Source organism: Aulonocara stuartgranti, assembly GCF_965226115.1.
Source record: "Aulonocara stuartgranti genome assembly, chromosome: 17".
Taxonomy (NCBI): Eukaryota; Metazoa; Chordata; class Actinopteri; order Cichliformes; family Cichlidae; genus Aulonocara; species Aulonocara stuartgranti.
Genome location: NC_138953.1, coordinates 1115707 through 1367500, shown reverse-complemented (window position 1 = coordinate 1367500; position 251794 = coordinate 1115707). Strand labels below are relative to the sequence as shown.

At 43.2% G+C, this 251794-nt stretch overlaps 6 protein-coding genes and 1 pseudogene across 11 annotated transcripts in view; 2 read left to right on the top strand and 5 right to left on the bottom strand.

Annotated features, from left to right (window-relative positions):
- Positions 1-8266: 8266 nt before the first annotated feature.
- On the bottom strand, positions 8267-105460 carry chst11 (carbohydrate (chondroitin 4) sulfotransferase 11). 2 transcript variants are annotated; one of them, XM_082511637.1, is made up of 4 exons: positions 105285-105460; positions 36464-36549; positions 14498-14727; positions 8267-14418 (listed from the first exon to the last, which is right to left on the bottom strand). In XM_082511637.1, exons 1-4 carry the CDS (start codon positions 105400-105402, stop codon positions 13797-13799), a joined length of 1056 nt encoding a protein of 351 aa, XP_082367763.1. In that variant the 5' UTR covers positions 105403-105460; the 3' UTR covers positions 8267-13796. The 2 variants fall into 2 exon arrangements, with proteins under 2 accessions (XP_082367763.1, XP_082367764.1); XM_082511638.1 differs by having other exon boundaries at positions 105300-105460.
- A 3625-nt stretch (positions 105461-109085) lies between these two features.
- LOC309693062 (thioredoxin reductase 1, cytoplasmic-like) lies at positions 109086-131975 on the bottom strand (annotated as a pseudogene). The gene is made up of 8 exons: positions 131881-131975; positions 131425-131754; positions 130814-130934; positions 130629-130656; positions 110798-110945; positions 110595-110670; positions 109949-110252; positions 109086-109158 (listed from the first exon to the last, which is right to left on the bottom strand). The product of its transcript is annotated as a thioredoxin reductase 1, cytoplasmic-like (transcript).
- Positions 131976-135977: 4002 nt separating this feature from the next.
- Positions 135978-143769, top strand: nfyba (nuclear transcription factor Y, beta a). Of its 3 annotated transcripts, none has more exons than XM_082509804.1 (7): positions 135978-136070; positions 137891-137984; positions 138081-138211; positions 140423-140620; positions 142655-142733; positions 142805-142884; positions 143222-143769. In XM_082509804.1, the coding sequence occupies exons 2-7, from the start codon at positions 137891-137893 to the stop codon at positions 143252-143254; spliced, it is 615 nt and encodes a 204-aa protein (XP_082365930.1). In that variant the 5' UTR covers positions 135978-136070; the 3' UTR covers positions 143255-143769. The 3 variants fall into 3 exon arrangements, with proteins under 3 accessions (XP_082365930.1, XP_082365931.1, XP_082365929.1); XM_082509805.1 differs by lacking the exon at positions 135978-136070 and adding an exon at positions 136230-136363; XM_082509803.1 differs by lacking the exon at positions 135978-136070 and adding an exon at positions 137694-137797.
- Positions 143770-178337: 34568 nt separating this feature from the next.
- Positions 178338-180418, bottom strand: LOC309692820 (inward rectifier potassium channel 13-like). Its single transcript, XM_082511645.1, has 2 exons — positions 179825-180418; positions 178338-179341 (listed from the first exon to the last, which is right to left on the bottom strand). The coding sequence occupies exons 1-2, from the start codon at positions 180339-180341 to the stop codon at positions 178770-178772; spliced, it is 1089 nt and encodes a 362-aa protein (XP_082367771.1). The 5' UTR covers positions 180342-180418; the 3' UTR covers positions 178338-178769.
- A 27402-nt stretch (positions 180419-207820) lies between these two features.
- On the bottom strand, positions 207821-209562 carry LOC309693060 (uncharacterized protein; the record flags this gene model as incomplete). Its single annotated transcript, XM_082512038.1, has 3 exons — positions 209038-209562; positions 208521-208803; positions 207821-208339 (listed from the first exon to the last, which is right to left on the bottom strand). Exons 1-3 carry the CDS (start codon positions 209262-209264, stop codon positions 207821-207823), a joined length of 1029 nt encoding a protein of 342 aa, XP_082368164.1. The 5' UTR covers positions 209265-209562.
- Positions 209563-214278: 4716 nt separating this feature from the next.
- On the top strand, positions 214279-230952 carry podxl (podocalyxin-like). Its single transcript, XM_082511625.1, has 8 exons — positions 214279-214931; positions 225488-226042; positions 226706-227013; positions 227124-227147; positions 227791-227932; positions 228035-228078; positions 228162-228290; positions 229377-230952. Exons 1-8 carry the CDS (start codon positions 214889-214891, stop codon positions 229569-229571), a joined length of 1440 nt encoding a protein of 479 aa, XP_082367751.1. The 5' UTR covers positions 214279-214888; the 3' UTR covers positions 229572-230952.
- Positions 230953-230997: 45 nt separating this feature from the next.
- mkln1 (muskelin 1, intracellular mediator containing kelch motifs) overlaps positions 230998-251794 on the bottom strand; it is a 29249-nt gene continuing 8452 nt past the window's right edge. The window contains exons 8-20 of one of the 2 annotated variants that reach the window (XM_082511613.1): positions 250180-250372; positions 249968-250084; positions 249668-249733; positions 245112-245224; positions 244794-245006; positions 242460-242681; positions 242244-242373; positions 239733-239880; positions 238925-239039; positions 238166-238305; positions 237421-237523; positions 236105-236159; positions 230998-235202 (exon numbers count right to left, since the gene is read on the bottom strand). In XM_082511613.1, coding sequence (XP_082367739.1) covers positions 235081-235202; positions 236105-236159; positions 237421-237523; positions 238166-238305; positions 238925-239039; positions 239733-239880; positions 242244-242373; positions 242460-242681; positions 244794-245006; positions 245112-245224; positions 249668-249733; positions 249968-250084; positions 250180-250372 — 1737 coding nt within the window. In that variant the 3' untranslated portion in view covers positions 230998-235080. The remainder of the gene's footprint in view (positions 235203-236104; positions 236160-237420; positions 237524-238165; positions 238306-238924; positions 239040-239732; positions 239881-242243; positions 242374-242459; positions 242682-244793; positions 245007-245111; positions 245225-249667; positions 249734-249967; positions 250085-250179; positions 250373-251794) is intronic. The other variant, XM_082511612.1, reaches the window with a different exon arrangement.

Here is a 251794-nt window from a genome sequence, read left to right as displayed (position 1 = left end):
TTCTGTCACTGCCTCCAAACGTTGCTCACACAACTCTCACTGAGTGGACAGTCTACCCACATAATGAAGGCTCTCAATGGCTACTCGATTAGCACCTTTGGAATAAACTCTAGGTTGTCAGCCACATTTAATTCCAGGCCAGAAGTTGTCGGGGCATCCTGCTGCCATCCTGCATCATTATTTTCAGTATTGCTGGAAAGTGTAGAGAGACCAGCACTGGTTACTGGTGACTGGCTGATCAGGCTGAAGACTCTTGCCCAGGTTGGACAGCAGGTCAGAAAGTTTGACTGCACTCTACAGATACCTTGTTACATTATTGTAACCATCCACATAAGACTTTAAAATATGAATCTCTAAACAGTTAGAGTATGATAATGCACTCGTGTCTTCGAGTCCTGCACTCTGTCATTATGAGCTGTGGTTGAACTTTTGCAGACTGCCTCCCACTGTCTCTGAGGGGGTTGGTGGTCTCCTTTTGCCTCTGGAGTGAGCCTAATGTACGTGTGTCTGTCAGGTCTTTTCAGAGGTGTGGCTTCTCACTGCTTTCAGCTCGATTTCTGGCTGACATACTTGCACTTCATCATCTAATCACCCCTCTGCAGTACTGAAGGAGCAACTTATCCACCCACTCTGCCAGGTCATTACAGCAGCCACAGTGCTAGCTTGTTCAACTGCTTTCAAGTTGCTTTTGTATTTCCCTGCACTTACTTTTGATTCTCCTCTTGTTCGAGAACTTTGACAGCCAGCAGTCTCCATGTCTCTGGAGCCCTGGCTCTCACCAAACTTTACTGCCCACTCACTTTCTGTTGCCCCTTCAGTGACAGTCTGACTCACATCCAGGCTTTATAACGAATAATTTTTTCTCATTCCAGATAATGGAAACACATGTTTGTGTCTGGCTTCACTCACTTTAAAATTGACAGTCAAGCTAATCATCACATGATCAACTTGATAAGTAAACCCGGGATTTCATAATTAGCAATAACGGCGGCATGAGAGTTATCACAAACATGGGCAGCAGAGCATCATGTTTGACAAAAGAAGGGCTGCAGTGTGCACGTGTGTTCACAACATGCTGTGTATGTATTTATCATGTATGGCTGTAAGGCTGGGAGACTGCTATGTAAATCTGCTGAAAGCAAGAAAGAAAAACTGGTGAAGTTATTGGATTTATCAGCATCACAATCCCATCATTAAGACAGGACTTTTACATGGAATTACAAATTATTGTAATTCCATGTTGATGCTAGTATAGTGGTGTTTGAGAGAAAATAAAATAAAAACTGAATTTAAATGAGTAGATCGGCTGTTATGCAAAGTGTATGTAAGGTCAACAAGGAGCAACATTTAAATGCACAATTTTAGGATATTATTGTTATGCTTACACGACAGTAAAAGTATTTTAAGAGCAAGGGGAAAACTGAAGAACAGTAAAGAAAGTTGCTCGTCAGGCAAAGACCAACACTTTGTCTGTAGGAGTACACACTCCCAGTGTCTCTCACTGCATCCACTCAGAATGGGTTAATTGTTTTGAACAACTTTATTCTCTTTAACGAAGCCATGCAAACTTTTATCTTCATCCTATGAATATTTTTGAATTGTAGGACTTTGCTCTAATTTTTGAGCCTTTGCCTTATTTATTTATTCACTTATTTTTGAGAAAAGCAGACCTAAACTCTGCTAAATACCACAACCGAATAAATGTAACACCCACTCTTTGAGCATCAATATCATGGGATAAATCCTAGTTTCAATAAGGTGTGCTTACTGTGAGGCCCTGTGGAAAAGTCTGTATTACCTGACCAGTTGACGAGTGGTTGGTTGAGATTGCTACCACTGTTTGAAACTGGTTACACTTACAATCAGCTGGAGATTCCTTTGATCACTTGCAGGTTTCCAGCACTTCAGCTGCTCATTAAGAGCAGTGACACTGTGAATGGAGAGCGCTTTGGCTCAAAGTAAAAGTTGCACCTTTTGAAATGTGTTGGTTTTAGCATCAAGGCCCAACTTTTAACTTTATTTCTTGTTTGCATCACTTTCACTACTTCCACAGACTAATTGGAGAGTTTTTCATGCAAATTATCATCAATTACCCCAAACAATCACAAGGGAGATCTATATGACTAGTTTCACCCTGCAACAGTCAGCACACAGATTTTACTCCAGCAACAAGGGGTCACTGACTAGTCTCTGTGACTATGGTATATAAAGGCTGGTATCATTTGCATTGCAATGAAAATGTGTGAAGTTTTTCTAATAATGCTGGGGAAGCACTGGTCCCAGCAGAGAATCCTGCAGAACTCTGAGACTAACTTTTGTGTTACAGACGCATTTCCACGCACAAACTGGAGTCTAACAGATAGATGTGATTCACACCACTGCAGCAAAGTTCCTTTAATAGCCTCATTGTGTTCTGTTCTCTGTAACAGCATTGTATTGTGTTGTGAACTGAATGTTGCACTGAGGTCTAGCAGGACAAGCATCACGATGAGTGCACTGTCAAAGGCTATAAGAAGATCATTTGTAACCTTCACTGTCTTCGCTGTCTGACAAATACGCTTCCAAGATTCTTTAAAATATAAGGTAAGTTAGAAATGAGTCTACAATTAGCTAAGACAGTCAGATGTTTGCTTAGAAAGTAAAGGCTTAATCACCGCCACCTTAAAAGTCTGTGATACGTAGCGTGTTACTAAAGATTAAAACTGAATCGTGCTTTGTTCCTGTTTTCGTTTCATCAGTGACGAGCAGTAAGGCGTCCTCGCTTAGCAGAGGGCTTTTGTTCATCAAGCAAACGGAAATATATAAATGAGCGCAACGCCATTTCCTGTCCAGCTTATGTGTGGTCTGCTCTAAGGTGAGAGGAACACATACCAACCTTAGATCAGTTTGAGGTATCTCTTCCTTAAACATAATTACAACACTTTAAGAAAGATTATTATTGTAAATGTTATCCAAACATGGGGAGACAGAAGAGGTTTCTCAGGAAATACTCTTTTACTGGTTTTGATTTTACAGTAAAGGTGAACAAGGAGTCAGGCTTTCAGCTGAGCACCCCAATCTGTGGTTACAGTGACAGATTGCTGCCACTCCTCCTCAGGCTGTGCTTCAAGCATTCTGACAGTTTGCATGACTCGGGGTGTTGATGTAAGGATTCAGCCTGCTGTAACCATGTGTCTGTAAGGCACAATCAATACGTTGATCAATTATTGACACTGGTTGTTTGGAGTAGTAAATATTACGATGGTTCTAGGGGCTCCTGCCCAGACTGGGACCAGCCAGGTTTCCCAGTCTGGCCCCCACAGAGTCTGAGCTCTTTTGTGTGGATACACATCATTTTAGCTGGTCTGATGATGACTTCATTTTTCTGAGTGTGTAAAGAGACGGAGAGTGTAACTGTGGCCAGAGGCCTTGCAGAACGTACGTCTTGGTTTGAGGACATGTTTATGGGCAGACTGGAGAGCACTCCAGCACGTGTTTATTGAGGACGACAATGCGATCAAGAGAGACGGGCTCACAATGGTAGGTTGTTTGTGTCTGTGTGTGTCTCCACCCTCCACCTGCACCTGAGTTAGGTTTCACTTGTGGAACGAATCATCCAAGTCAGCTACAACACAGATGCCTGTTTGAAACCCAACGATGTGGGACCACTGTAATGAGATAATGAAAAGACTACAGGATCTACTCTTCAAATGTGCAAAGCATCAAATATCTCAGTGTAAAATCATATATAAGGCCATGCTTTGATCTTTATGGAACTATTACTTTATTTGAAAATGTTGTTACTTTGGGTGCAACTCAACAATGCCTCCGCTCAGCCCTGGCGCAGGGGGCCTCTGGCGCATCGACCTAACTAGGGGGCTCTTCAACTGACAGGGAGGTTGTTCCATCCTTGGAGGAGTCCACTCTGCAGGTGGGGGAGAGTCACAGGAGAGGTGGAGAATAAACTTAACCTGGGTGTCTACTGTCTTGTGCAGTCTGGGAGATGATTGAATGTTAGGGTGGGTACAGTTTCCTCTGCGGTGGGGTCGGGTGGGCTGCCCCGGGTCCTGTGGGGCAACAAAGGTCGATCAAATGGATCAATACGGCAAGGCCGTGGTGATCCATTTGGCAAGTAAATCCATTGGGTCTCATTGTTGGTCTTCAGACAACAGTTCTGACGGCTAAAGAACCAAATGGGACAGGCAAAAAACCAAAAACAAACAAACAATGCCTCCACTAACTCGTTTAGCTAATAGCCTGCATGCCATGTTTATAACTCTGCTAACTTCTGCAAGAAGGACACCAATCTCTTAATTTCTCAAGTGATGTTTGCTGTTGGTGAAGTTTGGCTTCAGTTGGTCTAATCCATCAACTATCACATGAGGAAGTAAGGAGGTGTCATATTCAGGAGTGGGTTGGCCAATTGTCTTGGCTCATGCATCATTCTGCTAGCTCTGCATCTGTAGCTTCTTGAGAATGCGATACATCATCACCGTCTTGTCTAAGACAGATTTGCACAGCGGCTAAGAGTTTTTCATCAAAGCGAAATGTGTCATCAAGTATCCAGAATAAAAGATGCCATGTGCTCCCTCTAATTCCTCTTCCTGGCAAAGTAGACGGTCCAGAAAACATTTAGACTATTCAGTCTTGCCCGCCAGCTTGTATATCTGCACTGTCTCTACCATAGGTGTGCAAAATCATTTTATATATGTATAAATTGCATTTAATTGCTTGTCGTTTGGACAGAGCCTGCTAGAGAACCTAGAGACTTGCAGGCTAAGGAGTCGTGTATGTCGGGTCACGAATGTCTTTTATTGTGATTTTATATCCATGTGGTGGCGGGAAGCTGGAGCCACATTACATGACAAACTGTTTTAATGGTTTCACAGTTCAGATTTGTCATCCAGATTGTTGTCTATAAATAATTACATCACATTAGCTCTGCAATAACAACTGATGCCAATTCACTGTCCAAAATTTAAACAGTAACACATTAGAAAAATTACACAATTAGAGACACTTGCTGACTTACTGACAGAATAATACCTTCATTTGAATTGACCTATGGAGTATTAATCCTTCGATGTCGACTTTTTCTGTTGTTTTGTAGCAGAATTGACGCATTAATAGGGAATGCGAGCTGGTTTTAGGCCATCATGGTTAGTTTTACTCTACTGATGATGTGTTGTTGCAATAGTCCGTAAGCACTTTGAGTAGAAAAACGCTATATAAGAGCCAGTCCATTTACCATTTACAAGACGAAACAAAGGTCAGACATTTGGGTTACCTGCTTGACTGTAAATCAGGACCCTGCCTAGACACAGTGATACTGTGGCTCTGAGAATTTCTGGATGGTCTTGGATAACTGGCCGTTGAAGGAGAGCTGTTTGTAAAAAGTTCCTCTAAAAGGATCGATATGTAGGTCCGCAGGTAGGCTGGCTATGATGGTCATGTGCACCATTACACCACCCATTCAACGGGGGACTGACAGAGTCAACCCTACCATTAAAATTAAGACTCATCAAACTTTTTCCTTCTAATTTTGGTGACTTTGTATGAATTGTAGTTTCCTGTTCTTGGAGGAGGAAATAATGACAACACTCGTAAAATAGTTAGAAAATGTCACCTGCCTAACACTTCTCAGTTCACTGACATCCAAATCACGTTTCATCTGAAACTGTGTAATGTGAGATGACCTAGTGGCAAGCAGAGGCGGAGCCAGACATTTGAAACACCCGGGGCTTAGCCCTAAAGGGTAGTATGCATGTGGGATTTTTTTGGGGGGGGGAGGGGGGGGGGGGTGTAGAAATGACTGAAAGATTAATAGGCTTTGTTTTGAGTTTTGTTCAAAAAAGAATGACTTCATATAGGGAAAAATATATATCACATGTGCAGAACACCTTAAACTAGTTTTTTAATTAAGCAGTGAGGCAGAACAAAGTCGGGGCTGTATCAAGACACGAGGACTAAACCCCAATTCAACCAGACCCAGAACTGATCCAGAATTAAAACAGGATACAACAGTTCAAAATCAGGAGGACTGAGGACTTAACCAAGACAGAACCAGAATCAGAACTAGATGATAGTAGCACTAAAAATCATCATAGACCTGCACTACACTTATTTTTTAATTCTACCAAAGTCCAATATTTAGATTGAGAAAAGTTTATATAATTATTTATCCTTGTTGTGCAAACAAGCTGCATAACTTAATAAATATAGAATTTGAAAAATAGCAAACCTAAAAAGAAACACTAGGTACGAGATACATGAGGACCTATGATACGGTGATACTTTTAGTAAGCAACCATTTGACTAACATGTGTGTCTCACCTGCTCTTGTTCATCTGTTCTGTCCTCATTCTCCATCTCCCTCTCTCTCCCTCTCTGTTCCTCTCTCTCCCTCTCTCTCCCTCTCTGTCCCTCTCTCTCCCTCTTTGTGCTGACAATCATCAAATATACAGTTGAAACCACATATTAATGTACTCTTCAGATCAAAACACAAACACTTTTTTAATTGTAACATCAAATCAGACTAAATGTTTATTTTTTAGATAAATATAAAAACATATTTGTTAACTTTAAAGTAAAGAGAGAAACTGTCTGTATTTCTTAATTGCAAATGGCACCAAATTGTATTCAAACTTGAGCCACACTTATGGAGCTCCACAGTTCTGTTCCTGGTGTTTTGGTTGACATCTCCTGATGTTCCCATGTCAAAGAAACAGGCTCTGTGTTTTGCCTTATATGCATCCACAGCTGTGCCACCAGTTTACTCACATGGACTCTACGAACCAATCAGAAGCTTCTTCAGCTCAGAATGGAATCGTCTGCAGTTTTCTTATTAATTAACAATAAACTTAGTGTATATGTACTCCTACATTTGATCAAAGTGATAAAAAATAGAAGCTCTGTCTCTCTTTATTCTGACATTTAACTAATTCAAAATATATTTCAATATTCATCTAAAACAAAAGTTTACTCTAAATTGATGTTGTACAGTAAAAATGTTTTATGTTTTCTCCCTAAAGTGTAAATATCTGGTTACAAATGTGAATATCCTGCTGTGTACTGAAATCCCTCTTGTTTTGCATAGAAATATACTGAACAACATACAAAGCATAATATATAAAATAACATTTACCTGAGTTTTTTCTTTGAAAGAAGCCTCTAATGTCCATTCTTATATTTCAGTACATAACTGAAACCGATTTAGTCGGGGAGTACGGAAGAGGATTAGGGCCACTGGAAAAAAAAAAAAAGAATTCTGACTTTTTTCTCAGAATTCTGAGATTAAAGTCAGAATTCTTTTTTTTTTTTTTTCCAGTGGCCCTAATCCTCTTCCGTAGGGGAGGGTAAGAACTGAAAATATGAAATAAACACACGTAAGCTAAGACTCTAAAAAAATAGCATTTGTTCGGCTTTTCATTTCGCCATTTGTTGATTCACTTGAAGAGCGAATAACGTAATATTGGTCAAGTGATCAGTTTGATATCAATCTTTCGTGATACACCGTCATATTTACATTATTTGTACAGTACGAATGATTTGCTTTGGTACCTGGTCAAACTTAAGCTCTCCTTAGTATGGCTGGCTCCGTTTCTCCAACAGCGCACTCACAGGCAGCAGCTGCCCCGCCCTCTTGCTCAGTCGCTTAGTGCCTGAGCTTGGATCATACCAATATCAGGGGGGATTCACGCACAGTCGTAAATTCCCACAGTGTGCACTATGTGCTTCGAATATTGCTTGCACTTTTTGTTTTATACAGTTGTCAGCCAGGCATCTAACTATGAAAAAATTACACTCCAAAAGACCCCGGGCTTCTGACAAAACAACCCGGGCTTAAGCCCAGTAAGCCACCCCCACGCTCCGCCCCTGGTGGCAAGACGTCTCTGTTTCCACTATTGTAACAGGTCTGTTACTGCAAACCCGTCCCATATGGACACTCAAAGTCAGATTTAATCACAATGAGCGTGTTACAGCTTGTCTGCATAGATTATTGTGATGGGACATACTTTCTCTAAAATTTCTGATCCTATCCAAGCACCACCTGACAGAGCAGCAGTATTCGATGCCCTGTGATTGGAATGGTCAGCTATTGCCCATAACAGTAAAACATATTGACAAGTGTGGTAAATTACTTTGTGCATCACGACAGAGACATCGCCTTTCTGAAGTAGCATGGCAATAAAAATGGCCAGACTAGTTAGGAGCTAGAGAATCCACCAACCCCATAGATAGAAGCGTACACGAGTTCCACACAAGACAGAAGGAGTCACAGACAAAGTGGATTTCAGTGTCATTTTATTGTGAAAACAGGATAAACCACGGGTCACGCTGCTGTAGGATCCACCCCACTCTCCCACACAGTGTACATTATTCATTATTCATGATTTTGGAAAGTACCCCTGAAAATGAACAGAGTAAAAGAGCACAGCGAGAGGCTGTCCCACGAGGAAAAGCAACATATAGAAAATTTGGGTGTGTTGCCATGGTAACGTGAGCAGGGAAGCAGTATCTAGAAATAAATAAATAAATTAATGGTACATGTTGGAACGAGGGTCTCGACTTCCTGGAGCAGTGGTGGCGCGCACACACGCGCACAAACTCCACTGACACATAGCTCTTTGATACAGCACACATGGTGAAAACGCTGATGATATGGAATAACGCAGCATCACACACTGGTCGTTTAAATTAAAAGGTCACCCACACATTACAGCGCAACATCCGTGCCTCCTGGCAGCACGGGAAGCAGCTGGAACCACGAGACGTGCGGGGCCTCTGCTGAAGGACGTACACAACGTCAGGGCGACACAGAGACACGTGAAACCTGCTTGGACAGGTCATGCCCATGCTAATGCTAACTGATTTGAAAACGTGCCTAGATGTCGCTGAGCATGCGAAGGGCAGGCCTACTCAGGCTAACTTGTTTATTATAAGATCACTTATAATAAACACCATCTCAGTTTATTATAACTTGGGTTGTTAGTTTTGGAGTCATTGCTATTAAATATTTATTGGCAAGAGTAACAGTGTTACAACCAAGCTAACTATTTGCATCTTAAACAGGATCAATAACTGGGAAAAGATGGTTACGTTTTTTGGAAATCTGACTTTACTATGTAGGTACCATTTTCGGCCTGTATACTTCATAAACACTTTAGAAAGATTTACATTTGATAGTTAATTTTGTGCAGTTATATTTAGCAAAGTTTTCAGCTGTCAGAATGTTAGCTTGTTCTGGTGCTAGTTGGATAACTAATCTGTGCTGTACATATTCATACTATTCTGCTCTGCTAGTTGTTGGGATTGTTACAGATATTTTGGCTGAGTCTGCTGCTGTTTGACCTAAAAATAAAGTGGTTTAAGTCTAGAGACCAGTCGCACCCATCTGGCAACATCTGTTTGCAAGGGGAAAATGTGTATTCCCCAACCAGTTGGCAAGTGGTTGCTGGAAGCTGCTGGCAGCCACTGGGTGAAGTCAAAAAAACTCCAACTGTTTTCCAACCAGTCAGGGAATACCCACGTTTCTCTTGCAACCAGCGGCTCACTTAGAGGCCTACAACACTGAGAGAGTCGATTTTATAGCGACTGCCAACAACATCCAAGTGCTTGCAATTGGTGGGGGATAAAATGTCCACAACTTTTTCATCCTTTGACTGCTCTGACTTGTGTGTCTTTAACACTAACCTGTTGTGGTGATACCGGTATTACCAGTTTGTTGGACAAAATACTCCAAATAATCCAAGCTGTAATAAACTGAGCAACTTCTGACGAACGCTCATTTGTTTGTAGTTTTCAGGATCATGTCCGTCCCACAGATTTCTAAAAATAAAGCTGAAGTCATACCTGATGGGGTCACTTCTTTATTGCAGGTATGAGTAAGGTTATAACTGAGGATGTACGCCTTCTGTCCTAATGTGACTGCAGGATGTTCACTGTGTCTCTGTGTCGCCTCTGAATGAAAGGCACAGAAAAATGAGAGTAGTAATGTGTGTGTGTCTGTGTGTGTGTATGAGGCAACCAAAGTAAGTCATAAATATCACAGCTCAAAAAATAACAGCAGAATGAATGACATCATGTTTGGACTGTACAAAAATATCCTGTGCTGGGACTCAGATATGTCTGACACGACACAGGCAGAGGATGCATGTAAGAAATCATCCTGGCTTTGTCCTTCTGTGCTGATGATATGATGCTTATTTTCAAATATGGTGTCTCTGCTGATGAAAAGTGTCCCCACAGAGAGAGAGACTGAAACGACCTTTGTGTCTCCACTGCTGTGAGTGAGCGAGTGAGCCGACTGAGAGCTTGCAGCGTTTGGGTGGAAACAGGTGACGAGGGTTAGGTCATTAGCCAAACTAGCAGCGTGCTCACCCACTTAAATTGTATCTTCTACCTTTATAATCAGCTCTTTTTTAGCATGTTAACAATCTGAACTCTGAAAGTAAAAAACAAATAAATGACCTGAACAAATAAGTGTATTTACACTAAAAGACTTAATCTGTTGACATCATCACTGACAAAGAGTCCAATCCAAGGCCAGGCGCTGCACCGTGTCTCCTGTTTTCACTCAGAATGACAGAAATGCTCAGCTCCAGCCTGCATAGCTGAATGTCACTAACAAATACGTCAGATTATATTAGATATGTCCATCTTTTACACTGTGTGTATCATGAGCCAGGCACACTGACACCCACTCCAAAGCACAGAACTGAGTCAGGATTCCATTTGAACTTTCTACCATCAAATTTACAGGAAATTTCACTTCAAACACAATTTTCCTGCTTCTGAAACGATTCTTTCTTGTATTTACAAAATCTGGGTGTCAATACAATAAAATAAAAATACAAGTAAAGCAGAAAAATAACATCATCTACTCATCCTCAAGAGGAAAACTGCTGTTAGAAGACAGCAAATGTGTAGTTCAGTCTAAAAGCAGACGTCGTTCAGAAACAACATAAATATACCCACTAGCTAGTCCTCAATATAGACACAGCTATGGAGGAAAAATAACTTTAAATGTTGCTGCTTGTTTGTAACTGAGAGACTGAGACAGCGTCTCAGGGCTGCAGGAGTCCCCGTGGGCTCTGTTTGCTTAAGCAGGCTGCGTTTTCCTGCATGGACAGTACTGATCACTGACACTGAGCCTTTTTGTTCTGGTTTTGTTTTTAAACCAGGGGGCCACTTCTGGAGCGATGTAGGAGGAGAGAAACCGGAGTGTGAAGAGAGGCCGCTGTAATGGCTTGTTTGCAGGTTAAGAGGTCCTTTGTGCATTGTTTGTCTTTCATTCTGAGCGCAAAATGAGCCGTTTAAACTGAGCTCTGACAGTGTGAGGTTCTGCCTGCTCGTGGCTTTCCCTATAACTGCTGAGTAAGACGCTGCGTGGCAATAACCTCAGCAGCAGTGCTGGTGTGTGTCTGTGTGAGTGTGTTTGTGTGCGCCTGACCCAGGAGGAGGCCCAGATGAGAATATAACCATTGTTTCTGCTGGAGGATGAGGACCGGGGCGACAAGCCAGCCCAGTAGACTCGTTCCTTTATTAGAGCCAGATGTCTGTGGGTGTTAGAAAGGAAAACTAAGGCTGTTTGACTCGAACCTCCAGACACGGGCATGTGCACAAACGGACACCAGCAATGAGTCCAAAGCAACAAGCAGGGATCTGCAGCTACAACATCCAGCCCGAGGGGGAAAAGGCGTATGTGTAATCTGATTTAGATGTGCTGACTAACCAGGGGTCATAATGAGACAGTTTTCAAGCAGAGTGGACCTGGATTTATTCTATCAGAAAGAAAACATCATACTGCAACTCCAAAGAGTTAGGGACTCAAAAACCATCAAAATCCTTAATGAAGTACAATCAGTAGTGTTATATATATATTTACGCTTGTCTTGCTAATCTCTCAGGATGAGATCAAACTCAGTGATCAAGCCTGAGCTGTGATAACCCTACTGTCGCCACGTCATCACCGCTGGAACGCTCTCGTCACATTTTGAGGGTCTTTACTTTGCAACCTAAAGCACCTCGAGGCGATTGTTGTTGTTGTTATTTGGTGCGATACGAAAACATGGAATTATCCTGAATTGAATTAAATTGACTATATTAACCACAATGCCCCCTCACACAGATCTGCTGACCTCCCTGAGCCTGCTTCTGCTGGAGGGTTCTTCCTGTTAAAAGGGAGTTTTTCCTTCCCACTGTCGCCACAGTGCTTCAAAGGCAGTTGTTGTTCTCTCTGTTATTCTCAGGTCTGTACCTCACAATATAAAGTACCTTAAGGGGATTGTTGTTGTGATTTGGTGCTATATAAATTAAATATTCTAACGCTGTGAAATTAATTTGAAGCTGGAGTGGATTAAAATGTACAAACTGGTGTAAAACACAAAACGACTCCCTCTGTCACTATAGTGTGTGATGGGCAGCCCATCCTCCCTCCTGTGTAGTTATTGACATTACACAACATTAATCACACCACAGGATCCTTTCTCTGTTATGTTGATTGTTGACGTGTCTTCTTTGGGATGTCCTAAATGGCAAAGATGTGCACTTAACAGTGACTGTGGGTCTCTGAGGCCCTCAGCCATTTTGGCACCAAACGTCTGACAATAGAAATGTAAAAAAACATAAATTTTGAATGATGTGAAGCACAGAAAGACAAAGCCAAGGGCCAAAAATGTACCACAAGAAATGAAAAAGTTTGAACTTCTCTAAAGTGTCCTAAATGTTTTTCAGCCCAAGAAAATAAAATATTAAATTCTTTCCATCTTAGTTTCAACAACAAAGCAAATTAAATAATCTTTTCATTGCTGCTCGCAGCAGTGATTCATAAGACAATAAAAACAAATAAAGCATGAAGACGAGAAAAGAGGATCATTTAGTGAAAAACAGGTTTGGTTGCTGGAGCAGGGGCACGTCCACGAAGCTCCTCTATGCAGGGCATGGCGGTAATGAGACTCAGCGCCTTTAACCCTTTAACAGCCACACAGGCCGTCTCTCGTCTTGTAGGTTAGAGGCAGGCCGGTGCGCCCACTGAGCGAATCCTGTACCTGTCCAGACACGTTCTGTAGCTCAAAGTATTAAGGATGCTTGGTGTTACAGGCAATGATACGTAAGCACTTCACTGCTGTGGCAGAAGGGCCGACAAACTAATGCTAGAAACCAGTGACAGCGAGCTGTCGGCTGCACCGCCACACTACTAATGTGGAGGTCTTGAGAGTGGAACCGCAGCCATCAGCTGCAGTAATCCTCGAGGTGGTGATGAGGCAGTTTCCCTCTCAGCTGTATGAATCTAATGAGAGCAAGCATGATGGGTACTGGCTCGCCACGCCGAGAGCTCGGTGGAAGATGTGAAGTGTGCCTTACAATTTGGCGGAGTTTCTATATTGATCAGAAGGAGGAGGAGACAAACTTAGCTCCCATAATGCTTTGGGGTCAGGGCACGTGCGAGGACGCTGTTTGCTTTGCAGAATCTGAAGCAGCCTAATTTGTCAGCAGTTTGCGTGTAGGGAACAACATCAGGAGAATCCCTCATCCAGTCCATCCTCTGAGGATAACAACCATGAAGACCTGCTTCACCCACACATTTCAGTCTTTGCATGCGTCTAGTCCATTTAGCCCACATCCCTGTCCAGTCGGTGCTGACTGAACATCCTCTGAATTATTCCCAGAAACTCACACACCTCCGGCACCTGTTTACACATCAATTTTACAGTTTTTTAAATCAAGTTTGTTCCCATAAAATTCTGCCCTCCGCTCATTTCCTTTTATCTGTTTGACCGAATCAGCCGCTCTCAGAGTCCCATCTCTGTCCACCATTACTCCAACCTCAGGTAGCTGGGTATGGAGTAGTTGAACATGAGGAAGTCTAACTTGTAAAGCTGGTAGAGCTGGATCTGCTGCTGAGTGCTGATATTGCTGAAGAACTGAGCCGTCATAGCATCCGTGGTACGAGTGGACTTGGCGTAGGTCGGGAAGCGCAGGGAGTCACCTACACCCACCAGCTGCAACAGGTAGTTTGCATCCTCCTCCAGTGTCTCATACTTGCCCACCATGTCATAGTGGATGTGACACGGGTGACAGAGCTGGTACACAGTCTGCCAGTGCTCGTTGAGTCCGTCCCGCTGTGTGGCCGGGTCCACCAGATACTCAATGAACTCTTTGAATTTGACATCAGCCCCGTTGAGCAGGGCATCCTGCGTGGCGTTCTTGCGGTAGCGGCGGATGATTCGGGTGCCAAAGCGCTTGTGGAAGGATGAGTTGTACTTGAGGGTGAACTTGTTGCGATATGCAGAAACCAGCCTCTCGAAGGGCTCACGAACAAAAAGGAACTTGAGGTAGTTCTTGAGGCGGTGATTGATCTCGGCAATGCTGTACTGATTCAGTGTCTTAAGGTTGGAGGGAACGTGGGCTTCATTGGAAGGAATTTCCATTGGGTCACTGCGTGAGAGAGGCACGAGACAGTGAAGAACAACAGAAGCACTTATTTTCCTTCCTCTCTGTACAGTACCAAACTCACCTGTACTTGCCCCGGCCTGTAAGCACCATCATGACACGTTTCCAGTTGGTACAGGCCACCTTGGGGACATAGCAGTAGATAAGCTCATGGTCTTCATCCACCACGAGGTGTTTGAGGTCTCCGGGTGTCAGGACTCTCCGCTTACGACTCGATGCACTGTAGACCCGACAGGCATCGACTACCTGATCCCTCCTGGCCTGGTGGAGGACAGCAGCTCCTGATAACTCCGTCTGAGAGAGAGAGAGAGAGAGAGACTACTGTGAAATTCAAATAAAAGGCTTCAGGAGGGTAAGTACAGCACAAGATGTGAACAGTCAGTTTTACTTTAATTATGTAGTTTACAGCACAGAGTTGAAAAGAATCCAGAGTAAACAATGTGTGATGTGCAATAAAGGTCCCTGAACAAACACTGGTTCCCAGCTCAAACTGGGTGGTTAGCCAACTTTCAGGATAATTACCAGATAAACCAATGAACCCTCTTTAGGCTGATGTAAAAAATAAATCTTTCTTTTTCAGCTGTGATTGATTGGGTTCAGCTAACCACAAGCTTAAAGAAGAAAAACTCATTGGCTAAATGAAAAGCTCCAATTCCCATGTTACTAGTTTGGACGAGTATGTCCCAGTGAAAGCCCGGCTGTAATCTGTGTGAAGGGATGAACAAAACAAACAAAATGAACTGCCTACTGGTTTTATTACCAGTTGATCTGATAAGGAATCCAATAATTAAACCCAACAACACTTCATCATTAGCTAAACTCTGCGCAAGTCGTTTGTAACAAATGTAACAAAATGTGACAATTGTGGGATTTTTGTTGACAATAATTGAACTAAACCTTTCCCAAGAAAGGGAACATACCGTATTAGTCACCAACATTCATATTTAACTCACTACACTAGTTATTGTAGCAGAATAATAAAATATTATTTCACACATTTGTTCTGAAACTTAAAGATGTTTTAGTGCTCTTGGTCACTAACACGGCAGTGAGAAAAAGCCGAGCACTCTACAACTGAAATGAATCAGAAAGAGGGCATGAGGACGGATATGGAAAAGACAGGCAGTTAGATTGCGAGTTATCAATCTTAGGCTTTATTATCATACTCATCTCTTTATTCACTCTATCTTTTTGCCTTATTTGAGTCATTCCACAGACTGTGATAGAGATTAGTCCATGGGTGTGGAGGAAAATAATGATATTGGAGAATATTACAGATCCTGCGAGTTCGGTATGAGTGGCTCCAGTCGGTAATCATTTATCGGAGGCATATTTCACCGTCCCAGTGATGCCTGTGGTGAAGCCGACCGTGGCAGGAGAGAAAGGATGAGGTTACAGAAAGAAATGAGAAGAGTAAGAGCAGTATGGAAGTTTTGCATTTTAGGGGCGGGAATGTTTGCTCGTGCCTCTTGATTATTTTTCCTCTGGGTCTACATTCCCCTGTAGGGCAGTGCTCTGGGTTCCTCACAGTATCTAAATTGATTTTACTGTGGCCTGCAGCCTTACCACTCTGTCCCACTCCACACAGCCATGGCCTTTCAGTGATACACTGTCAGGGGCTGAGAGGGTGGGAGAGATGCTGACATGAAGTAATGAAACAACACTGGGGCTAACAGGGAGTCTGTACACGAACACAGCTTTGACTAAAGAGGTTTGCATGTGATTCTCTTGGATGCCAGCTTTCAAAACAGGTCTCCAAGTTTGCAGTTCATCACACGCACAGCTTGCTACGGCATCATGGGAAAGCTTTTACAGTAGGGGATTGCACGATGTGCTCCTGTTATCCCGTAGCTAACAAGTCTACAACGATCCCAGCTGGGGCGAGAGGCGCGGTACACCCTGGGCAGGCGATCAGTCTATCGCAGGGCAAACACAACAGACAGTCACACCGACGGGCAATTATAATCATTTAACCCAACCCTACTAACTGCATGTCTTTGGACTGTGGGAGGAAGCTGGAGTACAGAAAGGCCCCGGCTACATGGGGGAGTCGGACCCAGGGACCTTCATGCCACCGTGCTGCCCCCCATAAGTCAGATAAGACATCTATAAAATACACTTCTTGAACTAAACCAAAAAATAAAGTACTTACAATCGTTTTTTCTCACTATCTTTCTGTTCACTTATCTAGTGCTCAGTTCATTTAAGTATATCTCACAAAAATACTCTACATTTAAATACAAATACAAACCTGTCCACAAAAATGATGTGGACAGGTTTGCAAAGCAGTTTCATACTGTGAGTCACCTGGTGGTCCAACCTGTCTCCTGACAATTGTTTGCACAGTAGTGTCTCAGTTATAAGAAGCACACTGACTCACACTGACTCACACTGACTGGGCCTCGGTGTAAAACATTGCCAATTGGTTGTATTTTGGTTATATCCCTATACAAAAACACGGTTGCCCAGCACTTACGATATTTTGCAGTCAAATGTAATTTTGTGTAGTAAAAATAAATAAATAAAACACATGCAATCCTTGCTCTCCCTGACCAAAAAATAACTTCCTGTCACATTAGACAGCTCTGCACAAAACTATGATTTATTTTAAACTAAGATTTGCTTTTTTGCACAAGACACAATATTTTATTCCCACCAGAGAAAAAGTAATATCTAGATCTTTCTTCATTGGGCAACGATAAAAGAGTATTTTCAAACGTTGCTGTCTTTATTAGAATTAAAGCAATAGTGGGCGTCCTTTATTCCCATAGTTACTCCTGCTTTTGGGAAAGGGAAGTGGAGCTTTTTCAGGATGGACAATGAAAGTCTCCAGTCAAGATGAAGTGCTCCTTTTGTGCGTCTCCACTTGTTTGCTCTTTTATGCATTTTGCAGTCATGGTCATCAACTCCAAAGCATCAAAGCCCACTAAGGCATAAGAGCTCTTTGCTGATGAAACTCTTAAAGAAAAGGAAGAAGTGGGAGCATCAGGCTATAATTCCCTCAAATGTTGCAGCAGACATGCAGCCCTCCATCTCAGCACAGTTTAAACTGTATTTAACTCGGGAAAAGAGACAAGGGGATCTTCTCAGGCTTGCCCTCAGTTTTCCTCTCATCTCTCTTCTTTCTCTGGGATCACTTTCTACCACTTATCTCATCTTTAGGCAGCCCTGTGAAGTCTCTTGTGGGGTTTTGATGAAGAGTGAGGACAGGGATGAAAAGCAGGAGGAGGAGATGAGATGTGGTGGAGGTCACTGACCTCTGGCCATGTCGAGCTTTTCCCATTGGACAGCAGACTATAGCACTAGCAAATATGCTTGCCCATTTCTGCCCTGATACTTTGTGGACACAAGCTAGTGAAACGGCACCAAATAAGAGCCAGTGTCATAAAATGTCATAAAACCACAGCTATAAAAGTAGTTAGCCGCGACACATTTTATGGCTAATTCAGTTTGATCTCTTCCAATAAGAGCCTCAAACATCCAGCTCAGCAGTTTCTGCGTGCAGGTATACTAGATGATGAATTACTTAGTGTTACAGACACCATGCACTGATATGGAAGTGAAGGTTTAGTCCCTATTTCTCTCTGGCAAACACCATCACAACTTTGAGAAAACCGGGGGGCTGGAAATCCTTAATCCCACCACGAAAGTCATTGTCAGCAGCGTATCTGCAAACAGGGAAGGCTTTACTTCCTTATCCTGAGGGTTCGAGATGATGGGAAATGCACATCCTCTCCTTGTTGCACATTTGTTGTTAAAATGTGTGAGAAAGTGATGAAAGGGCAACATGGAGACTGTGTTTCAATATTTCAAGTCTTCATTTCCTCACCACGACTGTGTTATTGTCTCTGAAAGTTGTTATGAGTTTGAAATATCATCTGTGTATCAGCGCTGAGCCGCTTGTCGCAGCGGTGGTAATGAATAGCTTCCTCCTAATCTGCTGATGATAGCAAAGAAAGAGATAAAGGAAGGAAGCCAGGAAGTGATCACTAAAGGACAGAAGAAACATATTCCAGTGAAAGTCTGTAAACTAGCTTACATACAAACGTAGACCCAAGGCTAAAGTATCAACAAAGCAAAGCAAGCCAGCGACGCAGGAAGTCTCAGGGTTACTCCACATCAGTTTGGTCACTTTGATTTGACCAAAGTCTCTGACAGAGCCTTCATCAGACTGTTAATTGGCTGCCTTGGCAGTAGTTTTATATACGTGTGCTATAACCTGTGTTTCTGTATTGTAACAAAGTTAAGACAAGTGTAAAATATTCTGAAAGCTAAAATAAAGATTGAACCAACCATATTTTTGACAGTAAATCATCTTCTGTTACTAATCAAACAGTTTTAGTACAGATTAGGACTTAAAGACTTTTACTATGTAGCTAAAGATGACTAAAAATACACTTGAATGTTCCAGTTAGAGTCATGAATTTTCATGGTGCAAAAGTAAGAAATTCACAATTTGTCTCACGTAATGACCTGAGGATGTTTCTTCAGAATAAGCTAAATGCTGAGGACCAAAAGGTTAAGGGAAAGAACAAAATGGACAAGGATGCAGCGAGTGAGAAGGAAAGACTATGACTTGACTGGCAAAGAGAGCTGGCTGATAAAAGGAGAGTAGATATACTGTGCGTGCAGTTGTCCAGGGTAAATAAGGGGGAGGCTAGGAGCTTAGGAGATGGACTCAAACTGGTCTACAACGGTGCCAACAGAAGGGGAAATGGACTTTATTGGCTAGACTGACAGACTAAGTTAGAAAGGAAATGTACTAATGATTGAAGGGAGTGTGTTGAGGGGTTTGTGATGAAAGAAAATAAGAGAGAGAGACAGATGGATGGCAGTTAGTGAATCAGGAAGTGCAGAGGATGAGTAAGGACAACGTGAGGATGAAGAGTGGAAAGGTGGTTGGTCCTGATGACATACAGCGGACTTTTTTTTAACACAATCTAGGAGGATGAAAAAATGCTTGAGGAATGGAGACAAAGTGCCAATTTTCAAGAACAATGATGATGTGCAGAGCTGTAGTAACTACAGAGAGATAAAGCTGATGAGCCATACCAAGAAAATATGTGAAAGAGTTCTTGGCGGGCTGATAATCAGTGAGCAGCGGTATAGCCATGCCAAGAAGGAGCACTACAGATGCAATGTTTGCTTTGAGAGTGTTGATGGAGAAGCACAGAAAAGGTCAGGACAGCAGCACAGAGAAAGCATATGATAGCATGCCTGGAGAGGAACTGTGGTGCTGAAGGAATCAGGAGTGGCTGGTGCAGCACATATATGAGTGTGTGAACAGATCTGTTTAAGGTAGGGATGGGATCACATCAGCAATCAGCTCTAATTCTTTGCAATGGCTGACAGATGAGATCAGATGGGAGTGTCTGCAGACTATGAACAGATAGAAGACAACCTGGTGTGTTGAGGTATGCTTTGGAGAGCAGAGGGATGAAGGTCATCAGAAGCAGGGCAGAATACATGTGTGTGAACGAGAAGACGACAGTGTGACAGCTGCATGGAGTACAGGTAGTGGAGGTGGATGAGTTTAAATACCTGAGGTCAACCGTGTGAAGCAATGGACGCATAAGAGAGGTGAAAAATATGTGACAGAAGCACAGCAGCAAAAGTGAAAGGGGAGATTCATGAGACAGTAGTGAGACATAACAAAAGGCTGGAAATGGACAGACTGTCATTGGGAGTGACGACAACGGACAGGATTAGAAACAAGTGCATGAGGACGGCTCAGGCTGAGTGCTTTGGAGACACAGTTAGAGCAGCAAGGTTGAGACGGTTTGGACACGTGCAGAAGAAGTAGACCACATGAATATAGAGGCTATGGGTGGGTGATGGTGGGGAGCCAGACGCTCCACTGTGGTGACCCCTAAGGTGCTGAAAGAGAGAAACTAATGCATTTGATTTATACCTCCCTTTGTTTAGAGAGGCACTGTTCATTCATGAAGCTAAGATTCTGCTCCTTATTGCAATTTAGACGCTGCAACAGTCATTACTCCTGTGTACATTTAACCGTCCGATTTATTCTGTGTATGCCTTGTGTTTCTGAAGACTTTACAGTGGGTGTGTGAAAAGAAGAAAGTCCAGTGTCGAGAGGGTGAAGTGCAGCAGCAGCACGTATCCTGTCTTTAGCTCGATGCTGCTTATTATCATAAGAATGCCGTTTCCGTTTTGTCTCCTAAAAATTCATCCGTCTGCGCTCCCCGTCTCGGGTCGCTGAGTTAGCTTCTCTCTCTGCTCGCCAGCTGTGAAGACAGCCAAACAAAGATCAACAGGATTCATCAAAGCACCTCTCTGTCACACACACTGAGCACTAAAGGCAGTCTGTGTCTGTGCGCACAGGCTGGCATTCATAAAGCAGGCAGGCATAAAGCTGCCAGTGTGCCACAACTGTACCAAATAGCACCTGATTTGCAACCATAGAGCTTAACGGGTCGCTGCATGAAAGGTAACAAGGCTCTGCTATGAAAGCTTTATGAGGCAGATTCATCCTTTCCAATAAGACCAGCAGTACATGGACTTTTCCACTATGTCATTTATGAGAAGTCCAGTAGCTGCTGAGGAGAAACTGGGCCAATCATCATGACACAATAACCGCCTGCAGCCACGGAGACACCGACTGGATCTGAGGAAGTTTTTCTGTACCTGTATTTTTCCAGTGGGATAACTGAGAACACACACTCTTTTTCTGAAGCACTCTGCTTCATATTCCTTCCTCATACATTCATACCTAGAAAAAGAGCACAGCTGTCTACTGAGCTGCTCTGAAGGAGGAGTAAGCAAATGCTGCAGAAAATAATAAGCTTAATGTTAAATAATTGATTGTAAAGCAAGAATGTTTGTAATGCCAAATTTGTTGAGTCTTGCTGGCTTTTATACACAGACAGCACTCGGGTGTAGCTGCTGACAGCAGCTTCATTCAAAGTAGCAAGTGTGACTGTTACAGTGTAACTGGATACATTTGAAATACATTTCAGCCCTCTCTGTCTCTGCTACACTGAAACTGGAAAATCAGATCAGTCTAAAATGAGTTTGTTTTTGATGCTCTTGTCCCGCTTTGATGTTTTATGGAAAGCTGTGGTCGTGGTTATTACCTTCTTCAGTAAAGTGTTGAGCTACAACAGCAACTTCAAGTCAACAGCTCTCAGGGAAATGTAAAACATTTATATGAGGCATGTTTCCCACCATCAGTGATATTCTGTGAGTCTAACTTTGAACTCTGTGACTCTGTTGTGCAGATTCAGAGGATTTCAGTGGCAAACTGAGAACAAGAACCTCTCGACCTTGTATCCTACTAGCTGGATACGATCAGTTAACTAACTCACATACACTGGGTCCTGATGATACTGACATATTTACTGATGTCATGCCAATCTGCCTGCCAGCCTCATATTCAGTTAACAAACTGCACGTACTTACCACAGATGCCTGAACTCGACTGCTCTGTGTTTTATCTCAAACATGGCTGGTGCAATGTTTAAATACTGAGCATCACAAAAGCAGCCTTTCTAAGCTACAGCTTTAAATCTGTGAATCTACTGATTCATGATTTTTGTGCTGACGCTGTTGCATAAGGGCAGTGTGGGAAGGCCATGAATGGAGACAGTGTTCATGCCAGGGGCTAGAAGCACTGAGCTTTCCTGCCAGGTGCCATCAAGGTCAAGTAAACATGCAAACACACACAGATACATGCTCACTATGATGCTACTTGCTGCAGGGTTCACTTCTTAACACATTCGCAGTAGCAGTTAAAAGTACTGCTAATAAAGTAAAAATAATCTGGGAATCCCCAAAACACCACCCTGAGCAGCAGCCAGTCACAGATGTTTCATTAGAGGCTACAGTTTGACACACAGCCCTGGATGTTTATCTGTAAAAGCAGCAGTGGAGCCTGGAGGCCTCGCCTTCACTGAGGGGGCTGTTAACAGACCATCATAAGAATTTAACTGGCAGAGGTTTTTATGGAGTCTTTAGTGTCTTGTGACGATCTGTAGCTTTTCAACCCTAACAGTGTTGTAACTCTGGGGGTAGGCACCGAATCCTTCTCATGCATGCATGTGACAGGAGGACAGGAGGTTAGTGAACTCTGCAGCATGGTCATTTCATGCTTTAAACTCCAGGATATCCGACACCTGGGTAAGGCCGGCCGTCCCTATCCCACGGTAACGTTAAACCGGCAACCTGAGCCCGGAGACAGACCTCCTTCACAGGTGAAAGCTAACCCACAAGGACAGAGAATAGTCTTTACACTGTATCTCTGATGTCAGCCCAACGTTTTAAAGTTCATGTGAAGAATGTTATACTGTAAACTCTTTGGATGTGCAAGGGTTTTATGCTGCTCTGCCAGCTGATTTGTTTTTACCTGACGAGGAAAAATGAAACACACAAGGGAGAGTGTCGATTTAGTTTGTCGGTCTGTGGAAGAACCACTGACTGCTTAACAGAGTGAAAGCGGAGAGTATATCCCTGTTTTTTTAAAACGTAGCTATTGGATTTATCAACATTTAATCTGAATGGATTCAGAAGTTAATGACTAATAATGCATTGCTGTGACTGTTAAAACGTGAGCCTTGAAAAAGTTTTACTCATATTTACTTTGTTATTTATCTTCCTCTCTGGATACGTGCTCGTGGCCTCGTAATACAGACGTCTGTTTTACTTTCCAGGGTTAAAATGCAACAAAGAGTTAAATTAAGCAGGCAGCGCAGTGACACGAGAGAATGAAATGAACCCGGAGGCCGTACATGTGTGCAGTGATATGTGTTTACTGTATATGTAGAACGTGTGCGCTGATGTACATCTCTGGATCAACAGTGTGTTGTACTTAAATATACACTTGTGCAGAGAACCAGCGTGTGTCTGTGACTAAACAGCAAAGAGAAAAGTGTGGGGTATAATCATAGCACCAAAGACAAGATAATGACAAAGTGCTCTGACTTTCCCTCAGTGCAATCAAAGTTTCTTCTTCCTCTCATGAGCACTTTACTTTGTCTCTCTGCATCGTGTGTTTCACCCCTCAGGGAGAAAAAAATCAGAAAGGAGACGTCGAAGGAAAAAATGAGAAATAGGATTTCAATAAAACCCAGTGACAACTACATTCTCTTTTCTGTTTGTTTTCTTTGTTCGAGTTTGTGATTTGATGGCCTCAAATGCAGCAAACAAGAATTTGTTTGGGTTTAGACGTCTACATTATCAAGAAAATTACGCACTGTTAACTCTGCTGCAGTCAGTGTAAAGTAGAGCTGCTGTGGTATCAGTCCAGTCCTGATTTTCAGATAGATAACACTGCTAAAGCTAAGCTCTGAGATTCCTTTGGTTTTAATGTAAGGACATGCACTCAATGATCACTCAAAATAAGCGGCAATAGTTATTATTTTGGTAGAAAAGTGAAAATAAAATGATATACAATGTACAATTTCCAAAATAACAACAATAATAAAAAAACAGTCCTATTGAGTTCATTATTATTTCAGTTTGTACTTTTTGGTCATTAGTCAGGATTGTTTGTTAATTCCGTTGCTTTTTTTTTTGCTTTGAATCGAATAGAATAGAATTCAACTTTATTGTCATTGCACATGTCACAAGTACAAGGCAACGAAATGCAGTTTGCATCCATCCAGAAGTGCTTTAGCCATGATATAGATATATTACAAAATATATATTAGCAATAATATAGGTATATAGATATATTACAGAAATGGGTCTATTATGTTATAATGTACACGGTATGAAGGTATGTTATGAATATGCTATAACTATAAGTATGTACAGGCTATGAACAGGATATAAATATGAAACTAAACAGAAATATGCAAGTTATAAACAGTTGTAGAATTATAATTATATTGTACAGAATGATTGTTTATACAGAATTATACAGTAGTGCAGTTAAGATCAGTGAAATATGTGGCTACTTTCTACAGAGGCTATATAAAGTGTAGGTGGTTATGGGTGCATGTTCAGTCCATGTGTTAACGTGGGTCAGATGTCAGGAGGCAGAGTTCAGGAGTCTGACAGCTGTGGGGAAGAAGCTGTTCCGGTACCTGGTGGTCTAAGTCCGGAGCTCCCAGAGGGCAGGAGGGTGAAGAGTCCATGTGATGGGTGACTGGGGTCTTTGATGATTTTCCCAGCCCTTTTCAGACACCGCTTCCTGTAGATGCCTTTTATGGCAGGAAGTGGTGCTCCGGCGATGCGCTGGGCAGTTTTCACGACCCTCTGCAACACCTTCCGGTCCGAGGCAGAGCAGTTCCCGTACCAGACTGTTATACAGTTGGTCAGGATGCTCTCGATGGTGCAGCGATAGAAGTTCACCAGGATGTCTGAGGACAGGTGGTTCTCAGGAAGAAGAGTCCTTGGTGAGCCTTCTTGACCAGCTTGGAGCAGGTGGTCGTCCACGTGAGATCCTCGGAGATGTGGACTCCCAGGAACTTGAAGCTGCTCACACGCTCCACAGCCGTCCCCTTAATGTGGATGGGTGGATGTGGGTCAGCATTCCTCCTGTAGTCCACGATGAGCTCCTTGGTCTTCTCGGTGTTAAGCAGCAGGTTGTTTGTGTCGCACCACAGCCAGACGATCCACCTCCTCCCTGTAGGCGGCCTCATCGTTGTCACTGATGAGGCCAATCACCGTGGTGTCATCTGCAAACTTAATGATGGTGTTGGAACCATCAGCCGGTCTGCAGTCGTGGGTGAAGAGGAAGTAGAGGAAAGGGCTCATCACACAGCCTTGTGTGATGAGCCCTTTCCTCTACTCCCTCTTCAGGGAGTTGGTCAGGATGCTCTCGATGGTGCAGCAATAGAAGTTCACCAGGATGTCTGAGGACAGGTGGTTCTCAGGAAGAAGAGTCCTTGGTGAGCCTTCTTGACCAGCTTGGAGCAATTGGTCATCCAGATGAGATCCATCGTTGTCACTGATGAGGCCAATCACCGTGGTGTCATCTGCAAACTTAATGATGGTGTTGGAACCATCAGCAGGTCTGCAGTCGTGGGTGAAGAGGGAGTAGAGGAAAGGGCTCATCACACAGCCTTGTGGTACACCGGTGTTCATTGTGATGGTAGATGAGCAGCGGTTATCCAGCTGGACATGTTGGGGGCGGTTGGTCAGGAAGTCCAGTAACCATTTGCAGATGAGGGAACTGATGCCCAGGTCTGTCAGTTTCCTGATGAGTTGTGAGGGGTGGATTGTATTGAATGCTGAACTGAAGTCTATAAACAGCATTCTGGCGTAGGTGTTGTTGTTGTCCAGGTGTGAGAGGACAGAGTGCAGTGCGATGGAGACTGCATCCTCTGTGCTCCTGTTCTGGCGGTATGCGAATTGGTGGGGGTCCAGGGTGGGGGGGGGAGACAGGATTTGAAGTGTGCTAGGACCAGCTGCTCTAAGCACTTAGTGATGATGGGGGTGAGTGCTACTGGGCGGTAGTCATTGAGGCAAGATGGGTTGGAGTTTTCGGGTATCGGGACGATGGAGGTGGAGTTGAAGCAGGCCGGTACCACAGCGTGGGCCAAGGACAGGTTGAATATGTCTGTGAGCACTCCTGCAAGCTCCCCAGAACACGCTCTGAGAACACGCCCGGAGATGCCATCAGGACCTGCAGCCTTGTGGACATTGATCCTGCTCAGCACCGCTCCTACATCGGTGGGGGAGAGAGTCAGAGGTTGGTGGTCTGGCGTCATGTCTGCTTTGGTTGTGGGGTTCCCTCGCTCAAAACGAGCATAAAAGTTGTTGAGCTCGTTGAGGAAGGAGACATCAGAGGATGCGGGGGAGGGTTTGGTGGTCCTGTAGTCTGTGATGGTCTGGAGTCCTTGCCACATGTGTCGGGGGTTGGAGTTGGAGAAGTGTTCTTCTACCTTCTTTTTGCAATGGTGTTTGGCTTTTTTGATTCAGTGGTTTGGTTTGGTGGTCTGAGTTGTTACCACTTTGGTGCTTCTCAGGAGAGAAGAATGAGTTTCTTAAACAAGAGTTCAGTTCAGTCTGGGCATAGGCTCGCCATCTCCATCCGGAGAGAATCCAGGAATCTGTTCCATTTGCTTTACACCAACGCCAACAAAAAAAACCTAGGACAGTGGCGCGGCTGCCCCTCTGTTGGTCTTCCTTGGTCTCTTGTGTTCTGGGGGCCTCTGGATGTCTGGAGTTTTGATCTCCTCCATACCTGCTTCATGCCCTGGAGGACGGGGCTGTGGCCCCCCCACACCCTCTAGCAGATCATTACGTGAAGGAACCTTTTAAAAACAAGCGCGTCCATGCTCACAGGTGTACACACGGGTGATCACACCCACAAACTACACCCTTTTTGGCTCCTACCTCAAAGCACACTGTGTTCTGTTGATCTTATGTGCTGCACAATAATGTTTAATATTTAGTATTTACTGTCATATTCCCATATATCATTGTGATGTTGTTTATTCTATTACTCTTGTTCTCTTCTGCTTGTTTTCTTTTTTCTTTCTCAGCAGGTGATCCAGGTGATTGATATATGCATTTTTTATTTCTTTTTTTTTTTCTGCTCATTCTGTTGGTTTTTGTCTTTTGCCCTTCTCCCCCGTCCCTCTTCTCAGCTGTTTCTCTTTCCCTCTTTCTTTCTCCCCTTCTTTCCTCCAGTCAAGTCTGTCCCGTATTCAGTAAGTGAAAATAAAATAAACAATAAAAGGTGAATCAAATGGACCATTACGGCAAGGCTGGGATGGTCAATTTGGTAAAGTAAATCCGTTGGGCATCTTTCTTTGCCTTTAGACAACAATTCTGATGCAAAAGAGCCAAACGGGACAGGCAAAAAAAAACAAAAAAAACCTAGCCAAGATGAGGTATCAGCGTGAACGTGGCAGGGGACACAACCACACGCCCCCCTCTAGCTCCTGCTCACATCAACAAGACGACCGATAGTTCAGCATGGACGTCTGCAGCCTGTCTCATTTACTTTTCAAAGTGCAAATACTCTCAATACTTAATACATGATGGCTGGACTAACATAGTTTCTACACAAATGACAGTATTATCGCCTATCGGATGACTGCAGAAAAGTAAATTTTTTACAGTCACTGGTCTGGCTCCAGTCCCCTCCGCTAACAGGGAGGCGGGGTTTATGACCTATACTGCAGCCAGACACCAGGGGGCGATAGAGACATTTTGGCTTCATTTTGGGGAGCTGGTAGGTCGTCCTTTTCTACAGTCGCTGCACTGATCGCTAACCGTGAAACAGAGAAGGTCACACTTCCTTTTTTCAAAATAAATATTTTTCAAAGAAAACGACTGCAAATGCAAAAATATACATAAAAGGAAGAGAGAAAGGAAATTAAAAAAAAAAACGTTTTCTCTACTCTGTTACACTTGGTAATGCAAATATGTTATCAGCCAATCACATGAAAGCAGCCTCGGTGCATTTAGGCTTGCAGAAAGGGTCGAGTTGACTTGATGAAGTTCAGACTGAGCACCAAGCAAATGGTTTAAGTGATTTTTAACGTTGTGTTGCTGTTGGTACCAGACATACTAATATGAGTAATTCAGAAACTGCTAAACTGCTGGGAATTTCCCACGCAGCCATCATTAGCATTTACAGAGAGTGCTTCGAAAAAGAGAAAATGTCCAGTGAGCAGCAACTCGATGGGTAAAATGTCTTGTTGATGCCAGAGAAGAGGGCCGAGCTGATTGAATGAACTGAATCTATCCCATGAAGAATAAGGGCAATTCTAACCCCACACTAACGAGGTGTAACTAATCAGAGTGGACCCTGAGTGTATTACTGACATGACACTGCTCAGGTCAAAGTGGATTTTTTGCTTCATTTGCTTGGTTGAGATTTTACTGCTGAGCTTGTAATATCTTTTTTTGATTTCACAGAACTCAGACATATTTATCTCCCAAACTGGACAACTCACACCAAAACACTCTTTAAGGATAAATAGCACCACAGACCAGGTAAAATATGGGAAAACTGTCCATTTACAACCGAGACTTAACACAGTAGCTACTGCTGCAGCCAGAAACTCCACTGTCAGCTACTTTTATGTAGACTAACTAATACAAACTCATCATCTTGCAGGACTTCAAGATTCAAGAACATAAGTGTTTGTCTCTGGAAAGCAACCAACAGCAACCAACACCGTCACACCCAATTTGGGATGAATCAGACTTTCCATTATGACCTGAGTTCAGGTGTCGCATCTCTCATTTTGCAGTATTTTAATTTTTGGCATAGATCGAAATATCTGTCAGCTGAATCACTTTTTGCTGTAAAATATTCTCCTCTGAGAATCCATCGCATACAGAGACCTGAGACAGCAGGAAAAACATTGCTGTGCTTTCTTCTGCCTGCAGTAGGTGCGTCTCACAGTTTCGGGGACTCCACTGCACTATGAAAGCTTAGTGTGGAGCAGGTAATGTTAATGAGCACTATAACCTACTTTAATACACAGTTACATACGAAAGAAGACCAAGGTGGAATCACAAAAAACAATTCAAGATTAGTTTTTCTAAAAATTCAAAGTAGTGAGCCAAAGGCCTTCTGGAAGGACGTCTGCTGGAATCGAGCTTGGTTTGAACTTCGTGTAACCACACAATATAATTATTTTATAGTTTTAAGTAAACAAGCTTGTAATTTCAAGATCATGAAACATTTGCTTTTTGATCTCGATGACACACAAAGTCTTATTTATGCATTTCTCTAATCCATTTCTCTACGGCCTTCTGTACTATAGCTCCTCTTTCATGCACACAGTTTATCTTCTCCGAGAGCAAAACAGAGCACTCATCCCCTTTAAATCCTTTTGTCTCTCTCTTTTCACCACCTTTCTTCAGCCTGTTTATATGCAGCCTGTAGAGATAGGCAGAGACAAAAAAGAGTAAAGCCTCCTCCTCTAAATCCCTTTGTCTTTAAACCCAGAGTGACTTATCCAGCTTCCTGCGCACACATCTTAGAACCCACACCCACAGCGTATGACTGTGCTCCGGTCTGATGGCTTTACAGCAGAGGAACACTCAAGACAGCTGCTTTGGCTTTTTGCTGTGGGTGAAAGGTGTGACGCTTCTTTCAAGTCTGTGCCAGTCTCAGCTGCTGTGTTCCTGCATAATCTGGCCCAGGGTGCCAATTCCAGAGAGTGCACACACACACACACACACACACACACACACACACACACACACACACACACACACACACACACACACGATTGCAGTGAGTGGATTGCAGGGTTAGAGGCGTATCTGCAGCTGGTGAAACAGCCACACAGGTATTAGTGTCACAGACACACAGAGACACTTTCCTCTTTTCACTGATTACATTTATTTATGAAGCAGTAAAACGACCTGTCTGCACAACATGGTTAAAGTCTAATGATGTCTGGTCTGAAACATGCAACCCTACATGATGTTCAATATGAACTAATGTGCAGTTTGGTCTACAACAGCCTTCTTTGCTTGTCAGAGGTGGACCCTGTTTATTGAATGTCCAGCTCGGCTGACACAACAAATATCATTTGTTGTGGGAGGTGGGCTTCTTTCGTTGAGCCTTGTTGATTGGTCAGCTGCTTTGGTGTGATGAGTCATAGAGCGCTATGTCGTCTGAAAGATTTTCGAATTAGAGTCGCTCTTTTTCACCTTTCTGATGATGACCTCATTATTTTTGTCAAACCTGTCAAACGCTCATCTAAACTTTGCTGAATGAGTAAAGCAGCTAGCTTCCAGCCTGGATTAAATACCATTACCAGTCAAATTATTAGTCAAGTGTACCATCCAGTCATTACCCTGGGACCTGACTATTTACTGAAAGAATGACATTTCACAGCCTGAAACTCTTTAATGTGATATTCCTCAGAAATGTATGTGGACACAAAATGCAACTTGAGTGTGATTATCAGGAGGTCATAGAGTCAAGAAGCAGGTTTGAGATGTATGGAACTGCTATTTTTTCACTTTCATGCAGCTTTTATACCTAAATTACGTTTTTGGTTCACGAGTTTCTGTCGTTCAGAATCTTGATGTGGGTATTATAAATCCTCCTATTTCAAACTTTTACATTTAACAAATAACCCACTGACTTTAGCCCCCTTTTAACTTTCAAATCAATTTATTTGTTCAGTCGTTCCAAATTACGTCAGTAACAGAAAGGAAACCGTTTCAAGTTACTACAAAAGGGCTGTTGTACCAGAATGCAGCACGTTACCTGATAAAGTCTGAACGGTAAGTGGCAAAAGTTTAGTCAGATTCAGGTTTTGTCATTGACCCATCTTTTAAAGCGTCTCTCTGCTATGTCAGTATAAAGCTGAAATGAAAGAGGATGAATGAACAGAGCTGTAAAAAACACTCCTCTGTATCCTTTGACAGAATGGTATCTTTAGCAGGTATGGAGTTTAATTCCAGTTCAAATGTTCAGCCAGTATGAAAACGAGATACCTGGAATAAAAGTCTCCCTACAAAACGCCTTGTTTTGTCACTCTGCAGTCATCTGGAAACACCTCTGAGCAGTTATTTTCTGCCATTATCTAAGTTAGACTCCACAGCCATAGACAGTACATGTTTAAACCGATAGTGAAACTTGTGCTCTAACCGCTCTCTATGCTGCTGTGGACCTGTCATGGGTTTCATCTCAGGCTTCTTTGTGCTGTACTCGACTTTCTCACAGAATTTAAGATGTTTTCTCAGGACATTTAAATTCTGCCGTCACTGCTAGCTGAGGAAATCTAGGAAAGAGCAAGAATTCATGGGTTTTTTGGTGCTCTTCTTTTAACACAGTGCTGTGCATAGTTCAATCCAACATATTCATCTCTTCAAATAAGTCATTCCATTCAAATAAAAAGGATTTCAATGCACCTATCAGCCAGCACTAACCAGTGAAGTGAGTATAAACATGGATCCTGACATTCAAGTGGGAGCTACTCTGACATGTCAGCTGACTCCACACCGAGCACAGGAAATGTGAGAAAAGAGTGAGACACCAACACTGAGGTAACCAGCGTTTTTAAAAATATATAACCCCAAAATGTGATGCACACACACACACACTGATGAATGGTTTAGGGGCAACCCAGGGGTCAGGGGTCAGGACTTGCCCAAGGATGCCTCACAATACAAACTGGAGGAGCTGGGGATTGAACCGCTGATCTTGTGGCCACCTTCATACTCCGTTTAAAAACTATTATTACAACCATGCATATCTGAACTGTTTGGCTTTCAACTTAACGTTGATGAGAAGAATTCACCAACAAGCCAAGAAACCTGCATAACTCTGAACGATTGTATTTTTCTTATCAGACTGTCCTGTTACTTTTGGACAAACTCATGCATGTTTTCTGGCAGCAGAAAAGTTTGTAGTAAGAACAAGAAAATAATTCTCTAACTTTTATTAAATGCACTTCAGAAGAAATCCTGGCATCTGGACTTTATGATGTCAGAGGTGGATATGGATGTGATTAGGAGACAACAGCAGTATGATTAAGGCAAACTATTGTTTTAAGCCCAAACAGATGGATCATCAAAACAACTTGAAGCATCTGTGTATCCTTGGATCCCTCAGCACAAACACAATGAACACACATAGACGATGTTAGCCTACATTAGCTGAGTCATTCCTTTTACTACGGCACAGATCTGAGCATCAAGTCTGATTTCTGATTCAGCATTAATGAGTGAGCTGGTATAATCTGTTATAACTGCCTCTGTGAGCCAGCCTGTCATTGCTGGTTGGAGGATAAAAAGGAAGAAGGATCATTAGCAGGTTTCTTTACTGTATTTAGATGTACTCTGACCACATGTGGCCACGTTAAATTACTTAATTACATTCAGCATCTGATTTAAATTGTGGTTAATAAAACTATCTCTGAGGAGTCAGAGCTTAGCTTTAATATAATGTATTCTAAAAACACACAGGTTCAAGTCACAAAGACGAGGGTGTCATTGGGCTTTTGGAAGTCTAAGCGAGACCTTGTAGCTCCCGCCTTCTGCGCCTCCAGGGCTCAATAAGAGGGAAGTTAAGCCCTGAATTAAACACTTGACTTCAGATTTATTTAAAGTGAGCTTTTTTGTAAGAAAACCAGCGAGCATGTATTAGCTGAAAGCAAAAACATCCAAAAGAAGAGAGCGGCACGGAGAGAGAGGAGTGCAGATTATTACAGAGTAGCATATTAAAGGGCTGCGAGGAGCTGAGTGGGTAAATGAGAATACTGCAAGGGAAGCTTTCATTTACTTTTGTTTAATAAACTCTGGAGCTGTGTATTAAAAGTGACGCTGGGAAATTATAGATATGAATATGAGTAAATCTCTACATGCAAATAATAACAGTAAAGCTGCAGGCCTGTCAGCAGTGATGCTGGTGTGTGCAGGCTGTGTTTGCCAGTCACATGAATCATACCTCAGACAGCACGGCCCTGCTGACAGAACGGCCTGAGGACATGGACCCTGTTGCTGTATGCATGATTAATACCGTATATAGAGACATGATGTTGTTCACTAGCAAGGATGCCACCTACAGTGGGGCAAAAAAGTATTTAGTGAGCCACCGATTGTGCAAGTTCCCCCACTTAAAATGATGACAGAGGTCAGTAATTTGCACCAGAGGTACACTTCAACTGTGAGAGACAGAATGTGAAAAAAAAATCCATGAATCCACATGGTAGGATTTGTAAAGAATTTATTGGTAAATCAGGGTGGAAAATAAGTATTTGGTCACCTCAAACAAGGAAAATCTCTGTCTCTCACAGCTGAAGTGTACCTCTGGTGCAAATTACTGACCTCTGTCATCATTTTAGGTGGGGGAACTTGTACAATCGGTGGCTGACTAAATACTTTTTTGCCCCACTGTATTTAAACTGGTTCCAATATTTTGAAGTTTCATTAGATTTTCTGCATTTCGTTTCAATCATTTCTATCATGCAGCAGTTAAAAATAAAAACAGGTGGATGGAAACACGCCTACAGTCTGCGTAAACCTGCTACTGTGAATGACTGCACGAGGTCGCTGTGTAGCCACCATGTAGGCTGCTGCTTGCAAAGTTTATGTTTTGTAAAAGTGGATTACAGATGCACTAAAAGCACAAAGTGATGTTTTCATATTTATATGAGTCTTACATTTATTTCTATTTATGATTCTGTTTTCCGCTCGACGCACACACACACACACACACACACACACACACACACACACACACACACACACACACACACACACACACACACACACACACACACGGACACATCTCTCTTTGACCACTGACCCCAAGCACCCTGCTAAAATTTACCCTAGCTGCACTAGAAGCCTCCTCTACATAGAAATATATCAATGGTGCTTCACATGAGTGGGAAAAATCATCCAGGGAAAATCAACTAACGCCAGGCCCATGTGCGCCTGGTCTAATCTTAGCTGTCCAGCAAACCGTTTAAATTCCTACGGTATGCTTTTAAAAGGTCCTGGGTGATAAATGGCCGACAGTGAAATGGAAACGGAGAGAGGGAGAGGATGAGGGACAGCCTGAGACAGCGCGCAGCAGAACACAGTGAATAAAGGACAACAGGAAGCGTGAGGTAAGACACTGTCGGGGTTAGCGGCAGAAGAAAGAGGCATGCAGACAGGAAGTGATAGATGGTAGGACATTGATCAGAGAACAGAAGAGGAGCAGAAACTATCCAATCTATCACCATCACCTCCAGCAGTGTCCTCCTGTCATGCTCCTCTCCTCAGTGACTGCACTGCTGGCAGGTTGCGCTCAGCCCCGAGAGCCACAGCTGCACAAAATGTGCATCTCCACAGTGCTCCAAAATGTGCCTGATTTAGTTGATACTGCATACTGCAAAACATGTACACTTTCCATCCTTTCCAACCATCTTTTGAACATTAAGTTGTTGAATTGATTTTCTACCTTCGAGGCACTCATTGGTTTCAGCTCACTTGCTTGAGATTGGTAATCCATCACAGTGAACATCGAGGCACAGTTTCATTATCACAGCAAGCAGGGTTTCTTTGAACGTTCCCCTCTCTGATGCAGGCTGTTTGAAGTCAAGAAGACTCATACCTGTGCAGCCACACTCGCTGGTTCACCTACAGCCTGCTTTACATGCTGTAGTTTCCAGTTTTCTCATGAAAACTAAACATATTGATGATACACTGTCCAGATAAAAAGTTACATTCCAAGAAGGTAAAATACTCGAATTCTAATTGGAGATAAAGTATCTGAATTTCAGGCGTGGGACCTCGCCTCCAAACACGCGCCTGCGCCTCCCCACACAAGCTGTTCATCTTGTTCGGCCCTACACTGTAGAGGCTCTGGTATTACACAAAGGGAACAATCAAAAGAGGGTCAGTTCCTCTTGCTGGCAGGACATGCAGGGTTCAGCTTGACAGAGTGTGACGTCCAGCACCAACCTGGCTGCACTCAGTTCTGTGTACATGCACGTCTGTGTAAGGATGTCTGCTGTACCTGAAACACTGCATAGACCAATCCTATAGTGGTACCTAATAATTTGGACCAACTGACGACTCGTCTCTCTGATATTTGATAGTAACCTTTTGACTGCAGCACGCTGTTATTTTAAACTAAGAGGTGACCACACCTTTCAGGACGCAGTGCCTGAACTCTGCAGCAGCCCTCCTCAGCTCATCAGGTTGGCTGAATGAGTTTGCTTAAAATGAAACACATTGTTGTATGTTAGCATTTCCTTTCATCTTGCATCCATTATTTCGGTCATACTTTATCTGTATGCTGCATTCGCTTTAATGCATGTTTATCCAAACTGGAGCATTTTGTAACCGTGTGTTTGAAGCAGCACACCGACACAAGTGAAGATTCATCTGAGAGGGACAAACTGAACTAGACCGAGTGCTGAACTTTATTTATTTTTTCTACTTTATGGGACAATTTTAGACTTTTCAGGTCAAAATAATAGCCATCACTGCCAAATCCTTCTTCTGTGAGCATTAACAGACTGGGCACAGATTGTTGCAGTTTTCACTAGACTCATTTTTCCATGAAATATAAAACCTATAAGAATATTCTATACATGGTATTAAAGTTAGCAATGACTTTGTTAGTGCCATCCTTTTAAAACATATGCTTTTCTCTGGTCCCCCTTCAGTTCAGTATAGCTTATGAACGCAGCACTGTTGGCAGCTACATTTAAAGTGCTGCCAAAGCTTCTTTTTACCCTTGAATTAAAAAGCTCTCTGGGTGATAGGAAATCATAGCAAACATAGCATATGCTCAGGAGTAATGTGCAAAACCACTGATATGGTTTGATTCATTTGATTTTATCCCAGCCATCGCTCTTAAAGTCATTCATATGGTAGGTGTTCTCTATTTTATGTCCTTTGCTTCTTTAATTGTAAGCATAAACCGACGAGGCTGAGGCCTGTGTCTGCATCTCCTTCTGATTTTTCCTGCGTCAGTCTCTTCACTGTAAACTGTCCAGTAAAACTCGAGCCATTAAAATGACATCACATTATACGCTTTAATTTCATGCTGGCAATCACACTGTTATAGCAGGCAGCGTGCGGTCAGATGGTCGTCGTCCTGTAAAGCGTTTTAAATCGTGAAAAATGAGATGAAGCAAGGTTTCACTGGCTGGGACAGACATGACAGCACTGTAATAGTCTCGCTGTTTATGCGATATGAAAAAATGCTGCAGAAAAGAGCTTCTAGTAGGAGTTTGTCATTTCCTCACTGTCCTTGAAAAGGGTAAATTGTGAGACCTGAGAAAAACCTCTGTCCTTTCTTGTGATTTATTGTCTGCTCTCATTTATGATACAATCGGGATGACTTATCACCTGAGGCCGGCAACATTTCCTGACCAAGAGACGGAGAATCAATCATTATGCTGAGCTTTCACAAACAGTCAGCTGTTTCCTCAGGTAAAGACTGAGCATCAGTCCTGTGGGCACCAACAGTTAGAAAAGAAAATATCTGCCTTCTAAACATGCAGGCAAAAACAAATATAGGCCTTCTTCCACCGCCTTCTTCAGGCGAAAACCTGGAGTAAAATACAAATGTGAAAACAGATGCAGGTGGTGATAAGGAGATGACAAGGGCGCTTATGGAAGTGGGACAGTGTCCTACCTGTGTGGGGTTGTAGAGCTCCTGCAGGGCATTGCGGGATCCTTTCCTACAGCAGCCTTCCACCATGAAGGGGTTCCTCCGCATGACTGGAAAACAGATGATGCTCCAGTAAGAACGGAGGACATTCAGACTTACTGCAGCTGTTCTGACACAGCAATCATTTTGACAGCATGCAGTGCAGAACACACGTCATCCTATATAAAAACATATCGTTTGGGTTGGATTATTTTTCATGCAGCTATCAGTGTGAGAACGCCTCCACGACACTTGAGGCTGGCTCCAAGCGTCCATCCATCCTTTCTATACAGTCTGTGATCTCAGCTCATAGCTGCTCAGCAGCGGTGACTGTGGCCACATGTGGTAATTACACAACAGTAACGCCTTTTATTCCTCACACTGAACACGAGTCTGTCTACATCCAAGGGGGCTGTTATCCTTTGACTGATGAAAGATTAAATCCCAGCTTCCCTTTATTTTTTACTCCCTTCCTTGAATATCCCACATGTGGAAGCATCACCTTGAACAACCAACTGCTGCAAGTGGCAAGCAGAAAGCTACAGGGATAAATAATGAGAGCAGTGACTATATGCCAAGGGCAAAGCCACAGTTCAGTGTTTATTTGGCTGGATCTCAGCTCTTTATACAACTCGATACAGAGCAGTAGCTGCTGGCACCGGCTCAGTGGGAGCAGCCAGCGCAACACTTTGCCTCGGCCAGCACACTCTCTCCAATTACTCTGGACGGAAAAGTGCGCAAGAACGGCGCAGGATCAACAGGAAAGGAAAGGAACCGCTAACGAGAAAGCCGAGGGTTTAATAGCACTTTGTTCTGCACGTCATCTGCCTCGTGTTCGTGGATGAACGCGTGTTCTTGCCATCAGGAAAGCTAACGATGAGAATAACAAGAGGTGTACATTCATTTCTACGGCGAGTTTCCATCTGTGAATCAGGTTTCACAGCATGTTTGCCAACCACAAAGCAACAAAGTAGGATTATACGTGGACAACAGAGTATGTTTACATTTAAAGCACACTGATACTGTTCAACTGATCAGGGGTTAAAATAATAGCCAGACCTGTTTCTAAACACCACAGACTTCTTATGGGTTAAGAACTATTATAATTATATGAAAACAAAGCAGTCAAACACACAGTTTTATATACGCTGTATGTTTGAAATGGATGGTCCACAGGCCTTCTGCATACAGGCCACAGGGCTCAGAGGCTGAGGAAGTCCCAGAAAGACAGAGGTGCTGCAATAAAGAGGAACAAAGGGATGAAAAAGACAAAATTACCAGAGAGACACAAAAGACATCAAATACTCCAAAAGAAAACTGAGAGACACAATGTGATTGCAGACAAAGTCACAAAAAACCTGCTGCAAAACACACAAAGAGAGACAACGCAACGATGAAATGATGATGAAATAATGAACAAAACAGCAGAGATGCAACGAGCAGTGGAAGTAAATATGAATGAACACAACCACAGACAAAGTTCTGCCACAAAGAGATGCAAGAAAGAGACTAAATGGCTACAAAGTGCAGCAACTGGACCACAGAGAGATGCTATTTCGAACAGTTTTGTGATGCTGTCAGTTTTGCGCATGACATGGAGGGCGTGGCTTCTAATTAATGATCAGTTATTGGTTAATGATTCAGGATCAGAAGCCAGATAAACACCGTTGTCCTGTTAGACCTACACTTTATGAGGGTGTGTGTCTGTGTGCTCGTTGGACATGCTGCAAATCTGCTGTGCAGAGCTGATAATGTCACAATGGATATTTGCTCATCTGCAGCATCTAACAAATGTGTTGACCGCAAACATGTAGCCTGTGTACACAATATCTGATGAAGATGTCGTTGCAGTGTCATCATCATTATTATTATGAATGTTATTTAGTGATTCATTTTTCCTGTTGCGGAGAACTTTCCGTCAGGACTGATTGAGGGGCGTGTCCTCGCCTCTCTCGTCCTCCGCGTCACAAGAGCATCAAAGCAAAAAACAGAAAAGGAGACTCTTGATTTTTTCAAATCCTGCTTAAAAATTGAAGAATGGGGTGTGATGGGGCTGGAACTGAGCACAGCCTGGATCCCTGTAAGAGACGTGTAATCCTCTGTTCACACGAATCCTTTGACAGAGCCCTAGGGAGTGAGCCGGTGCTTGTTAGTGTAACGAGCCCCAGCAGACAGCAATGACCTTCAAACACCAAAGGGAATGCTAGACAGAAAGGAGGGATGCCTTTACACACGCTATGTGCAATTAACCATGCACAGACACACACGAGAGCGTGATTGATAATAGTTTTGTGAAAGCTGGTCTTTAATAATGCAGTTCAGCACAGCACTGCTGTGGACGTTGTAAATAGGCAATTAATGCTGGCTTGGAGAACAAGAGCTCGCAGCACAGTAACGCAGTTGCATAGTATTTGCCTTTTAGGTGCTTCCACAGGCCAGCTCAAACCCAGCACATACACACACGTCTCCAGCACCAGTAAGTCAGTACAAGCTGAATCAGCAGACGGTGGGCCACTGCTGATTGCTGTGGACACAGCCCTGAGGTGGGTCTCAAGGTATTAAGGATTTAGTGTCTGAGTGTGTGTGATTGCACTGTGTTCACTGACAGGTTGCACAGCTGGGGGGATTCTTATTCACTAGCACCAGTGGACCCAGGGCTAACTGGAATGGAGGCCATAATAAATCAGGCATCGGTAACAGTCACTACAATTGAAGAAGAGGCTTGAATAGACATAAATGAGCTAGTTGTATTGTGGGGACCTTTCACTTGTTACTCCACATAAGAGCACTGTTACACATGTAACAAATCTTATTTACTACCTCGGAGAAAATGATTATATATCTTAGCACATGCTCTTAGACAACTGGATGCAACAAAATAAAAGAGGAGGCTGAAAGCAACCACACAGAGCACAGAGGAACACAACTGCAATGAAAAAACACGCAAAAGCCTGAGACAAACCAGAGAATCAATGAAAGGTATGATTTTACTTTTTAACAACGTGGATATTAGTTAATATGTACAAAGATATAACATCATTATCATGTTATGTCAATAGATACAGCGTGACCACAAAGAAGCTTCCCACAGGGATGATGAAAATCTACAGTGGGGCAAAAAAGTATTTAGTCAGCCACCGATTGTGCAAGTTCCCCCACCTAAAATGATGACAGAGGTCAGTAATTTGCACCAGAGGTACACTTCAACTGTGAGAGACAGAATGTGAAAAAAAAATCCATGAATCCACATGGTAGGATTTGTAAAGAATTTATTCGTAAATCAGAGTGGAAAATAAGTATTTGGTCAATAACAAAAATACAACTCAATACTTTGTAACATAACCTTTGTTGGCAATAACAGAGGTCAAACGTTTACTATAGGTCTTTACCAGGTTTGCACACACAGTAGCTGGTATTTTGGCCCATTCCTCCATGCAGATCTTCTCGAGAGCAGTGATGTTTTGGGGCTGTCGCCGAGCAACACGGACTTTCAACTCCCGCCACAGATTTTCTATGAGGTTGAGGTCTGGAGACTGGCTAGGCCACTCCAGGACTTTCAAATGCTTCTTACGGAGCCACTCCTTTGTTGCCCGGGCGGTGTGTTTTGGATCATTGTCATGCTGGAAGACCCAGCCTCGTTTCATCTTCAAAGTTCTCACTGATGGAAGGAGGTTTTGGCTCAAAATCTCACGATACATGGCCCCATTCATTCTGTCCTTAACACGGATCAGTCGTCCTGTCCCCTTGGCAGAAAAACAGCCCCATAGCATGATGTTTCCACCTCCATGCTTCACAGTAGGTATGGTGTTCTTGGGATGCAACTCAGTATTCTTCTTCCTCCAAACACGACGAGTTGAGTTTATACCAAAAAGTTCTACTTTGGTTTCATCTGACCACATGACATTCTCCCAATCCTCTGCTGTATCATCCATGTGCTCTCTGGCAAACTTCAGACGGGCCTGGACATGCACTGGCTTCAGCAGCGGAACACGTCTGGCACTGCGGGATTTGATTCCCTGCCGTTGTAGTGTGTTACTGATGGTGACCTTTGTTACTTTGGTCCCAGCTCTCTGCAGGTCATTCACCAGGTCCCCCCGTGTGGTTCTGGGATCTTTGCTCACCGTTCTCATGATCATTTTGACCCCACGGGATGAGATCTTGCATGGAGCCCCAGATCGTGGGAGATTATCAGTGGTCTTGTATGTCTTCCATTTTCTGATGATTGCTCCCACAGTTGATTTTTTCACACCAAGCTGCTTGCCTATTGTAGATTCACTCTTCCCAGTCTGGTGCAGGTCTACAATACTTTTCCTGGTGTCCTTCGAAAGCTCTTTGGTCTTGGCCATGGCGGAGTTTGGAGTCTGACTGTTTGAGGCTGTGGACAGGTGTCTTTTATACAGATGATGAGTTCAAACAGGTGCCATTCATACAGGTAACGAGTGGGGGACAGAAAAGCTTCTTACAGAAGACGTTACAGGTCTGTGAGAGCCAGAGATTTTCCATGTTTGAGGTGACCAAATACTTATTTTCCACCCTGATTTACGAATAAATTCTTTACAAATCCTACCATGTGGATTCATGGATCTTTTTTTTCCACATTCTGTCTCTCACAGTTGAAGTGTACCTCTGGTGCAAATTACTGACCTCTGTCATCATTTTAAGTGGGGGAACTTGCACAATCGGTGGCTCACTAAATACTTTTTTGCCCCACTGTATATATACACATATATATACACACACACAGCACAGAGGCACTAATCATGGCAGCACAAGAACAAGCTCTGAGCACAAGATCCATAGAGGCTGGGGTCTATCACACCAGCCAAGACCCCAGGTAAGATAAGATAAGATAAGATAAGATAGAACTTTATTAATCCCTCGGGTGGGTTCCTCTGGGAAATTCGATTTCCAAAAAAGCACAGCACCGACAGAAGTTACAGAGTTATACACACACATATATATAAATACAGAGACAAATATAAATAAAATATACAAAGGGGATAAATAGAATGAATAGGAATAAAAATAAAAATACAAGTGAATTGCACATTTCAAGTATTGAGTCTATTGCACCGTTGACTATTTACAAAAGTATTGCACAAAAGGTATTGCACAGTGAGGTGAAGAGGCACTACAGCTTAGTTGTTCCCCCCTCCTTTGTCCTCCTGTTTCCCCTCCCTCTCCCCTCCAAGGTGCAGGCTGTGTAAAGATGCCCCAGAGACAATCCAGCACATAACAGCAGGGTGCAAGATGCTAGCAGGCAAGGCATACATGGAACGCCATAACCAAGTGGCCGGCATAGTGTACAGGAACATCTGTGCCGAGTATAACCTGGAAGTCCCGAGGTCAAAATGGGAGAACTAAGTTCCTGTGGGACTTCCAGATACAGACGGACATAGTGGTGGTAGACAAACAGAAGAAGATGGCCGTAGCGATAGACGTGGCGATACCACACGACAGCAACATCATGAAGAAGGAACATATATACAGAAGCTGCTTCCATCAGCTGGAGTGAGCTGTTATATTCAGCCTATGTGTTTCCATTTTTATGGTAAAACGAATTTCTCTGTAGGTTTGTGCAAATGAGACCACCCTGGAGAAAGAAGTGAGAGAAAAGCTCATCTTTCTAAATCCCTCACATGGTGCAGAACTTGCCCCAAGCACACATACAGACACACAAACCAAAATGTACAAGTTATATTAAATCTGTCCACACAGGCCTTATCTCTCTGCTCTGATGCCTCCAGGCATCACATACACAGCCACCACGCACAGCTGTACTAATGAACTTTTTAGTCTGCCAGTATTCCTGCGTGTGTTTGTTACCTTGAAGTAATGGATTAGTCACAGCGCATGAAGGCCTGGGACTGGTGCGACAAGGCTGAAAACCAGCTTCCAGAACTCTGCATGTAATCCAGTCAACAGGAACACAAGGTCACCTCTACCAGTACCTGGCTCCTTAATTAGTGGGAACTGGGCTGAACCTCCACCATCACCTGCACCAGCTGGCTGGATGCCTGAGCTCTGGAATCAGGTAAGGTCATGGGAAAGCAGAACCTTATTCACTTCCTCAGTGCTGACAGTATTGATTGTGCACCATCATAACACACACACACACACACACACACAATGTGGATGCCAATAAGCTTTCAGACTCACAGATTCTCAGCGTACATGAACATGTACATTTCTAATGCCACATTTCGAATGCTACAGCGAGCAGAGCACGTTACAAATGCAGGCCCTGCATGTGTTTGTCAGAGATACTTGAAATTTAACGGCAATGGTTTGTTTGTATAAACAAACATGCATAAACTTTTCCAATAAGCAGATCTTCAGCTCTGCTTTTGACCCTTTATTTGCTAACATTTCTGAAACTTCAATACGCACAGTTTGCTTTTGACAGTTCTGTGTTATATTGTACAGCACGTGTGGATATTAGTGAATTACTAAGTAAAGTAAAGCTTTGGTTATTGATTAGCTGTATGGTGCATCAGCTGTCATGTTTATGCTGGCACTCTGCATGTCACACAGCTGCAAAGTTTTCCCTTTTCTCTTCAAGCTGTTGCAAAATCTTCTTCTTCAAAAAAGAGGGTTACCGGGGCTCACCCTGCACCCGGCCTGGGGAGGGAGGGGCCACTGTTGCAAGCAATTCAGTGCGTGTACCGCTGCAGTGAGATCTCAGTCCAGAACAATAAAGGTACAGAAATAGTGTTGGTTTGTTTTTTCTCTCTGACCAAAGATGAAAATACTGCAGCCAGTTCCTGTCCATTAGTCTCTGGTGGATTAGCTCAAGAGAACTGCAGTTACTGGTGATTTTAGTAATTGAGTACTGTATTGATCTTTCCACTGATTAATTGAGTAACCAGTTAAAATATACTTTCAAAAATAGCCTTTACTCTGTCTTCTTGAAGTAGTTCCAACAGTATCTCCTGGATGAGGTCACTTTTTAGCCGTACCTCTGTGGGCTACACTGTGTGTGTGCAGACAGACTTCAGTTCCACATTAAACTACAACAACTGTGTAAAGCTCAGGCTTAGGTAAAAGCATGTTTGTGTGACTTTGGAATATAAGTTATATAGTTATAGTGTCTATGATATGGCATATAAGCAGCAGGCTACAGCCATGAGATCGTCCGTTCTTCTGCTGTAGCTTGAGGACATTACCTCATTTGGCCTCTGCTCTCAGGGGATCTGGGCAGAACATGCTGAGCCATTAAGATGCTCTTTCACTTTCATTTCCCTTGAGATGCAGTTCTTCTAAGTTTGCTGTCTCATCAAGCATGAGTCAGCGAACTTAACACTGTTTTGGGTTCAAATGTGCTTTTAAATCAAACCCCAGCTAAGGTCTGATAGCCCCTGGAACTTCGAATTGGTTTATTTTACTTAGTCAACCCCGCCACACAGTTATTTAAATGTATACTTTTCTACTACAGCTCCTGATTTGATCTTTTTCTTGGACATATTAGACAATAAACTACTGCTAGATTTTTAAAGTTGGTGGTTGCCATATTTTGGTATTGCTGGTCACAACGATCCCTTCTCCAGTGCCTCCTGTTAGTAGATTTTAGATGATCCAGTCTGTGTTATTCTCAAACTAGCATTGCTGGCTGAGAACTGGTGTGTGATAAGGCACCAGCTCCAAACTGGCACTTTAATTACATGACGTGCTTTTAGAGCCAGGATTGAGTGTACAGGAGACACCAACACACATGAATGAAAACTTAGAAACAGCTGAAACCCATCAGAGGTGCTGAGGCAGACTGAGACATAGCTCTGCCTCCACCACTGACATGGTTCCTGCCTCCTCCTCATTCAGTAACACTCACTCCCCTGCCAGCCCAAATGGCAGCAGTCTCCAGCGTTACCTCGAAACTAAGAGGCGCTCTGCGCACTGAACAAACATCCATACGCACCACAGATAAAGAGTGCACACAGCATTCAGTCACTGTGATATGCCGCCTCCTCTCCTCCTCTTTGCTGTCACCATCATCCCACTGGTGAAAGTGCTCCAAAAATGTTCTGATTTCAAGTGTGCGCTCTTGTAAAAGCAAGTGGAGAAAAAGCCAAATCACTGAAAGTATTCTCCAGTAACAATGTTTCCATGCTGCTTCCTGAGGAACAGCTTTCTAAAATAGGCGACAAAAAACAAACTCATTTCACAATTTACTGAAAAGACAGAACAAAAGACTTGCTAAAAGATGTTTTTGTCTGAAAGCACCACGGAGCGATTTCTCAGCCAGGTGACAGGATTTAATAGGCTGTCAGCAGAGACAAGCATGAGAGTGCTCAGAATGGTGTGTGCTACTGTACACCAGTACAAAATGTGCCGTTTGAAAATCAGAACTATTCATGTATATATACTTTATTTGAAATGGGCTTTCATAAGCCTGTCTGTTCAAACGGAAACTGGATTCATCTCTGAAAGGCAAAGATTAAGAGTGAAAAGGGAGATGAGGTTGAAATAAATTTTTAAATGATATTTGCAGCTTAGTTTTTCTACATTTGGAAACTTTCACTTTACATATAGTTATGTTTTGGTTTTATAATGTGCTGAAAAATCAAGTTAAAGCACCTTATGTGTACTCGCATTGTAATTTAAGTCCTGTTGCTTTTTTAAAGTTTACAGCCCAAAACTATCCAGTCTAAGTCTTCAGGTCCCAAAGTCAAACGAACACTGCAGCATCACTGAGAGTTAAAAACGGTCTAAAGTCTTTCATCTGTAATAAAATGATCAGCGTTCTGCTCTACCAGGTGTAACAATTAAGTTTAACATCCAGGCAATGAAAACAGAATTTATTACATCTAACAGAGTTAGAAGTTAGCAGGATGTTAGCTCGCTAGCTTCCACCTAAGCATGATATAGCATGTTCTGACTGAGAGGTTTCTGAGAAATTAAAACGTACAGCTCTGCTATCACTTCCAACATAAATAAAGACAGGAAACTAAACAGCAGTGACGTTTGTAGGGTTACTGAAGTTGGGCTAGCTGCTATATAATGATGTGCTCTCAGGCCTCCCAACGTGTAACATACGGACGATTTGTCACAGTCGTGGGTGTGTTAGACGTTGGGATGAGAACATGTTGTAACTATGCTGCTGCATGGGCTGGGCTGTAGTTACATCGTAAGGTTTAAACTGAGCTTTAAAATGAACAGTGGTAATAAAATCCCAGCGAGGCCGACGGCAATCACGGCCTTTTCTAGGGGCTCGTTCAGATGAACTAGAACAAGATGGAAACCATTCAAACAAGTTAAAAACACACCAGCCTTAATCTCCAAAGGCTGATTCTGTTCATCTGGACGTTTTCAGTGGGAGAATCGCTTCACTCATCCAAGTGACTTCTTCAGTCTGCAGGTTTCCAATCTTATGAACAGGACATTTGCACAATGACTGAAACCAGCCCACTGATGGAACAATGGGCAGAATCATCAGAATCAACTTTTGGAGATTTACTTACCTGGATGATTGAGAATGCATCAAGACACGAGCCTTAATAAACACAGCAGTTTGGGTCCAGAAGCAGGGTTCATACATCATCACAGGACAGGACCAGAAGTCTATCGGTAAACCCGTAAAAATAATGCTAAAGGAAACAAGCTTACCTTTTTTCAGTTTAGGTCAAACATTATCATGTGCACTGTGCACACACATCAGCATGTGAAACATCTGTATCCTTCTGCAGGTTCTGAGAGTTAGATCTGGTTAAGATTTATTTACTTTTCTTTGAAAGTTAATCTGATATGGTTCAAAAATAAAAGCACAGTGTAGAAAATTATGTCTTTTTAAAAATGAGGCTGCAGTTTAATGCACAGTCTCAGCGGACAAGCTTTAAAGTGGCCTAATGCAAAACAAGCACTGCAGCTAGAAAGTATTACACTGCATTCAGTTTTCTCACCATCTGATTATGAATGAGTCACCTTATAAACAGCAGGGATGCTTCTGCACATGCTCGGTACAGGCCTGCAATCAAGCAAAACATCTGCCATCATCTATCAGCAGAGGATTATGGTCCACTGGAGGATTAACTCGTCACTAATCTTACCTTCACAGTAGGAAAGGAAGGAGAGACAATTCACACTGGGCCGCCCGCACATAATAATCAGCCAACACACACACACACACACACACACACACACACACACACACACACACACACACACACACACACACACACACACACACACACACATATGAATCTATGTGTGTGTGTGTGTTACCGTCCTACACAAAGTGAAGTGCCACAGTGTAATTGGGATTTAAATGAACAATGCAACTGGAGCAGGGAAGTAGAGATACAGGTGATTAGCAATGTTGGCACAACTTCATTAAACAAAGCTCAATAAGAAGTTGGGGAAGTGATTTTCCCAGCGTGAGTGGGTAGGCTATAAAACCAATCAAGTCTCCAGTGATGATTGACTGCATGTGTCTTTTCCTGGTTGGAGCGCTCAGTCTAATCCCCTTAATGATGATTACTAACACGACGATAATACACAAGCAATTATGTCTGTGACAGTCCTCACCTGAGGCTCACAGGCAGAGTCAGGAGGAAAGAAAGATCTAATATTTCTCCAAACTCCATGTCTGCTCAGTCTTATTATCAGTATGCATCATAATAAGCTTTGACTGGTCCTGAGAACAGCAGGAGGCAAGAAATGCCAATCACCACGTTTGAAGATATAATCAAGTTATCACGGAGACACATTCAGAGTTTCTCTCATTATAAAGAAAATATGAATCTCAGTTAGTTTAATTCTCCTTTTCTTTTTCAAACTAAACAGAGCAGCTGACTGGATAAGGTTGTGGAGCGAGAACCCTGAGCCTTCTATGAAATGTCTTCACATCTTAACACTAGTAAGAATTGTAAACAAAGTTGGATTCATCACTCCATAAGACCGGCTGCCACTGGTCTTTAGTCCTGTTCTTTTATAATTTGGCATCCTCAGCCTTGTTTCTCTCCTTAAGTGCAGCTTCCTGACAGCCGCCCTGCCACTGAGCCCATTTCTGATCAGGCTTTGATTAGATGGATCCAGGTCCAGACGCATCTGTCAGATCACGTGTTAGGTTTCTGGCACAGCACTGGTTCTTTAAGGTGCCACTTTATGCTTACATGATCTGCAGGTCAGTGTCATCAAGAGGCTTAAGAAACAAACAATATGAAAGTCTTCTGTAGAGACCGGACTGAAAATGAGTGGAAGAGCAGCCATGTCCAGACTTTCACAAAGCCAAAGTTAAAAATGACTCCACTCACATTTATTCAAGAGTTCAAATTACTTTAGCCATCATTTATGCTTTGTTCTATGGACAGCCACAAAGGAGGGTCACAAGAGCCATCTCATGGGGTCTCTGCAGAATGTCCAAAAATCAAGAACACTTCCAATAAAGTCACATTAAAAATCCAACACAAATCTAGCTTGACAATTATCATATTACGTAAGAAAAAAAGCTGATCATTTCTGGAGAGCTGCCCTCAGTACGATCGTTGTTCCGCCTACTCTGCTGTACCAAGTAGTCTTCTGTATCACTTCCAGCCCAGATGTCCCTGAGACAAACTGAGGAAAACTGTGGACTGAATCCACAAGGACAAAGAGAGCACCTGACAGCTTCTACACACATCTACATTGTACTACATGAACAGTGGACCGGACGTTTCAGGCCTCCTTTAACACAACAGAGCATGAAACACAAAGAAGTGGCAGCAGGTGAAAGAGCACCACCGCGCAGCACGCAGATAACCTCGGCATCATCCTACCGTCAGTGTTTTGTCATTCAACACGAGGAATCCCATTCCTGATGCATTACTCCAGGAACATGAGCTGCACTGCTGCAGTACGTAGATGATGCACTTGGAGCCACAATCAAATCCTGATGTGTTGCTTCTACATCCAGTACTGATGTTGATCGCTGTTGTTTCTGCACTGACTCTCACCTCAATGCACCAAAAAGGAAAGCATCTACCAGAGGAATTGATCCTGAACTACAGGATTAATAAATAAAGTCGTTATGTTAGAAGCTTTCAGATGAGAAATAATAAATATTACATTTATAGCTTCAAGGCCAGTTTTATTCATTAGCTGAATAATTAAAAATCGATGGGGGAATTAATACAATATTAATAATTTGCACTAAACAACTATAGATTCATATTTTGGTAATGCTGACATCTCTAAGGTGGCAGTGAGTGGAAAAAGTGAACAACATGTAACACTCTTTTGTTTTTATTGCCTTTCATCCATCTTATGCAGTGACACTGAGTTCATTCATATACAAGGCACCATTTCACACAAGGAATTTTAACAGCCCCACCCTGCAATCGGACGTATCCGTGAGAACTTTATCCACATATTATCCCAGTTTTGAAAGAAAAACACCCCCAATCAGTACAGGTGGCTGATATCCCCAAGGTGTCCAGGCAGGAAGCACACAAACACAATCGGAGTCAGTCAGTTTATTCCAGATGAATGAGCCCAGAACAGGAGTCACATAGGCACCCTAAACCATCTCACTGTCCTAACCTGTGACCTTCTGACTCTGTGGAGTCATTTTACTCACCTGCACCTGCAACGTGAGGTCATGACCACATGCTGGGTCATGCCCTCACCTGCACCTGCAACGTGAGGTCATGACCACATGCTGGGTCATGCTGGGTCCACATGCTGCCAGAGCCTGCAGGTGCATGTTTCAGTGTCAGTATTCCTCACTTCACTGCTGTTAGTCACCCACACCTTCTTCAGTCAGTGGAGCTTTCTCGCGTGTTTCCACGTGTTGAAGTGGCTCTAATGCTGGGCAGACATTGTGCGATTTTTGGCCCATTTTGAGCCGATTTTTGAGTCGTGCGACCGTTTTGGCGATCGGCCCGATTTTGGCCTTCAACGTGCGTCGTGTAGTATACGTGGGGTAACGAGAAGCGATTGACACCTCACGACCAGCTCCCGATCATCAATCGCTTGGGTTTGAAATCTTCGCGATCGTCGTGAGGGTGTCACCGCAGTTTGTCACACTGCGCACGCGCAAACACAAATGTCAGCGAAAAAGACGGAGCAGCACGGCTGTGCAGCGTGTGATCTGGACACAAGCGATGGAGGCACAACTTGTAGAACTTTAGAAAGCTCATCCGAGCCTTTTAGATGTGGCCTCACAAAATTATCACGACACAACAACCGTGAAAATAGTTTGATCGACACTGCTGCTCAATCACAGCTGCCTGATCATGTTTTTCATTAGCAATTTAGCAAAGCTGATGGTGGTGTGTCTGTGTGAGTGAAAGACAGAGAGGGAGCGACAGATTTTCTGTTATAACCTTCATTTTATGGACGCACAGTGTGAGCACTCAGGTTGCATCAGAGCATCGGGCCGTATAGTGTGAGACCTGCATCGTGACCTATGAACTTCTAACCCCTGCGAGTCAATCGTACAGTTTGAGCAGGAGCTGAATCGCGCGACTGAAAAAATCGCACAGTGTCTGCCCAGCATAAGGTTTAAGCTTTCAGCTGACATGTCAATAAAGACATTTGATAAGAAAAGCAGCATGGTGTGCATATTTAGTGTGTGTGACGGTCGTGTGCGTTATCAATGCAAATTTAAAAGCTCCATTCAATCAAAAATATGTTACAAATATTCCTCATTGTTTTTTAACTTTCACGTGCCTCTGGTGAGATTTCTTGTTATCGTATGAATCCGACGGTTATGAAACCTTCACACGTCAGTATTAAAAGTCCAGCCCACGTGCAGCTGCAGACTACTGTCCATGATGCCACCATGCTGCTTACACATTTGCTCCAGAAGCCCTGAGTCACAGCTCGCTGCATGACTCAACATTCCCTCGACAAAAAAGGGAAGGAATTCGTACTCAGTGGCCTTCAGATGGGAACGAAGACCTCAAACGTCCACTTAAGTCTTTGCCTGGCAACCGACCACATGTGTTTTGCTGGTATCATAGTCGAGCAATGTATGTGTTGAGGAAGTGTCAGCATGGAAACTGAGCATAAGTCAGTGAGACAGAGGAAACTTGATGGTTTGCATGCCAGACTTTTAGAGGCTCCAGACTTTAATTATTTACAAAGAAAAGATTTGGAACCTGAATTTAGACCAGTGCATGATGGGAAATCTCCCACAAATGAAATCATATACTTTTTTTCAAAATGATTATTGAATAAACAAGTTAGAAAATAAATATGCAAATAACAGAAAGTTTATGAGAGTATTCCATCATATCATTTTACAATGTAATAACGATTTCAGTAGGTGGAGGGAGATGGAGATTCATGTAGCTCAAGCTTTTGATGAATGGCAGGAAGTGATGACTGTTTATACTCCACCTCTCCCTCGAGACACACACACACACACACACACACACACACACACACACACACACACACACACACACAGCATAATTTGGTTGAAAGGTGGCCAAGTGTGCAGACAGACCGAGTCACATGGGGGCCAACCAGGGGCCTTGGAGCTCGCCGGGCTCAGACAGTCAGAGTCATGAGGAGACAAAGACGGAGAGAGACAGTGAGTCAGACAGTGGAGGAGACACCTCTGCCTGGATACAGGCTGGAAAGCTCAAATTGAACTCACTGAACCTCTTCACACATGCCCTGTGGGAGTCACACACCCACACATTTCACGACTTTCACCCTCCACCTCCCCACACTCCACCCTTCAATAAAAAAGCATGTATGTAAGCAAACGTCAACTAAGTGAAGAAGAAAGGCATGCTGGGCTCAGACAGAGGCATCTGAAGCAAGCTGACAATTTGAGCTGTCATCTGCAAACCATCACACACCAGCAGACACAGGCAGCACGCAAGGAGATGAATAATTCAGACAGGAAAAGGCGCCAGCAATGCCACTAAATTCCCAACATTGCTACGGGGTGGAATGATCTTCGTCTTCCCTGGTGCTCACTGCCTGGACTCCAGGGTCTTTTGCATTAAACATCTTAAGTTGGAGAAATGTTCTCAGGAGAGAGAAGCTGGTGAGAAATTCATGAGGGTTTGTAACTGTGAGAATCCTTCAAGAAGGGCAGATATTGAGCTGCATGTGCGAGCTGGCTTGGTTCAAATAACTGAAGTTGTGCTCTGTTATCAAGGGCACGATTTACAAGCACAACACAGCAGAACGTTAGGATGGAGAAAACTGACATTTGTTGTTTGCAAAACTTAAACTTAAAGTCATGAAAGCAGTTAGCAGATGTTGTATAGAGCCACGCTGCAAACACACCTAAAGCTGTGCTACAGCCAATCACAACAGTCTCGCCAAGCAAATCCAACTCATATAACACACACTAACACTGTGTTCTTGCCAATAGCACTAAATTCTGTGCTAATACTCCAGGATACGTTTGTTGTTATCACCAGCAGTTATTCAGAAAAACTCTTCTTCCTAAAGTTTTCTGCTAGGCTGGAGGCAGAAGACCTGAGGGAGTCTCACAAGTAGAGCTTCTATTGCATTTACATTACATTCCAGCTTTGTACAGCGTCAGGAGAATTTAACAGAAACTGCAAGCTTAAAGAAGCCGTGACTCTCCCCAAATGACCGACTCACAATATAGATGCCAAGGATGAAAAGCCACAGGGGTGTGATAACAGATGTACGAAGCAGAAGTGAATATTTGAGTGTCCTCAGTGAGACAAAGGATCGCCACATGAAGACAGATGAGTCAGAGCAGACGTGACGTGAGTGGTAACGAGAGGAGTTATTCAAACTGAACATAAGGAGCGACTGCAGCTTCGCCTGTGGCAAGAAGAGTAAGACGAACGAGGCCCAGGTGGAGCAATGCCCCAGCGACTGCTTCTGAGTGAGAGCTGCATTTGTGCTAACAGCTCAGAGTTAAATGCATCTGCTAATGGGAGATTGGAGCTCCCACAAAGGCCACATGCACTGGAGACACCCCCACTCCCCTCACACACAGGGGAGTCCTACACTTCCTAAACTCATTCTTCAGTTTGGAACTTTTGTGTAGTGGAGAGGTAATAAAGACGGACAACGAGTAACGAGTAACAGCCAATCTACTACTGTGTTTATGCCAGACGAGTTCGTATGAGGTAGAAGGTAAAGAGACAAATTTATGCCAGACTCTGTGACTCTGCTTTCATTCAAAGCTTTCTTGCTGGCCTCCAAAAGTCCACCAGCACAGGTTTTCCCGTAGCTGTGCTGTGGACCGTCATGATGCCGCTGACTGTCAGAAATGGAGGATGAACGTGAGGAAAGAGAGCAAAATTATATGACCTCCTGGTAAGTTGTGAATATTTTACTGTAAATTTATTCTCCTGTTGGCCGTAAGGGAAGAATATTTTTAGCTTCCCAAAACTCTCCAGTGATTCTATTTGCATGAATATTAAAAGGAAAAACTTTGCCTTGCATTTATTCTGAAAGCATCATAGTTGGAGACGTGAGCTGAATGATTTCTATCAAGAAGTCACATCCAATAACAGGGTCAGAGAGCAACTTGGGGTCAGTATTTTACCCGAGGATACGTGGGATTAAACCACCAGCTGTCTGATTGGTAGATGACCTGCTCTGCCTCCTGAGCGACCAAACTACTGTTGACAGTCTGAAGATATGAAATTAAGAGTTCTAATTTCTTGAACATCTTTTTTCACCTTTCAGCATGGTGGTGCAGTGTTCAACACTCATGTGAAAAAGATTTCGGGTTCAAATCTGATGGTCACACGGGGTCTTTCTGTTTAGTGCATATTTCCCCTGTGCCTGCATCGGCTTTCTCCGCTCATCCCAAACACATGCATGTTAGTCGGCAGGAAGTGTGAACGTCACTACTTGGGTACCCTGCATCTTGCATAGTGATAGATGGAAAGGCTCTAGTGTGGATGAGTGGTTAAGGAAACAGACGAATGGATTTGCTCCTGCCTTCCTAGGAATCTGGCCCTCGTAAGGATCCATGTGTATTACAGATGTTTATGCCTTTATCAGTGATTCAACCACAACTCTGCTTTTGTTTAAAAATGTTCCCTTAATCCACCCATGAGGTACCAATTATTCAAGCCCAAGCTGGACTGGCAGCTCTTCCAACCAGGGGACATAATCTGTCCAGCATATCCTGGGCGTCCTCCTGATATGACTAATTGATGGATATTAGCAGCTCTGCTCAGGGAAGCCAATCTTTTATAACATGCTTGTTCACTAAATGAAGTCAATGTATCAATATTAAACGGAACAAAGTTACTAGATTTAAATAAACATGTTAAAACTAAACATTCATATTTAGTTTTGTTATGTAGTAACAAATACAGTGTGTACAGAATGAACACAACAGTGTGTGTCTGAGAAAACTGAGACACAGAACCCAAGCTTGTATCCACCAGTGCAGCGTTTTGGAGTTATGAACACTGGTTTCTCTACATGTTCTTTGATTTATGCATGTTGGCCATTAAAGGACAGTAGACCATGGTGTTTGGTATTCATAGATCAGCTTTGTGCATCCAGTTTTTACGCCTGTCAATCAGTCTAAGCATCTTTTAAGACCCAGCCTTTCAGTATGCCATTTTTAAGAACTGCCTGCTTGGCATTTACATTTCCTGGTGGTTGGTTTATAATCATCAGTGCTTGGTTTTATGTTTTCAGCTCATCTTTCTTCATTTTTTGAAGTTCCTCTGCTTTTGTTATGTCCACTGGGGCCACTCATGCTAAAAATAAAAGGCTGCTCCATTACAGAATGGTATGGATGAAAGTGTGTGCATGATGTTTCCACAGTGCAGAACCAGTTAATACTGTGGTGGACGCCAATGCTAAACAGTCTTTACACTGAGCTCAGTTCACTGTGTCAGGTTAACCGTAGGACAGGTCAGCACTGCTGCAATGAAAATACAAACACAGGCTGACACAAGCAGTGCTAATTGGTAACTACTACTCTCCCAGAGCACTCGAAGCACTCTACACAACATGCTGCATTCACTTCTATGCTTTCAAGTTCTTTCTAACTAACATTCACGCACATTCATACTCCGATGGATGCATCAGCGAGCAACTCTGGGTTAGCATCGTGCCCAAGGGCAGCCAGGGATCAAACCACCAACCTTCCAATCAGCAGATGACCTCCTGAACTACAGCTAACTTAGATCTGACACACACAAAAATATCCAGCAGGTATTTAAAACAAAAAAGCTACAGGAACAGAGAACCATCCAAAGATACTGAGGTCTGTAGCGCACAAACAGACACACACATGTGCGTGCTCACACACACACACATCACACACACCAAGCAAAACCACTTTCATTACAGTCATCAGCCTCATCAGCGTAAGTACGACAGCACTTACTGGTTACAACCTTACACTGACCAGCAAACAGCTTAACACAAGAAAGCAGACACACACGTGCACGCACAGCATCTGTATCTCAGCATCCTTGGAGAGCTGAGACGACAGGCCTCGACTGGGTGATGTTGTGATGTCTATGTTCACTGTTCCTTTCTGCAGTGATAGATGTTTGTCAAAGATCTGATGTGTGATTAAACAAAGTTCATGGGTATGAGGCAGGTTTATAACCGTCCTCAGAGAAACCCAAGGTCTTCAAAAACACTTAAAACTACATGGAGTTTGTGCTGTAAAAGATAAAACACTAACACACCCAGTAAACAGTGAATCTCCATTGTGAGATCTGTCTTTGGCCTGAGGGAGCTACGGGAAGCAGCAGAGTCAGGAGATCATTTTCTGTGAGCTTATCTTCACATGCAACATAATCAATATAACGTTTTGATGTGACTGATTAACCTTTAACAGTAACTCAGAAATACTGAGTTGTATCGTGTTTGAGTTGTAGCGTGCTGCCTGATGGGTAAACTTTACTATTCATGACCTTGTTTCCCTCATCACAGTGAGACCCTGTGAAAAATTATATTTCTCAGCATTTTTAATTTAGTAAGATTTCAGCCTCTGGGGAGCAATACTGAGATTTTGACTTTTATTCTTATTGTTATCTGTACCCAGGTCTATAAGTGGCTGCATGAAATATTTAACAGACCCTGACAAAGGCCACAGGCCAAATTGTGTTGGTCAAGTAATAAAGTTGATTCATACCACAAGTGGAGCCTCAACCTCCTTTGAAATATTGGACAGCAGAGTATTGTAGCTGTCTGTCCAATCGAAACAAGCTTCCCTGCAGCAATATGCAGCTCGCTGTGATGTAGACACAAACATACACAGCTTCCATTACGCATGCTGTGATTTCAATCTAATTCATATCGCTCAGTGTTTCTGGATCTGTGTGTCCCTCTGAAGAGATCGCCTTAAGTCTGGAGTGCTGTAGCACAAAGCGGGGAACGCTTTTACATGTTTGCACTCAAGCATATTGTACAGAAATCTGCATTTCCAAACCACAATTTATGTCAGTACTCCATGTCTTTAACTTGGAGCATTGTCTCAGCATCACTTAAAAGAAAACTAGATTTAAGACACTGTTTTGCAAGACATTTCCTCACGTGGAGCTTTTAAATGATCTGTGATGCTAAAATCCTCAATAACAGATGAAATCTTTCAACTGCAACAGTGTTGAAAGGTAACTGAAGAAGTGCTGGAACCAAAGCAAACGGCAACATCTCCAAAAGTCCAGGAGCCAGTAATGTGTGAAACTACCAGGCTCTATGCTGCTGATTTAAATGTAAATGCATGAAACCGAGTTGCACACTATGCCACCCTGAACACATTTTATTACCACTGCTATGATGATGCAACCCAAATTTCTCCACAGGGAATTGGATGAAAGTATAATATATCCATAAAGATGGATGTGTTATACGAGCAGTGCTGCCGTACAGACATGCATACAGCTTTTTTAGCTCCATGTCTGTGAATCCCTTTATATTCAAGAGCGCTGAACCTGAACCACTAGTCACCATCCTATTTATCTTAATTCCACCTAACCTGTCGGGGCGGGGGGCACCAGCGTAATTATGATGCAGACACGAAAGGAGACGGAACTGAGTTACAACAAAAGGCGAGTCGTTTATTTGGGCCGAAAAACATGGATACAAAATAAGCCAAAACTGAACACCGGCGAAAACTAAAACTAAAACCTAAACTGGGAAAAACTGATTGATGACTGTGAAAAGGACATGAGCACAATTCAGAGCAGGAGCATGCGGGAAAAACACATGAACATGAGACATGAGCATGACCTGAACAGAGTCATGAAAGGAAAACAGACGACCTGACAACTGAATGAAAACACACAGACTAAGGCTGTGTCCCAATTAGGAGACCGCACGCTTGAAGTACGCGCACTACGTACGGTGCGTATTATAAGTGCGAGTAGTGCAGAAGTGGGAGGCTTGTGAACCATGATACTAACCGCGAGACACGTGTCATACAGCTTTGTGTGACAGAAATGAAGGAGAAAAAAATGTTTTGTTTTGTTGGTCATTTTTGTCATGACATCACTGTGATTAGTTGAGTATCTGAGGCTGAGACCACGGGACTGTAAACATGATTGTTGGGCTTCCTTTCTGTGCTGAACAGTCATTTAAGATTAGTTAGTAAATAACAATTAGCTGATGTTGTTCATGAGACTAAAGTCATCTCACTGTGGTAATGTAAATATAATATGGCCAATATTATAGTATTGTCAGATTATTATGAGATATAACAGCAGTGAGCTGTCAAAGACTCAAGTTGCATTTATTTATATTTCCTATCACCTTAAATCTTCAGTCAAAGACAAGTATCTGTGACAGTGTATCTACAGATGTATCATATATAAGAGACAAATATTGTTCCTTCAGTATGTTGACATTACTAAATTTGGCTCAATGCTTACATGTGTAAAAAGCAAATGTAGGAGCTGTGATAACTGTGTCTGATAGAATGAAGAGTCGACTGATATATGAAATATTCCTTTATTGGGTGAGAAATTCAGACCATGTCATAACTGCTGTAAGTCACACAGAATAGATATCAGAGCCTTAAACAGGCTGACGTCTGCTAAATGGGTCAAACTGGGCAGAAAGTCTACAAACACATAACATCCTTATAGAATATGATGTAACACTATAGATCAACTTAGCTCAGAATATATAAAGCATATAAACAATCACAGCAATATGATGCAACAAACACAGCAGCTACTGATCCAAAATACTCAAAGCTTCATAGAACTGAAACCAACATTTATTTTTAGTTCCATTCTGCTGCTGATACAGACTTTAGGTTTCTGAACATTAAACTTGTTGCTGCCTTTCATAGTGTGTAGCTTGAAGGCCCTGAGTACTCTGAGTACTTTCTCCCACACTGGAAACACTGGGATGATAACATTATTTGAACATTACCTAATAAGACTGATTCAGCACAGACAGTTATGTTAAACCTTCCTAGCAGTCCTTCACAAACAGGGAACAGTCTGTCTATTCTCTCCATCTGTCAGCTGCTGCTGGCTCTTCCTCCTCCTCTTCCTCACACACTGCTGAGTTTGTCCTGGTGGATCATCAGGGCTGCAAAGCCTCACAGATGATGTAATGCAGTGGGTCCCTCAGTCTGTCCTCACTCTGGACACTTGCAGGTCTTTTAGATCTGTGACTTCAACTGTAGGCCGTAGTCACACCACCATAGAAACTGGCTGGTGACCACCATGGTTACCACCAGTCTCTGGGAAAAAATGGATATTCCCAGACCACTTGCAACTGGTTTCTGGAGGTTCCTGTCAGTCACCATGAAATTAGCTTACTGTTATGTGTTTCAACAGATCAGCAAATGGCTCATACTGGTCGATAATATCAGCTCACTGATAAATCAGGTGGTTAATTTAATAATTATAACAAAAACATTGTAGAATTGGGATTTAGATACAGTCCACTGCAAAGTAGTTAAAAGAGTTTAGTGCACACTCTTACACCCTGTCAGTAGTAGTATTTTTATTAGCTAGGCCCATTCACAAAGGCCTAGAGATCAGTGTGTGATCCCCTGGCAACCCCAAGCATGATTTGAAATTACACATATGTTTTTGTTTATTTGTTTGTTAATTCAACATATATACATAAAGTTATTCAATTCCTAGTTACACAAACACACACCACCATCCCGCCGAGAGACTCTTCTTTTTGTAGTTTGCAGAACACAGAAAAAAGAAAACATTGGAAATTTATAGTTGATCACATTTGTTAGAAAACGTTACAGCTGAAAAGTCACTGGTGGCAAAGAGAAAGTGAGAGAAATGCAAGTGTAGGTGTAATAGCTGCTGAAGGGTACGGTTTTCTAAGCCTGGCTCGGTTAATTGGCTTCTGTTGTCCTACTGGCAAACGATGGGCAGCTTGGCTCTACAGCCCACACCTGCTGGGCCTGACCCTGGTCCAACACTAGCCCAAGCTCGACTCCTCTGAAGGGAATCAAAAAGCAGGTAAAAGCAGTTCGTTAACCCTCGCAGACACTCATTTGCATTGTCCCTAAGTCTTCTTGCAGCAATTTCACAGTGAGCATCAGACAACAACAGAGGTACAACTCATTAGAGTCACTGCAGACATTCTTTGGAAGTTAAGCATCTGCCTGTGTCAGAATGGTTGTTGTGGTAAAAGACGGATAATTGTGGATGCCCAGCATTTAATCAATCAAAAGTGTAGTGAGTTAGGTAATGAAAGATTCATGCAATTCATCCAACGTAGCCAAAGTGTGCCAGTTTCTAATGCTTACATTACAGCCAGCTTTATCAGCATTCTGAGGTGTGGTCTGAGAAACATTAAAGTCATTCAGGATACACAATGCCAGAACTCGACAGTTTGTAAAATGAGGCTACCTGTGCTTCACCACATTCTCTGTGTACTTCAGTGGAGCTGTGACATCTGACCTTGCAGTCTTTCTTAATGTGGTTCAGTGGACACATTGATTACAGGATAATTAAAAACGATGCTGGTTAATACCCAGACGACTCCCACACAACAGCAGCATCAGGAACTGGGGATAAGCACTTTGTAAGACACACACACACACAAAGCTCTTTATAGTCCTAATGACGGTCAATGACTTAATGGGTTGAGGACATGGCAGTTATGAATCCTCCCACTGGGGCAACATATGTGAAATACAGTACAGACCAGTACACACTGAAATTGAATTAGTGTGTCAGCCATATGGCAGCAGAAATCAAGCGCTCCAACCCCCGAAGCAAAGATGTGTATATAGCAAAAGTTCCACTTGGACTCTTTCAGACTGTTAGCTCACATTAAACAGAAAGATGCATGCATGACTGGGATGGAGCAAACACACTGCCTTTAGCTGCAGTTTGGCTGTTTCCTAATTTAACCGTTAAAGCTTCTACAACTACATCTTTACTTGCTTGTAGATAACGTTGTCCCTGATCTCTTTACTCCTGGGTGGGCAGTGTACAGACAGTTTAATGATTTTGGCTGTAAATAGTTTCCTGCTGTGACTGGCAGCTGATGAAAGCCAGGGAAGGGGATCTAAAGAGTGAAATGGCTGGCAATAAAAAAGAAACAATGAGCTGGAAAATGCTAAAATATGCAGTTTGCACACTGCAATTAGATCCATTTTCTGTATTTTTAAGGAGGCATACGCAGAGCCAGAACTTTTAGGCTTATACTCACTGAAAGGTGTGACTTCAGTCTCAGAAATGGTCTTGCTCAGCATTGTATACACATAAAACAGCTTTAGTGCATGTTTAAGGAAAGGTTTCCAGCTCTGTCCCCAACATCCCTGTAAACTTACTACACTTGCTGACTTTCAGACTGTAAATTTTAAAATTTATTAGTTTGAAAACTTCACAAGCAGGCAAGTCTGCAATGACACTATAAGCCAGCTAAAACACAGACGGATTAAAGATGCAGTGAATTTACAGATGTACTGAACAGCTTCCTGCACAGATGCATAATTAACATTTATGATATTAGATTGACCTTCAAGTGTAAAATGGACCCAGTGCCCACTCAAGGCTTTTGGAAATTTGGGTCACAATGAGCAAACCTACTGTCACACATGAAAAATGTTTGCACCAGACTGTTCCAGTGCCAGGCTCATCTTTGTGCCCAGGTCTCTGCTACATAATCCCTTAAGGGTGTAGAAATGCATTTTTGTTAGTTCTTGTACACCACATAACTTTTTTCACATTTTATGAGGCCATGTTATTGTTACTGATGCCCAGCAGAGCAAACATGCTCACACGCTCCTCAGATCAAACCATCGAGCTGTTGTGTTTATGACCTGCACCCTGTGGAGAACTGCATTGTTTCATGGAGGCCTCCCATAGTGCTCTGAGGCACTGTGTAAGTCCAAGCCATCTGCCACGCTGGAAGTCTCCAACCACAGGACCGCAAGAGCACCTTTTGAATTGCATCATTGCAAAATCATAGTTTATCTAGAACGTTTCCCACGTCCGTGCGCTGCTGGAGTGTCCTTCAGGCAAATCCACAGCTGAGTTTGATCCTTCTGCAGAGGATTCATAAAAAGCTGCTGCTACAGGAACATCAAATTAAAATGTGCTTGCTCATGACTATTTGAGACTCTGCAGCCAGGTGCACCATCTATCAGACCTCTGACATGACAGAGGCCCAGTGGGGACCGTCTTAATGGCTCGTAGACTCCATTAGCTTCAAACACTGGTACCAGGTGCCATTTTTCACAAAGTAAATTTCTCCTTTTGGTCCACGTGGCAAGATCGGCTAACGGCCAGGATGATACAACCAGCTCTTCATACACCTTGCCAGACTCTGGAGGTCATGAGTCCCAGCTTAAGTTAATGACTTGGCTTGATTGATGGACCCTCCATTTAAAGGTCGAAGTTTTGTTAGGCCAAATAATGCTAATAATAGGTCCAGCCTTAACCAACATGGGAAGAAAAAATATATCTTGAATTTTGTTATAAAATAGAAGCTGAGTTCAAGCAGAGGCTTCTGTATCTACACCAAAACGAGGAGGGCAGACAAATGACCCTGACTGCATTTCTTTCTTATGAATAAGACCTTTGACCTGAGCTGAGTTTCAGACGGTTTCGAACAAATAAAATGATCCTTATCATTTAAGAAATCTTGCTCCTTTTTCCGCTTCGCAGCATTTTAACCACTTTTCATATACTCTCATAAATGTTATATGAATCAAACCGCTCAAAATTGAAAAAGTTAAATAATCTTTGTTATATGCAGAGCAGGATGCTTATGATGAGATGATAAATGGAAAGTCAGCTCCCCTTGGAAGATTATTGTAATCCTTTCTATCCAAGCCTAGAGCAAGATTCCAACGCAGTTTGAGGTTATCGTGGTTATTTTACTGCTAAAGCTGCTTTCTTTTGACATCATCTGAACTAAGTTTCTTTGCATTTTCCCAAAACTAATGTTTTTTTACCCCAGTAAATATTCACATAACTACATCATACAAATTAAGAAGATTCCTAAGCGGCCAGCGTTTGAGCCTTACAAATATAATCATGCTGTACATTTCAATACAGTTTCAGTCAGTTCATGCAGTGGGAGAAGAAAATGTTACACCGGGATGACACATGATTAAATAGTAAGGTTGTAGTAGACAGAAGAAGTGGGATTACATTTATCATTAAATATATGTATTAAATCTGCTGAAGCAGTAAAACTATTGGAACTCTGTGTAAATGTGTTTTACACATAAAATAAATGGAAACCAACTGCAGAGCACGGTTTGTAAAGTACTTTAGATTCATGTAAAGTGTTCATGATTTGTAATTAATGGGCTACAATGTGCAAAATCTTCTTAATTAAGTAACTTTCTTGGAGCTTATTGATTTTTCTGGCCTAATGAACTACAGGACATCCATACATAACCATTAACAGAGTCATCATGGGGCACAAAGCTTCCAGCTGACAAACTGTCCCTTGTGGGAGAGCCTGTTTGGCTGACGTCACCTTGGCGTTAGTGGTCTGTTGACACGACGCCTTGATCGACGTCACCGGCTGTGGTAAAGTGAGTCTTTCAGAAGGGAAAGAGCAAAAGAGGGAGTGAGAGAAGGGGAGTGGAAATCCCGAGTCAGCAGAAAAGCTGGGTGTAAGATATCTGATGACATCCTGACAAAGCACAGAGTGTGTGTCTCAGGGCACTACAAGGCAGTGAAGCAGACAGTATTTCTCCCCGTCAGAAGCCAATGTCGCTTCAGTCGTTCTGGATTCACATAGACAGATTATTCTGCTCTCATGCTGCAGGGATCTTGTCTCCATATGTCACCTGAAGGACACTTTTAAAGTTCGTCACTGTCTCTCAAAGTCTATTTCTGTGTTTGAGAGCTAAGCAGCAGGGAGGTAAACATTGTCAAAGCGAGTCTCCTTTCACTTTGTATCTTTATCCTTGTGAGAAGCAGCTCGAACTGAAGGTCATGTTTGCTGATCCCCAGACTGAAGCTGGGGTAAAATGAAGTTGAACTGGAATTAATTGGGCTTAATGGACAGTGCTGGTGTGATGCTTTAAACTAAATCACACTGCATGTTCTCAGACTGCAGCTCGAACCTGAATGCCCGTTCGGCTTGTTTAATGATTTTCACATGCAACAGGGAGTTTGAATCTCAGGGGAAGAAGATATCATTTGTCCTTCAAACCAAGAGAAATTTCTCTGCATTACCAAGACAAAGGTTTATTTGATCGGCGATGAAGTGCAGCACAGAAGCTGCATGTAAAAATAGACCAATGGTTTCCAAAATTAATGGTGGTCTAATCTTTGATTTTAGTGTGAAATTAGGGCTGAATAGAGTCATGTTAATGAAACCATGTGGGAAGTTCAGAGGGTAACAGTGGTCTGCAGACCACAGAGATGCATGTATGCAGTGTCTCTCTCTGCAAAGCACACACTTCTCTAACGGCTTCTTGACGTATAATCTTTGACACATCAAGACACGAGGGTGTAAAATAAGCAGCAGAGATTAGCTCAGTTATAATGCGAGCTAAACACATGCACTTCACCTAGGTATGCTGTTGCAGGTCCAAGCCATCACACTGCCTGTGCCGTGTTTTACACATGTTGTGATGTATGCTCTGGATCACGAGCTGCTCCACTCCATCTCCATGCGTTTTTCTTGCCATCGTTCTGGTGGAGGTTGATCTCAGGTTCATGTTTCCAAAGGACTGAGGGCCCAATGATGCCATGGACTGTAAAATCTTTCTCCCTCAGAACTCATGGATGGGTCATGGATGGGTCTTCCAGCTTGACAATGACCTAAATTATACCACCGAGGCAACAAAGCCGTGGACCGGCTCTACGTGGACGGACAGCTCTACCGCGACCCCGGCACCACACCGTGGTTATATTGACTGCACTCCAGATAAGAACCCGCTACACTCTTTTCTTATTCATTCACACTCTCTCCTTTAACATGGGTTTAACCTAGTAATATCAATATGATGTCATAGCAGATATAACACCGTCACCCTCCGTCATTGCTTTAATTGGAATGTTTCCGTTTCGTTTCTTTTTTGTTGTTGTTGCTCACAGTTCATGTGGTTTCTTTCTTTCTCTTGTCTTTCACTGCTGTGATCACCTACTTCCCCACTCACCTACAAACAACACCCTCTATTTCTCCATATTTTCACAACACGATCACGCAAACACATCAGCTCAACGGCAGCACATTCACAACAGCCTCACAGCACGCACAGACTTGCAGGACACATAAGCAAGCCACGCTTGTTCATATTAGTGAATATTCACACACATAGTCAGACTTATGGAGTCTCTCACCACACTTCTTTTTCTCTTTCTATTTACAAACAAGGGATGTTTCCACATTCTCTCCACCTGTCTAAACGAAACACCCAGCATACATCATTAGACATACACATTATGGGCATGCTGAGGTTTGTCACATGGAATGTAAATGGAGCTGGCTCCAGAGGAAAGAGGTTAAAAATATTTAACCAGCTTAAAAAACTACAGGCAGATGTTGTTTTATTACAAGAAACTCACAAACCTGTCACAGGTTTAAATGAACTTAAAACACCTGAGTTTCCTAACGTGTTTGCAGCCGGTTATAATTCTAGACAACGGGGAGTAGCAATTTTAATACATAAAAATGTTAATTTTACAGTACTCGATACAGTTATAGATCCAGAGGGTAGATTTCTAATTATTAAACTATCAATATTGAACAAAAAACTATGTATTGTAAGTATATATGGTCCAAATGTTGATGATCCCTCATTCTTTCACGGTTTTTTTAGTGCACTCTCTGAACACCTTGATTGCACACTCATTCTTGGCGGTGACCTCAACCTTGGACTAAATGAAGACATGGATAGGCTCAACACAACAGGAACTCAGCGCAATTGGCAGTCCACAAATATAATCAAACAGTATATGAGCGACTTTGGTCTTTGCGATGCATGGCGCTCTCTTCACCCCACCAGTAAGGAATATACTTTTTTCTCGCATGTTCATCACTCTTACTCTGGTCTGGATTATTTTTTGGTCAGCAACTCACTGCTGTGTGACATTTCAGACACTGAGATTCATCCTATAGCTGTCAGCGATCATGCTCCTGTATCTTTAACACTAATGCACAAGAATAATACTACGCCAAGAAAAAACTGGAGATTTAATATATCACTACTTAAAGATGAAGACTTTATTAAATATTTTAAAAAGGAATGGACTTCATATTTAGACTTTAATGACACTCCCGGAATATCTGCTTCTGTTCTATGGGAAGCAGGGAAAGCTGTGATGAGAGGTAAAATAATTTCTTTCTCATCACATAAAAAGAAAAAAGAAAACAAATATTCAGGAATTAGAGAAAAACATCAAATCACTAGAAGAAGCCTACGCGTGCAACCAAGATCAGGAAACATTGAACAAAATATGCAAAACAAAACTAGAATTAAATGAAATTATTAATAAAAAAACACAATTCCTCATACAAAGACTTCGCTTGCAGAATTTTGAACACAGTAACAAATCAGGTCGATTTCTAGCTAACCAGCTAAAAATAAATAAAGAAAAAACAACTATATGTGCTGCTAAAGATTTATCGGGGAACACAATATATGACCCTGGAAGAATAAACAACATTTTTAGGGATTTCTATGAAACTTTATACTCACCACAAATAAACCCATCTAAAAATGAAATTGATCTGTTTCTTGACAACGTAACTCTTCCAAAATTACTAGACAGTCAAGCAAAGGAACTGGATTCGCCACTGACGCCAAGTGAACTCCAGGAAGCCCTGATAAGTATGCCCAATAATAAGGCTCCAGGTCCAGACGGCTTCCCTGCAGAATTCTACAAAGAATTCTGGATAATTTTGGCACCAGTATTCCACGGCATGTTGCAGGAAATCGAGGAAAATGGCAGACTACCACCAAATATGAATTCTGCCAACATTAGTCTCCTGCTAAAATCAGGCAAAGACCCTTTATTTCCCTCAAGCTATCGTCCAATTTCTCTTTTAAATGTAGACCTTAAAATAATCTGCAAAGCTCTCTCAAAGAGATTAGAGAAAATGACCCCCCTCTTAATTCATCCTGACCAAACTGGTTTCATAAAAGGTCGGCACTCCTCAACAAACACTCGTAGATTACTTAATTTAATAGACTACTCATACGATAAAAACATCGAAACCATAATATTATCTCTAGATGCAGAAAAAGCATTTGACAGAGTTAACTGGAAATTTTTATTCGCAACTTTACACAAATTTGGTTTTGGAAACTCTTTCATAAACTGGATAAGATTAATATTATACAATTCCCCAACAGCTCGTATCAGAACAAATGACCAGACATCCTCCAGCTTCTATCTCCTGAGGGGCACCAGACAGGGATGCCCACTCTCCCCTTCACTTTTTGCAATTTTTATCGAACTTCTAGCAGCAGCAATTAGACAGAATTCAGTAATTAAGGGCATAAAATGTAAGAACATAGAACATAAAATCAGTCTCTATGCGGATGATGTGTTGCTTTTTCTGCAAAACACACAAACCAACCTCTCTGAGGTAATTACTTTAATAAACTGGTTTTCAAGAGTTTCAGATTATTCAATTAACTGGCCAAAATCTACAGTTCTCCCCATTAACTGCTCCTTCCATAACTCTTCCTCTCCCCCACTGCAATCTGGAAATATTAAATATTTAGGTATTAATGTCTCTCCTAAGCTTTCAGACTTAACTAAACTAAACCACATCCCACTTCTAAAGAAAGTAGAAGGCGATCTGACTAGATGGAAATCTTTACCCATATCACTCATGGGAAGGGTCGCCACTATAAAAATGATGATCTTGCCAAAAATAAATTACTTATTTTTGATGATCCCTAACAAACCATCACAAGATTGGTTCAGATCTCTGGATTCATATATTTCCAAATTCCTTTGGAAAGATAAACCCCCGCGTATCAGCTTAAAAACGCTACAAAGAACCAAGGATAGAGGAGGATTAGACCTGCCTAATTTTCACCAATACTTCTTAGCCAACAGGCTTCAGTTCATCTCAGAATGGTTAAAACATACCTTCTTAGTTGAGCCCTGGCTAGATGTTGAACAGGCACTATGCAAGGATCTAGAGATTTCAGACCTACCATTTATTAGCTCAAACATCAAAAGACATGAATGCTTTAAAAGTATCAACATCAGCTTTTCTCTGACAGCATGGTGGGAGTTTCTAAAATTGACGGCGTCTTCATTAATCCCATGCAAACGTACACCTATCTGGAACAACCCTGACATATTACAAAACAATAATATGATTAATTTCCCAGAATGGAGTTGTAAAGGAATTAAATACTTAGAACATATATTAGAGGGAACAGAATTTATTCCATTTGACAGACTAGTTGCACAATATGGGATCAACAAGACAAGATTTTTAGAATATCAACAAATTAAATCCATAGTAAAAAAGAAATTTAACCTCAGTCAAGTTGAATTACAAACACCACTAAGTGCGGCACATTTTCTTACTCTTAAATCCCCCAAATTATTATCTAAAATATACAGAACACTTTCTAAATTAGATGAATCAATATCACTTCCTATTGCAAAGTGGGAAGCAGATTTATCAGTCAGCTTAGACCAAAACTTCTGGTCTCAGATTTGCTTAAAAACCTTTAAATTAATTAAAAATCCCAGTCTGCAATTAATACAATACAAAATACTACATAGAGTGCACTATACAGGTCATCGGATGTTCAAGATGGGCTTTACATCTTCCAACAACTGCTCACACTGTCAAGGCAATACACCAGACAATTATATCCACGCTCTTTGGTTCTGTCCACCAGTGCAAAAGTTTTGGCGCGAGATATGTGAAGACTTATCGAAGTGTCTGAAATGTAACATTCCAACTTCCCCCTTAGTGTGTTTGTTGGGCAGCTTAGATAATGTCACTTCAGAAAAGAATATCGCCCATATGGTTTTCACTGCCCTATGCATAGCCAAGAAAACAGTCCTCATGAACTGGAAAAATAAAAATAATCTTAATTCTAACCAATATAGAAATTATCTATTAGATTACATTAGTCTTGATACAGCCTCTGCCACCACATCAGATCAATTGCTCTGGACTCCTTTGATCAGCTCCATCACCTAGTGGGGGTGGGGGGTCATAGTTTGGTCCCGCCTTCACTGTTGTGATTGGTGTGGGGGTAGGGACAGGCTTAGGGTGTCGGGGGGTTCCCCGGAGGCATCTTCCTTGGGGGGCTCAACCCGGGGTAGCGGTCATGTCCAGTTAGGGGCTCTGTTGGCTCTCAGGTGACTGTTTCCTCGCGGCTGCGTGCAGCGGGGCTAGGGGAGGGTCTGTGCTGACAGACGTGGGTTACTGACCTGGTAGCCTGGCTGGCCCTGGGTGGGTCCGGGATGGGCGTGAGGTTCTGGGGGCGCTCCGTCTCTGGGCTGGGGCCCGGGCCGGGCCTCGGGGGCTTGGATCCTGGTTGGTGTGTTGCCAGGGTTGTGGGCGGGTGGGTGCATGGGGGCCCGGCCCTGGAGCAGGGTGCCGCCGGTGCGTCGAACCACCTGGGGGGCTCTTCAACTGGTGGGGGAGATTGTCACATCTTGCAGGAGCTTTCCTTTCTTCAGGAACTCTCTCTGCAGGAGGGGGAGATACAGGAGAGGTGGAGGAAGATCTCAGCCTGGGCGTTTACTGTCTTATGTAGTCTGGAAGATGAGTGGATGGTGGGGTGGGTGCAGTTTTCTCTGTGGTGGGGTTGGGTGGACTGTCCCGGGCTCTGTGGGGCCGGGAGGCGCTGCTGCACTGGGCCCCGGTCTGGATGGGCCTGGGCCCCCTTTCCCTGGCGGGTCGCGGAGTATGGGGGTGCCTACTGGGGTCGGCGGGGGAGTTGGCCCCAGGGAGGGGTTACCTGCCCCTCCCTTCCTTCCCTCCCCATCTCCAGCTGCCTCCCTCTTCCCGCTCCACCACAACCACCCACACATGCAGGGCCTTGGAGTAGGGGTATGTCACCAGGGTGCAGAGGAGGCTACCCCCCCCCCCCCCCCCTCTGTCCCCTTCTGGCTGCCTCTGCCTCAATTTTATCCCACAACTTAGACATTCACATTACTCACACTCTCATTACACATACATATAGGATCTTGGGGGTGGGCACAATCACGGAGTCCAAATTACCATCAGGGTGTACACCTCACCCCTGGCGTCATTGCCCACCTCTCAATTTTAAATACACTTAGTCATTGAGGGCTAGCAGGAGGGACCATGCGCTTACCTGCTGCTCTCTGGCAGGTAGCTCCATGCCCTCCTGGGTTTTAAATGCACCTTAGAACACACATGCATCAACACTACAATGAGCGGGTGGAGGGAGGTTTGGAGTCTTCTCCCACCCCCATTCTCTGCGGCCTGCTGGAGCGGGAGGGCTAGGTGGAGTTGGCCGTCCGACTGCGGTCTGGAGTGTGGGGCCTCCCTGCTGCTACGGAGTCGGGGTGGTCTGCCTCTCCCCACCGCAGGGAAAAGGGTAACACCACCTGGGTCTGGGTGCAGTTCCCCCCTCCAGGGGCAAGGGTACCTAGACCCGGTTTGTAGAGTACGCTTGGGGAGTGTGATCGTGTGTACAACGTCTCTTTATGTCTGTCTCCACGTTGGTTGAGTGTGGAGTAAGTGCATATGAGAGCATGAGGGGGGGAATGGATGTTTGTATCTGTGTGTGCCTGTATGTCTGTGTCTATATGTCAGGTTGGGTATCAGACGCCACCTCTCTGGGGACATCTCAGGCCCTCCAAGGTTTGGAGGCCTATCTCCACCTACCACCACTTCCCCTGCCGGTGGCGGACTCCCTCAGGTGTCGGTGCGTTGGTGGTTCCTTGTGTCTGGGGGTGGGCGTCCAGGTACACACCGGCTCACTCCTTGGCGGCCGCTTATTGGGGCCTGGAGCCTGGGGCTCGCTCGGGCCCCTTCGGGGGTGGGGTGCCCCCGGCCTCTCGGCCTGGGGCTCGGTCACTCAGGCGCAGCTGGCTGCCGGCGGAGCTCACGGGCGCGTCACTGCAACTCCCCCTGGCTTCTGCTCCGCGGCTGCTGAGTGAGCCCTCATCTGGGACTCTCCTCAGCTCTTACTGGAACAGTGGCGCGGCTGCCCCTCTGTTGGTCTTCCTTGGTTTCTTGTGTTCTGGGGGCCTCTGGATGTCTGGAGTTTTGATCTCCCCCATACCTGCTTCATGCCCTGGAGGACGGGGCTGTGGCCCCCCCACACTCCCTAGCAGATCGTTACATGGAGAAACCTTTGGAATACAAGCGCGCTGATCCACACAGGTATGCACACGGGTGTTCACTGCTCGTAGACCCAAATTACACCTTTCTTGGCTGCTACTTCGAAGCACATCTGTCCTGCGTGCTGCACAACAACATTGAATATTTAGTATTTACTGCTGTTTACACTTAGCTAGATTAATGCGATGGTGTTGTGTTTAGTATGTTGCTTTGTTTTGTTTTGTTTTTATCTTTTTTTGCTTGTTTTCTATTCTTCTCTCAACAGGTGATCCAGGAGATTTTTATTTTTTTTCTCCCCCCTTTCTCACTGTCCCTCTCCCCTTCTGTTTTTCCTTTCCTTCCTCTTTCTTTCTCCCTTTCCTATCTCTCACTCATGTCTGTCCCGTCTGTAACATCTGAAAATAAAATATAATAAATAATAAAAACAAAGATCGACCAAATGGACCAATACGGCAATGCCACGATGATCCATTTGGCAAAGTAAATCCATTGGGTATCCTTGTTGGTCTTCAGACAACAATTCTGATGGCTAAAGAACCAAATGGGACAGGCGAAAGAAAAAACAAAAAAACAAAAAAAAAAAACAAAAAAAAAACAAAAAACAAAGGAGTGGCAAAAGAAGAAGCGCATTAAGGTCATGGAGTGGCCTAGTCAGTCTTCAGACCTTAGTCCTCAAAGGTCAGGAAAGCCAGGAGAGCGAAAGAATTAGAGGTGGACCAAATCCTCCCTAAAATGTCTGCAAAGCTGGTAACTACAAGAAACACCATGCTCTTGTGCTTTTGGGTGCACAGCATTATAATCATATGATACTTCTATCTAATGATCTCAGAGCATTTTACCTGTAAGGACAAACCTTAAGCAACTCAAAGCTATTGTCAAAGAGATGCACTGGACTAAATGGCCCTAGAAAGCAAACACAAGTGGATACAGTACTTGACTACAAGTCATTTCTGTGGTCTACAGCATCCGCACTGTCTTACAGGTGATCAGTAAATGATGGAAATAAGCAGCAAGAAACTCATTCACAAGGTTTGGTCTGTCTTCATCTTCTTCTCGTCATAGAAGATCAGTCTCCCAATATAACATTTGAAATGGGATTAGCTGACAGGTCTGTAGGTTATTCAATACAGTCGGACCAAGAGTTGAGAAAATATCTGACAAAGAACGTACAAATGCAACAAATCATTTGGGAAATTGACAGTATGTAGGTGGGCTGGTGGGTGGATGAAAATGATGATAAACGTTGACAATTCTAGTTATTCAGCCTACACACACACTGCTGCTTGAAAATCAGATGCAGGGTTTCAAATTTATGCCATCCCTCGCTCCATATCATCTGAACACGAAGAGAAAACTCAGTATGTTGAACATGTGCTTGTATACAATCCCTCTGTGATCTTTATTCCATTCCAAGAGTTATTTCTGAAATGAAGCCTTATAATTAACTTTTTTTGAGGTACCCACATTACCTCAACTTGCCTCATCTGTTTCTGTCTCAGCTCAGTGGGTTCCTACACTTCCCAGAATGCTTTTCATCAGCCCACACAGTGTAGGCCCTGACCACAGGAATATAACTCAGATTTTTAGTGGGGTTTAATATGACTGACTGCAGACGTATGAGAGTATTTCAGTGACACTTAAATGTAGATGCTGTCCTTCAACAATGTTATATAAGAACAAATATAGATGAATGTTAGCGCAGAGCGGTTGACAGTTTTTTTGGGTCATGACACAATCTAAATATGGAAACAAATGTGAGTAAGACATTTGGCTTTGTATCTATAGAAACTTTTAGACACCCTAAGATCCGTTCAGCTGTGGGTATGTAGGTGAAAGCAGCAGCAGTGATGACAGTTTTCTGCTTTAGAATAACTGTTGTGTTCTGGTCTGCTCACCTGCCATTGATCGCACCCTCCCTGATGGATTTTATAACTTAATACTTGTTGATTTTTCCAGAAAGGTTTGGGCTCGTACTAAAAACTTTTTTAGTTTTTTCACGTCCTTCTAAGCTAGAATATGTTAGTCAGGTTAGCTGGCCAACACACTCTAAAGCAAAGTCTATTAATCTTGCTTTCTCAGTATCTGAACCCTGAATTGTTCATGTTTTAAATCCAGCGTAACAAAATAGTTGTCACTTTTATTTGTATTGGAGAAATGGGTGCTAGTGATGTGTGGCTCTTAGAGCCGACTCTTTGAAGTGAACGAGGCGAGCTGTGTTTTTTTTTTCTTTCTCACCCTCTCTCTCTCTCTCACCCTCTCTCTCTCTCTCTCTCGCACTTTTTTCGCTTCACTCTGCACGCGAGCCTTGTGCTTTGCGCTGGGCAGAGGGGGGAGGGGCGGTAGTTACACTCAGTAGCACAGGAACAGAGCGGGAGGAAGAGAGAGAGAGAGCCAGGGACAACAGCGTCACATTAGAAAGGTATAGTAATCATCCACAACTATTTTCAGTTGCGGATGATAAAGGATTCAGAAAGTTTATTCATGCAGGCCCATATGACAGAGAATGTGCATCTTCTTTTTGTTTTCATTTTTAATTTATATTTAATTGTGTTGTGGTTTGCAGAGTTTTGTGTTGTTTCACTTTAAATTTGCTTAAAAGGAAAAAGCTGAAAATTTAAATAGTTAAAAGTTGAAGGTGGCCCCTAGAGACAAAGCACCCGTACAAAACACAACAGAGGTGCTCCAGGATGCTAGGGGGCAGCGTTGAGCTTTTGTTACCTCGTGGCTACACAAGCCAGGAAGTACCAACGACCGGATTTAGTGTGTGGTAGTAACAGGTAAATGAACATTTTTTTGAATTATTTGAATATATATGAGTGCTTGTGTATAAATACACAAACAATGCACACATGCTTTCAATTGTGTAATTTAAGTGATCTAGTAGCTCTGTTTTGAAGTTCAGTTCATGCTAGAAATGTGTTTTGGAGTTTGTACGTGTTTTGTCTCTTGGGGCCACCGCATATATTTATATATAAATATATATAAATAAAACCACGTGTCTTTTTTTTACATTAGTAATTCCATTTGTGCATAATTTTATATTATTGTTAATAATACATTAATTAAAGCAACAAAACAACCTGAAGAGCTGGTTGGGAGCTGAAAGAACCGGCTCTCTAAGAAGAGCTGGAAATCCCATCACTAGTAACTGCAAATACAGATATTGTCACGGATTTTCTCTATTTTTGAGAAAATAAAGAATTTTAAGTGTGGAAAATACGTTATACAGAAGAAAAGAATATATCGTTACCGCACGTGCTTCAAATTATATCGCAATATGAATTTTAGGCCATATCGCCCAGCCTTACAAGAAAGCCAAACTAAGACACTAGACTAAAGAATAACTAAATAATAATGACTCAAGTGTCTGACGGTGGCTTTAGTTAGCTGCAGTGAAAAGACAGCTACTTGAGCTGCACAGAAGCCTGGTGAAGTCCTCACAAGTATAAATGAATATTTGTGTTTTTCCTATGGTAGACCTCGCTGATCTGTTTGCCAGTACTTTTCTTTTCTCTCCTCTGAAAATGAGATTTCAACACAAAGCTAATGAGCTGCTTTTATGGGCTCATTTTCTACTTTTCTCTCCCACTCTTTATTTTCCCCATTTGCACACTTGTTCTTTCAAATCTACTTTTCAGCTTTTTCCTAACAGTCTGCAGCCGTTTCTTTCTCCCTCTCTTCTTTCCAGCATCTCATTCATGCTGCTGTCTGGGGTGCGGCCCATCCGATTAAGGGTATTGTGGGAGAGCTGAGCCATAGTGAGGGCTGCTCTTAGCCAGATCACCCCCCTCCGGAGCCACAGCTGGCCTCGGAGACTAAATATAGAGAGAGAGCTTGGGGCTTGGCAATCTGGAGAAAAAAATAAACAGAGGCTGAAGAAGATAAAGAGAAAGGAAGGGAAGATCGATTCAGATAACACCCTTAAGGTTTATTACAGAGAGGGAAGGTAAAGAAATATAATAAAAACAGTGAGAAGAGACTGAGAGCCCAACAGGGCATGCTTTGTAATCCTGACCTCCACAGTGGACTAAAGGGATTTAAGGTGCATGCTGAGGATTTCTCTGGTCACGCTATCTATCTATGCTCTCTGGCCCAAGGCCGAAAAGCCTCAGTGGCTCCTAGCAGCAGCATCAGCACTCCAACCTCTGTACCTAGCTACTAAAAGAGGCTTTTATGTGCACCAGGCAATGTTGGACTATAACCACTAGGGATGGGTATTGATAAGATTTTCACGATTCCGATTCCAGTTTCGATTCTGTTTAACGATTCAATTCTTTATTGATTCTCTTATCGATTCTTTTTTTTAAAAAAGGAGAACACTAAGGTCGATTAGCTTAGAACTTTGTTTTATATCTTCTCTTTGAACAAGATAGAAATTTAGGAGTAACATGGCCTTACAAACCCAACAGTGAGATCTTAAGAGATCCAGCCTACGGCTCTTCAATGGGGTGTCACAGGGTCCCCGGGGAAAAAAATTGTAAATGTAAAATAATAAAATAAATATTCTTCTGTAGCAATAACAAAGTATAACATAAATTATTCAGTAGCAATTACACAAGAATATACAGTAATGTCCCTGCCTACAATTAAACACATTCACTTACTGAAAATCATCTGCTGTGGCAAATGGGTGCAAGCCTTTGACCACAAACTGAGTCACTGCTCGGTGACATTCATCTATCCTGGCCTGAAAGGAGACGCTACCGGTAGACTGCAGCGAGAACTGCCAGCATCTGAGCCAGACTCTGTCTGTCTCTCTCATCATGGTTACCTAAATGCACAGTAATGGCAGGTTTTGTAATAAAGCAGATCGCGCTAACATAATATGCACTGTTGTTGATTATTTACCTGCCGCGTTAACGGGAGAGGACGTGCAAACGTTACCGCTGCTGCTGGGTTGAAATTCACGAGTCCGGAATTAAAAACACGACATTCATTTAAGGTCATCGCGTGTTTTGTGAGCAAATGCTTTTGCATATTCGTAGTGTTTCATCCCTTAAATGAAATATCTACTTTGCAAGTATTGCAAGTTTCCCCGTTGTCATCCGTTCTCGTAAAGTACAATCAAACTTTTGAGTGTTTGAGCCGCCGTGTTTCCTGCCAGGTAAATGACGCTCCGCAATGTGGTTACGTCATTCGGGGCGACTGGAATCGATAAGGGAATCGTTTGCAAAAATGGCAAACGATTCCAAGGAATTGAAACAGTGGGAACCGGTTCTCAACAAGAACCGGTTTTCGATACCCATCCCTAATAACCACACTACAATGTTTTTATATACAATACTCAGAACTGGCCTTTATGGTTTAACCTCAGTTCTAATGGCTTGCAGAAAATTCCACAACACAAATTGCTTTTTGGTGTGAATGTGAAAGCAAATGTTTGGCTGTCGCTATATGTTAGCCCTGCTACAGACTGGCGACTTATTCAAGGTGTACCCTGCCTCTCACTCTAAGACAGCTGGGATAGGCTCCATTCCCACATAGCAGACAGGTCTGACCCGGATCTGGTGTCAAGCCGGCATTGCTGGCTGACTTCTGGCACGGTAAGTGGTATGTCATCCAGATATGGGCCAGGCCTGGCATAGACGGCACTGTTTATGTGATGGCATGTCACATCTGGCCCAGATCTGGTTTGCCAGAGGTAATCCACACATGGGCCAGCACAGGACCACCAGTGTGTCTCCAATTGGCCTTGTGCTGGCCAACGTGTGGGCCACCGCTGGCAAACCAGATCTGGGCCACCAAAGGGCCATCATTCTTTGCGGTATGTGGCCCAGGTGTAAGCACATTGTGTGGGCCAGATCTGGGCCATACCAGTTTTGCTATGTGGGATTGGATAAGTGGAAGAGGATGGATAGCAGGCTGCATTTAAATGAGTTGATCTCCTAGCACAGACAAAGCCCCAAACTCAACCCTGTCGAACATAGTCCACAAATGCTCAACAGGGCTGATATTGGGGCTTTGGGAAGGCTGTTTCACAAGCTTAATGTTAGCCTCCTTTATCCATTCCAAAATCAGTTTACCTGATCCAACACCTAACTATATACAAGACTCGGCTGTCTAGCTGTTGATTTGAGATGAAATTGAAGAATTTCTATGTAGTCCTTCATATTCCATCCACTTTGTGCAGTGTACCAATACAACTGGCACCAAAACAGAGCATGGTGCTGCCACCACTATGCTTGACAGTTGGTATAGTGCTATTAGGTTTGAAAGCCTGACCCTTCCAACTCTAAACATACTTCTTATCAGCATAGCCAGACATTTGATTTTAGCTGACCATAAAGCTTTTTCAATTTGGGCAGCCAAAAACTTTCAGTCAAGTCAAAGGGTTTGCTTCTTGGTCAGCACCCTCTCAGTTCATGGAAATATGAAACTGTGGACAGGTATCAGCAGTTTCCAGTTCATGGCAGGCAACATGGTTCCTAGGTTGTTGCTGAACAACATAACCACATTTCCTCTCATCTCAGAGTCACAGTTTGGGTCTTCATTCAGGCTTTGGCAAAGTGATGGCACATCACTATGAACTTCTTTCATTCAGCTGTTTGGAAATGTCTCCAGGAGACCTTCCCAACTTGTGTAAATCTGCAAATGAGTGCTATGAAACTCTGTATCAATCACTATCACTAACTGAAGTTTGCAGACCATGGCCTTGTCAAGTTAAGAGATCGCAGAGCATTCAGCACCACTTACTGAAAGTGACAAATTTGTGCATCCAATTCTTGTTTTTTCAGTGGTTAATCATTCCACCTTGGGAAAAATACAGTTAAAAAAAATAACAGAAAGGCTAAAATCACAATGACCTTCATGTCTATGAATGTCTATGTCCTTTTTTTCCAACTCTAAGTTGATAAGCTATTAAAAGAAAAAAAAATATCCCCACATTCCATATGAGCACAAAAGAAATAACCCAGAAGAGGAGAAAAACAAAACGAAACACTTGTTAGAAAATCACATTTACTCATGCCAAAAACATCGAAACGCAACAGCAGAAACACAAAATGAAATCTGCCCTTAGCTCAGATTACTTTCGCGACTCAGCAGTGGCAATGGCAGCTAACTTCCTGTGTCAGCTCTATTTGTGCTGTGGTGCAACTGATGCTGCTGAAGCAGAAATGGAAGCGGTAAGCAACCCGGTTCAACCAATCAAAGATTTTCAGAAAAAAAACTACAAACTTCAGTGATGATGCAGCTGACATGAAGAGGGACTGATTTTACACAAGCGCTCCCTCAGCAACCAGACGGACTTTAGAGGAGAAGAGACGTCCTAGTCATCTACTAAATGACCTGCAGCACAATGCAGGAACGCAAACAGCTGTGCCACGCCTTACAGCATCACGTGTCTGTTTCACTCAGTCATTTTGTGGGTTAAACTCAAAATATTTAAATCAAGAAACTTTAAGATGAAAACTTGTTGGATTAGAGTTACTCAAAGAAAGACGTGTAATTGAAAAAGATTCTATTCAGTTTTATTTATGCAGCACCAAATCACAACAACAGTCGCCTCAAGGTGCTTGATGTTGTAAGGTAGACCCTACAATATGACCCCCTATGAGCAAGCACTTTGGCGACAGTGGGAAGGAAAAACTCCCTTTTAACAGGAAGAAACCTCCAGCAGAACCAGGCTCAGGGAGGGGCGGGGCCATCTGCTGTGATTGGTTGGGGTGAGAGAAGGAAGACAGGATAAAGACATGCTGTGGAAGAGAGACAGAGATTAATAACAGATATGAGTCAGTGCAGAGAGGTCTGTTAACACATAGTGAGTGAAGAAGAAACACCCAGTGCATCATGGGAATCCCCGGCAGCCTACGTCTATTGCAGCATAACTAAGGGAGGATTCAGGGTCACCTGGTCCAGCCCTAACTATATGCTTTAGCAAAAAGGAAAGTTTGAAGCCTAATCTTGAAAGTAGAGATAGTGTCTGTCTCCTGAATCCAAACTGGAAGCTGGTTCCACAGAAGAGGGGCCTGAAAACTGAAGGCTCTGCCTCCCATTCTACTTTTAAATACTCTAGGAACAACAAGTAGGCCTGCAGAGCGAGAGCGAAGTGCTCTAATAGGGTGATATGGTACTACAAGGTCATTAAGATAAGATGGGGCCTGATTATTTAAGACCTTGTATGTGAGGAGCAGGATTTTGAATTCAGTTCAACTTCAAAAAGACGAGGATGATCCACGATGAGCTATCCATGATACCACTTTAATATCTGGGGTTAACCTAATGACTCAAGTGTGTTGCTGAACATCATGAAATTTAAAGCATTACACTTTTTCATTAGTTAAGTACTAAAGTTGTTTGTATAGTATTTATGTATAACTGTTTCATTGACAAACGAGAATAATATAGGCAACAATATGAATGTTGATTTCTGTAAGAGGATTTGAAACAGATGTACATGCTCTAAATTTAGCAATAAAACCAAGCACAGATTTTTCTATAACATCCTCTCACTGCTGCTGCATTATCTTTTTGCCAGCTTGTAGAATAATATTTGAAGTGGGCTTGTGTGTTTAATTCTGTGATCACTGCATTCATTGAGGTCTGAACCATAAAAACATGTTAGGCTCAGGAAAGAGGAAGAAAAGAAGAAAAGAAGAAGATGATGATAGACTGATTGGAGAGAAATCATAGGATGAGTCTTGTGTAACGCCGCTGCTCCTTTCCTTCTCCAATCATGGACATGCAGCTTTGAAGTGCGAACAAGTTGGGCAGTTGGAGGGTTGTAATTATAAAAGCCATAATCAGCATGGAGCAGAGGGAAGTGTGTGTGTGTGTGGGTGTGTGTGTGTGTGTGTGTGTGTGTGTGTGTGTGTGCGTGTGTGTGTGCGTGTGTGTGCGTGTGTGTGTGTGTGTGCGTGCGTGTGTGTGTGTGTGTGTGTGTGTGTGCGTGTGTGCGTGTGCGTGCGTGTGTGTGTGTATGGTTTAGGATGATGCACGTGGGGGTGCCTGTTTGAAAATGGAAAAAGTGTTGGACTGTGTGTATGTCTCTGAGGCTATAGCATTGTGTATATGCTCCTAAATGGCTGTGCAGAGCTAAAATCGATGGTGTGTATGTGGCTGAGGATGTGTGTGTGTTCACAGGCATGTGTGTGCGTGCGTGTGTGTGTGTGTGTGTGGCTGCAAAAAAGCCCTGATGTGATTACATGTGTCCGTGTGTGCACTATGACAGTGTGGGTCTGGGGGTTTGTATTAGTGCATGTCTGTGGTCATTTGTGTGTTTGCAGTGATCAATGAATAGTGTGTGTGAAGGAGCGCGTGTGCATTTCAAATATCTGGGTATAAAGCAGTGTGCATTGTGCATTATAAAGACAACAAGATGAGTCATAATTTATTCATAGTCTTCATCATTCCCTTTAAATTGTTTTCTAGGCAGGTGAGAAAAAACCTTCCTCACTGTGTATTTGCATATAGGTGTTTGTGCGTGAAGCGTAATTCTTTTAATAGTTTGTTTATCTCGCAGCATTCGCCCTCACATGGAGGAGTGCATGTTGTCATTTTCTTCTTCATTCGTTTCTTCAGAGGCCAGCAAGGCTCAGCAGCAAGCTGCCACTTTGCTTTCAGCTCCACTTACATTTAGGGAAATCTATTCCTCATTATGCCACCAAATGAAATGAACCTATTACCTTTTCGGCTTTCTTCTTCATCGTCTCTTCATTATACCAGGATGCTGTTTCCATTCACACGCACAAGGTAAAAGCACATCATGAAGTCATGTCTTAGGGAGGAACCAACATCTTGCTATTGTTAGCTAAACAAAAATGCAAGTAAAATAGCTGAGATAGAGGTTTGAATGTTGCGTACTAGTACTGGCTTTCTGGGATTAATAACTCATAATCAACCGGTTAGGCAAAAACATATCTCACAGGCAGCACTAAGCATGGTAACACAACATCTATCTAACCACATGCATGTATTTGCGCTCTTCCTTTCAATTCAGATCAATATAGCACCAAATCACAACAGGTTGCCCCTTATATTGCACGGGGAAACCCCTAAAAATAACACAGCTCAAACAGTTGTGTGTATCACTACTTTGTCACAGTCAGGAAGAAGACCCAAACTACCACCCTCAGAGGAGACACAACTCCTCTGAGCTGTGTGTGATGTGTGTGATCATCAACCTCAGGTTCTCTGGAGGTTTTCGGGTTCTGTAAAACATCTTTTTTCCAGGCCTCCACTCTTCTGGACAGAGACCTCCGATATTGTGTCAGGAATCTGCTGGAATCACTCTTTCAGTTTCGGAGTTAATACTCACATTATCACTAGGACCACTTTGGACTTTGCCTTCTGCACTTGCTCTAGTTGTTCCTCCAGCTCCTAGTACTTCTTTTTCCTTATTCCCGTTATTCCTGATGTTGCCATCCACTGTGATAATTACTTGTTAACCACCATTACGATTGGTCGGTTGGTCAGCAGCTGCTTGTTGGTTTGTAACTCAAAGTCTCACAGGACCTTTGCCATGTTGCTGTGGTTGAGGCCTGTGCAGAACAGTAGCAGGGAATCACCTTGGTGTATACCATACCTGATAATATCAGGCCATCTAGTATCCATGTGTTTGGTACTGAGTCATAGACAAACGTGGTGCTCACGCTTGTCTGCCTGGTCTTAAGTCCTGATGCTTTATCAACAATAAGCTGGTGCTTTGGCCCTCTGGTGTCATTTCCGATGCCTTTCTCAGTGATGCTCACATCTTTACTGCATACACTGTTTGTTTGCTGTGTTGCCTGAGAGACTCTTCAGTGGTCTGGAAAGAGATAATTGGCCAGTAGTTTCATGGTGTAATACAATTTTGAGGATCCCTTAAGACCAGAATTGTTCTGCTCCGTGTTAGCAGCCCTTTATTTTTGCTGCCAGGAATTCATATAGTGCTGTCAGCTCCTTCAGCTTCCACAGTAGGTGTGGATAATGTCGTATCCTAGTGCCGTGTAGCTCTTCCTTGATTGCTAGGAATCTGCCTTTGTGATAACGACTGATTCTTTCTCTCCGGAGCTGCTGTGGTCTGCTCTGTGGTCCACCAGGTACTTGGCATTGGTGTTGTGTGATGCCCTTTTCTCTCAGATGTATTGCTATTGCTATAGTTCCCTTGTAGCTGAAAGTACATCCAACTTGGGTCTTTGGAGAACAGGTCATTTATTCTACTGGCCTCTTCAACATCTCTTTAGCCAAGTATTAGTGGGTTTTGTTTGGACCATTTAGGACTAGGATTAGGACAGTTTCTTGTGCCCCTTAATCATGTGGGAACTGTCTCTTGTGATACCTTTCTGCTCTTCAGTTAAATGACTAATATCTGTCTGGGTTTCTTGATTTTGACCCCCAGACTTTTTTTTCATGGGAGCTTTCTCTCGAGGCCTCTTTGGTCGTACACCCAAGTGCTCCTAGGTTCATTGGAGCACATTGTTTTCAGTGATAATTGAAATAGGGTTGGTGCATAGAGTACTGTTCACATCTGCAAGCATCAACTCTGAGTTGTGCTCTTGGTTAGGTGCCTACCTTGAGTCTGGACACAACTTTCTCCAATCAGCAGACACATCTGCCACTGCAGATGGCCGGGCATCATCTAAATTATATCCATACTGCTCACTATTGTTCCAACAGTGTTGTAGCCTCTGGATCACCAGCTTTGATAGTAGCTCCTTTTATTGATGTCTGCACAAGTGACAGTTTGTTGCAGAACGTGGGCCTGATGCTCCAGACGATAAGCGGGCAGGACGTGCGACAGGAAGACACCTGGGATGGAGACGAGGCGGTGTTCTTTTCAAACTGTGTTAAAAGTCATTGTGGTTTTGATTTGACGTATGCATGTATTGTATCTGATGACGCATGAGGGGGCGTTAACCCTGATGAATCAAAAGCAATCTGAAGGTTCTTTTTGGGCGGAGATCTACAGTTGATGTTTTGCAGTGTACATCTCCCTACGCGTGTTCATTAAAATCATCGTTTGACTCCACCCGGCCGGATCAGTGTTGTTATTTTGGAATTCCTCCTGTATCCCTCCTCAATATTTGAACCCTGAACATACTGCACTAAGCAACCAGGTGCTTCTTGCTACATGTGGATGTTGGCTTTTTACTTATCCCTAGTTCTCACATGCATTACAAATATAACCTGTCTCACTGGGTTGGCTGATAAAGTCACTACATTCCCCAGTTATATATTTAGCATCCTGATACTGAAGTGGTATTTTTGACTTTGTTAAACTCTTATTACAAACATGGTAAAAATAGCTAATGATGGTGTAAAAGTGAGCACTGAGAGTGTTTGCCTGTATTTAGGCTAAGAAAACATGTGACTCGATCTTTATACATACACAAGTCGAGTCCAACAGATCTCAGGCTCATTGTCACCACTATGAAACTCACTGCTTTTTATGTGTCAACCCCTCAATGCATGACTTTCCCATACAGAGAAAACACGACACAAAAGTGTGCAGAGGAAAAGAACAAGCGCTCATTTCTGTGCTTCTGTCTAAATGTCTGTTTCCTGATGATGCCCACCCACACAGAAACAGGAAGACAGGCTCCTAGACATGCTCTTGACTCATATGTGAGCAAAAGACCAGAACAACTACTTCAGGGGACGGTGCAGTTTTAATTGTTATAAAACTACTTACAGTAAATACAAAGACATAATCTGGAACAATATACTACAGCATAAATGAACCACACATGTATGTGTGCTCTTCTGTTCTTTTCGTTTGGCTGGCCTTTTCTCTGTGCACTCCGATACCTTTAATACTGGCTGCTCCTCCAACACTACAGTTATATACCGCTAAATTACAGTGTGTGTGTTTTCTTTCTGAGGATTCCAAGTCCTCTTAAAATAGATGGCAGGGGAAATTATGGTTCTGTGTGCCCATGTGTTAGTATATGTGTGTGAGTGAGCACGATTCAGTGAGCGACAGAATAAAAGCTGCATCTTAGATGTTTCGGTTCTCTGCCATTCAGGACTACAGCAGACACAGCCATGACTTTGCATCGGAAAGCACCTCGAAATGGCACCGAGACAAACAAACACGTGTGCTACTCATTACAACTCAACATCAGAGAGATTTACAAATATAAGAAAAGATTTGGAAATACGGGAACACTAGCAGCACTTCCACAAATGTACAGATTATAACTGATCTCAGAACAGTGAAATCAGACCCAGAAGCAGCTTGTCCAGCGTGCCAGTTTCCTGTCAGCCAGAAGTTTGTCCACTGCACACACTACCAGTCAAAAGTTTGGACACACCTTCTCATTTATCGCTTTTTTCTTCATTTTCATGACTGTTTACATTGTAGATTCTCACTGAAGGCATCAAATCTATGAATGAAGACATATGGAATTATGTAGTAAAAAAGAAAGTGTACAATTACTCAAAACATCTTATATATTTTAGATTCTTTACAATAGTTGACTTTTTCTGCATCGCACAAAGACACACAGGTGGAATCAAAGATCTCACATTTGGACTCATCAGGCCAAAGCACAGATTCTAATGTCCATTCTTTGTGTTTCGTGGCCCAAACAATCTCTTCTGTTTGTTGCTTTCCCTTAGTCGTGGTTTCTTAGCATCTGTTTGACCTAACGGCTGCCTCAGAGAGGTGTCTGCTGCTGGACCTCTGTGTGGGCTCTAATCTGAGGTGCTGCTAATTTCTGAGGCTGGTGACTCGGATGAGTTTACCCTCAGCAGCAGAGGGGACTCTTGGTCTTCCTTTCCTGGGGCGTCCTCCTGTGAGCCAGTTTCATTGTAGTCTTGATGTTTTTCTGACTGCACTTGGGGACAGATTCAAAGCTTTTTCCAGACTAACTCACCTTCAGTTCTTAAAATAAAGATGGACTGTTGTTTCTTTACCTAGCTGATTGGTTCTTCCTGTAATATGAATTCTAACAGCTGTCAGATAGAGCTGTCAGCTGTGTACCAATGTGACTTCTGCACAACTGATGGTCCCAACCGCATTAAGAAGGAAAGAAACCCCACAAATGAACCCTGACAGGCTCACCTGTGACGTGAAACCATTTCAGGTGACTACATCATGAAGCTCGTTAAAAGGAGGCCAAGGGTTGGCAGCGCTGTTAACAAAGCAAAGGGTGCCTACTTTCAGGAATCTAAAATATAAAACATATCTAGGGTTATTTATTTTCTTTGCTACATCATCCCACACAACTTGCTTATTTTAGATGTGATGCCTTTAGTTTGTGTCTGTAATGTAGAAAGTAGTAAAAATAAAGAAAAAACGTTAAATGTGAAGGTGCAACTTTTGGCCGTGTGTTAAAGGACAGATGCAAACAAACAAGAAGCTTTGTGAATAAAGGTGTTTTCGATGCAAGGAAGCAGTTTTGGCTTTTAATCCTGAATTACCCTTCTTTTTTCTATACACAGTGACAACAATTTAAATATCTTGCTCTATCTTTGCAAGTTGTCACTCAGAGCAGTACCCATACAGCCCAGCGTTCCCACTTTTACAGTGTTTTTCTCAAGCTCATACCAGTTGAAAACATTTTGTTATGGTCTTAGAAAGATGGCAAGTGTAGAGCCTCCATGGCTACAATGAGAAGATAAAATTAAGCACAGGAGTTTGAAGTCCATACCAATATGGCACTGTTCTTAGAAACCAGAGATAACAAAGGTGATAACACCACCACAACAACAAAAACATGCAGTAAAAGCAAACTGTGAGAGTAAATTTAAAAGGTCGTAGATCAGAAACAGTCTTGGTTTGGCCCATACAACATGTGCCGTATAGACCTCTTATTCAAAGGTCATTTTCCAGCTGTTACATGGCAACCTCATATTCCTAAATGTGGTCATATTTCTATTTTAACCCAAAGTAAAACATGTTCAACTGTTATTTATGGGTTATAGAATATATAATATAAGCTTGTGCTGATGAAAGCCTTTCAAACCCCATTAGGTGAACACACAAATGCATTTTGGTCATGCAGTAAACAGGGCAAGTTGACACGAGGCTTTGTTCCTGACAGTGACGATAACTAAAGGCACAGTTCTGTGATTTATTCATTGTCTCTGTCTTCTCACATCTTAGATGTGTTTGAACCAAACAGATTCCAACAAAGCCTTTCCACTCTATCAGAAGTCACACTTCTGCTACGCTACTGTGTCAAGAGGACCCCCAGCCAACTGGGACGCCCATCACCATGGCAACCCCATCCTGCCCGAAAAGCAAGCTGGTAGTAGGAGGAAGGTGTAAACGCTTTGTGCATCTGTTCCTCTCCATCCTCTATCATCTCTCGCTGTCATTCTTTGCACTTCTTTCCACTATCACTGCCTCCATCCTTTCCCCCTTTTTACCAGCAGTTAACAGATGCCTAGCCTTCTCATAAATATCTCCTAATCACCAATACCAGTGATTCATGAAGCACACAGATGGATAACCTTTGGCTACATAAACAGTTTTGTCACATACACACATGCAGAGGACAGCTGGGCCTTCTCAGAGACACTACTATGAGGTTCTGCTGGGCAGCATGGTGTAAGCACCAGAAACCCAGAAGCAGCAGGACAGGAGAGGGTGAGATAAAGGAAGCAAAGGGGATCAAAGTGGAGAATAAAAGAAAGAGCAGGAAAAGCCAGAGGCAAGCACAGAAAATATGAGAGGAGAACGTAGTATCAGTTTAAGCCACATTCAGTCGCACCAGTATTTGACCATTTATGGTCGGTGAGCTGCACACGAGGCAGATACGGAGCAGAGGTGTTCTGCAAAGTTGTACAGACGTTTGAATCCCATTTTTCCTCCGAGTCACAACTGCTGGAGCTGAATATGTACTTAAAGAAAAGCTTTAAACTTCTGGACTCCTTTAAGCCACAGTTATGCTTTGTGCCTGCTGCTGTGGTGGTTTTAATGAGACGGGGACATTGATATAGCTTTCTGGATTTTCTTTTCTATATTTGGCAGGTGTTTAAAATGAAGGCTCTGAGGTCATATATCAGCATTCATGCTTCAGAGGGACACTATTAGCAAATACCAACTACTACGCATTCATATCAAGTCTGAGCATGGTCCAGTTCAGAATCTGGTTTAATCATTAATGTTGGTACATTTATACCAATGAGACATAGTTGAAAGCATAAAGGAGTATTAGGGCCACATTAAGGAAAACAATATTATTGATCTTCATCCTGACATCATACTGTGTTTATGTGCTCAGAGAGAAATCCTTTCCTTGTTCCTAAAACCGATTCTGAAGCAACTGTGCCAGCTGGTCTCCACATTTTGACTTTTGTCTTTAATAATATTAAAATGCTTTAATGTGGCCCTAACATATGTACATAGTGGAAAATGAAATATTGCAGAGAAGCAAATACAACAGAAGAGACGAGTGTCAGCAGACTACAGCAGGGATCCGAGGAGCAGACAGCTGTTGGTATTCTGATGTTCTGCTCTGCTTGTCTGCATGTGGTTTGACTGCAGTCTGGCTCTGACTCTGTACAGAAAGCAGACTCACAAAGACTCAGCCTTGTCTTTGGTACTGCGTGTAGCATTGCCATGTCAGCAAGGCGTAAACACATTCATTTTGAGATATTAATTACTATAATCACCGCAGTGGGAAACTGTTGCAGAGATGTTTGCTGAGGGCTAAATCTTTGGCCAAGTCTGACTTGAAAATTTTCAGGTTGGATCATATCATAGAGTCTCAGGGAGCCATGATGTTTTCAAGACTTTGCATAAACAGCTGGCCACACCTTAAATATGCCTGTTAGAAGCCATTGGCTCTGTGGACATCAAACTACAGTTCCACACTTTGAAACAACAATTATTTGCCTTCTTGCAGAAAGTTAGATGCTAAGAATCAGTTAGCTTGGGGAAAAGAAGATTACAGAAAGTTGTAAATAAATAGTTCCACCATAGGCCTGCCTCCAAAAACACATATCTCTGTCTAAATATAAAATAATTATTACTAAGTTTACATACTTCCAGGTTTAGCTTTTGTCATGTCAGCTTTCCTCTAAAGTTTCTTCATATAGAAGAAAACATCTTCCGGCGTTAAACACATCATGTTCCTGGACATTCGTTTGAGCACTTTGAAATATAATAGGAACATTTGGGCTTTCACCTCATCAGTGAAGCACTCAGACTACTGTGACTGTGTTCATAAACAGCCCTGACATAATCCATCCTTTTACACTCAAACGTGTGCATGTTATACAGACTTTTGAACTAACTCATTTACCTTTAATTAATCTGAAACTCCGCCCAGTAAAACACATACGTGTGATCAACAGTTTATGTTTTCCTTGGTAAACATTAAAACAAGGCATTTCAAAGGAATCTGTGTTTTGATTAATTACAAGCTTTTATATTGCAATGTATCTCATAATGTAACCCACATACTCTTTATCAGAGCACACTTTCTTTTGAACCAGCTGGGCTTTGTATTAATAGCATTCAGGTATGCAACAAGTCAGAGATGCTTGACTCCCCTGTGTAACTTTCAAACATGCGCCTTAAAGCATCTTTAAGCAACACCATTTCCTCCCAAAGGAAACGTTGCTGAACTCAATCAAAAGATCTTCATTTGGCCTGAAAGATTTTTGTTATTCTATTCTTTAACAAATACGCCCTCGGTGAAATTAGGACATTTGGCACAGATCGAGGAAAACAGGAAGCACCCAGGTTTCTGTGCAGCTCTGCAGCCAAGCTGACACAGACTCAGAGCTCAGTCAGTCCAAGTATCCCTGCAACCTTAACTAGCAATAACTTCACAAATATGATTTTAACTGTAGGAGCAACATTCACAGCCGTCCCACAGATGCATCGTTACGTGCAGCAACTTTGATAACTGCTTTTGCTCCTATCGATTTTTCAGAGTTAAATTCAATCATTTCAACAAGACTGCTCAAAGAAGTTTCACCGTTAATTAATGCTTCAGTCTTCAGACAGCCGCCTCATCTCGCTCTGGCTGTTGTGCTACATCAGTAGCACAACAGCCAGTACCACAGCCAGAAACACTGTGATCAGTACCACTGATCACAGTGTTTCGCTACAGAGATTAAACACCATTGGTGTTAAAGCAGCTACATTGCACTGGTTTGAGTCATATCTATCAGATGCATGGGGAGTCTTCTTCACACACGGTATAAATAAAATCAAACTGAGCTCCATGGTCTTGTTCTCTGTAGTGTAACTCTTCATTGTAGATCTGTCCCTCACTCATTTCAGGGACAATCTTTTCAGCCTCAGTGGGGTTAAGGGTGGAAAGATGTGAGGGCTCAGCTGTGGGGCATGCAAGAGACCCCGGCAATAAGTCTTATCCGATTCCTCGCTGTCCGTTTCTGTCCCATTACAGGCTTCTACAGGTTTTTGGTGGAGGTAGAGTAAATGCTGCAGTGTCATCTACTGTCACTACAGGGAGTGTTATATCACTCTTTTATTACATTTGGCATTTGCTGATGCTGGTTTGACTGCAGACAATGGGAAAAAAAGATGGATACGGTTGTTCCTTGGTGTGATTAAGTAGTTTTCTTCAGTTAAACATCAGGAAAATAAAGACCCATAAAAGTAGCTGTTTACTGCACTGAAGTTGTAAATGAATACAAGTATTTCTCTTTAACTAGAAACTTGTTTGGCCTGTAGAAAAAACTCAATTCAAACCGTAACTATATCTAGTAAAACTGCAGGTCTGCAGCAACAGTGTGGCAGTTACCACCATCAGATCAGAAGTACACGGCAACACACTGTAAACTACTCATACAAGAGTATCTTCTAGTATGTCTCTTTAGACCAGGTCACATTGGAGGCGTGGGATATTGTATATCGTGGTACTTTGATTATTGGTGATGAATTTTGTTGCTTGCATGTAATGTTTGTCGTTGCGATACTTTGTTGTGGTTGTATTTATCTGACAGTTGCCACAAACACAGATAACTTCCAAAAGAATAGCACACAGCTAACTCACTAACTATCAGCTCCAGCAAAGGAATAAGCCTTCTGTTTACTCATGCAGCCTTGTAAAATTGCTCTGCAGCTCTGTCTTCAAGGTTTATAGAGGCGAGTGGTGTGTGTGTGTGTGTGTCTGTATGCATATTCATACTTCTTGCTGAGTCAGTGATGAGAAGAAATTTGTTTGCCAACGTGTCCGCCCTGACCTCCATGTAGGGACATGAGAAGAGTCTTTGAGACTCCATCAGAACGGCCGCTGAGCTGCGTACTGCCATGCTGCACAGTGGAATCTGCAACAAGGCCAGTGGCACCATCCACCAGCTCCATGGGCCAAACTGGCCACGCTGGCAGAACAAACAAGGCTGGAAAAACTCATGCAACACTGAGCTCAGATGGAGAGTGGCAAAGAGAGCTCTGTGGAGGAATTGAAACAAGTGTGCTGTGGTAAAAAGCAAAAGTGATATCAGTGCCTGGTAAAATGTTTAGTGGCTGCACAATCAGTCAAGCAGTAATACACATAATGACTTTATGTCCATGTAGTCGGATTGTCCTGTTAGCTATTTTGTCATTTTCTATATAGCAGTAAAAGGAAGAATGCATGCAAAAGGAGGATATACTCTTGTATAACACTTTATTAAGATGCTCCTTTGCTTGCTTTTTGTCAAGTACAGATATATTCTGAGGCAATAAGTAGCCATCTCCCCAGTGACTCTCAGAGACATTTACTCTAGTCAACCATCACAGGCTCTCTGAAGAGGCAGCCAAATGATACCGAGGACCGCTAACACTGGCCTAGTCAGCTGACAGCTGGTAGGAAGGGGCTTTAAAGATATGGCCAACTGCTACTTGTGCAGCAACATTATAGTGTCACTGACCCCTGACAGCACCTTTACACTACCAAAAAAGCATATTTTTTCAGTCACACACATTCACTCACTCACGTCATTTACATGGACTTTTTCCAAACAAAACTATGGACTCTGCCTCGACTACGACACAGGTAACAAATTATTACTATCTATTACCCTTGCCGTCTACGATAGCAGATGTTGTGCACTTACATTCTGCATGACCGTTATCATTTATCATGTTGCTACTGATTTTGTGCTCAGGAGACAAGTCCAGTAAACATGTGTGGTCATGTGATATGCTTTTACTTAGACTTAGGTCCTGCTGCACCGTTCAGCGCATTGGGCGGCAGATCTCCGCCAGCATAATCAATCAGCTGCGGCTGCTTCGGCCTCATCCTATGCAATGTCTAAGGCGCGTAAATCATCAACGATAGTCCTCTGCCATGTTGTACGGCGGCGTCCTGGTTTGTGTCTTCCATGGAGTGGGTTCCACATGATCTTGGGCAGTTGGTGCAGGACTTGGTGCAGAATGTGACCTCCTGTGGCTTAGTCAAAATGTCATGGAGCGGACGTGTAGTCCGGCGGTGGACTTCTGCATTGGTGACATGGTCCCAGTAAGAGACAGGCAGGATCTGACTTAGCCATGGCTGTTGGGCCACATTGAGTCTTTTGGTGATTTTGGCTGCTGTTTTCCAGTTAGGTATAATGATGGAGCAGATTAATCTTCCTCGCCAGATCGATCTTTGCGTTCGACCAGATCGGCCGAAGAGCGCACCCGCTTTCGCAATCTGACACACGACGTCATGATCAGCATCTCTGTCGCTTGCAAAGATGCTGCCCAGGTAGGTGATTTGGTTCACCTCCTCCAGCGGTTGGTATCCTACTACAATGGGATCCTGAGTCATCACGTAACTGATCCTCATGACCTCGGTCTTGTTCCCGCTGATTTGCAAGCCCACTTTGGCTGCCTCTTGCTCCAAGCTTGGTGTCATGGTCGTCATGTTCTTCCGGACGTCGGCCAACAAAGCGATGTCATCCACGAAGTCGAGGTCCTTCAGGTGTGTTGATGGATGTCAAGGTATCCTGAAGCCATCTTGGTCATGATAACTTTGATTTGCCCTTTCAGTAGCAAGTTGATCTTTACAGGGTGGGTCGCTAGCCCAACGCCAACCCTCCTCCTTTCTCAGCCGGGCTTGGGACCCTCAATGGCGGACTTAACCATCCACGCCAGAGTTCTGCATTTACAGGCATGCTAATCTGGATGGTGATCTTTTTCATTCATGTAGCATGTAAGTGCTAATATGGGCCACCTATATATACACCACCCATGTTTTCCCACTAAAAATCCACCGTCTTTAAGTCTAATATTATATACTGTTTTAGTTATCATTATGCTATGCTACACTGTGACTGTCTTCTCAGGCTTGACAAAGGCAGAGCCACAGTTTTACAATGTATTTATTTATTTTTAGGATGAGCAATATACCCGTGGCAGGGTTAACAGACCTGGGGGATTGCCACGCTCAGAGAAAGCCAGGGCTAAAACTGAATATATTACTAATCATTTAAAAAGCTCCTAGTAGACCTGGATGACTTACGTTTAAAGAAATGCAGCATTTTATCATACGATGAAAGTTCTAAAGGCAATGACATTTAACAGTGTTCAAAGAGTACACAGGGCAGATAATTCCTTTTCTCTGGCAAATGGAGTGAGTCAGGAGAGGCTAGAGGAAGAAGAGTCGAAGGAGGAGGAGTGGAAATTCCCTCCCGTTGTTCTGTAAAGTGTCCCAGTAGCTGATGTAGAACAGGCAGGTTTAAATGTTCTTAATTTAATGAGACACGACTCAGCCTTCCTCCACTTAATTAAAGCCATGATTCACTTCTCGTATGCCACACAGTCTACAGTACATCTGGCAGCCAGAAACACACCGTCACCCTCTTTATTTGCTCACGTGTACAGAGCCTATGCTCTATACGCTGCACTTTGCTGACTTTCAAAGAGCTCAGCACCTCATCGTGCCCAGTTACTTTACCTAATTCCTAAATTAACTCATTGACTTTCCAAAGACAAGGATTCGAGGCACACAGGGAAACATGTATGCATACACTTGCTGAGTTGTCCTGGGGAAGCAGCAGGAGCGACTGTATGCCTAGTGGGTCATCTTGAGCACAGACACAAACCCACACACACTCCTCTGGCTCCTTGCACTCCAGGGTAAACACTAACTGTGAGAGCAGGCCTGAAAGCACTTCTGTCACCTCCTGAATATGCCCCAGTCCTGGACTGCGACTTCTAATGCCTAAATGTGGCAAACACAGACGTCTTGATGTCCTGCTTGGGGCTAAAACATAACAACCGAATCGATATTCATCTGCAGCGGTGCTGTGATTACATTCCCATCTCCGCTGCTGCTGTTGTTCTGTGCCAGCATATGCACAAGGGGCCGCTGTGCATGAGCCACTGGAACCATCCACTCCCACTACAAGCTACACTGTAATCAACATGCTAGTAAATACACATACCCAGTGATGCTGAACCCCCCACTTCCAGTCAGACACATCTCATTTAAAGCTGCTCTGGATTTTCCTGTAATTACACAATTATTAGTATCAGTCTGTATTAAACAGTCTCAGCTGTCATTCCACATACTTGAGATGTTATATTTTACTGCAATTTGTAATAATTAATTATACGGTTTATTTAAAGGAAAAAACCCTCTGTGGTATTTCAGGCACAGTTACTTCAACTGGAGGAGCAGATCTTTGAACAAACTAATAAAACAAAACAGGGTCATTCTTAGATGTGAATTGGCTTTGCATGTAAGGAGATTATTCATTTGTATCCCAAAGAATGGGACCAATTTTACAAATGGAAACATTAAACACTGATCATTCTCGTATTACTGCATGACTCATTTAAAGCAATGCTTCCTGTTCTGCTCAAACACCAATGTTAGCTAAACATTAGAGAAATCCAAAGTAAGCACAATTAGCTTGGAAAACATGGCATATAGACAGGTAGATAGATCCATAACCAAATATAGCTGTTCAGTGAAGTGAACTGAAGATCTCATTTGCGGTGTTGCCTCTTCATTAGTGTAGCACGCATCCTTTTCAAACAAAGACAACTACAGACGATCCAGACGTCACTGCAGAACATGGATGTGTGGCACATCACAACCATGTTTCCGTTTACTGCTCTATAATCCCCCTGTGAACACAGACTCATATAGAGAAGAATTTTTGGACACAATCTTGCCTTTGGTAAATTGATTGAACACAAGATGGATGAATACCCATCAAAACATCCTGTGAGACGTATTTTATGATGCATGGTGGGCAGATGTTTATGTGCAGGCCACACCGCTGAGGCTAACATTAGCACTTCCCTGTCTGACAAGTGATTCTTTGATCACCACGAGTCATTTTCTTTGTTTCTCCATGAGTCAAAGTTTACAAAGGATGCACTTCAGATAATAGTCTGCTTGATTCCTCCTGCCAGTTTGTGCAAATGAAAAGTGCACAACTAGAGAGTGCCTGTTTCTGCCATACAGTTTTATGTTGTATTCCAGCTGCAGTCACAGACTTGAATCCAGAGGACCACATATAAAGCAGACTTTGGTTCTCCAGACATCAGGTGGTTTTTATAGGGTGGGAAAGAAAGCTGGGTGACTGCAGAGTCAGTTCGTGCAATGTTGCAAGTATGAGTCTGCTCTGCGAGGGATGGTGCATTTCAAATCCCCCAAGGCCTTGCTGATGATGCTCCAGTGAAGTTATTGGGGAGGTAAACGTAGATGCCAATTGGTCTAGAAAGGCCTCACACACACACACACACACACACACACACACACACACACACACACACACACACACACACTTGTTGGCTCTGACAGTATCTGTCTGTCCATTGTTTGCACTCAGAATAGGCCTGGTTGTTGTTCCGAGCTATGGGAATGTCTCACTGTGTCTGATAATGGCCATAAAAGCTGTGTTATTGTTCGTGTGCAAATTGTTTTCTTACTGATACAAAATGTCAAAAAGGAAATATTTCCGGTTGTGGCAAACTTCTATCACATGATTTTGTAAATCTCAATCAAGGCTCAAAGAGTGTGTGTGTGTGTGTGTGTGTGTGTGTGTGTGTGTGTGTGTGTGTGTGTGTGTGTGTGTGTGTGTGTGTGTTTTCAAGTGTCTCTCTTTGTGGCAGTCCTTTCATCGCCTCACTAATGAAGTCCAGATGCTCGTGCAGATGGTGACCGACTCTAGTGAATGAGTGTTCAGTGTCAGGGCTCCGGCTGCTCAGAGTTTTACACTAAAGATTTTTAAAGAGTCAGGACAGTCACCTACCTTTGTTTAATATTAGGTTTCAACAAATATAAGTGTATATACACTGTTTACATTTTAAAGGAGCAGTCAGCTGCAATGCCCCGTACACCATTTTAATGTCTGAATGTAATCTTTGTTACTTTATAACTCAGTGTCCTGGAAACATTCTAAATATTCTTATAACACGTTTGACTGCCTGATATATCTGACTATAAATATATGCACTCCATACTGTACATTAATGCCACTGTTTTGCACATGTCTCAACTCTGTATATTTTTATATATTTTATTTATTGTTTACTCTATTTAATTTTTAAAATATGTGTATACACACACACACACACACACACACACACACACACACACACACACACACACAGACACACACACACACACACGTAGAAAAATATTTAGTATACACATCCAGAAATGCATATACTATTATATATTGTACATATATTTATTAGTTTCAGATGTAGCCATTCTCGTATTTTGCTTGTTTACATTATTGTATTTTGCACATCTCTGTTGCTTGTGAAGCTCGCACACAAGAATTTCACTCACATGTGCTGTACCAATGTACCTGCACATGTGATGTGACAATAAAAGTGATTTGATTTGATATGTTGTTTGAGTGTTACTGTAACGTCCCTCCAGCTGTGATGGGGACAGGTGCGGCCTACACTGCACAGTAACACAGCGATGGCTCTTTAGATGATAAAGACCTGAAACTTTCCAGCTGGCATCATCCCTCTTTTGTGTTTAGCTGGTGTATGTTCAATACATTTCATTGTCCTTTAGCCCTGAATTTAGCCCTCGTCTAAAGTTAGCCAAGCAGAATATGAACTTTTTGTTAATAATAAATTGTTATACAGTGGTCCCTCGCTATAACGAGGTTCACCTCTCGCTGTTTGACAGATTTTTTTGTTGGTTTTTTTTTTTTTTTTGGGGGGGGGGGGGGGGGGGCAACTTTCCATTGGTTTTTTGTTTTTTTTACAGCGCGTTGTGTTCTGCGTCCTGATTGACAATAGTCTACAGCCAATCAATCTCGTGCCGTGTCTGCTGTACAGTACAGAACATGTTCAGCTCGTCAACTTTACATAAATCTTCGATCCTAGCAGTGAGTCCTGTAAATGGTGAAATGGTAAATGGCCTGCATTTGTATAGCGCTTTACTAGTCCCTAAGGACCCCAAAGCGCTTTACACTACATTCTGTCATTCACACACACATTCACACACTGGTGATGGCAGCTACATTGTAGCCACAACTGCCCTGGGGCGCACTGACAGACTGGGGATAGGGTTAGGGGGTAAGTTTTCTCCCCAACAAACAACAGTGTTGATGAAACGTCGTCACCTGCGGGTTCCTTTGGTTTCTTTCTGTAATACTGGACTCATTTTCTACAAGGTTTGAACTTTGAGAGTTTAAACAAGACAGAAAAGTGTGAAAATGTTCATGCCTGTCTAACAAAAGTGTGTAAAGTGTGTCGTGAGGGGTTTTACAGCCTTAAAACATCTATAATAATTGTAAAAAATAAAGTTGGCTACTTTGCGGATTTCACTTATTGTTTTTAGAACGTAACTCCTGCGATAAACGAGCGACTGCTGTACATAATTTTATGAAATGAAAATAGATTAGTGTTTGTATAGAGGATTTCCAGTCTCATTGCCGCTCTTTCTATTTCTGTTGCTTTATTTTTTGCACCTGTGGCTAAACGAAATGATATGTCTAGCTTTACTGTCCATATGCACCTTTTTGGCCCTCAGTGAGGCGCCATAGTTACCATGAGCTCCAAAAATTGGCCCTTGGGTTCATGTTTGTGGAGACTTTCCTGCACTTTGTAAGAATGCATCAAGAGCAATGTCAGACATTAAGTCTACTCTGAACATCCCTGATCATCACACATATCATGACGTTATGTGTGGGAGTTCATCAGGGCGCACTGGGATCAGAGAACGAGCCATAACAGGGATCCCCTGCTCCCCGCCCCCCGCCTCTGATGCACTGGATGTTTTAAGCAGAGCAGGAAAACAGCAGCAGAACCGGGATTACACACACAGGACATCCGGGATACACTCTCACAACACACACAGACATAAAGTGGCAGAGAGGTGGGAAAGGGGACAACGTTTGGAGGTAAAGAAGGGGGTACACAAACACAGCTATGAGGCTGAATCCAAACAAGGCAGCTATGCTTTGCTGTGTATCTGGATCATCTCCTCGCACTGTGATAACATCAGCCGGGTTCTGTGAGGAACCCTAAACAGGAAGGATACACAGGAAACCTGAGAAGTGGCAACAGGCTCTAAAAGAAAGGGAGCAGTTTGGTTGTGACAGCATTTGTTAAAGCAGCGGTTTGAGCTGCAGTCGCCGCAGCTGGTAGTTATTGTCCTCAGAAGAAAAGTGAATCTGTGCGCTGTTCTGAGGATTTCTCAACATGTTGAAAACATCACTGACCTTTGAGCACCGTGCATTTAAATGTTAATGCAGCTCCACGGCTTTGTAAGCGCTAAAGTGATCAGTCATCACATCGAGGATCTGAAGTGATCATACACATGTAAACTGCAAAGTTTACTCGAGTCTGTTTCTCACATTTTACATCTGAAGCTCTTGAATGCTTTTTAGTAGACAGGCTGCTGGAACAGAGATACCTGCTCTGGGTAACTGGACCAGCAAACTGCAGCAAGCTTGATGGGAATTCATGGCTCAGGTGCAAAGCTTTTGCTCTTGCTTGTCTCACTTGCACACAGGTGTTAGCATCAAAAACACACATGCTTTGCTCTAGACGTTTCCTAAAACAGACAAATCAGACAAGGCCAACATCCCCTCCTGAAACCAAAACTGCAAAGAGCAAGCATGAACCTGCACGCTGACCAGAATAAAAAGAAAAAAGCTGCAAATCAATAACAGTAGCTAGAAGACACGCACACAGCCAGATGATTTACACTGCTGGATGCATTTTTCTTTCTGTTTTTGTGTGAATAGAAAATTTGAGGGTGTCTCTCGGTTCTTCAAAAGTAAAGACTAATCGCCTTGTACACGCAGAAATACCAAATTGCAACTTGTAGCTCATGACAAACTCAGAAGCTCGGACTTGAGAGCGCATTTCTTTTCCCATTCCAGCCCGACAGTTTGAGCAATCTCACTGTTCTACTTTCCACCCTAAGAACACAATTAATGTCTTGTTAGGGTGGAAAAGATGTCATCTTAAAAATGCTGGTTTGATAAGGAGAACACAGAAACTGTCTTCATGGATCATGATGGCACAGTGATGACAAAACGTTCTTTTGTCTGTTTGAAGAAGGTGAAAAGAGGCACATTTTGGTCACAGATAAGAATTGGTTAGAAATATTCTCTGTTTTATAACATGTTAAATAATAAAACTATTAGACAAAAGCAGCCTTTGCAAAGGCATTCTTCTATTCTTCTCAGTTTGTTGCAAGTTTCTTAAAGAGGCTCTCCATTTTTTCAGATTACAAGGCCCCATAATTGAGGTCACTGACCCGAGTGACTCAGCCTCTTTACCACAGCTGACGCCACAGAGCAACCAAGGTGAGGAATTTTGAGTTTCCTGTAGACATTCTAGGATTTTGTTCTTTCTCGAGACAGAATCAGTTCACTCGTCCATCTCTGTTGTTATCATAGAGCTTTCTCTCTCCCACACAAACACATGAGGAACAAAACTAATAATGTTGAGATTTCTAATGAGGTCACTGAGGTCTGTCTCAGCGAGCAGCTGGCTGCTCCAGTGGCAGACGTGAAATGTGAGCACGCAACTTTGAAGCCTGGGTGCACAAGCAGGTTACCTCTCACAGGCTGAGCAAAGACAGTGCAGTGGGCGAGCAGGGCTGCAGCCTCACACACACACACTCCAGATATCCCAGACAAGAAGCCCACGAAGCAAACGGCCTTATTAGCCGTGCTGATTTCTGCAGCTACGATGCCTTTAAAGGCCCAGCAGCAACTCAGTGTGGTGACGCAGATGAGATCTGTCACAGGCACAATGAAGGCTGCAGGTGAATGCACCCAGAAAGGATTAAGGTGGAAGGCCAGAGGTTGTAGCTCTTGGCTGTCAGCAAGCTGAACTATACAACAACAAGAGCTGTGACAGTCTCCGTTCAGCAGGAAAGGCCTATGTTTCCCCGTCTGGCTGTCGCATTTGTGATCACAGAGATGCGTATTGCACCAATAATCTACCGTATACTTCTTAAAACCCTACACCGCCTTTTTTTGCTGCGTGAAATTCATGACTCCATATTTCAGGCAGGCAGGCAGGACTGTTCGCCGTAGGCATCCTAAATAATTTGAGCGACATCCTAATGTGGGCTTTTCTATCATGCCAGTAGTCATTTTGTCAGATTAACTTTGCCTTTTTCCAGACTCTGGATATTTCATTTCAGTGTGGAAGAAAAGCCTTGAGAGCTTCCACCAAAGCTCTTAGAACTTTTGCCATTTTTTATCCAGCGTGTGATGAGAGGTTTGGCAAATGCACCAAGGAATTCAGCTGCTGTAGTGTGTAGAATACAAGCATGTGTATAATGACAGATCATGTAATCAGTATTAGGTCAGTATAGATAAATACTGCTGACAATTAGTGAGAGCCCCTAACATGGTATCCTGGATAAATCATTTAGAGACTGTGTGTCATGAGGCTAAATGCCAGAGTAAATGGAAGAAGCAGAGAGGCCGTGGTTCTGAGCATCATGAGCGTTATGAGCCATGCAAATAACACTCCTTAAACCTGAATAAAAGTACAGCATTAAATCAAAGTAACTACCTATACTTCCTTTGTATGGACCCAAAACAGTAATTATATGTTCCAGCAACAAAGACCATAACCGTTTTGATTGGTCTGCTTGGTTGTAATATGTGTTGTGAGGCTCTCATATCTGACTGCTCACACTGCCAATGCAATAGTCAGTATGGTCCTTATCTTCCATTTTGAAGCGCTAACGAGTGTGTCGAGTCAAACGTCTTTCCTGTGTTTCAGCTGAGACGATAGGCAGGATCAGTCCTGCTGGCAGAGCAAGGCTGACAAACAAGCACATGTGCATGAGTGCAAACCGTACTCACTATAAATCAAGTTTAATGGTACAGTAAAAAGACTTTATAAAAGACCTTCATGTGGGAGAATTTACATTTTTCAGGTTTGGGGACAACTTTATTTTATTCTTTATGTACCTTGAGAACAGAACCTTAGAACGACAGTCTTGTTCTCCCGATTCACTCGTAGATACAGACAGTTGTACCTAACAAAGAGTCGTCATGTCTGACACAGGTGCAAACAGCTTAACTTCACTCTGAGCATGAGAACTGCTAATGTTCTCCCTGCCGTCATGCTTTCTGCCTGTTTTGTCTAGGCTGGCAGTACGCGCCAAACAGAATCTCATTTGGCGTGCGCTCAACAAGCTGTTGAATACAGAGCTGCAGGCTAATGCCAGTGCACTGGCAGCATTACCGGGGCATCTCCTTCTACTGCAGAGATTATGAACTGCACTGGGAGCAGAAAAGACCACAGGTAAAACACCAGTCTCTGGAGAGCTGCAAAATGCTTCTTCACACTTCCATTCATGCCAAATGATTTTTCTTTTTGAGCGTAAACTTGACAGTTTTTGACATTTTGACACGGTGAACACACAAAAACCTTTTTGCCTCAGACTACACTTGAGCTCTTAAGCCTTATTCTGTAGAGATATTAGCAAAGACTACAGTGTGACACCACTGTAAACCCCCTACCCAGCTCACCACCACTCTACCCTCATCCCCCTTCCTTTGTCTCTTCTACAAGAGGTCGTGATCCTGCAAGCCCTGGAGGAGAGGTGAGAGTTTACACTGGGAGGCCCAGTGGGATTCCTAAACCAGCTAAACATGCCTGAACCACGGAGACGCTGCTTCCAACTTTATCGGAAGAACAATGACAGTGCTGGTGTGTGTGTTTGAAAGACAGGAATGTAAAGGAGTGAAAGGGAGGGGAAGGACAGAGGGCTTACAAAAGGGTGATTAAGTCATTTCAGAAAGAGGGATAAGATGGCAAAGATAGAGATAACGATAAATGTCATACAGGAAGTCAGCAACAGTAAACACACATGCTAGTCAGCAGTACCCGTCTCAGCTGTGTAATCGTGCACAGACACACACTCCAGCATTTAAACTTGTACCAAGCTCCTGCACAAACACCCTGCTTTAAACGTGTCCTCTTTAATCACAGCATCCAGACCATGTCATTGCCATGACGACATCAAATATCCACTTTGTAATCTGTATATTTCTCTGTGTGTGTGTGCGTGTGCGCGTGTGCGTGTGTGTGCGTGTGTGTGTGTGTGTTGAGCAGAAGCTGATGCAACATCTGTGGCGATTGGCACAACTCTTGGAGCATGATGCCGGGGTCCTTGAGAACAGTTTTATGGAGGCTCGGTTCAACTATTACAATCACTTCCTGCCCTGGAAGCTCCTTTAATGACACACAGACAAGAGGTCTCTCTCTGTACAGTGTTCCTGCAGCAGGTTACAGTTACGTAATTTTTAAATAAATCTTATGATTCTACCAGGATCTTCGCAAACAGGGCGTCTTAAGAAGACATTTTAAATGCATAAAGGGTCACAAAGTCTAGTTGAGACTGAAGTAACTGACTGGAAACTCTACATCCAGATCAACAGAATCAACCTTTCTGGGATTTACTAACCTGGATGATTGAGCGTGCATCAAGACGATTAAAGGGTCAGTTCACCCATATTAACAAAAATTTGACTCTCACTTGGAGCCAGGCAGTACAGCTCTGCTGCTACCCAGTACACCAGAGCTTTCACTTGAGTTTTCAACATGAGCATCTGTATCCAGAGTCAGTGTGCATGCACCTTTGCACAACACTGCAAACTACTTTTAAAAGTTGGAGTTGCACAGAAAACTGGGCAATACAGCAATTATTTTACTATAATTTTTGTTTCTCACCATCATTATCTAAAACCTGAAAATCATGTGGAGTAATTGGTGTTTCAGCCCCTCGGTATCTCTTTCTATAGAGACGTGCAGAATCAAGCCAAGGCTCTTTGAGCTTCTTCTGGCAGCACCAAACAGCCCAACATCTTATAAAGACTAGGGATGGGTATCCAGTGCCATTGTGGCACCGGTTCTGACATAAACGGTAGTAACCAGACCGAAAAGCAGCGCACATTTTGGTGCTTTATTTCGGTGCTTTATTTTCCTGAGATGTCAGACACTTTGGATTCTAGCCAATCATTTTACCTTTGCGAGCGTAGTAGGCGGGCCCAGGTACGTACGTTCTTTTAGAGCAGAGCTACAGATTAAAAATGCCCAAGGCGAAGCGGTCAAAGTCTGGCTGTACTTCACAGCAAAAGATGCAAACTCAGCAGCAACAAGTGCTTTAAGCTGATACTGTGATACTGTCAAAGGAGGTAACACCAAGAATCCGATGAAACACCTGGCGACGCATAGCGTTTTTTTTAAAAGCCGAGAAATGCGCCGTATTTGATAGCTTGCTGCGAGACCTCACACCGAGCACATCTACTGCGGGTGTGGTGCCTGTTATCGGACCCAGAGCAACATCCCCCAAGAACCCGAAGAGGAGAGTCCTGGCCCCTAGCCCTGCCAGTGTAGCAGAATGATGAGGATGATGATGCAGCAGCAGCCGTTCTTCTCTGCGTGAGGAGCTTAATGTTGTTTGTGTGTAATTTACGTTGAGTAGGCTAACCACGTTATTACATTAATGCATGTAAGGTGAACTAGCAAACATCATCATAGCTACATGCAGCTGTCTTCTTGTTTGATGGCAGATACTCCCTTCACCCTGGCCACAAAGGCTAAAATGACCAAAGAAAAAGTGGGAAACAGTTAAACATGAGAGGTTTAGGACAAAGTTTGTGTTTTTCCCATTGTTTAAGCACTGCTTCCAGCCAAGAGTGATACCATAGCCCACAACCGAGATGACAGACCTTGCCGACCGTACATACAATACAGAGACAGGTCAATGTGATGTTAACTTGTTAACTTTTTACAAAAAAACAGCTAAACATGAGAGGTTTTTGGACCAATTTTGTGTTTTCCATTCTTTAAGCACCGGTTCGAGCACCGTTTAAGCACCGTTTCAAAAGTACCGGTTTGGTACTGGTATCGGATAAAACCTAAACGATACCCATCCCTAATAAAGACATCATTTCATCATTTTATCATCATCATTGTCATAACTGTTGCATTATTTTTTGAGTAGAATTTAATCTTTGCATTTTATTCCATGTGTGACTCCTTCCTAACTATAAAGCTATGACCAACAACTGCTTTGCTTAATTTCAATTTGGATGAAAATAAGAAATCATCATAACTAAGCAGAGCTCAGTGTCACAGTAACCAGCAGACTAAAGTTGGACCAGTTTTATATACAACACATTTTTACACAGTCTCTGCTCTTTCTAAGAACAAAACTGCACTGTTAGAAAAAACATCTTAAAAAAACAGTAATATTCTGGCAGCTGGGGCGCCAAAATACTACCGTAAAATAACAGAAAATAACTTACTCATGAAAATACGGTTATTTCCAGTAATGAAAATACAATTTGTTGCCCTAATTTTACATGGAATTTTGCCTTTTTCAAGTGCTTTTAAACATTAAATTAGGAACATTTTAATGTGATTAAACAATGAAATTACCTATAAACAAGGTCAATGAATGCGGCAATATGAATAATAATACTTAAATGTACAGAAATATACAGTTAACAGTTGGTTTAAATAATAATGGATTGCATTCATATCGCGCTCTTTGAGACCCTCAAAGCGCTTTACAATTCCACTTTATAATTCTCCTCCGACCACCACCTGTAGGTGAAGTGTGTTGCCCAAGGACACAACGACCGAGTGCCCGAGCCGGGGATCGAACCGGCAACCTTCTGATTACAAGGCGAACTGCCAACTCTTGAGCCACGATCGCCCTAAATAACAATAATAATTATTATTATTTGATGTAAAAAAAAGTTTATACGAATCATTTTATATATTTTTCCATAGCATCACATTTGAATTTAACAGTTCAATCTTTCAAATAACGGACAGATATTTGTGAAATTATGATGCATTTGTGAATTATTTTAACAATCTAAATATGCTCATGTACAGACAGATACATTTAAAAAACAAGGAAATTATGTTTTATTACATTTACAGTGCCCGAACCACCTCAGGAGCCAGCTGAGGTGGTTAGGCTGCTGCCCCCGCGACCCGGCCCCGGATAAAGCGGATGAAGATGGATGGATGGACATTTACTGTGATTTTACGTTAATTTACATTTGAAATGTGAAATCAGTTTATTGATGTAAATTTAATGATATTCTAGAAGAACAGTACAAAACTGTAAAACACACAGTAAAATACTTTTATATTAAGATTTGTTTTTACAGTGTGGTCAAGGGGTTGAAATAGAATTGTTGACAAATATTTAGTAGTATTTAGACATAATTATAGATCAGAAGTTATCACAGAGGCCTAAATAAAATTTATTTTCTCCTTCTAAGTAACGAAACTGGCATTTAGCCTTACTGGACTGGATGCGTTGCCACAACTGGTTATTGTGGATGACTTAATGTAAATGTTAAAAGAACTCTTTGTCGGTGTGAATGGTGCATGAAATTCGTTTGAAACAGTTGTGTGTCTAATGTGTTATGTCATATAGTCTGACTGCTGTGTTTACTTGTATTTGTGTTTTTTCCTTATGTTTAAAAATGTCACCTGGTGCCATCTTTGTCAGGTTATCCTTGAAAAAGACACTTTAAATCAGTGACAAAAGATATCAAACTCTCAAGGATAACAAGCCCAGTGACTTACTAATACACAGAACACGTGTATTGTGGTAATATTTCTGAGCAGATTAGAAATAGAAATGATGGTCCATCTATGGCAGCAGCACCTGCACTGGTGACTCACACAGTGGCAGTGTGTGTACAGAAAAAACAGCAGGTCAGTTCAGTTTCATATTCCCATGGATGATATTAGCCTTTCTCTGTTTATCTCATGTTTCATCGCAGCCCCATTACCCACACAGAGCAGCGATGTCTCCAAATCATTACCTGCGCACCGATCCACGTCTCTACACGATCTCACCAGTGGACATGGTGGCATTAAACCCCTGTAGATATTTTATATGTTTATTATAACCTTAAGTATCGTAGCCTGATCCAGTCAATCTGAAATGAGCCACTGAGCCGCGCAGACACCGGGACTTTTCTGGGATTTAAATGTCTGGTGCTTCAGTTTATTAAGAGAAAGCAAATACTCCGAAAGTATGCTCTCCGTTCAGAGCTTTAGTAGACCTGTTGTGCAGCAGGTCGGCAGCCCTGAGCCTGAATAGTCGCTGCGCCTGTGCTTGACGCGCAGACTTGTGTGATTTCGGCGCACAGAGACGCTGCTGTACAGCCCTTCCATCCATCCAGACAGCGGAGATTTGGCAAAGCAATAGATCAGATTACATAATTTAACATAATTAGATGCAAATTCTATCACCGAGCCCCCGCTGAGATGGAGAGGAGCTCTTTTCTTGTGCAAGAAATTACTACCTGCTGGTCTCCAGACAGGACACGCGTCCTAAACGCTCCCCAGAGACAGTTCCGTTTTAGATATGGATTCCACATGAAAGTAACTCCTTGTTCTCCTGACAGCGAGAACCACTGGGGAGGGTTTGAGCATAATGCCACAGCCCACGCTGCGTGCCAGACCTAAGTGCTGCCCCGTACACCAGTTCCTATCGCCAAGCCGCGTTTGTGAAGACAAAAAGCCCCCCCACCGCTACTGCCACCATGCCACTTGTCAGCTGAAGGGAAGCGAGTGGCCAGCCCCAGGTTACTCACACATACACACAAACCAAGAAACACTTCAACCAAAAAAGAGCAGCTCAGCAAACGCCGGAACGCGCAACAAGGCGACCGGTCTCACGTGGAAGATCGATTTAAACCACCGTACTCACTCTGGTTGATTTACGCCTTTACATCGCGCAAGTATCAATTATTTATCGGGCGCATTACTGTACAGCCAGAACAAATCGATGTGTCGGCGCGCCAGGAGGTTACCAGGCAGGATGCAATTCATCAACACGCACTCACACACCCGAGAGAAAGAGCAGCGAGATCCTACCTGGTTGAAACATACTTTGGAAATAAAAGATGACCAGAATAAAGGATCCCAAACAAGTGGCAAATATCATCCGGCATATCCTGCTCATCCTCATCAGTTCGCTCAGAGTCTGTTTCATGGCGGGACGGAGAGGCTGGAGGATGCCGCGCGCTTTGTGCGGGAATGAAGGGCCGGTCTGTCGGCAGACTGTCGGAGGCTCCGGGGCTCTGGCGGTACTGATGAGGATTGTCCGCCGGTCAATGAGCTGAACACATCCAACATGGAGCGTACCACTTCTGGGCTAAAAGAGGGGTGGTTCGTCCTCGGAGCGAATGAGCGCGTCCACGTGTGCACTTGAATTTATGAGCATAATTCCAAGCTGCTGTTTGTTGTTATGGCGCCGTGTCTGTCGTGGCTGTATGACCAACACAAGGAAACTTTTAAAATAAGAACAAAGTATAAAAATATCACCAGTCTCAACAGAGATCGATATAGATTAAACGTTTGCAACATTGTGTATTGGGCCTATACCCCGATGGCGTGCTTTGGGTGTCAGTTCTTAACTGTCTGTATTAGTTAAATAGATGTATTGTGGGTTTAAAAAGTACAGTGCTTCCTTCCGAAATGCATAACATAAAATTAAGTCAACAGCATCTAGTCGTTTTAACTTCCTTTGAACATCCACAACGTCAGCTTACATTTGAGTCGACTATACTGCAGTGGTGCACCGTAACCAAGTACACTTTATTACAGTTCAGTATACTTTTCATTTTATGCTGCTTTTCACTTTGACGTCTGATTAGTGCAGAGGTAAGTGTTCTAACTCTGAACACTATAGTTTTGTTACTTTACAGCACGTTAGGATTTTAAAACTTTAATAATATAAGGAATGAAATGAAACACAGAAAGCGAAGCCTCAAAAAAGTGAATCTAGTGCTATCGCCTATCATAGCACAAGGCTCTGACCCATCCAGGTCCACCAGAATAACAAGAATATTAGTTATTCTTCGGTCATGTCTAATTTTTAAATACAAGTTCATTGTCTTGCAGAAATCCATCAACATTGGTCCACCTTGGTTTGCAGTGAATATCTTTTACTTTTATTGCTACTCAAGTACATTTTGCTGACAAGATTTGCATACATTTAGTTAAAACAGGCTGCGAATGCAGGACCTACTTTATATTATAGTCCACTATTTTTACATTGTATTGCTACCTTTACTTAGCAGAAGATGTGAGTATTTCCTCCACTATTGCCGTTGGATGGCTAAAACTATAATGACTCAGAGGGAGAAGGACCAAATGAGTTAATGTCCAAAATAAAAATTATTTGGTTAAAACACGCAACTATCTTACGAAAACAGTGTGCCAAAGAAGCACAAGAGGAGCACACAGGAGCCTTTAAACAGTCCAAAAAATGCCAAACACGATGAGGAAAACATGACAAGAACAAGAGCAATGTGTGGAGTACATATGCCTGCGGGTGAATAAAGGATCAAATGTATAACTGTGAAACTGGGCAAACCAGTTATCGAGGTCTAAAAAGTTACCATCCAGACAGGAACCAGTGATAACAACACAAAATGTGAAACAGCTCGAACAAACATAACAAAAATCCAAAAACAGTCATTCAGCATTCAAAGTGTGTAGTTTGTTTTGTCATGTCTCAGCTGATTGATTTGTTTTTCTGACAGAGAACTAGAGGCACTGTAAATGATTGTTTTAGGCTTCAATGATCGAGTATTTCACAAAGCAAAGAAAAAAGATGGATCTGAGCACACAGATGTGCTTTTACTCTTCACTCTGCCCTCTTCATCATGTTACAGCAGCTTCATCCTGTGACCCTTTGGAGGTTCCTGGGCTCCATGGGCTGGAAACCATTGGACTAAACTACTGAGCTGTGTGCAGTGGAATTAGAGCTGGCTCCACCTTGAAGAGCTACAAATTCAAATTCAAATTTTATTTGTCACGTACACAGTCATACACAGTACGATATGTAGTGAAATGCTTGGACAACTGCTCGTGACCTAAAGAAAACAAAAAAGGAAAAGGCTATGAATAAGATAGGAAATAAATATGAAAAATTAAAAAGGGTAAATTTAACTAGGAAGGAATAAAATATAAATTAAGGTTAAAAATGAAATAACTGTACAACACAAAGCTAAACTACTGCTTATACACATGAATAGATCTGTATTAGCAATATAATGCTGTTTCATATATTAATGACATTAGCTGATAATATGAGGACTTGTGCTTCTCATGAAATCAACCAGTACAGCTTTTCAGTTTGTGACTTAAATGCAAGCAGAGCTGCTTCATTCACTTCATTCAGCTACAGTCCCACCTAGTGGAGTAAGAGCATACTGTAAGAAGGTCAGGCAAAACCTTTAAACCAAGTCCAAACCAAGAGGCCGGTGATAAATAGACTCCTACATGGCATCTCCACCTTGCTGTGAGACCTGCACAAAGTCATAGAAGCTGCTTTGCTTTGATCAAATTATGCTCTAATTGCATTTTCAAGCACACGCCAGAAAGAGGCAGTCCTGTGCACTTGTTCTAATGAGGGTATCTATCTTTTGCAGGCAGGTCTGTCACAGAGGCAGTCAGAAGGTGGTCAGGGGGATAGCAATAGAAAATCTGCATCTAATCACTCAGCATCAATGGTAAATGGACTGATTCTTATATAGTGCTTTTCTACTCTCCCGGAGTACTCAAAGCGCTCTATACAACCACTCATACCAGCACGTCTATACACAAGTGCAAACTAACCTGCATTCACATTCATCCACGCTCCGATGAACGCATCAGAGGGCAATTTGGGGTTAGTATCTTACCCAAGGATACTTGATATGCAGACTGGGGAAGCCAAGGACCGAACCACCGACTTTCCGATCAGTAGCTGATTTGCTCTACCACCTGAGCCACAGCCACCCCATCAATGATCATAGAGTGCAACAACATGGAGTGGATGTTTAACCTGTGCACTCGAGACAGGCTGCAACTCACCAAGATAATGAAAATGATGCCCTTGCACGGGACACGTCCATGCTGTGAGCTCACAGAGGTACTTTTTTTTAAAAATGTAATCGAAATGAAGAGTGCAGACCTGAGGTGATGAGGGATGAAAGAACTCTTCAGAGAGATACTTTATGTGCTTCACTCAATGACCTGCACCAAGATTCAGCCGTTGCTTTAAAGCAGATGTTGTGCTCTGTGATGCTGAGTTGGAATATAAGAGTAAAAATAGGGAACTCTAAAGGCTATAGCATTAGCTTCCACCAAGAATACCATTAATTTAGATAATTCCATAATCTTCCGTCTAGTTCATTACATGAAATTAAGTCTGTAAAACCCCCGAGGCTCGTACCAGGCAATAAAAACACAGAGTATAAGCCAGAGCTTTTACTCCATGTAAAAGCAGCAAATCCCAGTCTTATCACTATGTTGCAGCCTTTAAAATATTCTACTAAATTTAAGCTTACAGAGGCTTTCAAAGGCAGAACCTTAGGGAGCATCTTATCTTCCCTGAGGCAACGAAGCAAAAAAAAATGCTTCAGTGGGACTTTATATTTTAAAGTTATACTCAAAGCAACCAGTTCATAAAAAAAAGCAAACAAACAGAAAAAAGACGCACAAAAAGAGAGAGTGTGTTAGCAGCAGACTAACAGTCGTCACCCGCCTGTCTGTCAGGGTTCAGGTGAAAACATCACTCGAGGATCATCCAGCCTTTCTGCCACCTCCACTAATCAGCTGGTCACAAACGTGTGCCTGCTGTCCTGTTGCAGTAAGAGACGGTGACGCGCAGCAGGGGAGCTAACCTCAGCAGTTTCCTCTCAGCATCAAGGCCTCAGACAGACGTTGTGTCTGGGTCAAAGCGGTGAGCACCACTCCACTGCAAAATCCATAAAAGTGAGAAAATGTTTCACTTTGTCTTTGCAACAACACACTTTTTGCAAAGACCAATGATGTCATCTCATTTAGATGGAATCTAAGCCTACAACATAACCTTCGGCCTGTGTATAAAATAAACTGAGCTGTTTTGGCTCATTTTCAGACAGACAGACGTCTGCGTCGAATCATAATTACTACTGGTTCATCACTGTGACACATTTCACATTACACACAGTCACATTCAGTAATTACAGCAGAGCAATCAATCCGTAGTCCACAAGGTGATATGTAGTTAGCCATCACTCCCCGAACCTCGTCTTAGCTGACACTGGCGGACTCAGTGACCTCTATTTACCACTTCATTGAATGTCTTATTAATTAACTTTTGAAAATGTCAACTATTACGGGCTCATGTACTGTGGGGTCAATCTCTGCTGCCTTGAGCGACAGGTTTTTGTTTTTTAATTAAATATTGTCTATGAATAATTCAGACTGGCTGCATCCAAAGTGGGAGACTCATTTAAATGTGCTGCTGTGGCAATGACCCCAAACAGCAGAGCTTTTCTAGGGCATGAACACTGTAATATCTCCAAAGTGAGCTCTCAGCACAGCTCTTCAAAACCAAGTGTAACAGCACATCAAGCAGAAGACAGAGGATTAATAACAAAAATTATTAAGAAAAATTATTAGCAGGTGTCAGAAGCAGCAGTTTGTCATTTGGTGCCTTAATAGCGTCCAGATTAAGTTGTTCTTTCTAAACGGTTTTTAAAATATTGTGGAAAAATACTGACCTGGGCTGATCGGGGTGGCTGCTCACAGCAGTATCTAGTTGTTCTTTGGTGAGACAACATTTCACTGCTGCCACAAAACCCTGGAGGATATCTCCAGCACTGGGGCCCATAATATGGAAACCAATCACATGTTCCTGTTGAAGCACAGCAGTTCGGCATTGGTTGAGCTCTTCTGGATTGATTTTTCCTTCAGTGGAACAACGGAGCTTCAGGAGGTGCAGGGGCGTCAAACGGCTGCTGGCTATGTCCAGATGATGCAGAGAGCATCCCTCATGACTGAGGGCCCTCGTCTGTGTGGTAACCACTGGGTTTTTCAACAGGACAGCGCTACAGTACACAATGCCCGCAGGAACTTGGATTTTTATTGTGTGTGTGTGTGTGTGTGGGGGGGGGGGGGGGGGGGATCACAGGTTGGTTTTTTTTGGGAGGTGTGGTCCTAAACTTTGGATCAGTTGTAAAACAGCCTGTTTCAGTTTAAGTGTTGTTTTCAATAAACACTCCCATTTCTTCTGGTTGCATGTTGAAAGCTCTACTTGGAACCTTGTTAAGATCCAACCATGCAAAGCTGTGGTACACCTGCAATAAATATGCCTTTTTTAGGTGTGTGTGAGTGTTTGCTGTGTGTTGGCTTTTCCAGATGTCATACAGGCTTTCTCCTCAGACAGACCGAAGGCTGCGTACAGTGGAGTGAGAAGAACAGTGGGTACAGTAGCGTAATCACATTGTGACCAAAAGACTGATACCGACTGTTTCTCATGCAACATTTATCTCACTTCTAAAATCAGTTTGATAGACGTGTAGAAATCACACATTTATACAAACTGCATGTTCAGATTTTTTTTAATGTACCAAGACGTTCTCCCCTCCATAAAGTCACATGACCAGCAGCTTCCCACAATGCACAGAAAGGCCTGCAGTGGAGAGGCGTCCATGCTGCACTGATCCAGTGGCATAAATCTAATCCACGCTGGTCTGGTCCCTCTCATTTACCAGCATCCTGCCATTACCACATACACACATTTTACCGACCATCATTGTAACACTGGGCAAAACTAGACCCGTTTTTTGGATCAAAATGAAATGTAATGTAGAATAAATTCATCTGACATGAACTTCCCCAAATAGGAGTTGACAAAAAAATCTAATAATTTGTCCCTGGGAAGTAGCCAGACTTTTTCTTTCCCATACAGGAGGTTTAGTCTCATCCTGAGGAGGAGAAACTACCCTTCTGCCCCCCCAATTGAGATCTGATGTGTTTTCAGAGTGCTCCTTTCGTTCCGCTTTTTTGCCCTGTGTTAAAGTCACTACTAACGTGAAGTTTGCTGAGTGGTTTGAACACTTGTACTACTGATTCATGAAGGAAAACCTTACCCTGACACACCAGCATGTGAACAAACTAATTGCTTTCTTGTTTTATCCTTGTAGCTACTGGTGTCCTTGGCTGCACTGAGGGGAATCTTTGGTACCTTGCACAATGACATAAAGCCAGATACTATCATGTTTTTAATGTGCTGGAGCCCCTTAGAGTCAAACTCCCGAACTCCAGCTTCAGTCAGGCAGATACAGGTTGGTTCATCCCACATGGTACATACCCCACCCCCCCTCCCAGAGGTATATAATTTGCCCAGATACATGGTAACCCACTTCAGCCTAATGTCTTGAACCAAACACAACCTTTATGCAGAATTTGTGTGCTTGTGTCTGTTGAGGATGCACATAGTGGAGGTTCTGAGAAAATATACCCAGTACTGGTTCTGTGAACTCTCCTAGTATATTGCTCGTGTATATTTTGTTCTTTCAGACACCAGAAGAATACACACCTGCTAACAAATGAAAGCAGAAGAGAGAAGCAGCTTTATTAACGTGCCCAGCTCACAGAATGACCTGGTTCATGTAGATGTCTTCTGCTGCACCGTATAAATAATGACACAGTCAGTAGTAGTTATTGATCCAAGTCTAAGGAGTGAGGAGCTTATTAGCTCACTTGTCTCAGTTTCCAACCCAGATCTATCCAAAGGAAGGGGCTATCACATTCATGGACATGAGTGCGTTTGTGGACATCCTGACTGGGATGCTCCATCTTCACCAGTATCAGATGAATATCTCCACGTGAAGCTTTGCAGTACCCACTTAGCACAATGTCTCACGTGACCGAGATCACTGACAGCAGAGACTGCTGAGCAGTTGACTGGCTTCATGACTGATCCACCAATTTAACATTACACTTTGTTGTTTTGCAGGCCTTCATTACGGTAGGGGTCAGACTGACAAACATGTGAGCATCTCTGTAGCCTTTAAACCTCATCATAAAATGCATAACTGCTTTATATTGCAGGTTAATGCAAAATTAATGTTAAGTACAATTAATGTGAGTCCACCAAGAACAATGGCCTAAATTATGCTAAAGATAACTGAGCATCATAAACCTGCTTGTTGGTCAACATGAAGAAAGCCTTTGAACAGATAAAGAAGGTGTGTTTAACAAAGCGATCTACAGGAATACATCGAAAACATCATAAAACTTAGCTGAAGGTGTTAAAGTTGCCTGAAAACCACATCTGTGGTCAAACCAATGCAAATGTATTATTTGATGAAAAAAGATCCACTAAGCATCAGGCAGGTACTGTATATGTCACATGTAGCTGACGTGTGTCCTCTTCCTGATTTCTTTTTTTTTTGCATATTTGTTACACTTGCATGTTTCAGATCATCAAACATTTTTATACAAAATGCAGTATTTAAATGATGATTTCATGACGTAAGGGAAAAACGTTATCCAAACCTACCTGTCCTTATTTCAAAAAGTAATCACCCCTTAAACCTAATAACTGGTTATGCCAACTTTGACAGCAAGAACTGCAGTTAAGTGTTTGTGATCGCTGTGGAGGAATCTAGGTCCACTCTTCTCTGCAGGATTAATTCGGCCATAGTGGAGGGTTTTTGAGTGTGACTGGCCTGTTTAAGGTCAGACCAAAATATCTCATTCAGACAATCAGATTTAAGTCTGGACTTGGGCTAAGCCACTCCAAAACCTTCATTTTTCTTTAATTTTCTTCTCTTGTTCTTGAACCATTCAGAGGTGGACTTGCCAGCGTGTTACAGATCGTTGTGCTGATACATAATCCAAGTGTGCCGGAGCTTGAGGGCACGAACTGATGAGCAGATATTTTCTATCAGAATTTTCCAGGAGAGAGCAGATTTCACAGTTTTAACAATTACAGCAAGTCATCGAGGTCCCAAACCCCCCAGACCATCACGCTGTCACATTCTGTTTGACAGCTGCTATAATGCATAAAATGCTGTGTTAGCTGCAAACAAGTGGAATCTTCCACCAAGTTAAACTTTTTGTCATTACTTCACAGGATATTTTCACAAAAGTCTTTTTTTTTTAGCAAATGTGAGACAAGCCTTTGTTTTTGGTCAGCAGATGTTATTTTGTCCCAGTAAATTTCTTATAGTTGAATCATGAACACTGAATAGATGGACATGGGTGGACGGGTGGACGGATGTCCCAGACACTCTCCTTTGTTTGAAGGTAATATCAACAAGGTCTGCGTCAGGTGTTGAGGAACCAGGGCACCCTGACGAGAAGTGGGCTACTGGAACAAGAAGGCATCGGTGGGCAAGAGAAGAAAACAGGGCGTTGTTGGAATGCTACTACGCAAGTAACCCCGGCGGAAGGGGTTACATGAATAGGATGAGGGACCTATGGATTCTTCGATACCCAACATCCACAATGACGGCGAAACAACTAGTAGCTCAGTGTTCCAACATTCGAAAGAAGGGACTGCTCTCACAGCTAGAGACTGACGAGGTACAACATAAATGCTACGGCAAGGGGGAGTCAGGACACCAGGTCAGGGGGGAGATATCATCACCCCCACCCGAGATTGGGTACATAGCCCCAAGTGCGATAGGAGAAGGATCGTTGAGTGCGAGAGGAACTGACCTGAAAAATAGGATCATGGCCAAGCTTGAAACCTGGACCCGGTTACCAAGATTACGTGAAGTACCCTCAGAAGGTCTGCTAGATGATGTTAATGCAGCACTACGGGCAATACCTACAACCACGATTACCGACACTAACAAGCTGATCTACAATACGGCAGCAGTGATCAGTGAGATGCTTGGCTACAAGTTGAACAGCGACAAGGGGCAGTACCCTCCATGGAGAAGGAGGCTAGAGGGCAAGATCAAAGTAGCACGGAGGGAGGTTAGCCAACTAACGGAGTTGCAGAAAGGTGCGACAAATAAGGTGCATAAGAAATACAGCAAGCTGTCCATACCTGAGGCCTTAGAAACTGCCAAGCAAAGACTCACAGCCTTGGCCAGCCGCTTGAGGAGGTACACCAGAGAGATAGAAGGCAGGAGAATAAACCAGCTGTTCTCCACAGAACCAGCAAAGGTGTACTCTCAGTGGCAAGGGAACAATAAGAGAACAGCACCACCAAGGCTGGAGACGGAGCAATACTGGAAGAGCATATGGGAGAAGGACGCAACCCATAACGGCAATGCTCAGTGGCTAGTGGATCTGAGGGCAGACCACAGCGACCTCCCTGAACAGGGTCCAGTAACTGTCACAGTGGCAGATATCCAAGAAAGGGTCTCCAGTATGAAGAGTTGGACAGCACCAAATCAAATCAAATCAAATCAAATCACTTTTATTGTCACATCACATGTGCAGGCACACTGGCACAGCACATGCGAGTGAAATTCTTGTGTGCGAGCCCCACAAGCAACAGAGATGTGCAAACACAACAACACAAACGAGCAAAATACAAGAATGGCCAACCTGAAACTAATAAATATATGTACAATATATAATAGTGTATGCATTTCTGGATGTGTATACTAAATATTTTCCTACGTGTGTGTGTGTGTGTGTATACACATTTTTACAAATTAAATAGTAAAAAAAAAAAAAAATAATAATAATAATAAAATATAAAATATACAGAGTGAGACATGTGCAAAACAGTGGCATTACTGTACAGTATGGAGTGCATAATGTTGAAGTTCCAGTAGTGAAGCTGAGGTGTCTATGACGTGTTCAGCAGTCTGATGGCCTGGTGGAAGAAGCTGTCTCTCAGTCTGCTGGTACGGGACCGGATGCTGCAGAACCTCCTTCCTGATGGAAGCAGTCTGAACAGTTTATGGCTGGGGTGACTGGAGTCCTTGATGATCCTCCCCGCTTTCCTCAGGCAGCGCTTCCTGTAGATGTCTTGGAGGGAGGGAAGCTCACCTCCAATTATCCGTTCAGAGCACCGCACTACTCGCTGGAGAGCTTTGCAGTTGTAGGCGGTGCTGTTGCCATACCAGGTGGTGATGCATCCAGTGAGGATGCTCTCAATGGCACAGTGATAGAAGGTCCTGAGGATGCGGGGCTCATGCCGAATCTTTTCAGTCTCCTGAGAAAGAAGAGGCGCTGCTGCGCCTTCTTCACTGTTTTGTTTGTGTGTACTGACCACGTAAGATCCTCAGCCAGGTGTACGCCAAGGAACCGGAAGCTGCTCACTCTCTCCACAGCAGCGCCGCTGATGGTGATGGGGGTGTGTACTTCTCTGCACCTCCGGAAGTCCACTATCAACTCCTTTGTCCTTGCGACGTTGAGGGTGAGATGGTTGTCTTGACACCAGTGGGTCAGGGCGCTGACCTCCTCCCTGTAAGCCGTCTGTTAGATTATAATATTATTTTATGCCATGTTATACCCCTAATTAAAGATTGTGAATTATTATGTAGTTTTAGTTTGCATTATTCTCCTGAATTAGAAGAAGCTGATAACTATTGCATTAGTTAAACTGATTTGCATTACATTAAACTGCTGACTTGTTGTGAATGAATGATATTGTTTTATGATGCATTATACTGCTGAGTTATAAGAAATCTAATTTGTCTGAGTAGAAGAGAACAGAGTGTGCTGGAGTTTTCTGCCCCATCTCAGCAGGAGCAGATAAACAGGGAGCCAAGGTCGTAGCTTAGGCGCTGTGTGAGAGAAAGCATGTGAATGTTTAGGCTTTGTATGATAAGGTGGAGGCACCAGAGGCTATAAAAGTTTGAGCAATGCTCCACCATTTTGAGATTTTGAGGCTGTCTGCATCAGTGTCCATCTCCCACGCGTGTGTTCATTAAAATCATCGTTTGACTCAACCCGACCGGACCAGTGTTGTTATTGTGGTTTTTCTCTTGTTTCCATCCCCAATATTTTGAACCTTAACATTTTGGGGGCTCGTCCTGTGGTATTGGGGTGGAATTTAAAAGTTTGGACGGTCCGAGGTTGTCGAACGGACAGGCACGAGCCAGTGGTCTGATTTGAGTGGACAAAAGCCGGCTTATCTAAAGGTAAGGCACTACCTGTTGAATTATTTCCAAAATGTGCCAGATTGGATATGACTAAATTAAAGTCTACTCACTGAAATTACTGGTAGAGTGTCTGTTTTGATTTTGATGAGAATCACCGTGTGTTATGCAGTTAAAGTTGCTTAAGAGTATTTAATGAAGTTGAAGTAAATATGAACGTAATAATGTTGGGTTTGAGTCCCTGGATATTGAGCTGAAGGCTCAGGTAGTTTGGTAGGGAAATTAGGACAGAAACTGTTCCCAGAAGTAACAGAGACTGTTTAATTGGTCGTAAAAAAGTTATCTTTCTTCGGTGAGACCCGTTATGGTAAAATTTCTCAAAATCGGTTAGGTGAAAATTATTATAGGACGGCAGCCCAGAAGTCTGCTAAGAAGCACATAGCCCGGGGGTTACGCCCCCTCCTGGCCGTGGACGCGCGGTCTTGACCTGTCGGCGAACAGGGTTAGTTCAGTTTGGCTTATCTGTGGGGTACAGGGCATCCTGAAATAAGCTAGGAGTTACCGAGTCTCCTCATCGTTTAAAACGGTGTCATGTGCTTGTTTGGACAAAGTTAAATTGAGTTAGGGATTTAGAAGTTAGGTCAGAAACTGTTCCCAGAAGTAACAGATACTGTTTGATTGATTACAAAAAAGTGAGACTTTCTTCGGTGAGACCCGTTATTTTAAATTTGTCGAAATTGTATAGGCGCTCTTTAGAAGTTAGGTCAGAAACTGTTCCCAGAAGTAACAGATACTGTTTGATTGACTACAAAAAAGTTGGACTTTCTTCGGTGAGACCCGTTATTTTAAATTTGTCGAAATTTGTTAGGTGCTGAATCTGTCAGGCCTGTCAGTAATTGTAAATATAAGACGTCTTTGTAATATAAAATAGAAGAGTTTTGTCTGAGCTTTGTGTGACCCTGTGTGTGACGACAGCGCACTGCAGCGCTGCGAGCTATTTTTAGACGGTGTGTGAACATGCAAATGAGCGGTGACACGCACAGAGGACTTTGCTTCCTGTTTAGCGTGTTTTTGAGTTTTATAATTTTGATTTGCAAACAATGATACATGCCTGTAATTAAAACGCTGATTTTGCTGATTATGATACTACAAATAAGGTTTTGAATGACTAGGGTGTGAATGAGGTTGGGTTTTAAAGCTGAAACTCAGAGAGGAGTGTGTTGGGAGACTGGCATGTAGTCTGCAGTGCAAAGGTGGGCGTCTTGCCTGCTAGTCTATTTAACAGTGATGAAAATGATATTAAATAAATCTCTCAGTGTGTTGATACAGGTGGCTATGGGGCTGGACCAACTGCCCCCACAAGCACGGCGGCCGAAGCAAAATTATAGTAATGGAAACCAAACTCAGCAAGAATCAGCAGCTGTGGAAAAGACAGCAGCTAGCAGAGAATTAAAGGAGAAGTTAAGAGAAGTTTTTACACATAAAATTGCGGCCAACAGACTTGTGGAGGTTGGGAAGGCGCCTGGAGCATCACAACAAAAAGGTGAAATAAAAACACACACAAGCAGAGAAATGTGAGAGAGAGGCACGTGCTAGAGAAATGCCTAGTTTGAGAAAAAACGTTAAATTAGCCCATGTACAAACGCACATACACGCAATGAAGAAACAGCTTACACCCATGAACATGTGAAGATTTTCCAGCAAGTTTAAAGCAGTGAAACTTAACATACATCCGCCGTTACACAATAAAGTTTATCCACTACTAACAAATAAACCCTCTGGGTTGCAGGACAACAACTTAACTTCAAAAAAAAAAAAAAAATCACAACCAGTGATAACACGACAAATTTAGTGGTTAATAAAAGTCAAATTGTGACATGTTTTCTTCTGATTGATTAATACAAGTGATTACTGAATGAAAGAAAATTCCATTTTTGTGCTTTAAACATGATCTTAAGAATTTTAACATGTACCTGTGTTGTCCTGTCAGCTTGGTGGGTTATGAGAGGATTATATGGTGAGAAAAAACAAAAAAAGGGGGAGAGAAGGCTGACACAGGGCCTGGTCCCGTTGTTTTTCCCCTCTCTGAGTAACACAGCCAATACAACATGATTTTCCTGTTCGTTTGTTTTTGTTTTTGTTTTGTTTTGTTTTTTTTCTCTTTATGCTTGATTACAGGCTGCTTTGTCGGCCCGGAAAAGCCGAGGCTGACCCTGGACTCCTGCTCTCCCCTCTACCATCGTTGCTCTCTCCTTTACCATCTTCGATGTGACTCTGACCAAATGCTAAAGCAGCTGGACCCACAACAACTTGAAACTGTCAACAGTGCTGCAGGAAAACGATCTCAGGCAGCAGAGACGGAGAGAGTTAAATCCAAGGCCCGTTTCACTACACGGGGAGATTTCCGTCAGCGTCTTTTCTTTCTGAGAAGACTGAGAAAGGCCCGCCTCCCACCACCGATTCTGACCACCTTATATAAAGGAACTATTGAGAGCATCCTGAGCAGCTATATCACTGTCTGGTTCGGGAACAGCACCATGCCGGACAGACAAGCACTACAGAGGGTTGTGCGGTCAGCTGAGCGCACCATCCGCTCCGAGCACCCTGACCTGCACTCAATCTACAGCAGGCGGTGCTGGACCAAGACCAGGAAGATCGTGAAGGACCTCAGCCATCCCAACAACAGACTGTTCTCTCTGTTGCTGTGTACGTGACAAATAAACATCTGGATTTGGAAAACGAGGCACTCGCAAAGTCACCAGCATTGTGCCTGATCGGACACACCCCTCTCACACACTCTTTACATTCTTGCCATATGGAAAAAGACAGCTTCAGCTGACAGAGCTGTGACGAGACGCCCATTAAGCCCAGATGAAAAGTGAGGCCGAGCAAAACCATGCTGACCTTAACCACTCTGCATTAAAACTGTGCAGGACAGTGACGGACCAACAATGACCATCGGGCAGCAAAAAGGGCGTGCCAGGGACAGGAGGAGTAACTGAGGTCACCTCAGAATGGACAAAACACCAGGAGAAAATAAGCTGAAGGCACAGGTGTCGGGGCTCGGCCAGGAGCTGACCTCTGAGAAGAGCCGAACAGCAGAGCCGCAAAAGGCCGTGGAGCAAAGCAAGGAAAACATCAATGGACTTTAATCTGATTTCTACGGAAAAGACTCTGAGGTTTCTGCCCTCAATAAGACCTCGAGGCATCAGAGCAGAAACTGAGCATGGCCCAGGAGGAGCTAGCTGAAAATCGAACCCATCAGGCTTGGAGTCCAAGACACCGGACTTGAAATCAGGCCGGAGCATCCTGGAGCTAGATGAGCAGTGTGATTTGTCCGGTCTGCTATGGAGCAAACGTTAGGGGGATGGCTTCCTGTCGCCTCTGCCGTCCTCCGATCGCTCAGCGTCCTGGGCTGCCCAGCTCCGGACTGAACGCTCGGGCCGAGACACCCAAACAACCATGGACTCCATTCCCCTGGAATGGGACCACGACTACGACCTGAGCCGTGGGCTTGAAAGTGCAAGCAGGGATCCCAGAGAGCCTTGAGGCCTGTGTTAAACTAACAGAACAAAGATTGAGGTCTTCCACTGGGGAGGTGGAAGCTGCAGACTCTCCTATACACCTTCTGGATGTCAGCCGTTCCACCTGCAAACAAACGGACAGCAGTCGCACTTCTGCAAGCAACAAACGGACATCCAGACAATTGAGCTGCGTATCAAAACCCTGAAGGAAGACCGAAGCAAAAGGGTCAAGTTAAGGAGGAGCGAAATAAGGAGAAGATGCTGGACACTGGAGAAAAGGACTGCCTCAATTGGGGCCAGAACCAGTATGGACAGAACTCTGAGCAGCAGCACCAATGGATGCAAACAGACTGAAAAGGAGGAGGGCAGGACCCAGGGCACGCTTCAGGCCGTGGTTTACCCAGAACACTACAACAGGAAAGTGATGAACACAAACACCCACACAAACACACACATCTACATGCACCGACTCAGAGTGAAAAGAAACATACATATGAACATATGCACTCGTTGATTGAGGGAGAAATGACACACACACACACACAAATTAAAATGTTGATTCAATGAACTGAGAAGTGATCCACACACACACACACGCTGATGCAATGAAGAATGCTTTACTAACAAATGCTGCACACAAACATCCAAATACGGAGTTGGTTACAACAGCAAGAACTGATTGATTATTTATTGCTTAAATGTATTTCATGCCACGCAGAGGGCATTTGTGTAGATTTAGAGGACATGGTCTGAAGCACTTTGATAATGAAAACAATGTCTGTGCGTGATGTCTGTTTATGGCTCAAAGCCTCCACTGAATTGTTTACTGTGCTTCACACAGTCTAACAAGGAGCAGTGGTACAGAGCGAAAATGATGAATGAATGGTGTGAGTTTTATTTCGAAGAGATTATGAAAAGGTTGTGTTGATTCAACTTAGTTGTTTACGTTTTTGCCAAAGTAAAGAGTTGGTGTGTAACTAGTGTCCACTATTGAGTCAAGTAAATCCAACATGTTTTGTTGGTGCAAAAAGGAGTTTTGGTTGATCTTTGGGTTTTGTTTGATACTAGGTTGATTCTATCAGTGAGGTTTGGATTGTTTTCTTTCTCTGAGAGAGAAAAGGATGGTTTTATGCTTGGGCATGTTTGTAATGGGCCCCAGTATCTGTTATTATATGAGTGTTTAATTGGTTACGTTTGTTTTTGCTTTCGTTACAGTGCACTGAGATAAGAACATCTGAGAGGTGTGATCCACCGGTGGTGATATTTTGGTATTTTGTGAGCTCCTGATTTAACAAATCGGCTCCTTAATCCAGGCCTGAGAGAGTGAATTTTAAAGTGTTATAAAATATTCTTACTGAAAACAGTCGCGAAGTATTTTTCTCCATGATTATAATGAGCTTGGGAGAAAATTCACTTATATGGGACACTGATCCTGAAGCCTAAAAGGATTGCAGCGAGTCAATCCAGTCCAAAGAAGGAAAAACAAACAAGGAGCTGTTTCCTTTAAAATGATGACGTCATCTTGCTGGTGATGGAGCCTCGAATAGGTTGCGCGTGAGACTCCATTATCAGCAATATCTGGTATGAATGTGTGTGAATGTATGCATGTGACTGGACTGTGACGGACTGACGACTAAAAGTTTTAACTGACTTGGTACTGAGACAAAAACGGTCGCACTTATTAAATGTCCACAGACAATTCACCCAGCCTGTAAAAGAAGGGTGGATGTTTTGTTTTGCTTTGTTTTGTCTGCAAGAACAGAAGAATGACAGAGACTAAAGAGCTGTAGCTTCACAGCAGTGTGAACTGCAGACTGAACCCTTTGGTTGCTAATTTTGAGCTACTGATGTTTGCATTAAGGAAATTGTGTTTTAGTAGCTGTGTTTTAATTAAGGTATCACATTATATTGTTGGGAATATTAAATGCTAAAGTGAAGAAAAGGTTTGATCCCACTCATGACTGAGCATGTTATTATTAACCATAGTGGGTCAATGTAGAGAGTGAATTAATTTTAGAGAAATAAAGAAAAAACAAACAAAAAACCCTCCACCGAGGCCTATGAATAAGAGGGGAATGATAGACAGCCACACTCAAAATGGAGATATGTAATGATAAACACTGGTCCCCGTCTTTTGGGCGCTTTCTTGAAGTAGTCAACATTTTAAAAGTAAGATAAAATAAAAGGGGCATGTGCTGAGGGGTGGTGCTGCACAAGAACAAGAGTAAAATAAAGAAAATATTGTTTTTAGTTTTGAGAAGTGCAAATTAAAATGTACCATTACACTCAGAGGATCAATATGAAGCTTGATATTTGTTAATTTTGAATGAAGTACATGACTGGTGACTGCTCTGTCCTGAGCTTTTGTTTTTACAGCACCCGCTTGATCACACCAACAGTTTCTCGCCACCGAAGAGGGGTACTTGCAAAAAAAAATAAAGAACGGGGAGGAATATCATCAAAACTGGAAAAAGGTAATCCCCAAAGGGGGTGATAACGCCATAACTTTCACTATGGTCAAATTCTCAAAATTTGACCCTCAAAAATTCTTCAAACATTTAGACACAAAGTGGACCACATAAGCATGAAGTATTTGATTCAATAAGATGGTGAAAAAACAAGCAGCAAAAGGTTGATCATGTTAATGGTGTTTATTCAAGGGTGCAGAGGAGATTATTATTATTATTAAAGACAACAAATGAAATAACGAAAAGTAGAAGTGGAAAGAATTTGCGTTAACGGTAATAAAATCAAAACAAAAAGGAATACTAACTAAAACTGTACTGAATGTTCACAAAACTAACTAAAATTAACTGGATTTATAGCAGAATGTGTTTGGTTGCATTGATGTGTGCGTGCCCTGCTATAGTGAAATTAAGGTAGTACGTTAGTCGAGTCGTCTGTGTTGCTGCTCCGTCCACGCGCAGAATCAGGTCAGGAAAAGTCGGGAGACAGCGCCAGAATAGAATTGAGGATGATTTTAATATGACTGTTTTGTAGACATAACAAGAGTCTTGTAGTGGAGAGGGACGTAATGTCCTCCTGAGACCCAGAGAATAAGAAAAAACAGGGAGAAAATATTTTCGTTTTTTCTTTTTTCTTTTTTTTCTTTTTTCTTTTAAATAAATCAAGTGTTATTAAAATAACAATCTCATAAGATGAAGATCAGGGACCAACCCAGAAGTCACTGACACTTCACTAGCTGTAAACTATTGGTTCAGGAATAAGTGATGGCACTGAACTTTCTATTTCACAAAAGTCAATTTATTTAGGATATCTGAGGAAGTACGGATTTTATTTGGAGACACAAAGGAACATTTGGCACTTCCCTCATCTCACATCTGTTTCATTGTTGTACCCAATCATTCTACAACTGAAATGCCTTGGACTGCTAACCATTTCAGGCAAGTGGAGTGAACCATATTTTGCTAGACTCTCATCAGATTGGGGCTTCCTTTTATTGATCTTTGGAGAGAAGTCTTCATTACTGGTATTATTCAGGTCTTGTTCACATGTTTGTCCCAGGTTTCTCAGCTAAGAGGAGCTTAAACCCCAGATACTGTGAGTTCTTTTCACACATTGAGATCACTGATAACTCTCAGCAACGACGTGATCTCGTAGAAACAATTAGGTGTTATGGATTCAACTATAATTGCGACTCTTATTTTTTACTTTACTGGAAAAGATTTCTGCATTTTACCCATATTTTAGTTTTAACTCAAAATCAAAATTCCAGATTCTACTACATGTTGGTTTTGCACCAGATAGGATGACAGATTTTAGGTGGCCCTGTGTCTTTCTCTATTACATCTGCCACTGCATCTTGATAATCTTCTCTGTGGCTTTTAGTGGGTCCTGACCCTCTCATATTTTGAAAAATCTATGTTTGAATCTCCCTTAATAATTGTGTTAAGAATTCTCTCCGCCTTGGTCAAAAGTTGGGTATTAGGAAAAAGTGAAATAAATATAAATATAAAGTCCCAATGTGTAGAGCACACATTAATAAATTAGCCATGTTCCCTGTGAAAGTAAATGAGCCTAATTCTTAAAGACCCCTGAAATTATTTACTAGATGTTTATTTTTTGAATAAAATAAGAATCTGAGTTTAACAAAACATTTTAATTGTAAATATCAAGCTTACCTTTCTCTCTTTCATAAAATGTGCTTGTGGGCACGCCAGCCATTTTGAAAAGGTGGGAAAAACAATTGGCAAGGCCACACCCCCACACATGTGACATAATTTTAAAGGTACTGTTGTCCTCTCTAAGAAACATCAGGACTTAGAGGAGTGGCAAGTAGAATATGAGAGCTACAAGCAAAAAACTAAATGTGTACTACAGTGCGCAAAAATGAATTACTGGGTCATCAGGGGGTCTTGAGGGACATTTATAAAAAAAAAAAAATCCCACAAACCTTAAAAGTGCACTTGAAAAGCTCACACAAGAAGGTTAACCTAGCTTACCTAGAAGACCTCATCAGGGGGAGCACACTCCCCCTCTTTGAAGAGCTCACCCACTTAACTCGCATTCCAAGAAAATAGCTAACCCCAGATAAGGCAGCGTGATGTATCCCGAGACAACAGGACTGGGACATCTAAATAAAGGTGTGAAACAATCGCATGGAAAAGGTTATGAATTGACTTCAACCAAAATTAGGAACACTCGGTGCGGCAAGAATTAATAGCTATTAGTCTCAACACCCAAGGATAACCAGAAGAGCATGACTGATATGATGGAACTGAGAGTTTGTTACACTTAACTTTTGCAAAACACAAATAAAACTAAATTGAAACTAAGGATTTTCAGAAAATAAAAACTAGACTAAACTAGCAAAGAATTGGTAAAAACTAATTACAACTGGCAAAAAATTGAAAATCTGGAGTCGAAACTAAATAAAAAATAAAACCTAATGAAAATGGCGAAACGTTTAAAACTCTGGTGCAGAGATTGGCAAATCTGACCAGGAACGTTATAAAATGGATTGTCAGAACAGTCAGCGTTAAAGCCACTTTTGACAGTCCATACTAGGATGGCATTGGACATCTTGGGGGTGGAAAGGGCTTGGTGTGACCAAGGTGTGGTTTGGCTTGTCGTATGTATATTTGAGATCATATGGCTCTGGATGGACCAGTGACCAGGGCATGGAAGGAGGACAGACTCATTAAAGGAGGAGAAGGAACTTGCTGGGATTGGAGATCCTCTGGGTGAGTGGTTGATTAAAAGCATGCATAAAATAGAAGTTATCTGTTGTTATTGATTGGTAATAGATTGATAATTGGCCACATTTACAGCTGTATTGACTTGTTGTGGACGTAGTCGACTTCAGGTTTAAACACTCTCATTAACAGGTTGAAAATAGTGACATTAAAGGAAGAATATGCAGCACCACCCTGTCAGACGCCAGTGATGGTGGAGCTCACTGATGAATCAGGTGAGCTGGATTCATGGCTGATTCAAAACTAAGATCCCCCTGCTGTGGTCAGTAAGGGGAGAAAAGGGGGAAATAAAATCAAGAATAAAAGAGGCATTTATAAACGTTTAGGTGTCAAGTGAAACGGGACAAAAGGGGGTGTTTTACTGTTATTTTAATGTCAGCATTATTATTGTATGAGAATCATGCAACAAGTATTGCATCGATGATCATTTATTGAAGCTTTTGACCTTATACTAACATCTGTGTTCCTGTGATTGTTATAACCTCTGATGAATCTTCTATTTACAGGTGTTAGGATAATGATATAATTTTTCATTGCAGGTGTAACCATGATCATTTTCATACATATTGCAACTTGTTGCTCATTGTAGAGTTGTGCTCAAGTTAATAAGGGTTAAAAGCTACAGTCAGCGCGAATGTCTGACTGATCTATTGAGGGGAAAGGCTTCGAGCATAGAAGGCCACACGCGCTTACACAACATTGATATCATGTTATTCTTTGTGATCTTTTTTAAATTATGTCTTTAAGGTTAGTTTAAATAGTGGCAGTTAATTAAACGAGATTTATTAAAATATTAAATACCTGAGTCAGAACGTTACACGCGGATCACCTTAAGAGTCTGGGAAACTGTGTAGCTGCCTAACTTTTTTTTTTTTTTTTGAATGTTCTAGCTCCGTTGATTTGACACATTGGAATGTGTCAAAAAAGGGGGGGAAGGTTGAGCTTTAACATCAAACAAGGATTATTTGAACAATTTATAACTTCATTTGTGTCTTTAATAATTTAGGAATGGTAAAGCTTAAGCTAATAGCGGTCCGAGAAGACGGACCTTTTAGAGAATCAGTGAAAAAGCATAAACTATCACTTTCATGTTTAATCATTACTCATTGAAATGAACTGAATAGCGCTTAGAAGATTTGTTAATTTCTTTGTCTTTTGTTAAAAAGAGGGGTTTCAATAATGTTCAGACACACCTTGCAAATGTGCTTATAACGAGTTGGCACTCGGCCTTTTGAAGGTCAGAAGCTTCGTTCGGCGTGACTGTCCGGACTGATAAAGTGTAGGAAACGCCTTGAGTGCAGAGGGCTAAATGCAAACACGCTTACACACACATAAGATATGATTAGAATAAGTCCCTGGGACATTCTGAATGTTTTAGACCAATTTTGAATCACTAGAAGGTCAGTAGATAACAACATTAGATTATTAGGGTTAGGAAGAGAGGTGTTTTGGTTTTCTGTCTCTTACAGAGAAAGGAACAGACACCAGACGAGGTCACAGAGATACGAGGGTCCTTCGCAGCAGAGACAGATACAGTGACTGCCGAGACACCAACTGGGTCCAAGGGTCATGGCGTTTGGGCTCCAGCTAGTCACTTAAAAAGGATGAATCCCATAAATACAGAAATTTCCATGAAGGGGTTGACGGAAATCCGGAAACACCAGACCAACGAGGTTCGAGAGGCTCTTGGGCAAAAGGGGGACGCCTTCCTGTTCTTTTCTGGAGGATACACGGGAGACACAGGACCCGTGGATACACAGATCGTTGTTTGAAATAGGGGCAGAATAATCCCCTGATCTGTGTCACGACTGAAGGGTTGTCTAACCCCTGAGGTTGAAGTAAGAAGAACAGAGGATTACGCAACTGGACGACACTGGTAGCTGCAGCAATAAAATAAAGGTTAAGAGCTCTTCGGACAGAGGTTCTAGTCTACGTCTGAATGGTATAAGGGAACACCAAATAAAGCTGTGGGAGAACAGGGGAGTGTCATCTGGATCTGCTATCCTTGTAGAAATAGTTTGTCTTGCACCTGACTTGCGCAAACACAGAGGTCATCTTACATATGGTTTGCCCGTCAGGGGGACAAAGGACCTCAGGAGTGAGAAGAGATGAACCCGGCCACACTGGGCTACAGGGTGTTTGTGAGGTCATTATTCTAATGACCTCATCAGGGGGAATTGTTAGATTATAATATTATTTTATGCCATGTTATACCCCTAATTAAAGATTGTGAATTAATATGTAGTTTTAGTTTGCATTATTCTCCTGAATTAGAAGAAGCTGATAACTATTGCATTAGTTAAACTGATTTGCATTACATTAAACTGCTGACTTGTTGTGAATGAATGATATTGTTTTATGATGCATTATACTGCTGAGTTATAAGAAATCTAATTTGTCTGAGTAGAAGAGAATAGAGTGTGCTGGAGTTTTCTGCCCCATTTCAGCAGGAGCAGATAAACAGGGAGCCAAGGTCGTAGCTTAGGCGCTGTGTGAGAGAAAGCATGTGAATGTTTAGGCTTTTTATGATAAGGTGGAGGCACCAGAGGCTATAAAAGTTTGAGCAATGCTCCACCATTTTGAGATTTTGAGGCTGTCTGCATCAGTGTCCATCTCCCACGTGTGTGATCATTAAATCATCGTTTGACTCAACCCGACCGGACCAGTGTTGTTATTGTGGTTTTTCTCTTGTCTCCATCCCCAATATTTTGAACCTTAACACGTCTCATCACCGTTGGTGATAAGACCCACCACTGTAGTGTCGTCCGCAAACTTCACAATGATGTTGGAGCTGTTAGTGGCTGTGCAGTCGTAGGTGTAGAGTGAGTACAGGAGAGGGCTCAGTACACACCCCTGTGGAGCACCAGTGTTCAGTGTGATGGGGGATGAGGTGATGCTGCCCAGTCTGACCACCTGGCGTCTGTCAGACAGGAAGCTAAGGATCCAGCTGCAGAGGGAGCTGCTCAGTCCTAGATCCTGCAGTTTCCTGTCCAGCTTCGAGGGAACGATGGTATTGAATGCTGAGCTGTAATCTACAAACAGCATCCTCACATACGTGTCTCTCTTCTCCAGGTGTGACAGGGCAGTGTGTAGTGTCAGGGCTATGGCATCATCAGTGGACCTGTTGTGGCGGTATGCAAACTGTAGAAGGTCCAGTGAGTCGGGTAGTGCAGAGCAGATGAAGTCCCTGACCAGCTTCTCGAAGCATTTGCTTACGATGGGGGTCAGGGCTACAGGTCGCCAGTCGTTCAATGAGGAGATGGTGGAGGATTTGGGTACAGGGACGATGGTGGCCATTTTGAAGCAGGCTGGGACTACAGACAGAGAGAGGGAACCAGGCCCCGACATGGTTCACGCCTACTGGCTAAAGAAGCTGACTGCACTCCACGAGCGTCTGGCAGCATAAATGAACCAGCTGCTAGTTAACGAGAGACACCCGGAATGGCTAACCGAAGGTCGGACAGTCCTGATCCTCAAGGACCCCCAGAAGGGACCGGTCCCATCCAACTACCGACCAATAACCTGCCTCAGCACCACATGGAAGCTCCTGTCAGGCATCATATCGGCTAAGATGAACAGGCACATGGGTCAATACATGAGCGGGACACAGAAAGGGATGGGCAAGAATACCAGAGACGCAAAACACCAGCTACTGGTAGACAGAACAGTCAGCCGAGACTGCAAGACCAGACTGACCAACCTGTGCACGGCCTGGATTGATTAGAAGAAGGCCTATGACTCAATGCCCCACAGCTGGATCCTGGAATGCCTAGAATTGTACAAGATCAATGGGACCCTAAGAGCCTTCATCAGGAACTCAATGGGGATGTGGCGGACAACACTGGAGGCCAACCTCAAGCCCATAGCACAAGTCACCATCAAGTGCGGGATCTACCAAGGAGATGCTCTGTCCCCACTGCTGTTCTGCATAGGCCTGAACCCCCTCAGTGAGATCATTAACAAGACTGGCTACGGATACCGACTACGGAACGGAGCAGTTGTCAGCCACCTCCTGTACATGGATGACATCAAGCTGTATGCCAAGAGTGAACTGGGTACTGGATTAGGACTGAGAAGCTCATTTTTAGGGTTTGGTGTCAAACCAGTGACCTAAAGAATTATTTAAAGACGTTTTTAATCTATGAATCTTAAAATATTGTGCATGGGTGTGTATTACAAATATGTAAGCACATTTTAACAAATATCATCAAACTGAGTAACTGAGTCTGTATAGAAATAGCCTCTGTGACTAATATATTACTTTTATGTACATTTTATTATTCAAGTGTTGTTGTTTCCAGCCTTGTGGTGACAAAGGGGCAGAAGATAAATCTCAGAGATCTCGAGGTGATTAATGGGTGAGAACATTAAGTTTGGGGACCTTATCTAATCCTTGCTCTTTGCTTTAGTGGACATTTTTGTTTTTGGGGACTTTTAAAAGGTTATTTGATGAAAAGTTTCTCAAAAGTTCTGATAAAATGCTAACAATTTTATGTCTGTCTTTTTGTACGGGATCAAACCCAAACCAGTCGATAATAATGCTGAATCTGAACAGCAGCCATTAACAAAAAAGGATCCATTCATCCATTTAACCACCGATTGCCTGAGACACAGCGGTGGTGGAAATACCCAGGTTTCCCCCGGGTATTCCCACCACCTCGCAGTCCAGAGACACCTGTTAGGTTACCTGATGATTCTAAGCTGGCCGTGGATGTTAAAAAGATAAAGTTCTTCAAGTATGCACAGCATTGTATGGGGGTTTGTGGTCCAAAGTGCTCTGAGTGGTCAGCAACAAGAGAACAACACTATATAAATCCAAGCCAGTATCTGAAATCCACTGTACACTGACCAAATAGCCTGAAATAGCAGACGCCGTACTTTTTACTACCAAGTTTCTATCATCAGAGGAAAGCGTCACACCCCTTCTTAATGTCTTTAAAGCAAGAAAGTGTAAAAATTGGTGATTGGGCAAACTCAGTGTTTCTAACAGTAAAATCACATGTCCCTCTTCACTCTGAGGCTAAATACATTTATTCGATTTTACAGTAGTTTTCTGATTTGACAGTATCGCAGTATGTCCTTCTGACCCAATATAAATCACCTTAATGTGACTGCTGATTTTATTTTAGGTTATATGAAGAAAACTGGATTGAATTGATTCTGGCTCGGGACCAGCACTCGCAGCGCACAAGCTTCTGACGCTCTAAGGCTGGATTGTGTCTCCTCCAGTTTTGAACAAGGGACTTTTTCACATACAAAGAAAATGTGCTAATCACTACACCATGCAGTCACTGTTGTAGTGCAGTACAGTACTCGAGTACTTGATTGCTCAGTTACTTTCCACCATTATTTGTTCTTTGCAGATATTAAACCTTGGATGTATTTAGGCCATAATTTGGGTTGATTACATGTCTGCTGTGTAAAATTCTCTAAAAAAACAGATAAACATCCCTCAAACTGTTAGAAGGACTATTTTTAGGATCTTAAGCAATTTTATTATAATATAACCTATAATTGATATTCTGTTTCTCTGTATTGTTGTAGGGTCTTTACCTTAAAATATAAAGTGCCTTGATGTGACTGTTGTGATTTGCTGCTATTAATAAAACTGAACTCTAATAAGTTAAAAAGAAATTACCATACCCTAAAAGACATCCAAAGTCTGCTCTACCTAAGAGACAAGGAGAGGCGTTGAAAGTTTTGATGATGTGTTGTTATACAGAAAATTATCATATTGTTATCGTCATATACCTCAGTGAGAGAACAGTGATAAAGGAAGTCCACTCCTCCACCAGTCGGATAGTTCAGATCTTATTCAGCCATTCAGCCTGGGAGGAGGCCAGGCTGCAGCAGGACGGTGACCGCCAGTCTGAGACCCGACAGGAAGTCAGCACGCTCCAATCCCTCAACAGACCCGCCCACCACCAGGGTTCGACCCGGGGAGTGAGGCTGGACTGGCGACAGAAAGAAAGGTATTTTAAGGTGATGGTCAATAGATTTTAGATGTTTTTTTCTGTAGAGATGTTAGTTGACCTCTCTGTCTCTGTATGCCAAGATACTGAGGTCTGCTGTCAGGTGGCTTTTTCTCACATCCATATCTGCACCTTAAACTATTGGGAATTGGAAATTGTGAAAGCAGCTTAGATTATAACAGAAGTTTTATATTTTAATAGAAATGACTAATATTGACAACCAGTGAGGTAATTGGCTTCCCAGCAATAAATAGTCAGCACATTAATGCTACAGACAATCTTTCTGTGCTGCAGTTCATCTAGTGGCCACTGGAGGGTGCTCCAAACATATTACCAGTGCATGGATGTAAATGCAAAAATCTCTCAAAACTCACTTTTCAAATATATATATATTTTTCAACTTCACACACAATTCAATTCATTACTGTCAACAGATATTTGAAAGTATGAGAAATCTTATTAGGCACTGAGCATGTAATAATAACATTGTGACAAATGTCAGAAACCATCCCGGGTTTTGTCTGCTTGTTTGTTTTGTTGTTGTTGTTAAACAGCACATCATTTGTATTTACTGATGATTTCTCTGCAGTGATTCTATCAAAGATCGAATGTATTTTAACAGATACCGTGACAGTATGAGGTGCTGCAATCTCTCCATGAGCACTGAGGACAGTGACTCCACAGCTCTGCAGCGCCCTCTTCAGCTCTAAACTGCACCCAGGTGTGTCCCACTGAAATGAATCAAGAGTTGGATATTTGCATTTGGACTTACACATAGTTATACAAGAACTCAAGTGCTTGTATTTCATGTGAAGTTGGAATGTTTGCACGATTAACAAATCTAGTGCTTATCTATAATTGAATGACAAATGGGGTCAAATAATTCATTTTACCATTTAAAACCAAAACATATTCTGTTTCACAAACATTCCCTCTTGGTTAAACATCCAACCATATTTTGTAGAGTCTTGGCCTCTCCCAGCAGTGATGCCGCTTGTTCAAATTTCCTAATGCTGTCAATCCTGAAAAACAAAGCTCCCAATTTTAAAGGAAAGCCAAGGCAAGGAAAGGACAGGACTTAATATTTATCACCATAGCTCTGGTTCAAAAAACTGAACACTCGCCCCTGGTGCCTCTTGGAGTGGTGGCCATGAGGTCAAAGACAAGCACCTTTTTCCCCAACGCTGCAGCTTCCTGAATGATTAAGAGGAGAGGAAAACAGTCAGAGAGCAACTTGAAGGAGAGAAATTAAATATTTAAACGGCCTAAGCATTTGTCCTTCTCAACAGTCCCAGCTCTTGTCCCTTCATCTCATTTCCACTCGTGTCGAGAGCTGCTCACACATCATCCCATTACCATGAAGCCCATTAATATGATAATTATCTGAGCTGGGCTGTGGCAAAGAGTGCATTCATTGACCAGATTAGCAGTAATTATGAGGTGCAGTTGGTGAAGTGTCCTCTAACTACTGGGAGCGCAGCAGGAGTTAATGCTGGATGCATACAAAGGAACGTGGGGATGCACAAATATGAATAAAAGGAGAGCAATCTATGCCTTATAGTAGTCATATAATGACTGATATTTGGGAATAGTAATTATAGAAGGTACTGTGTGGTTGCTAGGGTAGACTGTGAGATAGAGCCTGTTGCTTTAAGGCCCCTGTTCTGTGAAACCAGCTTAGATTCGGGAGATTAGATTTAAGATTAGGCTTCAAACTTTCCTATTTGATCAAGTTTACAGTAGTTAGGGCTGGATCCGGTCACAATACACCCTCCCTTAGGCTACATCCACACTCGTTTCCTCTCCTTTTTGGCCTCCCATCCACACTGAGACGCCGTTTTTCCCGAAGAAAAACGCAGCGTTTTCAAAACGCTCTCGAAAACTCTCGAAAAAATGCAGACTTTCGAAAACAATGACACATTTTAGTCATGTGATGCAGTCATGTGACCAATTAAACTAAAATAGCGGAGGGCATCATACAGCAGTTGTTTTGTTTGCTCTCAATTTTGACAGCCCTATTAAAGATTAACATCAGTTTGTACATGCTACAAATTCTTTAATTCTCACTCGCTTTTGCAACGTTGTACTTTTGTGTTACTCGCAGCAACAACTCCACCTCATTGTGAGTCCATTTAAAGAACTCGGTGCTTTTCCTCAACATTCTGCCGCCACGTTTCAAAGAGCCGGAGAGTAAATAAACGGCAGACAGAAATGAGGCAGGTCGAATCTTCTTGTGTCGAATCTTCTTCTTCATGCGCAGGACTAGAATGTAAGTGTTTACGGCCGTTTCAAAGTGGACGCACAACTCTGTGAAGACGACTGAAAACGCTGGTGTGGACGCGGAGCGTTTTCAGACGTAAACGACGTTTTCAAATTTATCCAGGCTAGTGTGGATGTAGCCCAAGTTACACCACTAGGCCTAGACTGTGCTGTACTAGGCTTCCCATAATGCACTTCTTGTTCGCTCACCTTTTTTCTCTCACTATGTGTTTACACACCTCTCTGCATTTAATCATTAGTTTTTATTATTGTTATTCATCTCCAGCTCTCTTCCACAGCGCGTCTTTTATCCTGTCTTCCTCCCCCTCACCTCCGACTGGCTGCAGGCGGATGGCCCCGCCCCTCCCTGAGCCTGGTTGTGCCGGATGTTTCTTCCTGTTAAAATTGAGTTTTTCCTTCCCACTTTTGCCAATTGCTTGGTTGTTGTTTGATTGTTGGGGTTTTCTCTGTATTATTGTAGGGTAGCACCTTGAGTTGACTGTTGTTATGATTTGGCTCATTTGATTGAGGTGAGTTGAACCCTTGGATCTGATAACACTCTTGTGACTAACCTTTTTTAAATGCAGTATATGTACGTAGGTTGTATAAAGTGCCTGCAAACCTGTTAAACAAATGTGTAAAAATACTTTTTCTGAGCGTGCTCACAGAGTACTTAGCTAGTGCAGTATTATTTTAAATTAAGTTTAGTAATCAAAGTTAAAAAGAGGTGTTCAAAAGAGAAGGAGAGAACAGAATGATTATTGAGGAATGAGGAGTTTTAGAAATAAGCATTTGTTATACAGGGTGGGCCATTTATATGGATACACCGTGATAACATGGGGATGGTTGGTGATATTAAAGTCCTGTTTGTGGCACATTGAAAGAATAAAGTTACGTTGAAACCGAGCACACCATTGTTTTTCTTGTGACATTACCAATAAGTCTGATGTGTCACATGGCCCTCTTCCTATTGAAAAAACAAAAGTTGTATCCAAGATGGCCGACTTCTAAATGGCCACCATGGTCACCACCCATCTTGAGGAGTTTGCCCCCTCACATATACTAATGTGCCACAAACAGGACTTTAATATCACGGTGCATCCATATAAATGGCCCACCCTGTATAGTGACTCATTAAGTCAGTCTTTGAAGACCTGTGACTTCTCATTTGTTTCATGTTTACAGACATTACAGATATTTTATCTGTGCTAAAAGTCATTTGGGCTTGTCGCCTCATTGAAGTGTGTGAGTTTATAGCATAAGCTTAGATGAAAGTTTCCTTTTCCCAGACATGTGACTCTAGTTTTTGTCTATAATGCTGATCTTGTGTGTGTGTGTGTGTGTGTGTGTGTGTGTGTGTGTGTGTGTGTGTGTGTGTGTGTGTGTGTGTGTGTGTGTGTGTGAGACAGAGGGAGAGAGAGACTTTGAGATGCTGTGTTTTCTCTGGTACAGCACGATGTTGCAAATATTCTAGAGGAAAATCTTTGAGTTCTTGACTAAATATCATCTTCCTAACACCTTTGACCTCATGCAACTGCTTACATCAGACTCTTTGGGATTGGAAATACACAGTCACAGTGGTAGTTAGGCCAGGTCACAACAATCATGCTGAACAACATCTAATCCAAATGAGAAGTTTTAAACTTTAAATTTGCAGAACCAAGATTTTCCACATTATCTGTGAGCAATGCCACAAATCCTAATAATGTGTCTGTCATTGCAAAGGTTCCTAATAGTGGTATGTTGTAAGTAATAAATTTGTTCTCCTACCTTCTCCAGTTTTTATGAAGTCTCCTTCATTTGAAGCTATACATAGCTAGGATAACAACATCAAATATCTTACAATTCAACTTTTCAATAAAAAATTTGTATAAAGAGTATAAATATCTATGAGTATATGCATTTCCGCCTTCTTTCTCGTCTAGTTTATCTGAAAGCAGAAAGCAAGACATATCTCATTAATGAAAAACCAAACACATGTGCCCTAGGTACTATTTTTCTATTAAATGAAAATCAATCAGAATTGATCACAACTAATTAGTGTCATAGCTCTACCTGGGGTTTTTTAATGGACTGTTTAACTGTCGCGCCATCTTGTGGTGAAAATTGTGAATAACATTTTCAACTCAGCAGCAGCCACTAAGCAGTAAAACAAGGTTTGGGGATTCTGAGCAAGTGCACACGAAATGACCCAGACATACGAAAGCCCCAGACACAAAACAAACAACCATAAAGTGTAACACAAGGCAACCATATAGTGACTTGTTGTCGCACTTGGTTGAAAAATGCTCCCCGAGATGAAAAAGCCTATCTCAGTCAGAAATGTCTGGAACTATTACTGTTGCTGCGCCTTTCAACCGCTTTAAAACAAAATTTGAGTGGCTGTTTTTTTCGGGTTTGTGTGTGTGTGTTTGTTCGTTTTTTACTTGTTTTTTTTATTATTAATTTATTATACCATATGCCAGCGGCGGTAGGCAGACCACGTAGACGTTTTCTGGAAATCCACGCGCTACAAGATGCGTTCATTTGCTGCCGTAGATGTAGGAACTACACTTTCTGTGAGATTACATTATATTACATTATAACCAATGTGTACTTTATCTAAGGATGTAAGGGTTTTCTACTTCGTTTATGTTACTTCTTGGACATATAGTTTCGATAACAGTACCAACTACCATTCCTATGTAGATGTGGGCTTGTGCGGTACTGAAGGTCATGAACGCAGCACGGGCCTCTACTGTTGAGATGGGGTACTGCAGCCGCGGCTCCGCGCTGGGACTGGTCCTTTTGCAGCCATTTTCTGTCCAACCAAACAGCCGTCTCAGGAAGGTAACCAACCAGGGCTTCATTGCAGGTTTGTTCCTGGCTCCGGCCAATGATTGCTAACCGATTTCTCGTTAGCTCGAATGGAAATGTCCGTCTCTGTCTGATTTTTTTATTTGTTGTCTGGGTGAATGAGGGCTGCTCATCAGGAAGTATCCAGCGGGTGAAAGTTTAAAAATGACTACTAAACATTTCGGCCCTGGTCACGTCTTGCTATGCTGTGCACCACAAAGAACAGGCCAAGGCGGACGCGAATCGCGTTGGATCTGCAGTGAGAATGTATTTAAGGGACACTCAGTGCCTGAATAGGGTTAACTACTCAAGGTAACAGTCCACTGGAAAGCTTCTCTTCATTACGTTAAAAGCACTGGTTTCCCCAATATTGGCGAGGCCACGGGCTAACCCCATCCCCGGGTTAACATTAGCTAACATTAGCTAAAAATGTCACAAATGATAACCGCTACTTACCACACGGTAGCCAAACACATGCCAGTGTATTTAGCATGTGGCTAACGTAAGCTGGCCTCACCGTTGGCTTACAGCTGTTTTACGTTTTCCCTTTCAGATAAATGCTAACAGTTCCAGTGGGTAGCTAGCTGTGTCATGCCAAGTTAAACATTTCTCAGTGCAAACACACAGGCCGATATAAAAGTGCGCACAGTATGAGGGAGCGCTGTTATTGTGGCATTCCTCCTTATACACGTCTGAGTACCGAAATACGCTACTTAACCAAGCTAGTCGTTAGTAGAAACTCAGGATGCAGATAAACCCTCTAAAACAAGCACCAAGACGCAATAGCAACAAACCCGCCAAGTCAGTCTGCTGGAAAACAAAAACACACGCATGTATCAGGATTGGGTGACAACACAAAACACGTTTGGCGCACTATTAACGGCCAGGTTACCTCCACCGAATAAGACCTACTGATATTTAGTGTACATTGAAATGTTGAATGACTTAGTATTACGCTATAAAAACATTGCGATGGCCTTCTCTCCCTGATAGATGCGATGTTATAATAAAGTAGCCTTTGCCTTTAGCTTACCAGTTGATTGAACAGCTGAATTACCTCGTTAATTAATACATAATAAAAGAAAAAAAAAATTAAAGTGTCCTAACCTGCAACAATTAAAGCTAGCTGCCCCCTTATTTACAAAGAGTTGCTACAGTAACAGCTTCTTTTAGTTGGTATTATTTTTAATGCCCTTCCTGACACAAGCCCAAAGGGATTTGTGTCTCCTCCCGGGATCGAACCAGCGATCTTTCACTTGTTAGGTCAACCCTTGATGTGTGTTTCGCTGTTGATTGCAGGGTTTGACATATGGCCTAAAACATTATGATAAAAATGCTCAAATCAGTCAGCATTGATCATTATCATGATCCATTTAAAAATACTATTACTTTAAACTTTAAAGCTTCTGTGTTCATTTAAACAACACCTTACCCTACTCAATACAACAGTAGGTCTGCTACTGTCAAGCAAAAGATCAATAAATAAAATGGATAAATGGTTTGTTTAACAGGTCATAGCTGCACTTTCTTTTGTGCTCACCCATGTCAGACATATCTAGGTCAGTCTGAGTGTTGGAGTCACAGTGTAGCTACGGAGAAAAACAGCAAGCAGGCATTATTTATTCTGTTTCATAGCTCAGAGCATAGTAAAACAGCATGTGGCTGAATCCCAAAGGAAAACATCTTCTCCTTCCTAGAGGAGCATGCATGCTGGGACCCTTCTAAATAACTCAGATCATGCCTAAGGTGTGGCTCTAAGAAGCTGGCTACATTCAGGCTTCATAGGTTTACTGTAGTGCTACAGCTCCAAATAACTAAGCCAGCTGTGTGGTATTGCAGATGGACGGAGACAGCTCGACCACCGACGCCTCCCAGCTGGGCATCACTGGAGAGTACATGGCTTCCAGTCACTATGTTCTCCAGCCTCAGGAAGGTAAGGAAAAACAAAGTGTCAGTATAAAATCATCATCTTCATCGAAGTGCATTTTGGCTTTGTTCTTATAGCGCTGACTCTCTGTGTGATTCATAGATGATGGAGATGAGAATCTGAATGACCATGAAGACGGCAGCAGTAAGGAGAACTACAGGGAACAGGACATATATCTTCCCATTGCTAATGTGGCTCGCATCATGAAGAATGCTGTTCCTCAGACTGGAAAGGTTTGTGAGGGATGAAAGGGAAGAGAAAGAAAACAGAAATAATAACGCCTTCACACAGTATGTTATTGAGCTCACAAAGAGATTCTTAACCTCCTCAGTTTCACTTTCATCCTGGCCACCTTTAAATAGCTTTCACTGTTACGATAAGCACCTCTTCTAGCTTTGCCTCAGCAAGAAGGGCCGTCTGGTGAGATGTCTCACTCATGCTACTTTGACAGCCATCGTTAGAGATGGGAGATCACTCTTTAATGTCATTGCACAGTCATACCTAGTACACTAGTGCTGTACAAGTCCTTCAGGGTGTGTGTGAATGTGTGTGTGAATGGGTGGATGACTGAAAGTAGTGTAAAGCGCTTTGGGGCCCATAGGGACTGAGTAAAGCACTATACACATACAGGCCATTTACCATTCAGGGAGGGAGGAGGATGTCCAGTGATTTTTGGGCCATATTAATGACCCTCTGAAGTGCTTCTTTGTGTGCCATGGTGCAGCTGGAGAACCACACACAGATGCAGGATGTCAGCACACTTTCAATGGTAGAAGACGACCAGCAGCTCCTTCAGGCCCATTTTTCTGAGGATTCTCAGAAAATGGAGATGCTGTTTTGCCTTCTTTACAACCACTGAGGTGTTTGAGCTCCACTGGAGGTCTGAGTCTATGTGCACACCCAGGAACTTGAAACTGGAGACCCTTTCCACACACTAACCATTCATGCTGATGCAGCTCAGACTTCCTCCTTCTAAAGTCTCAGCTCTTTTGTCTCGGTGGTATTGAGGTCCAGATTGTTGTCTACACACCAATCTGACAGCCTCTGAACCTCAGCTCTGTACGCCATCTCGTCGCCCCCAGAGAAGAGCCCCACTAAGATGGTATCATCTGGGTGGGTACTGACGCAGTCATGTGTGTACAGAGTGTACAGTGGGGGACTCGGTACACAGAGTTGTGGAGAGCCGGTGTTAAGGCTGAGGGCCCACTCTAACTCGCTGTACACGGTCTGACAGGAAGTCTCCGATCCAGCAGCAGGTGGTCGGAGGAAGTTCGATATCCAGCAGTTTAACTATTAGTCTGTCGGGGAGTATCGTATTAGAAGCAGAGCCAAAGTCAACAAAGAGCAGCCTGGCGTAACGGCCCTGTTGTTCCAGGTGGGAGATGGTGGTGTGTTGGTTGTAGCAATGGCATCTTCAGTTGATCTGTTAGCTCTGTATGTGGCAGGACATGATGTGATGTTGGACCAGTTTCTCGAAGCACTTCATTATAACAGGTGTTAGAGCAGCTGGGCGGCAGTCGTCGAGGCTGCTGAGGTTGGTACACTTTGGCAGTGAGACGATTGTGGCCGACTTTAGGCACGGCAGGATGCAGGACTGGGGCAGTGAAGCGTGAAGATCTTAGTGAAGACCCCCCGGCCTCTCTGATGCCTCTTTTCAGCTCAGATCTGGCTGCACTGTACTGCTTGCTGTCACCAGACCTGAAGGCAGAGTCACGTTGCTTCAGCAGGACCTGGACCTCATTAGTCATCCAGGGTTTCTGGTTGGAATACACCCGGAGACGTTTGTCCACAGTGACGCTGTTGACAGAAGTTGATGTACGAGAGCACTGATGTGGGCTCTCGAGGTCCAGGTGTTCAAACACAGTCCAGTCTGTGTTTTCAAAGCAGTCCTGCAGCTGATGTGATGCATCTTCTGGACAGGTTTTCACAGTCTTTGTGGGGGGGGTCAGTGTATGCAGGGATCAGCAGCATGGACATGTGGTCTATGTTGGGATTTGTCACTGTATAAATAAAATTGAATGGAGCTGAATAGCGTTCGTTTGGATGTCTCACTATGGGAAATGGAGACTCCATTAATGCCAGACAAGCTTATCTCAAGCAATCACTGCAATAGCCAGCAGCTCACCTATCCACGCGAGGACCCAGTGCCAGCACTGCTTGAGCTACACCTGAAGTGGAGACGTCCAGCCTGTAAAACCAGACGAAGGTGAGAGGTGAAGACCAGCTCGCTGCTGCACAGATGTCCTGGATTGACACCCCTCTGAAAAGGGCTCAGGACACTGTCATATAGCAAGTTAAGCTATGCTTCAAAGTATATGAGGAGTACGCAGGGAGACACATCACATAGTGAGACGTGGAAACGAATGCTAAGAACTTTGGCCTGATGCAGTTTCCAAAGGCCAGCTTTGAATCGTCTGTAATGTCTGCGTCTCTTTTTTGCACAGATTGCAAAAGATGCCAAAGAGTGTGTGCAGGAGTGCGTGAGCGAGTTTATCAGCTTTATCACATCTGAGGCGAGTGAGCGTTGTCACCAGGAAAAGAGGAAGACCATCAATGGGGAGGACATCCTGTTTGCCATGTCCACGCTGGGCTTTGACATGTATGTGGATCCACTGAAGCTCTACCTGCAGAAGTTCAGAGAGGTGAGGCGCAGCTTCCCATTTATTTGGATATTTAAGTTGAGATTCTGAATATTGTCATGTTTCTGTGATTGCTCACTGCTCAAGTTTTGTGTTTCATTGTTAATACTGCTGTTTGATGGATCCAAACTCCTCAAATAACTCGAGAGCTATGAATGCAAGTAGCTTTGATGATCACATAGAGTTTTAGAACATGATACTGTTCTTATGCCCTTTTTATCTACCTGTGTGATTCACAACAGTCCAATTTATCAGGACCATAAGGCAGCTGTGTTCACAGGTGTCACCAGTACAGTCAGATTTTTATTTGCAGTCTAATTTGATTACTCAAAATCTGATTAATTAGCTTGAAAAATGTAAGTTTGCACAGCTACTTGGATTCCTCTGACCAGTACTGAAGTGGTGCAAGTGGAGGGATTGGGATAGATGCTGTTAAGCAATGAAAAATTGTAGAATGGAATTCTCAGTCGAATCAGGGAATCCATAAACTCCAACAAACCTTTTTTTTTCCAGAAAGCAACATAGTGCTAGTACCAGTAATGTTTGTGAATGAAGCCGTGGTCATTTCTGGAATGTGTGTGCTGATTAAAGCGTTTTCTCATGTAAGCTTATAGATGAGATATTATTTAGAAATTGGTAATTAAATCATGTTGTAGTTTCTTCTGGGTTCAATTCAATTCAATTGTATTTATATAGCGCCAAATCACAACAAAAGTCGCCTCAAGGCGCTTCATAGGTACAGAGAAAAACCCAACAATCATATGACCCCCTATGAGCAAGCACTTTGGCGACAGTGGGAAGGAAAAACTCCCTTCTTGCCATGTTAATTAGTTGATGTCGTTACTTGTAATTAGGGCTGCCACGATTTGTCGACTAGTCACGATTACGTCGGCTATCAAAATCGTCGACGACTGATTTAATAGTCGACGCGTCGTTTGAAGCTTTGTAAGATCCCAAAAGACGCAGGAGTAAGTGGCAGGATTTAAGAGTGTAATAACGGACTGAAACAGAAGATGGCAGCACTGCATGTACAAGGATGTCAGCTACCGTTAAACCCCGAAGAAGAAGAAGAAGCAGCTGTGTCCCAGAATTCATAGCGCGGCCCAGCGCAGTTTCCAACAATGGCGGCAGCTGGTTAGTTTTAATGTTACTCTTATTATTCTTTCTGGGTCACAAAATAAACGTTTAACATATTTTCAGGCGAGAATGTAGCTGTGTAAACCTCAAATATCTGCTCAGTTTATCAGGACACCACATATTTTCAAAAGCGCTCCGACGTTTTCGGAGACGTCTGTTACCCACTAGCTCGTTAGCGAGCCGGGGGCTAGGCTCACTAGCGCCGTGAGAACACCGGACTCCCCGCAAATCGTTTTCAAACCCACCGCCGTCTTTCGCTACTCAGGTTAAATATATATGAGTCACTTAGATAACTTAAAATGTTATTGTTTGGCTTTTTTTTTAGTATTTTATTTGTTCCTGAGTAAATCAGTTTGTCTGAGATTAAAGTTATAGTTTTTACACAGCTGAATAAACATCAAGCAGACAACTGATTATCAGAAGTGTGAGATGCTCCAGAATATACTCCAGTGTCCTGTTATATTTTAGATAGCAAGGAGTTTATTAAACTTTACCGAAACAATCTGCAAATGTCATTAAAATTTAATAAACTATCATCTTGTCTTTATTTTTAGTTAGCACAGACCTTAAACACTTAAAGCTGTAAGCTAATGATAGTTATATAAGAGCAGATGCTGCTGGTGCAATAAGCTGTAGTTTTACGTCCAATGGATGATGATCTGATTAGTCGACTAATCGCAAAAATAATCGGTGACTAGTCGACTATCAAAATAATCGTTTGTGGCAGCCCTACTTGTAATGACTGTTAAATACAGCGGTCCTGCTCGCTGATGATCAGATAATCAAACACACGAGTTTGGCAGCACCTGGCTGCTTCTACTCTTGTAAATGCTGCACGTGTAATTGGTGTTTCGTAGCACTGCACAGAATAACGTGAAAATGTTTTCTGCTGTCTTCCAGGCAATGAAGGGGGAGAAAGGAATGGCAGGTGTGACTGTGGGAGAAGGCCTTAGTGAGGACCTCTCAGAGGACAGCTTCAGTAAGTGAAACACAAGCAGCGTCCCCTCGTTAATGAACAGTCCTAATCAATTCCACTTCTTTTCTCATCAGCAAATCCACTGCCAGCTGGGATTATCACAGCAGATGGTCAGCAGCAGAACGTTATGGTGTACACCACATCATATCAACAGGTAAAAGAACATAAGTGCTGTGCTGTGCCTTTATCTTGCTACTAAGAGGAAACACATCAGTCATGTAGTTGGATTGTTTTATCCTAAGTTTGGAAAACTCTTTGCAGTCAGCTCGACAGAAAATTGTGTAATAAAAGCAGAAGCTAAACCTGATGACAGGTTTCTTTGGCTAACTCTGCACAGATGTGCCTGAATACATTTTACTGTGTGGACACAGCCGAGTACTCGTTATAGTTTGTATATTGACTCATGGTCTGTAATTCGTATTCTTCATCTTGTGATTGTTTTTCGTGAAAAGTGGAATTTTGTTGGTGATGCTCGCTTCTCTTTGTTCCAGATTCCCACTGTACAGCAGATCCAGTTTTCATGACGAGGCTCCATCACTCCCAGCCTGAACGCCGCGGCTCCGTGCACACTCTCCGATCACCGATGACATCTGGCCCGGCCGACGGGTGAAGGTTATCAGAGAGAGAGCAGGGGGTGTTGCAGAATCCCTCATGTACAGAGAAGCCACTGCCTGTTTAGTAGAAAGTGTAGTTTCTAGTTGCAGTGTTCCAGATGTTTTGGAGCTTCCAGAGCAGCTGGGAAATTCAAGGCTTTATTTTAAAGGCTAGTCTTCGTACATGATTTAGTGATGAATTCCTGTTTGTGCTTTCGTGTTAATGTGTTTGCTTTTATGCCTTTTTTTCCTTCCTCTTCTCTGGGGTAGGGCTGGGTTGGACGGGGTTATAAAGGGAAATGTTGCATTGGATGCTTTTTTTTTCATGTCTTCTCTGTTTGAATCAAGAGGAGCCGTCTCACTAGATTATGCAGCTCTTTTGTAAGTTGACAGTTTACCATGTGCTTTAATGTCCTAAAAATCCTTTGAATAAAATTTGAAAAGTCTCCTCTCTGTGTTTCCCCCGGTCCCAGTGCCAAACCCACACGTCTTAGTCTGAGTCTCAGTGTGTGTTACTTCCTGCTTTATTTTGATAGTCTCCTGTCATGTATGTTATGTTCAATTTTGTGTGTGTCCTCATCTCCTGCTGTGTATACATTGTCTGCGCCTCTCTCTGCTCTGTGTTACGTCCCCTCTAGCTGTGTGTTCTCCATAGTTCCTAGTTTGAATATATAAACATAATGATGTATCAATCGCAGAATACCCATATGAGGTCCTGTATGATATACATGCACACACCTCTAACTAACCAGCCTCTCTGAGGCTGATTTAAGGCTCATGTTATTATTGGGCGATAACATGTCAAAATGCTCCCTGACAGCTGATATTTTTTGGGGGTGGCTTCCTAATGTGCTCATGGTGATCCTCAGAACCTCAGATCCAGTTCAAAATTTGAATTCCCGCGTTTTTTTTAACAGCTTGAGTAACATAACAAGGCAAAGCTTCTTAAATAGCAAGACCCCAGTAGATAATGTTTTGAAAATATGTCTGTTAAAAAGTGAAACTGTGGCATATAAATTAAGTACTGATGCTCTATATTACAGTTTTTCTCAGTCGCTTTGGTGCGTTTCTCAGAACACCATTAACATTTGCACAGCAGTTAGTGCATTTCCCAAAACAATTAGTGCAAACTGCAAAACCTAGTGGATAGCCTGCAAAAGCACGTCACATGCACAGAATTGATTATCCATACCTCAAAAGCAAGTATCCATGTCAATGAAACTGTCAGTGCCATCAAAATGAAAAGTCTTGACACCATCTTTATGAACAAGATAGTCAAATGGCATTATCATGTTTCCACTATGACAGTTTATAATTTCAGTGTTTCCCATTGCAAAAACAATTGGTGACACCTGAAAATGCTGACGACAGCACTATGGCCTACCTGTACAGCCATCTGAAATGTGCAGTAAAGTCACTGTAGATGTTATGGGAGTCTTGGGAGTAACTGAGACACTGAATACGTACGTTTCACATTTCCATTGTGTAGAAGTGTTTGTAATCCTACAGAATTGTGCAAAAGAAAAATATGCTACAGTCACTTGTTCACTGTAGAATACATGTAAACATAAAATCACCCATTTGGTAGAGCTGTGCACTAATGTGAACAATAAACAGCACATGTAACAGTACAGTAAATCATTCTGGCACATCCAGACGTTCCTGTCTGTCTGGCCACATATTTTCATCTACATCACAACAGATGTTATCCCTCGCAATGCAGCGAGGAAAGTATCTCCTGGAGTGGCGAATCCATCCTCTGCAGGACCCTGCTGTGATGTCGTCACATGCTGCATCCATGGCTGCTAGCAGGGCCATTTGCTCATGTGGATTTCATTTTTCTTGAGTACTCTGTCAATTGTTGAAATTGAAACAGATTCAATATTGCCAAATACCGTGTAATTCTCTATGACAGCGCTTTGTATTTCTCTCAGCTTTATTGCATTGTTTGCAATGACCATTGCACAAATGGCTTCTTCTTGCTGTGGGGTAAAAAGGGGCCCTCTTCCGCCTCCGCGAGGTTGTTTTACAATCCTATGTGGTGCAGAGTGAACTTTTTGTGAAATTGCAAATACAGTACAATAACATGTGATGTGTCTGAGATGGCACAGTACAGTACAGTGTATTACTGTTTGCATACCTGTTTTCCCTACGGAATGTTTGAATGATTGAACTGACAGTAGTTCTTCCAATATTGGGTTGCACCCTTCGACCAGCCTCCTCCATGGTGAGGCCGTGATTGACAACATGGTCCACAATTGTAGCCCTTATTTCATTAGGAATCCGCCTATATCTGCCTCTTCTCCCTCTTCCCCTTCCCCTTCCTCCCCACATCCTCACCCCTCTTCCACGGTGCTGATCTTCCATTTTGTGTAACAGAAGTGTAGAAATGGTACACACTAGCTCCTGCGCAGTTTATATATGCTTGCCAATTGGGGATTCACAGGATTCATCCATAATTGACAGTGAACAAGTTGTTTGTCATTGGTTACAACTAAACTTTCACACGCCTCCTCATGAGTGACAGCTGTAATTCACCCGAGATCAATTGTTCAATTTCGGAGACATTTCCAGGAACAATGATACAGGAAGGTATAGGATTTGCTTGACAGATGGCCAATATTTGGCATGTGATAACTAGTTCAACAATTTTGTGTGTGATGACTCAAGCAATGGATGTATGACTATTAGTTTTATTAGGAACGACTATTCAGCATCCATAGGTATGATTACTTTTGACTGACATGACATAAGCAAATGGAAATGTCAGAAAGCAGCAGGGAAATGTATGGAAGCAACTGATTCATGTCCAAAATCATTTGCAGTTTGTTCAGAGAGAGGAGAAATTGCTACTATGATGTGCACAAATGACTGAGTGTTGTGGAGGTTGAACTAATAGTTATGAGAATTTCAATTCTGATCTGAGAAACGCACCAAAGCGACTGAGAAAAACTGTAATGCTCATAACATACTCTGTCACTAAATCATCCAGATCTTTGTTGAGATAAACGCAGAGCTCCCTGATTACACATCAAGCTCATCCAAATTATACAAGTATTTTTACCTGGCCCATGTGTTTCACTCTGCAGTCTTCTTCCTGTCCTATAATCTTGGCTTTTTAAACAGCTGTATGAGTTTGGCAGATAGCACATCTGTCTTTGAGAGAAATCTGGGCAGCAGTGGCACCGTGGTAATACGCTTTAACTTTGCATTCATCTGAAAAGAGAAGTTATAACAAAAAATACTCTGAGAAACTCTAATTTGACCAGCACACATTCACATAATCCTTTACGGTTTCTTAGCTGTAGATTCCCAACTCTGCCAAAAAGAGCTCAAACATGCACCAAAGTGGTCATTAAACATCTTCACCTCCTCGATGACGCTATGAAATTCTCCCTGTTGCTGTCTTGTGAGAATTCAATTCATTTGGCACAACTAGCTGGAGTGAGGGGTAAGCCCACCCAGATAAACCCAGAATCTCAGTTTCATCCTTGTCTTCTTAATAACATCAGGACCAGCTGATTGTTGCCTGACTTCATGTTTTTCACACTTCTTTATTATGAGAACAATTTTTTAAAAGAAAAATCTCATCTCATCAAGTTTTCTGTGTGTGTATGAGTTATAAAACATTTATAGTTCCAAAAATGAGGAATTGCATGTCATGTGTATCTTTTACTTGCAGCACTCTCAGTGTGTAGGCCTTTAGGGAATTTCTGTTTTGAAATTTTTGCTACTTTCAGCTTCCTTTTAAACCACACATCATTAGTGCAGGGCAGCTCTGCCTGTGAAACAACAGGCATTAAATGCTCATTAGCTATTTGAAAATCGTTAGCCACTGAGAATACACTAATTTATTCACCTTTGACACTAATGAGACCATAGTACAGGGTGGGCTATTTATATGGATACACCGTAACAACATGGGAATGGTTGGTGATATTAAAGTCCTGTTTGTGGCACATTAGTATATGTGAGGGGGCAAACTCCTCAAGATGGGTGGTGACCATGGTGGCCATTTAGAAGTCGGCCATCTTTGATACAACTTTTGTTTTTTCAATAGGAAGAGGGCCATGTGACACATCAAACTTATTGGTAATGTCACAAGAAAAACAATGGTGTGCTTGGTTTCAACGTAACTTCTTTCATGAGTTATTTACAAGTTTCTCTTTGTTCACAGCCATTGACATGTCGAAGAGGTTAACACGTGAGGAGCGAAATTGTGTTGATATCTGGTGAACGCAGTAACCGGGTCATTGCAGCAGATTTCAATGCAAGACACCCTACGAGACCACCCATCTCCCATGCTACAGTTAGCAAACTGCTTGCTAAGTTTCGTGAAACTGGTTCAGTGTTGGATTTGCCAAAATGTGGACGCAAGAAAACTGTCACTAATGAAGAAACATCAGTGGCTGTCCTAGCTTCATTCAGCAAGAGCCCACAGCGTAGCACTCGCCGCATGTCACTGGAGAGTGGCATTAGTCGAACATCCCTTCAGTAGATATTAGCTACTCACAAATGGCACCCTTACAAACTCCAGCTACTGCAGCATCTCAGCGAGGATGACCCAGATCGGCCACAGAATTTGCAGAATGGGCAAAACAAAAATTGGAACAGGGCCCTCAGTTCACGCAGAAGATTTTGTTCAGTGATGAGGCAAACTTTTATGTGAATGGTAAAGTTAACAAACAAAACCACCGCTATTGGTCTGATACTAACCCACATTGGATGGATCCCTCCAAGACTGTTGGAACAACAAAAGTGATGGTTTGGTGTGGTATATGGGGACAACGATAGTGGGTCCATTCTTCATCAATGGAAACCTCAATGCCACTGGATGTTTGAAATTGCTACATGATGATATGTTTCCCTCTTTATGCACTGAAGCTGGCACGTTCCCTGAGTTTTTCCAGCCCATTCTGCAAATTCTGTGCAACGTAACTTTATTCTAAGTCATGAAAGAATAAAGTTACGTTGAAACCAAGCACACCATTGTTTTTCTTGTGACATTACCAATAAGTTTGATGTGTCACATGGCCCTCTTCCTATTGGAAAAACAACAGTTGTATCAAAGATGGCCGACTTCTAAATGGCCACCATGGTCACCACCCATCTTGAGGAGTTTGCCCCCTCACATATACTAATGTGCCACAAACAGGACTTTAATATCACCAACCATTCCCATGTTGTTACGGTGTATCCATATAAATGGCCCACCCTGTACAAAAAAACCATGAGGAAAGTGTGACAGTCTGACACTTTTGTCTGTGACGTCTAAATCTACCAAAGTCTTTGATGTACAGTTTGTGCTCATTACAAATTTCAGGTGCAACAAGAGGAATAAAAGAATAATAATAATAATAATGAAAAATAAAAGGAATAAAATCGTCCACAAGTTAAAAATAAATATTTTTACAACTCACTATGACCAGTCAGTTTTCACAAAGGCAGTAGAACATAGTCAATATTTAACACAATGATCTACCAAAAACAACTGTAAACTACTTATTTCAGCAAATAAGAGCATCCATGCACCACCCAGACTTGAGACAGAGCTATCAATCTGTCGATCCTTTTTGTGTCTGGGCTGGGAGCGGTTTCCTGTGTTGAGTCAAATTAAGCTGCAGGCCCTGCGACAGACTGGCGACTAGTTCAGGGTGCACCCCGCCTCCTGGCCTTGGGTTCCAACCCCCCTGCGGCCTTGAATACATACCTCACAATACATACCTTACTGGAAGCCTTCAGTGTGACACATACTACAACATATCTTCTATATGCATTTTTATTTTTATCTGAAAACTCACCACTAAAAGTAGCTCCACTCTCACAGTCTCAAGGCTCTTTTCAGGGGGCAGGGGGCACTGTGTTCTTTTAATGGCTAAAGTAGCACCTGCTAGGTTTCTTAAATGAGTGCGCTAAATTATTTTTCAGCTACCATCCCAATGGGACGAAGGTGTTTTGAGATGTGAACCTCTTCAGCTGTGTTAAACTCTTCATCAGTTACATGAAGTTTGTATCAGGTGCACCTCAGCACACTGTGTAGTTCAGATTTCTGTCTCTACCTTCACTTGAAGTGAAGTTCATGAACTCATTTCCAAATAAAGTAGCTTCTATTTTGTGGGTCACGCCCTCTTTGTACCTCTTTAATAGGTTCAATGATGGATCCTGGAAGTCCGCTGTGAAGATCACTTTTTATCAACTGTGTTCTGTTTATTTGTCTTCAAGAGAAAACAGAGGAAACAAGACTGAAGACAGCATGGACTATGAGCCATTAAAAAGATAAAGATTACGTCTTTTAATCAGAGTGATGATAGTGATGTGTCCTCGCTGGCCTGACCTGAGGTTTCTCTTTCTGTCCCTCCTCAGTGTGTGTGTGTGTGGTGTTCCTGACTTTGTGCAGCATCAGGACCATGAAGAGAGTTCCCACTCTCAAGCTGCACACACCAGCTGATCATCACACACCTGCTGATCATCACACACCGGCTGATCATCACACACCGGATAATCTTCACACACCTGCTGATCATCACACATGTGCTGATCATCACACACCGGCTGATCATCACACACCTGCTGATCATCACACATCTGCTGATCATTTACACCTGCTGATTATCACACACCTGCTGATCATTTACACCTGCTGATCATCACACACCTGCTGACCATCACACACCGGCTGACCATCACACACCTGCTGATCATCACACACCAGCTGATCATCACACACCGGCTGATCATCACACACCGGCTGATCATCACACACCTGCTGATCATCACACATCTGCTGATCATTTACACCTGCTGATTATCACACACCTGCTGATCATTTACACCTGCTGATCATCACACACCTGCTGACCATCACACACCTGCTGACCATCACACATCTGCTGATCATCACACACCGGCTGATCATCACACACCGGCTGACCATCACACACCTGCTGACCATCACACACCTGCTGACCATCACACACCGGCTGACCATCACACACCTGCTGACCATCACACACCGGCTGATCATCACACACCTGCTGATCATCACACATCTGCTGATCATTTACACCTGCTGATTATCACACACCTGCTGATCATTTACACCTGCTGACCATCACACACCTGCTGACCATCACACATCTGCTGATCATCACACACCGGCTGATCATCACACACCGGCTGACCATCACACACCTGCTGACCATCACACACCGGCTGACCATCACACACCAGCTGATCATCACACACCGGCTGATCATCACACACCGGCTGACCATCACACACCTGCTGATCATCACACATCTGCTGATCATTTACACCTGCTGATTATCACACACCTGCTGATCATTTACACCGGCTGATAATCACACATCTGCTGATCATCACACACCGGCTGAGCATCACACACCTGCTGATCATCACACATCTGCTGATCATCACACATCTGCATTTACAACTGCTGATTATCACACACCTGCTGATCATTTACACCTGCTGATCATCACACATCTGCTGATCATCACACACCAGCTGATCATCACACACCGGCTGATCATCACACACCTGCTGACCATCACACACCGGCTGACCATCACACACCAGCTGATCATCACACACCGGCTGATCATCACACACCGGCTGACCATCACACACCGGCTGATCATCACACACCTGCTGACCATCACACATCTGCTGATCATCACACACCAGCTGATCATCACACACCGGCTGATAATCACACATCTGCTGATCATCACACACCGGCTGAGCATCACACACCGGCTAATCTTCACACACCTGCTGATCATCACACACCTGCTGATCATTTACAACTGCTGATCATCACACATCAGCTGATCAATTCAATTCAATTTTATTTATATAGCGCCAAATCACAACAAAAGTCGCCTCAAGGCGCTTCATAGATACAGAGAAGAACCCAACAATCATATGACCCCCTATGAGCAAGCACTTTGGCGACAGTGGGAAGGAAAAACTCCCTTTTAACAGGAAGAAACCTCCAGCAGAACCAGGCTCAGGGAGGGGCGGGGCCATCTGCTGTGATTGGTTGGGGTGAGAGAAGGAAGACAGGATAAAAGACATGCTGTGGAAGAGAGACAGAGGTTAATAACAGATATGATTCAATGCAGAGAGGTCTATTAACACATACAGGGAGTGCAGAATTATTAGGCAAATGAGTATTTTGTCCACATCATCCTCTTCATGCATGTTGTCTTACTCCAAGCTGTATAGGCTCGAAAGCCTACTACCAATTAAGCATATTAGGTGATGTGCATCTCTGTAATGAGAAGGGGTGTGGTCTAATGACATCAACACCCTATATCAGGTGTGCATAATTATTAGGCAACGTCCTTTCCTTTGGCAAAATGGGTCAAAAGAAGGACTTGACAGGCTCAGAAAAGTCAAAAATAGTGAGATATCTTGCAGAGGGATGCAGCAGTCTCAAAATTGCAAAGCTTCTGAAGCGTGATCATTGAACAATCAAGCGTTTCATTCAAAATAGTCAACAGGGTCGCAAGAAGCGTGTGGAAAAACCAAGGCGCAAAATAACTGCCCATGAACTGAGAGAAGTCAAGCGTGCAGCTGCCAAGATGCCACTTGCCACCAGTTTGGCCATATTTCAGAGCTGCAACATCACTGGAGTGCCCAAAAGCACAAGGTGTGCAATACTCAGAGACATGGCCAAGGTAAGAAAGGCTGAAAGACGACCACCACTGAACAAGACACACAAGCTGAAACGTCAAGACTGGGCCAAGAAATATCTCAAGACTGGTTTTTCTAAGGTTTTATGGACTGATGAAATGAGAGTGAGTCTTGATGGGCCAGATGGATGGGCCCGTGGCTGGATTGGTAAAGGGCAGAGAGCTCCAGTCCCACTCAGACGCCAGCAAGGTGGAGGTGGAGTACTGGTTTGGGCTGGTATCATCAAAGATGAGCTTGTGGGGCCTTTTCGGGTTGAGGATGGAGTCAAGCTCAACTCCCAGTCCTACTGCCAGTTTCTGGAAGACACCTTCTTCAAGCAGTGGTACAGGAAGAAGTCTGCATCCTTCAAGAAAAACATGATTTTCATGCAGGACAATGCTCCATCACACGCGTCCAAGTACTCCACAGCGTGGCTGGCAAGAAAGGGTATAAAAGAAGAAAAACCAATGACATGGCCTCCTTGTTCACCTGATCTGAACCCCATTGAGAACCTGTGGTCCATCATCAAATGTGAGATTTACAAGGAGGGAAAACAGTACACCTCTCTGAACAGTGTCTGGGAGGCTGTGGTTGCTGCTGCACGCAATGTTGATGGTGAACAGATCAAAACACTGACAGAATCCAGAATTCATGGATGGCAGGCTTTTGAGTGTCCTTGCAAAGAAAGGTGGCTATATTGGTCGCTGATTTGTTTTTGTTTTGTTTTTGAATGTCAGAAATGTATATTTGTGAATGTGGAGATGTTATATTGGTTTCACTGGTAAAAATAAATAATTGAAATGGGTATATATTTGTTTTTTGTTAAGTTGCCTAATAATTATGCACAGTAATAGTCACCTGCACACACAGATATCCCCCTAAAATAGCTAAAACTAAAAACAAACTAAAAACTACTTCCAAAAACATTCAGCTTTGATATTAATGAGTTTTTTTGGGTTCATTGAGAACATGGTTGTTGTTCAATAATAACATTATTCCTCAAAAATACAACTTGCCTAATAATTCTGCACTCCCTGTAGTGAGTGAGAAAGGTGACTGGAAAGGAAAAACTCAGTGCATCATGGGAATCCCCTGGCAGCGTACGTCTATTGCAGCATAACTAAGGGAGGATTCAGGGTCACCTGGTCCAGCCCTAACTATATGCTTTAGCAAAAAGGAAAGTTTGAAGCCTAATCTTGAAAGTAGAGATAGTGTCTGTCTCCTGAATCCAAACTGGAAGCTGGTTCCACAGAAGAGGGGCCTGAAAACTGAAGGCTCTGCCTCCCATTCTACTTTTAAATACTCTAGGAACAACAAGTAAGCCTGCAGAGCGAGAGCGAAGTGCTCTAATAGGGTGATATGGTACTACAAGGTCATTAAGATAAGATGGGGCCTGATTATTTAAGACCTTGTATGTGAGGAGCAGGATTTTGAATTCTGGATTTAACAGGAAGCCAAAACAGGAGAAATCTGCTCTCTCTTTCTAGTCCCTGTCAGGACTCTTGCTGCAGCATTTTGGATTAGCTGAAGGCTTTTCAGGGAGTTTTTTGGACATCCTGATAATAATGAATTACAGTCGTCCAGCCTGGAAGTAATAAATGCATGAACTAGTTTTTCAGCGTCACTCTGAGACAGGATATTTCTAACTTTAGAGATGTTGCGCAAATGGAAGAAAGCAGTCTTACATATTTGTTTAATATGTGCATTGAAGGACATGTCCTGGTCAAAAATGACTCCAAGGTTCCTCACAGTGTTACTGGAGGCCAAGGTAATGCCATCCAGAGTAAGAATCTGCTTAGATACCATATTTCTAAGATTTTCAGGGCCGCTCATTACACACCTGCTGATTATCACACACCTGCTGATCATCACACACCTGCTGATCATTTACACCTGCTGATCATCACATACCTGCTGATCATCACACACCTGCTGATTATCACACACCTGCTGATCATCACACATCAGCTGATCATCACACACCTGCTTACCAAATTAGTTAGTAAATAACAATTAGCTAATGTTGTTCAGACTAAAATCATCTCACTGTGGTAATGTAAATATAATATGGCCAATATTATATGTATTGTCAGATTATTATGATATATATATATCATAATAATCAACTCGTATCGATATTGAACCGTTCGATACAGTGTTTTCGGTTCGGTACGCATATGTATCGAACAATACAAAATTTTACAAAACTTTTCTTCTGACGATGCTGTCTGTGTTGAGCGCTCAGTGGATCTGCGTTCGACTACTCTGCCTAGGCTGCACTGTCGAGCACAGATCCACTGAGTGCAGCGCAAGCTAGCGAGACAGAAGCTAAGCTCTCCTTGCAACATGGCAAATTGAACCTCCCCCACCCTCATTCAGATCTGGCGTTTGGAACTATTTTGGTCTTCATGTGAGGTATGACCCTGAAGGTAAGCGCGTCATGGACTAAAGTAAAACAGTATGTTGGATGTGCCACGCAATGCTCAATTACATGGGTGGGAACTAGTGCGTTAGCTCGTTAACGTGTTGGCCGTCCAGCCCCACGCACGGGGCGATCAGGGGTAGCTCGTTAACGGAGATTTGCCGCGTTATGGCGTTGATGTCATTTTAACGAGATCAATGCTGACGGCACTAGTGGGAACACAACGAATATGACTGCACATTTACTCCGACATCATCCTAGTGCAAAGACAAGTGGAAGCAGACAAAAACAACAAGCACGCATGCTACAAACTTTACCCGAGTCATTTAGACAGCCGTTAGCACAGGATTCTCCTTATGGGGACCTGATATGTTTAATATGCTGCTGAGAATATAGCCCAGAAGAAGCTATAGTATAGCTTTTATTTTGAAAGAGCCATTTCTCTGTAATAAACTCTCTTTTCCAAAGATGAGTGATCCAAAGATTTGTTGTTTCAGCAACATTAAATTTAAAAACTGTACTTTTGAGTTAAAATATATATTTATAATTTTAATAAATGACAAATTAAAAAGGCATGAACATTTTTTTGTATCGAAAAAATATCGTATCGAACCAAACCGTGAATTTTGTGTATTGTTGCACCCCTAATATATATATATATATATATATATATATATATATATATATATATATATATATATATATATATATATATATATATATATATATATATTACAGCAGTGAGCTTGAACTTTGGGTCAAAGATTCCAGTTGCAGTTATTTATATTTCCTATCACCTTAAATCTTCAGTCAAAGACAAGTATCTGTGACAGTGTATCTACAGATGTATCATATATAAGAGACAAATATTATTCGTTTAATATGTTGGCATTACTAAATTTGGCTCAATGCTTACATACATGTGTAAAAAGCAAATGTAGGAGCTGTGATAACTGTGTCTGATAGAATGAAGAGTAGACTGATATATGAAATATTCCTTTATTGGGTGAGAAAATCAGACCATGTCATAACTGCTGTAAGTCACACAGAATAGACATCAGAGCCTTAAACAGGCTGACGTCTGCTAAATGGGTCAAACTGGGCAGAAAGTCTACAAACACATAACATCCTTATAGAATATGATGTAACACTATAGATCAACTTAGCTCAGAATATATAAAGCATATAAACAATCACAGCAATATGATGCAACAAACACAGCAGCTACTGATCCAAAATACTCAAAGCTTCATAGAACTGAAACCAACATTTATTTTTAGCTCCATTCTGCTGCTGATACAGACTTTAGGTTTCTGAACATTAAACTTGTTGCTGCCTTTCATAGTGTGTAACTTGAAGGCCCTGAGTACTCTGAGTACTTTCTCCCACACTGGAAACACTGGGATGATCACATTATTTGAACATTACCTAATAAGACTGATTCAGCACAGACAGTTAAACTTTCCTAGCAGTCCTTCACAAACAGGGAACAGTCTGTCTATTCTCTCCATCTGTCAGCTGCTGCTGGCTCTTCCTCCTCCTCTTCCTCACACACTGCTGAGTTTGTCCTGGTGGATCATCAGGGGTGCAAAGCCTCACAGATGATGTGCAGCAGTGGGTCCCTCAGTCTGTCCTCACTCTGGACACTTGCAGTCGTCACACATGGAAATCAAATGTGTGATAAGCTGCAGGATTCAAACACAAGTGTAACTTATAAACACATGTTCATACTTTTATTCCACAATCAGAGAGAAAGAAACAGAGAGAGAGTGCAGGACAGACAGGTGACAGTCTCAGGTGTACACACTGCTACAAACAGGAGGATTTAGTGTTTGTGTTATTACGAGTGTAAACAAGAAGAGTCCCAGATGGTGCAGTGGACACATGTGTGACTGCTGTGATTAAAGCATCTTTCTTTCAGCTTAACGAGTGAACCGTCAGCTCGTTCAAACACACGTTAAAGTCCGTTTGGCTCGACACCACCGAACAGAGGCAGCAATATAACATAGCTCACATTAACAGTGCAGTGAATCCTGCTTGTGCCGTCATATTCAGGACCGAGCAGCATCACTGACTTTCAGCTTGTTGTGTTTGTGGATATATGACTGTGTAACGCTGGACCCAAGAAACATAAGCTGGAGCGAATATGACGACAGCAGAACTTTTATTTAATACTGTGGTTTTGTGCTGGGACACAGACACTCCCGCTCTCTCTCTCTGCTGTCACGTCCGCCTCCCTCCTCTGACTGTCACTGCCAACATATAAAGAGACACAATCACTGTCAGATCCCAGCACACCTGTTCACCCCGCCCCTGCGCCACCCCGGAAGCTCACTGCGTCACCCCTCCTCTGCAGCTGGCCAGAGACCACACCCACGCCACAGACTGACTTTATTTATCCATAAAATCATCACATTCTCTCTGAGATTAAGGTCGACTATATATATATATATATATATATATATATATATATATTGAAGTAGAGGCTTTAAAACCAAGTTAACGCTGAAAGTACAAACATCACTAATGTCACGTAACTTCGCCGACATGTGGCCAACAGTAATGTTTTAATGTTCTTCGTTATTAAACATTTGCACAAAAATAAGTTACATAATATTCAGTTCTTACTTTTGACAGTTCACTCTTCAGCCGCTCCCTTCTGCCGCATTTTGCGGCAAAATTATCCACAGCCACCGCTGCGCTATGAATTGTGGAATATATGGGACTGGGAAGCGTGCACAGTGTCACTACCTGATCCGTACCGGAAACCCGATCGGTACCCTGCATGCACAAATCTTATGTCATTTCCTCTCTTTGCCAGCATTGCAACATTCAATATATTTGAATGATACGGTTAGCGCCCAGTTAGCACCTAGCATTTCTCAACAGCTCTGCCTCCTTTTCGACTACCGGGACATTTAAACAATGGATACCTTCGTATACAAACAAATTCATGCTTTTCTCCTCAACACAGAGCGTTCCCCGATTGAACAACAGCACCGTAAAATAAGAAGAATGGCGCATAATTACAGAGTTAATAATACAGACTTTGTAATATGTCACGCGAAGATTCATCAGCCAGATTAAGTGTTTACTGACAACTGACAGTGATAGCGGACATCATCATTACTATTCCAATCAATCCTCTCCACACATAAACACACTCCACTATCACTAAATCAAATTTAACACACGTTTGTAATGACGCTAGTTCAGTTTACAATAGGGTTCATTTGCTCAGTCAGCAGGTGGCAGTATCCTCGTACACTGGGGAGTAAATGGCCATCAAACGAACAGAAGAAGAAGAAAACCCCTGCACATGCCTGGTACGGATCTGGTAGACCCGATTTGTACGGTCCGACTTTGCACATGTGCAGTAAGGATTGGGAGTCCTGATCCGTAACTATCTTTTTATTTTTTGTTTTTGTCTACATTATATTGAAATGTTTCATTATCGGAAACATTTTAAGAGATACTTGTTATTCTTAACATCTTAACAGATACCCTGACTACGGTGTACATTTTAGGACATCGTCAGGTCTCAAGAAAAAATTTGTCAGGTATCAGACAAAAAATTGTCAGGTCTCAGTTCTCAAGAAAAAAGTTGTCAGGTATCAGACAAAAAAATTGTCAGGTCTCGGTTCTCAAGAAAAAACATTGGACATTGGACATATTCCAATGTCCAATGTTTTTTCCAGCCCAGTGCAGTAGCAAATCGCTCGTGCTTCACTGCACAAGCTGGACCCACAGAGTCTGCTAAGGTTTGTCACTGCCATATTACATATGATGGCCTGTATTTATATAGCGCTTTACTAGTCCCTAAGGACCCCAAAGCGCTTTACATATCCAGTCATCCACCCATTCACGCACACATTCACACACTGGTGATGGCAGCTACATTGTAGCCACAGCCACCCTGGGGCGCACTGACAGAGGCGAGGCTGCCGGACACTGGCTTAATCACCCCTGTAACTGTGTCACTATATATCAGCATTAACAGGACCTCAGTTTGTATCTCAGACCTGCACAGCTTCCGTTTTAAACACTTGATGTACTCAGCTGCATGAAGAGCACGTTTGAGTTTCTCTTAACACAATTAAATAAAACCTGATTAAAGTCAAAGGTCGTCACTTCTATGTTGAACTACAAACTTGTCATCTGGAATTCTTTCACAGTTTTTTGCACATAGTGTGTTATTTACCATAAAGTGATGCAGAGTTATTCATACCAGAGTAACCAGAGAGGATCATATCTTTTTAAATATATAACTTTCTACAGGACTGAATATAATATCTTTATGTAAAAGTCCGGAGCCTCTGGGGAGTATCCGAGTATTTATAACATTACACAAACCAAAGGTCTCCATCACAGTGTTCATGAAATGCTGGGTTTATCCATCTCCTGGCCTACGGAGGAGTGCTGAAGATTTCCCTGTGAGGGAGCTGCTGGTGAAGATCATGAGTCCTGCTTGATCAATGCGATGAGCTTCAGTGTTCCTGGTGTTTCTTAAATTATGCCTCTTTCAGTGGGTCAACAGAACATCTGGCACAGGACAGCTGTGATGAAAGAAAGGGAAGAAGTTTCTCCAAACCTCTGGACCCAGAAACCCAGCTTGGTCCTGATGGTCTCCCTCACTAGTTTCTCTCCAGGTTGAATGTAGCTGTTATACATAATATGGATTATTATTAAATAAAAAGAACACATTAGACTACACTACTGAAACCTTCTGCTGCTGTTTTTAAAGTTTCCATGTTACCAGGATGTAGACTAGAGATTTAAACAGTTTTAGATCCATTACACTTAGTCTTAAATGTTAAAATCTCAAAGGACAGCATGATATTAACAGTAACACTGGGCCTCTGTGGAGTGTGCAGCCGATCTGATCGCTGTCTAAAAATGGATAAAAAAAAACATGAGTGCTGAATCCTTCAATAACACAGACTATTAGAGTAGCAGGTGTGTAGCATCGCTAACTAGCTAGCAACAAGCCTCCAACACAGTGCGTATGCTAGCGGCTAATCTAGCAAACGAATTAACAACAGAGCGATTTTAGAACTATGAGACGATAAGCTGCGTGTCTTTTCTTATAACAGTGACATGGTTGTACAGGGAGTGCAGAATTATTAGGCAAGTTGTATTTTTGAGGAATAATTTTATTATTGAACAACAACCATGTTCTCAATGAACCCAAAAAACTCATTAATATCAAAGCTGAATGTTTTTGGAAGTAGTTTTTAGTTTGTTTTTAGTTTTAGCTATTTTAGGGGGATATCTGTCACGGTCCGGGGCAGCGGCCGTGTGGAGAGCGGAAGGAGGACTCAAAACGCAGCACTTATTCAGGTGTGAGGGTGATTTATTGATAATATCCAATATAAAGTGGGGATGGTAAAACAGAACTAAGGATGAACTAACTGGGAGAAACTACACAAAGAAATAGCAAACCTGAGCATGAAGGGAGAACAGCAGGGAGAGCACGCAGGGGATTACACCAGGTATGAACACAGACGACGCGACGAGGAGCAGAGGAAATCACACACTATAAGTACACAAAGAGACACTGGGAAATCACACACAGGTGGGAGACACAGCTGGACCTGATTAACCTGACGAGACAGGGGAACACTAACACCAGGGACCAATAGAGGGAGCACAAACCCAAAACCCAGTATCTAAAATCCCAAAACACAAACCATCCCAAAACAGCCCAAGAATAATAAAGAGAATAATAACAATAAGGAACACAAACACAAAGTCACTGAGTCATGGCCACAGGACCATGACAGTACCCCCCCCTCAAGGGCTGGCCCCTGACAGCCACAGAAACACACCACCAGACCCGGGCGGGCGGCAGGGGGCCCAGGACGGAGGGACCGGGCCATGACCAAAACGAAGACCCCAGAGTCCCAAACAAACGTTCACAAAACTCACAGGGGAGCAGAGTCCGAAGCACAGTTCAGGCGGCCGGCCACGAAGAAGGCCGTGGCGGCGCGTAAAGAGTTCGGGAGGCCGTCCACGAAGAAGGCCGTGACGGCGCGCAAAAAGTTCAGGGGGCCGACCGTGCGGAAGGCAACGGCGGCCGCTCAGGCGAAGAGGGTCCGGGGGCCGGCCCTGCGGAAGGCAACGGCGGCCGCTCAGGCGATGGCGGTCCGGGGGCCGGCCGTGCGGAAGGCAACGGCGGCCGCTCAGGCGATGGCGGTCCGGGGGCCGGCCGTGCGGAAGGCAACGGCGGCCAGTCAGGCGACGGCGCCCGGCCAGTAGCCTAGCCAGCGGTCTAGAAAACGGCCGTTTAGCTCCAGACCCAAACGAGGCTGGGCCAGGCGAGGCTGAAGGCACGGAAGCCGGGGCCGCAGCGGGCGAAGATGCTGAAGACGCTGCTGCAGGCGATGATGCGGATGCTGAAGACGCTGCTGCAGGCGATGATGCGGATGCTGAAGACGCTGCTGCAGGCGATGGTGCGGATGCTGCAGACACGAAGGCTGGACCAGACGAAGATGCAGACACGAAGGCTGGACCAGACGAGGATGCAGACACGAAGGCTGGACCAGACGAGGATGCAGACACGAAGGCTGGACCAGGCGAGGCTGAAGCCGGGCCAGGCGAGGATGAAGCCGGGCCAGGCGAGGATGAAGGCGAGGATGAAGCCGGGCCAGGCGAGGATGAAGGCGAGGATGAAGCCGGACCAGGCGTGGATGAAACCAGGCCAGGCGAGAATGAAGCTTCAGGCTGAGGCGTGGCAGTAGCAGGTGGTAGCGCTGCAGGTGATGGTACTGCAGGAGGCGGCGCTGCAGCCACAGGTGGAGAAGCAGCCACAGGTGGAGAAGCAGCCACAGGTGGCCGGACGGGATCCTCGGGCCCCCCAGCAGGCGAAACAGGAGGCTGGACGGGCTCCTCGGGCCCCCCAGCAGGCGAAACAGGAGGCTGGACGGGCTCCTCGGGCCCCCCAGCAGGCGAAACATGAGGCTGGACGGGCTCCTCGGGCCCCCCAGCGAAAACAGCCGCAGAACCAGTGGGCACCGGGGCCCCCGGCACACATGAAACATAACCAGTAGGCACGTGGGCCTCTGGCACACATGAAACAAAACCAGTAGGCACGTGGGCCTCTGGCACACATGAAACAAAACCAGTAGGCACGTGGGCCTCCGGCACACATAAGGAGGGCTGCAGCTGCGCAGAGCACTGACCCTGCTCAGGCAGTGACAGCCCGGTGCAGTTCACAGCTGGCATCTTGGCCTCCAGGGGTCCAGAGTAAGCTGAGGGCAGTAACCCAGCCTCTGGGGAAGCCCCGGAGTGAGCAATAGTCTCTAATGTTGCCAGCTTTTGAGGAACAAGTCCGTAGTGAAACAGTTTGTCTCCCTGCTCAGAAACAGCGATGGAAAAGCAGTGTGAAGGTTGTGACTCAGCCATTAACTGAACTACGGGTTGCGGCGATGCTAGCGGTGGTGGTGGCTGAGTGGCTGACTGGAGCGGCGGCAGAACCGGTAATTGTGTCCGTAGGGAGGCTAACGGTGGAGCTACAGACTGGGAAGCTTGTGGCTGGACACAGAACTGAGCCGGAGAATGGCAATAAAGTCCTGGCTCAGAAGGAGCGGCAGAGACACAGTCTGTCAGTTTTGCAGCGGGTTTGTACACGCTCACTTGGGAAGGATCCGTTACCACGAAGGTAGGTAAGCGATCCATACAGTCTCCCATCCCGCTCTGAATAGCCCCAGAAAACAGAGTCCCGGAATCTGGGGAAGCCAGAACATGTCGCTCGCTCACCGCCTCGGGCTGCTCGAAAGTAAAAGCAGACGGGGGGTGAAGTCCGAGGTCCAAAAGGAGGAACTCCCGCTCCCACGAACAAAGCGAGCCCAGAAGCCATGGGAGACCGGTCACCAGACGCTGTAGCCGCCTCTCTATAGCGCGCTGGGACGTGCCACCCGGGTTTTCCAGCCACCGGTCGATGAGCTCCTGTGTGGCATCGATGAGATTTTCCCGTAGCTCCCTCGACGGGTTAAGCGCTGCTGGGTCCATGTTGTGGTCGCGTCGTACTGTCACGGTCCGGGGCAGCGGCCGTGTGGAGAGCGGAAGGAGGACTCAAAACGCAGCACTTATTCAGGTGTGAGGGTGATTTATTGATAATATCCAATATAAAGTGGGGATGGTAAAACAGAACTAAGGATGAACTAACTGGGAGAAACTACTCAAAGAAATAGCAAACCTGAGCATGAAGGGAGAACAGCAGGGAGAGCACGCAGGGGATTACACCAGGTATGAACACAGACGACGCGACGAGGAGCAGAGGAAATCACACACTATAAGTACACAAAGAGACACTGGGAAATCACACACAGGTGGGAGACACAGCTGGACCTGATTAACCTGACGAGACAGGGGAACACTAACACCAGGGACCAATAGAGGGAGCACAAACCCAAAACCCAGTATCTAAAATCCCAAAACACAAACCATCCCAAAACAGCCCAAGAATAATAAAGAGAATAATAACAATAAGGAACACAAACACAAAGTCACTGAGTCATGGCCGCAGGACCATGACAATATCTGTGTGTGCAGGTGACTATTACTGTGCATAATTATTAGGCAACTTAACAAAAAACAAATATATACCCATTTCAATGATTTATTTTTACCAGTGAAACCAATATAACATCTCCACATTCACAAATATACATTTCTGACATTCAAAAACAAAACAAAAACAAATCAGCGACCAATATAGCCACCTTTCTTTGCAAGGACACTCAAAAGCCTGCCATCCATGGATTCTGTCAGTGTTTTGATCTGTTCACCATCAACATTGCGTGCAGCAGCAACCACAGCCTCCCAGACACTGTTCAGAGAGGTGTACTGTTTTCCCTCCTTGTAAATCTCACATTTGATGATGGACCACAGGTTCTCAATGGGGTTCAGATCAGGTGAACAAGGAGGCCATGTCATTAGTTTTTCTTCTTTTATACCCTTTCTTGCAGCCACGCTGTGGAGTACTTGGACGCGTGTGATGGAGCATTGTCCTGCATGAAAATCATGTTTTTCTTGAAGGATGCAGACTTCTTCCTGTACCACTGCTTGAAGAAGGTGTCTTCCAGAAACTGGCAGTAGGACTGGGAGTTGAGCTTGACTCCATCCTCAACCCGAAAAGGCCCCACAAGCTCATCTTTGATGATACCAGCCCAAACCAGTACTCCACCTCCACCTTGCTGGCGTCTGAGTGGGACTGGAGCTCTCTGCCCTTTACCAATCCAGCCACGGGCCCATCCATCTGGCCCATCAAGACTCACTCTCATTTCATCAGTCCATAAAACCTTAGAAAAACCAGTCTTGAGATATTTCTTGGCCCAGTCTTGACGTTTCAGCTTGTGTGTCTTGTTCAGTGGTGGTCGTCTTTCAGCCTTTCTTACCTTGGCCATGTCTCTGAGTATTGCACACCTTGTGCTTTTGGGCACTCCAGTGATGTTGCAGCTCTGAAATATGGCCAAACTGGTGGCAAGTGGCATCTTGGCAGCTGCACGCTTGACTTTTCTCAGTTCATGGGCAGTTATTTTGCGCCTTGGTTTTTCCACACGCTTCTTGCGACCCTGTTGACTATTTTGAATGAAACGCTTGATTGTTCGATGATCACGCTTCAGAAGCTTTGCAATTTTGAGACTGCTGCATCCCTCTGCAAGATATCTCACTATTTTTGACTTTTCTGAGCCTGTCAAGTCCTTCTTTTGACCCATTTTGCCAAAGGAAAGGACGTTGCCTAATAATTATGCACACCTGATATAGGGTGTTGATGTCATTAGACCACACCCCTTCTCATTACAGAGATGCACATCACCTAATATGCTTAATTGGTAGTAGGCTTTCGAGCCTATACAGCTTGGAGTAAGACAACATGCATGAAGAGGATGATGTGGACAAAATACTCATTTGCCTAATAATTCTGCACTCCCTGTATTTACCTTAATTAAATGAGTCGTCAGTCGCGATAAACCAGCAAAAAACTTGAGCCACAGGTGCTACGTAAAAAGTGTAGGGGGCGTGTTTGCGGTCACGTCCAGCGGGTGTGTGGGCGGGAGTGTTACACAGTCGCTCCACCTCAAGTCACTACTGCGCAGACTCTGGCTCCAAATGTGCAAGATGGCAGCCTCCACAAGCGGGATATTTTGGCTTCATTTTTGCACAATGGTAGGAGGCGGGGTCGCGTCGTCCATCTTTTATACAGTCATTGGGTCAGACCCACACGAGCATACAGAGTGGAGTAAGGACGTTAGCGTGCTGCCCAACTTTCATCACGCACATTATTATTATTATATGGTCCTAAGTGTGAGTGCATACACTCACAACATGTTTAGTAACTTCAGATCCTGCAACAAGCCCAGGTCCAGTTTACTTTGGTGATTTGGACGATTCCATCTCACAGCTGTTGTTTTTTCCTTTATCTCCTGTACAGGCAAACGCATCTATTTGTCGTTTCAGGTTGTATTGTTACACAACATTTTCAGATCTAATAGAAATAAAATGAGTTTCGTAATTCATTCAATTATTGTCTTTATTTATAACTGACATTATTGTTTCATTCTGTTATAGAATCTTACAGGAAAGAGGCAAAATTGTAAAAATCCACTGTGCTCTATTAGCTGCTTCGGTGAAAAACAAATCAACAATGCAAAAAAAAAAACAAACATTGCAAAACAACATACTGGAAAACAGTTGGCGGGACGTTTCGTGGCTGTTTTGATATCACTCTCACTCTCTTAACCAATCAAATCTGGCTGTGGTAGCAGCTTTAAACTCGGTGTGACCCAGGCTGATAGAGGGGCCCAGTCTGGATCGCATTCCAGCATTTTGTTGGCTGGTTTTCCTACAAAACACAACAAACATTAGCCTGCAAAGCCACAGTGAACAAAGCAGCATAGCAACGAATTCAATTCAAATTAAGACTTATTTGTAACCTACATCAACAATTATGTTATGATAAATGACGCATTAACTACAACAGAAGACTGACCTTTGTGTAAATGCTTGGAGCAGACTAACCTGTGAGCTGGAGGGTTCTGGGACGTTATATTTGGTCTTCGAATGGCTGCAATCCAGTCGCCTCTTTGTTACTTCGGTAACACAGCTTGAACAATTTCTGTTCAACGATGGAATCCAATAAAAACCGATCTCTTTCCCCGTCGGCTTCCCCTGGCTGTCATGCGACCGGCTATTGCAGTTAATAATACAACAGCTTCTTGCCACTCTGTTTCTTTTTATCGCTGTGTGACTTTTTCATGTGAAAGCCTGCGTGCGTTAGTACTGCTTGCCACTCGTTCCCAGAATCCTTTGCAGTTTTACCCCTGAATAATGTCACATTTTCAATCTCTATAGGGCTTTGGAACGTGATGTCACGGGAGGGGGCCATGACAGTAGGCCAAACGAAGCACACGGAAGCGTCAGCTATGGTTCGTACGTACTGCGTGGTCGGTTGCAACGTTAGATCACATGATGGGCTCTCTTTTCATCGTTTCCCCTCCTGGAGGCAACGGGAGGGATCTCATGTATCCGATATTACTAAACGAAGACGTCAGGCACGCAAGGCAAGTGCAACGAAAGCGAAAAAGAGCACCCAAAAACATACAAAATTGTGCTCATTGTACGCTAATCTGCACATAACTTTCAGATGAATCACACACCTGGAATACTGGTGTACATTTACCTTATGTGTATGCACTAATTTTATCTTACAGGCTTTCATTATACAGCTGCAGAGTCTGAAGGTGTGCACCGTGCAGAAGTAATAGATGAAGATCTGACAGAAGACCAACAACAAAATCACCATGTCATGGAGGCTGCGGACAGGAGTTACTCATATCATGTGAGGGTGAAGACACAACACTGCTTGATAACAATGTTAAGGTGTGCTGTGTTTTGGTGAACATGTGTGGTTGTCAAACCAGGGCCAAATGAAGCTTGCTCTTGTTGAATATTCATAAAACTGCTGTGTTGCATGTACAGTTCATTGTAAATAATTGTACTTTCTGTGAAGTGGTTTCAATACAACAGAAATGAAAAGTATGTTGTTGTTTTTTTATTATTATTCAAGATCTGTTCACATGTACTTAGCAAATACATGTGCGGTTACACATGAAATGCAAACTATTTACATGGCAACGCACAGCTGGCACCAATGGTGAATCGTTCATCTAGAGCAATTTTTGGGGCAGCTGCTGAGGAGAAGTCAATGTTATGTGCAACCTGTGGCTGTATCTTGGTCATATGGTGAACGTACTCACAACGTGGAGGCTTAAAAACGGCCAAATCTTGTACCCAACTGTTTGGGTATTAGGTGTGCGCCTCCAGCGATTTATAATTCCGAAAATGATTCGCCGTGTATGCGCTGACTCCACAGACAAGGTACGCGAAAATATCGGGATAGGACAACGGCGGTAGGCTGTCTGGGTTTCCGCTCCGCTGCCTTATTTCAGACGGGTCCACATTACCAATGCACGCTACCATCTCTTGGCGTCTGGGCGCAATCGGTCGCGATACAGCCCTTTGTCTTTTGTGCTGATTTTAAGCATGGTTCTGGCAGTCCTGCTTCCAACACTTACTGTGTTTTGATTTGTGGCCTTCTGTCATGGCGCCGCGATCCCACAATGCACTGCGGCATGACGTCAACTCCAAAGCCCAATACCGTCCTTTTTCTTTTGAGCTACTTTTCAGAATGCTTCGTAACAATCTTGTTTTGATTCGTGGCCTGCCAAGATGGTGCTGCGCTCCCACAATGCATTGCGCCGTTACGTCAACTCCAAAGCCCTTTGCGTGCAGGAGGATATGCGCATGCGCATTACCATGGTGATTTTAAAAATAAAGATAAAATGAAAAGTAATTAATAAAAAGTACAGATTTAAATATTCCCACAAATGTGCAATGAACGTGCAAAAACTCTGTTTATTAGTTGTTGCTGTTTCTTTCTTTCTTTTTTTTTTTGAAAAATAACTTCGTCTCTGAGGCGCGAATTCCGACAGCGAGAGGAACGGCCGGATACAGGAGACGGGAAGAAACAAGCCGATAGACTATGCACCTTACCATATGCTACTTCCGGTGGGGAAACTCCTGTAGGCGCTTCGTTTCCGGTGTGATATTCGCGTCTTGTTTACGGTCGGGTTTTCCAAAAAAAAGGCCACCAAATGGACAAATCAAGCAGCGAGTTACATTTCTCAAGATGTCTTGGGCATTTACCAAATATATCTGTAGATGATGTTCATCGACTTGTCGATATTTTTCCCTTGCCCCTCAGAGCAAAAGAGAAAAGGGATTGAAAATTCTCAGTATTTGTATATAGCGTTCCCTCGTTTATCGCGGGTGTTATGTTCTAAAAATAACCAGCGAGAGGTGAAATCTGCGAAGTAGCCAGCTTTATTTTTTACAATACTTTTAGATGTTTTAAGGCTGTAAAACCCGTCACTACACACTTTATGCACTTTTCTCAGACAGGCATGAACAGTTTCACACTTTTCTCTCTTGTTTTGAAACCAAAGATCAAAACCTGTTTTCAGTCCCAAACATTTATTTGAGAAATAAACATACAGTATATTTGTTTATCTATAAATAATAATGACAGATTTTTGAACTAATGAATTTAACTTTAAGCTTAATTGTTTAATTTAAGCTAGTGATGTGTGGATCGATCCTGAAATATCGATTCCTCCGATACCAATCATTTATGTTCTAGAATCGATTCTCACATTAAAATATCGATATTTTAGTAATTTAGAGTAAATTTGTAGTTTATCATTAACAGGAACACAGTGGAAAGAAACTATAACATTCGGATTGTCTACATTCAAAGGAACTACTTCCTCTTCCGCCTTTCATAGTCATGTGCGAAATACGGCTGTATAAATGTCTCGCGGCCCCTTGGCGTGCGCACTCACAACAATGGCTGAGCGTAATTGGAGTCATGTGCGGACTTATTTTACCTCCACAAACAGCTGAGACGTGGTTTGCAATACATGTGGAAAAAAGGTGAGGTGTTGTGGCCATACTAGGGAGACATTCAAAAAGGCTGTTGGGGGCGGTGTTAAATACATTTTACAGTGTTGATTTATCAGATAAAATACGTTAAATGTCCGGAAATAGCGGTGGTGTCCAAATTCAGAGGCTGCTTCCACCTGAGGACGCGGCCTTCGCAGTCTAAAGAAAGCTGGATAGTACATCATGAGCTCCCTCAGTGGAGTGAAACTCTGCTGTCTGCTCATTGCTATCTAAAATATAACCCGGGCGCTGACTTAAACTCTTCTGTTTAATCATTTTCTGTTTGACGTTTATTCAGCTGTGTGAAAACCCGGAGGAACCCTCCCGAGGGATTAATAAAGTTTAATTTAATTTAATCTAAGATAATAACTTAACAGCTAAACCAATTTACTCACAAACAAATAAAACACTGAAAAAGCCAAACAATAACCAGCTGTAACCGGAAGGTCGCCGGTTCGATCCCTGGGCTCTCTGTCCTGGTCGCTGTGTCCTTGGGCAAGACACTTCACCTACTGCCTACTGGTGTTGGCCAGAGGGGCCGATGGCGCGATATGGCAGCCTCGCCTCTGTCAGTCTGCCCCAGGGCAGCTGTGGCTACAACTGTAGCTGCCTCCACCAGTGTGTGAATGTGAGAGTGAATGAATAGTGGCATTGTAAAGCGCTTTGGGTGCCTTGAAAAGCACTATATAAATCCAATCCATTATTATTAGTATGACCAGAAGTCCAACGTTTTGTGCATGGTGCTACCGCAGGTGCCTTTGACGGTGCAAAACGTTTCGTTGACATTGTTGTTTCTTGGGGAGAAAACTTACAAACAAACAGTGCAGCACTTCAGAGTCACACTGCTAGTGATTGATGTAGCGATTCTGTACTGTACAGGAGAGACGGCATGCAGGAGATCGACAATGATCTACAGCCAATCAGGACGCAGAACACAATGCGCTTAGAAAAAAAAAAGCATGCAAAATTGCACTTCCGGCATGATGGCGCCTGTGTTTGGCTTCGCCGCTGCCGGGTGTAGTTGGTCTCGCTCTATTGTCGTGTTTTTTCTTTCTACTCTGCTGTTTTTTAACTGTTTTAATGATGTACTGGCTGCCTTGGTCTACGATCGTCTGACGCTGTTATCCATCCGTTCGTCAATGATGGCCAAAGATGTTTTTTCTCCTTCCTTTTGTGGGACTTTCCATTCTCCACACTTTTCTCCGCACTCCTTTGGTACCTTCCACCCTCTGCCTGTGACTGGATCTTCGGCCAGCGCTTTCAGCGTTCCCCGTAGACTACGGAGAAGAAGAGGAAAGAGATCGGGCATCCAGGTGAAGCTTAGGCTCCTCTGGCGGCGGGGACGAATTGGAAAGCGATGTCGGGCGTTTTCCGTTACCTACGCACATGACAGCTATATGGAGAGGAATCTGTCTCCCAAGGCCCTACTTGGATATAGGGGGCCCAGCTCTCCAAGGCCGTGTTATCTCAGAAGGGTTCATCCAGACTCTCCTGCCGACTGGCTCTTCATCCCCTCGGTGAGTGGAATATATGAACGTGAAGGCTCTGATCCCGAGAATTTACGCCCTTTAATTCGAGAAACTCTAGCTTCTTCCAACAACAATGTTTTCACCCCGCTGTCTATGGCGCTCTTTAATGCCCGATCTTTGACGAATAAATCGTTTGTGCTTAACGATTTTATTGTTTCTAAAAATCTGGACTTCCTGTTCTTGACTGAGACCTGGCAACGGGGGTCGGATTATTCGTCTACTATTGAAATGTGCCCAAATGGCTTCTCTGTCATTAGCCAGCCTCGAGGATCTGGTCGTGGAGGAGGCCTCGCGGTGGCATATCGGAGCCGTTTTAACTGCCGTTCAGTGAAAGTTGGACACTTTCTGTCTTTTGAACTGCAGCTCATCAAAATTGGAAAGAAGGATCCTTTTTACTGTGCGTTGGTCTATCGCCCTCCTGGCCCAAACAACTCGTTTTTAGCCGAGTTTAGTGATTTTCTGTCCTCTACTATGAGGTTGTCTAAATTGCTTCTTGTGGGAGATTTTAATATACATATTGATGATGAGTCCGACCTCTTTGCTAGGAGTTTTACCAGTATCATGGACTCTTTTCATTTTATCCAACATGTATCTGGCCCCACACATAACAAAGGCCATACACTGGACCTTGTTTTTTCTTTGGGTCTGAATATTGATTATATCTGTTCTAAGGACATTTTTATTTCTGACCATTATTGTGTCTTTTTTAATATGTCTTTTTGCAAGCCTATGTCTCCTGTTCATCGGACAGTTATTTCCCGCACTTTAGACTCCTCCACAGCACAGAAGTTCTCTGATGTTTTTAATTTAACATTATCCCCACAAAACGATGTTGATTGTTCTATAGATCTATTCAATTATCATTGTCTTTCGATCTTAGATGAAATCTGTCCGATTAAAATGAGACCTGTGCCTGTTTCCAAGTCTGTACCCTGGTTAAATGACAACATTCGTCTTATAAAACGTAATTGTCGTAAAACTGAGCGGTTATGGAGGAAAACTCACTTAAATGTTCATCTCCTTCATTTAAAGGATCTTTTAGCCTTCTTTAACAATGCTATTAGAGTTGCGAGGGCTGCTTACTTTTCTCAGTTGGTTGCAAGGAGCAGAGGTAATCCTAAAGTTTTATTTGATACTATTACTAATATTATTACTCCTGCTCCACCTGCTGCTATTATTTCTTCTGTTGAAGATTGTGAAACTTTTCTTGCTTTCTTTTTAGAAAAAATTAGCAACATAAGGAAAAACCTGTCTTTTTCAGCGTCTGCGCTGTCTGTTCCCACGCCAGCTCGGCCTGTTGTTTTAGAAGGTTTTTCACCTGTTTCACTACCAGAGCTGGGAAAAATAGTTAGTGCAACAAAATTATCCTCTTGCTCTCTTGATTTTTTACCTGCATCATTATTTAAAAATGTCTTTTACTCTACTGGTCCCTGTATTCTTACTATAATTAATACCTCCTTGGCCTCGGGCATAGTCCCTGCCTATTTTAAAACTGCTGTTATACATCCCTTGTTAAAAAAGCCTATGCTGGACCCATCTCTCACTAGCAATTATAGACCGATCTCAAAAATTCCGTTAATTGCTAAGATTCTAGAGAAGATCGTGGCTAAGCAGCTTACAGCAGTTTTAGATAAATATAGTATTTTCGACAAATTTCAATCTGGCTTTCGTAAAGTTCATTCCACTGAAACAGCCCTTCTTAGAGTTTCTAATGACATTTTGTTACAAAGCGATGCAGGTAAATGTTCTGTTCTCTTAATGTTGGATCTTACGTCGGCCTTTGATACTGTTGACCACTATATTTTACTTAACAGGCTGAAACACTGGGTTGGTGTCTCTGGGACTGCATTGAAATGGTTTTCCTCGTATCTCTCTGAACGATATTCTTCTGTGGCAGTTTCTAAGTATAGATCATCTTCTGCGTCCCTGTCTTTTGGTGTGCCACAAGGCTCTGTGCTAGGGCCATTACTGTTTTTAGTTTATTTACTCCCTCTTCAGCACATTTTGAGCCCTTTTGAGGATATTTGTTACCATTGTTATGCAGACGATATCCAACTCTATATATCTTTTAAACCGGAAGAGGCTTCTAAGCTGCGGCTTTTAAATGTGTGCTTGGAAACCATTAAAGGCTGGATGGCTGAAAACTTCCTCCAACTAAATGAAAGTAAAACCGAAGTCCTCTTATGTGCCCCAGATAGACATATACCCAGTATAATAAATGCTCTTGGTCCTCTTTCAACGTTTGTAAAACCATCTGTCAGGAACTTAGGGATTATCCTTGATCCTGCTCTTACGTTAGATAGTCATGTTAAATCTCTTGTTCGGTCTTGCTTTTATCATTTAAGAAATATTTCTAAATTGAGCTCTATTATATCCTATACCGAACTGGAGATTGTTATTCATGCTTTTATCTCTTCACGACTGGACTATTGCAATTCCCTGTTTACTTGTTTAAATAAAGGTTCTTTGGAGCGTCTGCAGATCGTTCAGAATGCTGCAGCAAGACTTTTGACGAAAGCTTCTAAATTTTCACATATAACACCGTTGCTCATGCAGTTACATTGGCTTCCTGTTGAATTTAGAGTCCAGTTTAAGATTTTGGTTTTAACTTTCAAGGCTCTTCAACAACAAGCACCACCATATATTATTGAACTTTTACAGCCCTATGCCCCTAGTAGGTCTCTGAGGTCGAGTAGTCAGGGCCTACTTGTCATTCAGTATACGAGACTGAAAACTAGGGGTGATAGAGCTTTTGCTACTGTGGCCGCCAGACTGTGGAATTCCCTTCCTCAGGACTTACGATCCGCTGATTCATTGATTACTTTTAAAAAACAGCTAAAAACACATCTTTTTAAAACTGCCTTTTGCTAACTTTGTTTGTATTTTGTCTTTTTAATCTGTTATATCTTGTAAAGCACTTTGTGATCTCTATCTAGAAATGTGCTATATAAATAAAATTTTACTTACTTACTTACTTACTAAAAGAATCCGCGAAACAGCGAGGCTGCAAAAGGTGAACCGCATTATAGCGAGGGACCACTGTAATTGAGAAGATAGGTCACAACATACCCTTCGTAAATACTAATATATAGAAACCGTTACCAGCAATCATTCATGTATTTTTTTTATATCCTGTGGCTTTTTTTCACGGTTTGTTAACATGCTGTGTAGGTGTGTACTGGTATCGACATAACAGAGAAACATCTGGTTTGACTATTCTTCACCTGTAGTTTGAATGCTGAACATTTGCCTGTTTAAATCATGAGACCAGTCACTATACAGAGATGTGCTTCTGCATGTGGACGATGTGTCTTCTGCTGCAGTGATGCAGTTCTGCTTGTGCTGAGTGATGTAAACAACTGATCGATCTAAACGCTTTAAACGTCAAAGTTGATCATTAGATTTTTTATGACACAGCAGTGGTGAGTGTTCCCACCTCCTGCTCTTTGTAACTTAACGTAATCTTTCTGTTTTCGTATTTTGGACATGATTTTTGAGTCGACCTTCGCAGTAGCGATTGACTGCAAAATAAAGCTACTGGAAATGTACAACCCTACATCCGGTCTTAAAACAGGAAGTTAGCATTTTCTTGTGCACAGGGTCTATTATGTTCGTGTTAATTAAGTGGTTGGAAGATGTAAAATTCTGCCAACTGAACATATACGAGATTTTAATGAGGATGAATAATTAGCCGGCATGGAGGAAACTGACCTTTTTTTCGTGGAGTGGCAGCAAGGAGCCAAAAGGTGGCCGGTCTACGAAGCCTCCATCATCAAGCTAGCAGGTGCCTTTTCTCAAATATTACTTTATTCTCGCTTATTTGGCACGGAAGCGTGGAGCTGCCACCCAGGCAAAAGAGAAATATAAGTATATCACGTTATAACGTGAAAAGTATATCGTGCTAACAATATACTATCATGTTTGTACAATATATTATCACCTTATTACAATAATCAATACAATACAATATATATTGTAATAATGTGATATTATATTATACAAACATGAAAAGCATAATGTTAGAACAATAAACTTTTCACGTTATAATGTGATACAGCTCTATTTTGCTTTTGCCTGGGTGGCAGCTCCACGCTTCCATAATTTGGTAATCAAAATATGTAACTTAATGAATTATATTGTGACGTAGCACAGCGGTGCAGCCTGTGATCTGGACACAAGCGATGGGGGCACTTGTAGAACTTTGGAAAGCTCATCCGAGCTTTTTTTCGATGTGGCCTCACAAAATTATCACGACCACAACAACCGTGAAAATAGTTTGATCTACACTGCTGCTCAATCACAGCTGATCATGTTTTTCATTAGCAATTTAGCAAAGTTGATGGTGGTGGTGTGTCTGTGTGAGTGAAAGACAGAGAGAGAGAGTGAGCGACAGATTTTGTTATAACCTTCATTTTTATGGACGCACAGTGTGAGCACTCAGGTTGCATCAGAGCATCGGGCCGTATAGTGTGAGACCTGCATCGTGACCCACCAACTTCTAACCTCTGCGAGTCAATCGTGCAGGTTGAGCAGGAGCTGAATCGTGCGACTGAAAAAGTCGCACAGTGTCTGCCCAGCTTGACTCCCATCATTCAAGCCCCTCACACACCGACTCTGTTCAGACCGAGTCTCTTCTTCGCATCTCTGAAACTTTTTTGTTCTCTGTGTGCCTTTGTTTTATTTTTAGTATTTGTTTCTCTTGTTTTGTCTACATTCCTCTTGATTGTGTGTATCTCTCCTGTTTTCTCTTTAGTCCTGTGGTCCACTATTTCCTGGCACAGTCGGTGTGGAGAACCCACAACTTTGCTGCACATGTACAATGACAATAAAGGCTATTCTGGAACTATCAACACTGGGAAATCGTGTTTTGTTGAAGGAAGGAGACATCATGTGTGTGTGTGTGTGTGTGTGTGTGTGTGTGTGTGTGTGTGTGTGTGTTCAAGTGAAACTGCTGTTACAAATGAAATAAGTTGATAAATGCTTCATATATAATGTTACGGAGTTCAATGTGAGTCTAGATTGAATATCAGGGTGGTGTACGGCTGACATTCAGTAATGTTGGACATGTTTGGAAGAAGAAATTGCAGCAGTGCATCAGTGAGAGTACTTTACATTTGGGAAAATAAACATGAATGTTTAAACTTGAGGTATGAGTTGTTATCTAATGTTCATTTTTAATTGATTTTTACTAGTGCTGTCAGCGTTAATCTTGTTAAAATGATGTTAACGCCATAACCACATTGACGCGGCAAATCGGCATTAGCGAGTTAGCACGGATCGCCCTGTGCGTGGGGCTGCACGGCTAACTGCGCTACACGTTAATGAGCTAACCGCGTCCAGCCACACGCACGGGGCGATCTGTGCTAACTCACTAACGCAGATTTGCTGCGTTAATGCAGGTAGGCGTTAGCGTCATTCTAACGCTGGCAGCTCTAACTTTTACATTTTTGGTCACTCCATCCCTCTGTTTTTATGTAACCTTTATTTCACAACCTTATGTGGTCTGTGTATTTTGCCAGGTCTCTCTTGGAAATGAGATTTTTTTTTACCTGGATGAATAAAGGACTAATAAAAATTCTACACGTCCTCTCAAAATGAGCATGTACCGAGATGAGCTCTGAACACTCAGACACTGAAAATAAACTTGTCATCCTGCGAAACGGTGGTTCCCCACGTCTGTGGAATTCACTGAGCGACCCATTTCTTTCACAAGTATCTGTAGAAGCAGATTAGGTGTTTGATTTGATACACTTGTTGCCATGGGAGTGATTGGAGCACATGAAATCAATGATTTAGGAGGGTGAATGAATACTTTTGGCAATATAATGTATCAACACAGAAACACAGCCTACATCTTTATTTTTAAAATGTATTTTAAAACATTAATAACAAAAAGCAACTGAATTGAAAGACTCAAGCAGTGTGTTACATGGTTAACTGTCAGTAGCTAAAAATATTAATGAAAAAAGAATAAGGAGAGTTGGGGAAAAAATTGTTTTTAAAAAGTTTCTCAAAGATGTTTCCTGTTTTATTAGACCAGGCCTCTCTGTTGTTGTCACACTTCCCTATATAATAACTATTTGCTGATGCTTTTGATACTTTTGTTTCCATAAAAGTGCAAATTGTAACTAATCTCAGAGAATCTGAAAGCAGAGCAGAGGCAGGTTGAACTGTACGGCAGCTGAAGTTCAGTATTGACTACAGCAGTTGGTGCAGTGATGTATAGGATGGATGCAAGCTGGTGAGGAGCCGTATGACCGAGCCGTCTGAGGTGAAAGGAGAAAGATCACTTTACTTTGACATGTTTTAATATATCTTTATTTATAGACCCAGTCCTTCCTTTGTCCTTGTTTTTGTCATAGTGTTATTTCCCCTGTGTCCTCTACATCAAAGCATTTAGTTTGCTGTTTCCTTTTCATGGATTCTGAGTGTCTGCACTTTGCTTTCAACCTAAATGAAGATTTTGCATTGTGTTATATCTGTCTACATGCATCTGCATGCTGGGCTTTTCTTCCTCAATGTTGCCATGCTAAATAAAGCTGTTGCCGGTGGTGTCCAGGTGATACTGCATGTTGTCCTTAAATCACAACCATGCTGAGCTATGTCGGGTTTTTAGCTCTTTTCTGTTACAGAAGTGCTATTTTATGTCTGTCAAACTGTGTTAACCTTGGCGTTTGTCTTAGATTCAACTAAAGGAAGAGGAACAAACGACTTGTTTTTGCAGCAGGCTGTTAGCAGTGCCTAAAGTTATCATTTAAAACTGGTTCTTTTCTGAGTTGTGTTATGTGTTGATACAACTCTGGTTCATTCCTTGACTTAGGTGCCTTTTTTGATTAACAGAGTTACAGATTAATGTTAAATGGATTAAAAAACGCTTTCCTGTGAAATAGCTCAGCTACAGGGACTGGACTGGAAAAGAGTGAACAAGCAGCCAGTGTTCAAAGATATACTGGGAAAATAAAACCTGGAAAACTATTGCTCAAGACCACTTTAAAAATGTGACTCAGTATCAGTACTCAACACTTCTGCACAGTACTGTACACAGATGCTTGTTTTATACCGTTAGTTTGGAGACATTCATTTATAACCACACAGTTAAAAAATACAGTGAGAGTTTTCTACTTTGATTTCTACGTTTTTTAATTGCTCTCAAAGTAAAATTAGCATATTATTTGTTTATCTTTGTTTCTCCTTTTTTACATTAAACTTCACATCTTCAGTGAAAATGTGCTGATACGTTCTGCTAGTGTTGCACTCGTGCAGCAGAGATAACTGTTTGGGAAACCAACACACTTGTTCTTTGTGCTTCTAGCTGCTTGTAGATGTAACACTTTCATTTATGGCTTGTGATGATGTATTCAGTTCAGCATTATTTATATGGTGCTATGGTGCCACATCACTTTGACTTTAAATGATAATGACAACAGCAAACGCACGGTCGCCCCGAGACTTCAGCCGAGAACGAGGTTGCTCCAGAAGAAGTTGGGTAGCAGATCTAAGTGCTCTGACAGGAGTGTGTAACCTAAGAAGCTCATTGAGGTAGTTCGGCACCAAATTATTGATAATTTTGGACATGAAGAGCAGTATTTTAAAATGAATACAGTACTTAACTGGCAGCCAGTGCAAGCCAGCAAGAACAGGAGTGATGGAGGAAAATTTCCTGTTACCCGTCAAAAGGCGTGCCACCGCATTCTGGACAGTCTGCAATCTAAGGAGAAGGGAGGAGGAAAGGCCAATGTAAAGAGAGCTGCAGTAGTCCAACCTGGGAGTCACGAATGCATGAATATGTTTCTCCAGATCTTTATGCGGCATATAGCGCTTAGCCTTTGAAATGAGGCGCAGCTGATGAAAACTAGACCACAGTACAGCAAACACTTGCTTGGCAAATTTAAACAAGCTATCCAGTAATATGCCCAAGTTACTGGCATAATCAGAAGGGGAGCTAGCAAATTTAACAGTCCAATCAGAGAACAGATGGGCTTGGCTGTCGGACGGGCGCTTTTCAGGTTGTGGAAGGCTAAAACAGTGTGAAGCTGGAGGACAGCGACAGCTACGTCCCTTAACTTTTGGTAGCAGTGTACCATTGGTATACCACATGGATTAGGTTGTGGTATACCAAAGGTCAAAAATATGATTATTACTTTAGTATTGCTTTGTGTACACAAAGTCAGGGGTGACCCAGGACCAGTGCTGTGAGTCACACCACAGAGTGACTCACACTGAGCCGCAGAAGCGCTGTCACCATCATCCATCTTCAAACTGTATTACCCTCCCAGAACCTGAAGCTCAGTAAAGCACACCTCTGATAGTCAAACCCATCTGTTCTCTGATTGGATTGTTACATTTGTGACGGCCATGACATTGACCAATCAGCTGAAAGGAAGAAAATCGAGTCAGTCTTGCACTTGCAAGTTGAAACTCGCACACGGAACATGAACGCAGAGTTTTACACCTATTGTTTTGCTTTGTATGAGCAAACAGACCGAAACAACAATGAAAAAGCAACTTGTGTAATTATTTTTACAAACACACACGTTCTCCTGTATGGATGCACAAACATAACATTTCCAGATATTTTCCTACAAGTACAAAATCTTTACATATGGACCTCAGGAACACGCTTCCTTAGGTTTTGCACCGAGGAGTTGATGGTGATGGAGTCTGCACCAGCACTGACAGTGTGTCTGACATGCACTTGATTTTTTTATGCTTAATCATATATTAATGTTTACAAGATTCAGTGAAATACCTCCTGAGAAAAAAGAAAATTACTATCTCTTGAGATTTTCCTTCAGCATCCTTGCTCCATCCCATCACTGTTGATCTGCACTACAGAGTCTTTGTTCACAGGCTCATTTGAAGGGGCTGTGCTTAAGTGCTGGGAGCTCACTGTGTACCTCCCACGGGAGTCTATCCTGAAAGCAGGGGCAAAGCAGTGGTTTAATTTGATTTCTTGGCGAAGGTAGGAGGTCCTCTTCTGGCATGAGTCACCAGTTCCCTCCTGCAAGGCCGACAGAAAAACCACCAACTCAAAGTTAGTGGAGGACCCCTCACACAGGGCAGGGTAGAGCGGGCTCTGAGGCTCCAGGGGGTGGTAAAAGGTGAGTGGGAATATGAACAAAGGACATGCCTTTTGGCCCAAATGGTCCAAATAGAAGTCCAGAGAGGTATGGTGGAGAGCCTGACCTTCACACTTGTAAAGCACAGCACTCAACTTTACATCGACCAGAGGCCGCTTCAGCAGATTGGTGGCTCGGACCATGAGGCACGTCTGGCCCAGGTGTTGACCTACCACTGCCTGGGGGCTGAACTGGATGGCTCCTGCTTGTTTCTGGGGGCGGGAGAGCTTGGCTACAAATGCACCTGAATGTTAAGACAATGACATCATTCATGAACAAATATGTCATACTGTGACATCATCAGGAATAAATACGCATGCTTATGCAATGATTTGATCTGCTGTTATTTAAGGCAAGGCAGCAAGTCTCAAAGCAAGTGAAAGAACAAAGTGACCAATTTTTATAACGTTTTTACTGAAATAAATAAAATCACAGTGACGTCACTTTTGGAATAAAGTCCTGATTCTTTTCATGCCTCTTTCAGATGTGCTCTATGTGAGCATACAGGGATTGATTTGACACTGCTACCATAGACTCAGATTAACGAGGAAAATTTCAAAATGCCCTTTTTTACGAGTAAATCATTGCAAGATTTCATGAAAAGGCCTAATCTTCTGAAATTGTAAATGTCATTTACTTTTTACAAAGTAGAAAAACTGTTACCTTCTCTTTTGTCTTACAATTTATACGTTAAAACTAGAATTAGAATACCTGATGAGCGCTTTACCTGTGATAAATACTTCCAGCATGAGCCCCAGCAGCATCTGTACAGCTAGCAATGCTATGGCACTGGGACAGTCTCCACTGGGGAACATGGTGCCATAACCGATGGTTAGCTGTGTCTCCAAAGAGAAAGAAAAGGCAGCAGAGAAGCTTGTAATGTACTTTACACAGACAACATGCCCCTGTGGTGGGGCATCGTGATCTTGCACATCAAGGTCTCCATTCAGATGAGCCAACAAATACCAGAGACAGGCAAAAAACAACCAGTGAGCCACGAAGGAGCTGCAGAAGGCCAGAAGAGTCCATCTCCAGCGAAGATTTACCAGCAGTCCCCACAGGTCCTGCAGGGCCAGCAGCCAAGCTCTGTGCAAAGACTCTCTCCGTGAGCCTGAAGAAGACAGAGGGACACGAAAAGCACAGCGTCCCTCTTTGGTGATCAGGCGCTGATAAGGTGGAGAGGACAGAAGTAGAGATGAGGACGCCTTGTCACCTGGAACACTACCCTTGGATTTGGAAGTCATAGTTGTGATCCTGGAATGACTTTACTGGAAAATGTCAGCAGTTGGTATCAGACAGACTTTTGTATGTCACCATACAGAGATCGATCTGAGACTAGACTAAAGCAAACCTTGGCATCCTTTAAATACATTTTAATTCTGCTGAGCGAGGAAGATTTAAATGTAAAATATTATCCATCTAGCTCATACTAATAGTTAACCATACCGTGAGACAGACGGCATGGAAAAAAGGTGGGGGCCAGAGCACTGAGCTGTGGGTGAATTATTGTATGACGAGTTAACCTTTGAACAGGTCAATTTCTTGGGTTTCTCTCTGTTTGTCCTAAACTGTTTAGTGACAGAAAAATAAGATCTCAATAGATACGTCGTAATATCTTCTGAAGCGTTATTCTCGATTTTCCCTCTACGTAAATTTTATATAAAAAATTGTTTTTATATTGGCCTCAATATTGGCTCAAAAGAGATGCTGATGAAGGCTAGCACTAAGCTGAAAAATCTAGATGTACCAGTGAGAGTCACCAAGTTAAAAATGTTCAAAGTATGCACTACACGGCTCATTAACACCAGAAGGTCTGAAAAACCAGAAAAAAATAACTGAAGTGGACAACCAAACAGTGGAACCTCTTTGTGAGGTAAAAAATAAGACACAATCATAAATAGAAGTACAGTGCCATGTCAGGGGCATGTGCAGGCAGAGAGACTGACCCAGAATGCAATAAAGAAGCAAACTGAAAATCTCAGCTAGCTCACAAAGGTGGAGTAGATAAAACAGTAACAACGCAAACTAACTGGGAAACATACAGCTGGAAGCTCACGCGCCATACGGAAGACTATCAAAGTAAAACAGGAAGTAATACACTCACAGAATTTGCCTTAGAATCCTTTGTTTTAAGGATTTCTTCAGGTAAAGTAATCCAGATTCAGTTTGTAATGTGGTTCAAAACAGCGCTGCCATGGTGTAACTCAGTTTAACGCATTAACCTGAACTGTCCATCAAAGTGACCAAACAGTAACTATGGGTGCAGTTCAAATCGATTTTGGGTGCTGACAGCAGACGTCTCACAGGTTTGGTCACTCTGACCAAAATTCACTGAACCAGCAGCAAAAGATCAAAACTACGCGTCACGTTTGACAAAGATGACTTCCCTCTGACTCGTGCTTTTACTTCCTGCACAGCTTTCTCTCTCTCAGTGTACTCAGAGACCAGTTTACCATCAAAATCTCTATTTTCTGCATTACTCGCTTGCTTATGGTGCTTTGGTGCTTATTACGCACCGGTCTACAGCTGTGTGCAGCAATGTCAGGTGCTTTTGTTTTTTCCAAAAATGACCTCCAACAAGAAAGCCTCATTTCTGTTCTTCAAACCGAAGACACTTAAATTGTTTTAAATTCTGCCAAGCTGCAAAACTCTCAGCTCTGTAACTTTGCTTCACTTCAGCAGGTCATGTTCACATGTTGATTCATGGTTTTCTTCCATTTTTGTTCTACTGCAGAATATTTTGAAGGTTATCTGCTGTAAATAGCCAGAACAGGAAAATCTGCTTCATGTTTTTCTGTTTTATCCTCCGTTACTTTGACGCAAAGGCCTCTGCTGTGATGATCACACCTCTGATCAAGTCTCAGCTTCGTTTTTATACATAGATATAAAAATATGTACTGATAAATGATCAGAATTATAATATTTCTCACTGTCTGATTCAAAATTGAATTGAATGGAATCAAATTGAATTGAATCGGGACCTTGTGAATTGGAATCGAATCAGTAAATAAAGTTTTTTTTTATTTATTAAAGTGTATTTATTGTAACTGGGTTTCACGTTTTTCAGAAACTCTAATTATTGCTCCAGACCATATGGTCCCAGAAATTAGACAGCATATCAGCTTCTTAGACCCTTACGTAAAATCAAGCCTTAGAAATCTCGGTGTCTTATTTGACAGCTCGATGTCACTCGAGCAGCAGTCTAAGCAGCTGGTCCGAAACTGTTTTTATCATTTACGGAATATTTCTAAACTCAGACTAATGGTATCAAAGCTTGAACTTGAGATGATTATTCATGCTTTTATTTCTTCTCGTTTAGACTATTGTAATGGCCTTTTTACTTGTTTTAACAAATCTGCCTTAAATCGTCTTCAGACTGTGCAGAAGGCTGCAGCACGTCTCTTAACAGGCACCAAGAGAAGATCGCATATCACTCCAGTCTTGGCCTCCCTTCACTGGTTGCCTGTAAATTTTAGGTTTCAGTTTAAAATTTTAGTTCTAACCTTTAGGGCCCTGCATGGTCAGGCTCCTCAATATTTATCTGACCTGCTGAAATCACATACATCTTCTCGGGCTTTAAGGTCATTAGATCAGAGACTGTTGGTGGTACCGCGCACTCGTTTTAAAACTCGTGGTGATCGGGCCTTTCAGACTGTGGCACCACGGTTGTGGGATTCTCTCCCACTGTCTCTTCGCTGCACGGACTCCATTGATTGTTTTAAGAAACAGCTGAAGACATTTTTATTTAGAAAAGCATTTGATTAATTTCTTCTTATGCTGTTTTTATAGTTTTATTGTTTTACATTGTTTTATTTACTGTTATATTGTTTTATATTCCCATTTTCTGTGTTGTAAAGCACTTTGTGATTTTTATCTGTGAAAAGCGCTATATAAATAAATTTTACTTACTTACTTACTTACTTACTTACTTCTGTTGCTGTGATCATCCCCTGCTGCTCTTCCCTTCTAGCATACACCCGATTCAGGATACGTGTTTTCAAACAGTTTGAGGTGACAGGGGAGCAGAAAGATGATGATGTCCCGGGGCTGTCGAAGTTTAAAGGGCCACCCGAGCAGAGGGTGATGGGCAGTGTGTGCGCAGATATAGTGTTAGGCCACGAGAAGAGTAGCAGAAAAAGGTCAAATTTAAGGTGTCATGGGAGGTTAGCTGCAGGGTTGTGGGGTCGAGATTTGCTGCTAGCCAGTGGTGCTTGGGATTCAGCATGAAGCCAGGTTAGGCCCCCACAGGACCAGCTAAGTTTGGCTTATGCCTCATGCTTCCTGTGGCAGTGGATGGAGTGACGCACCTGGTTATATTTTTGCTCGGGAGGGTAGAAAAGGAACTCGAGACCATGATAAGGTTGGAGACTGTCGCTGATACCCCTGATAACTGCATGACTGGAAACGGTGCACGTAGCAGGGACTGCTAACATTTTTGTGAGGGGATGTCACAGTGTGGAACTGACATGTTTTAACCTGGGTTTTTATTATTTTGCATGTATTGCTGTGTGCGGGTTTGGTGTGTTCTCTTGAATGTTTTATCTTTACAGTTTTGCATGCTTTTATTGTGTTTATTTGATGTGGACGGGGAGACTCCCGCCCCCTCACCTACTGAGCACTAAGGCTGCACACCTAGCAGTCAGCCCACACAGGACTGCAACCAATCAGGGCTCCCTTCGTGGCTGCCAAAGGCCAATAAGAGGGCTGGCGGGTTGGATGAAAGAGAGGACTCAGAGCCATGGAGTGGTAACAGGTAGCTACCGTGGGAAGCAGCTGAGCTGAGCTGAGCAGAGCTGGGCGAAGTAAGTATGCCCGGAGGATGGCAGTAAGGACGCCAGTTTGACGCCAACCATACATTCGAGCACGTAGCAGCGGCGGGCAGAGTTTAGAGTTCTGCCCTCGCAGGGTAAGTCCCAATCGTTAAGATTCATAAGACACCCCGGGAAACTAAGAAGGTTGACTGCCACTGCTCTCCTGTGCTTAGTGGCAGCGGTGTGAAAGAGGAGACGATGGAGGACGGTGTCGGCTGGGCTCCCACTGGTGGACTCGACGGACCCTTAATGGCCAAGAAGTGTGGCGGAGCCCGATTGGGACTCTTGTAAAGTGTAACGTGTGCGTGTTAGTCCCCATAGGGAAATAGTTCCTCTGCATTTAACCCATTCACCCAGTGAAGCAGTGGGCAGCCGCCAGTGCAGCGCCCGGGGAGCAGTGTGTAGGGACGGTACCTTGCTCAGGGGTACCTCAGGGTAGCCGTTCAGTGGAGTCGAACCCCCGACCTTCCGATCACAGGGCCACCACTCTACCTACTGAGCTATCCCTGCCCTACTGAGCTATCCCTGCCCTACTGAGCTATCCCTGCCCTTGGGACTTTAGCTCGCTGACTGAGGCTCTTTTTTTTATTGTGCTGAGTTTTATGTTTTTTTTTATTATTCCCTTCCCTGATCAGGGTATTTTTATGCTGTAAATAAAGTGTATTTATTTTTTAACTATTTTAACTGGGTTTCACATGCCGTGATCATCCCTTGCTGCTCTTCCCGTTTGAAAGGGTTTCCCTTCTTGTATACACCCGTGACACATACAGCATACCGGTGAGGTGCCGAGGCGATATACGCCAGGTCTTGGTGGATACGGGGTGCATGCAAACCCTGGTTGGACCCGGGGCATTATTGGAGGCTTGCATGGGGAAATACACAAATATCCCAAAGTGCTGCTGCAAATTAAATACAAGAGCAAAACATACAGAGTAAAGGCTGCAGTTAGCCCACGCCTGACACACCCCTTAATATTCTGGACAGATTGGCCGGGGATGTGTTTCCGACTGGTGTGCAGCTTCTGCGCTGCACTCAGCAGAGACATGGGGTCGCCCGACACTCTGGGGAGGACGATATGGCACAGCCTTCTTATGAGGCCCCGGGGGTTTTCTCAGGTCATCTGCTGAGTCAGCATCCCAAAAGAGATACTGACTGACCAGGACAATTCTTTCATGTCTTGCACACTAAAAGAACTGTGTGAATTACTGGGAATTAAATCTGTTCGGACCAGTGTCTACCACCCCCAGACTGATGGGGGTCGTGGAGCGGCTGAATAAGACTTTAAAGCTACACATTGGGAAGGTTATCATGAGAAAATTTGCTTCAGGCCCAGCAAAGTCAGCAGCGCCTGTACAACAGAGTGGATAGACTCTGGCAATTCTAAACGGGAGACAGAGTGCTAATATTACTCCCTTCTTCAGTGGGTTTAAGGTGTGGTGGAGGCTGACTCACACACCTGACCTCATCATCTAATCATGTTTCCTCTTTAAAGGATGTTGCCACGATAGGCAGAGACGAAGCAGCTGGAAAGCTGCACCTTTAAAACTGTAAATCCCTGGAGGGTCTTAGAAAAATGCACACACTATCGGTCTTAGAGCCACAAATCGACCACGCCCAAAAAGTGCTATAAAAAATTTATATATTAATATTTTTTTCCACTTTAAATTAGCCAATCTTTTAGACCTACTTCTCCTTGAAATATTCATGTCAAGTTTTAATTACATTTCGCGGATTTTAACCCTTTATATCCCGGTTTCGTCACATGAGCGCACTGCTTTTTTTGCCCCAAAAAACAAAAAACTTGAATATTTTCCAAAAAAAACATTTGAGGTAATATTCAATTGTTATTATAATTAGGCCTTTAGATGGACTAAAGATTGGCACCAAGAGTCATTTCGATCGCCTTTTATTTTTTTTCCAGGAGCGCATTTCATAAAATGCACACTATCGACCACGCCCAAAAAGTGCTATAAAAAATTTATATATTAATATTTTATTCCACTTTAAATTAGCCAATCTTTTAGACCTACTTCTCCTTGAAATATTCATGTCAAGTTTTAATTACATTTCGCGGATTTTAACCCTTTATATCCCGGTTTCGTCACATGAGCGCACTGCTTTTTTTGCCCCAAAAACATAAAACATAAAACATAAAATATTTTCCAAAAAAAACATTTGAAGTAATATTTTATTGTTATTATAATTAGGCCTTTAGATGGACAAAAGATTGGCACGAACATTAATTTCGATCCGGTTTTAATTTTTTTTCCAGAAGCCAAAAATGTCCCCAGGCGGCGCTGCTGCTCCTGCTCCCCCGGGGAGGAGTGCCTCTGCCGCGGGTGTGTTTCGCGCAGCGCCGGAGCATATGGTTCGGTTCCCGTGTCTGCAGCACACACTTCCGCTACCACGTGAAAACAAATACGTCATTTCCTGTTGATTAAAAAAAATTAATGCACCCTCAAATGATCCTAAGGTCAGAAAATGGTCCGGAACGAGCAGCGGGCCAAGCTGCTGCTGTACGCGGGAAATTAGTCTGCCTTTTCCGGGTATCTGTCTGGAGCAGGCCGCTGGAGAACATGTGTATGTTCCAGCAGGCGTCACATGTGGAGCAAGGGCGCCACCCGGTGGACAAATAAAAAAATTACAACTCTAAGGCCAGTACTGCAAGCGGAAGCGGAAACATAACCGATCACGATCGATTTGACCGTAATTTTTTTGCCGTGAAAAATAGCGTTTATAATGGGTTTCAATGGGGCACAAATCGACCACTAGGACCAATAGCGTAAGTTTATCGCTAGCTTAGCCACTGAAGCTAATTTCCGGAAGTCATACTGAAATTTTAACAGTAAATGTGACCGAACTTTTTTTTTGCAGACTTTCGCTATATTCCATTCAACACTGTGCAAATGGCATGTAATCGAAATTTGAAAAAGCCACAAATCGACCCTAAGACTCTCCTTAAGGACAAACTACAATGCTGTGGTCATCGGGTTCATTGTGTCAAGCTGGTATAACTCCACCCAGACCTACAAAAGTAATGAGCATGTTTTGAAAATGTAAGGAGTAGAAAGTACAGATGTTTGTTTAAAAATGTAGAGAGTAAAAGTAAAATGTATTCAGAAAAAAATGCTCAAGTAAAGTTTAGATATCTGAATTAATTGTACTTTGTTACTTCCTACCTCTGTAGGCAAGACAGGTAACCCTGACTAGCATGGAGACAGGAAGCAGAGAGAGCAGACAGGCATGGTGACACGACTGAGGAGGCAGAAAGAGTAACAAAACATGGAGGCATGACTGACTTATACAGGAGATGATGACGACACAGAGACAAGACTGGGACACACTGGGTTTGAAAGGGAAGTAACATAATCAGACAAGAAACCAAGAACTACAAAATAACCAACTCAGAAGTATGAGAAAGAACAAGCTCAAAATCCTGGGGCTAAGACCCAGCATCATGGCACACAGAGGGCTTGAAACAATATGTAAACCACTGGTAACAATCAGTAACAGGAAGGCAGATTACACTTTGTCCAAAATCTTTCCTAGAAGTCTGTGACACCAAGATTAACTGAGTTGGAAAAGTATGCAGAGGGAAAGGGAAACTTTGACACACAAAACATTATCACTTGTCAAACATGGATGCATGGCGTGAAAAATCTCTCTCTCACTCCACACACACACAGACACACACACACATATATATATATATACACACACACACACACATGCAAATACCTACAAAAACCTATTAAAAATAATTATGCAAATTGGTTTTGAGTGACTGGAAAATAATTTAATAACCCGAGGTAATCAGTGTGCAAGGTTAATGTGCAGCTGGTCTGTTGAGAGGCTTAACTTTAACAAAAGGAGTCAGAGAACATTTAGCAAAGTTGGTACAGGTGAGTTAGTACAACTCGGTGGTTTCCAAAGTGGGGGGGCAGGTCCATTGCAGGGGTGTTTGAATGCGGAGTATGAATTAAACAAAATGCTTGGACACTGCTAGCACAATGGACAGGTTTTTGACGAGGCTCCCACACAAACATGCTTCAAAACGAGCTTCCTTAAAGTCAAAGACTAGAAAATATGATGACATATCCTGCCTTTGTCTTCACCTGCACGTGGGTACCAAGGTAGGGCTCCCCGACAGAAGTTATTTCCCCTGCGTCAGCAGCAGCTGCGCTGTCCAAATCACGGACAAACAATATCCACTCTCTGCATTTTTAATTCTTATAACGACTAACTACTCCTGACATTTTGGAGATGTTAGCTCTTTATACAGTAAAGTTACAGGAGGCTACAAATAACGTCACGGTGATCCTGCCACGATTTGTTGCCCCTGCCCAAATTGGGGACACAAAGTATCTCACAGTCGTTTATGTTTTTGAACCCATTTTGCACAGAGAGGCATTTTTGAAAAATGTGTTGATAGCAATGTTGAATATTATTACACAGGAAAGAAACAACTACACGTAAAATAATGAAACCATAAAGATGTATTTCTGTTATTTAAGGCTGCATCCACACATACATGAGTATTTTTGAAAACTTTTCCATTTTCGTTTATAAAATTCTGTCCACATGTAAATGATAAAAAAACAAAGTCAAACGCTGTTAAGAACATGCCAAATCCTAACCGTGTAGAAATGTTGGCCAATCAGAAGTCTAGCAGCCTGGGGGGGAGTAAACAGCATTTGGGCGCCTCACCAAACCTGAAGCCCTTCTAAAAGGTTTTTGTGTTTTTCTGCAAAGGCAGCTGTGTTACTTTTCAAGTGCCTTCATCATTTAAATGTTAATGACTAAAGACTGTATTTTAGATGTTGTCTCACAGGCTCTCATGGCGCTGTGAAGTACGGCTGGTGTGGACTCACAGCTTTGGACAAAATGCATACAGCAAATTTAATTTAAAAAAAAAAAGACATTTATTCGTTGGCGTCGGGATTTGTTTGTGAGAGCGCCTGTGTGTAGATGCCACAAAGTTCACTCTGACGCTTTCTTAAAGCAGGGACAGTAACTGTGTGTCTATGTGCGCGTGTAGAAACTGCACATAGATTAGCAGTAACAGCATTTTGTCTCTATCCGCCACTGTAGAAATTCATCTTACGTAAACAATAACGTGGCGCACAGCGTGACATCAAACAAAAGCTACAACGCACCTCCACCCGGCAGGAGTTTTTAAAGGTCTCTGTCTTCAGTGATCCAAGACACCGTTTCCGTGTGGACGAAAGGCCCAACAACAAACCTCAGATTACCCTAGAAATTAAAGTTGTCCTCAAGCAGAAGAGGAGGGCCTTCAAATCTGGAGACAAGGAGGAGCTGAAAAGGGTGCAGAGAGAGCTGAGGGGACTGATCAGGAATGGGAAGGACAGCTACAGGCAGAAGATTGTTAGCGAGGTCTGGAGAGGCCTTATAACCATCTCAGGCCACAAAGATCAAAACTCTCTGCTGGGGGGTTGATGTGAGGTGGGCAAATGAACTGAATCACTGTTAAACAGTTTGAGAATGAGGAGACTCCACTCAGGCAAGTTTGCTGGACCAGACGGGGTGAGTCCCTGTGTCCTCAAGGTCTCTGCCCCCCAGCTTTGTGGAGTCTTTCATAAACTGTTCATGACGAGTCTGCAGAGGGTCCCAGTGCAGTGGAAGACATCATGCCTCATCCCTGTACCAAAGACATCACGTCCCAGGATTACAGGCCTGTGGCACTGCCCTCCCACATCATGAAGACCCTGAAAAAAACCCTTGACCAGCTCCGACCCATAGTAAGACAACATCTGGGTCCCCTTCAGCTTACCAACCCTTTGTCACGTGGTGTGAGCAAAATCATCTGCAGCTCAATGTGGCTAATTGTGGTCTTTAGGAGGACCAGGAAAATCTTGACCCCTGTTTCAATCCAGGGGGTCAACGTAGACATTGTGGAGGACTACAAATACCTTGGAGTACACATAGTACACAGACACTGTGCAAACGAGCTGGCCCCAGTGTTTTCTGGCATCTTCAACTCCTCACTGCAGGCATGTCATGTGCCTGCCTGCTTCAAGTCCTCTACCATAATCCCTGTCCCCAAGAAACCTAGGATCACTGGACTAAATGACTACAGACCCGTGGCTCTGACATCTGTGGTCATGAAGTCATTTGAGCGCCTAGTTCTCTCCCATCTCAAGACCCTCACGGCCCCCCTTCTGGACCCCCTGCAGTTTGCATATAGAGCCAACAGGTCTGTAGATGACGCCATCAACATGGCCCTACACTTCATCCTGCAGCATCTGGACTCCCCAGGAACCTACGCCAGGATCCTGTTTGTGGACTTCAGCTCTGCCTTCAACACCATCCTTCCAGACCATCTCCGAGGCAAGCTTTCCCAGATGAATGTGCCTGATCCCATCTGCCGGTGGATCACTGACTTCCTGACGGACAGGAAGCAGCATGTGAGGCTGGGAAAGAATGTCTCGGACTCCCGGACCATCAGCACCGGCTCCCCTCAGGGCTGTGTTCTTTCTCCTCTGCTCTTCTCCCTGTATACCAACTGCTGCACCTCCACCCACCAGTCTGTCAAGCTAATCAAGTTTGCAGATGACACCACCGTCATTGGACTCATCTCGGACGGGGACGAGTCTGCCTACAGGAGGGAGGTTGAACGTCTGGTGTCTTGGTGCAGCCACAACAACCTGGTGCTGAATGCCCAGAAGACAGTGGAGATTATTGTGGACTTCAGGAAGCACACAGCCCCACTCCCCCCCATCATCCTGACTGACACCCCCATCACCTCTGTGGACTCATTCCGCTTCCTGGGTACCACCATCACCCAGGACCTGAAGTGGGAGCCCACCATCACCTCCGTCATCAAGAAAGCCCAGCAGAGGATGTACTTCCTGAGGCAGCTGAAGAAATTCAACCTGCCAACACGGACGATGATGCAATTCTACACTGCAATCATCGAGTCCATCCTCACCTCCTCCATCACCGTGTGGTACGCTGGAGCCACTATCAGGGACAAACAGAGACTGCAGCGTGTTGTGCGCTCTGCTGAGAAGGTGATTGGCTGCAGACTCCCATCTCTGCAGGACCTGTACACCTCCAGGACACTGCGGCGTGCAGCGCGGATCTCAGCTGACCCTTCTCACCCTGGACACAGTCTGTTTGACCTGCTCCCCTCAGGCAGGAGGCTCCGGTCCATTCGCACCAGAACCTCTCGCCACAAGAACAGTTTCTTCCCCTCTGCTGTTGGACACATGAACAATAACCACATGACTGTCCCCGCCACTCACACATGACCCTACGCTGTGTCACTGCATCATTTCATGTCTGGCACTGATCACCACCTGCACTCATGTATATATCTTTCTACGTAGCACTCATAATTCTTATTCTCATGTATATATCTCATGTATATCTCATGCACATATCTTTCTTTCTACATAGCACTTTAATTCTTATTGTTTGCACTGAAGCACCGCAGCAATTTCCTAATGTTGTAAACCTCAACATCTGGCAATAAACCCCATTCTGATTCTGATTCTGATTCTGATTCTGACATGGACAATAAACTGGACTGGGCTAAAAACACCACAGTACTTTGCAGGAAGGGCCAGAGTCGTCTCTATTTTATGAGGCTGCTGAGGTCTTTCAATGACAATGATCAGGATTTTCTATGAGTCTGTTGTGGCCAGTGCGATCCTCTATGCTGTTGCATGCTGGGACAGCAGCTTGAGGGTCACAGACACCAACAGACTAAATAAACTGATCTCTAAGGCCAATAATGTTGTGGGGATGGAGCTGGGCTCCGTTAGGGTGGTGTAGATAAGGACAATGCTGGATAATACAGGAGCATGCTCAGTGAGAGACTGAGATTACCCATATTGCGACACAGGAAATCATTCCTGCCTGTGGATTATTAAAGTATTCTGATTCAGTAAAAAGGACTAGATGTTACAGTCCCTGATAAAGCATTGCTTTAGATGGAGAGACTCTTGAGGGATGGCTGTTATGAGGTAAGGCAGCCCAGAAACACATCGTTGTGTGCCTCAACTTTCAGTCTTTTACCCAGGCTAATCTGCCATTTTCCTTCCTTGGTTAGGTTTAGGGATTAGAGATCGATCTAGATTATCATTTAAAAATGTGGGACACATCATCAGTAGTAGACCTTGGATTCATCGAGTGTTTTGGCCATTATCACTAGTCACCCTCATCCAAGGAGGCCCTGCCAGGGTTGATCAGGCCCTGGAGTGTGTCACTGGTTTATGCTTCTTTCTTCTGTTTAGTTTCCTACAGGTTCCTTCTGATTCTGATTCTGATTTGATTAATCCAGGATGCAGTCTTCAACATCGGCTGCAGACTCACCCACCCCCACTGCTGCTGTTCTACCCCTGACACCTCAGCCACTTCACACGTCCTCCACACACCTGGCTCCTCCACACCTCCAACCACAGCACCCAACACAAGGCTCCAGCCTGTCTCTCTCAACTATCCAGGTTAGGAGGGAACTGATGAGGATTAAAGCCAAGAAGGAAGCGGGTCCAGATGGTATCAGCTCAAAGGTTGTTAGGTCCTGTGCAGATCAACTGTGTGGGGTGATGGAGCGCATATCCAACCTGAGACTGGAGACAGTCCCACAGCTCTGAAAAACCTCTTGTGTGGTACTGGTGCCAAAGACTCCACGTCCCAAGGACCTCAACAGCTACAGGCCGGAGGCTCTGACATCCCACCTGATGAAGACCCTGGAGCGGTTGGTCCTGGCTCAGCTTCGGCGCCTAACAAGCTCATCACTGGACCCACTTCAGTTTGCCTACCAGCCTGGCATTGGAGCGGATGATGCCGTCATTCACCTCCTGCATCGTTCCCTCTCTCACCTGGAGACCGCTGGAAGCACTGTGAGAATCATGTTCTTTGATTTCTCCAGTGCCTTCAACACCATTCTTCCCACAGTCCTGAAGGACAAGCTGGTGAACTCTGGAGTGGACCATCACCTCACTACCTGGATCCTGGACTACCTCACCGACCGACCACAGTATGTGAGGACTCAGGGCTGTGTGTCGGACAGGGTCGTCTGCAGTACGGGGGCCCCACAGGGAACGGTTCTGGCTCCGTTCCTCTTCACCATCTACACCGCAGACTTCTCCCACAACTCCACCCAGTGCTTCCTGCAGAAGTTCTCTGATGACTCTGCAATAGTCACCTCATCACTGATGGGGACGACAAGGAGTACAGAGGACTGACCCTAGGCTTTGTGGCGACTTTGTAGCGAGCTCAAAGTATAAAACCAATTCCTTAGCCATGGAGTCTGCCTTTACAGATATTTATGAAAGAAAGAATTCCTCTAAAGACAAAACTGAATTTGAGCATGGTGCTGTAATAAAATGCTGCGTTTGCAACCAATCACTGTTGCATTGCTTCTCTCCTGGGAATTCTTTGCCAACTGGAAGTGGTACTGGCATTGAAGAAGGTCGGGCTAAAATCAAAATGAAATGATCATTTAACGTCCTACACTGGGCTTTGAGTAAAATAAAGCTTACAGCTCTGTCTATTCTAAAATGATTTTTTAGTACCATTTACCCCGTCAATTTTCTTTTTAATCAAGATGAATCTGTCACATTACGCTACTCGGAGACTGTACTCAGTTACTCTCAATAAGATAAATAACTAAGTATACATGGAAAGCTCATGTAAATCTCATATTTCCTGTGGGTGGGCCCACCTTAGGGCCCCTGGGCTTGTCTATATCAGACCCACGCCCACGTGGCTCATTTCCTCCTATAGAATTGAAGGGATTGCCCCAGGTCTTTTTCCCCAGGAAGCTTCTGTTTCCTGAGCCGCTCCCACTCCACGAATAAACGGCATACTTCAGTGTCCACCCGCAGACTCTCATGTCGCTTGACTGACACACAGACAGGCTCCTACTTTCATTATAAATTGGCTGCATAGCAATCCTCTGTCTAAGGAGCTGTTCCCAGATCTGTGCACACATAACAGCACAACCTAGTCTCCTCCCTTTCCTTTTCCTCCTTTTCTAAAGTTTTACCCATTTGTCTGTTCATCCTTCCCTCCACCCTCCACCCATCCGTTTACTTCAGACACCATAAATAAGAGCAAACAATCTTTTAAGAATGGAAGAAGAATGAAGTTCAAGTTTGTCTGTGGCCTCTTTTCAAAATGCTAAATATGCTGCAGAGAAATGTGATGTTACATCCCAGTTTATCAAAGGACTAAAATACTGACGCTTTTTAAAAATAGTTTGCCTTCAGGATATTGGAATTCTAATCCATTTGAAGACATTAAACAATGAGTATTCCTCCTGCCACATCAGCTCTGATATAGAAAGAGAAGAAGTCAAAACTGGCAGCAAAGACACAGACAGAGGTAATGTTGAGGTTAGACCTCACAGCGTTAACAAAATGCCACATTAGAAAGTCTTTTTCAGCCTAACCGTGGTCTGTGTTTGCTGTCACATTGTAAGAAAATGAACATTATGCAAACTGTGAAATAATTTTTTCATTTTGAGGAGAAAATGTTTCACCATGATCATCCATCCATCTTCAAATACAAAGCAGACTTTGATGAGAGTCAAGGTTTTTAATTTCAACTCAATTCAATAAACTTTATTGATCCCAAAGGGTGGCCCCGAAGGAAATTCGGTCTGAAGGAAATTGGGTGGTTTGACTGTCATCATCCACTGAAGTACAGATCTGGTCTCATCAGGAGCTACATTACAGAGGGAACACCATCCCCACAGACAGCGCTGACAGGAAGCAGAACAGCATCATATCAAACAGGACCTGAGTGAATGTGGTTACCCCAGCTGGATATTTGTCAAAGCTGGGAAGCTGCCTAAAGAATGCTCCAGACGATCCATGAGAGAAGAAGGATGACTGCTAAATGTGAACTTTCATGTGTCAAAAGTATCAGCCCAGCTGAGATGGATTTTTCTTTAATGCTGGATGTCTGTGGCTTTCAAACATACTCTAAACCAGAAACTGGTCCACCCCAGGAATCAGGTATAACCGCACAGTGATACAGTGTATGCAGTTCAGCACCAACTGGATAGAAATTGAGGAAATCAAACAACAGCTGGGTCTATGCTGCAATAGAGAAGCAGTCCAGCTACACTGTGCAGTGACCACTCTTTCAGTGTTGTGCATGTTTGTGGACGACCTGGACAGAGAGGGAAGCTGTTTGAATGGGGAGTCAAGGAGGCCTTTTCCAGTCGGGTCCATAAATATTTGGACAGAGACCACTTTTTTTGCTACAAGATACATTTGTAAAAAAAAGGTATTGTTAAAGAGCTGGATTCCCATTAAAACGTTTGAGAAACACATGGTGGTCATTCTGCGTGCTCATGGATCAGGTCAACACTTGGTGGTGTCACTCAGAGATGTGCCCATTTAGCAGCATCTGCAGATAAGTTCTATCTCACACTGAAGCATCTGTCCACAAGCTGGACCCCTGCTGTCGCTCATTCCTCCGAGGCTCCGCAGACTGATAGCGTCCTCTCAGACCTTGCATCTGGAGAATGTTCATTCAGGACAAACACACACACACATTCTCCATCCTTCCACTCCTTTTTTAGCTTATCCTACGTCAGCTCCTTCCTCCCTTTAACCCTCGACCCCTTGTCCTGCCCATCTATTCTGCAAGCAAAGATGTTTGCACGGTTTGTAGCTTAAAAGATCATCAAAGCTTTTCACAAATCACAGGAAGGACACATTTACCCGGAGCAGAACCCCCTGACACTAAATCTTTTCCAAAAAATCTTTTTCACACACACGCGGTTAATGTTAGGCATGCAGCTCCACTTGGTACCACGCTTCTGATAACAAGGTGTGGGGTGTTCTGCCTTGCATCATTACTCTCATACCTCCTCCCACACGAGACATCCTGTGCAGAGCAAAGAAACAAATAATGGAGAACATCTTCCTGATGAAAGCTTTGCAGTGCACACATCATCCCTCACCCTAATGAAAAATCTCTGAAGATGAAACTTAAGCAGATTGTAAAATGCTTACTGAGAGTCAAAACCTGCAGGAAGGACAGATAAACAAAGTAATTATGTTTAAACTCATTTTCAAAGACTGCTGTGCTCCTGAGAGATTCACTAAGCATTACTTGAAAGAGACCAGTTTGTGACAGAGATACTGCAGTTAGGAAAGTGTTAATATCATCAGACTGAAACAGCTCATAGATTCGTCACCACCTCACCCACACCAATGCAGGTCTATCAGCATTTACAGTTTTTTCTGGTTGCGTAAGCACATTTTTTGTAACTATTGGCTAATTTTGCAAAACTCTTCACACAAATAAGAAAACCTGTCACCCAATAATCAAAACATTGTAGTTCTCTTGCAAAAGCAAACACAGCTAGATTAACTCTTCACACCTTCGTAAAAATGGTGTTTCCGTATCAAACAGTACACACAAGCCATCATCTACTAAGCACACAATGCGCCAACTGCACACTGATGGTATGAATACAAAACACATCTGGCTTTTGCTTTCTCTGTGCACAAGGTAGGCTATGTCAGTTTGAGCTCATACTTCTGTCATAGATCCATAAGCATAGAGGGATCCAAACTTCAAGTACTGCTGTTTATTCAAACACATCAAAACAACCACAAGTGTTTATTTCCAAGTATAGGATTATTTGCAATCGCCATAATGACTATATGGGTTACTTGGTCTGCAGTGAACATGCTTCCTCTGCCCCAGCATCTGGTCATCTAGCAATTCTGTAAAGTAACAATTTCAGTATTTTTACATCAATGGTATTGGTGTGTTTCTCATTGGCATATGGCAGTGCTACAGATCTTAGTGCGAAGTGACTGTACTCACCGATTCTCATTTCAAGATGTCCTTATGGTACTTGCTACAGTGTAGCGGCTCGAGTTAGGCTGGACCCGTTGGCCAGCTACCCTCAGGGTCATTCCACGGTTGATTACATGGTCCACTATTGTAGCTCTGATGTCATCAGCAATTCTATTTCTTACTCTTCTTACCCTTCCTCTCCCCCCTCCTCGTCTTCCTCTTGCTCCTCCTTGTCCTTGTCGTCCTCTTCATCCTACTTCTTCACCTCCACGTCCTCTTCCTCGGCCTCCTCTACTTCTCACTCTTTCTGCTGCCTCCATTGTACTCCGCACACACAGCTTACCTGTATTATAGTGCTTAGGCTGATTGCAAAGTGAACTAATTATCTAAAAAAGTTTTCACATGTGAAAGTGTGCCAGACAGTTGGCAAATTAGTGTTAATGATAGCCATACATGTGTATACTTTTGCTAGGAGTGTGTTGGAAATTTGGTAATTTAGTGTTGTGCAGTGAATTGTGCCTACAGTTTTGCAAAGTGTGTGTTACAAAATTGCAAACTGAGTGCAAAGCAGTTTTTGTGCTTTTAGTTTTGCAAACTCAGTGAGTGGTTTTGCTATAAGTCTGAATAGTTTTAGAGATTGTGCTACAGGAATCACAGTTAGGGTTTAAGCAATCAGAAAAAACTGTAATCATTGAAAGCATGAGGTACTGGCTGTGTACATTCCAGCCAGCGTATGTCTCATCTGTAAACACGAATGCACTGACTGGTTCTTAGATCCTGCTTTTCTGCTGTCTGCACTCAAAGTGCTCACACTCTAGGTGCTAAGGCCTGTTTTTAATCAAAGAAAACAACTGAGAACTTGAAAATAATTACAGAATTAATAATTAATGATTTAGTGAATTAAAAATAAATATGATTTTTGCCATTGCCAGTATGATTGCATGGGATGCAGACCCCATCTCAGTGGTGTCCAATGTCCTTTGCACTGTGCTGCTCTTCATAATCACATAGATTCCTCTTTGACCTGGCTTATGGAGAATGTTCCTTTAGGACACAGACAAAGACAGAAACCTGAAAATGATACGTCAGCTGACCTTTGGCTTGACGTGGGATGTAAACTTCCCTTTCCTGGTTTGGACTTGTGTGTGACCCAGTCGTCCATCATAACCAGGCCAGTGTGCCAGCTTTGTCACGTTTGTGAGTCCTGAAGGCCAAACTCTCCACAGGCTGGTAGAAAGTCAGTGAGTCCTAGAAGACTCTACAGAGTCAAAGGCTGCAGAAATACCAGACACAACATTTTGGTTTCTTTTGAATTTCTGTTTGTTTGGGTTTTTCAATCCGTTTTGATCCAAACTGAAAAATAAATACATCAATAAATAAATAACCTGGAAATCTGTCCCCTGAGTTCTTGTAGTTCTTGTCCCTTCACTGTATTCACTTTATTACACAGAATATGTTCTTTTAAAACAGGAAGTTGCAGAAACTCGGAGTCCAGGGAGGCCACCATCTGCAGCACGCATTTCTTAAGGTTACACAGTATTTCTGTATGTTTCAGGCCAAAATATGTAAAAATAAAATATGTAACATCACCACAAGCCCAACACAGTTTTTAATGCTTTGTGATAGACCGGTGACCTGTCCTGTACCCACCTCTCACTCTATGACAGCAGAGATAAGCTCCAGAGACACACACACATTCACACACACATTCACACACACAGCCAGTTTGGATGTGTGTGTTTAGACTGTGGTTTGAAGCAGACATCACTCACTTATAAAGAAGTCCAAAGATGTCTGTTACATGGATGGATCTCATCATGGCATACAGTATGGTCTCTTTATAATATCAACTATAAGATTATAAACTTACCATGAAAAAGAACAGCTGTTTGAATCCTGCTCTATTCATGTAAGAGTACCCGCAGTCCAAGGACACGCAGGTACACACAGTGTTGGGCAAGTTACTTGAAAAAAGTAATTAGTAACTAATTACTGTTTACATCGCCAAAAAAGTGATCCCATTACTTATTTTCAAAAGTAATTAGTTTCTTAGTTACACAGATTTGAAGTTTCATTTTTTGCTGTAGTAAGAAGTTTTCTTCCCACGCAGAGTGTGGATGCTAATGTTTTTGTCTAAAATTCAAAGTAATGTTAGTACTTCCAAGCTTTAAACGCTGCATGGTCATACTCTCTCCTGTGCTCCATATTATCCATTGTTGGTCTGCACGCGTCTGTTGCTGCCACGGACGTCGCACACTCGTGTCATGAGACACTCTCACAAACAAAATCACAACGGTTTAGTAACACAGTGTGCTTACAAGAAAGCAACAGTAATCTAATTACTTATTTGCAATAGTAATCCCTTAAATTACTCATTACCTGACAAAAGTAATCAGATTACAGTAATGCATTACTTCTCTCGCCCCAACCAATCACAGCAGATGGCCCCGCCCCTCCCTGAGCCTGGTTCTGCTGGAGGTTTCTTCCTGTTAAAAGGGAGTTTTTCCTTCCCACTGTCGCCAAAGTGCTTGCTCACAGGGGGTCATATGATTGTTGGTTTCTTCTCTGTATCTATTATTGTAGGATCTACTGTACATTATAAAGCGCCTTGAGGCGACTGTTGTTGTGATTTGGCGCTGTGTAAATAAATTGAATTGAAATTACTTGTAACGTGTTACTGCCCAGCTCTGGGTGCAGACATATTGCTTAAAGAAAGTTTTTTATTTCACTCCAAAAGTAAAAGAGAACTGTGACCTAAACAGAATGTGAAAGCCTGCGTAACAAAACAAGAACAAATCAGCAGCATGTATCAGAGGAGCTGGTCACTGGGACCATAAGCAAACCCATTTACCCTCTATTTCAACCAGCCTCAACCCCAGTGTCCACTCTTTCTGACACAGGAAGGAAACCGTGTCCTCATCACTTGATGATCATTGCCAGATCTTTTTGTCAGTGGCACGGCTGTGAATAGGACAATCCACCAAAGTGAAGGGGGCGGGGTGATTTGCTATCCTCTGTGGTTGGGAAAGAAACGTTTCATCATCACCAGAGCATCTGGATCGTCTCACTCTAGGAGTCCAGGAATGGTTTTTGCTTTGATTTTGTCATTGACTTGATTTATTTTAGGTAAAACTATGGATGGAAAATGTTACATAAAACAATTATCAGGAAAAATAAACTGGCTGTGAGGGGGTCGCTGCACTTTTCCAAGCCTGTGAAAGTGTTTCGTTTTGCCTACTTGCGTAATCAGGTGCTTCTGTGATTAATTTCCTTTTCCTCATATTTTTTACTGATTAAAATTTAGCTCACACACCTTATCTGCTCAAGAAAAAGCAATGAGAAACATGTCCAGAGAGCATTGGTAAACAATCAATCTGCTCAAAGGTGATGCAAAGAATGCCTTAAATCACGGGGAGGATTAGCATCTTATCTCCCTGTGAATGGTACCATGTCTCAAGAGAATGTCAGAAAGCTACATGATAGCCCTGGAGAGAAGCAGGGAGCAGCACCGAGGTGGGAGGTTTGAGCCTGGTGAGGGGGACACCAGGGGGGCAAAAGGGGATGTGTGAGAGGGATGCTATGCAAGATGCAGGGGAGTGTGTATGTGTGTGAGGGGAGTGGATGGTAGGGTGGGGGTATGAATCAGACTGTGAGTGTTTAAAGGAGACCCAGAAGGTGCTGAGGAGGTTACTGGTGGGGAGTTGTGGGGAGGAGAGCAAGGGGAGTGTAAGGAAAAATGTACGCTCACATTCCTGGAATGCCCACCTCATTGTAGCAGGCTAATGAGGCAAGGGAGGGAGCGAATGGTGCTGCTCCAAGCCCGGAGACAGGACAAAACGTGGAGAGTGGCGGACGGCACAGGGCGTCTGAGCTCACGGCGAAGGAATTCCAAACACCGGACATGAGAGCGCGGGCTCCATGCCAGCATCTCTCACCCTGGGATTTAGCAAAGCTGGGCTGCTCTGCAAAATCACACATCATCACAAGCAAACAAACACATTTGATTCACAAGTGTTTCTTTTTCTCTTAGCAGAGCAGCAGAACATCCAGAGGCTGTCTGCACACTGAAGGAGGCAGGGATGGTGGAGACAGAGGGCTTTCACTGACTCCCTGAGTGGAAATGCCACTGGAGAAAGTTACAGTTTTTCTCAAATGCTAAAACACATGTCACAAACGTTACCACCAGGTCCCCCAATGTCCAAACACAACACCCTTCTCTAAAGCTACATAAACACAACCACACCTTCCCACTGCAAAACTCAAACTCCCACACCAAGAGAGCAGCTCGAAGCTGTCAAAACTGTAAACACTATACACAGCATTACACACTACAGCAAAACAATTGAAAACACAATGCTCAATTTGTGAGAAGGTTCTTTGTTCCATAACTGCCAATGCATATTTTAGAAACTATACAGTAACGGATCGTCGTAGATCTCTGCAGAGGATTAGGCATTTAGATTTGTGAGTTTCATATGAGTAGTATAAATCTATGGAAAATCCTGCATGTACGTACACTACTGTAACACAACTCAATGCAAAAACAGAATCTATTGCACACAACAGTAATCTTGAAAACATGAACAGGGTGTGAAGTTTTTTTATTTACGTTATTCACACACACACACCACAATCACTGTGCGGCATCATGTCGCTGAGCTGTTGCTCGCATCTCGTCCGTAATGATGGTGCGAGGTTGTCTTGCTCTCCCTCCTGGACCTTCTCCTCTCCCATGTTGGCCTTCTCCTCTTCCTCATTGGTCGCTCCTCTTCCTCCTCTCATTTGAACTCCTCTTCCTCATTGGCCTGCTCCTCTTCTTCCAGGGCCAGCTCTTCTCCCTCCTCTGCATCAAATTCCTCTTCCCCTGACTCTGCCTTCATCCATTGTGTTTGTTTGGAACCTTCAGCATACTGTGCACTCTGAACTTGCTTTTACATGTGGGTACAGCATTAGCAACAAGTGTCTTCAATTTTGAGTCATTGTGTGTAGTGACTGACGCCAGGTGTGTTCCCTGTGTTCAAAGATTGGTGACTGTGGCAAGCATTTTGCATCACATGGGCTTTCATTTGAGAATATGAGCAGAGTTGTTTTGCAACATGTGTTTTAGCAAGGAAAGATGTGTTTAGATTTATGAGTACAGAGGGTTGTGTTTTGTGACTTGTGTCTTCATGTGACATGTGTTTATGGTACTGGAATATGGTGGCTACATTTAGTAAATGTGTTTAGACTACTGGTCATTTGGGTTACAGGATTGGCTTTTGTGTTTTAACATTTGAGAAAAACTGTAACAATCCATTAAACATCAGACTTTCCTGGGATGTTATTCCCATTTTAGTGCACCGTGTTACAGTTTTTCTCAAATGTTAAAACACAAAAGCCAATCCTGTAACCCAAATGACCAGTAGTCTAAACACATTTACTAAATGTAGCCACCATATTCCAGTACCATAAACACATGTCACATGAAGACACAATTCACAAAACACAACCCTCTGTACTCATAAATCTAAACACATGTTTCCTTGCTAAAACACATGTTGCAAAACAACTCTGCTCATATCCTCAAATGAAAGCCCATGTGATGCAAAATGCTTGCCACAGTCACCAATCTTTGAACACAGGGAACACACCTGGCGTCATTCACTACACACAATGACTCAAAATTGAAGACACTTGTTGCTAATGCTGTACCCACATGTAAAAGCAAGTTCAGAGTGCACAGTATGCTGAAGGTTCCAAACAAACACAATGGATGAAGGCAGAGTCAGGGGAAGAGGAATTTGATGCAGAGGAGGGAGAAGAGCTGGCCCTGGAAGAAGAGGAGCAGGCCAATGAGGAAGAGGAGTTCAAATGAGAGGAGGAAGAGGAGCGACCAACGAGGAAGAGGAGAAGGCCAACATGGGAGAGGAGAAGGTCCAGGAGGGAGAGCAAGACAACCTCGCACCATCATTACGGACGAGATGCGAGCAACAGCTCAGCGACAGTGATTGTGGTGTGTGTGTGGTGTGAATAACGTAAATAAAAAAACTTCACACCCTGTTCATGTTTTCAAGATTACTGTTGTGTGCAATAGATTCTGTTTTTGCATTGAGTTGTGTTACAGTAGTGTACGTACATGCAGGATTTTCTATAGATTCATACTACTCATATGAAACTCACAAATCTAAATGCCTAATCCTCTGCAGAGATCTACGACGATCCGTTACTGTATAGTTTCTAAAATATGCATTGGCAGTTATGGAACAAAGAACCTTCTCACAAATTGAGCATTGTGTTTTCAATTGTTTTGCTGTAGTGTGTAATGCTGTGTATAGTGTTTACATTTTTGACAGCTTCGAGCTGCTCTCTTGGTGTGAAAGTTTGAGTTTTGCAGTGGGAAGGTGTGGTTGTGTTTATGTAGCTTTAGAGAAGGGTGTTGTGTTTGGACATTGGGGGACCTGGTGGTAACGTTTGTGACATGTGTTTTAGCATTTGAGAAAAACTGTAATAGGTAGCTCCTGTTCAACTCATACTGGGAGAGTTGATGCATCCTTAGGCGTGTTTCATCTTTTTAACCACATTGTTACATCAGCAAAGGGCTGACTCTGAATGAGACGCCACCGTGGACACCAGTCCATCACAACCCTCCAAGTCCATAAAACAGCTGAAATAGGATAACTGAGCTGTGACACATCAGTCACAAACAAGACAGGAACAGACATAGAGAGCTCAGAAACTGTTCACATCATCCATTCATGATCAGGTTGTAATTAAAGCTTAAAATGGGAATATTTAGATCAAGACCACAGTTTATATAACTGGAGAATTTCTCTGCTCGTGTCCATCTGTTACGTAATAGCCTTAATTCAGCCCAGCAGATGAAAAGAGTCAGTTTTGTTCAAACTTTTATGGCAATATGTGTTAATATCTCAGTAAATATCACAGTTCCAGTGAAGTTTAATGTCTGTCGTAGCGTAACAGAAACAACATGGTACCCTCAATGCTTTATCTGGTTTTTGCAGTTCTCACACATCAGCAACAGTGTGGGCCTCCTCGGTTTTACAGTTTTTTCTGATTGCTTAAGCACATTTTTTGTAACTATTGGCTAATTTTGCAAAACTCTTCACACAAATAAGAAAACCTGTCACCCAATCATCAAAACATTGTAGTTCTCTTGCAAAAGCAAACACAGCTAGATTAACTCTTCACACCTTCGTAAAAATTGTGTTTCCGTATCAAACAGTACACACAAGCCATCATCTACTAAGCACACAATGCGCCAACTGCACACTGATGGTATGAATACAAAACACATCTGGCTTTTGCTTTCTCTGTGCACAAGGTAGGCTATGTCAGTTTGAGCTCATACTTCTGTCATAGATCCATAAGCATAGAAGGATCCAAACTTCAAGTACTGCTGTTTATTCAAACACATCAAAACAAACACAAGTGTTTATTTCCAAGTATAGGATTATTTGCAATCGCCATAATGACTCTATGGGTTACTTGGTCTGCAGTGAACATGCTTCCTCTGCCCCAGCATCTGGTCATCTAGCAATTCTGTAAAGTAACAATTTCCGTATTTTTACATCAATGGTATTGGTGTGTTTCTCATTGGCATATGGCAGTGCTACAAATCTTAGTGCGAAGTGACTGTACTCACCGATTCTCATTTCAAGATGTCCTTATGATGCTTGCTACAGTGTAGCGGCTCGAGTTAGGCTGGACCCGTTGGCCAGCTTCCCTCAGGGTCATTCCACGGTTGATTACATGGTCCACTATTGTAGCTCTGATGTCATCAGCAATTCTATTTCTTACTCTTCCTACCCTTCCTCTCCCCCCTCCTCATCTTCCTCTCCCCCCTCCTCGTCCTCCTCTTGCTCCTCCTTGTCCTTGTCGTCCTCTTCATCCTACTTCTTCACCTCCACGTCCTCTTCCTCGGCCTCCTCTACTTCTCACTCTTTCTGCTCCCTCCATTGTACTCCGCACACACAGCTTACCTGTATTATAGTGCTTAGGCTGATTGCAAAGTGAACTAATTATCTAAAAAGGTTTTCACATGTGAAAGTGTGCCAGACAGTTGGCAAATTAGTGTTAATGATAGCCATACATGTGTATACTTTTGCTAGGAGTGTGTTGGAAATTTGGTAATTGAGTGTTGTGCAGTGAATTGTGCCTACAGTTTTGCAAAGTGTGTGTTACAAAATTGCAAACTGAGTGCAAAGCAGTTTTTGTGCTTTTAGTTTTGCAAACTCAGTGAGTGGTTTTGCTATAAGTCTGAATAGTTTTAGAGATTGTGCTACAGGAATCACAGTTAGGGTTTAAGCATTCACAAAAAACTGTAAATGGGTTATGATCAGCAGTCTGCAGGGAACTGAAGTGAACATCAAAGTGGATAAAGAACATCCTTTCAACTTTTAGATCACAGCAGGGAGAGTAGTGACAAGAGAAAATATCTCCACCACAGTCAGGAAGCTGTGTGACACATCCTTCCCTTTCCCCCAACCACAATCACTCAGTTTACTGAAGCATGAATGAGCCTCTCTGAGGCCACACAGAGGTGATGCACAGCGATGTGGACCTATGTGGAATTCCACATGCTGTGCAGAGGCTAAAGCTAACATCAAGCATGACTGCCAGCTGTATGCTGGCCAGTGCTCATCTGATGGCAGACAGTGGAAATACAACTGTTTTCTATTCTATTCTATTTTAAGTCGACTGCAGCATGAAGGGATGCAGGGGGGTGAGGGAAAGTGTAGGTTTTACTATATTCTGGCTAAATTAGACAGACATACCCCTCACATACAAGCAGTTACCTTAAATTAGTAAATGAGTTACATTACTAGTTACTTCTATCAAAGGTAACTCAGTTACTTCAAGTTACTCATTACTTTCAAAGTAACTAGTTACTAGGGAAAGTAACTTTGGTTTTACTCAGAATTCGTCAATGCGTTGCTTCTGTAACTGGATACCCAGCCAGACTGCCAGTCTTCTAGCTTGCTTACTTGCCACAGTGCACTGTGCCACCTACCAATAGAAAGGAAAAGATAATGTGCATATTTCCACGAGAGAAATCCCACGCCTGGACCATCGTTGACCGCCGCCATGATTCTAGCCTACGTCACAGCGTCATGTGCGCCTTTTACATCCAACACAAAAACTGCAGTCGTGGTGCTTTGATTGCACTCAGAACTCAGAAATTCTGCCTTCTGAACAGGAAGATGTAGGCAACAGCAGACTGCAGATGAGCTGCATACAGAGCTGGACTGGGACAGAAAATCAGCCCGGGCGTTTTGACTAGAGACCAGCCCACCATTATAGGAAAAATCATAAAGCCTTTGAATGATAATAAACACTGTTGTGACAGTGATGTGCACTGTTCTGATGGTATATATGCATCAATCTATCAATCGTTTGTTGTAAGATTCAGATAATTATTTAATAACAGCCAGACATTTTAAATGAGAATAAGAAAGTATTTCTTTGTGCCCCCCTCTCCCTGTTAATGCCTACCTGCCCCCCTGGCAACACTTTGCTAGACCCGCCCCTGCACAGTTACCAGCTGTCAGCTACTTAGAAAAGGATCCTGGTGTTATTTGTCTCTCAGAAACAGTTCATAACTTCCCTTCAACTCATTCATGTCACCTAAAAGGTAAACCTGTTTCTCCATCACAGCTCTGATGATCCAGTAAGGACATCTCCTGGTTTCATCTTCATGTTTCCCTCTCACCACATATCCAAACCATATCATGACCAGCAGCTTCACAGCTGTGGCTCCAGCAAACATCAGCTGATACTAGAAATTAATATTAAATAAATTCTAACAACAGCTGATCAAACGCCCCGCTGTTGTTTAACGCGACAACGACTGGTTTCTTCTTTCTGGCGCAAAGTGAGCGATAAACAAACAAGAGAGACGATCAGCTGATCATTGATCAGTTTCATGATTGAAGTAGAAACGGGAGAGGGAGGGGAGAGAATGAGAGAAGAAGAAGCAGCTGTGCAGCAAAGACACAGAATAACTCCAGCTTTGTGTCTTTTCCATTGTAGCTGTCAGCACAATGAAAATAAACTCCACCTAAACTTGGTTTATATCTGACCCAGATACCTGAAGTTCAGTTCACCTGACACTCAGACCGGCGGCCGCCTTGGATCTCTCCTCCTCCTCCTGCCTCCCCTTTCCCTCATCCACCTGCTGGCCATACCATATCACCCTATTAGAGCACTTCGCTCTCGCTCTGCAGGCCTACTTGTTGTTCCTAGAGTATTTAAAAGTAGAATGGGAGGCAGAGCCTTCAGTTTTCAGGCCCCTCTTCTGTGGAACCAGCTTCCAGTTTGGATTCAGGAGACAGACACTATCTCTACTTTCAAGATCAGGCTTCAAACTTTCCTTTTTGCTAAAGCATATAGTTAGGGCTGGACCAGGTGACCCTGAATCCTCCCTTAGTTATGCTGCAATAGGTGTAGGACGCCGGGGATTCCCATGATGCACTGGGTGTTTCTTCTTCACTCACTATGTATTACAGTTTTTGCCCACTGCTTGAACACATTTTGCAAAACTCCGCTCTCTGTGCCAAAACTGTACACACAAGTACACATGACACAACACTGGGAAATATACCAGTCACATCTGTGCCAAATTGAAACTCTACTCTCAAAACCTAAACTCTGCTGTCAAAACCTAACATTCCTTTGTCAAAATGTAACTCTGTTGACAGAATGACACATACTTGCATCATATGCAAACACTGACAGATCAGGGGGAACACACTAGTCTTCTTTACATAAAACACTGCAGTCTTTGATTTCCATTGTTTATTCAGAAGGCACATTTACAGGAGACACATTTTCAAACAACCAAAAAAGCAAATAGACCTACTCAATATTGTACATTGCAGTACCATGAATTCAGATAAAGCAAAAAAAAACAACAACAACAACAACACAATAATACTGCAATAGAAAAAACACTATACTGTAAACACAAAAAACCATGACAATTGTGCATAAGTGGGCTCATGGATCCCGCCATCTGTTGGGGTCTGGCCACAGGACCTCATCAACATCGCAAGCAATGTCCTCTCCCGCTGGGCACCGGGGAAAATATCCTCTTGCATGTCGAAACCATCCATGGATTGCTGTCACCTGAATGTCGCCGCAGGCCTGTTCCATTGCCTGCAGAAGAGGCATGCGGGCATGTGGTTGGCGGTCATATACTCGCCATCTCCAAGCCTAAAAAATTCCTCTATAGGGTTTAAAAATGGTGAGTAAGGGGGCAAGCATACCACTTCAAGTTGGTTGTGGTTGGAGAACCAGGCCTGGACCAGAGCAGCCCGATGGAAACTGACATTATCCCATATCACCACAAACCTGGGCTGATCTGGTCTGTTCTGTACAACTATATCATGGAGAGCATCTAGAAATGTGAGTATGTGTTGGCTATTGTATGGACCTAGTATTGCATGATGGTGCAGAAGCCCTCGAAGGCTTATGGCGGCACACAATGTGATGTTTCCCCCGCGCTGCCCTGGGACGTGCACAATTGCCCTTTGGCCAATTACATTACGACCCCGTCGTCTTGTTTTGCTCAGGTCGAATCCAGCTTCATCAATGAAAATGTATTCATGAGGCTGTGCAGCTCCATCCATGGCCAAGATTCTCTGGAAAAAAGGGGAACATATCACTGCACTACAGTGCTACACATGCAGCACCCTCACCCCATCACACAGGTACCTGTGTAGCTCTCAGAATAGATCCATGTGGTACTGATATGGTACATATTCAGCTGCTACTGGACTTCACCAATACTCTATTGTAAATGTAAGGGACAGTTACACGTACCCGTACATATTCAGCTCGAAGTCCTTTGACCCTGTCACTGTTCCTCTCGAATGGGACTCTGTAGAGCTGCTTCATGGTGATGCTGTGTTTACCCAAGATGCGTCTGATGGTGGTGATGCTCACATGGTTTATGTTGCTGAACACTCGCCTGTCTGCAAGTATTTTCCGTCGTAGCTGGTGGAGACGGATGGCATTGTCTGCCCTCACTAGGTCCACAACGGGAAGTTCCTGCTGTTGTGTGAACAGGCGTTGGCGTCCTCCCCCAGAAGGTCTTCGAGTCATTCTAGAGAAATACAACCACATATTGTCATCGGTTTGCTTATTTTTCTTACAGTACTTTACTGTATGTACTGTGTCATCCACTGTACAACACTGTACTTCAATATAAGGAATCAGCCACTTTGGCTGCAAAAGGAGCATTAGCACCCCGTACACTTGATATGGTAATGTGATATACTGTAGAACAGTGCTATGAAACCATCTGAGTAGAGCAGAAGGTATGGAGGTGAAGACAGACCTGTTTTCTAGTCTGAATGTTCGTATTACAGATGCCACTGTGAAGCGGCTTAGATGTGGGTGGACTCTCTGCCCAGCTTCCCTCATAGTCAGGCCATGGTTGATGACATGGTCCACCAAAGTTGCTCTTATATCATCAGAAATATGGGTCCGTGCATGGCCTCTTCGGCCTCCTCCTCCTCTTCCTCCTCCTCCTCTACCTCTTCCTCTTGCTCTCCCTCCATCCATGCTTGCAAAGTTCTTGAAATGGCTACGCTGAGGGCTTTTTGTAGTTGGCTAATTGGTGTTCGGTTTTGCAAGTAAGTGCCTTCGGGTGTGTATTTGAGTGGTTGCAATTACCCGATGTGTTTGGTATTTTGGATACATGTGTTTTCCGAATGGCACCCTGAAATTTCATTTTGTGAGCGAAGTGTCTTATGTATGAAATGGAGTGTAGCATGCAGGACCATGTGTGTTGCATAAAGGAGTAGGTGTGTTGCATAATTGGAACTGGGGTGCAAAGCAGCGCTTTTGTTCAAGGTATGGGTACATGTGTTTGAGGTATGGTAACAAAAGCTTCAAGGTGTGTTACTTTAGTCTAAGCATGGGTTTATAGTGTTCAAGCAACGGGCAAAAACTGTAACAGACCTCTCTGCACTGACTCATACCTGTTATTAACCTCTGTCTCTCTTCCACAGCATGTCTTCATCCTGTCTTCCTTCTCTCACCCCAACCAATCACAGCAGATGGCCCCGCCCCTCCCTGAGCCTGGTTCTGCTGGAGGTTTCTTCCTGTTAAAAGGGAGTTTTTCCTTCCCACTGTCGCCAAAGTGCTGCTCATAGGGGGTCACTGTTGCATCCTTTCTACATGCTTGATATCCTGTCGTTGGTAGATATAAACTGGATGTACATGATGGCCTTTGTCCCATAGAAGAGGGTGGAGTTCATTTTCTAAACCACAGATGACAGACTCAAATCTAAAAAAAGAAAACTGTCATATGATCTACTCACACTAACTGAGATCTACTGGTTGATCACAGTCGGTGTACGGGGAACCTCTGCTGCAGTAATTCAATGCCCCATCATACTGTGTGAACACCCTGGAAGAAACTCTACCAGCATGGAAACGTTTCATCGTAGGAGATCAGTCAGAGCAACTTTGTATCAACTAACAGGGACTTTTCACCCTGAGGGCACAACTCAGCCCAGAGTGTAGCGGAGGCATCACACTGTCTTGTGTCATTGTAGCGTCTTCACCTGACATTATAAGGTGCCTGCTGTTGTGATTTAGTGCTATATACATACAGGGATCGGAGGGTCAGGGGTTGAGGTTTCCCTCATTGACAGCTCTCTGTGTCTTTGGGTAAATATTCATGAAGAAACAGGCTAACAGCAGGATACACCACAGCTCACAGGAGTGATAGCAACACACACATACTCACACAGTTGCAATCCTGACATCATTTAGTGTAATTTTCACTGTCTTGGAGTCCGAGCGTGACTCCTGATTGGTGACTATGTCTCTGATGCTCAGGCTTTTCATTAATGACTTCTAAATGTTCCATGGTAGGAAACACCCTTGAGAACCTCCACACCCCTGATCTTATCTCTCCTGTCTACGTTTCCTTTTACAGACGCTTCCCATCAACAGGCGGCAGAGCCTGAAGGTTTACTTTGACTTCATTTTTATGTGCAAATCATTTTTCAGTTACAAAATGATTAACAATAATGAATGCGACAAATATGAGAAGTTAAAAATAAAGACAAAGGACACGAAGAACTATTTAAAATGTGAACGAGTAAGAAAAGAGAAGAAAAACAGCAACATACTTATATTCGTGAGTGATAAAGGCACTAGCATTTATAGAAAGCCAAATAATAAAACGATGTGTCAGGAAGAGATTTTAAAAAACGGTTACAAGATTTGCATCTGAGGTCGTCGGCCAGGAGACTCCAGAGCTGCTGAGCTCAGACTGAAAAGGCAACAAGAACATGCCAATATCCCAGAACATAGGCAGCATGTCACAGGTAGAGGCGGGGCCAGACTGTGTAAGGACAGTGAATGAATGATATTGTTTTATGATGCATTATACTGCTGAGTTATAAGAAATACTGTTCGCAGAAAGTCATCGCCTTATTTGTCTGAGTAGAAGAGAACAGAACATGCTGGAGTTTTCTGCCCCATCTCAGCAGGAGCAGATAAACAGGGAGCCAAGGTCGTAGCTTAGGCGCCGTGTGAGAGAAAGCATGTGAATGTTTAGGCTTTTATGATAAGGTGGGGGCCACTAGAGGCTATAAGAGGTTGATCAATGCTCCACCATTTTGAGATCTGATGCTGTCTGCGTACGGTGTCCATCTCCCACGCGTGTGATCATTAAAATCATCGTTTGACTCGACCCGGCCGGACCAGTGTTGTTATTGTGGTTTTTTCTCTTGTCTCCATCCCCAATATTTGAATCCGTAACAGGTACCAATCACACTTTGTTAAAATAAAAAGTATTTTGAAATTGTGACAGGTTGTGAAAGAAAAGTGTTTCTTTCTTCCTCGAGTTTCAGGTCATGAGCAAACATCACAATCTTAAAAGCAGACAGGAAGCATTGACTTTGTTCTTTTTCCGTTTTGTCTCATTTTGTAAATGTCTTAATTCCTCATTTAACCAAAAGAGAGCATTGGATTTTAATATTCTGGAGCTGACTGGGGCTGCAGAGCACAGAACACATCGTGTTTACTGCTCAACACATTGTGGGAAATCAAAGATTAACATGCCGAGGTGCTTCACATGTGGAACCAGAGTGAAGGACTCGATCTGTGATCAGAAAATTCTTACATTAAATGAAAGTCATCTTTTGGAAACTGCAGATTAAAGAACATAAAAGAGACAATTTACACTTCCACATAAAACCGACACATTCAGAATGGAATAAGTCATCATACACACCCGAGTGCACTGTCACAGCAGTTAGTCTCACTTAAAGAAGTGAAGTTTATACTGTAGTAGTTTCCTTTTGCATTCACAGAAGGTTCTGGATAAGATCCAGTGCCATTCAAGTCAGATTTGGACTCTTATGAATGGAGGCATAGTAAAAGTGTACTGCAAGCAATTCCTGGAACCTTTGTAAATATTCGTCATCGTGGCTACTTCGACTCCGGGGTTCCAGTAGGGCAAGAATCCAACAAGCTGCCAGAGTTGAATCCAAACGTCAAACACAGCACCAGCAGGACCAGTGTGACCCTTTCTAGAGTCGGTGCTATTGGAGGATAACACCAAGGGACCAAATAAATATTCTTTAAAAACTTCCGCTTGAACAAAAACAACTAAAACGTGTTTAAAGATCCACAGTGGGAGAGAATGGCAGCGATAATCAGGGTCTGGTGCTTTTGATTGAATGCTGAATAAGAATAAAGGCAAGCAGTTGGCTGATCAGTGTTTGCAGTTTTTAAAGTCTGTTTTCTATATCACAGTTAACTATATATATATATATATATATATATATATATATATATATATATATATATATATATATATATATATATATATATATATATATGCAGTAATGCAGCGTCTGCATTACTGCAGCTGCAGCCCCAATCCGTCTGTCGATCTCCAGCTCCCTTCTCCCATCACTCGCGAACAAGACCCCGAGATACTTGAACTCCTCCACTTGGGACAGGGTCTCGTCCCTGACCCGGAGTGGGCACTCCACCCTTTTCTGGCTGAGAACAATGGCCTCAGATTTGGAGGTGCTGATCCTCATTCCCGCTGCTTCACACTCGGCTGCGAACCGTTCCAGTGCGAGCTGGAGGCCCTCACCCGATGAAGCCAACAGAACCACATCATCCGCAAAAATCAGAGATGAGATTCTGAGGCCACCAAAGCGAAAGCCCTCCGCCACTTGGCTGCGCCTAGAAATCCTGTCCATAAAAATTATGAACAGAACCGGAGACAAAGGGCAGCCCTGGCGGAGCCCATCACCCACCGGGAACGAGTCCGACTTATTGCCGGCAATGCGAACCAAGTTCTTGCAACGGTTGTATAGGGATCGAATGGCCCGTAGCAATGGGCCAGACACCCCAAACTCCCGCAGCACCTCCCACAGGACACCCCGAGAGACACGGTCGAATGCCTTCTCCAAGTCCACAAAACACATGTAGACTGGTTGGGCAAACTCCCATGCACCCTCAAGTATCCTGGAGAGGATAAAGAGCTGTTCCGCGACCAGGACGAAAACCGCATTGTTCCTCCTGTATCCGAGGTTCGACTAACGGACGAACTCTCCTTTCCAGCACCCTGGCATAGACTTTCCCAGGGAGGCTGAGGAGTGTGATCCCCCTGTAGTTGGAACACACCCTCCGGTCCCCCTTCTTAAAAATGGGGACCACCACCAGGGGCTCTGCCACCAAGGAGTTGTTTAACTGCCTCAGTGACCTCGCCCCCGGAAATTGGCGGGTCATCCCCCTCATCCCCAGATTCTGCTTCCTCCTCGGAAGACGTGTCAGTGGGATTAAGGAGGTCCTCGAAGTATTCCTTCCACCCCCCGACAATTTTCTCAGTCGAAGTCAGCAGCGCTCCACTAGCACTATACACAGTGCAGGTAGAGCACCGCTTTCCCCTCCTGAGACGTCTGACGGTTTGACAGAATCTCTTCGAGGCAGTCCGAAAGTCTTTTTCCATGGCCTCAGCGAACTCCTCCCACACCCGAGTTTTTGTTTCAGCCACTGCCCGAGCCACATTCTGCTTGGCCTGTCGATACCTGTCAGCTGCCTCCGAAGTCCCACAGGCTAACCAAGCCCGATAGGACTCCTTCTTCAGCCTGGTGGCTCCCTTCACCTCTGGTGTCCACCATTTGGTGCAGCAGCTTCAGCAATGGAGATGCTGAACATGGTCCATTCGGACTCAGTGTCCCCAGCCTCCCTCAGAATGCTGTTGAAGCTCTGCCGGAGGTGTGCATTGAAGATCTCACGGTCTTCTGATATTTCTCTATTAGAATATTTACTTTTCAACAATGTTCAACTGTTGGTATTATTTGGTGTTCAAAACAACTATCAGTTAAGCAAGTTTACGTAGACCTTTAATAAACCAACAAAGACTTTGAGCAGATAAACTGCTCTCTCTCTTTTATTACAGCGAGCCTCAGTAGACACTCCAGTTCGTGGCACTTACACAGGTTTCATTTTTCAGTCCAAGAGGTGGCCAAACCTTGTCTGCTGGGCAATACACACACACACACACACACACACACACACACACACAAGAATCCGGGTCCCCTCAGTGAAGCAGGCATTTCCTTTGATCCGGCTGCATGTGTGACTTCACCCCGCGTCCTCCAGTCAATTTTGATCATTTTAACTAATGAATCAAAGTCAGTGGAACACATTGTCTCACTGCTTCCTATGTTATCCAAAGTGTCAGGAGAAGCGGTGAGTTGTGGGACTGGATCTGCCCCTGCTTTCTCATGATAAGGGAGGCAGGGCAGTGCTTCTGGTCTGCAAACAGCTGAACACTTTGCAGAAGAGTGAGAACTGACGATACAGCAGTGGGAGAGAGAGCCTGAGGAACAACGGTGCAGCCAAGGAGACCACAGAAGCACTCTTCCCCCAAATCCCCGACTCTGTGGAGAGAGAGGGGAGAAAGACGCGGTGCACACACACAAAGACATTCTTGGCTTTCAGTTTAAAAGAAGAAGAAGAAAATTACAATACGTGGGGCGCGATCATTTGTTCTGAGATACAAATTCAAGAAGAAAGGCGTGACAGCCGGCTGCAGGACTCAGTTTTACCATTAGCGCAACATCTCCCGATACAAAGTGAGGGATTGTAGCGCAGCGCTGCATGAAGGATAAATCCATCCGGGAGAAGAGAGCATCAGAGACAGGATGAGAGCGACTCTGCGGATCAAGTGGCTGACAGTTTTACTCGGTGAGTAGCCCACGCGTTCACATCAGACAGCTCCACTGGTTTGTTTGTTCAGCCTTTCTGTCAGAATTCGGGCTTTTCTATCGTTTATGTCTCTTTATCTCTTCATTGTGCGTGAAAGAGTGCTGCAGCAACAGGTGCTGGATCCCGGTGGTCTGTGTGACACGTTTTTTAAACTTTTGCTGTCTGTTTGTTCAACCTCCTAAGACCCAAACTCTTTAACGGCATGCATTTTTAATTTCTCTTTGCTACCTGGGCTGATTGGGAACTGACGAATGTAAAAACAAAGAATGATCTTTTTACCTGATTTTGCTCTACAAAGGCCTGATATCAGCGTAGTAGGACATTCATTTGAAATTTCAATAGCACAGGGGCAGTATAATGTCCTCACAAGTGGATATCAGCCCTTGTACATATGTGGACGCCAGGTCCTAGGAGGTTAAGTGCAGTGATGAACCAGTGAGCTTTTAAAGCGTTTAAAACTCCTTTTACTTCTAACAGTCTGGTAAAATTAACAAAGCCATGCTTAAGTTATAGGAAACATAAATTGTAGATGATAACCAAACACAGAAGTCAACTGTAAAGTCGTCTGCATGTGCATATCGTGCTGGACTCTTTTACATACATCACGCCTTAACAGTGATGGAGCACACGAAGTACACAGTGCATTACAACTATGAGCTTAAGATGTGAAATCAGTGGAATAAACTTATTAGCATCAAAGCAGAAACACTAAAACCTAAAGGAATACTGGCTGTTTCATTAGCTTTCCACTCTGTTAGTTAAACCTGGCTGTTTTCTGGGGATTTGAGGTCAGGTCTTAATTACTGACTGCAATCGTCTGTAGGTGGAAGTGTGCAGCATCTCCTCACAAAAGTCTTGTGTAACCTTTAAAATAGAAAACAGCGTTGTCACTTGTAAAATCTAACATTTTATTTACTCATGTTGGCACTGCAGAGTTGTTTCTTTCCCCTCGTCGTGTAAATTCATCCCAAAAAACATGTTCGTGTGTGTGTGTGTGTGTGTGTGTGTGTGTGTGTGTGTGCGTGCGTGCGTACTGTAGCTACATAAATGCCAGTTCATTTCTAATCTTTCTTCTCATCCCCTCTGATATATTATGTGGTTGTAGAACAACAAACTGTAGCTCATATGTAGGATGCAGGTTATGGTTAGGTAGTAATGCTGCATCACACAAACACTGCAACACTCTAATGTAGAAACTAGAAAAGTGTAAATGGTACATGAGCTCAGGATCAATGAACCGAACAGTGACAGATGAAGGAGTGAGTTTGGACTGACGAACACTTTAAGCCTTTTTTATAGATGCTTTTATTTCAAACTCAGATTCTGTCTCAGCGTTAATAATAAGAGCTCTTTTCTTCTTTGCTCCGTTTTTCCACCGTTTTTGTCTGAAACTTGCAGTAAAACAGTCACAAACACAGACCAAGTGGCGCACTCGGGCTCAGACCTGAAACATCTGCCTCCACCCCCCACAGTCGAGGACTCACCACTGCTTCGCCCTCCCTCCAAAAACACACAAAGTCCACTCAGAGCTTTGCAGAGAGACAGAAGGAGCCTGAATAATGAAGTGCAACCCCTGACCCCCCTCCAGGGCTGAAAGACCACAAAAGTGTTTTTCTTTAATTACGCACCTGCTGCTTTCTCACCACTGCAGTAGGTGATTTCAGACGGGAGGCTTTTATTCATTTATTTCTTGTAAGCGTGTGAAAAAGAGTAAGCGACACAGCCCCAAAATTCCACCCGAAGGCTGTCAGCACCTTTTTTTCTAAAGATAAACGCTGGCATGTTTTTGTGCTTGTGAACAGCCACCTGTGTCTATTTGTTTAACACTATGTGCATGTAAGTAAATGCTCCACACATGTGCAAGACCTACTGCTTTTGTCTCTGCTCTATGAGATCACTCTAAAGTGAGCGCTCCTGATGTCTTATTGTTTTTATACATATATGAGATTTCAGTGGTGCTGTGGTTTGCACAGTCCGCTGTAAAACTCAAGCTTGCAGAGCAGCCTGCTGTGGCCACACGTTGCAGGATGGGAGCGTCTCCATGAATATGAATCACTGGCCTTTAAGTGCAGGTCTGGATTCACAGACTGTATTACAGCACACAAACCTTTGCCACTGACAAACACCAAGCATATTATATTTAAAAAGACCTGAATTAACAATGAAATGAATCAAAACTAAACAAACTCTTTGAACACTAAGTGAAACTAAACTCCAGAATATGAACCACAATGAAAACTCGGCCCAGTGATGTGAAAAAGAAACGTTTTCACAGGAGTCACTAAATGGAATCTAAGAACTGGGAAAAACCCTGAGATTCAGCAGCTTGTAGCAGAGATAACTTGAAGTAATCAGGGTTTTCTTTACAATATTCCTTCATTTCATGGAGCTTTGTGCGTAGTGATTAATGCACAGCTCTCTTGGGGTCCCGCTGCAGCAGGTGGAGGTCTGGACTTTGACTGGGGCGTTGCACCACCTTGATTCTTTTCTTTGTCAGTTGCAGATTTGAATTTAATGCTGGTGAATCATTGTCCTGTTTGTGCCGAGTGTTCGCTGTCCTACGGGACTGATAATAGACATAGTGGAGTCTGCAGGGTGCCCGGGTCCTGTGGCTGCAAAACAAACATCAGCTCTCCACCACCGAGCTTCACAGCGAGCGGGTTTGTTCAAACGCAGCTTTGCCTGTAAAGTAATGCTGCCATGGTCTTTGACCCTTTAACACCAACTGTATCCTGTTTGATGCGTGAGAAGATGTTGAAACCGTTACATCATCAGTCTGATTTCTCCCCTGAAAAATAACTTGCACAATACATTGTATTACTTGAAGATATCAGTGCTTACTCAATAAATAAGATGGAATTTAAGAAGAAGGTATCATTTCTTATCAGTTTGCTCCCGGACTTCCTAACTTCTTCTCACACCATCTGCTTTTCCTTTATCACTTCCTACAAGAGAACAGACAGTCAGGGTTCCAGGTTCAGTCAAACACCAGCGAAGAAGCTGCCTGCCTGGCACACTCGTCTGAGTCTGCAGCAGCCAGTCGATGGGAGAAAACCGAGTAACAATAGAAGGGGGGAAATACCTTATCAACATCCCAGTTCCCAAGGAGGGTGTGGTGACAGGAAATGACCTTGAGCACCGTGTTGCAATCAGGCCTTTTTCTACAGAACTGTTTTTAAGTCATTGTGGTTTCAGTTCAAATGAATGTTAACATAAAGATGAACTGAAACTGGAGTGAAGAAGGTCCTGGGTTTGAATCTGGTCTTTCTGTGTGAAGCACGTTCTCCTTGTATCTGTGGCGTGGGTTCTCTCAGGTCCTCGGGCTTCCTCCCACAGTGCAAAGACACGCACTGAGTGGGGTGCTGTCTCTCTGTGTTAGCCCCGGGACAGCGACCTGTCCTGAGTGGACCTCGCCTCCTGCCCTAAGGCTGCTGTCATAGCGTCCGGCCCATCCACACCCCTCGGTTGGATTATGGAGGGAAATACATGGGTGGGGCTCCACAATGTTGTGCACCCAGTTGCAAACCAGTGGAACCAGTGAATGCTAATTAAGTAGATACGGACAATTTGTTGGTTTGATTTAAACTGACTAACTAGTTAAGTTACGCTCTCTCGTGTTGCTGCATTCAAACGCAGTAATAACTCTGATGTCCATGCACTACAAGAAGAGCGCTTTGCCAACATGCGATCCGTGCTGTGGAAACATGTGAGCTCTCAGGTTTTTTCATTATTGTCATACGGAAGTTGTTCATTAGTGACAGACATATTATTTAGTTTTAAATGAATATATATTGTACATGCCTGTGTTTGCTGGTCCCTGCTCACAAAAAATGGATGCGATGTCATCCCAGTGTCCTCCTGTGTGCTCGGCCCTGTGGTGCAAAACCCACCAAGCCTGAAGCTAAAAGGCTGCTGCTGGTAAATATGTAAAGACAGAAAAAAATGAGATTTTTGTAGATATAAACTTTCATATGCCAAATGTCATAACATTTACACCTCACAAACGCAATAGCTGAGAAACAGCTAAGCAGCGTCTGAAAGCACCTTTACTCTGCAGACGAGCTGATTTTAAAGGCCAGACACTTCTGGCAGCCACGTGCAGGTTTTATCAGGGAGGAACTTTTACTCTCCGTAAAGCCAAGCCATTCATAGCTGTCCATCGCTGCAGCCTTCAGCTTCACCTCCAGAACACACTCCTTCCCTCCATGCTACGCTGGCACCCAGGTGTCCATTAATCATCGCTGTGGCTGGTACCATCAAGGACGTGAGCTTACCTCCTCCTCGTTCTTCGTCTTTCACTCCTTACTGTCTCAGCACGATTCTCGTCTGCCTCATCAGTTTGCGAGCACTCCCCTCACGTCTCAGCTTTCAGAGCAAACACAAAATTGCTGTTGCTCCATTAGCTGGGATCAAACTGTTTGTGATTTACCCTCCTAATAAAATATTTGTTCGTTCAATAAGAAACACCCTCACTTTCTGCTCAACAAGATCAAACGTTTGGTTTTAGCCTAATTTGCTTGCCTGGTTTAAATCATTAACAGTAAATGAAAAAGAAAGAAATAATAATAATGTGCATTATTTTCCAACACCAAGTGTATTTGATAATGGGTTTTTTTAATTAGTACAACAGCAAAAAGGGATATCTTGGGTCATCAGTACAGGTCGGTGTCATTGATGACATTATAACTGTCACACCTGGACTAAAGGTTTGGCTCCAAACTGGTCTGAGGATAAATAAACATGTATGCATCCTTCAGTCACGTATGTTCTGACCTCAGAGGAGGTTAGGCTTCAGACATGGTTACAGGACAGAAGAAACTGAGTGTACTCGCATGTGACAGGAGGAGCGAGCTGACGCATGTCTAACACTCAACTTTTGCAATGAGAGCACCGACTTGTATAAACACACATACCAGTCTGCTTCCAAGGATAGGGAGTGTGTTGTTTGTGGATAATGTGTGTGTGGTCAGTCGTTACCATGTGGCTGGTGGAATTACTGCTCTTCATCTTATTCCTCTTTCTCACCGTTTCCCTCCCTCCTCCCTTTGGCTCGTCTCTGTCTTTTATTCTCACCGAGTGCTTTTAGATTCACAGCTTCTCGCCTCCTTTCAGTAAAGCAGAGGGACCCTTTGCTTCCTTACCCACGCACCACCAGCAGCCCACCCCAGACCCACAGAGAGCTGAAATACCTCTCTCAATAGGACACAGATGGGGGCCTAGCTGCAGCGGTCTGCAGCGAGGAGGTGGCTCATCCGTGCGCGACCGAACGAGGGGCCTTTGTGTGGACTGTCAACAAGCTAATGGGGTAGCACTGCCTTACCAGCGCTTTGGAGTGACAGCCACATTCATTTATTCCCTTGGCTCAGTTTGGCGTGTTCACATCAGGCTGAGCTTACAGTCAGACTGCTTGGCATGATGGAGCGATAGCTGACGCTCACACAAAAGGCCAGCCTGCTGGTTTCTCTAAGCCCACAGATCAACGTGTACTGAGTTCTGGCTCTCTTCCACTGTGTGGCTTTTGTCCCGCCTTCCTCCCTCACAGCTGGTTGCCCTCCCCGAGCCTGCTTCTGCCAGAGGTTTCTATGTATTTGAAGGGAGTTTGTCCTTCCCACTGTCGCCAAGTGCTGGCTTGAGTGTTTTTCTGTATTATTGTCTGTGCCCTACAACGTAAAGCGCCCTGAAGCGACTGTTGTTTTCATTTGGTGCTATACAAATAAATACAAAGTGAAATCAGTGTTTTCTGAGGAGAAATGTTTTCAGGAATACAAACGTGAACAGCTGCTCAGGAGACACGTTTTCATAAATCATGGGAGCTGTGCCAAAGACGACAGCACATTCAGTGAAAAATGAACACCTGATACAGTCCATAATAACTTCGAATGAAGCTTTTGGTTACTTTAAGAATAGAAAAATGTAATTCCTATCATTAGTACAATAAACACACATTCTGGACCATCCATCCATTTTCTTCAGCTTATCAAATGTGGGATGACAGGGGAGGGCTGGAGCCAATCCCAGCTGCCGTAGGGTGAGAGGCGGAGACGCGCTGGCCACGGTGCCAGGCTAACACGGAGACAACCACCCCCAGACGAGTTTAAACCCCCAGTTTCATCTCCAACAGCTTTCGTCATGAACCTTCTTTTTGCATCATCCTTTATATCACTGCTGGTTGTTTGTCGAGGCCAGAGGCCAAACCGCTGATCTTTAACAGGAGAATGATGGGAGGCCGTCATGGTGGACGAGCCGATGGTGGCTCTGCTGTCACGGCTCTGCTCGGTTACCACGTGTGCATCTGTGGAAACATCGAGATTTATGTCTGGAACCTCGGTGACAAGTTAGAGTGCAGTTTATTAAAAACTGTCTCGATGACATCAGCGAATGTTTGGGTCAGTAAAACAAGCAAATTGATGGAACTGATTTCTCTGATAAATCACTTGGTTAAATAAAGGCACAAAGTTTGCTGTCCTGTTTTGTTACAACACCTTAATCTTTCTCTTTATTTTTAATCCTTAAGATCAGGCTCTAATACTCTGAATCCACCTTTTAAAAACAGCGTGTAGACTGTGGTCCTTACAAGACAGCCAGCAAACATGATCACATAGAATATTATACACTACTGGAGATTAAAGACAATAAATAGAATTTAGGGTTAAAAGTCTAGAGCAGTAATACTGATCCATGTAAGACTGCTTTGACCGTTAATGTTTTATCTACAATTTGCCAATAAAGCCATTTCCTGTGTGGTGAGGCGCTTTCATACTGTTTCACTGCTCCATTTCTAAAAGAATGGCTCTAAAAGATCCTCCACCACCCTCTAATGTTAGCTAATACTACTTATTTAATAAATAGTTATTTAACAATTACATGTTCTCTCAGCCAGGAGTGAGTGGAGCGAGATGAAGCACAGGCGGTGTTTCAGTCATGTGCTCGGATAATGTTCTCAAATTAAAACACCATGAGTAGCAAACGCCGCAGCGAACGAGCGCTGCTGTAAGCGGTCAGCCAAGTCGTTTCCTTTCCTCACTTTACAAATCAAAATGACAGAAAAACCAAGATGATGACTCGGCTGTTGGTTTTTTCTCATGTTGTCAGTTTGAAGTTTTATTTAAACAGAAGTAAAGACGGGCGGAGGTTTCTCTGCAGCTGTCAGTCATGATGCTACACCCAAATTTCACATTAATTACTAAATAAAATATTATTGTGGTAAAAACGACGCTTTGAGCCCAAAGCAGCACAGATGACCTGCTGACGGTTGGAGGAGCTTTATTGCTTTAACCCAGCAAGGTGTCGGTAACATCCCAAACTAGCCGGTTCTCAGGCAACACCTCGGGGAATAATGTGCTTCAGACTTCCCATTTCCTGGAACAGACTGAGGAAGAAGGAGCTTTTCACCCCACTGCATGCGACCATTACATGTTTGTATCCGAGTACAGATGTTCTGGTGTTTCCTAAACTGATGCTAAATGAATATTGGCTTTAAAAACCAACACACGCTCAGCAGACAGAAACACGTCTGATCGCGCTCTTCCTTTGCAGTAGCACTGGTGTGTCGGTTCAGGTACCAGGGTTTCCTGTAACCCAAATTTATTTATATACTGATGTTGATCCAATTCACAAAGTCCCAAATCACTGAGCTGTTTTGCCTCACTGAAGGGAGCCAGAAAGAAGAGCCAGGGAAAGGACAGCAGGTCATTTCCCACACAGGCTGCTGTCTGACGCCCAGTGATGTCTGACAGATCACTGAAGCATAGAGTCAGCTGGCTGATGGAAGTCATGGCAAAATTCAGATCAGAAAGGTCAGACAGCTTCAGACGACGGAAGATGTTCAGAGGAAACAGCAACAGATCGAGGTGATATTTTAAAATTCAGAGCTCGACAAGTGTCCAAGCACAGGAAAGGACGTCTGTTACTGAGAGCTGTTCAAATGAAAGATTGTGACAGCTTGTAACATTTTATTTATATAATACAAACAATGTATTTACAGCTTCACTGTATGCGCTGTAAAGTCTACAGTCCTGAGGATGGGCCGTCTATGTTCTCTCAAAAAGAAACGTCAGGCTTCACGACACAATAGCTTTCAGTCCATTTTAAACAAGCTTTGCTCCACAACAGACGGTGGCCTTTCTTATCAATATTAGCACATGGCTTCTTTTGTGGCTGGTCTGTCAAACTGTGCAACGATTTCCATGACAGTCGTGTTTTTATGTCTCCTGGAGATCACTGCTGTCCCACAATCATCTGTGGCCTTGTCTCGTGAATCTTTAGATGACATCATGTGCTGTAGATGACGAGATATTCACAGTTTTACATAGTTCCACAATTTGTAGATGCAGTTTCGTTTAGGTTGAGTGAGCATCTTTCCGTCTCCCTCTCCACGATGCCAGGAAACCCAATCAGGTCATCCTGCTTCTTTTTCAAGCTCTACATACTTTCTCTCATCTTGTTGCTCCGTCTCAACTTTTTAGAGGCGTGTGGCTGCCATCAAATTCAAAATGAGTTAGTATTTATCATGAAAGGACAGAAAATGTCCCACCTTAAATACCTGTTTATGTACTATATTTAATAAAATATGATGAATAAAATGAGCAGATCGTTTCACATAGTGAGCGAGTGTTTGGGATTCGTGGTGTGAGCTCTTTGTGTGGATGTTTAAATGTGATTAACAGGTAGTGTGTGTGGTGAGGAATGTGTGGCTGAGGTAAACAGAGGCTTGGTGCAGATAACAGCAGGACTAGCTGCTGCCGTCACATGTTAAGAAGCAGATACATCAGTGACAGGGTCACCGGGGTCAAGACCAACAAGACAGCACATCTGGGGGAGGGGGCGCGTGGATTATGAAGACGCGAACAGTGCAGACAGGCCTCACCTCTGACTGCACTCGTGTAACAGTGGTTCAGCTGATTGATATTTTTGTATTTGTGGATCAATTTCTGCCACACAAAGTAAGAAAACATACGAGCATCTATTAGGAGAGCCTCTAAACTCTGAAATGCAGTGAAGAAAAAGCAGGTTATCTGCTGTCAGGAGACTTAGCTGCAGATAACGCTGACACTCTTAGTCTCTGAGTAGCAGTGTTAAGGCAGCGGGCTGACAGGAGACAGGCCAGGCTCGGCTCTGCCCGAGAGGATGCAGCAGATTCACGGGGTAAACTGACCGCTCACATCTGCTTGATGTTATAACACAAAATTATATGTTGAGCAATATTTCAGAATGAACCAAACAAACTGATCATTAACGTGATGATGCGTTTGTCTGGGAAACGGGCCGTGCACTGTATGTAACGGCACTTTACTGGTTTGTCTGTTTATGCACCAGTTTGGATTCAATCATTAGGTATTATTCATCTCTGGCTCTTTTCCAGAGTCCGTCCTTTGTCCTGTCCCTCCTCTAACCCACAAGTTGAGCCTGGTTCTGCTTTCTTCCTCTTCCCACCGTCGCCCGGCTCACTGGAGTCATCTGATTGATGGGTTTTCAGGATTGTCTTTATCTTACGATACAAAGCACCTGGTTGTTTTTACTAAACTGACATTGAAGCTGAATTGTAGGCCATAAGAAGCTTGAAGCACAGATGCAATATTGCAATATGAAAGAAATGTATTGCTCACTTTCTATACAGTGACGATGCTAAAGAGGAGTCAGCTGACTGAAAGCTGGATGTGAGCGTACAAACGCCACAACCTTTCTGCTCAAACATTAAATAATGAACACGATGTGCAAACTAAACTACAAGTTAGCCCCTCGTTTCACGTCTTATCTACTCAGGACAGTTTGGTCATTGTCTCTCATTTAGCATGTGTGTGTGTTTGCATGTATCAGCAGAGATCTATGGTGAAACTCCAGCGACTGAGCATGGAGCGAAGCTGCCATGAGGTCATACGAGGGTGTATAAGGCCATTGTTTTCTTGGTGCTGAGGAGCGTTCGCAGAGGGCACTCCAAACAGGCTGTGGTCAAGGGTGTGGTGCCTCCAAGTTTATTGTGCACAGCATCCTGTCCTCGTCCCTATAAATAGGCCAAGAGAAAAAGATAGCTTACAGTTGTCAGCACAGCAGGAAGTCCAGGAGTAGCTGCTTCGAGCTGAGGAGAGCGGCTCCACTCACTGTGAACAACAACAGCACAGAGAAAGAAATGTTCGATTCGAGCTTTTTCATGATGCGTACTTTCCTTTTGCTTTACAGTTTCTCGTTTGTTGCCAGCAGCAGCAGATAATGTTCATTAAATTACAAGCAGACCACGTGGTCAGTAGCAAAGAGCAGGCAGACCGCGAGCTCAGGAAGTGGTCCAAACATTTGTCTTCAGAGTAGGCGGAGACTAAAATAGACATACAGGTAAACAGTGAGTGCTTATTTGATCTGCATTTTCTGGATACTCCAATATATTAGGCTGCAGTTCTCTACTGTATGCACTAATATGACTGTACTGCCCCCAAGTGACTATTACAAATGCAGGTCTATAAGATGCTGTCTTTGATGGGTTTGATGCAGAGCCTCATGCAGCTGTGCTGTGAAGGTAACCGCTCGTGTCTTTTCCTCCTCAGGCTTTCTGTGTCACAGCGTCTATGCAGATACTGCTGCAGAGACAACCACTGGGACACCTGCTGATGTCACAAGTGTTGCTGCCACAGATGGGGATGAACCTACAAAGACTACAGCCACAACTGTGTCAGCAGCAACAGCAACAGCAACAGCGGGAGTCACTACCAGTCAGAAGAACACCGACAAACAGAGCACAGCAGTGCAGACAACACAGACTATCCCAACTCAGAGCACAGCAACTCTCAAAGCAGAAACAACAGGAACAAGCCCCACAGCAGCTCTCACTTCTCCCACCAAAGAGGCTACGACTGCGATCACCACTTCGACCTTGGCTGCTACACCCACGCCAGCCCCATCAGAAACAGTCACTAGCCCCAGCACCCAATCAGTGCTGAGCACTAAGCCTTCCACAGTAACGGCATCAACATATTCTCTGTCCAGTAAAATCACTGCACCATATGTGTCATCAGCAAACGAGAGCACAAACAGCCCCACAGTACCAACATCCAGCACTCCAGCTTTGACCACTGTAGCCGCGGCACAGACGCTTCCCACAGGTAAGGACTTTTGTCCCCTGGATGTGAATCTGAAAATGAAATATTTAAAGTGAGAAGACACCACAACAAATACTTAAACCTGACCGAAGTAGTATAAATAAGACTGTGAGAGCGTGGCGTTCAAACTGCGCTCCAATGACATGAAAACTTGGATGTGAACAGCTGTGAAAAAGGGTAAAAGGTCTCGTTTCCAGGTGGAAGCACGGCGTGCGCAGGTTTAGGTACCATGTGAATGATTTTAACGTCGTGTATTTTACAGGGAAGAAGACGCAGTTTGCACTTTACGTACTTTTAAGTACTTCATAATTCCTTAGTAATTTTGGGGAAAGCAGTATTTCTGTCTTTCATGGTATGCATTTTTGATTATTATTCGAGTGTTCCTACTTTAAGTATTTGTTGCCTCATGTGACGGAGACCACACACAGTCCTGACCCTGTTAAACTTGGTATTGTACAAGCGTTGGTCCATCTGCTCAGTTCTTCAAGTAGCTGGAAAGTTAAAGGAGGTGGTGTTGACTGTGGTGTATTTTGTTCTTTTAATACTTCCTCCAAACCTTAAAATGTGACGTGGCTGTCACTGATTGGCTGGCTCAGAGGGATCTGCATCACTACGACGACGCTTCCTTATTCTTGTTGTTGTTCTTGTTGTTATTTCTGGTCCAAGTTTCCACCGAAATCCCTGAATCTACAATAGCACCTGGAGAGGCCAGAGCGAACACTCAGCTTACAAACCCAGGGGACTCCAGCACCTCCTCCATCACCTCCTCCATCACCTCCTCCAGCACCTCCTCCATCACCTCCTCCATCACCTCCTCCAGCACCTCCTCCAGCACCTCCTCCATCACCTCCTCCAGCACCTCCTCCAGCACCTCCTTCAGTGTGAAAAAAGGAGTTAATACAGCAACTACAGATTCAGCCATGCAAGCCACCACGGCCACTATCAAGACTCCAACATCCACCCAGAAGTTTGTTGTAAGCACTGAAGTGGCGCACATACAGCTTCTATGTTGTTATCATTATTACTTGCATCTAATAGAAGTGTCGGTGCCTTTGAATGAGATGCTTGTTGTTTTTCTCTGCAGTATTTCCACAAAGGCAACGAGGAGGTAAGATTTTGTTTTGCTCTGATCTATTTGAAGCCTGCAGACTGAATGCCGTTACCTGTATCTATGCAGGGCAGAGTTTATTAGTAAAATCATGAATCACTGAGGGATCTGTGGATGCACAGTCACATGCTGCATTTCCTGTGCTTACACTCGTACTGTTCTAGGTGTTACTGAAACTTTTTACCTTTGAGCCTTGAAACTTTACAAGATTCAACAGCTGATGACCATTTGTGTTCAGACAGGCGCTGGGTGGATCTGTTAGGCGTGCGAGCTTTGTCTGAGTGGAGCAGTGAAGCCTGCTATTAAAACAAAACAACCATTTCAGTCACTGGGTGGAAAAAGTGTCTTAGTGGGAACCCTTCCTGCCTTTCTCTAGTTTCCTTTGTTCCCACAACTCTTTTTGAAGCAGCTTTGACCCTCTGAGTCCCTCAGTTGTGCCCTTTAATAGTACACCAGAAATAAGCAACACATCACAACACAGGAAAATACGGCCTTGGCTGTGGCCTCTGACCTTCCTGTCCTCCCACTGGCAGCACGGCAGCGTAGAAGAGCGCTTTCTGGTTCATGAAACAAAAAAGGACTTGTGCTGCGTGCATCAATGTTTTTGTTTAACAGCATTTACAGACGTGTCATTTTTACGCAGACCAAAGAAAAAGATGGCGAGAAAAATTTCAGGAAAGTGTGCAAGAGGCTGATGGAGAGCATGGACAACGGATCCTGCAGCGTGAACTGGCTCGTCCAAAACGGATCAGTGAAAATCGAATCTGTGGAGATAAATGGCAAAGGTAAAAGAATATCCTAGTCCGTTCAGAAAGGGGACATTCACTGAGTTTATAATTCAGATTATTTTTCTCTGGAAATCAATCAATGTGATCCTGATCTTTCAGTGAACGAAAGCCTTGCGCAGCAGTATTATGACGAGCTCGCCCAGGTGAGGATTCGGCTCTTTAGATCAGCCTCGGGACCCTCGGCCTCTACAGCAACTACTTATTCCTCTGTTTGTTCCTCTCCTAGAAAGAACAGATAAAGACCGATAACAAAACCCTGATCGCTATCCTGGCCTCCTGCGGAGCCCTTCTTATCATGATCGTCATCCTCGGTGCCTGCGCCTCCCACCACCGTAAGCCTTACAATGAGAACCAGGTAAGAAGAGACATCCAATCCCACTATCCCCAGTATGCTTCCATTATAGTCTGAGTTTCCAGAACTAGTGAACGTATTAGCTGCTCGCTTTGCTTCTTCATTTATAATCTGACCTCTTTCAAAGAGGAATAGAGATGATGAAACAGGAAAAGAGATGTTCCAGATGCTTCACATTTCAAGGCTACATCAGCCAATCATATGTGCTTATTAGGTGCTTATAAAATCTTTGATGAGTGTTGGCCTGGGTTGTTCCAGACATGGTATTATTCGTTATATCTTCTAAGCTAACCGGTGATAGACAAACGATGACACATCGATTCATGTTTAACTTTTTATTCTGTGTCCCTGCAGGTTTGGTTCATGCTTTAATGCCACTAATTGGGATTTGATTCCCATCCTTTTCAGCTTATTTAGTACTTTTTAACACATGTTGGAGCTAAAGAGCAGAGAGGTTAGAATTCTGGGCTTTTTGTTTCCCCTGATTTTTCACCCCTCTCAAATCTTTTTTGTTTTTTTTTCCTTTTTTAAAATTTTGCATCGATGTGGTGGGACTATCGTTTCAGCAGAAACCAATTTTACTTTTAGCCACTGAACTACCAAATACCTGACAGGAGCTCCAGCAGCGGTGACCTACGGGGGTGCCTGACACTTTCAGAACTGTGTCAGGATCAAAACTCGGTGTTTAATTGGTTTTCTGAATATTCTGTGGAGAAAACTTTTAGCAAACGTTCTAGGACATATGACCGTGTGGGGACGATGACTGGGCAGGAGCAAAGGCCTCCTTTTTATCTGTTTTGATTCTGGCCTCTTCTTCTAGCCAAAATTCCTTCTGTGCCGAAATACTTTTCCAAAAGGAAAGTGTCGTATCGTGCAGTGCTTTCATTTAAAGCTGTGGTAGCCTGAATCCCTGATTCATCCACGGATAGTTGTTGGATTTGTGGACTTTGGAGTATGTTTAGAAGTTAAACAACAGTCGTGTGAGAGCAGTTAGATTCCACTCAGATTTATGAATTTTTTTAAGACTGGGTCTGTGTAACAGGAAGTAACAGTGGGCATGTTTTTACTTTGCCCTCTCAATCTCCACAGCAACACCTAACAGAAGAGCTGCACACTGTGGAAAACGGTTACCATGACAACCCCACGCTGGAAGTGATGGAAGTGCAGCCCGAGATGCTGGAGAAGAAGATGGTGCTGAACGGAGAGTTCAACGACAGCTGGATGGTACCTTTGGACCACCTGTCGAAAGAGGACCACCCCGAAGAGGAGGACACCCACCTGTAAGGACGGGTGGGAGAGGGGCGGGTCACAGGGCGCGCAACGCCACAACAAATCGAGCTATACCCACGCATCTTAAACTCTTGTCTCTCATGCCCTTGTAGCCAGGCAACACTTCCTCCAGAGCAGGTGACGGCGTGGCGTGTAGAAGCTGCTCGGTTCGATGTAGCAAACTTCATGAAACATGTTTGAAAAATGCACCAAATCAATCACTGTTGTGTTTATGCTGCACTTTTCCATGCGCGTGACTTCCTGTGGAGCACAACCTTTTCATATTGGTTTTTACACATATTTCTGTGCCTGTTCGCTATTGTACTAACAAAGAGGTTGCACACTGTGACCTGTTTTTGAGTGTTTTCTTGCATCTGACGAAGGAGCGGCAATATTACAAACCAATCACTTTGCATTCGCTCTTGAGGAACAGAGGTCATCTGCGTTGACCACTCTAGAGTTACTAACATAGAAATGTGATCAGGGGGCACTTTAAAGCCCCCAGTGATTTAAAGATAGAGGCTGTGCACTAACCCTACAGAAGGAAGGACACGGCCACAGAGATGCTGCTTACACTGGGCGGACAAAGGACCGGTTTGAATCCAAAGTGCCTCATATTGACTCTGTTGTGTATGGAAAGCCAGAGACGACAAATTCTTGTCCTTTAAAGTCATTCTGATGCAAACAGGCGTCATTTCTGTTCATCTGAAATCCTGTATTCGGGTTTGCATAGGAGAGCCATGAAGTTGTTTCTAGGGCCAACAAGGCAAAGCCCACATCTTTTTATGTTAGTGTGTTTTAAGTTGTTACCCTGAAATCTAATTTCATGGTGACCTGCTCATGTTGGACTCTACCATGTCAATTGTGGCTGTTGTACAATAAACACAAGCTATAATCATGCCAAACTACTTTTTAACTACTTTGTTAGTTGCATTATTAGTAAGCAGACGTGCGCCCATTCTCAGTCAGCTGAGCCACGCTGTAAATAGCTGCACGCTTTTTGTTGGTGAGGCTGGACGGAGTCGGGCTAAACCCTCACAGCAGAACCCCAGCTTAACACTTTTATTTTGAAATTCTCATCAGTCCAATAATTTCAATTAATATACATTTACTTTCACTTCAACCTATATTATGTGCAAGTGACTCAATCACACTGGGCTCTCCAGTCCAGCCAGTATGTTTGCTTGACTGCTGTGAGTGTTTGCGTCTGCCACTGTTATCATAGTTGTGTATAGTTTCTCACGTACGTTACTGTACCAGGATTTTATGTATTTATGGTTTGTTTGCTGCAGAAGGCAAACAGCAGGGGTCTGACACACTGGAAGCTGTAAAGCACGGATGGTCTCGACTGGTATTCTGTTGTACCTGTTCAGGTTTGAAAATAAATCTTTTTCCCCACTTTGGAGACTTTCCTTTAAAATGAACCACACAAAGATGGCAGTTAGGAAAACTTGAACAAAATACAATCTTTATTCATTATATACAGTACATACAATGCAATACTGCAAGGCTTTCTACACATTCACTGTAATCCAGAGTAGTGCTCACTGATCATAGAGTACCAGCTTTAAAACTCCTGAGTCCCACCCAAAGAAAGACAAAGAAAAGTCGTATTTGGCATTGTGTGTTCTTACAAAGGTGCTTTGAATTAGTCTTGAACACAAAACTAACGCTACAGCCAGTGTGGTGAGCCCTGCATGTTATCAAAATGTCATCATTTTCTTACTTCTTCACATTTCTCCTCGTCCGAAACAGATTAGCAGACAAAAAGAACATTTATTAGTGTAAACTGTTACACTTCCTCAGTATGTAAATTTAGGCCACTTCTGCTGATCCCTGCTACCTGTCTGAGATTAGTCACACATGAACATAGAACAGAGCATCTCCATCCTGGGAAGGCTCCATAGAAGGAATAAAGGGTGAACAGTGAGGAGTCTTGGCTGAAATAACTGGATACAAATTCCACATTGAGACCTGTAGGTGGTGTGTTGATGTCAGAAACTGAAAGGATCACCTCTGTGAGGTCATCAACGTGACCACACACACAGTAGGCCATTTGTTACAAACCACACATCGTTAAAGAACAGCTGACACAAAGTGTGGAGGGAAGCAGCTCGGCTGGTCTGTCCAAACGCTCAAAGACGAAATCTTTGTCTCTTTTGTTTAATCTGTAAAACCAAACATCAACTTTCAGCCTGAAGCACCAAGTCAATGAAGAACTGCCAATAAAATGTAGTCGTTTGGAGGCCGTCTCCACACACTCGCCATCGTTCATCTCTACAGCATTGAAAACCTCTGGCCTTTATGGACACTTCCTCCTCCATGACAGCATAGCTCGTCCCAGGTGTAGACTGGTGAGGCTGAGTTAGGGGCTTAGCTGTCCTGACACCACCCAAACATTTCCAAACTCATCTCTGTGTGGTGGTGCAGTGGCTACGCTCCTATGGACAAACACTTGCTATGTGCTCAGATTAAGATTATTCATTTACTGCGCCTTGTTGAAGTGTCCTACCATTATGGTTGCCAGGCAACCAGAAAACTATGCTGACTATGTTAACAGTTACAAAGCTGGTAACAGTGTTGCAAGTGAAGCTTCCTGTTAGAGTGTATCACTCTATCAACACATGTCAAATGTAGTGCACAGATATAGTGTGGTATCCTCTGAGGCAAAGATAGTAACATCGTCATAGCAGCAGGAAGTCAATGGAAGCAGTTACATGCAGCTCACGTTATCATCACGCTGTTTGGAGGTCGAGTGTGCTAGAATTTCACTCACTGCTCTCATTTTACGAATGAATTTGATTTGTTCATATTTTAAAACACATTTTGGAGCTACAAAAGAATCGAGCAGGCGATGACAAATCCAGGTCTTTGTACGTTTGAAGCACAAAGGAAGCAAGAACACTGCCGTGGATTTGTGATGCATCAGCGGACTAACAGCTCTCCAACACTAAGCCCCACAGCTCAGGAAATTCAATTATGGAAGTTTATTAAAAAAATAAAAACAAACAGAAACGTTCTTAAGGTTCTTTAATTTCAAAATAAGAGCATTATCTATAATTCATGTGTCCAATGAATGAGATTGAATCAAAGATGCCAACTGATTCAAACTATGAGGGAAAGAGTGTGAAACGTAAATTTGGCCTGCGTTACACGACTGTAAAAGAATCCACTCTTTCGTTAAACTGTGCCGAACGTTCTTTGAATCTCCCAGGAAGAAGTCTGTTCAAGTACAGCATACGCTCGACGGACGGTGCTCAAGAGTCCCAGCAGCTGTGTGACTGCGTCTGTAGTGTTCTACTGCATCACAGCTATCAGAAACAAAGCACTGGAAGAAATATAAGCGAAAAGGTTTCCTGTGAAATGCAATTAGTGAGAGTCTGACTCAGTCAGGGAAGACGGCAAACAGGAAGCGAATGGGGAGTAAGCACCTGCATGAGGTGACAGAGAAACTGCAGCTGCCACAGCTTCAGTCCATTTCAACACTGCTACACATATCCAGCTACTCGGACCTTCGACATCCTCCAAAAGCATTTTATCCAAACTTCCCAGCTCAATGTTTTCCTTCCGTATGTGAGGTTATAATCAGGTCTGTGTGTTACACATGGTTGGTAAGAAAGTCTCAGGCGTATAATAAAAATAAGCCGAAGCAGCTGAGGATCAAATTTTACAAACTGCAAATGTCTCCATGATCTGAAGATGCGCCTGTTCGTGGACCAAGGAGTCCTCAGCGAGGCTAATCGCACAATGAGAAGCTTCAGGATCTCCTTCTGTGTTTGTGTGATCAGGAGGTACAGCAGCCGATGAAGGAAGGTTGTGTGTGTTCACGACAACAAAGGTGGGAAAGGTGACCCCAGCACATTATTTTGCCACCTGACCAATCAGCATGCTTTTATGTCACAGACTCTGCTGAACCTAAAGAACAGGGTGGGATCGTTTCTAGCTGTAACTGCAGCACATCCAGGTCAACCACAGGAACTCAGTCAACAGAAGATTAATTAGCGATACCAGTTTGTGCTTCTTTTTTTAAGCTGCTCTCCATTTTCTTGGGCCGAGCCAGCAGCTCGTTGGTTACACGATGAGATTAGTCATGAAGATCATAACTGTAGCCCAGTTGAGTTATTATTAGTGCTGTGAGCGTTGATCCAGTTGAAATCACGTTAACGCCATAACCGCTTTGAAGCGGCAAATCTCCGTTAGCGAGTTAACGCGGCTCGCTCGTTGGGCTGCACGCCACCAACGGGTTAGTGCTGTCCAGCCCCACGCACGGGCGAGCCACGCTAACTCGGAGATTTGCCGCGTTAATTCAGGTATGACGTTAACGTCATTTTAATGAGATTAACGCTCACAGCACTAATTATTATCAGTACAGAAAAGTTGATAACCCAGACTTTAATATTCAACACAGATTATAAGCTGGAAGTTCCATGATCGTATATGTGACTGACTGATAATCAGACCAGAGCTTCATGCACTTCATCCTCCCATTGAAGGAACATGCTGCCAAACTGAAAACACCTTTAGCTGCTCTGCAAAGATCACGGTGGATACCTGCACCAGCACCTCACTCACGTCTCGTTTAAACTGTCCTTAGTAAGTAACTGCTAAATGTGGAGCCACAGAGTGACTGGACCCTGATGTTTTTTTGTTTTTGACATTTGTTGATAAGGATGGGGAGAAAGAGCATGACCTGACACAAGCCCAGGACACGTGGAGCAAATTCCTATATGTATATTTACATATTCTGTACATCCACTCAGAATTCAACGACAGGCCAATCATTTCACTGTTATCAGCCAGTTTTACAGGGATAGCAACCAAAACCTATATACCTATATATTTAATATATATATATTAAACTTTATCTCATAGAATCATTCCTCTATTGTTCCTACGATGCTTAAAACTGCTGACTTTTTCCAGCCTGTGCAGCCGTCACGCTCATAAATAGGGGCAGGTGCTGCAGGAAAGCCAGCTTACCAACTCATTAAAATGACGCTGACATGTGGTTTTATAGGAGAAACAACAAAAAACAACACAATCTTAATTTTTTAACAACTGGCCTCAGATGTAAACATGTGAATGGACATGTGTGGTTGATTCTGAAAGCACAGATCGAAGAAGAGTCAGCAAACAAATGTGCAAATTATTTTTGTTTAGCTTCAACAACAAAAAACAAACAAAAACAAAAGTGATGCGCTGGGCTTGGCTCCTGCAGTCTCCATCAGCAAGACAAAAGGAAAAAAAGCACACGTGTACACGCACACGCACACACACACCCTCAGGCTGTTGTAGAAATTTCACGTATTCAACAAGGACAGCAGTGTGTGTGTGTTTGCTGCCCTCATCGTCATGGTAACGCAGCCCGTGATAGCAGCAGATCAGTGGGGTGGAGGTGGGTGAAGTGTGATCCCACCAGCAGGGGGCGTTCCAGAATAGAAAAATAACTGGTCTCTGTCTCCACACGGTGTGTGCGGCTGGGCGTTCAGTCAGAGCAGTGTGGCGAGCGGCAGGCTGGGAGGGGCTAGAGCGTGATAAGGTCTACCAAGTTGCCCTTAGGTGGAGTCATGCTGTCTGGGAAGAAGTTGACGAGCGTATCGAAGAGCTGTGTCCGCTGAGCGTACGTCTGGTCTATGTCTGAGAAACCTGAGGGGGAGAAAGAAAACGCAGGTGAGCAGAGACGCATGTGACGCATGTACAGAGCAGAGCGCCATGCTTTCTGCTCCTCAGGCCGGGTCTAGAAGATGCTGACTGGAAACCATCTGTGTAGACTCAATGCACAGAATCAGGCCTCAGCACACAACCTCTCAAAGTAATCATGTAGACACATATATGGCTTTACATCAGCCCTCTTTTGTTTATGTGATGTAGTTTGTGAAACACAGACAGGAAGCAATAAAATATCATTTCAGCACCTTCTTGATGACGTTTGTCACAAGCTGGTTTTAGTCAGTGTGCAGTGAAGACAGGCTGTACAGATATCTGATAATCCTGCACCTTCATCAACCTGAACAAAAGTGCTGCCTGAAGTGAAATACTGAGGTTTTGCAGACACATGACTGGTGACCATGTGACATTAACTTGTCCAGCATTTGGGACATGTGACAATCAATGAATCATTCTCCAGAGACACGGGAATAACGAGGGGAAAAGAAAGATTATTATCCAACAGACTGAGTGGCTGCTGGAGGTGGATGGCAGTCGCTGGTAAAGCTTCAGTCTCACTGTAAACCAGTCAGTGACCCATGGTCCCATCCCATGGTAACCACCCGTCTCTAGGGAAAAATGCCTAACCCCTACTGGTTGGCAGAGTCTTTTCTACAAACACTGGCACTCTGCGCAGGAGTGGAACTGTGAAACGAAGACCATTTGCCTTCAAAGTAAAAGTTGTGCCTCAGCGTTGCAACCAACTTGTTTCATTAAGTGCAACTTTTACTCTGAAAACCTCTCCACTTGCAGTTTCTGTCACACTTTTATAAAGACTATAAACCTGATGGTTCCCATGTGTGCAGAGCGTGAGCTTTTATGAACTCTGAACAGGTTCTTACCAAGAGGGATGAAGTCAGAGCTGGACTTGAAGAGCGCCGAGGGCAGCAGCTGGAACTGAAGCACACAGAACAAACGTCTGAGTCACTTTAACGTTCAACAGCAACGAACAAACAAACGCACTGATCAGAGTCCTGCTGCAGCAGGTGCTGCGCCGGTCTGAATGCAGATGAGGGCAGGATACACCTGAGCTCACGTCTGTCTACACAGACTCAACCTACCAACTGCAGCAGAGGCTTAACGCCTGCATTACTCACAAACCAGCAAGTGTTTAAAGCAGTGCTGTCAATAGATCGTGATTAATCGCGATTAATCGCAATTACTTGATCAATAGCCTGGCTGTAATTACATTTTTTCAACTTTATATTTAAGCTTGTAACTGACATTTATGCAGTTACAAGATACTAATAGGGAAGTATACACTAATATATATATTAGTGCTGTCAAACTATTAAAATGTTTATGCAGACTGATCACAGGGGAACTGTGGATTAATTTGGATTAATGATTAAACATCATTTATTTTTATTCTATATTAATCACGTTTCATTTTGCATGAGCAAACAGACTCGAGAAAAAAGGGCAAACATCGCACTTAACATGTTGAACATTCATGTAAAAACTCTGTAAACATGTATCCTCTCTCTGTCTGTCTTGGGGAGGCTTCACGTGCTTGAACGAGGAACCAAAGCTGTGTAAAGGTTCTCAGTGATGTTAACAGGTCTGCAGTTTGTTCCGCGTGGCGTCAGTCGATGTGTCCGAGGTCGACTTCCTGAGGCCCCGATGCTCCGCGAGTGTCCAAGCTGGGTGAGGCGTTAGCCAAAGTGCTAGCAGCATCCTGGCTAACGTGTGCTTCGAGTCAATGTGATATTTTAAGCTGGAAGCGCTTCGGTGAAAACAGAATTCCTTCTTGCACAACGTGCAAAATACCTTATGTGGGTCGACTGTTCCTTCTTATTTTTTTAATGCTAAATTTCCCACGGAGAGGGCCGAAGCGCGTTTATCATCTTCCACATCGAGTTGATTGGTGCAGCTGGCCGTCACTACACACCAGCTGCCCCGTGCGCATGTGCGCAGCTGACTCTACTTGGACAAACTGCCCGAAATGCCTTTATAGAAACATTGCAGGGATTCTGAGTCGCTCTGCACTCCAGGTGTGTTAAAATTGTAATCCTGTTGCCCGTGATGGCGGATTAATATTAACACGTTAATTTTGACAGCACTACTTAATATTCTCAGTTTTATTATATGCACATATATGAATGCATTAAAAGACTGGATTGTATACAAACGTAGACGTTTAAGGGAAATCTTGTACCTCTTTGGTCTCATCCGGGTCTGTGTGGTCTACAGTGAGAGACAGGTCGTTCTGGAGATACTTCAGTGCACTCAGTGGCTCTGACTGGGCCTTTTCTTCAAACCTGTGAAACCAACACACAGTGATGGCATGAATACCAACAGAGGAGGCTGCAGTTACAGCTACTGGCAACTTGATGGCAACAGAAGCAAAGCAACTAAGTGCATGCTAGATTCCCAAAGGTGCTAGACAGGAAGTACTCATCCCTTCTCACACAGATCTGCACCTCTGCATTGCTACTGCTACAGTTACACTTACTCTTTTTAACTTTACGTATGCAAATCATGTCACCACAGTCACAAAAGCTGCCCCAATTTATAACTTTATAACTATAAATGAAGCAATTTAAAAAAAAAATCATATTTATTGTTAGTTTATCCCGTTGGTCACAGTGGGAAGAAAAAAAAACTCTTTAACAAGAAGAAGCCCCCAGGAGTGCTGGGCTCATGAAGAGGCAGCTCTCTGCTGCAGCCGGCTGGGAGTGAGAAACAGCTTATATGTGAAGTAAGAAATAATATGAAAGTAGAAGAAGAATCTCAATAATAAAATCATTTAGATCGTGAGAGAAATCCAGAAGATTCCACGTTAAACTTGATAAACGGTTCACTTTAGAGGTGGAATACTTACTGAGCATTACTGCTCCAAGGTAAAGGGTTCAGGGTATAGACTACACTGCTGGCTGCTGGTAGCTTTTAAAGGCACAGACCTGTATTTTCTGATGAGGTATCTGCAGTGGCGGAGCAGGTATTCCTTGGAGGGCCGACACAGTTTGAGGGACCAAAAGTCATCCAGGCGCATCTTAGGAGAACAAGACTTCCCGGGGTTTCCCCCAAACAAGTAATGCACCTGCACACACACAAACAAGGATAAGATACATTTATCATTCACTCTTTAGTATGTTTTAGATATGTGCACAAGATAAATCCGCCTGTTGGTGTCTGCCGTATGAATAAAACACACCGCTCTCATCTGAATTTAGCTTCTAAAATACGTGTTGATCTGATCGAGCTGTAGGCCCGATGCAAACGAACCAGGCCTGTACTAGGCTTCGTTCCACTCCACTGTTAATCCACACTTCCTTCACATTTACCTGCTGTCTGTTTACACAGGAAGTCTCACTTTTACAATACAGTTTGAAGCACTTAAAATAAAAAAAGGTCAGACTTGTTGTTAGGTTAACATCGGTCAGAATGTCAAAGGGAAAAATGCTGGACTTCAGTCAAGCTGCGCAAATCTAAATTCTGCAAGTGACATAGTTGTTTGTTCATAGTGATTCTCCTTCTTTATTAAGGAAAAGGGGACGACCTACAAACAGTTTAAAGCATCATTAACTGAATTTTTGTTTTTTCACTGTAAACATTTCAACTTTGCAAGCACTGAAATTCTACGCAAGCGCTTCGTGTTGCCAGATGTGTGAACGGGCAGTGGGAGCTGGGCTGTGTTTGTGTAATACAGTGTACATTACTTTGTGCATCTCATCGTAGACCAGCTGGTGAGCAAAGCGTGGACATGGCTCCTCCTCCTGCAGAGCCTTGCTTGGGTTTTCTTTCACTGCCTGATCGTTCTTATACACACAAGACCTGAGCAGGAGCACACACACAACTTACATCAGCGGTAAAGATACACAACACTTCCTGAAGCCCTCGGGAACAACTGTTTGTTACAGCACAAACACACATTTGTGAGAAGCATTACTGACAATACTGCATTTCCAAGTCCTTCCAGTCACATTAACCCACAACTCCAACCTAAACCTGAATCATAAAGCCAAGTGTGAAACCTCAAACAACCATTTGATCGAGTTAAGAAAAATGTTTACGCCCCAACGTTTAAAAGTTGGCTGTCTCAAAGAGATGGGAGCCGCTCACACGATGCTGCAGGTGTCTCACTGAAGGATTTCACTGGACACAGAGTACAAGAACATTTACTGAACTCAATGTTCAGGAACACGGAGGCCTGCAGCCTGTTCTCACACACACACACACACACACACACACACACGCACACACACACACACACACACCTCTCAGGGATTACCAGCGCTGTGTGTGGAGAGGTCGTGAAATACTCTGCAGTGGTGACATTTGTATAGAAATGTTGAGTGCGAAGCGCATGCGAGTAGTGTTTGCATGCATGCTCTGCTGTGTGTTGTGGTGAACATCTTGGCTACAAAGAGCTGGTGTGTGAAAGTACTTCCTGTGAGTGTTGTTGTGGTTATGATCAGAGGAAGTTTTTAGTAGGACGAAGCGAGTGTTTATCTCTCCGTCTCCTACCAGTTGTTGCGGGCGATGTCGTAGATCCAGAAGGAGTTGCGCACATTTTCCTCGCGTTTGTCCTTGTCTTTACTGAGGCCAGACAGGACATGGATCTCGTTGAGTTCAGGGTCGATGGTGGCTCTCTGGGTGAAGCCCGTCATCGGCACTGCATACACAAGCGGAGCAAACAGACGGTCAAAGACAAACACATTTACCTGCAGGTCTGATTTAGCTAAATCAGGTCAGGGTTTCAAGCTGATAATAGCAAAACTTCTGTCTCCACAAAATGAAAGAAAGCGGCAGCGTTAGGGGCCATCAAAGAAAACTACTCGATAACATAGCAACGAGCACCATGGCAACAAGGACTGACACAGAAAGAAACAATGAACAGCATGCAAATGCAGCTCGGTGTGATCAGACATCCCAACACACACGGTTGATCTTCTACGATTACAGCGGGCTAAAGGATCGAGCCAGGTTAAAACAGCACGGGGGCGGGGTCTCTGCAGATCAATGATTAGAGCGAAGCACAGGAGGAACTGTGCACGGTTATGATATGAAATCCTAACGAGGAGCTCGAGTCTGCCTGCAGGCCTGAAGCACACATCGTTTACATCTTCATACTGCGCCATTTCATAAAATCAGGAATTCAATTAAAACCACAAATGCGGAGTTCTGGGTCAGCTATAACAAAACGTTCACACGTTATGACGCTGGCAGGTCAATCTAATGCAGCGCAAATGTCCAGTAGAAACAGTAGCCACAGCTCAGCTCACAGCAGCAACATGACTCCACTGTCAGCACGGCTGCTTTTCCCTCCCTGAATCGTCCACACGATGGGCAGAGCATGAAATAAGCTGCTGACAGCGCAGCACTCAGCTGACTCAGGATGAGATGCTGTGGTGCTGATTTCATTTCTGGAAAATTACCATTTAAATGTGTGAAATTCAACTGATCGACTCAACAAATGTGTGTTTAATGAATTATTAATGGTATTTCCGACAGAGCAACAGACTGTAAAGCTTTGTGAGGGGAGCCAATACTGGGTCAATGAGTAGTAATAATATAAGTTATTTATACCTTTGTTCCTTAAATTTTTAAACACATATCTGTACTTTGTACTCCTTAAACAGGCTCGTATACTTTGGCTTTTGACTGGACTTCTTTCAGGTCACTGGGCCTTATGAAAGGCAGGTGTGTTCAGGTACGAATCAGCAGCGGATGTCACACAAACACAGATGAAGAGTCGCAGTCAGGGGTCGGCCGGTTTGGAGTTTTGGCACAACACTGGAAGAAGTGCAGATGTGCAGATGTTGTGACTGCAGTTCAGCATCTAGTTGGCGATACCGAAGAGGAGCGTGCATGAAGGGAGTGACGTTTTCTGTTTGTCAGGTCATCGTAAATGCAAAGTTTCTATCAGCTCAACAAACATCAGCAAACACACAAACCAACACGACCTGCCTGCACCGCCCTCAAAAAAACCCCCAACCAAACAAACAAAAAACCTCCAACAACTTCAAGAACCGAATGTGTTAGCTTCACCCTGCAAACTACATCTGTTATAGTCGACAGTTACCAGTCAGCACAACAGGACAAGCTGGCGTTTCAGTGCTGAGCTCACATCAACATGAGACGTGTTTGGCTTCATAATCAAATCCTTTCGGTTCTTTCCTGCTCACATTTTTCATCAAATCATACAGATTTGATGATAGCTCCAGCAGGGTAAGACAGAGGTAAGTGGTGGGTAGACAAGGTCTATTTATACTGGCTTTGAGGTGAAGCTGAGACTGTAGCAGACATTTTAGTCGATCTGGCAGGAAGTGTCTGAAGAGTGGAGGAGCTCCTTAACCAGACAATCGTCATCTCTGTTCTGATAGCTCACAGAATCTATTAGCCTCGATCATTTTATCATATTGTTAATGTAGCTGAGTCAAACAGAGCCCAGAAGACTACGAGGCAGCTACCACAAACGTGCAAATGAATATCTACCACGAGAGGAGTGCTCTCAAACAAAGCTGTAGGTTTTTAGTATGAATTTATCAATACGTTTCAGAACTGAAGCTAGCGAGCTAGTTTAATAAAAGGGTGATATTTGTTTCCAGGGATGTGTTCAGTAGCGCCTCGTTTTCAGGGTCGGGACAAACCCTTAATATACGCTTAAAGTAGAGCACTGCCCTGAATACAGGATCTGTGATTCCTCTAATAGAAAACAGCGAATGCTCCTTTTCCAACGGTTCCTCGGCTCAACTTGGTTTTCAGGGTTTCTCAGTATAATACCTGGTACCAGCTACGCTGTTCAAGTGAACCGAGTCGAGCTGACACTCGGTGACTGATGAGGGACACCACTAAAATCTAAATCACCACTTTTGAAACCCGGCAGTGTAAAAAACTGATGAGGTCTGAAAATACGCTACGATGATTACAGGCCACCTGTATTTGTTGTTACTGATAGCTTAATCTGTGTCGTCTCTCCCTGTGTGCAGCTCTATAAACCAGTGGACCTCACCATCCAATATGAGATGTTCTTACCCATCCCAGAGTCTTTCTTGGTGCCATCAGATATGATTTCTACGTGATCTCCATCCACATCGTAACTGAAGAAATCATTGAGGTACGTCTTTGACCTCTGACCACCAAACACGTAGAGGCAGCGGTTCCTCTGGCGAAGAAACAGAAATAATGGCCGACATTAAAGTCAGTCGCTGACGGGATTGTCCTCAGAAATAGATCCAATGACGCACTCACAGTGTGGAAGAGCATGCAGTGCCCGATACGGGACTGAACATCCTCTGGGCCAGCGTTGCACGAGTCCTCCCGCAGGAGGCTCCACGTCCCCAGTTGGCAGTGGTAGGCGTACAGGCCGCTGAACTGCGGCTCCGACGTCCGGCTGTCATCCACGCTTCCATTACACGTCAGGATCCGACCGCCAAACGTGTAGATCATGTGCTTCTCAGAGTCCATGCACATCTGCAGGAAGAGCAGTTTGTCACTGTTAATAAAAATGCATCTCTGAGCTGAAACTAATTTACTTTGATTTAAATGCTTCAGATTAAATCAAAGCTTCCTTCATTACATTTTCTCCATTTGTTTTTTTGAGTTGAAGCTTTTTAACTGCCTTGTGTTTTCTTGGACACGACTCAGCTTTAAAATCATTCTGCCTAACAAATGTCCAAAGTGGGGATGTGTGCGACTACACGACTACTCGATTGCTCGTTGCTGTTCTTACGAGTCGTTTAACTAACTGTTGAAATTTAAATTTGATGCCCAATGCTGGTCAATTATTGTCCTAAATGTTATGCAGACATCTGCCACCAGATGGCGCATCGTTGTTTAAAAAAACTAATCCGTTAATAGGCTGATATTTTTGTTAACACCATCAGAATGAGATGGGCTCTCTATTAGTGCTACTCCTCCACATCAGGAGGAGACAGCTAAGGCTGTCAACTCCTGGGTAAGGCGTTCAGGCCCAGCACGTCCTACTGGGAGGAGACGCTGGAGAGATTACACCTATCGACTGGCCTAGGCGATGTTTCCCAGGAGGAGGAGGGCCCAGAGGGAAGTCTGGGCTTCCTGCTGCACCCAAGATCCAACTTCAAAATAAGTGGGAGCAAATGGATGGATTCAGATCTATATTTGGTATATTTTAATAATAAGTTAAGCTCTTCTGTAGTAACACACTTTCATATCATATTTTAGTAGAACATGTGCTGTTGATAATGCAGGATGTGAGGTGCTGCGCTGTGAAGCAGCAAGAATGTGGAAAATGGTTTAAAATGCTCTTGGTTTTCAAGTTTAACTTGATGCCTGAACGTTTCTTGGTCGCCAGCAACAGCCCTGGTCCAAAGTGACAAACATCTGCCTTAGTTTCACCCCAACCCTAAGGTGACATCTTAGAGCTGCTTTTGGATGATGTTAAAAATAGTTAAGCTGCAGCATCTAAACGCTGCCTCTCAAAGAGTGAGGAGAGCACAGCACAGACAAGTCTCCACTGTTGCTGTGAGGTCACGTGTGCGTCACAGCTTTGTCGATCAAACAAACATGAACGCCAGCAGCAGCTACAGAGTATGACCACAAAGAGCTGCTCGTGTTTTTCAGCTTGGGCTTAGCCAGGACTCAAGTTGACTTCTGCTGGAGCTAAAAGTGGCAGCAAGACTAAGCCCTTTCAAACCAACGCAGCAGTGAAATGAAACCAATGTATATTTAACATTAGCTGTGCCACTTTCCTTTATCTGACATACACAAGGAAACTACACAAGGTGCACCTACCCTTTCCCCCTGTGGTCTTTATTTATGTGCAGGTTTGATGAAAACATTTTTGAATCCTTTTGTCTCGTACGCAAGGAAACGATGCACCGAATACAAGAGTTGTATTTATTTATACGTCACGGGGTGAACACCTAGTGCAAACATACTTTTACTCCACGTACATGAAGGTTGGAAATGTTTAAAAATGTGTGAACAAAAATTAAAGACATTTAGAGCTAAAACTAAAGATTTGCAATTACTAATCAGCTAAGGTAAGGCTTCTCCTTGAGCTGTTAAACTTAAGCCAGGTTCAGACTACACACAGCCCCTCCATCTCACCTCCTGTTGGTTCAGGAGTGGAGGCCCCTGTTGTGTCCGACAGTGTTCGGACACAATGGACAAACACGAGGAAGATGCAGTGAGTACACGTATTTAAAGAACTGGAGTCAACTAAGCAACTGACGGGGGTGAGTGGAGCTGAGTGTCAGGTCTGATGTGTGACAGAAGGTTAGCAGCAAGAGTCAAAGGGAAGGTGCCCAAGATGATGGTGAGACCTGTTATGATGTTTGCTTTGGAGACGGAGGCACTAACAAAAAGCAGCTGGAGGTGACACAGTTGAAGATTTTTGTTTTTGGAAGTGACAGGAAGGAACAGGACTGATAATGATTAACTCAGAGGGACAGGTCAGGTCGAGTTATCTGCAGACAGAGGAGGAGGAGGACGGCTTAAAGGTTTAGGACATCTACAGAGGAAGAACGGTGAATGGACGGGACAAAGGATGTTGAATATGGAGGGAAAGTGGAGTGTAAGAGATCGTTTTGCCTTTGCAGCTACCTGGTGGTCAAACACCAACTTTGGCCCTCCGTCGGCCGACGTATCCTCGCTTAGTAGCGTCCAGGTGTTGGCGTCTATGTCATAGCGGTAAAAATCGCTCTTCAGCGACTTGCTGTTCCTGACACTGGAGTCCAGGTAGCGGCCCAGCGTGTAGATCTGTCGCCGCTGTGAGTCGATGCACATCTTGTGGCATGAGCGAGCACTCGGACCACTCTGTTACACAGGAGACATGCTTACACGTGTGTCTAACATGCACAGACAGTGATTTTTCTTTTCTAGTCAAAAACAATCAGAAGACACTGGTGAGTGTTTGATCACCTCTTTCTCTGTGTCTCTGGAGATGCAGGCCCACTGGTTCTCCTGCACACTGTAGGCCCAGAAGTCTGCCAAATCCTGCGTCCCATCCCAGCCTCCAAACAGGTACACCGTCTCTGTGGGTTAGAAATGACCAGCACTGAGCCTTTTGTAACCATGCTCCTGCAAACAAGGTTGTTGTTTTTCCCTTAACCTCCTACGACCTGAACTCTTTCAGCATTTTGAACGTGTCTTTGCTATTTGGGCTGATTGGGACCTAAAGAATGTAAAAACAAAGCATCACCAGATTTTTACCTAATTTTTGTTTCTGAGAAAAATGAGATCCACATATGAGGACATTTGTTTCAAATTTTGATAGAACAGTGGCAGCATGATGTCCTTGTAAGTGGATATCAGGCCCTTGTAGAGAGAAATTAAGTATTTTGGTCTAGACGTCCCAAAATGTGACGTCCACATATGTGGATGGTCCTAGGAGGTTAAATAAGCATCTGTTTTCTTATTGTACATGAAATCAGAAAAGATATTATGTTGCAGTTCACAGCACCCACCATCACAAGTCTCTGTTCAGAACTACGTTTTATCAATAACACATGGTGGTGGGGGTTCAATTAGTTCAATTCAATTAGCAGGAATTTGGGATTTAAAGTGCTTTCAGATCACATTCCCCCTTTGAAGTGACACACTGTGTGGAGGTAAATATGACGCTCGTGAAGCAACAGCTTTGTTAAAAAGCCCGTTTTGTGCCAGAAGGGCGATTAAGCAAAAACATAACAAAAGGTGACGGGAAAGAAAAGGAATATATGAGCAGGGTGTTTATAAAACACTGGTTTCACCATGAGATCATGATGTGCTTGCTTCATACAAAGTGGAAATCCCCTATTCAAGTTCTTTTTAAGCATATCAGCATCTGTGGCAGTATATGATGTATATGACCGAGTGTACATAAGCCTGGAAACGGCTGCAAATGAGCACTTGGAATGAGGCAAATATATGTAATTATATCCAATAATTAATAATTCTGCCATAAAGCAACATTTGAAAGTCCATAACAAAAATGTTATTTTGTATCATCATCTAGAGGCCGAGCTAAAACTACAGAGCAAATCAACATTTCTGCAAAAACAGCCTCCGTGCCTTCCTGTCAGTCCATCTTTTTGCTGACTGCAGGTCTTGTCAGATGAAGGCAGCTAGCATGACATGAGTATGATTGGTTTAGTTTGGTTGGCACCATGGCACCGTCATTCACCTCCTACATCGTTCCCTCTCTCACCTGGAGACCGCTGGAAGCACTGTGAGAATCATGTTCTTTGATTTCTCCAGTGCCTTCAACACTATTCTTCCCTCGGTTCTAAAGGACAAGCTGGTGAACTCTGGAGTGGACCATCACCTCACTACCTGGATCCTGGACTACCTCACCGACCGACCACAGTATGTGAGGACTCAGGGCTGTGTGTCGGACAGGGTCGTCTGCAGTACGGGGGCCCCACAGGGAACGGTTCTGGCTCCGTTCCTCTTCACCATCTACACTGCAGACTTCTCCCACAATTCCACCCAGTGCTTCCTGCAGAAGTTCTCTGATGACTCTGCAATAGTCGGCCTCATCACTGATGGGGACGACAAGAAGTACAGAGAACTGACACAAGACTTTGTGGACTGGTGCCAGCTGAACTACCTCCAGATCAATGCCAGTAAAACCAAGGAACTGGTGGTAGACTTCCGCAGGCACAAGCATTCTCCACTGCAACCATTGAACATCCAGGGTATGGACATTGAGGCTGTGGACAGCTACAGGTACCTTGGTGTTCATCTGAACAATAGACTGGACTGGACTCATAACTCAGACGCCCTCTACAGGAAAGGGCAGAGCAGGATGTACCTGCTGCGGAGACTCAGGTCGTTTGGAGTGGAGGGCCCACTCCTGAAGACCTTCTATGACTCTGTTGTGGCTTCTGCTATCTTTTATGTCGTGGTCTGCTGGGGCGGCAGCATCTCTGCTGGGGACAGGAAGAGACTGAACAGGGTGATCCGAAGGGCCAGCTCTGTTCTAGGATGCCCTCTGGACCCAGTGGAGGTGGTGAGTGACAGGAGAACGGCGGCTAAGCTGTCATCCCTGATGGACAACGTCTCCCACCCCATGCAGCAGACTGTGACAGCACTGAGCAGCTCCTTCAGTGGGAGACTGCGGCACCCACGGTGTGGGACGGAGAGATTTCGCAGGTCTTTCCTCCCCACTGCTGTCAGACTCCACAACAAAGACTTTAACTGAACAAACACACACATCCACACATGTGCAATAATACTAAGTGCAATAATCCTTTCTGGCATCGTTGTATTTTTACTCAGTTGTATATAGTATTTGTATTTGTATTCTATTTTTATCTTATTGTATATTTATTTTATTTTATTCTACTGTATATAGTATATTATTGTATTCTATTCTGTACAGCTGTGTACTGTATTTATTCTTATTGTATTCTAATTTTTGCCTCATAACTTTTGCACTGTCCACTTCCTGCTGTGACAAAACAAATTTCCCACGTGTGGGACTAATAAAGGTTATCTTATCTTATCTTATCTTATCTTATCTTATCTTATGTTTGCAATGCAAACTTCGACCAGCTGGCGTGGGAGCTGAGAGCTGCTGACATCCTCAGCTCAACATAAGACAAACTGGTTTCCGCTGACATGTTTCAGGTGTTAGTTTGTATTTTGTTAATCACATTATTAACTAGGGCTGTTCGATGTAACGATATATATCGGATGACGATATAAAAACATCTATCGTTTCATTTTACGCTGTCATTTGTTTCATGGTGTCGCAAAATAAACTGTTTACAGTAATATTTGTTCATGGTTCTGATGTCACTGTAGTGGTTATATTAAGTTCTTAAAGTTCTCTCTTTCTCTTATATTTAATATAACCACACTACAGACGGACAAGCGCCTGTTTTTATGCGTTGTCGTTAGCAACAACGACGGTAAAACCATCACGTGTCCGCTTGTTTATGTTCCACATAAACCTTTCACAATAAAGCTCAAGATCCTGTTGAGACTTTTCAAAATAAACGGAATCACGTGAAAGAGCAGATTATTTACGGATGAGAAGTAAAAAAGAGCCGCCAGGTGCTAAAAAAATAAACCTTAGACTCAAACGTTAGAACAGGCTTCTCCCCGCAGCACGCCGTGTAATAAATACTCACAAAGAAAACGGCGCCGTTACAACTTATGTCTAAAAATGTATCGTTTCATGTATCAGTTAAAACACTCGACTCAGCTACACGACGCCCAGCAGGAAACACTTCACCTACCTGAGATTCACAGAATTTACAGAAAATGTTACATGTTTGTGATTTATATCGTTATCGGACGACAGATGTCTGATATCGGGAGATGAGATTTTGGTCATATCGCACAGCCCTACTATTAACTGCAGCTTTCCACGTGTCACGCTATAATAACTCCCACCATGTGGCAACTGTCTGAAAGGACTCGAGGTTCATGTGATAGAAATATAATTTTATATGGTATAAGTTTATTGTTAAATTACTGAGTAAAATATATTCATCAACTTTGTAAGTGTACTGTTAAATGTTAAATCTACTGCATTCTTTGTATTTTGCCTCCAAGCAGCCAGACTGTCATTTTTTAAACTGTTGTCTTGTGCAAGCTTTCTAAAAGGTCTTCCAGAGTTTTTCTTTGTGTTTGTATTGTTTCATGTAAATTGTTGTAATGACAACAAAATGTCCAAACCAACAGGCTTTACTGAAACACAATCAGTGCAGCCTCCCACACAACCACAACAAATGCTGCATATCATCCAGAAACCTCAGGAAAACCCTGGATAACCAAGTGTTCTGTCCCTTTGTCCCTCTCATGCCGTAAACATTTACCAGATAAGCTGTGTGTTCAAATAGAGAGCGGTTCATCATAACCAGAATGTACAGTACAAATCCCAACAGCCAGTAAAGGGACTCAGATCAGGGGCTGTGACGCCATAGCTTAACTGGTCCTTCCTTGTGTTTAAATAAATAAAACAAACTGACAAGAAATTCTAAATAAAATAAAATAACACTAATTACGAGAATGTAAACGATATCAGGCACCGGACAGAGAAATCACTGGGAAGTCCTGCACCACGACTCCTGTGGTGGGACACAGAGGTCAGTGTGTGCTGCCTGATGCAGAGCAGAGATGCTGCCTTCTCCCAGCTCATACACGAGCTGCAGACACTGCATCACTCAGTCTCACATACACACACTAACAATGCAGGCTTCTGTTTTTCCTGGCAGCCAGCAGGGAAGTACACTGCCAACAATGTTGTCAGATCCAAGGGTTAAAATAAATTAATTCATTAAAAAGCAGCGGTGCGTCTGTCGAAACAAAAGCCGAGATTAATGTGTTTTTACAAATAGAACGGTTTGGTTGGAAGGAGAACGTTCGAGGTGGGGGAACTGTGGAGGGTTCATTTGATTAAACGGCAGCAGAGCTTTGCGAGCTCAGTGTGCATAGGTGGACGTGAGTCATAGCCAAGTCATAACAGTGCGCTGTGTGAGTCTCACCAGTTTGGACGTCAATGACCATTTGATGTCCTCCCCTCATCCCCGGCCTGTTGTCGTCACCGTCACCTGCAAAGAGAAAAGAGGATGGAAAAGACAAAGATGGAGTGTGAGCGTGGGGGGGACAGACGACGAAGCAGAGAGGTGAGGCGTGGATCAGGCAAAATGGGGTGGAGCGAAGGGATGGGCGGGGCAGCAAACAGACAAGAAAGACAGCGCTGCTTTAGACAGGTGGCAAAGTTGTCAGCATGTATTGAAATGTGTGATAAGCGGGAACATTTCCCACTGGAAAGATGGGCTCACTGTTCATTTCGTCGTGGTTGATTTCTTGGGCGCTTGTACCTTTGTTGCATTTGGGGATGATCTGACTCCACCTGGGCTTGTACTCCTGCTGGCTGATGTACTGGTTAAACAAGCCGTCTAGCAAGAGGACACATGAATCAAATATGAGAAAGAAAACAAGCGTAATCCCATGAGCATTTCTCTCAGTCAGAACAAACACTATGGCTGCATACCTCTCACAGCTTTGTCTATCAGCTCCTCACAGGCATCAAAGTCTCCTTGCAGCACCAGTCGGTCGTGCAGGTGGGTTAGCATGGGGTGCTCCAGAGCTATTCGAGTCTTCTTCTGCAGCGACTCGAAGGCCTCTGTGTAGTTATGCTGTCGGAAGTGCTTCAGGCAAAGGCGGATGGCTTCCTGTTCTCGGTACTATAAGGACATGATGGAGAGCAAACTGATGAGTTCAACTCACTGCACGAATGCTTGGACCACACCCGACTCAGCATCAGGTCTATCAAACACGTGTGAAACCAAATGACACTGAAGGTTGAGTATTACGCCTCAAAGCTTTTTTTAAAAACAAAAACACAACGCAGCGCATGATGCCACCAGTCTAGTATTTTACATTATGCTGCCTTCACACGTATATGAACTCAAGCGACGTTCGATTCTTAATCCATACGGTGGTTATGAGCATCGTGTTCCAGAAGCGCATTCGTGAACTCAGACACAGTGATGCTGGACGAGGCCTGGCTCCCAGTCTCCACTCCAATTCATCCTAAGGGTGCTTTTTTGGGGTCGAGGTCAGGATCTGTGTAGGCCAGTCAGGTTCTTCCACACCAAACTCCCTTATCCATGTTCCAACAGGACGGCGACATCCCCAACTGTTCCCACAAAGTTGAGAGCATGAAATTGTCTAGAGTGTCTTGATTTGCTGAAGCATTAAGAGTTCCTTTCACTAACGGGCTGAGCCAACAGTCCCACCCCACAGTCCCCCTCCACCAAGCTTCACACTTGGCAAAACGCAGTCAGACAAGTAGCATTCTCCTGGCAACCACCAACCCAGACTCATCCATCAGATTGTCAGATGGAGAAACCTGAATCATCACTCCAGAGAACACGTGTCCGCTGCTCCATAGCGTCTAGGGGTGGGTGCTTTGCACCACCGCACTGGATGCTTTACAGTTGGAGGACTAGATGCAGCCGCTCAGCCATGCAAACACCCGACAGGTGTAGCCTGCCAAAACCTGCAGGATACTGTTGTTCAGAGCAGCGGCTACTGTCGTCCTGTGCACGACTAGTTCATATAGTTAGTTAAATGTTTCTGCCATTGTTAAGGGACCGGTGTATCTGTGCATTGGTCCTACACAAAGCGTGTGCACTGAACCATGTTGTGGCCGTGTACTGTCACAAGGAGGCAGCATCAAAAATATATGGAACATCGAGTCGCTGGGAAATTCTTTTTGTGTGTGAAGTCGTTAGTCCTTCAGCCGACTCTGAACAAGAACAGCTTCTTTTAGTGACATGAAACTGAACAAGATATACACGCACACACACACACACACACGTGTGTGTGTGTGCGCGTGCGTGTGTGTGTGTGAGAGAGAGAGAGAGAGAGAATGAACAAACTTTGAACAAACTGCCTGAAATGTGTTAACAGAGACATTTTGGGGATTTTGACTCAGTCTGTGCTCCAGATGGGTTAATTATTAATCGTGTTAGTCGTGATGATGGCACATTAACACTGACAGCATTAAAAAATATATATATAAGTCGCCAATTTTGGATGAAAGGGGTAAACCTAAGGATGTACTCAAAGCGGTGTGCTGCTTGTGCAGATGTAAAGTGCGA

Coding starts and splice junctions, on each gene's coding strand:
- nfyba (XM_082509803.1), top strand. Junction 142,734..142,804: donor CCTCTCAGAGGACAGCTTCA/GTAAGTGAAACA, acceptor TTTTCTCATCAG/CAAATCCACTGCCAGCTGGG. Junction 142,885..143,221: donor ACACCACATCATATCAACAG/GTAAAAGAACAT, acceptor TCTTTGTTCCAG/ATTCCCACTGTACAGCAGAT.
- podxl (XM_082511625.1), top strand. CDS start 214,889: ATGAGAGCGACTCTGCGGATCAAGTGGCTGACAGTTTTACTCG. Junction 227,014..227,123: donor CATCCACCCAGAAGTTTGTT/GTAAGCACTGAA, acceptor TTTTCTCTGCAG/TATTTCCACAAAGGCAACGA. Junction 227,933..228,034: donor TGTGGAGATAAATGGCAAAG/GTAAAAGAATAT, acceptor CTGATCTTTCAG/TGAACGAAAGCCTTGCGCAG.
- chst11 (XM_082511637.1), bottom strand. CDS start 105,402: ATGAAACAGACTCTGAGCGAACTGATGAGGATGAGCAGGATATGCCGG. Junction 36,550..105,284: donor CCAAAGTATGTTTCAACCAG/GTAGGATCTCGC, acceptor TCTGTTTTCCAG/TCATGCGGAGGAACCCCTTC. Junction 14,419..14,497: donor ACAGGCCGGGGCAAGTACAG/GTGAGTTTGGTA, acceptor TCTCTCACGCAG/TGACCCAATGGAAATTCCTT.
- LOC309692820 (XM_082511645.1), bottom strand. CDS start 180,341: ATGACTTCCAAATCCAAGGGTAGTGTTCCAGGTGACAAGGCGTCCTCA. Junction 179,342..179,824: donor GCTGGAAGTATTTATCACAG/GTAAAGCGCTCA, acceptor CTTAACATTCAG/GTGCATTTGTAGCCAAGCTC.